This window comes from Siphateles boraxobius, unplaced genomic scaffold (genome assembly GCF_051911475.1).
Source record: "Siphateles boraxobius isolate OS27281-9 unplaced genomic scaffold, OSU_SipBor_1 92, whole genome shotgun sequence".
NCBI classification, from domain to species: domain Eukaryota; kingdom Metazoa; phylum Chordata; class Actinopteri; order Cypriniformes; family Leuciscidae; genus Siphateles; species Siphateles boraxobius.
Genome location: NW_027509222.1, coordinates 1,224,040 through 1,437,500, shown reverse-complemented (window position 1 = coordinate 1,437,500; position 213,461 = coordinate 1,224,040). Strand labels below are relative to the sequence as shown.

Here is a 213,461-nt window from a genome sequence, read left to right as displayed (position 1 = left end):
ACTTCACATTTGATGTATTTTTGTTGAAATAACTGTTTCTTCATAGTTTTTTATAACCAGTTTTGTACATCAGGGTTTTATGTTACATTTAATGTTGCTAAATTCATTTTTTAAATTTCATGTGTGTTACCATGATGGTGTATAGTGTGTGTGTGAGATGTGCAGCTTCTATATATTAGTATTAACTGTCTAGTGGAAAAGCTGCTTGTGATGAGCTTTGATTCATCATGTGACTCTCATCACCACTGTGATTGGTTGTTGTCAGTGTATTACATTAGTACAAAACAGATATTATTACCTCAATAGGTTGAGAAATTAACAATATATCAGATAATGAAATATGTTTTTATACTGTAAAACTAAGTTATGTCTGTAAAACCTAAATTGTTGCTACTGTATTTTTACGGTAAATTTCTGGCAACCACAGCTCCCGTTATTTTTACCGTAAATCTAACTGAATTGTTTTAACAGTCATGTGTATACGAGAGCTTTGTGTGGGGAAGTTGTTATTCACTGATAATCTCATCCTCGGCCAAATCTCGGATCCGTTCTCACCAGGTTTGATGTGAAAGACGCCAAGTATATCTTTACTCACAAATATGAATTAATTAAATGTTTGTTGTTGTTGTTTTCTGGAGCTTGACAGACGTGTGAGCTGTTGTTGAAAAGAGTCTGAAGATAGTTTTCAGTTTTTGGTTAACTAACCAATAAGGATTAAGATTATTCTCATTGTTTGTTGTTCCACATTTATTTATTCCCTTTCCCTCATTTCCTGGTAAACATCCTGGTTTTTAAAACCAAACCAAACAAAATTGGATTAAAATGGCACCTTTACATAATGTTGCACTGTTTTATGCAAGATTGCTTAATATTGGGATAGGAAGATGATCAACTTGACCTGTGTCTTCATGTTTCAATCCTCTCCTCAGAGATTGTGATCTTATTGTGCTTAGATAAGTTTAACACTCTTCCCAAACAAAGATGGATATCTCTTTCCTGAGTAAAGATACGGCTCTGCGAGAGACGGACAGAACTTTGACTCTTATGAAACGCAGAGACCATCTGTGAAATTCACTTTAAATCAGTTACATAGTAAAACTTTCTCATGATTTTAGTGTATGTGATACTTTGTCCTTAGATTGTCAATCAAATGGTGTTTAATAATATTTAAAGTCCCCCTGTAGTCAATAATTTTATCCCTTAAAACTCATCTTTGGTCACCAAAATTACATATTTAAACGTTTTTTTCCTTGAAAAAATATTTAAAATAAGCTTGAATGTAATTTGACACCCTTGCCTCATTTAGTATGCGTGGTTCTATGAATATGCAAATGAGCCCCGCCTCCACTCACTCAACTCAGCTCAGAGATCCACTTGTTGACGATCACACTTTGATCTGATTGGTTACAAGGTAGTTTGTGACGTCAGAAACACCAGCGATTTCAAACCGTGTTTTTGAGACTGTCTTTGGTTCACTGCAGTTTTAAGGAGAAAATACTCAGCAATGCTGTCGACTTATGTATTGGCAGATAATTTAGCTTTTTTTAAGCAACAACTCACTTAATTTTGATTTATTTCCCCAGAAAACAAGACACATTATCGTATGTCATTTTACTCATCTAGTAAATGCATCTTGATTTAAGAATTTTTTGATATTTGGACTGAAAACAAGATAAAAGTACTAAGTAAGAAAAGCATTTTTGCAGTGCAGATATCCTGATGTGCGTGTCACTGCACTAGTAGCGTTCTCCACGGGTAAACACTGATGAAGTCTGGACTCATGTTATCTTCTAATGGAACTGGAAAATATTCTGAATGTTCCAATTCAATCTGATTCTGATTAGGCATCCTGAATCATAATCATACACTGTCATACACCGTTCGTTCGTTGTCCAGAGCAGAACTGAGCGACTGGTTTCTCACACGTTTTTTTCTCCATTCTGTCACTGATGGAGTTTGGGTTCCTCGCCACTGTCGCCTTTGGCTTTTGCTTGCTTCGTTGGGGACATTTAATAGTAAAATGGTAAATGGACTGCATTTATATAGCGCTTTCACAGACCCAATGGCCACCAAAACGCTTTACATGTTGCCTCACATTCACCCATTCACGCACACCATTCATACACCGATGGTGGTGTTAATATTCAACAATAATATTAATCTCCTGCATTGACACCATTATATGACAAATGAACTGAGCTGGACGATGACATCACGGTTTTCTCAAGAGTGGCTATATATATAAATGAACTAAATTAATAACTTTTTTAACTACAAAAATGAACCATCACTGAACTGGACACATTAAGCTGGACTGTGACGCTATTTTCTTCTGGAAACAAACTTTGTTGCATTATTTTCCTGTTATCACTGTAAATATGCTTTGAAACAATCTGTATTGTAAAAAGCGCTATATAAATAAAGGTGACTTGACCTAATGAAGTGTTTCGTGACCCCCTCCAGGGCCAGATGGTCACGTGACGCGCTACAGCCTAGCATGGCTAGCGCAGAACAGCTACGAGGGCCAGAAGGGAAGTGCCATGCAGCCCCGTGTGCTGTGGGACGCTGATATCTACACCAGCGCTCAGGTTCCCAGTGCACGCTGGGAGAAGTTCATGAGCTGCGACGAGGAGCTGAAGGTCTTCCTCAACTGCTTCTTGCTTTATGGAATAGCCTTCGTCGAAGGCGTCCCGCCGACCCTTGAAGCTACAGAAACAGTGACCACACGAGTGAGCCTCATCAGGTCAGGCCTTGTGTTTTCCTGCTCCAAAATGAATTGTTTTGATAGGCGAAATATCATATGTTTGAACATATGTGATCACATCATTATTTACCCTAATGTCATCCAATGATTGCGGAAATTAGTATCGGCCGATAAATGCTATTATTTTCACTATCGGCCATTAGCCAGTTCTTTAAAAGCAGCCGATGATCCGGGCCGATTATATCCTGTCAATCAAAAGAGGGCAGAAAAACGTGTCTGCAACTCATACTGTGTGTGAAGAAAGTCTCTCTTGTGTTGAATTTAGGGCAAGTTAGCGCAACAATAACGCATTAACAGTTAAAAATAGCTGTTTGAACCTATGAATCTAGTTCATGCCAGGGTTGCCAGGTCCACGGCTTTTCCCTACACCAAACATTGTGGCTGTTTACATGACACCGTTTTCAACTAAAAACGTGAAACTTTTTATGCGTTTTAGCCATTCGTTCACACGACAACGCCTGAAAATGCAATGTTTTAAAAAAAGGTTTCAAAGTGCAAGTTTTTTAAAACGTTCTGTGTAAACAAGAAAAACTTGAATATCTGAGGATGATGACGTCATGCACGTGTGTATTACGTGTTCAATCTATAGTGTTTTATCGCCATCTACTGGCCTGGCAGCAGAAAACAGCGCTTTTAGTCGTTTTAGTCACAGGACCACAAATGCTTTACTGATTTTAGAGTTAAATTGAGATAAATAACCTAAAACCATAAATAACCCCTAACTTACAGACCTACAAATCGCAACTTAAAACTCATATATTCACCATGCTCAGTAAATAATTATTTTTTTATTTCTTAAATCAAAATGTATGTCGTCTTTGATTATCTAACTTCTCATGTTAATTATTTATAGTTATTGGTTGTCTCCTTCTGCTTTTCTGTTTGTTTAATTGTTATAACAAGCAGATTGCTTGTCTGTTTGTCTGTCAACTGTTTGTATTATTTTGTGAAGCGACCTTGGGTTCTTGAAAGGCGCTATAAAAAATAAACATATTATTATTATTATTATTATTATAAATAGAGAGTTGTTGCAGTGCAACAGGAATGAGGGGTGGTATGGCAGGCATTGCTAGAACCTTGTCGTTTTTTCCCCCGAGATTTTGATAGCATCTGCAGAAAATGGAGGTCAAAATAATAGTTTATTCTAACTAAAATGACTTTAATGAGCCGATTCTTTGTTTCCAGAGAGACCATGTATGGGCGGATGTGGAACTTCACTTCAGATTTTTCTCGTGGAGACACAGCCTACACAAAGCTGGCACTGGACCGCCACACCGATACCTCATACTTTCAAGAACCCTGCGGGTAAACAGGAAAATCAGAGTTGGCTTTCAATTAGCCATGACAGGCTTAACTCCTGTCTGTCAGATCCAGTTTCCTTACAGCATGTGTAGTCGATCAGCAGGGACTCGAATTCACATTCTCTCTGTTCTATTATAGGAGCTTAGAGTAAACAGTGACCACTGAAGTAACTTTAGATTATAGTTAAAGGGGTGGTATAATGCCCTTTTCACAAGATGTAAATTAAATCTCTGATGTCCCTAGAGTGGAGTTTTAGCTCAAAATACCCCACAGATATTTTTATATAGCATGTTAAAGGTGTCACTTTTTGAGGGTGAGCAAAAACGCACCGGTTTTGTGTCTGTCCCTTTAAATGCAAATGAGCCGCTGCTCCCGGCGCATAGGGCGGAGCTTCAAGTGTGAGTGTTTGTGTGTGTGTGTGTTAGCAGCTTCGATTACCTCACACAGACATGTACTGAAAATTTCAAACCGGAGCCAAACACCCTTATGTTAAATTGCCATAGAGATAGCAGATTTTTATTTTTAAAGGCCAGTTGTTTCATGGATCCAGGATAATATGCCTCCTGATAAAGTTCCCTTGGCCTTTGGAAATAAAATATCCCACATCATCACATTCCCTTCACCATATCTAGAGATTGGCATGGGGGACTTTCCATAAGATCATCTCTCAATGCAAATCAAACCAGCTATTAGCCTAACTGAAATAACACCATGCCAATCTCTAGGTATGATGACGGGAATGTGATGATGTGGGATATTTTAATCCCAAAGACCAAGGGAACTTTATCAGGAGGCATATTATCCTGGATCCATGAAACAACTGGCCTTTAAAAATAAAAATCTGCTGTCTCTATGGGAATTTAACATAGGGGTGTCCTGACTTATGCACCCTGTATTTTAAGGAAGAACATTTATTTATTTATGATACATTATTCATTCACACAGAAAATTGGTGTCCTTAAAGGTTGGATTTTAACATTGCCTTTATGTTCAGGTGATCAGTTCATAGAAGTAGTTATTTTATTTGAGTGTGATAAGTCAAGTGTAAAGGCCCTTGCACAGAGTGTCCGAAATTTTCGCGTATTTTCGGATTCGTGATTCGGTGGTTCTGAATTGTCAAAACACCATTTAAACACCATTCAAAATGCTTGCTACGGATGCGAAAAACGCAGAAAATCGAACCCGATCCGCTTTTTTTTTATGACGGACAAAAGTTTCAGAGGCAGTGTGTAAACGTGATTGACATAACGTGAGGTCATATTATATTTTTTAACGTGCGAAAATTTTGGACTGTGCAAGGACCTTAAAGGCCAAAATTCCAAAATTCGCGTCAGAAATTTTCGCACGTTAAAAAATAAATATGACCTCACGTTATGTCAATCACGTTTACACACTGCCTCTGAACCTATGAAATTTCGGACTCAGTGTGCAAGCACCATTAATGAAAAGTCTTTATGCCTTATTCTGGTCCATAAGCATCCAGGTGTTTCACTGTCTGAGGCATGAGGGAACGGGCGGCAGGACTCTTCTGGTGGACGGTTTCCATGCGGCTGACGCGGTCCTCCAGCGAACGCCCGGGAACTTCGAGCTGCTTTCCCACGTGCCGATCAGACACGAGTACGTCGAGAACCTGAGTGAGCACCGCAACCACATGATCGGCATCGGCCCCGTGCTCAACGTGTATCCCTGGAACAACGAGGTCTACATGATTCGGTAAGATTCTTTGTCAATGCTTTCTTGACGTGTGAAACTTTAATTAATTGAGTAAATAGACTTAGAATGTCAAGTCACATTCATTTGTATAGCGCTTTTCACAATACACATTGTTTCAAAACAGCTTGACATGAAATCATGATTTAATCATTACAATATCTTACTATCTTTAAGCCTTATTGTCACATTTAGCAGATTAGAGCTAGGTGATAATATTGTAGGGGAGAGCTGGGACAATTCATACTTTGCACGTGACGTCACAAGTGCTGGCTGGCGGGCAAGAACGTCGTTCTCTAGCAGCGAAACCCAGTAAACTAATCAAGGATCTTGCCAGGATGTCGCCAGTTTTAATATACAAAAGTTGGTGTTTTGAGGTGTAAACGACATGCCAGATAGTTGTGCGATTGGATGCACTATTATTCAGCATAATCGGGTTAAGAATGTGCATGTAAACGCGCTCATTCCCCGAAAGTGAAAGTAGAAACGGACTGAGGTTTCAGCATCTGTCGCTGCATTAACGCCGCGTTCTCTCAGAGACGACCATGGATATAACGGTATAGCGATTATCTTAATTTACTGACTTAATATCTCTCTTGTGGACCTACATTAATGACAGTAAAAAATTAGAAGAATATTTCTTTTTAAACAAGTTTTTGAAGCTGCTATTGATTTTCACAGATGGCAGAGTTGTGCTGTTCGTGAGCTAAAGACTGTTTTTAGGCCTATATCATTTTAGTGATATCATTCATATTTAGTAATTGTATTGTTTTTGTGTTATTAGCGTCATTAAATGTTTTGTTAATGTGCTATGGAAACAAAATAGCCTCACTATATAATCGATTGTAGTACTGGAAATTTGCAAGGCTGCAATTCCCCTGGCTGGCCACTGTTTGTCGCCATTTTGTCAGCATTTGTTGCCCGCCAGGTATCCATGGTAGTCACGTGACTGCAAAGTGTGAATTGAAACGCGGAACGGATGAAGCATTGAGATGTCCTTGAAAACCACTCACGTCGTGTACGTCAAATTTCGCCAGCACGTACAGCACGCAATGCCTACCAGACCCGCGAAAACATTTCTTCTTTCTCTATATATATTGTTTATATATTATATATATTATATATTTGTTATTTAGCCTATAGGCTACTGTTCATAAATGTTTATTTAGCCTATACTGTTCATAGATTCATATACTGTTCAATGTTATCTCTTTAATAATCATCAATTGTTCAATCTTCAATAAATTTAATTTATCGTCTTCCAGTTGACCTAATTTTCTTCATAATAACAGGCTATTCAACTAGCAAACACTCAATATGACTCAAGGAAGAAATGTACGAAAATGAATTGTAAACTTCTTCAAAATAGCCTATTAAAAAGATTACGCAAAATGCACATATCGCCTATTGTTTATTGGGCGACAGAACAAAAATTTTAATATTAACCTTTAGATAAAAAAAATTACAAAATATGTTTTTAACAATATGTACTTAAGTTACTTGTCAGGTATTGTTCATAAAAACAAGCATTAGATGAATAGTTGGCTTTAAACTGTTATGTTTCATCCGTTCTACCCGTGTGTGAAACAAAGCACAACTACCGTTCAAAGTCAATTTTTACTTAAATCATTCTATATTTGTACCGAATAACACATGATAGTAAGAGAACACATATGTGAGTTGTTGATCACAAAAAAAAAAATCTTTCTGTAACCTTATCTTAGAAACGGACGTTTATCTGAAAAGTGTTTCATCTGTCCCGTCTCTCCCCTACAGTTGAGATTTTCTGTATAGTATACATTACCCTAGGTTAGTATGCAGTGCTACTTTATAAAAACAAGTGACTTTTATGCTTTTTAATGTCAAGTTTTGTAATATTTTTTTTGTTTTTTTTGTTTAAGGAGACACTGCCTCACTCGCCTCCTCTGAGGAAACATCTCTGTTGTATATTCACTTTTCTATAAAGAGCTGAACGACAATATAGTTTACTTTTTGTGAAAATATAAACAATAGTATATATTACTTTTTATGAGTGTACTGTATGTATTCAGGTAAAGTAGGGTTAACTATTTATCCAACTTTTAATATATCGCTGGGCGATAATATAGTGGACATTTTTTAGGATTTAGGGAACTTACAACGAGTGGATCTCTGAGCTGCTGTGAGTGAGTGGAGGCGGGGCTCATTTGCATATTCGAGTTACATTCTAGATATTTTAAGGCATGAATAAATATTTTTCACTGGAAAAATAACACTTAAATATGCCATTTTGGTGATCAAAGATGAGTTTTAAGGGATATAATTATCGACTACAGAGGGACTTTAACTGTTAAAATGGTAATTTCTTGCTAGAAATAACATCAAAAGTTGGTCAAAAACATAGGCCTACATTTACACAATTTTCAGACACCATATGCATGTATAATTTTAGCTTTTACGTTTGTAATAGTGCTGATGTTCGGGAAATCAGCCCTCTATATCCTTTATTATAGGCTTTTATAAATATTAAAAACAAGCATCATTTTTTGCCCTGTATATCTTGAATTTTGGGAGCATTTTTGCTCCAAGCACCGTGAATTTCTGACCCTGGCGTGTGTGTGTGTGTGTGTGTGTGGCCCGGATGAAACACAGCAAAGGCTGCTGCTGATGTTGTGTTTTGTTGTTTTGCAGATATAATAACTATGACCGTTCTGTAATGAACACAGTGGCTCATGATGTGGTGCGGCGCTGGTACGCAGCTCACAGAGAGCTCACCGCAGAACTGAGGAGACCCGAGAACGAGCTGTGGGTCAAACTCAAACCCGGCAAGGTATCAGTCTCCTCACATGCTGGTGAAACCCAGCTAAAAACATATTTAATCATATTTTAGAACACAAAAAGAGTTTCCTCTGGGTGCATCTCTCAATCAGCTGAAAAAAATACATTATAATAAATACTTTGATTGTTACTTGACTCTGATTGGTTGACAGATGTTATAAGATGTACAATTATTGTAATTGCACGGATTAAGCAATGGCCATATTACACGCTAAATGATTTCAGTTTATTTTAAAGGTCCTTACAGCTGAAAAAAGCAATAGAACCAAAACCCACGACGACACTGACCAAGAAAATCAATATAGTTAACAATAGGATAAAAACGACAAATTATGTCCATATTTTTAGCCACAAAATTACAGTTTATTATGAATGGAAAGCACATACTCTCTCTCTCTCTCCTGCTCTCTTTCACACTCAAAGAAGAGACGCTGAGAGATGCACAGATTCGGGTAATTCACACACGTTTAATCTCTCTCTCTCTCTCTAATAACTGCATTAGTCTGCTATCAATGGCTCAGGCCTCCATTACTAGATCTAAAATGACGTTTAGGAATTAGCACCGGAGGCGTGGGATGAGATGCGAAGGCAATACAAGAGCGTTTTAAGGACAAAAACCTGATAAACATCTTGAAATACATCATCTGAACAATGTTTTGAGGTGTGGTAACCGTAGTATAAGTGGAATAATTGACTCCGGGACGTTGAATTATTAGAAAATAATAATTCAACGGCCCAAAACCTGCAACATTTCATCTGTAAATGTATTATAATTAAAGCTAGATGGTTCAGTACCTGTCTAGCGATGTATGTTTAAATACGAAACATATATATACTGCCATTATAAAGCTAGGAAGAGTCAGGACATTTTTTAATATAACTCAGATTGTATTCGTCTGAAAGAAGAACGTCATACACACCTAGGATGACTTGAGTGCGAGTAAATCATGGGCTAATTTTCATTTTTGGGTGAATTATCCCTTTAAAGTAGCAGTGTGTAATTTATAGCGGCATCTAGTGGTGAGATTTGCGAATTGCAAACAGCAAGTCACTCGCGGTCTATCCCTCGGTTTTCAAACTCGAATGAGAAGCTACGGTGGCCGACGTAAGACAAAAGATGTCGTCGTCTGAGTCTGAGTCAGCAGCAGAGAGTAGTAAGTCAAGCAATGAGGTTTCTTTAGCGCTGTTTGTTCGCTTTCGGCTACGGTAGACACATGACGTCACTTAATGTCGACCTTCATAGAAGGGGATTCCCGCGCCTATGTAGATATAAATGCCTCATTCTAAGGTAATAAAAACATTACGGCTCATTGAGTAAGGTCTTTATACACCACTGAAAACATAGTTATGGATCTTATATTGCATTTCTGTCAATAGATCCTAAGAAATATCACACATTGCACCTTTAAGTACAGTAACAAATTACATTTAATCCAATACTTTACACCACTGTGTAAACGACGTTCAGAATCATATTAGATATATTCATATTGATGTAAATCCGTGCATGTAAACACAGCTCCTGTTGTTTGGTCCCAGGTTTTGTTCATTGATAACTGGCGTGTTCTGCACGGCAGAGAGTCGTTCACGGGCCTGAGGCAGCTGTGCGGATGTTATCTGACCCGGGACGATGTGCTGAACACGGCCCGATCTCTGGGACTCCGCGCCTGAACGCTCGACTACCCCGAGGACACGCTACACCATCGTTCAGAAAACACCAGTTTAGAACGAGAGCAGAGGACACCTGATTTACAGCAGGATCACAACAACTCTTTCAAATGCCATTAACCTATGATTATGGCAGCAAGGATATAAAGACTTTACTTAAAGGGTAACTACACCCCTGCTCAGAGCCTGACTCCACCCACTGGCAATATTTGAAAAATGCTGGAAAAGTGACGTCACAACTTCCAATAGGAAAATTCAACTGCAGTAGCCACCGTTCAACCTGAAGAGGGCAGCACTCAGACGGTTTTACACCATATATTGTAGAATTATAACACTTTAAACCCAAATGCCAAAAAATTTACTCGAATCAATGAACAGCATTTATGAAGCTCCATTCTAACAGATCATTAACTAAAAAAAAGTTATTTTAGTGTTTAGTTACCCTTTAACTCTCAATTTTTATATATATAAGAATTGATCTGCCTATCTGTACACATTTAACAATCAACTCAGCTCTTTGTTTGAATGATTTTACTATTTTAATTAAATTAGGTTTTTGTAGTGGATGATGTATCTTTTTGATCCAAAATGCTTTTTTTTTCACAGAAAACCGGATAGTTGTAATCAAAGGTGCTGTATGTAAAAAAAAAATTTTTTTTTGGCTGTACCAAAGCATAAAAATACCATGATATGCTTGCTTTACAGATATTTAGGAAACAAGTTTACATACTTTTTTTATTATTATTATTGATGGACTAAAATATTCTGCTATGTGAGATCACAATATAAGGCACGAGCAGATACGGCTTAATTTGCATTCAATTGTAAAGTACCAAAAAAATATTGAAATGCATAAAATAAATAATTTTACATTCTGCCATTTATGTGCTGTTGATTTCCGCCCCTATCCAAATTCTCTTGCACATTTTTTTCTTTTCTTTTTCCTTTATTGCAGATCACATTTGTTACAATTTGCCGAAAAAAGAAATTGAAGTTGTAATAGAAAAATCATTCAGTTACAGTTCACACTTTCATAAAGAATAATATAAAAAATAATAATAATATTTCAATAGAGAATTGGAACAAATATCATATAGGCCTAAGTCAGTCATTCTCTTGCACATGGGGATTCAAACTGAATTTATTTTTTTTGGTCTGGTCATCCCTATATATGAAAAAATCCTGGCTCTGCCACTGTTCGGACTATGTGCCAATATGTAGGCCTAGTTTATGCAGTGATATTTGTATAGGCCTGTGTTTATTTATATGACAGACCTATAGACCTTATGCGCCACGAAACAAGCGCGCAGACTCTTTAGAATATTGTCTTTGAACTTCCGGTTTTGCGGTCGCTCTGTATATTTCTATGGCATCGCTGTCCAGGAGTTATTAGCTGGTGAAGTGGATTTACTTATTGTAAAGTTAACGAAAGTTATCATGAGGATTGTAATGTTTAAAAGTGATATCTTAATAAATGTCAATAGACAGGGAAGATTTTCAAACGAGCCGTTAATTCATAAATACGCAGGATCGCTGTGAAAATACAGACCGGAAGACAAAAGACAACAAGCGCAGCGCTGAAAAGGGGCGGGGCTACATAAGCTATATTTTGGATGTTTTGTTAATGGTATTTATTCCTGCAAAATAAAAGGCTGATAACTTGCACTTTGTGATTAAGAAGATTGAGTGAATGTAAGTAATAGTTCTGGTGGATGAAGGGCCCTGTATAGCCTACAGGGTCAGTATCTTCTCCTCACAGCTGTTATGATCATCTGAAGTCTTCATAACTGTGCGATCTCTAGTTACTGAACACATCACACACACTTCTGTCAGAGATCTAGTGTTCTTGAGTTATTCAGCCTGAAGGTGGCGCTATAGTGATGATTGACAGGCTTAAAGGATTAGTTCACTTTTCAAAAAAACTTTTGCTGATAATTTACTCACCCCCATGTAATCCAAGATGTCCATGTCTTTCTTTCTTCAGTCGAAAAGAAATGAAGGTTTTTGATGAAAACATTCCAGGAATTTTCTCCATATAATGGACTTCATTGGGCCCCAAACGGTTCAAGGTCCAAATGACAGTTTCAGCGCAGCTTCAAAGGGCTTTAAACGACACCAGACGATGAATAAGGGTCTTATCTAGCGAAACGATCGGTCATTTAAAAAATAAATAAAAAAGTTTAAGTTTTATAAGCACAAATGCTCGTCTTGCTCTGTTCTGTGATGCGCGTTTGTGACGGCTGTAATACGCAATTACGTTGAAAAGGTCACGCTTCAGTGTTTACAAATGTGAGGAAGGAGGACCATTAACACATTCAAATGTCTTTGTGTCAGTTTACCGTTTAAAATGCCCATTTCGTGTGCGTATCCTGGGTGTTTTAATATTAAAAAGGCTAAAAGTACACTGTAAAAAATTATTGTGATTTTAACGGTAAAAGACTGAAACGGAAAAACTGTTAATTGGTTAACAGAAAGTTATTATACTATATACGGTAAATAACTGATATATATATATATTGGTACATTTAATGTAATTTTACTGTAAAATACCGTTAAATTTACAGTTTTTGGAAGTGAAAAAGAACAAGTTCATTGTATATTTTACAGTGAAAAAATGTAAATTGACATTCCCACAATTCCCTGCGTGACATTTCACATTTAATGTATTTTTTAAAATAACTGTTTCTTCATAATTTTCTCATTTTTTTCTAATCAGTTATGTACATTAGGGTTTTATGTACAATGTATGGTACAAAACAGATATTAATGCTTCAAAAGATCAGTAAATTAACATTACTGTATATCAGATAATGAAATACGGTTTATTGCTGTAAAATTATATTGGGTTAAAAGTCTGTAAAACCTAAAATGTTGCTACCGTATTTTTAACAGGAAAACTCTGGTAACCTCAGCTGCCAGTTTTTCCCCGTAAATTTAACAGATTTTTTTTTTACAGTGTATACATTTGTAAACACGGACTTGGTACTTCCGCTTACGTCAAGCGTGACCTTTTCAACGTAATTGCGTATTACGTGCCGTCACGAACGCGCATCACAGAACAGAGCAAGGCGAGCATTTGTGCTTATAAAACTTAAACTTTTTTATTTATTTTTTAAATGACCGATCGTTTCGCTAGATAAGACCCTTATTCGTCGTCTGGTGTCGTTTAAAGCCATTTGAAGCTGCACTGAAACTGTCATTTGGACCTTGAAACGTTTGTGTTCTATTGAAGTCCATTATATGGAGAAAATTCCTGGAATGTTTTCATCAAAAACCTTAATTTCTTTTCGACTGAAGAAAGAAAGACATGGACATCTTGGATGACATGGGGGTGAGTAAATTATCAGCAAAAGTTTTTTTAAAAGTGAACTACTCCTTTAAAGGTGCTCTAAGCCATGTTGGGTGACGTAATTTCTTGTTGACGTTCGAAGTATTGTCAAACTAAATGGAGGCTAGCTAGACCCTCCCTCCTCCTCATCCCGTCCCCTCCCCCTGTAGTTTTACTGATACTTCATTCAAGGTGTAATGTCGCCAAGTTAGATAAATGCTTTCATATAATGCAGAAAAAGAGAAACATTACCAGAAAAACACGATAAAACGTTTCGCCACCTGAGGTTATAACTTTAGCTCCCATACAAGGACGCAATAATAGCAAGTTAATAGCTTAGTGTTTCCCAGTGAGCATAAACAATGTCTCCATCGTAAACAAATTTAGTCAAAGTTGTCAATAGGCCATGAGTGAACATTCAAATTCATAAACAGTTGGTGAAAACAATCATTGACACAAACAGTCACCTTACTGTGAGTTTTCCTGATCATTTACAATAGAGATCGATAGCTAGCTGCTATAAACCTATATGTTGTATTCACCTAAGTTAGCGCTGACTGCATTGTTCTAGCTAATATCCTTGTGTTTGTCAGGCGAACATGAAAGTCAATTTAGAAAAACCAAAATGGATTTACCCACCTGTCCAGCAAAAACAGTGCACTAACCCCACCCCCAAATCCTTCTTGTCGGTTATTGGTTGTTTGTTATGTTTCGTGGTGTGGGTTGCCCCAGTTTGTTTTTGTTGCCGTATGTGGAGCCTGGGGTGTGTACAGAGACCGCGTTTGTAACAGTGTGTTCAGGGGACAGGCAGCTAGCGGATAGTGAGGAGATGTTTGCTGTATGTGACAAAAAATGTTTTGGCCTAAAAAACACGTGAGCAGTGATGCGTGACTTTACCAATCGGCGATTGGCTCTTTTATTTAGAAGGCGGGACTTAATCTGCCATATTGCGCGTTGCAATTTCTCTGGACCTAAATGCATAATGCGGACTGTCAGTCACCGCTTGTCAATGTCAGAATATTTGAGATGACCAATCAAATCAAAGTAGGCGGGGCTTTAGTTTATGTGAGCGCGATGCTTCGTTTTCATCATTTTAGACATAAGACTAATAATAAATGTACATATTGTGTATGAATTTAATAACTTATTTACCTAGCGTCCGTTGCCTTCAGTAAGTTAACTTGTCTAAGAAAATGATTCTAAAACATAGGCTAAATATCAGTAGTTTACTTTCTTCACTGACACAGACGATAATGTAAATCTATCAGTCAAAGTTCAGGTTACGGAGCGGAAGAGACAGAGCAAGATAAGGAGACCGAGTGTTGCAATGGAAATTTAAGTAATGGAATTTTGGGACAATCATAAAATCATAAAACCCTGCAGTTCAGACTGTATAAAGCGTAATAAACTCCAGCAGCAGTTGCACATAAACTTCTCTCATTTCTTAACCGTCGATTAGTGACTTTAACAGACAAACTGAAGCTGTTCACATTAAATATTGAATAGCTATCTAGGCTACTATTTAAAAAAAAAAAAAAGTATGAATGTTTCCCTTTATAACAGAGGTTGCTATATATATATAGCTATACTTAACTTCGTATTCGTGAGCATATCAAACTTCATATCATTTAACTGTGATTGACGTCATTGACTGCGATAAAGTTTCAGGAACACCGCCTGAATGTTATGAAAAGCTTTTGAGTCCAAGAGTCTTGATCTGTGATTATCTGTGACTCCTGTGTGATTATACAGAAGGCTGTTGTGGACGTCTCTGTGTCATGTAAGTCAGCTTTAAATTCATTTAATGCTTTTTAATAACACGTATATCTGGAAAATAAATGTAATATAATAATATACTTTATATATTATTAAAGGCTATATTTAATATATTAGAAATATTACGTATTATAATAATAGGAAGGTATTTTGAAAGGTTGAACTGTTTTTTGGACAAAAGTGTTTTTTCCACACAAAAAAAAATATGATGTAGTTTTATGTATTGTATTTATTGCAATAAGGTATTTTGGTAAAACTACCTCCACAGCAGTCGAACTTGTGTTAGATAAACTGTTTCTTTTTATTTTGGATATAAATGATCAGAGTTCAACAGTGGAAATGTTCTTGTTTAAATTTTTAAATGTATGTCTCTACAGAATTGCACTTTCAAAAAGTATTTAACTTCACCGAGTTAAAAGTGTGACAACTTGCCCCAGTCTCAGAATAGACCTCTACTGACACTCGACTGTCTACTTGTGTTAAACAGGATTTATCTGAATATGTGAGCCATGCTGGCAAAATGAGTTTCAATGAACACATTTTCAAAAATTAGGTATAGTTATTTTCACATTCTCTAATAAAAAACCTTCAAAATGATGTATGGTTTGTTGGAATCAGACAAAAGTATCTGAGCTGCAACTGTTTGAAGTCGATAGAGTCCTTTTTGAGAGAAATTGAGTTAAAAGTTTTCTGAAGGTTCCAAAACAAAATCACATAGCAACCATACCTTAAAATCCCTGGTAATAACACCAAATTTGGCACACACCAAGTATCTATAGGAAAATATATATTCAACTTTTTTTCCCATCACTGTAAAAAATGATTTTTTGGAAAGGTAAATACTACTGAAAAACAACAACAATGTAATTTACAAGAAAAAGTTAGTTCAGGCAAGAATAAAAAAAAAACGAAGTAAATTCCATATCAGTACTTAATTCAAGCGAGTAGAATGAAAGCGTAAATATCAACTCAACAAAATTAAGTAAAAATTACTCAACTTTTCTGATACTGGGGTTCCCATCATGCACTGGACCTTGCATACTTAATGAGGTTCATTTTTCACTGGTTTCCAGCTGTATTTACACTGTTTTATCATTGCTTTTGTTGTCAGGATTTAGTAACTTGCCATTTTGTGACATTTCGAGTAAATTTTCACATTCAAACACAAAAACGATCCATCAAATGTTACCGTCATTGTGTATTTTCTACCAAGTATTGAGGTCTTTGCATTCACATCATGCTAAACATCTGACATGATGAAGTATAAATTACATAGATATTCTGTTAAACACATACTTTAAATGACTGGTATAATTCAAAAAAATTGATTGAGTGAAATGTAATGCAAAGGAAATTTCAACTAAATCGATATAAATCAATCTTTTACTAGCCAAGTTAAAATTACTTATCTTCTTTGTTACTCTCACTTAACTAGGTTAAGTAAAGTTTACTTAATTCCATATTACAAGTAAATTTTAACTGAAAGATTTCTAATTAAAGCTACTGATAAAAATGTTTAGGTTTTTACTTGGCAAATCTTTGTAAATTTACTAGCATTTTCTGAGTGGAAAGAAGTTGCCTAGCTTTTTTCAAGTAAATCCTACTCGAATTTGTTTTCAGTGATGATACCACAATTGTTTGATTAACATTAATGAAACAGACAGCCTATATTAGGTACCGCACGGATCTAATATAATGTTACACATCAGCTGTTTTTTCCTGACTGTTAACCAAACTTTCACTTAAGATAACAGATAATGTTTCCGTGAATAATCGCTAAGACAGATATTTTGAAATACTGCAGGCTATTTCTAATATCGGGATTGCACGTGTTTGAGAGTCTTTGTGCGCTTCCGATCTGTCAGTCAGTCAGTGCAAGTAAGATCGTTTTGTTTACATCAGCATGAGTTCGAAAATCAAATTTCATTGGCTCAGACTCATGCCATCGAGAATTCACTATGAATATTCACAAAGTTGGACACATACAACGATAGTAGGCTAAACTTGTGCTGAGGGAAGCGCCAGTCGAGAAGAAAGCAAAGAAAACAGCATTCCACGGACAAAAGAAAGACACTCCTCTCAGAAAACATACAAATAAAGATTCTTTTAGATGTTTAATGGCTATATGGACTATTGGATTGCTAGACGAGGGCTTAATGAACTCATTTTTGTGAAAACCTCAAAATCGACCAAAATCGAAATTTTTTATTGTTTCGGTAGTAATCAGCCCGTGCGCATTCAGACTCATTCTGCTATGGAGGACGAGCTCTACCATATTTAAAAATAAATGCAGAAATAAATAAATGCTCAATAAATAAATAAGCATACAATTAATTGCCCCAAAAATACAATAAACAAATAAATGTAGGTGGAAATTAAATTATACAGTGAGACATAAATATATCTCTTTTAATTAGCTTCTTTATTTATTCATCTCTATATTCTGCAAGCACGGTTGACGTTGTTAATTTAGAACATTTTATGGCAGCAATACAAATAGTAAATCGTTTTTCTCTCCAGCACGTGATCTCCGCTCCTCGGAAGCTGGCCTTTTAATTGTTCCGCTTACTCATTTAAAACCCACGGGTGATCGGGAATTCCCTGCCAGCTGAGATTAGGCGAGCTGAATCCCTTAGTGTTTTTAAATCATCCCTTAAAACTCTTTTTTGTTTAGGGTAGCTTTTACATAATTGTTCGAAATTGCCATATTATTATTAATCGAACATTTCATAATATGTTTTTATTTGGTATTTTATTTTTTCTGTCATTAATGCATCGTCTGTATAAATGTATGTTTTATCACGTTTCTATTCTTGTGAAGCGCTTTGAGATGCTACTTTTAAACGCGCTATAGAAAATAAAGTTTATTATTATTATGATTTTTTGTTTTGTTTTTAACCAGAGAATAAAGGTTAATGGACTGGAGATGATGTGTGACGGAGAGAATCTGAAGATTCAGAAGCAACAGAACAACAAAAATCAGGAGAACAAAGAGAAAAACTCACAATTTGAAGAATTAAAAAAGAAAAGATCCATGAGACATTATCATCAGGACAGTGTGGAGCCAAGAAGACCAGACTGTGAGTATTTTAACATCTCTGGGTTTAAGGCATAGATAGACTGTAAAAAAAGATGGACGACGCCCTTTGCTCTCTTCCATTGGTGAGAAGTGAAGCCGCCAGTGTCCCGATATGGCGCTGACATCTTGGGACTTGAGTCTGCGCAGTTGCGATCTCGGGACCAGACCTGCGCGTTAGCGATCTCGGGACCAGACCTGCGCAGTAGCGATCTCGGGACTAGACCTGCGCAGTAGCGATCTCGGGACTAGACCTGCGCAGTAGCGATCTCGGGACTAGACCTGCGCAGTAGCGATCTCGGGACCAGACCTGCGCAGTAGTGATCTCGGGACCAGACCTGCGCAGTAGCGATCTCGGGACCAGACCTGCGCAGTAGCGTCCTCGGGACCAGACCTGCGCAGTAGCGATCTCGGGACCAGACCTGCGCGTTAGCGATCTCGGGACCAGACCTGCGCAGTAGTGATCTGCGATCTCGGGACCAGACCTGCGCAGTAGCGATCTCGGGACTAGACCTGCGCAGTAGCGATCTCGGGACTAGACCTGCGCAGTAGCGATCTCGGGACTAGACCTGCGCAGTAGCGATCTCGGGACTAGACCTGCGCAGTAGCGATCTTGGGACTAGACCTGCGCAGTAGCGATCTCGGGACCAGACCTGCGAAGTAGTGATCTCGGTACCAGACCTGCGCAGTAGCGATCTCGGGACCAGACCTGCGCAGTAGCGATCTCGGGACCAGACCTGCGCAGTAGCGATCTCGGGACCAGACCTGCGCAGTAGTGATTTCGAGACCAGACCTGCGCAGTAGCGATCTCGGGACCAGACCTGCGCAGTAGTGATCTCGGGACCAGACCTGCGCTGTAGCGATCTCGGGACCAGACCTGCGCAGTAGCGATCTCGGGACCAGACCTGCGCAGTAGCGATCTCGGGACCAGACCTGCGCAGTAGCGATCTCGGGACCAGACCTGCGCAGTAGCGATCTCGGGACCAGACCTGCGCAGTAGCGATCTCGGGACTAGACCTGCGCAGTAGCGATCTCGGGACCAGACCTGCGCAGTAGTGATCTCGGGACCAGACCTGCGCTGTAGCGATCTCGGGACCAGACCTGCGCAGTAGTGATCTCGGGACCAGACCTGCGCAGTAGCGATCTCGGGACCAGACCTGCGCAGTAGTGATTTCGAGACCAGACCTGCGCAGTAACGATTTCGGGACCAGACCTGCGCAGTAGCGATCTCGGGACCAGACCTGCGCAGTAGTGATCTCGGGACCAGACCTGCGCAGTAGCGATCTCGGGACCAGACCTCGGGACCAGACCTGCGCAGTAGCGATCTCGGGACCAGACCTGCGCAGTAGCGATCTCGAGACCAGACCTGCGCAGTAGTGATCTCGTGACCAGACCTGCGCAGTAGCGATCTCGGGACTAGACCTGCGCAGTAGCGATCTCGGGACCAGACATGCGCAGTAGCGATCTCGGGACCAGACCTGCGCAGTAGTGATCTCGGGACCAGACCTGCGCAGTAGTGATCTCGGGAACAGACCTGCGCAGTAGTGATCTCGGGAACAGACCTGCGCAGTAGTGATCTCGGGAACAGACCTGCGCAGTAGTGATCTCGGGACTAGACCTGCGCAGTAGCGATCTCGGGACCAGACCTGCGCAGTAGTGATCTCGGGACCAGACCTGCGCAGTAGTGATCTCGAGACCAGACCAGTAGCGATCTCGGGACCAGACCTGCGCAGTAGTGATCTCGGGACTAGACCTGCGCAGTAGTGATCTCGGGACTAGACCTGCGCAGTAGCGATCTCGGGACTAGACCTGCGCAGTAGTGATGTCGGGACCAGACCTGCGCAGTTGCGATCTCGGGACCAGACCTGTGCAGTTGCGATCTCGGGACCAGACCTGTGCAGTTGCGATCTTGGGACTAGACCTGAGTAGTAGTGATCTCGGGACCAGACCTGCGCGTTAGCGATCTCGGGACTAGACCTGCGCAGTAGTGATCTCGGGAACAGACCTGCGCAGTAGTGATCTCGGGACTAGACCTGCGCAGTAGCGATCTCGGGACCAGACCTGCGCAGTAGTGATCTCGGGACCAGACCTGCGCAGTAGTGATCTCGAGACCAGACCAGTAGCGATCTCGGGACCAGACCTGCGCAGTAGTGATCTCGGGACTAGACCTGCGCAGTAGTGATCTCGGGACTAGACCTGCGCAGTAGCGATCTCGGGACTAGACCTGCGCAGTAGCGATCTCGGGACTAGACCTGCGCAGTAGTGATCTCGGGAACAGACCTGCGCAGTAGTGATCTCGGGACTAGACCTGCGCAGTAGCGATCTGGGGACCAGACCTGCGCAGTAGTGATCTCGGGACCAGACCTGCGCAGTAGTGATCTCGAGACCAGACCAGTAGCGATCTCGGGACCAGACCTGCGCAGTAGTGATCTCGGGACTAGACCTGCGCAGTAGTGATCTCGGGACTAGACCTGCGCAGTAGCGATCTCGGGACTAGACCTGCGCAGTAGTGATGTCGGGACCAGACCTACGCAGTTGCGATCTCGGGACCAGACCTGTGCAGTTGCAATCTCGGGACCAGACCTGTGCAGTTGCGATCTTGGGACTAGACCTGAGTAGTAGTGATCTCGGGACCAGACCTGCGCAGTAGTGAGCAGGAAGTAAAGCCGCAAAATCAACGCCTCGCCCTCTCTCTCGCTGAATGCACTCTCCCAGAACTTGGATTTTTTTTAAAGTGGCCTATATCTGCTCCATTCCTCCGTTCTGCTCCCGAAAAAAAAGTCAGTTGGGGCTTCAGTGATTACTTCGCTCAGAGAACCTGTCAATCACAGCTGTCAATCAATGCGTTACACCACCTTTTTTATAGCATCACGTAACCATATATACACTAGATGTGCTTGGCTACGGCAGTTGATTGTAACGGATGCGTCAATAGAGCCACCATCATGGATCAGGGGAGCTCCTCCTCTTTAATGCATCAGCTCAATGTTGGAAAAGGTCTAACGGAAATAAAATCACCATAAATCGTCATGAATGCGATTTTCGAGTTGTTTTGGTTCGTTCCAATGGTCAGACATGTATTTATCACTGAGTCCAAAGAAATTTTAAAAAAAAATTGACAAAATTTCACATTCTTGTGAAATGTAATCCCTTGCTGTCTGGTTTTTATATTTCGTTCGTGTGAACATCCATACCCAGCACAAAAGTCCGGCATCATCCATGAATTCAGCATTACCCAGCTACTTCCTATGACAAGACCCCTGTTCCAAGATGGCGTGGGTTTTGGCGCATGCTTAGAACCCCAAGGCGACTTCTAGTGTACATCTATGTCTATTTTAAAAACTTATTTTAAAAACAGACACTTGAACTTACGTTAGCGTGATAAAAACGACAGCACATGACAGAAACCACCTTTGGAAAAAAGATATTTGAAGTGTAATTAAATTGTTTATTTGGTCATACATACATCTAGAACTTTTTATAAAGATGTATTAAATGTGTTCTTACACGCTCTATAATTTCCACTTATTCATATCTTTATTTCCTGCAGTCTCTCATGATGAAGCTGTAGAGAGCCATTCACTGAGAGACATTGACAGAAACTGATGTGAGGACCTGGAACAAATGAGCGGTGAACGATTGCTGTCTGGAAGGCTAAAGAATAATAATAATAGTAATAAAGGACACAAATGGGACAGAGATGTCGGATAAGGACGAGTCGCTGCGAACGATGGATGGACCTTCAAAAGTGTTGTTTCCCACAGATCATAAACATGTGACCTATAAGAACATTTCGTTTGTGGGATTTATTTAAATTTGAGTGATCTATATTGAAAAATATATTTATTGCTGAGCCATTCTACATCTGCTCTGAGAAAGAAAAGCAAATCACACAAGATCAAACTGAAAATGAAATGGATTTTGTTTCACGGATTATTCAGCAGTAAAGAAAGAGCACTAAAACACACACACACACACACACACACGCACACACATGCACATGCACACACACACACACGCACACACACCAGCTGATTTATTTCCCTTTTTTAAAGTAGGCCTACCAGCAATATACTATAAAATAAAATGTCTTTTCCATCTTTGACATGAACATGAATGTTCATTTATTGCCAACTTTAAGCAGCATTAGTAGAGATATCTGCAGTATATGTAAAAATAATATGTGTGGTGCAACATGGAGAAATTAACTAAAAAAAGAACTGATTACATCAGAAACTAACAAAACAATCAAAATGTCAGTAATCAGCAATGTTTCAGAACTCAAAACTTCCTTTTTAGCAAAAAACTGGAACAATTGGAACAGAAAATACATATAAATATAAAAGTCCTTAAAAACAACACAGGGAAAACAAACTATAAAACCATTTAAGACAGTGTTTTTCCTGTACATGATGTTCTAAAACTGTTACTAGAATTAACTGCAAATAAATGTATTTTTGAATGAAATTAATTTCACTATAGTAAACATGCAGGCCACTACCAGTGAAATAAACCTGATTAGAATTTTTTTAGAAAAATAAATAATTAAAAAATCTTGAAACTTAAACTGCTTGTTTGTGTGTTTCTTTTCATGTTGTACTTTCTCTTTCACTGGCCATAGACGAGTGTTGATTGAGCATGTTCAAGCTTTAATAACTAATAAACACAAACTCTCACACTGATGCAGGAATCAAGATCACAACACGTGTTATGTTGAAACCCTGCTTCTACATTCAGAGATTACATGACAAAAATACAATAAGATTTCAAACATAAAAAACTGAAGCAGATATGCATATGTAATAGCACAATAATGAAGTATACAGACTTTATATTAACCATGCAGTTTTGTTTAAATATGAAAAAGTTGGTGAGATTCATCCTTCTGTTTCTCATAGACACATTGACTTTGTAAGGTTGTCTCTCAGCAATTGTTATGAATTCAAAAAGCCATATGATAACGTCTGTGCAGCTTGTCTGAATATGTGAGCAGAATTTAGAGAAGAATGGTGTCAAAATGACATATAAAAGTGTTGACACTGAATCTGGACTGAAAGACTGATGGAAGCGGGAGTATTGTTGTGTTGTTTTGGTATGACAATGATGACAATTGCTACTGTTCTAACTGCAAAAAAAGACAGACAAAATAAAAGTGTGAAAAACACTGATCACTAATTTAGGTCAGAATTAACACAAGAATAAAGATTATCAATTGCATGAAACCAAATTAGGGCATTATGAGTCAAATAAATACATGAATGTATTGTATATTTCATATATTAATACACAGAAGATCAACAGTATTTTTTTCATCTTTATCCACTAGATGTCAGAAGTAGATTTGAGGTCAAAGGCCTTTAGTTTCAGGATCAGAGACAGTGAAGAGAAACCAGAGAATCTGATCTGAAGCTCAATGAGGATCATAATGTGTCACAGATATGAAGCAGAAAGAGACTCTCATCTGATCATATTATATTACAGGATCAGTCGCATAATCACATTCATCACAGAGATCATCACATTTCACAATATAAACTGATTCATTTCCGATGAGTGTGAACAGAATAACGGCTGAAAGTACATGTAAAAGAATTAAAGAGTTTTAGTATGTATAGTTATATACTTTCGTTACATGCTGTAATGTTTGCCTAAGGTGAACGAGTAACAGTGAAAAAGTAAAAAGATTTGAGTTGAGTTAGTGTGCCGTTCCTGTGTGCAGAACGACTGACAGTAAATCAGTTCAACAAGCTTTATTTATAAAATGAATAAATAAAGCAACTCAAAAGAAAGCAAAATATGCTAGTACTCTGTACTACTTTGTTACAAAGTAAAAATATTCTGTCTAGTTGGAGAAAAGAAATGAACAACAGAAATGTTCACTAACTCCCTAAATAGAAAAAATCAGGAGAAAGGGGTTTACAGAAATAAAACGGCTTCCAGTGCGTTTAAACACATAGTGACGACAACAACAGTGAGTTAAAGTTCAGTAATCTACAACTACCCGTAACTTTAAAGGGGTGGTAAAACACGATTGCACTTTTCTCACTTTAGCTAGTGTGTAATGTTGCTGTTTGAGCATAAACAACATCTTCGAAGTTACAGCGCTCAAAGTTCAAAGCAAAGGAGATATTTGCTTTTAAAGAAATCAATTTCTAAGGACTACAGCAAACCGCCGGTTTTGGACTACACGACATTCCTCCGGAATTGCTGACGTCAGTAACCCCACTAAACCCCTCCTCCGAGAATACGAAATAAGGGGGAGGCCATTTTTGCTTAGAAGAGTTGTTGTGGTATAACGTTAGTAGGCTGTTGATGCCGCAATGCCGTCGAAACGCTGTTATTTTCATCCGGATTGCAAGTTCACTTTGTTCAGCCTTATAGGGACGAGGGAGTTAGGGATCAATGGTTAACCTTTATTTTTAACTCGGTCCCTCATAATTATGACCCAAATCTCGCTCTCTGTGCTGCACATGTTACGGAGGAAAGCTTTCACAATCTTGGCGAGTTCAATGCAGGATACACACATCGGCTTGTCCTGAAAGATGGAGCAGTTCCAACTTTAAAAACAGAAGCTGTTGTTTACGGGCCACAACCTGTAAGTATGATTTATTTTTCGTCTATGTGTTTTCCTGCAATAGTTAGTATTGTTAATTGTACGTTGCAGCAAGGAAGTAAACAAATTACAACGCTGTTTGGCTCTGCAAACCAGCTTGTTAAATGCTCATTCATACCTAACGTTACAAACTTTTTTTAAATCTCAACAGCAAACTTGGAATTAGTGTAAATTATTCTTTGATTAGAGCTTTTATGTTTATATGCTAACTTACTTTATGCTAACTTACTGTAGTAACGTTAAAGCCAATGTTTAGTGTTCGTTTTGGGTTAATAGTTCTGGTGACAGATATTTGGCTACAATCGTTCTAAAAATACAGCCAACATTACAGGGTGGGGCCAATGTGGGCCCAATATGGGCTTTAAATATGGGCCCTAGATGGGTTTGTCCACGGGTTGCACAATGGCCCCACCTTGATTAGCCCACATGAATCTCATATAGAATCTGAATAGGGCTTATGTGGGGCCCAGCTGGGCAACATACATGGGCAACATACTGCCCCCACTTTATGAAGCCCACGTGTGATATCCCAGGGCCCAGTATGGGTTTTTCATTGGGTACTGGACTGGCCCCTCATTATGGATGTGTTTAATGATGAGGTTTTATGATGCATCTGGCCTAGAAAGTGTAATTATGTATTAATTATACTTTTTATGCTTGATTGTCAAGTCAAGTCAAGTCACCTTCATTTATATAGCACTTTCTACAATACAGATTGTGTCAAAGCAGCTTTCCAGTTAAAAGTGAAAATTTGTAATTTACCTTATGTATTTATTTGCAATAATCCAAGAGAAATGCATTGAGCAAGGTCGGCCCCTGTATGCAGTCTTTGTCGATCTGACAAAGGCCTTTGACTATGTCAGCAGGTTCGGCCTCTTTACCATCCTCCGTCAACTGGGCTGTCCTCCCAAACTCTTGAAAATCATACAAGAATTTCATGTTCTTATGAAGGCAACAATACAGTTCGAGGGGTCTCGTTCTAAGGAATTTCCAATTTTCTGTGGTGTAAAGCAAGGTTGCGTTCTGGCTCCAACTCTCTTTGGTATATTCTTCTCCGCTGTCTTGTGCCGAGCTTTCCCTGTCCCATCTGGAGTGTTACTTCACACACGCAGCTCTGGCAATCTCTTCAACCTGACAAGACTTCGTGCAAAAACAAAGATCAACCGCGTCCATATCCGGGAACTCCTATATGCAGATGATGCCGCCTTCCTTGCCAATTCTGAGACCGAGCTGCAGGCTATGTGCTCCTCCTTTGCTGTTGCTTGTGAGGAGTTTGGATTGAAGATCAGCCTGGGAAAAACAGTGGTCTTTGCCCAACCTGCTATGCTCTCACCCGCAATCACTATCAACAACAGCGTACTGACAAACGTTACAAAGTTCACTTATCTGGGTTCCACAGTCGACACCTCCAACAGTCTAGACTGCGAATTGGACATCCGAATTGGGAAAGCATCAACAACCTTCGGCAGGCTTAGCGAGAGAGTATGAAAGAACAATTCTCTGTCTCTCCACCTAAAAGTCCATGTTTACGAGGCCTGTATTCTCAGCACTCTCCTGTACGGCAGTGAAACTTGGTGCACCTACCGCAGACATGAACATCGTCTGAACATCTTTCACTTTCGCTGTCTGCGCTCAATTATAGGCATAACTTGGAAGGATCATGTTCCAAATTCGGTTATCCTTTCCACGACCAAGAGCACAGACCTCTACACTATGTTGCGCACCCGTCGCTTACGCTGGGCTGGCCACACTTACCGCATGGAAGAAAACCGGTTACCGAAAGCAATTTTGTATGGCGAAATTGCTGATGCCCCTCGCCCAGTCGGCCGGCCGAAGCTCCGCTACAAGAATGTCCTGAAGCGTGACCTTCAGTCGTTCGGCCTTCCAAGCGAAAACTGGGAAACGCTTGCTGGTGACCGAACAATGTGGCACGCCTCCATAAGATCTGGTGTCAAAAGATCTTGCCAGCAGTACAAAGACTTCCTCGACAGTAGAAGACTGAAGCGCCATACCAATCGTCGTTCTCGACGCTAAAGGCCTGAATGAATGAATGAATTTATTTGATGAATTTATTTGTTTAGAATTGATAACTGATAAAAGTAACATTTCAGTTTGGGAAATGTCAGTTTTCAGTGAAAATATTCCACTGTTCATTCATCTATAACATCACAAAACATGAAAGGTGCCATTTGAAAAATCAAATAAAAAAAATGCAAAGGTTCAGTATGTCAAAATGTTTTATTACACTAATATTTTATAAAACTTTCAAATACAAGTTTTTTTAAATAAAATCATCAAAAACCACATTTGAACAAAAAAAGGCCAATAACATTCTAAAACGTATTTTAAACTGAGAGACAGAAGGCTCGTAGTTTGAATTAAAATATCTTTATTTATGTTCAGAAGATAAACGAAGGTTTTGCGTGTGTGCAACGACGGTGAAATAACCCTTTAAAGTAGCGTTTCTCAACGGGGGCAGTACCGCCCCCTAGGGGGTGTTTGGACGGTGTTGGGGGGCGGTGTGAACGAGGCAGCAGGGAGGGGGGCGCTCAGGCATAAATGGGGGGCGTTACTCACTGTTATTCATCACAACTTTTAAGCCTCACAACTTTTAAGAATGTGAAATAAAATGATGTCTGTGCAAATTAATGAATTAATATTTAAATGTTGCTAGTAGCCCACTCAGACTTGTCCGGCTAGTGACAGGTGTCGTGCCAAGGTAGGCCTACTTACCCCTGAAAGGAAGTGTATCCCCGGTCGCGGGAGCGCGCTCGCAATCAGCAGAACGTGAGTCATTGGTTTGACCAAGGTATATGAAACGATAATACGTGAATTGTATAAGTTATCGTTTTACTATGGTTGTTTTATCAACGATGTTTAGCAAAGACAGCTGTCACGTGGCCCATCTATCAAAATTAATTATTTTATTCTTCTGAAGGCTAACGATCGAACTTCATTGCACTGAATTGAGAATGTAGTTACTGAAAAACCAAGACGACCATGCCGTTTCACTCATAAAGCAAACAGCCTTTGGATATTAAATTGTTCTGAAACCCCCTTTCCATGGTGAATTATTATCAAAATGATTTAATAATGCATTGCACTTAAATAGTAGACTGGTCAATGTCATACACAAAAAGTGATTGTACAGATGATGCCTATCATCAAGTGTTTTATTTTGGGAATACTTTACATCATGTCTAATAACAGCAGTGAATATGGACACATTTCTTGTTTCCCAACAAAAGTTGTAGTGGGATACAGATTTTTTCAAGACTGTATTTTCTACCTGCCAAAATATGTATCCCCCCCTATAAAATCTACAGATAATGGCCTATCATCAAGTGTTTCATTTTGGATGGAAGGAATAATAAGAATAAGAATAAGAATAATTTGCTCAAGATGTGTTCTCTGTTGTTGTTTGTCTGTCACTTGTCCTATGTTACGTGTTACACCTTGAATATGGTGCTATAACCCCCCCTTCACTTATGTACCCAGGCTCACACTGTACGGGGTGAATAGTTATGCTATTCACAGTTACTGTGATAGTAATAGCAATAGTAATAGTTACTTGAATAGTTACTGTATACACATTTATTGTCTGTATTGTAATATATTGTGTATATATGCTCTTTTTCTGTTTTATTAAAAATAAAGTTGTCCTCCAAAGAGGGGGGGTGGTGGCGGGCGAAAAAAAAAAAAAAAAAAAGAAACAAGAAGCTAATAAATGCACGATTTCGAGTAAAAAATGTTTCATTTTGTGAATACTTTACATCATGTGTGAAAAATAATGAGTTATAGATGCATACTCTGTGTTTTTTATTTTGTTTCTAAGATGACCTGACTGATATGTTACTTCTGTGGATCAGAAGGGCCTGAGGCAGATTTGAGTTGGGTAAACCAAACTTAAGAAATGTGAAATGAAATATGTTTTGTGCTAAAGTTATTAAGAATTTTCTTGTATTTGTCACGGTGTTGTGTGCGGGTTGAATGAGAAGGCTGAATCAAAGGCTTCAATTCAAACTAGTGATGTTACGTATGACACTAAAGCTTCGATGTGCGTTTTGCGAAAGCGAAGCAATTTCTATTGAAGCCCCGGGTCGGGGTGTGTATTGGTTTCCCAGAGGTCACGTGATCGATGACAAACGAAGCCTCATTTTCTGTCCAATCACGTGCGCGTTTCGCTTTGGGTGTCAGAAGGCTCGAAGGTCCTTGTTGGCTCAGTCTGGTTGGTGGGTTTGTGAGGAGACTAGAGTGCTGTACTTTGAAAGTTTATCAATACATTACATTTAAATAACCAAAACTACTTATTATTTTTTTGTTATTGTTGTGTAATTTTGTTTTTGTAAGATCGTTGCACTTTTGGTGTTTTTTTTAGGTAATTTGGTGTTTGTATTTGGGTGTTTGGTGAAGGGTTTGTATTTACAGCAATGGCAACAGCCAAAAAAAGGAAGACTTCCCCTAACTGGGAATATTTTGAGCTTATAGCTTCCAATGAATGCATTTCTAAAAAAGAAGAAGAAAAAATAAATATTTATTTATTTATTATTATTTTATTTTTTATCATTGTATTGTATAATTGTTGTCTTATATTCAGTCAATGTACATGTAGTCACTCCCAACTAAAAACATGTATCCTCACACTTCTGAGGTGGAAACCTTTGTCTTCTGTTGGACAGTGCAGTAGACCAGCGCAAACAAGCTCACATACACTTCTGATGCCATCCTAGAAGTGGATAAATACCTTACAGAGACAAACATACAAAGAGCTGAAGATCCACTTGAATACTGGAGAATGCAGAAACATGTCTACCCCCATCTATATACATTGGCATTACAGATTAATTAATTTTTATCACCTTTCTGTCATTCCTACAGTTACATAAGCACTATCACTGCCAAGTGTCAGATGAACAGATGATCCTATCACACTATGTACTTATTCACTATGTGTGTGTGTGTCTGTGTGTGTAGAGAGAGAGAGAGAGTAGGCATACATTAGATCTTAATAAATAATATGCTCATTTTATATTTTATTGTCACACTTTAATGGGTGAACCAATTTATTTAATAATGAACAAATCAAACACAAACGTGTAAGGCTTTTTATTTGTACACATAACATTGAAACTATGGAGTGTGTTGTGGTTGCTTCATCTGACAGAGAAAGGCTTCTGGCTGCTTTATTTTAAATAAGCACCAGATGGCGCTGTTCTCGACACTCTCGAAGCTTTGAATCTTTTCCCGGAACAGTTAGGGGAAAGGCTCATTGCTTCACGAGGCTTCATTTCCCCATCCCTAATTCAAACAGTTTACTTAAATAACTCTCACAGGTACAGATAGGCAGGATGACGGACAGGAACACGCACAAGAAGCAAAGTAACATTACCAGACAAATAACAAGACCACAACATAATCTAGAACCAACAAAGACTAACTGAACAGAAGGAGACTAAATACAGATACAAATGAACACTAACGAGGTGAGCACAGGTGACACAGATGATGATGACGATGAACAGGTGGGTAATGAGGGAGTGAGTTCAGGGTGTGGAGAGATGAGGGATTCTGGGTAGTGTAGTGAAGACGAAGACAGACTGGTGCAGACGATGACTGTGACAGTATTATGTAGGATATTTCTATTCTAGTTCTTCTATTTTACCCAGGACTAACAAACATTTAATTGTTCTTTTATCTCCACATAAATTACAGTATATTAAAAATATAACATCAATTACACAGGAATGAAAATTTGCTGCCTCTTACTGAAGACCCAAAAATCCAAATAATTTGTTTTCCAGATTGAGTGTGACATTTGTTTGCGGTGGTTCCACCATATGTGCGTTCAAGACCCACCAACGGAGGAGGCCTTCCTGTGTACTACTTGTACTCCTTAGTTTTGTGTACATTATTGTTCTGGAGGAATTTATTCATTAAATCTTGTTGTATTACATTACACCTTCCAAGTTTGTGTCTTCTTATCTTAAAACTATTTTTTTTTGCTTGAAAAATGGCTTACAATATATTGATTAATAAAATAATTGCAGATTAACTTTCTTTCGATTGATTAATAAACTAATACCTAGTATGTATACAGCACATCAAAAACAGTTGCCAAAGTTATTGTCTTACTGTATATTTTGTACATTCAAGTGATGAAGAAAGTGGACACTGGATCTGCTGTGTGTATCGTATTATACATTAAAACTGAAAGTGTACTGGAGACTCACTTCAAGTTCAGGCCTAAGCTTTAAGAATTCCTAGATTCAAAACGGGAGTATAAGTGTTCTGGTGTGTGGAAGTATTTGATGTTCATTTAGCAGGAGCTTTGGTGTTTGTTGAGGAGAAACTGAAAGTGTTTGATAGTCTGGTGGTGTTAGCGCGGATGCTCTGGTACCTCCTGCCAGAGGGTAGAACGGTGAAGTGGGTGTGTGGAGTCCTTCCTGATGCTGACGACCCTCCAAATACACTGAGCATTGTAGATGTCATAGATTGGTGGGAGTGCAGTTCCTATGATCTATACTAGTTGTCTTCACTATTCACTGCGGTCGGAGGCCCTGACTGAAACACTCTCTATAGTATCTCTGTAGAATGTGGCGAGGATGGATGGTGGGGGGCTTCCCTTGCTTTCTTGGCGCCACAGGTATTGGAGACTTTGATATGCCATCATCTATGCAATATGGAGAGGGGGTACTTTTTATAGCAGGTTTGAAAACGGTCTGAAAAAAATCTGTATCCCACTAAAACATTTGTCAGTAAATGTTACGACCTGTTGTAGGTCTAGCGCTGGTACCGCAACATTTATATATTGAGTATACTGCTGGAAGTTGTGCGTGGTGAAAAAACACATGTCAGACTCATTTTGAAGAGAAAAACTGGAATTTATTTCCATAAGCCGAAGCCACTGAATCTAGTCAAATAATAATGTGTGCTATATACAATAAATGATAGGGTGAGTAAACAAACAATAAATAGGAAAAGAACAAAAGTGGCGCCAAAAGAAAGAACGCAAGATAACAAAACACTCCTTAATCTAAACTAATCCTATCCAAAGTAAAATGTAGAAAATAAACCGAAATCTTCGGTGCATCCGGCACCCTAACTAAACTAATAAAACAGAAATACAAGGAGTGGCGCTTCTTACCTGGTGTGTTTAACAATTATCTGCTACGGGTACAATGTATATCGCGATATACTTGCCTATGTTCTTTCCCCAGAAAAGCAAACAAAAGGTAGACAACACAAATGAATCTCACCCATTCAAAAGGAAAACATGTCCAGTACAAAGCACATAGCACAACACTCATTCACGCAAAAGCATACACAAACTCATTCCGCTACTAAGAGCACAGATCACTACAAAGAGCACAGAGTTTGCAACCAAAAGCTACAGAGAGTGAGTGCATCAATGAACACAACATTCTTTTAACCAGCTAGGACGGCCTCCAATTAATCATCACGCCCTGCCTTAAAGATGAATGACGTCCGACTCGGCCAATCACAGCAACCTATAAGCAGAGAGAGGGTGATAGAGACAGAGAGAGGATAATGAGCATAACGACCAACACGTGATAAACACACCAACGTGCACAGAATAATAAAAAGAAAAATTAAAGACGAAGTGATAGATCGGCTGTTTGAATTAGAAATTTTGCCTCACGTAGACAAAGAGACCGATCCTTTTGGCGAAGGGCAGGATGTTATTGAAGTGGGTAAAGAGAAAGTAGAGACGGCCGTGACAGAGGTTGAGGCTGATGTCGGGGCAGTTTTGCCCCCTTTTGAACCCTTTTCACCGAGTACTCCCAGTTCAAGAAGGCAGATACAAACGAAAGTGCGAATTGCACGGCTCCGTATGGAGGTGGAAGAACGAGCACAAGCCCGCCAAGCAGAGCTGGATCTGCGTCTGGAAGTCCGCAGGCTCGAAATTCAAGCCGAGAAAGAGGTGAACCTTCGTGAGTTGGAGATTGAAGCGGCTAAGGTTACTCCAGTCTCCTCTGGGCGGAAGAATTTCTCATCGGTGAGAAATAATTTGACGAATTTGGGTCCAACCACATTTGATGTGGGAAAACACATTGCTTTGGTGCCGAATTTTAGAGAATCAGAAGTGGATAGTTATTTTAACGCTTTTGAGAGAATAGCAACCGTCCTTAGGTTGGCCGAAGGAGTTTTGGTCGTTGCTGTTGCAATGCAAATTGGTCGGCAAAGCATTAGAAGTGTACTCTACTTTATCTTTGGAAGATGGTCTTAAGTATGACATAGTGAAGTTAGCCATACTCCGGTCATATGAGTTAGTACCAGAGGCTTACAGGCAACATTTTCGAAATTGTAAGAAAAACGCAACTCAAACATTTGTAGAATTTGCACGAGATAAGGGAATGCTTTTCGACAAATGGTGCTTTTCTAGTAAGGCTGATGATTTTGTTTCACTTAGGGAGCTTCTTTAACTGGAGGATTTTAAGCAGTGTCTCCCTGAGAGAGTGGTGCTGTATTTAAATGAGCAGAAGGTAGCGACACTTTCACAAGCTGCAGTACTAGCGGACGAATTTGTGCTTACGCATAAAAATGTTTTTCAAATAGCAGGTGCTGAGAAGAGTTCTTTACCGAGGGCTACATTGAATGTTCAGATGCCTAAACAGAGTAGTGAGAAATCTAAAGAGACTCGTGACTGTTTTTATTGTCACTAGACAGGACATGTGATAGCCGACTGTTTTTCTTTGAAGCGCAAGCAAAACTTTCAGAAGAAAGAAATTGCATTTGTTAACTCTGTGAATTCGTGTGTGCTTGCTAAAAATGGAGCTGAAATACCAGACCCTTCTTACTTGCCCTTTTTACTTAAAGGGTTTGTTTCATTAACTGGTTAAAAGGAGGACCAGGTTGAAGTCCAGATGTTACGTGACACGGGAGCTGCACAGTCGTTTGTATGTGCTGATGTGTTGTCTTTTTCAGATGAATCATCAGTAGGATCTAGTAGGTTAGTGCAGAAGTTCAGTATGGAGGTGATAAGGGTACCCATGCATCGCATCCATCTCCAGTCTGACTTGGTGACCGATTTTGTGGAGGTAGGAGTACGTCCAGTATTACCAGTGAAAGGTGTGTCTTTCATCTTAGGTAATGATTTAGCCGGGGGGCAGGTAACACCTTTGCTGGAAGTGGTAGACACTCCATTGACTCATCTTAAGACAGATGAGTTGTTTCAGAAATACCCAAGTGCATTTCCTGTTACAAGGGCCCAATCTAAGAAGGGGAATGATATTTCTTTATCTGACTCTTTCTTGTGTACGAATGGGACGACGGAGGACGTTGTGGAGACCAGGTTTTGTGACAATGATCAGGTGAGGGAGGTTGTAGTGAGTGATCCTTTGTCATTAACCGTAACTCGTGAAAAGCTCATTAAAGCTCAAAAAAATGATCCATCGTTAGCAAAGTGTTTTAAGTCAGTGAAGAGTGATGAATTGGACAATGTTTCATTCTTGATTAAGGATGGTTTACTTATGCGAAAATGGCACAAAAGTAATACTATAGAGAACGAGTGGAATGTAGTTTGTCAAGTGGTGGTTCCCACTGTTTTTCGCCAGCAGGTTTTGTCTATGGCGCATGATCACCTGTTGGCAGGACATCTAGGGGTAACAAAAACTTATAATCGTGTTCTTCAACATTGTTTTTGGTATGGTCTTAAGCGGGATGTGATTCAGTATTGTAAGACCTGTCACGTTTGTCAATACGCAGGAAAACCTAACCAGGTGATTCCACCGGCTCCTTTGATTCCAATCCCTGTGTTGGGCGAACCTTTTGAACACGTGATAGTGGACTGTGTGGGGCCATTACCAAAGTCAAAATCTGGTAACCAGTTCCTACTTACAATCATGTGTACCGCTACCAGGTACCCAGAGGCCATTCCACTTCGTAAGATTACAGCCAAAGTGGTTGTTAAAACTTTAACAAAGTTTTTCTCGACTTTCGGCTTACCAAAGATTGTGCAAACCGATCAGGGCACCAATTTTTTATCTAAGTTGTGTTCCCAAGTTTTCGAGTCGCTAAATATCACACATCGTATATCTAGCGCATATCATCCCCAGAGTCAGGGAATGTTAGAGAGGTTCCACCAGACATTGAAATCAATGTTGAAGAAATATTGCATTGAGACGGGAAACGAGTGGGATGAAGGAGTCCCATTGCTCTTACCGTGCAGGAATCTCTTAAATTTAGTCCATCAGAGTTGGTCTTTGGGCATACGGTCAGAGGTCCTCTGAAAGCCCTGAAAGAGAGGATGTTGGGTATTGAAAATGGTGAGAAAACAAATGTACTAGATTATGTAAGTAAGTTCCGTGATCGACTACAGAAATCTTGTACACTGGCCCGAGAATCTTTGTCTAAAGTTCAGGGGGAAATGAAGATGTGTTTATGATAAATGTGCCGTGGATAGATCTTTTGCCGTTGGTGATCAAGTTTTGGTCTTGCTTCCCATTCCTGGATCTGCTTTATCTGCACGATTTTCTGGACCATATGTGATCCTTGAGAAAAAGAGTGAGACTGATTATGTGGTGCGAACTCCTGAAAGGAGACGTCAGAAGCGAGTATGCCAAATTAATATGCTGAAAGCTTATCATGCTAGAGCTGGCTCTAATACAGAATCTCTTACCATGAAAAGTGAAAGTTCTGTTGTCTTTCCAGTGGGTGTGGTCTGTGAGACGAGTCTAGCTATTGAGCAGCAGGATGCTTATCTGGATGGTGTACTGGAGTCTGATAGGCCGTTATTATCAGCTAGGCTATCAAACTCTGAAACTCTTAAAGACTTATCCAATTTTTTAGCTCATCTTAATGCAGGTCAAAGGCAGGATGTTGTAGAGCTTCTTGACAAATTTTCTTCTATTTTGGGTGACGTTCCTACACTTACACACGTGCTACAACACGATATTGATGTAACTAATGCACGACCGATTAAATGCAATCTCCTTTCCCCTCTTTCTTTTTCTATTTTCAGCCCCCCAGCATTTTGTTTTATCCCTCTTTTTCGACGACAACTCACTACTCCTGCTCGCTCAGCGCTCACAGCGCTCGCGCGATATTCACCCTTCTCCATGAGGGCGCCTAGGCTACTCTAGCCTGTAAGTCCTCTAACATTTTATATTACATTGAGGAAATGCAGAAATGATTTAGAAACGCACAACAGCAGCTACATATAGAAAATACAAAATATATTTTTACTTTAATTTTAATAATATATATTTTTTTTACCATCGCTTTGGCGCCCCCCATGGTGCTGCGCCCCTATGCGCCGCATATAGCGCATACCTACTTTTTCACCCACTGAAAAGTCTGATCCACTGAGTTTAACCAAAGAGTTTCATACACTCATAAAGTCAGACACCTCCGCAAGCTTGAGATGGTGTGAGTAACGAGAAACTTCCTCATCCACGCCCACCTTAGACTGACTTTCTTTCTGTCAGACGTCTACAGAAGTTCTTATTGAGAATTAACTGAGGTTTAGATGTTTACGATTTATTGAAAATGGTTGGTCACCATTATGGTGACCAGTGTTTCATTTAGTTGGGCAGTTTGACTAGTAGCTTTTTTTTATAAGTTTGTGGTTTTTGTAACAGCTTTTACCAAAACACGTAATGTGTTGCAAAGAAAGCCAGAAGCAAAGATGGTCAGATGATTTAGTTTTCAACAACAAAAAGCCAAAGCTTTATTTATTGTTTAAAATCCGTTCAAGAGTGCGTTCCCAGCAAGCAAATTTGTGTCTAAAAGACGTCCTATAGCCGTCAAAACACAGCCCAGACGTCTAGGCTAAAACAAGGCTAAATTTGGGCTGTCAGTGAAAATCTGATAGACGTCTATCCATAGCCCAAGGATAGACAAGTCATTAAATAGACGGCTATTGAACGACTACATATATATGCCTAATAGACGTCTAACCATAGCCCAAAAATAGACTAGTCATCAAATAGACGGCTATTGAACAACTACATATACACGTCTAATAGACAGTGCATATGGGTCTAGGCTAAAACAAGGCTAAATTTGGGCTGTCAGTGAAAATCTAATAGACGTCTAAACATCACCCAAGAATAGACTAGTCATCACTTACACAGCTATTGAAGAACCATATGTAATAGCCAATAAAATGTGGCTAAAGGATCCTTTTACTTCGAAAATAGCAGATTCTCATAAATGTCAATTCATTCCAAACAAATCAAATATAAAAGTTTTATTTACAAAAATAACATGAACAACTTAGACAATTTACAAAAAGATCCAAACATAAAAATGAGCAATTAAAATATTACAAACAATAATAATAAAAAAAACTTAAGATATTAACATAAAAAAAACAAATAAAAAATAAAATTACTGTTTTATAAATTAACAGGTTATAAATTAACAGGTTCACTTTCCAACTGCCTCTCTAGGTTTTTGAAAGCCTCCTCAGGGGCCAAGGCATGTGGAAAACAGTGTCTGGCTCCACGTTTTTTCCAATTTTTCTAATGAACATATAAAGAAAATTAAATAGGTAATTCCCTAAATAAAGAAGTCATGTAATCATTTACTCACCTTCACGTGGTTCCAATCCTGTATGGGATTCTTTATGCTGTTAACACAAACATTTTTTTTTAAATTATTTTGGTAACAAGATATTCGATATTAATCACTGACAAATGTTCTGTTCTGTATATTTATTATGCTTGGCTCACACTACAGGAGTTTTAGGCCGATTTACGCCCGATTTCCCCCTCCCGAGAATCGGAGAAAATATCTTGTCGAGGACCTCGATCGGTTCCGATGTTCGGCGCAGATTATCTGGTAATGTGAGGCGTTCACAGATCGAATCTTGCACCTCCCCATCTGCTCTCACACAAATCGGGCTATAGCCGTCATTTCAACGTCCCGGTTAAATATAGACCCAATATAGTCCGGCTATATGTAGCCCACTTCTAGCCTAAATAACTATAAATGTGGTTATATGTCATTTTTTCTAAAATAATTAGCGAGATGGTAGATATTACATCATATTATCAAAGTCAACTGAGATTACAAAGTGTTTGGCTTCATTTATTTGCCATGTTATATGTGTAGTCTGTGCGTAGACGTGATCTAGCTCTCTAGTAGATGGGGTATTTCCAAGCAAGTAATAGTCGTCATTTCACCGTTTCTGTTTTACCCGATATAGTCCGTAACCCACGTGTCAAAATAACCTTGAATTTGTATACATGTCGTTTTGGCCACAATAAATTACGAAATTTATGATATTACATCATGGGAGCGAATGCAACAGTGATTACAAAGTTGTTTGGTTTAATTTCTTTCACGTTATTCATAGTCTATGCATAGTCACGATTTAGCTCCTTGTCAGACCGACTATTTTTAGGCCACTTTGAGTCCAAAGTAAAAAATAAAAAATAAAAAAAAAGTTTAAGGCCAGGTAGTGCATAAGATGGCTGTTATCCAATCCCATCATGTTTGCAACAAGATGCCATTCATGATATACATTTATATATATATCTTTTGGAAGTAAAAAATATTTTTTCCTACTAATAATAATTCTTTTTAGGTACAAAAAATAACAATGGGAGCAAGCTGATGAAGAGGGTCCATACAAAAATGGGTGAGGTCATTAATCTTAATTGTAAACTAAGTGGTTATGGATATTGGCCATTTCATTAATTTGTTTTTGCAATATTAAAAGGAGCATTTCTCCTTCAATCGCTTGGCTTCTAATGGTTAAATGTGTATGTACTTGAGCAATACAAATGAAAACTTAACTACTCTTATTGTGAGTGTTTGAATGACAGGCATTCTGTGTAAATAACTTTGCTTTAAAATCTTTTATTATGATTTTTCTTATTTTGCTAGTTCCATTTGAAAACTTTTCTGAGGACCTTTTTGCAACTCCACCTACCGCGAAACGTAAGTATACTTGTTTGCAAATATTAATACATAATGTTTGCCAATTTTTATGTGTGTGTGTGTGGGGGGGGGGGGGGTTATGGGATTAAGGGCAACAATTGATTACTGTTTTATAAATTAACAGGTTATTTTATTTTTTATTTGGTCATTTTTTTTATGTTAATAACTTAAGGTTTTTTTTTATTATTGTTTGTAATATTTTAATTGCTCATTTTTATGTTTGGATCTTTTTGTAAATTGTCTAAGTTGTTCATGTTATTTTTGTAAATAAAACTTTTATATTTGATTTGTTTGGGATGAATTGTCATTTATGAGAATCTGCTATTTTCGAAGTAAAAGGATCCTTTAGCCACATTTTATTGGCTATTACATATGGTTCTTCGATAGCTGTGTAAGTGATGACTAGTCTATTCTTGGGCTATGGATAGACGTCTATTAGATTTTCACTGACAGCCCAAATTTAGCCTTGTTTCAGCCTAGATGTCTGGGCTGTGTTTTGACGGCTATTAGACGTCTTTTAGACGCAAATTTGCTTGCGCACATACACTCGCACAGAGACTTTGAACCTACCGGTACTTTGAGTGGAGGCAGCGCTGTCCTCTCTCCAATCCCTCCTGTCAGTACAGCGGGAGGCGGCGATTCTCCTAGCAGAACCTCCTCATCATAGTATCTTTCCACTCGGAAGGAACTGAAGCGAGTAAGCCGGCGAAAACTCGTTTTGAAACAGCTTTCAAAAATGCGCGGTAACTGTTGAGCGGCTTCGTTGTACGTCACGTACGTAGCCTAGCGTTCTTTTTAGTAAGGCCGTGATAGGCTGTTGCAGTGTAGATTCCCATCAATCAAACAAAATCACACCATTGTTTCTTTATATTTTTAACGTTTTAATGATAAAGAATGCAACATTAATGCAACACAAAATTAGCAACTGATAATATTAAAATTAAATAAAAATTAAATTATCTGTGCCTCAAAATGCCACAAGCATTTTTTTTGGGGCGGGCCCGGCCCCCTATGGCCCGCCCATAGCGACGGGTCTGGCTAACGTTCCAGAAACGTCGTGGGTACGTCCTCAAAAGACGTCGCTAGTTTATCCCATGGAAAACGTTGTAAAGACGTGGTCAACTGGTCACCAGATAACCAGATAATTGCGATTCATGTGGTATTTTTAGCAAACAACTCTAATCGTATTTGTAACTCTATATTGACAGTGGGCATAATTCTAATTACACCTGTATTCTCCTCCTCACCTGCCCCTTTAACATCTGGTGTGCCCCAGGGTTCTATTCTTGGTCCTATGTTCTCCCTTTATATGTTGCCACTTGGTCAACTCATTTCAAAACACAACGTTCAGTTTCATTTCTATGCTGACGACCTTCAAGTCTTCCTTCCTGGAAACAAATAGATTTTGTTTTACCATTAGCTGTTCATGTTAGCTTTTCTGTCAGACATACAGGCTATAGTTCTGTTTGTAACTTTTTATTATTTGTTAACATTGTTAAAAAAAAAAAAAATATATATATATATATATATGTGTGTGTGTGTGTGTGTGTGTGTGTGTGTGTGTGTGTGTGTGTGTGTGTGTGTGTGTGTGTGTGTGTGTGTGTACATATATACCGTATAATTGGTAGGCCTGCAGTGGCTGTCTGATATACTTTAAAATAAACCTTTATTATTTGATGATGACATCATACATGATGATGAAATTGTTTGCTGCATACCCCTCTAACACTAGGTGGTTGCGACCCTGAGCCATAGTAACGTTATCTGATCGGTTTTAAAATATCTGTTCTGTTTTGTCTTGTGTCAAAGTCTCCAGCTGGTTCAATTGTTTTCAGTTTCATAGAAACGAGGGTGTTAAATTTGTTGTATAGGCTAACTGCAAAATCCAACCTAACGTTATCAAGGCATCGACTTGATGTTTCTCCCATAGACTGTTATTCACGGTCCTTCATCACATATTACTATTAAAATAACTTAATTTCAGAGCACCACAAAGTCAGACCTCAGCACCTTTATGTACCTTTAATGTAAGATCGTTCTTAGGTCACATACCAATTTAAAATCATAACATAAAAACTGCAATGGTACTGTTTTTAAAATCATGTGTAGTAGGCCTAAGTGTACAGTAAGTGTGTGTGTAAACATGCTTTAATGAAGTAGACTTCAAAAGCTTTTGAATTTGAGCTTACAGTTCTTTCATCAACCTGTCTTTTACATAAACTTACAAGGTAGATACTTTAACTGAGTCCTCAGATAGAGGGTTGCTGCTAGCTCCGTTAAGGTATTTCTGTCCCTTCCAAACTGCATTGAAATGGTATGTTTAGCAGCCAGAATTAAAAATTTTCAGGAGGAGAAACCCCGACCCCTCTTAACATGATTCATATCACCCGTCAGGAAACAATTGCACCGTCTCACATTGTGCCCCCCCAGAATTTTGGCTTGCATGACGCCCCTGAATACAAATCTTATTTATTTTGAGTTAGCATGAAGCTGCAGCTTCAAAAATACATGAATTACAAAATACATGAATTACGGATAACAGTTAAATGCTGCAAATATTTTTTTCTTACACTTATAGGGCGATTTACACCTTTACAAATCTTCTCTTGCACATGCAAATTTATTTTTTTGTTTCACAAAACTTTCCCTGCGCATGCGATTCTTTGTCATCGTTTTAACTTCATAACCATGATACCTCCATTCAAGAGAAAAATTGTTTGTCGATATCACGTTTAACAAGAGCCCTCTGTAAATGAGGTGTGAAACATCAGAATGAATCACTTTATACCGAACCATAATACACAGCATAAACGCTGAGTCAACCTGCAAACTTTCTTAAACGAAAACCTCTGTTCTGAAACTGCGAACTGGATCAACTTCACAAACATCAAACAGACCAGTGCTTTAAGTGAATTTGACTTTTTGAAATTTAAGTCCAGGAAAACCCCTGAAAGTCCTGGAATTTAATTTGACATAGTCTGTATGAACCGTGTGTGTGTGTGTCTCATGGCAATGCATATCCCTCTGTTCACTGTTTTAAAATGCAATGTTTGAGAGATGCTTCTGGTGTTACATCTAATATGTTGTGTAGTCAAGTGTTATATGGATATTCATAACATTGCTTCTGTGTAATGTGGTGTAGGCTAGGCTACCTGGTCATATTGCTGTTGGTTACATGTTTAACGTGATGATTACGTGCTGCGCGACTAGAGTTGATTATTATAAATATACGTACTTTAGGCTAATAATAATTGTGCCCCCCCCCCCCCCCCCCCCCCCATAGGCTACATTTCATATGCCCCCCTTAAGACTGAGGTCTGGCGACGGGTCTGACGCCAAGAAGAAAATGCAACTTAACCACGACGTCCTCACAACAAAGTCATAAAGTAATGTCACGCTGACCAAATGACGACTATCTGACACAACGTACTGTGTTAGCTAGGAGTGCAGACTAGAGTAAGCTGTGCACTGTTTAGTTGTTCAGTGTTATGATAACAGGTTGAACGTCGTAATTAGCCAGCATAGTACACAAATGAAAATAAAATTTGATTTTTTTGATATTTAAACTGTATTATAAATAAATATATTAAATATATTGTTCCTGTTTTATATTGTAAGGGGTGTACAGTTAAAGACCCAGAACCAGATATGAAGAATGAAGACCCAGAGTCAGAATTATAAAAAATTAAAGAAAATATTTACTGAAGATAGTTTGCAGTTTCATCAGCAGAAGTCAGCTTCAATACTCGCACAGGAGTTCGTAGGCCGCCCCGCTTACAGTTACAAAGATCACAGCAGTTATACCATTCCCAAGGTCTAAGCTACGTCATTGCTTACAGGATGAATGATTCTCATTGGCTATGAAATAGATAAACAGTAATTTTCCACACATATACAGATAGACTGAAGCATATCTCCATCGATTATGCAGCTGAAGTTAGGCACGTCATGACCTTCCAGGTCGCAGATTTGGGTTGCTGGGCGCCAGCATGTCCAGAACAACAACTCAGTCAATCTCCAATAATGCCAGTGGTTCCTTAACCTGTAACCAAGAAGACTAACACACACACCGACACACAGCTTTTCCAAGGTTGGATTTGGCCAGGCTCTCACTATAAACAGGAGAGTCCGCTCAAAACATCAAGATAATGCGTTCTTTCTCTCAAGGATAGATAAACTTTAGTCTTAACTGGAAAGAAAGGCTTTAACAAAGAAATGGCCCCTTAAACTATTGGCTTCAATGACCCCTATATGTTTTAACACATTGAAGACCTTTCTCAAACACAAAACAAGTCCCTATTTCATTTCCGGAAGCTGGGTTAAATAAGCAAGCACTGCATTCAGATATCAAATACATGAATACATGAAAAGAACATTTCAGTAATCACACTGGTAACTTATATAAATAAAGTAAAATCTCCAGAGAAGTCATTCAACTCATTTGACATTTAGAAGGAAAAATATTGATTAATACCTTAATTATAATCAATCATTACATATACATTGAAGCAGCAGTGGATTCCAATCCACCCCCTTCAATATATTTTAACCAGTGCTAATTCAAATATAATGAATGAATTTAAATGGATGAATAAATAAACATGTTGCCCAATTGTTTTTTTCTTTATTTGTCTTTATTTATTATTTATATTAATATTATGCAATTTATATATGTGGATTTTGCAGCATACAGGTCCTTCTCAAAAAAATGGCATATTGTGATAAAGTTCATTATTTCCCATAATGTAATGATAAAAATTAAACTTTCATATATTTTAGATTCATTGCACACCAACTGAAATATTTCAGGTCTTTTATTGTTTTAATACTGATGATTTTGGCATACAGCTCATGAAAACCCAAAATTCCTATCTCAAAAAATTAGCATATCATGAAAAGGGTCTCTAAACGAGCTATTAACCTAATCATCTGAATCAACTAATTAACTCTAAACACCTGCAAAAGATTCCTGAGGCTTTTAAAAACTCCCAGCCTGTTTCATTACTCAAAACCACAATCATGGGTAAGACTGCCGACCTGACTGCTGTCCAGAAGGCCATCATTGACACCCTCAAGCAAGAGGGTAAGACACAGAAAGAAATTTCTGAACAAATAGGCTGTTCCCAGAGTGCTGTATCAAGGCACCTCAGTGGGAAGTCTGTGGGAAGGAAAAAGTGTGGCAAAAAACGCTGCACAACGAGAAGAGGTGACCGGACCCTGAGGAAGATTGTGGAGAAGGACCGATTCCAGACCTTGGGGGACCTGCGGAAGCAGTGGACTGAGTCTGGAGTAGAAACATCCAGAGCCACCGTGCACAGGCGTGTGCAGGAAATGGGCTACAGGTGCCGCATTCCCCAGGTCAAGCCACTTTTGAACCAGAAACAGCGGCAGAAGCGCCTGACCTGGGCTACAGAGAAGCAGCACTGGACTGTTGCTCAGTGGTCCAAAGTACTTTTTTCGGATGAAAGCAAATTTTGCATGTCATTCGGAAATCAAGGTGCCAGAGTCTGGAGGAAGACTGGGGAGAAGGAAATGCCAAAATGCCTGAAGTCCAGTGCTGCTTCTCTGTAGCCCAGGTCAGGCGCTTCTGCCGCTGCAGGGACAAAAGCTGTACATTTGGAGCTTTCATTTTGAAAGCGCGACAAAGAAGATATCCGGTTTTGCCAGCAAGTCAAACCCAGAGTGATAGGTCAAACCAGAGCTGTTAAATATGAGAGTTGCGACACACTTTGATCTCGCCGCCCGCCACGCGGTCACGTGTTCATGAGATCTTGTTATGTCGTTTTTCTCTTAATAACGAGATGCTATGTTGTTAAAACGACATCTTTTCTTTGGTCTTATAAGGACATGTATATATACAAAATAAATGTACAAAATATGCCTTTATCCACATAAAATTGATATAGCCTATATCACGCCTTTATCAAACTTCTACGTTAAAAAGCTTACGCAAATAGCAGCCCCCAATCAGAGGCGAACCCCAGGCAAAATGAATCAATGAGGTCCTTTTCTAAAATATATTTTATAGGCCTATTTTATAAGCCTATTAATATAGACGATTTATTTTTGTTAATAGGCATCTTCATTAACTAGAGATATAATTAATAAAAAGTAGTCAAAACACATCTAACAGAACATAGCCTAAGTTGTTTATTTTTTACAACATTGTGTTCTTATTTTTATCGAAATGTCTGTATTCGTCTTTATAACAGAAGATACAATACAATACAAAAATTTTCAAGATACAGCCTACAATCTGCACATAACGGATTGTCAGCTTATAAACAGTTTTTGTAGTGGAATAAGCAATGCTAGAAATAAAAGGTTAGCATCTTAATTTAAACTTTATTTTATTAGTTCATTAACTAAATATGCAAACTCAATTAATTTAATGTAAATGGCTGGATAGGCTATTAATTACGAATTAAATAATGTCAACTATTAAATGTAGGCTATTGATTAGAGTTGCCATGGACTAAAGATTTTTTTAGACTAGTCATTCATTTAAGCAATTAGGACTAATCGCACGTTTATATTAAATCCTGTGTTCTCACGTAAATGCGTCTCTATAGCACGCATTGTGTATTATCGTGTAATTTATACGCGAAAATGAGTTTTTACGTGCATATGATAGGCCTACGCAGTTTTTGCGTACATTTGATACGCCATTAATTGAGTGTAATACACACGCACCCCACACGACTAAACCTACCCATGCGTATCACGTACCCTACCACTACTAAACCTACCCTAAACCTACCCATGCGTATCACGTACCCTACCACTACTAAACCTACCCTAAACCTACCCATGCGTATCATATGCACGTAAAAACTCATTTTGGCGTATACATTGCACGATAAACACAATGTGTGCTACAAAGACGCATTTAGTGTGAATGGGTTGGCATATGCTATAGCCTATTCCGCGCTCAAGCACCGGCAAAAGTAGGCTAATGTTAATAAATGTTGTCTGAAAAAATAACGAAGCATTTTAATTGTTTATTAATAGTGTTTTCTAAATGTAGGCTGCGAATATATCACCATACATCGCTCTAAAGTAGATGCGCCTTTCATACGGACAGCAGGATTACATAATCAGATGGGTTACCATACGTATTTGCTTTCGATCGTATTTTTTTCGTTGGTGGACATTTCAAGCTATATATAGATAGCCATATTTCTCATGTCTTTGAGGCTAGTCTATACGCTTTTTTCAGTTCATTTTTGAGACGCGCTCCGATTCACGGAGACCATGAAAGCGCGTCCTGTTCGTTTTCTTTTCTTTTATAAAAGCACAACGTTTTCTTGTTGTTGTGAGTTTACACAAATGAAATGAGTTGCGACTTATGCATTATTATTTTCTGTATGACCACAAATGATGGGTTGTTTCCACTGTTGATAGGAAAATGCGAGTGATGCACCGGCGCCTTCATGTCATGCAGTGCGCGCTCCACACTCCGCACACACACTTGGATATGCACCTAATAATAGCGAACATTTATCAAGGTTAACGTTAGAGCGAGCAGCCATGCCAGAAGGATAAATCCTCTTCATGTTTAACAAATTAAATTGTGTTGCATTTTCTTGCGCCAGTTTGAAAAGGGCGGCTGAAACAAAACACTTAGCCTATAGGCTACAGATAAACGCCCAACGCTGTTATTCTCTAAATAAATTCGTTTAGGCTTTAAAATAAATATTGTTTGTAGGCTAATTAATGCCACAATAATTTGTGTATTTTATAGGCTATTATGTTTATTCATTTTTGTTCTGCATTTAATACCATATAAAGGATTTGTTGTGCTTCGCAATGTCTCCTCCCACAGAAAGCCACGCGTTTTCTTTAATAAATACTGGGCTCATCTGCTAAACTGTAGGCTATACCTTTATTAATATGGTGTTTACATAATTTGATCTTTTAACATGAATGTCCATTGGTGGCTGCTATGCTTCAGCTTTTTGAAGCTAGAAGTATGATAAAGACATGATACATTTTATGTGGATGAAGGCATATTTTGTACATATAAGACCTAGAACATGTGTCGTTTTATCGACATGACATCTTATTACGAGAAAAATATGTCGTTTTAACGACATCTCGTTATTACGAGAAAATCTTTAATTTTAACGACATAACATCTCATTATTACGACATAATTGAGTGGGAAAATAATATGTATGTGGCAGCAATGCGTCACCTTGCAGAATAATGCTAACCCACAAAAAAATGTAAAACCATCATCAAAGGACATAACGTGTTTTACATAGCTGGCAATCTATTGCTCTGCATGTGTTAAACTTAGCAAAAGTAAAATGTTCTGTTCCACGTCACCATACTGTATGTTACTATTATGGTGATGGGATGGATCATAGTGACCATATGTGACCCCAATGTCAAAGTCATTCCTACGCCTTGACAGTTACTGTGACTAATACTGAATATGTAATACAAAAGTACAAATATAATGGAAATGCATTGTTGAATGATTATAAACATGCCTGCAGTGCAGAAAATGAAATGACAGCAATAAGGTCTAAAATACTGTTCACGAACAGAAGATTTTCTTGGACTCATGCTGCACGCAATGAGAATTATACTGTCAATATAGAGTTACAACCACGATTAGAGTTGTTTGCATAAAATACCACAAGCCTGTGCATATTAACATGATACATGCACGTGTATTGTAACCCCATGTGTCCATGTGCAACCTATTATAATGTGTTATGAAAGCCACACATACATTTTACTCTCTTCTATCATTATGATATGAAAATAGGACTTTTTAACTTGGCAAGTTTATTTGTAAAGCACATTTCAACAGCAAGGCAATATAGTCAAGGAACAGGTCAAATACGCAACTCAAACTGACGTCAAAACCAATCCATGACATTGATTTGATGTAAACTGAATGTCAAACATATTGACCTGCATAAACATGAACCAATTTCAGTGTGGGTATTAACTTTCTCTTTACATATACCACTGGAAGACATTTTCTTTTCAAACTGACCTTAAAATGATATAGGCTACAATATCTTTCTTGATCAAGTCTTGACCAACTTTTGACGTCAAATTGATATCATGGTGCCCGCTTAAAGAGGTGGACTGGATGTGGAAGTCTCTCTTGTTATTCACACCATGAAGTTTGCGGAAGTGCGTGCCACATTGAACTACTGTGAAAGCCCAAAATGACTACATCATTCTACTACATGATGTAGCGGTTGATGATCCACTTCCCGACGGCAAAAGAGTTTGACTTGAGAAATGCAATTGGGGAGCATTTCAAACAAGTACGTGAGCAGGGGGTGGGGGGTATAAAAATTAAACCAATTAATAATTTATTCACTGTTGAGAGTAAAGAGAATAAATAACCCAAACATTACTGTTATGTAAGCTTTACTTGTTGTTTAAAATATTTTATTTTGTCATTCTTTATATTTTCATTATCCTAAGTTAATTTCCAATGTTTTTTTTATTATAGCCTAATCTTTATATATTTTTATTGTATTTATATTTTACTTTCAGAATTACATTTTTTTTTGTATGGATTGTCATGTATGTGTGTTATATCTGAGTAAAAAGAATCCTTAAAATAAAAACACATTTACACAGATAAAACAGTGTAAATATGTGATATTTACGCATTTCTACACGCTTACTAATATAGATTTTACTTCGTTTTTTTATTATTGCCTGAACTAACTTTTTCATGTGAATTACATTGTTTTTCTATAGTATTTAGGCCTACTTAACCACAAAATATTTTTTTATCAGTGTAAATTTCTTTTTATCAGTTTAAAACAAGGCAAAATTTGGGCTGTAAGTGAAAATTGAACAGACGTCTAACATTAGCACAAGAATAGACTACATGTGCTAGAAAAATAAACACAAGACATTTGTGAGAAAATATTCTACAAGTGTGCAACTCTCATTGTATGAATTCACACACTGATTTGCGGATGAGCAAAAATTGTGAGCGTACGAGTTTATTCATTTGTGATTTGTAGAATAGGATTTGTGCACCTTCAATGAAGAACTTGAGAAGGTGTAACTGTTGTGTTGTGTTTGTGGGAGAGAAAAAAAAGTCTACAAGTTTGCAACTCTGTGACTTCAAATTAACTGATACACATGTGTGGCTAATCTCTACAACTACAAATTTCACTGTCACAGGCGTTTAGTTGATTTGCACCAAAAATGCCTTCATATTTAATCTGCAGTCAGGCAGATTCGTGATACTGATGTACATCGAGACAGTAAATGTACAGAGATCTCACCAGAGGATCAGACGTCTTTCTAGCAGAAAGCAGACGATGTATGAAGATGATTCAAATCCTGCAAAATCCACCAATCAAATCCACAAACCAGAGGAGGCGTGGTCTGCATGTCAGGATTTACGAAGATGCATGTGTCACTCACTCTGAGTCTGATCTCTCAGCGCCGCGCGTTGAATATCATCGGTCTGCGGAACAAAAATGGGCGTTTTATCCGTAAACGGGAACACCCCCACTTTTCGGAACATAAATGGGCGTTTTATCCGTAAACGGGAAAACCCCCCTTTTCTTCTTCTCCTACAAGGAACTGTCAACATCCGGTCTATATTATGTCAAAATAAGGGTTGGGTTAGCATTGACGTTAGCATTGAACCAAACATAGGAAAGCAGGAACTTAAGTTTGAACGTAAAGCCAGCTACCGAACGTCGCAGTAGCAGTTGAAAATGTTGGGTTGTGCAGTGCATTGTTCTACTTGTCAAATAGCTTACATGCCCCTTATGATAAAAAATAAAATAAATTGTACTGCAGTATCAACACAGTATTTCCTACAGTACAGTAATTACTGCAGAATAGGCTACTGCACCTCAACACAGTTGTAGTACTGCTGTAAGTGCAATAATTTGGATACGGAAAAAACTGCATTCATAACAAATATTACAACAGTGTTACCACTGTATACTTAAGATACAAGCAGCATTTATTTACAATCAGACAGCATAGTTCACAAGGGTTCCCTTATTTACACACACTAATACTTGGCTGAATATGGATATTTTCAGTAAAGACACAGACAATTTATTTTACGTAGCAAACTTAAAACTTTATTGTCATGCAGTATAAAATACAAAATAAAATACAGTAAAAAAATAAAATAACTTATAAATACAAACTCAAGTTATATCAACTAACTATACAAACTAATCAAGTGGGCTCCCCAAAGGACACGGTATAGTTTGAACGGTAAAGTGTGTGTGTGCGTGTTGCATGCATGTGTGTGTGTGTGTTGCATGGGTGTGTGTTGCGTGTGTGTGTGATACAAACTAATCAAGTGGGCTCCCCCAAAGGACACGGTATAGTTCGAACAGTGTGTGTGTGTGTGACATGCGTGTGTGTGTGTGTTGCATGCGTGTGTGTGTGTGTGTGTTGCATGCGTGTGTGTGTGTGTGTGTTGCGTGTGTGTTGCATGCGTGTGTTGCATGCGTGTTGCATGTGTGTGTTGCATGCATGCGTGTGTGTGTGTGTGTGTGTTGCGTGTGTGCGCAAGAGTGTATCATGCATGCACGTGTGTGTTTCATGCATGTGCACGCGCGTGTGTGTTTCATGCATGTGCACGCGCGTGTGTGTCATGCATGCGTGTGTGTGTGTGATGCATGCGTGTGTGTGTCATGCATGCTTAAGATGTCTGAAAGGCAATGGGACCTACTTTGCAAACTGTACATCCTGTACCAAGTACCTTCCATAGCCTGTGTGTCTAAGCACCAAGCATGCCTTCATCCAATTTTTTTTGGAAGAAAACAAATGTGCTAGTCGTAGCACAAGGCCACTGCCACGGCCTGCCACCTTGTAGATTTTGCCAATGCTAATATGCACCAGATTACTTTCAATTTCAAGATCCTCAGCCACGCTATCATTAATGCTGATCATTGGATGAAAAGGCCTCGAAAGATCTCGAAACAATTTAGACACCCTATTAAATGATTCCAGCATGGTCATGTCCATTCTAAGGGTAATCCCAATGATCTTCTGCAAAATCTCTGGAGGGAGGTATGGCTGGTCCTGTTTCTGGTCCCTTTCCGTTGCAGCAGGTGTGACCACTGGTCCTTCAGTGTTGCTGAGAGATGGAGAGAGTTTAGCATATTGGCCTACATCCTCAAATGTAGGTCAATCACAAACTAAGGATACAATGTGATACCTTTCAACAGTAAATGTCTGCAACACTTGCGCACACCACCACCTTCTGATAGTTGTCATGTCCACCTGAAAAGAATTGTGGTCAGCAATACATATTGTGGTCAGCAACTTCCAAATAGGACGAGTAAATGACTGAACATATAATATTTAATATTATACATCGGATTAAGATTTTAAGATAAAAAACCCACCTCACTGAAGTCAAATGGTTTTTGGAGGGTAGCATACATAGCATACTGAAATTAAGATAAAAAAAAAGTTACTAATTCAGAAGAAGTCAATAAAAGACGTTACAGAAAACATTAGGCTACAACTCACCATCAGCATGAACACCCCACAATTATTGCTGAGATGCTGATGAGATGCACCCTAGAAAAATCATAACAGAGCATGGTAAATGATGATGATCCGTACATATTTGCATTCACTCTCCAAATCAAATTGCATTTAAGCCCGTTTGTTTGTTTCTTTCTTTCTACCACAATATGCTTTAATAGGTTTTTTAATAGGTATTTTTTTTAACAGCAACTACGGTCAGCAAGTAGCAACACATGATTGTCTATGCTGCTATACTAATTGTAATGGATTAGAGCTCCATCCACACATGCCAATGTTTTACCTCATAGTCTGACAAGAAAAGGATGTTCCACTCTTCACTGGACACCATATGTGCGAGGTTACTGAAAATAATTTTGAAGAAATATTAGTTGCAATTCACCTCTTTCAAATGGAACACTGAGCCCTAATAAGGAATTGCCAAAACTCTGCCTTGACTACACATACCCACCTTGAGAGCACAGCTTATAAGTGTAATGAATAAGGTCTACACTATACCCATACTAGTAACTGGCCTAGGAGTAACAGCATTTCCTAATAGAGACTTAGGAACATATGGAACGTGTGAACAGTGAAAACAATTTATCTGAAAAAAAAAGGAAGTTAGTCTAAAACAGAACTACTATACTTCCATTAAAAAAACACTCTGTTCTTGAAGCAGTGTTTTGAAAGCCCACATAATATTTCTAAAAAGTAAAGACTCTGATGTTTCCAGGGAAAAAATGATCAACTGTCTTCATTTTAATCAAAAAAAAAACTACATAACTATTCTCTTAAAGGTTTAGACATAGGAAAGAACAATGCTTCAAGACCCTCCGAGTTTTCCATGAACATAAAGAACCAGCAATCAGATTTCTAGGAAAAACCTGAAGACATCTAGGTAGCAGCCATCTCCAAAGCCACTAGGATCCCTGGAGTCAAAAAAGTGCATAGTCCTCTGTCTTGGTTTGAGAACCTGTTAAAAGTTTAATTTCATGGAATAGCAAGACATGGGTTGGTTAAGGACCCAATTACAACCATAAAGCTCTTTACAGCTGATGTTTCTCACTCAGCCATAATCTACCTCCTGAGCTTATCACCCCCATATCATAGATGTTTTATGACTGAGCACTTGAGTTACCCGAGGCAAGGAAACTGATGAAAGAAATAGGCTTTTAAATATATTAAATTAGCATTTTCTGGATTTTGTGCCCATTTCATATTAGAATTAAACATTCCTGAAACAAATTGATGCAGTACATGGCAACAAAGTAAGGATGATGGTTGTATAAAAATAGTATGATTTCAAAGAACAATATGCCAAGGTGAGATTACTCACACACAAAGTCCAGTGTCCTGGCTGCCAGGCCGGGAGAAGCACAACATCCTTGGATGCAAAGTCACACTGGAGGAAACAAAAACTTTTCAGAGAGGAATTTGAAGGATATGAGGTAAATACAAATAGGTAGATAGGACAAGGTAGATACAAATTATTTTACATCACTACTCACAATCATGGAATCAGCAGGGCAAGCTGATAATGGAGGAAGCCACGTCACTACCACATAGGCATCCACAGCAATGGTTGCTATGCCCTTTAATAAAAAATTTTTTTTTTTAATCATAGAAACAGACTTTGCCTACACTACATAAAATTCAACGGTTAAAAACACAAAATCAGAGGGCAAGGTCGTTTCGTAAAATGAATAAACCACTTACTTACATGTGCATTTGCAATGTTTGTGATAATGTTGAAACAATAATTTGCTATCTAAAAAGAAAGAAATAAGATTATTCATACTGCAAGTCCACATACAGATCAATGAATAGACACTAAGTTTTTACTTACCGTTGCTTCTATATCTCTTTCTAGGCCAAGTGTCCAAAAGTCTGACCTTTTGAGGATCGGGGAGTTGGCTAGGACAATTGGCTCATGTGGGTCGGCATTAATGTCCAACACATAGTCTAGCTATGGGGAAATGTGCATAAAATGATATACATGCATGCATGATTGAAGACGCTGATTGAGAAATACTACTATTACAACTTACTGCTTGAGAGAGTCTTGCATGTAGTGTTTGTTTCCAATTTGCAACTGTGGAGTCAAGATTAGTGGGGTGAACAGCTGAAGAGAGAGAAAAAATAGAATGTATTATTGGAAACATATATACTGTATTGTATACAATCACTAGTGAAAACAGCTTGAAAATGTCTCTTACGCTGACATTGTGGTGGGAAATTTGGGTCTAATTCTGTTGTCTGTAAAGTGTCCATGACAACATGCGTGTCTGGGAGAAGATCACATTCTCTTGTCTGAGAAGAGGGCAAGAGACAGAATTCTGCCTGTCCATACTCATTGAGAGTCAGTGGAATGTCAGGGCTCACAAGCTTCCTTAATTCCTCCATGACTGTCTTGTTTTTCCGTTGATTGTAGTGATGAATGATATTTCGCATCGTGAAGACATGTGCAGAAGGAGAGAGCATATTCATGAAGTAATTATTTTTCTTCATGATGGAGAAGAGCTGTTCAGCTACTTGGCTGTTTATTCTTCCGGCAAGCTCTGGTACCAGCCCTAACCTCCGAAGGATATCTCTTGGGTCTTTCGTGTTTCTCTCGTGGAAGGTGTCATAAAGACAATAGTGTTCTTCCGACCCAGTCAAAGGATGGCCATTCGGGTCCGGGAAAGTTTTCTTGGTTTTGAGCCAGGGTAAACTGACTGTGCCACCTTTGGATGCCCACTGCAGGTTTTCAGGGCTGGGGTCCAGCAGTCGACCCTCATGAGGGCTGAAAGGGACCACCTCAGGTTCTCTCAGGTTAGCATGTACTGCAAGCCCTCGGGCAAAATCGTAGATGCTTATATTTGGCATATGTTTCCACGAGAGCAACAAGTCTGTGAAGTCTCGCGGACTTTCTGCCCTAATGTTGCATTTTAAAGAAACAACTTGTCCACAGGGGCACATAACAACAGCCCAACCACCTGTGGTAGAAAGAAAGACCTCAATGATGTCCAACTACATTACCAGTAGACAGTCCAAAAGATTAACACTGTTGTGATAAACACTTGTGTTGAGCCAGTTATTTTAACTTACCAGATGCACCCCAAACCTTCTGAAAGACTTTATCGTACTTGCTTCTAGTTGCCATCTCTTCTCTTAGACGCAAGATTAATTCCATTTTTGAGCCCCTGGAATCAATGCCGCACTCCTTACAGAGTTTGCGGATGGCATGGACCTGTAATGTATTAAAAAAAATAAGGTGTAATTGCCAACTGCTGTATTGTTTGAACAGAATAAAAAAAAGAGACACAAAACGTTTATGTCACATGCATAGTTTGCTCTGTGTATGCTGGAGGGGGTTGAGGTTACTGGTGAATTGGTGACTGGAGAGGTGAAGCAGTGTGCTGGTGTGTGTGAGGGGGGAGGGTGTGAGAGGTCTTACTTATAATGCCAGGGGATATAGGATAGTGAGGGTAGAGGAATATTATGCATGGAGATATGTAAGACAGGTCCATGAAATAGGGAGGGAGATGTAAAATATACATATATATATATATTTTTTTTAAGTCAGGTGTGTGTGTGTGTGGTGCAATGTGTTTGGATGTGTTCATAAGTGCTAAAGAGTGAATGTGTGCAAAGTCAGTATAGTATGAGTTTAAGGTTCAGATCATGTTCAGGAAATGCAGATAAGCTCACCTTTAAATTGGATATTTCGTCCAGTAACCGGTCCTCTGTTATGTCCATCTCCCTGCATTCATTTGGCTGCATGGACATGTGGACCTTCTCATGCTCTGTATTGAGCACCATATTCGACTTGCGAGTATGAGAGCCAATCCAAGGGGCCCAGTGGTTGTATGTGGGTTGAACTTGGAAAGGATTTTGCCTGTCACCTGAAAGAAAACAGTCTGTACTTAGGGTTTGTAAGGGCAATAGATAGACAGGAAGTGAAGTGGAGAATTGTATTTCAGTGGGTTACATGGCAATTATTTAAGATTAAAGCCACTTACTTGGAACAAAAGCCCTTGCGATTCTCTCCAGACATACAGAGTCCCAGAAGTCACCAATGTCCACCTTTCCATCAAAACCATCAGGTGGATTCTCTAGTTCACTGACTACAAGTTATAAGAAATATTAATATAGTTGACAATAAATGGGGGTCGGCATTTTCTAGAATAAAACCTGGACAGTACCTGCCATGCTAAAAACACAGTTCTTGTGAAGATCCATGACAACAATAGGTGGGTGATGTCCACAGCGAACACAGGCAAAATCATAATTATGATCTGTTAACGCTTCAAAATGAAGGTACCCATGTATCAGAGTGTTTTTGTTGGGATATTTTTGTCCTGAGGTCAGCTCACATGTTTCAATAGCTCGACCTAGAGCTGTGTGTGTCTGGAATAAGAGATTTTCAATAACAAATTATATGAAATGCACATGTATGCAATATCCAATTTCACATCTTGAAAACTGTACAATTACCTGAAGGCAGTTTCGAAGGTAAATACAAAAATGGAGAGTAAGAATGACTCTGTCATCGAAATTGTGTACACCATCCTTCCATTCTTGATAGCGAATTATCATGCCACATGAATTGCATTTTTTGGAATAAGTTGTCACACCTGTATTACATGAAGAAATCATTACAGTAGTGTCACCTAAAACTTGGAACAATAAATAAATACAACTCAATGTTAATTTTACATGACACTTACCCTCAACGACTCCCTTCAGTGAGATTATTTTAGCTGATTTGGTTATGATGAAGGGTTTACTGAGAGGAACATTGGTACATTCTGGACAAAGTTGTTCCTTTGGGATCAGATGCATTGGAAGTTCAGCCTCACTCGCCAAACCACAAAACTCTGAGGGCAAGTCCGCAGGAAGCTTTTTTTTCCTGTGTATGTATTTAACTACTCTTTTTAAGTTTTCTTTTTGAGGAGGGTACCTGTATTCAAGAAAACAGGGTTCAGTTTCAGGCTCTTCTTCTTTTTCTTCTTCTTCTTCAGCCTCATCATTTGTATTTTCAAAATGCTCCTTCATTGTTTGGAATAGGTCCCACTTGGCAATGCACTTGTGAATACAAGCCTGTTTTCCTGTAGCACAATGACAGTGCCATGTGTTTTTGACTAAGTCAAACATTACCATCATTCTGCCAAACTGGTTGCAGTAGGAGAGGTGTGGCTCATAAACAGACACAAATTTCCTTGTGGAAGAGCTTCCAACTTGAACCTCAATACTGAAAGGGATGCCTTCCTCACGTGCTGCTGCTTGTTTCTGGAGACATATTTTTTTTTTCTCTTCACTGAACCACTTGCTGCTCACAATTTCTCTGAGGACATCTTCCTCAAGCTGGATCTTAGAAGTGAGGGGTGGTGGACAGTACTTCAATGACTGAATGTGGGCACAGTCATATGTAACGAAACCACTCCTGTGCATTACCTCTGTGTTTCTGATACAGTCGTCCAATGCGCACCTAATTTGGTGGTTCGTGCCAGAGGTTTTTTTCTGGACGTGAATGGGCCCACTGTTACTGTTAAATGACTTTAAAACAGCATATATTCCCATATCAGTGTCCAGACATTCGCACGCTAAATGGCGATCGACTCTTATATCTTCTTTGAAAATCGGGTGTCGTCTCCTCATGTGTTGTTTAAGATTTTTTTTGTTCAACACAACTGCACATTTTGTGCACTGCACCCGTCTCACTTGAGAAGATCTGCCAACTGTTGTCGTTGTTGATGTTGGTGTCACTTCATCCAGCACAGGGTGAGCCTGGGGCTGGTGCTCTGGCCTCTGGTTTGCCCCCTGTGAATTCTGTGATTGGCAGGTGCTGAGGTGTCTCACTAAATTATTCCTCCTCGGAAATGTGAGGCCACAACCACAGCAGTGGTAGTGACTGTCCTTTCTGCAGCCCAAATTGCATCTGTACATCAAAAATTCTGGACAAAAAAAAAATCAAATAGTTGGCCCACGTAACATGAAACAATGGCTTGGCAAATATGGCAAAGACAGCTGACCATCAGTAACTTCACTAATAACATTATTTTTGTAATTTTATAACAAATCAATAGAAGATTTCATAGAAGGCCATGATACAGGGCATAGTGCAATATATGCGACAGGCTGTGTACAATATCAGTGTGCAACATAGGTCAAACACTTTTTATAACTTTATGATCTTCTGATTAAGTGATGCAGATTTGTGTATTGTGCATAACACAGATGGGGAGAATCTTATGATGCGTAATTGGTGGAGGGGTATGTGGTCTGTGTGTGTGTTTATGAGTGTCTGCATTCATTTATTTATTTAATATACTGATGGGACAATACTTTAAGGAAGGCCATGATATAGGGTAGGATGCAATACATGTAGGCTGTGTGCAATACATGAGGTAATGAGGCAGTGTGCAATAAAAGATTGTGATTGTGATGCAGATTGTGAACTGTGCGTTAATTGAATACTTATCATGGGGCTATTTTATATGATATGTACTTGTAATGGGGGGGGGGAATCTCTCCATGTATGCATGTCTATGTGTGGGTGTGTGTTTTTTTTTTTTAAACATGATTTTAAGTGTACCTGTGCCAGCCTCTCACTTCCCAAAGATGAATTTCTCCACTCTGGAGACAACAAAGGCTTAACTATCTATCTAAAACATACCTCCATGATGCACCACCGTCTTTAGATGGCTCTGCATGTGGGTTTCCACCCTCGCATAGTCCCCTTTGTACTGAGGACAGAAAGGGCAGTGGAGCAGTGTGCAGCCTGGGTCTGGGCATCTTTGGTATTGCGGCTTCTGACCGCTGGACAGGACTGAAGAGTGTAACTACAGTGGAAGGAAGACATATGGAGAACATTAACCAAACTCAAATGTATTCTTATACCATCTTGCTGCTGCTTGAACTTGATGCGTTGTCTAACTTTTTCAACAAACAAGCAACACGGATGCATAATGTTTTTTACTTCTTTACTTTGAATGACATTTAGATGGAAAGAAACAATGTGCATTGCTGACATGTTTTTAACGTTGCCACAAAAACACGATGACTAAGTTAGATTTGTCAGTATTTAACTTACGTAAGGCTAAGCAATCATAGATTGTATATAAAACCAAACAATCTAACTCCGTTCTGGCTAGCTGCCATGACATCGTTAACTAACTTGCTTGCTTTCGTTTCGACCACATTCTAACATGACGCTGGAATTGCTCAAACTGTACAAATAAATTATACTTACAGACATAACTTCTCAAGAAACAAATAGACCTACGCTAACTCTTTGCCATAGCTACTACCATAGACTCGTAAAGACTTTTATCTAGGACTAAAAAAGCGGAAGCCAAAAAGCGGAAATTACGCATTTCCCAGAAGGCAGTGCAAAACTCTTTCTGATTGGTTTATTAAACGCTACAGGAATGCCCATTGGGGAGTTTCTGTGGCTCGTCTGGAACGCCCATGCCGCAGTCGGACCCTCCTCCGCGCGTTTCCTCTTTCGGCGCTTCACCAGGTGACTAAAACACTTTCTCTTTTGTTTTGCGAAGAGGTTTTATTTAAATCTGGACATTTATCTTTCTATTTTAGTGAAACTGAAGTGGAATTTTTATGAGAAATTAATGCATTTGAGAATATACGCTAAACATAGGCTATATCACAAACTATTAAACGTAGCTACAGACAAACGGAAGAATATATATATATATATCAGGATGCAACGATTAAAGATTTTGTAAGTACGATTATTGTCTGAGAAATAATCACGATTTAACGATTATCACGATTATTATGCATCAATTAATTTCACAACACTATATGTATAATATCACATGAACACTCAACACTAGATTTTCATGTGTTATTTGCCACAACACAGTACAAAATTATAAAATGACAAACGATAATCAATCTCTTCCTTTGGAATTAAAGAGAAGTGCTTTGTAAACATCCAGCATTTTTCTTTTAAAATAACAAATTAAGTCAATGGCTGCAGGGCTCTTTGATTGAAATAGATCACAAAATGATTAAGTGTTTAGTTTGTTCTAAATTTATTTTCAACCTGATGTAGAAAACTTGATAACATGAAAACAATATCTTGTTGGTATTTGACTTAAAAACAAATAAAGGGATAATAAATCCCAATGAAAATAAGAATACCAAAGTATTTGGCTCTATTGAATTAAATGTAAGCTAAATAATAACTATGTATTTCTTTTAAAAGAAAACAAATATAGTCCACATGTTATCCACTCCAATATTATTGTACTTATTTTAATACTCTTTTTTTAAATTATTAATCCAAATTTTACATGTGCCTTTAGAAAATCATCTATTATAATCTCATTATTTTGGTTTGTTTGTTTGAAGTTTAAGTAAAAATTATAGAAAGAAACTGAGAACATCTCTCATGTAGTGTTATTAATAACTGAAATGCAGTTAATTGGTAGTCCTAGAAGTCTACACGGCCCTGATCTGATGTTAGTGTTTTACACCGGGCATATTAAAACTACAAAACCTAACATTTACAGGAGAAAGCAATAGGATATTAAGTTAAATGTTCACTGACTGAAACTCTTGAGAGCACGTCACATTCTGTTTTCCACAGACTTGCGTAACCAAAACATTCCGCTGTTTTTTTGTTGTTGTTTTTTGACGTTGCACTGAAAGCTGAAAGTTGCACGCCACGTTCTCCTTTTTCCAAAGCGCTAGGGCGGTTGCGCTCCGGAGGCGTCTGTCGTTGCTGTGTTGGTTCTTGTCACTTGACCTAAGGTGCGCTTGCGGCATTTTGAAAAGTAGAGATGTTTTTATCTCGATGCGGCGCGCACGCTTTTGGAGAAAACGAGCGCGCCGCTTCCCTTATGAGCGCGCATGCCGCACGCTTACATTTGAAATAACGAACTTGAGCGCGCAAAAGACGCGATCTGTGAACAGGCCCTTAAGGCGTTTTTTCGGTGGAAATAGAGCGTCGCTGCTAGTCCCCCTGCCATAGTGGTTGACGAGCACGGCATTAAGCTGGTGCACCGCTGGTGTAACCTTGTTTTCGTTTGGTGCAAAAGTTCCGTTCCGTGCAGAACACTCGGTGTAGCATAGTCTTTACGATTAATTAACCGTGACGTTTTAAAGCGCGGTTAATTGTGAAATCCAGTAATCGCTGCATCCCTAATATCAGGCCATACAATTGCTGGCCACTTCTTGTAATCCACAATCCAAAGATCGTCAGGTATTGCGTATAGGGATCCGGCAAGATGTCACCATTGCTGAGAGTAAGTTTTTTAATATAATCGCCACGGTCGGAGGTAGGCTACTACTTCCTACATAGGCCTAATCCATCGTCAAATCTTTGATTTACAGTAAAAAACGTTATATGTGTGCAGTCATGATATGTTGCAGGTCGTAAAGTAACGTAAACAAGGTTAACTTATATAAAAGCAAATTCGGGCTCTATAGAGGCTATTACATTAACTTAGTCTAACATGATAATTCATACATGCATCAGTATGTCCGGATTTTGATTCGTAAACAGTTGGAGGTTTTACATAATGTTATATTAATAGGAAACACAAACAAACAGATCCAACTCTGAAATTGCAGTTTATTATTGAGTCAACAAGAAATTACAAACAATGCGAAATCTACGTTAATTACAATGTTCTTTTACAGAACTCGGCATAACAGATAGCGGTTTTTTGCCCCCTGGATGCGCGCGCATCCGGTATTGTTTGTATACAAGAAACCCAAAACTGCTGTCCGACCACAGCCTCCGATGCAACTCTTCCGCAGCAGAACTCGCACTGTTTCCCTGTCCGTTACAATATTCAAACAACATTTCTATGCATCCATCAATGACTTTGGTCAGAGGTGTGAATGAAGGTGTTTTTTCTGCGCCAAAGCTTTTTATTGCTTAAAATCCATTCAAGAGTGGGTTTGCTCAGAGCTATTGCATGCCGTTCAGCTTATAAGGCAAGAATCATTAATAGATCAAATCAACAGCAAGTCGACTTATGTCACAATTTTAAAAATGTTTTGGGAATGGGCTTCCATATAGCCTAATTAAAAATACAAATAATAGAGATGAAAAATTAACAACTAAGAATTTTACTTTTGCTATGGTTAAATAAATGTTCAGTGATTTCTTCCACAAAAAAAATAAATATAATATACAGTATGTGTTGATATGGCAACTAGTAAATACACTAATTTTCGTAATGCTGGCATGTGTGGAAGTATTTAAAACAAGTGTGTTGCAACTAGCCCGGCATTTGTCTTTACTTTTGTTATTTAATTATTTTTCATATACACAACAGATAGGCTTTATTTTCATATCCATTCAACATAACTCAGAACAAGATAATAACAACTAAAAGTACCTTATTTAGATATTCTGTTGACAGTGAGAGAGACAAAGGTCAACCGGGGGAAATGTAACAAAATAATACTGTGAAATTCAATGCGTTCAGAATGACCGTATGACCGAAATAGGTAAATTGTTCTTTTGTTTTTTTGCCTTATGTGTAATTTTTATGAAAAACATTTTAAATAATAATAATAATAATAATAATAAATTTTATTTATATTGCGCTTTTCTTGTACCCAAAGCGCTACAAGTACAGTACAAAAGTAAATGCATTAAAAATTAAGATAAATTAACATACACCAATTAAGACACAAAAACCTTCTTAAAAAAGATGGGTTTTTAACAGTTTCTTAAAACTCGTTAATGTTGTAGCATTCCTAATCGTTAAAGGAAGTGCATTCCACAACCTGGGGGCTGCCACAGAGAAAGCTCTTTCACCCATCGTTTTCAGTCTGCAAGAAGGCTGTTTCAGTAGAAAAGAGTGGGCGGAGCGCAAAGAGCGAGAGGGCATATATGGCGTAATCAAATCACATATATATGATGGTGCAGTTCCATGTACAGCTTTATATGTTAAAATAAGAGTTTTAAAATCAATACGGGCATGTACCGGAAGCCAATGCAGGTTCCTAAGCACACCAGAGATATGCTGACGAAAAGGAGTATGTGTAAGAACACGTGCAGCTGAGTTCTGTATGTGTTGCAGTCGCTTAATGGACTTTGCAGGTAGGCCATTAGATAAAGGGCATTACAATAATCAAGCCTAGAGGTCACAAGTGCATGGACCAGCCTCTCAGCATCAGGTAATGAAAGAAAAGGCCTGATCCTGGCAATATTCCTCAAATGGAAGAATGCAGATTTTGAAATGCTCTTGATATGTGCTTCAAGTGTTAAGTGAGAATCAAAAATTACACCAAGGTTGCGAACTTGAGGTAATGGAGACAGTACATTGTTTTCAATGTCTAAATTAAATTTTTTACCATTACAGGTAGCTGCAGGGGTACCAACTAAAAGAACCTCTGACTTAGTACCATTTAATTTAAGAAAATTGTGGTACATCCATAATTTAATTTCGTGCAGACAGTCAGAAAGCGTTGCTGATGTACCTGTGATATTAGTTTTTGTGCTAATATAAATCTGAGTATCATCAGCATAGAAGTGGAACCCCAAACCATGCTTTCTAATAATCTGCCCTAAAGGAAGCATGTAAATATTAAAAAGTATTGGGCCAAGGACAGACCCCTGAGGGACACCATGACATACCTGTCCAACGTTAGATTTATTATTTTCTAACGTGACGAACTGGGTACGATCAGTGAGGTAAGATTTAAACCACTCCAACACTGTACCGGAAATACCAAGCCAAGTCTCGAGTCTCTCAATCAATATAGAGTGACACAGCGTATCAAAAGCTGCACTCAAATCTAACAGCACCAAGATAGTAAGAGCACCAGAGTCAGCAGAGACGAGGAGATCATTCATAACTCGGACCAAGGCAGTCTCAGTACTATGTCCTGATCGAAAACCAGATTGAAAAGGTTCTAAAAGCTCATTCATGGACAAGTGAGAATGTAGTTGTGACATAACAACACGTTCCAAAACCTTCGCCAAAAAAGGAAGATTAGATATTGGCCTGTAATTAGACAGATCAGACACATCACACCCAGGCTTTTTAAGAACGGGTGTGATGAAAGCAACCTTAAGGGCTTGGGGAACAAGTCCAGTAGTAAGAGAAGCATTAACAATGTTCAAAATGAGAGGACTGATAGATGACAGACACTCCTTGAGAACATGAGTTGGAATAGGATCCAGAGTACAGGTAGAGGAACTCATCGTCATAATTAATTTGGAAATGTAATCAATGGTGACCGTTTGAAAACTAGAAAACCGGGTAAGTGGACAATTTACAGGCTGAATCTCAGGAGGTGCACACAAAGAGACAGAAGTAATAGACTGATAAATATTCTCAATTTTATCAGTAAAGAAAATCAGAAACTTATTGCACTGCTGCACAGTGGAACAAATAAGTGGATTGGTAGGTTTAAGGAGTTTGTTGATTACTCTAAACATCTTGTTTGGTTTTGAAGTACCGTCATTAATGATTTGAGAGTAGTATTCAGTTCTTGCTATTTTGAGGGCATCGCTATACCGAACCAAATGCTCATCATACATAAGTTTATGAACAGTGAGCCCTGATTTTTTATATTGTCGTTCCAACTGCCTGTTCTTTGCTTTAAGAGCCCTGAGCTCAATAGTAAACCAGGGTGATGATTTTGAAAATGAAACCACACGTTCCTTCCTGGGGGCCAGCACATCCAGAATTGATGATAAAATTAAATTATAGTGATCAACAGTATTACCTGCAGGACTCTCATTGATCATACATGAAAACTGATTAAGATCAATATTTTTAAGATTTCTAAAACTAATAACCCTCTTTTGTAGTTTTTGAAGAGGAACAGATAAGTTAAAGCTCAAGAGCTTATGGTCACTGATACACAAATCTTTGCCTTCAAGCTGATTAATATCAGCACCAGCTGTACACACTAAATCAAGTGTATGACCTTTTCTATGAGTAGAAAAGTTTACATGTTGTATCAGGTTAAAACAATCCAGAATCTCCATCAAATTAGTAGTATGATTACAACTAGGATTATCAACATGAATGTTAATATCTCCAATAAGAATCATAGATGGACAGAGGGGATTTACAAATGCAAGTAGCTCTGTGAGTTCTTCAAAGAACAGAGGGTTAGGTTTCGGTGGCCGATAGATAAACAAGATCAAAACAGGAGAAACACCACTAACTTTAAAAACAATACTCTCAAATGATAAGACAGGAGGAACAGCAATTTCAGTAACAGAGACATCGGTACTATACACAAGAGCAAGGCCACCCCCTTTACCAGTTGCTCTGGGTTTGTCAAGATATCTAAATCCCGGTGGAGTACACAGATTGAGATTTAAAAAGTCATTCTGTTGATGCCAAGTTTCTGAAATACAGAAGACATCTAGTTTTTTGTCAAGGATGATGTCATAAAGTAAATCAGTCTTTTTGTTTAATGAGCGTACATTAAGGTGCGCGAACCTGATGAAATCAGGGCGTACTTTGTCACAGTATATAGTAGACACTTGTGGATAGCATAAGTTCGCAGGGCAAACACCACGAGAGATGTTTTGATTAATGTCAATACATGTGGGACGGGAACATAAGACCTTAATATCAGTCCCTGTGATGTTAAAATTCCGCTGCGATCCCCTATGGACATATTTAGGCCGACGTAGAAGATGAAGTGATCGTAAAGTTTCACGGACACGTATGTTGAGCAACAACTGGTGTTTCTGTGAAAGCAACTCAGGCATGGAGTACCTTATCATAACGTGGTCCAGGTGTTCGAGGATGCACACTCCACGGAGCCCAGTCAATGTTAAGATACAAATGACAGTAAATAGTAAACAAATCCACATAGTCCAATTGAGATCAAAATGTTGTGATGAACCAAAGATCAGACACTGCTACACAGGACACGGTTTGATCCAATCCAAAATGTCCAGGGTAGATATCCAAAGCGTTGTAGTAAAACAGAACTTCTGACGCACTGTTATACAGAATCACGGAGAGCACAACCCACCCAGCAAAAACTCGTTGAAAAGACGTCGAAAAGACGACATTGCCAGACGTCTAAACAACGTTAAAATTTGGTTGAAAAGTGAAAGGTGAAAAGCCGTCTTTTTCAGGTCGTTGAAAAGACGCCTATAAAACGACGTCCCACTCACGTCTAAATTAGGTTGTAAAGTGAGTTGAAAAGACGTCTTTTTCAGGCCTAATTTCAACCGTGAATTTATGATTATATTTAATATTCATAATTACTGTAAAAATAAGACAATTCACAAAAGAGTAGCAAAACATTTATTGACACGTCAAATACATCTTTCACGTAAAAAACACTTTCCTGATCACATCGTAAGCCTGCATTTGATCAAACATACCCTAAAAAAAGTTATATTTTGAAATATGACTACAAAATAACTTTTCTATGAATGTGTGATGGTAAAGCTGAAATTTCAGCATCATTACTCCAGTCTTCAGTGTCACATGATCCTTCAGAAATCATTCTAATATGATGATTTGATTCTCAAGAAACATTTATGATTATTATCAGTTGTACTGCTTCATATTTTTGTGGAAACTATGATACAGTTTTCAGTATTCTTTTTTGAATAGAACTTTCAAAAGAGCAGCATTTATTTGATTATTAATTTTATTTTATTTGAAGATATTTTTAACAGATGCCTTGTGTGCACAAACAAACAATTACGTCTTTATTCACAAATTAGGTATCTCCGACGCATGTTGCACCATGAGATGGCCAGCTCACACGCCAACACAATACTGATGAATCGTGGTGCTCCATAAACACGTTTCAGAGATATATATTTTGTGAATAAAGATGTAATGTTTTTTTTGCACAAACAAAGCATTCACATCGCTCATTAAAGTTGAAGTTTAACCACTGGACTCATATTGATTATTGTTACAATGGCCCTCATTTATCAAAAGTGCGTACACCAAATTTCCAGCGTACACCCAAAATCACGGTGACTTTGATATTTATCAATATGGAAGTTGGCGTACGGCACGCTCAAATCCTACGCCAGGTCAGGAGGTGGTGTACATGTAGGCACGTTTTGAGTTAGAGCGGAAATGCGCAGAAAAACAATTCCTAACACCACAAAACGCACTGACAAACTAAAAGATATGAGGAGCTCTTTTCCAAAACGCGATAAACGCCATTTTAAAAAAATAAATTTGTATTTTATTTCTATTAATAAACTAGTGTTGTGTCTGCAAAGATGAAATTGATGATCACCATCTCCGTAATGAATGCGCCTATAGAGAGAGTATTTATTTTCGTTTATAGTTTCGTTTGAAGACATTTTAAGCTTTCTTTATAGATATATTTCTCATGTCTGTGAGGCATATACTGAGTTTCGGTTAATTTGTGATGAGATGCGCCCCAGTTCACGTGCAATGCAAGGGACCGCGCCCGCGCCTCCATGTCATGACTCATGATTATATTGTCTGCTATTTGCTTCTTATTTAACTTAAATTAAACTTAAAGTGGCCAAAATCATGTCTGAGCATGTCTCCCGATATATTGCGCATCCTATCTTAGCCTATGTTCACTTTTCATAATCAACATAGATGGGTAAAAAATAACATTATTATTTTTTAACAAATATGAAACTAAATGCACTTAGTTAATGGCTACAACACGCCTAATAGTAGGCCTGAATATTGTTATCATTACTTTTTTCAAGTTCGGCACGAATGACTATTAGCCTAAATGTGTTACTAAATGATTTGAATGTATTTTTATGTTATATGTGTCTGTATTTGTGTGTTATTTTTAAATTATTTGTTTTATGTGGTGGACAATATTGGAACGTGACATTGGAAATATTTATTTTATTTTTACTATTTAATTTATTTTACCATTTATTTTGTTTGGCTTTTTATTTATTTCATGCAGTTGCACTTATTTAATTTATATTAATTCATAGTATGAGTCCCTGATTATATGTTGCATGTTCTCTTGTTGTTTTTTTGTTTGTTGTTTTTTAGACAAAAAATGGATGGATTTATAGCGTTTTGAAAAAAAAATCAATTAACTTTGAATTTATCATCAACAATATTGTTGTTTGATTTAATAATAATTTTTCATGATGGTGATGGTCTCGATCTCCACGTCGGAGAAGTGTCTCCTCTTTGCCGTCTTCCGTGTGTCCATGGCGTAAAATTAGGGTGTGGGGGAAGCGGATACTTGAATATATAGGGGCGTGTTATTCTAATGACGATCGTTTTCAGCCGCGGCATTTATCAAGGGCAGGTATTGCGTACACCTGGATTTCAAAGGTACACACAGCTTCATAAATCAGGCGGTGAGAGGAGTGTAAGCATAATCTTACGCCAACATATACACCCGTTTCTACGCAAGAATGATAAATGAGGGACATTGTCTTTACTACCTTTCTGAAGCTTGAAAATTGTAGTTGCATAAACTGTGAAATGGAGGGACAGAAAGCTCTCAGATTTCATTTAAAAGATCTACATTTGTGTTTCAAAGATGAACGAAAGTCTTACAGGTTTGCAAAGACATGAAGGTGAGTGATGAAAATATTTGGTAATTTGACACATTATGTAAATCACATTAGTTCCCTTAGGGGCACCAATACATCTCTTCCTGATCTCTGATCTTCTGCTCCTTCCACTATCTCAACCCCGGATTATTGAGCCATAACAGAATGCTTTAGCCTGGCTGTTTTTTCTCCAGCATCTAAAGTGAGAAAGAAAACAATAACCAAAATCTAAATGTAAAAGAAAAAACTGGTTGTCCAAAATGTAAAGTATACACTTGAGTTTTCCCTCTACATATACATGCAAGATTTCAGTCATAGATAAATTGTAAATGTTTGCTTTGTTAGACATGACCTGTCTAGTGATGTATATTTATGCTGAAATATAATATTGGTTTGTGTTTTAAAACTCTCCATGTAAGTGGACCTTGAGAGACAATGTTGAGATCTCCTGCAATATGTTCTGAACTTACAACATTGGAGGTCCAGACCAAAGTCCTGCAGAGTCTCGGTGATCCTGGATCACCTGCTCAGGTCTGCTTAATTGAGGTTGGAGCTAAACTCTGTGATCAGCACTAGATGGCAAACAATACTGAAAAGAGAAAGAAGACAACTAATATTAAGTTATAAATAATTTGTTCTATGTTCATCTGCTTACCTTTACAAAGTATGTATCATCAATAAGCGGTCTTTATTGAATTTGATCTTTTAATAACAATGTTTTACTACATTAATGCTTACTACAAACCTGATAAAATGACTGGCGGGCAAAATGGAGGAAAGCCTTATTTTGCTCTCCAGGTGGGCGTTTCTATAATGGTGTGACGTCGCGTGAAAACTATGAATTAACCATACTTTTAGGTTAAATAAATTAGCTTACTTCCATTCATCCATTGACCAATTGCCAGCAAAACCTGAACAAAACTATAAAAATCTCTCAGCTACACATAAGATGCGATTAAAAGCCCAAACTTAGACAGCTCAAGTTTATAGTTAACCTAACTTACCTCTAGTTAGCGGCTAGCCTAACGGCTGAGATGCTAACGGACTTTTTCGAAGACACTAAACCATTTATATAAAGTAAATATTCAACGGTTGCGAGTCATTTACATGAAAGAAAGTGTCAGAAACATTTGTATGTACGATTTGTGTAATGTTGGGGACTAAACTTACCTGAAAGTAGTGAAAACAACAGTGAGAGACGGAGTTGTGCTGCTGTCAGTTGAGCTGCCGCCCCGTTTCCATGGTAACGCCCTCCGCTCCAGTTCAAATGCGGCTTGAATGTTCAGCGCGCGCCCATTAAAACACGTAGAAGTCACGCAGAATTTACATAAACGTAGAATTTATGGAGGGAATTATTTGATAATCAGATAAAATATCCTGAAACTTGATAGATTATTAAGTGGATAGTAGCCCTGTGGCCATCTCAAACTGTAAATGGAATGAGCATATGAAAGCATTGAAAAAGTAAAACAATGTAGTCATTTATATATAATTGGCTATATTATAATATAATATATTGCTTTAGAAATATGGTTTTTACAATTTTATTTCTACACCAAATTTACCATAAGGCATGGACATATTTTCTCAAATACACAAATTTACAGATGTAACATGAGGAAGAATTTATAAGCTTTATGTTCCAAGTATTTTTTAAATATATTTCAAATATACTAGATGTATTTCAATTTATTTAACAGTGCTTCACATATATTGTGAATATATTCATATGCAGTTATTTATAGGCTATTTAAGTGCTGTTGTTTATTGGGGTCTATGGTGTTTTAACTACTGTGATGTTTAATGTTTTTATGGGTGCATTATAGGAATATTAAATGTAGTGATTGTTAACAAATGTTCAGAAATAGGCGTAGGCCACTAATATACAGCACAAGTGTTTTCAACAATATATATTTGCAGCTGACACAGAAAACACTAGTTTATTAATAAAAATAAAATGCAATAAAAATCAATGCATATGCGTGTCACCGGATTTACAAATACACATCTTGCTTGTTGCACGCACACATATTATGTCGAAATAACAAGATATTATGTTGAAATAACACTTCATAATACATAAGAATATTTGATTGAATGCTGAATGTTGTGCTTGTTCAATTTAAATTAAAACCTGAATTTAGATAATTAAAATAATTGAATATTATATATTGGGTGGTCAAGTTTTCCTCATTTATTAAGTAGCCTATTTATACATAATTGCGCAGCTCCCCTGTCAATGATCTAGCACCCCCTTTAGCACCTGCGTTAATAATTCTCTGGCGCCGCCCTAAGAGCGTTTTTTTGTTTTAGCTACCAAATCAGACGGACCAAACAAAGTCATTTTTTCAACGTCTATGTTTGGGCTAAATTTGGACCAAATCAGACGGACCAAACAAAGACCAATTTTCAACGTCTATGTTTGGGCTAAATTTGGACCAAATCAGACGGACCAAATAAAGACCAATTTTCAACGTCTATGTTTGGGCTAAATTTGGACCAAATCAGACGGACCAAACAAAGACCAATTTTCAACGCCTTTTTTTGGGCCAAATGAAGGCTATGACGGGCCGACCTGATTTAGCCCAAAAAACAACGTCTTAATGACGTCCGGTGCTGGGTGGGAAAGGAGTGAAAAATCCAGGCACACCGATGGGTTACACACAGGTAGGTTTCACAGGCACAGCAAAGAGTGTTTTCCGATCCCAGTCAGAAATGTAGAAGCACGACCAAGTAACAAGGAATCCAACAATAACATATAATAAAAAATAATATAAAACACGTAAAAACAATTAAAAGTACCGAGTGAAGAAGCGGCAACCAAACATGCCAGCGTTCTCTCCACCGGATAAATGAAAATACAGACACTTTTAGGAAAAGTCAGGTACCAGCAGGATTTTATTTATTTTTTCAACAAAGTTATTGCAGAGATAAAATTCATAGCCGTTCTAGAACTTCCTGTGTGGTATCTACGCTATATCTGTACTCTTTTTGCAAATCTCTACACACGTTCTTACTCACTAAATTTTGCCCTGCAATGCATTTGTGCTGCAAAACAGTAAACACCACAACAAGCGTCATAATTTACACACAACGGCTCAAAATGATTCACACTTGTTTCTATTGATGTCAAGTCATCCTCATTTATATAGCGCTTTTAACAATGTAGATTGTTTCAAAGCTATGGCAAGCCGTTTTAACTTTTATTCATTTCCAGGATATGAATTCTTGATATCAACAATTAGATTCTTGATATCAACAATTGAATTCTTGATATCTGTAATTGTATTTTCACTAGTGAAATGTCACCATAGGCTGCCATTCAAAATTAATTGTTGATATCAACAATTGATTTCTTACTAGTAGAAATATAATTTTTCATATCAATAATTACATTGTTACTAGTAAGAATGTGAATTCCTGATATCAATAATTCAATTGTCACTAGTTGAAATGTCTATTCTTGATATCAACAATTTAATTGCTACTAGTAAAAACTTTCATTTTTGATATCTGAAAATGTATTTCTGATATCAATATTATTTCAGATATCTAAAATGGCTTTCTTACTAGTAACAATCACATTGATGATATCAGAAATTAACATAGTCACTAGTGAAAATGGAATTATTGATGTCAAAAATGAACATTGTTACTAGTAGCAATTCAATTGTTGATATCAAGAATAGACATTTCAACTAGTGACAATTGAATTCTTGATATCAAAAATAAAGGTTTTTACTAGTAAGAATTGTATTTCTGATATGTGAAATTGGAATTGCAACTAGTAAGAAATCAATTATTGATATCAACAATTGATTTTGAATGGCAGCCTATGGTGACATTTCACTAGTGAAAATTCAATTACAGATATCAAGAATTATAGTTTTTACTAGTTGAAATACAATTCTTGATATCTAGAATGAGCATTTTAATTAGTAAAAATGTGATTGTTGATATCAAGAATTATCATTGTTACTAGTGGAAATGTAATTTCTGATATCAAAAATTGCCATTGTTACTAGTATAAATCTAATTCCTGATATCAATAACTATAATTTTAACTAGTTAAAATTGAATTGTTGATATCAAGAATTCATATCCTGGAAATGAATAAAAGTTAAAACGGCTTGCCATACAAAGCAGCTTTACAGAGATAAAGATATCATTTAAGGTAACAGAGATTGGTTCGGTTTTATAGTGGCTCTTGAAAAATGTTTTTCCAGCTAAAGTTAGTTTTGATTGATTCACTTCCGTCTAAATGATCATTTGTTATTAAATTAGGGGCCGCTAAGACGACACCGTTCTCTCTAAACAGACTTTAAACGTGAACCTGTGATAGACGCTGATGGCGTTCACATGCGCATTAAGAATTGATTCTGTAGTTATGTGCGTTTGAATATATGTGCGCAGGTTTGTAATTGTAAGGTTGATGTAATCAAACCAACTGCAGGGCTCTCAAGTGCCACTCATTTCCAGTGTTGGGCAAGCTACTTAGAAAATGTAGTGAGCTAAGCTAGCAGTTACTCTACATTAAATGTAGCTTCACTACACTGAAGCTACCACCCTGGGAAATGTAGCAAGCTAAGCTACAGCAATATGGCAAAAGTAGTTTACTACATCTAAGCTACTTTTTCAAATTTAATTTTTATATTGAACCAACTTAATTCTAAGTCAATGCTATCTCAGTGATCAATACAATTGTCAATCAAACATAAAGGCATGCATAATTTGTCAGTTCAATTGTTTATTCAACAACTGTTACAAACCAATTTGGCAAAAAACTAAACAAAACAAAAAATACTATATAAAACTATAACAAAACCAGGTGTCAAGAGTGTGTGCATCTTTTTCCATTTCTCACGTGTCAGCCCAAGGATTGATACTGGTACGTGATGTCACACCATACGGAGCAGAAGGTGATGGTAATGCACCAAAAAGCTGGTTTGTAGGGTCCTATGAAATCCGTTGTATTTTTTCCCACATTCAAAATTCAGTTTTATTTTGTTTTCATTTTTCTGGACTCCCATTTTAATTTTAGTTTTTTTGTTGTTGAAATTACGATAGTTTTTCTCAAATCAAGTTAAAATGCTGCTAAAGTGACTCTGTGTAGATGAAGTTGATCGATCCATTACTGAAAACATCGCAAGCGTCATGGGTGCTTAGTGTGTGGTAAATGAATCCGCGCGTCTGAGCCATTCATTCACGGAGACACGCAACATGCATGATTCCTTTTTAAATAGTCTTTAAGCGGTTTAATATTCATAGACGCTAGTCTATGTCACGATTTTATTTAAGTTTACTTACCTTCTTTTCATCCAAGATCTGACAAATTCCGTGAAATTCCGCGTTATACAGTAAATTTTGTTTTTATGCATGGATATCGCAATTCAGTCCATGTTTTCCGTATTGCGGTAATGAAATCATATGGCCCTATGGTTGCCGACCACCGTAAAACAAGAAAAAGAAGAAGTCACCGTCACTAACTGATCCAGCATCAGTGATACTTAGCAGTTGTATTTCCGATTTGAGCTTGAGCTTTAGAAATGCTTTGGAAAATGTAACGTTAGCTTGTGTGGACGCTACCGCAATACTTGATCAAAAAAAGAGCTTCGCTACTGAAAAGCTATTTGATTCAGAAAACAGCGACGCTACCACCATGCTACTGAGAAATGTAGTTAAACTAGTAGCGTCACTACTTGTAGTAGTTCTTGACTGGCCATTCCTTGGCCAGAGAAGCACTGCACTACTGAGGCCAAATCAACATGAAGCCAGAGCTTTCCCTATCTGATGTTTTTTTTCCCCTCGTTCTAAAAAAAGCTGTATACAATAATATTAGGCACAGTAGCTTCTTTTCTTTTTTTCTGTTGTTTACCAAGAACTTTTTTGAACAATATGAAAAACCATAAATGGCCTGTTACAAAATAGGGATGAGTCACAATATTCGATTAGTTAGCAGAATGCATAAAGCTTGCCACAAATAACCGGCAAATGTAATAATTATGAATGTGTTAAACATAGAAAGGAGACATTTTAAAGGGGTGGTAAAATGCCCTTTTCACAAGATGTAAAATAAATATCTGATGTCCCCAGAGTGTGTGAAGTTTTAGCATATTTTAGTTATATAGCATGTTAAAATGGCACTTTTTGAGTGTTAGCAAAAACACAACGTTTTGTGCCTGGCCCTTTAAATGCAAATGAGCTGCCTCAGAGGGCGGGGTTTCAAGAGCTCATGTGTGTTAGCAGCTGCGATTACCTCAGGCAGACACACTAAAATGACAGAAACTGTTCTGCCTTTAATGTTAAAACGGAGTCAGACAAAGATGGAGAGACTCAAGAAGAAGTGACAACATGTAGTATGCAATAGGACGTCTCTGAATGGTTAGTTGACTAATTTATGTTGCTGATGTGGAGTTAACTATCTTCAATTAGCATATTCTGTCATGATAATTTATAAATCGCTTATATAGGAACTGTTGTGAGATGCACACAGAGTGACTTTTTATTGTATGTGAAAAGAAGGATGCTAAAGTTTGAGCTGACTCACAAATGTACTCTTATACAACAACTTTCCCTTTTCTTAACATGGACTGCGTGTCCCGGGGGCGGGGTTTATGTACATTTTAGGGTTGCTGATGTCACTAACCCGGGAGGAATGTCGTGTAGTCCCTACCAGCTGTTTGCTGCAGTCCTTTTCTTTAAAAGCAAATATCTCCCTTTGCTTTGAACTTTGAGCATTGTAACTTTGCAGATGTTGTTTATGCTCAAACAGCAACATTACACACTAGCTAAAGTTAGAAAAGTGAAATTGTGTTTTACCACCGCTTTAATTGTTCATTAATAAACTAGTGTTTTCTGTGTCAGTGGCTGCAAAGATGTTGACGATTCTGACCGGCCACCTTCACAGTATTTTGAACGTGCCTATAGAGAGAAATGCACACTTCATATGGATAACAAAAGAGAGTTGTCGGTGCCTCCATGTCCTGATTATTTTGTCTGCTATAGTTGCTTCTTATTTATTGAATCCAGGCAATTGGTTGATGAAACATTGATTAAAATTAAGATACAATTTATATAAAATGAAATGCAACTTATACAAATTGCGCATCTATGATTACTCATGCTGAGCTGTGGCTGAACATAGTTGATTGAAATGAAAAAATAACATTATTTAAACAAATATGAAACTAACTTTTCTTTAATGGCTACAACACGTAGTCCTACAGTACAGAGAAATTTAATGTCGGAGTGGGATTTGAGCGAACGCCGTGTTAACGGTGAGCATTAGGGCTGGGCGTTACTGTTGCTATGCCTATCAAGCTTTCGCACCTGGGACGTCTATTACAGTGTGTATACACCGGTGTCAGACATTCCCAATGAGATAATTAGTCATTTTTGGCGAACATGTGAAATATCTGAGAGCGCAAGACAAAAGGGACATAAGGACATCCATGACATAAAATGCAACCGATTAGAGAATAATTTCATAAAAATGAAATCCCAGCGCAAGCAGCAGTCACACGCTGACCATTCAAATGGGAAACACACAAACTGAGGAACAGCTGTGTTCGTGCACAGCAGGGTAAGTGAAATGTGAAAATAATCTAATAATTATAAATCAAACAGTTTATCCATAAATCTTGTGGAATAACACTAACAATGGGTTAAAGTTACTCAGTCGGTAACGTTAGGCAGTTGATTAACAAAATGCTGTAATATATTTTAAAGTATGTCAGTGAGCCTCCGTCTTGACTTTAATCGTCACGATGGAATATTCACTTGCACAATCAGGCCAGCATTGCATCGTTTATCATTTTCACGTCTTTTTAAGTTTTACCAGTTTAAAAATTCAAGCGATTTTAGACTAGTGCTCGCGCGTTCTCAGAGATGTTTTTCACTTCGTGCACATACGGTAGCCTAAAGCCTAAATCCGCCTCACAAACAGCTCGCCAATAACAAAAGTTATTTTTCGCGGATTAACATATATCGCTTTAATGGTCAAAATCACGCAAAATTATGTCAAAACTCAGGTCTTAGTGAGTACCCGCATAAAGACAGTCGGTTATGTCTTAAATAAGCATTAAACACGTGTGACAAACAGTATATTGAAACGGTAATGGATCCGTGCACTAGTTCCTAAAGTGGACTCAGCCATATGTGTCTGTCTGTCATTGATTTTGTTGTCAAAACAACATAACATAGCTTTAATTGTAAGGAATCAGGATTAATAGCCTATGTATTTAACTTAGTCAGGACTAAAAGACTATCCAATGTTATTTTACATTGGATTACTTTATTCAGTTTCTTTAGTATTTCTGAGCTACCCCAAAACTTTTTTTTATGTCTCTTTATTTGTATCTTTATTCTATTGTATTTATTTTTACCTATACAACTAAACGCGTCTCCGTGTGAACAAGCTTGAGTCTGAATTCTCCCAGTAGTGCAGCAGATTAGTAATAACTCGTTCACTTTGGTATAAAAGCATGAAATATGGCACAGATACTCTCTATGGGCCACTATTTTGGAAAAAGGCGTTGACCACTCAAAAAGTCAATATTGAGGCCATTTTTCAAGATGGCCGCCACTGCTATTCAATGCTTATTATATAAATTATTCAAACAGTAATCCAAGCAGAAAATTTGATACAAATACTCTCTAAAGGACATGTTAATGGAAAAAAATGCTTATCCCTCAAAAAATCAAGATGGCTGCCATTTTTAAAGATGGCCACCGTTCCTGTCGAATATTACTTATTTCAATTGTTCAAATGGTGATGCAAGCATAAAATAAGGCAGAAATACTCTTCAAAGAACACTCTTTTGGAAAAAGGTATGTGCCCCACAAAAATTCAGGATGGCGACCATTTTGAAGATGGCCACCATTTCTGTCAAATAGTCATAATGTCTGCTTTGTCTGCCTCCTCTCCTTTGACCTGTCCGGCTTAGTTAAACTTGCCAGGGATATAAATTCCCCGCCGGCGTAGCTCTCAGGTTCATTGGAGTACACAAGCCTCTCCACCACAGCCAGGTGCAGTCCACAGACAGGAAGGGCCTCTGTTAGAAAAAGGAAGTGGCCAGTAAAAATTCAGGAAGGAAAACATTTTTGAAGATGGCTGCCCTCCTTTCCTATGTTCATTGCCACTGTTTCCAAAAATTGATGTAAGGATTCAAGAGAAATGGCGGCCATCTTGAAAAAATGGCCGCCATGTTGATTTTTTGGGTCGCCAATGCCTTTTTCCCAGAAAGTGACCCTTAGAGAGTAAATATTTTTTCCTTCACTTTCGCCATCGGCTCTTGACACGCTTAGTTGGGGACATTGAATATTCAACAATATTATTGATATGCCTATTGATCTGCCTGCATTGACACCATTATATGAGAACTGAACTGAATTTACAAAGTAATCTAATGTCTGTGTGATTGAACAGATTCAAATGGACTGGAGAAAGAAAATCACCTGCTGGACCCTCAGAAATCACAGATCAGCAGAAAACAAGAAGACTGAGAGAAAGATGGAGGACAGAAATGAGACACAGACCAGTGAATCACGAGAGGAAAGAGGAGAGACACTTGATAGATGTGAGAGTATGGACAGAATAAAGCCATACTGTGAGTGCTATTATAGTCTTGCTATATACTATTATTGTCTTCACACATACCCGATGTGTGATTGTATTTAATTGACAGAATGTGTTATAGATTGAGAACATATAAACAAACAGAAAACAATGAGGATAATCTGATATATATTTGTGATTTATAGTCTCCTGTGATCCAGACGGGCCTGTAAAGTTCGATTCTGATGTCAAAACTGAGGAGACATACTCATCAAACCCTTCATCATGTTCTCAAGACCACACAACATCACTGACATCCATCAGCAGCTGAAGACCTGAACATCTTCATCATCATCATCACCGTCATCTTCATGATCAGTCTGTTCACTCCTGGACTATTTTATAAACTCATCTGAGCACAAACACAGAATTTCAGACGAAAGAACAGTTTCTTCCTCAGATTTGTTTCAATCCTCTACTGCTGCTTTACCTACACACTAGTGTTTCCTACCTCTGATAGCGTGTATGGCTAGTAGGGCTGTAACGATACACCAAACCCATGATTCGGTTCATTTCACAATCTTTTACCCATGATTCGATACAATATTGAACGCTTATATATACATATATACCTCGCCCAGGTCTTACTCGAACCCGGGTCCTGGTCTTCCAGGCGCTCTAACATGGAGGCTAAGATCAGGGTTAGACCCAAACGTACTGTGAGGGTCTGTTGGGAACGTTTGGCCGAGCCCCTTGTCAGAGAGATCTTCAACCTCCCCCTTGGCGGAGCTTCGACCGGATCCCGAGGGATTCTGGAGATATTGAGTCCGAGTAGTCAATGTTCTCTACCTCCAGGGTGGCTTGCCCACTTCAGGTTGGTGGAGAGTTCCTTCCTCAAGCGGAGAAGTTCAAGTATCTTTGGGTCTTGTTCACGAGTGAGGGAAGGATGGAACGGGAGATTGACAGACGGATCGGTGCAGCTTCTGCAGTAATGCGGGTCGATGTACCGGTCTGTCGTGGTGAAGAAGGAGCTAGGCTGCAAGGCGAAGCTCTCGATTTACCGGTCAATCTACGTTCCTACTCTCACCTATGGTTATGAGCTATGGGTCATGAGCAAAAGGACAAGATCCCGGATACAGGCGGCCGAAATGAGCTTTCTCCGCAGGGTGGCTGGGCGCTCCCTTAGAGATAGGGTGAGGAGCTCGGTCACTCGGGAGGAGTTCAGAGAAGAGCTGCTCCTCCACATCGAGAGGGCCAGCTGAGGTGGCTCGGGCATCTGTTCCGCATGCCTCCTGGACGCCTTCCCGGGAAGTGGAGGGATTATGTCCTTTGCAAAGCAGATTGAGTTTGTTTGCAAAATGCTGGATTTGTTTGTTTAATTATGGCACAATATTAACTCCATACCTATTTTCTGAAAGAGCAACACGGGTGTGTTTGCGTCTTTTTCAAGATGTCATTCCACCTGTGCGTTTCTGGATGCAGTCGTTCCCTTTTCCTCTCTGACGGTCACAATTGTTGCATCACGTGTTTGGGCTTAAGTCACGCTGAAGCAGCTTTTGTGGACGGTTTATGTTCCCATTGCGGGAGTATGACTGTCGCAGTGTTGAGATCAAGACTCGCCTTAGTCCGCGAAGTGCGAGTCCCCATGCAGAATGTACAGTATAACAAAACAGGGAAAAATCAACAATGTAAGACACTTCCATTGAGACTAACAGAGTTTGAATCTGAGAAGGAAAAAACAAGAAAAAAAGGAGCCAGGGTGAAGACAAACAGGTAGCGGATATAGACATGAAAGGAAAATATATTTTAATGTTTTGACAGAGAAATATTTAGTTTTTTGAAACAACTAAAAATTTTATCAAACTCTCATCGAAATGTATTAAAAAAAGGCTTACACAAGTTCACATAGGCCTAGTTGTTTCTCTGAAAAACAACACTACAGCCAGTTACTCTGCTTTGAAATGCGGTTCCGTGTCGGAGTGTCTGATTAGTTTTGATTTGTGTGACTCCGCCCACTGCCAATTTACCCAATAGTATTATGACACCCCGGATTGCCAGTTGGCGGGAAACTCCGCGTATTACAGCCGAGGAAGCAGCGAGCGAACTGGGTCAGAGATCACAGATTCATCTGTTATTCAACTAAATTGTCAAAACACAATTTTATATTGAATGGTTAATTAAGTATTTTACATAAAAGACCAGTGTTGAGTATAGTCAAATTACAGTGAGATGAAATTATGAAAAGTTTGATGAAAACTAGTTAAAAACTATTTCATTAAACATTTTTGTTTAATCTTGTACAATGCTGATATAACACACACACACACACACACACACACACACACAAACTGATGTGTAATGTAATGTATTAAACATTGCGTCAGAGTTTTGGTCGAAGGAATAGTTTGTATAAGTTGATGAAAAGGTATAATTAAGTTTAATAATTAATTAAAACAAAAATGAAAATTCCAATAATTTTTTCAAAATAAATAAAAAAATATTAAATATTTTATTTGTTGTGGCCTCTCAATTTTCTGTGTAATTAAATCCTTTATGAACATGCTGTTTTAAAAAAGAGAATCAGTTTATTAATCATTTACTGCCATTTTGTGAAAATGAAGTGTGTCATCAATAAAAATAACTATGTAACTATAGTCTGATCATGAGTATTTTATCCTCCCTCATTTCACCCTAATCATTCCTGAAACAAGGCGCTGATTTTCCTGTGATCCCATAGGAAGGAGCCATAGACTGGAAGGAGCTCCGCTTACTCCCTCGTGCGGCCATGTTCCACGTTCTCACCGTTATAATATCGCGATACTACATATCCAGAGCCCGCTCTCTCCGCCTCCGCAGAGTAAAGCGCATGCGCGAACTGACACACGTGCTGCTGTTCTCTGAAGCGCGCAGCAGCGAAGATGGCGGACGTGGAAAGTAAGATCATGCTTTACACAATTTGCGTTATTTTTGCTACGAGTACTGTAATTTTGCTTACATTTAATCGGTACTTTAATGTGCATTTATTCACATATATCATGCGATTAAGTAGGTTGGAAGTAAACTGATCAAAGCTGAGTTCTTAACTTCATCAGTACGCATGATTCCCGGGTGCGTGTAGAAATGGGTGACATGTGCATATGCTATCATTAATGCGTCTTATTGCTAATTAATTCTACTATTAATGGTAGTTTATTTATTTTATTAAATGTTTGAAGAAAAGAAAATGGGCAACAACTATTAATGGTAGTTTATCTATTTCCCCAACATAAATAACCCGTCATTAGCTAGCTAATAATATAGGAAGTAAATTTATTTTTTTGCTTGCATGGAAGACCGATAACTTTCCTGTTTATTAATAGTCTTAGTAAATAAATTAATGATGATACAGTAAATGGGCAGATTTGCAGCTAATTTATCAAATTTCTGCAAACCGCATGGTCACTTAATATTTGTAAATTATTATTTTTCACTTTGCTACTTATTTATCGTAGCGCAATGTGATCGGCAGTAAAAGACAATGGTTTAATGTAACATTTAACGTTAATGATGTAATTTAAACCTGTTTTGTGGTAAGTTAGAGTCCTAAATCAAACGCCACGTGCAGCTCGCACAGGCCACGTGGTTCTGCTAAGTGCACGCGCTCGATCTAGAAACCAGGCTGGATTTAACATGCTTTATGTGTAGAGATCTACACAACTGACTCTTTTACTAATGTATGATATTTGTTTTGTCTTCAGTAGGTTCAGCTAAGAAAGAGAAGAAAAGAAGGTCACAGAAAACTTCATCAGAAGACGTTGGGGTAATTGCAGTTTTATATGCATGCGTTTTTCTTGATTTCTGTATCCTCATATGTGAAATTACATTTTTATTTATTTATTAATGTTATGCTATGTCCTCTGTAGTGACACAAGGACTAAGTAGTTGAGATTACATGTAGGCAAAAACAATGTTTTTTTTTCATTCAGCAATCAATTTTCAGGTTTCATGATTTTTTTTTTAACCAAACTTTGTATAAAGATGATTATTAACTGTTATAAAAAGATATAATGGAATTAATTGATGCACCATTTTACTATATTCATATTGGTAAAATGGGCATAAATGGGTTTCCCATCCAATACAATGCATCTATACACTATCTAATCTGCATATTAATGTGTTCTTGAGGCAACATGTAATGAAAAAGTGTAAAAATGAGAGTAATAATTGGTAACACTTCCATAATATCTAGTATTTCATAGGAATAGTGATATATAATTCCACTTGTATAACTCCTGATCAGTGGCGGTTCTAGACCATTTCAACTGGGGGGGCCAAGCTGGGGCCAGTTGTACTGTTAGAGGGGCCAGTTGCATTTAGACCTTATTGTTGTCATATCATTTTCTGCACTGCACTGCAGGCATTAACAGGCAAAATACCATGTTTATAATCATTCAACAATGCATTTGCATTTCCATTATATTTTTACATTTGCATTACATATTCAGTATTAGTCACAGTAACTGTAATTGACATGATGTCCTTCTTTCTCAATTTTGTAAAATCGAATTTAAGGCTTTTTAAAACCTGAAGAAATCAAAATTCATACCGTACATTAGGGGTGTGCAATATTCACAAAAATATATCTCAATATTTTCAATGTTTTTTTGATGATTAGATGATATTTTACTGATTGTGTTTTTGTGCTGGTGACATGGCTGGTTTAGGCCTGTTGTTGATAGCAGACTCACAAAGATATTCATATTTTTTAATATTCTATGCAGTGGTCAGTTAACAGCAGGGACAGAAATTCATTTTTTAATTAATTAATAATTAATTTAATTTGCCACCTTAAATTGATTTCCAGGGGCATTTTCACCTATATATGGACATTCTTTCTAAACTTATTTAGAGTTATGAATCACCTTTTATGTCAAATACTAACATACAAATTATACAGTAATTATACTTATTTATACAATAATACTTAATTATACAATAATTATACCGTACCACTGTTACCAGTCAAATTAAATCATTTAATCAAAATCCATCTTTGCAGTGCAGAGGTGACACAGAAGCGGCATTAATATATTTACACTCCATTTACAATTGCATAAATAAAGCTATGAGATTTTTTTAAAATCAATATTTAAACATGAAATTATTTCAAATTTTAACGTTTTAATTAAAGGGTACTTTAAATATGAAACTAAAACCGCCAGTAGGCGGCGGCAAGTCACTGTCTTAATAAGTGAGTTGAAGGATTCATTCATTCAACCGATTCGTTCAAACGGCTGATTAATTCGGGAAAGGAGCAAGTGATTCCTTCAAAACGCGGATTTCAGTCAATAAATCATCGCTGTCTGTTGCATTGAGACTCTGCTACGGTTTCATTTTCAAATCCTAGTCGGCGAAATAAAGGGAAAACAAACAATATTGACAATATTGTGTCTAAAATGTAACGCCCAATGTTAACTTATTGTTAATTCAACTGTTGTATAAGATAAATATCACAGTTGCAATTGTGCACGGGAAAACAGCACTCTTGCTGATGTGATATTCTAATATAAGAACATAATATGATATAAATATAAGACATAAACTAATTTGGGTACATAGCCTACCTATCTATGAACCGCACACAGCAGTGAAAGGAAGAGAGACAAATGCGATGTCAGCTCACAGTGCATCGTATACAGATAAAACATTGATTACAATTTCATAATAGACAATACACATCGCACACCCGATACGCACATAAAGAATGAACTTGCAACTGAACTGACATTTACCAGCTTTCTCCTTCTCTCCTCTCTCGCGTGCAGGAGACAGACGTTATTCTGCCGCGATTCCCGCGAATGTGATGCGAATTGTCACGTGAACAAGCAAATCCACAAAGATAGAATAATAAAAATAATAATATGCATACAACGAAAACAACGATAGCAAAAAAAAAAACAGTTTTGTAAAAATTATTTCACACTCCACATTTAGGGGGGCCACAAGGGGGGCCAAGCTTGTTGTCACAGGGGCACGGGCCCCCCTGGCCCCCCCTCTAGAACCGCCACTGCTCCTGATAAACCTGCTGTAAGTCCTGGTGTCTCTACAGTGTTCATGAATGAAATCAATGCCCTGTTCTGTAAGTCATATTTTGATCTGAATGTTGATTTATGACAAACAATTTAAAGTAGTCAGATTTAAATAATTTAAAAAAATCTCATATTTCCTCATAAACTGTCATTTCATATAAGAGTGCTACATTTGATCACTGAATTAATGTCAGTAATTTAATTAAGCACAAGGAGTAGTAGTTGTGATGGTGTTTCTGAAAAGCCCTAATGTGCTCTTTACAGGACATTCACGTCCTGAATATAGCGTCTACAACAGAATTTCTTGTCCAACATGTTTTGTTTTTTTTGTCTAAAATCGTGTTCCCATTCTGAAAGCATTTTATTTCCATATTGTAATGAGTATAAAAGGATATTCACTGTAGGGCAGAATTTTATTTTGCATCTGAACATTTGATCAATCATAGACAACTTTTTGTTTGAATTTTGCTGTTATCGATACCAACTACAATTTTGGTGTTGTGACACTACTTTTTTATCTAGGGATGTAACGATACTCTAATATCACGATTCGATACATATCGCGATACTGAACTCACGATACAATATTATTGCGATACTCAAAGACATGATAAAATGTTACCTAAAAACTTACTGTTGATTAAAACGTTAAATTTGGTATTATATTGCGTGAATAAATAGAATAAACATTTGGTGCTGAAACCCAAAGCACAGGAGAATAGAGATGCCAGAATAACAATATTCATGATTCTGAAGCTGAAAATACTGAATTATTTTAGATGAATCTGCTTGATCTCTTTCACTGACTAGATATATTTAAAATAACGTAGGACACTTTTACTGGTAACATCAGATATTTGGCATCATCAGGACCACAAATATTCCCCCATTGCATTATTATACATTATATTCAACATTATATATAGTAGTTTAATTTAGTACTGACACTAAAACTCAAATTTTTTCCCACACAGTAAACTTTAGTTTTGGTGAACTATACACCATACATATTTGTATTGCAAATTTTTTTTTTTTTTTTTTTTTTTTCACACCCCTATATCACAAACTAGGTTTTGTTCACTTACAAAATCAGTTTACTAATAAATCATTTAACTGTTACCATCAGGACATTCAAGAAAGTGGAGACTTCCTCATCAAACCCGAGTCGAAGGTCGCGACCTTGGACACGTCTCAGTGGCCGTTGCTCTTAAAGGTCAGTATCTGTTTACCCACAACCCCTTTCACCAAGCATGCGTGTGTCATGATGAACGTGTTTATCCATTCGCTGAGCGCTAGTGTTCCTGTCCCTCGCCGGCCTCGCGGCTCGTTCTGGGTCGCGGGGTTCGGGCGTCTGGTTCTGTCGGCTGGGCCGGTGTTCTGCTGGGTCAGTGGGTCAGGCTCGTGATGCTGGTGCGAGAGATCAGGCCACTTCTGACAAAGACGATTAGACACCTCTGATCACACATGCACAATTAAAGTCTAATTATTTGATGTCACTTCTGCTTCTTACTGGTACACATGTCTTTCTACAGCATTTTGATAAGCTCAACATCCGGACGGCTCATTACACTCCTCTTCCTCATGGGTCGAATCCGCTCAAGAGGAACATAAGTGATTATGTCAGGTAGGAAATCTCATATTAATTAATGTAATAGGGATGCACTGATTTAGGCCAATAAACGATAATTCTTTATTTGAAAGCTGCTAACTTATATATTGGCCCATACATTTAAATCCAAGTTTTTATATAATATTTGGTAGCCTGATTACGAAAACAAATCTCATTAAAAGCCATGTCCCAAGCACACAATTATTTTTTATTAAGATTTTATGTAGCCGATATGACAGACTTGCGGCACTGAACCGTTTTTGAAGCGATTCCAAACATATTTAAAGCCATTTTAAATCCATCATGGTGTCCATCTAATAATCCATTTATCGGCTTTAATCAGAGTTGGTATAACGCGTTACTGTTTTACTTTTCGTGATAACGCAGTAATGTAACTCATTACATTTAAAATGTATGTCATTTGATTAGTTACTAATGTCAAACTTAAGTTACTTGCGTTACAAATGTATTAAGAAAAAAATATTTAGTAAAATGCATTTCTATTCACGTTTTGCCGGCAGCATCAATATGCGGTAGACTCCCGGGAGACTTGGGACGTCTGCAATATTAAATTACGGAAAGAACTGAGTTTCACTTTGAAAACCTATTAAAACTACAAGAATACAATACAGAGTAACTTGAAAGTAATTAGTAATCTGATTACTTTTTACATGCAGTAATCAGTAATTTAATCAAATTACAATTTTAAAGTAGTAATTTGTAGTGGATTACTTTTTTTTGAGTAACTTTGACAAATTTTAGCGGTAATCAGGCCGATAAAATTAAAAACGATCGCTTTACATGTTTCGTGGCTGAGCAAGCACGCACATGAACCCTCTTAATCGACGATCGAGAAGTTTTATTGATTAAATGTATCATCGACAATGAATCGATTGTCGATTAATCGTTAACATCCCTACATCCTGTTGAAACAGTGCGCATCTGAAGTGTCTCAGCTGAAGGAAATTATCCATTATTTATCAGCTTTAGTATATCAGACAAATTTTCTTATCGGGCCGATAAAGATACATTAAAAATGAACAAATATCGTCCGATATCGATATGAAGGCCGATATATATCGTGCATCCCTAAAATGTGCTGTAAGCCACATGATGATGTGATGTAGATTGCATTAGCACATTGTGCGAAGATGACCTGTTATCTATCACCCCAGACTGATGGCTCCTCCACAGATGTGAGTGTATCGTGAAGGTTTACCGCACGTTCACACCAGTGTTGTTTTGAATCTGTATTCCCAGGGCTGGTTTCATCAACCTGGACAAACCTGCCAATCCCTCTTCCCATGAAGTCGTCGCGTGGATCAAGAGGATTCTTCGTGTTGAGAAAACGGGTCACAGTGGCACTCTTGACCCCAAAGTCACGGGTTGCTTGATCGTGTGTGTGGAGCGAGCCACGCGATTGGTTAAATCCCAGCAGAGCGCAGGTGGGTCATCCGTAGCACTTCCAGGTCCACAGATTGACCACATTAAAATTAGTAGCCTGTCCTTACTACTCTTGTCTCATTGCTTTTAGGCAAAGAGTATGTGGGCATAGTACGGCTGCACAATGCACTAGAGAACGAGCACCAGCTAGCCAGGGTAAGTAGGAATGTGCTTTAAACAAATGGGGAATATGACGAAAAATACTGTGGGATTGTTAGAAATAATCATCCAATAGGGATTATTAATGTTTTTTTTTTAATTCTAAAGAAAGGTGCTATTGCCAAAGAACTTGGAGACAAAATGAAAACATCAGATTAATTAATTGCCAACATTCTGTCGAAAAACTCAAATAAAGTTAACATGCTTTCTATAATAAAGTAACGCAAATCTAAAAGTAAGTTTTAGTGCAGAATTGAGAGAAAAGCATGTTTGAAGGACAGTAGTACAGCACTGGTACCCTAATGTTAGTTATCCACAATTTTCTCTGCAAAATCCTTGTCCACACATATTTTAAGACTCAAGGAATTGGGCGTGGGGGGGTCGAACATAACCAATAAAATATGGACTTGAAACATTATATAGATGAATAATTAAAATGGTACGTGAAGAAACGAAAGAATTGGCAACTTGGCTTTATTTAAAAAAAATATCAGTTCTGCATTTTATTGATCAAATACTCAGGCTTATGTGTCAAAATCCCCGACTTAACTGACTGCGTTTGCGGTAACACTAGTCAAAAACCATAGGGAGAAAATCATGCATGTCATCATATAGGATCAGTGCGTTCAGTCTTAAAGTGACAGGAGCCTAATAAACCTTAAAGTGACAGGAGCCTAATAAACCTTAAAGTGACAGGAGCCTAATAAACCTTAAAGTGACAGGAGCCTAATAAACCTTAAAGTGATAGGAGCCTAATAAACCTTAAAGTGACAGGAGCCTAATAAACCTTAAAGTGACAGGAGCCTAATAAACCTTAAAGTGACAGGAGCCTAATAAACCTTAAAGTGACAGGAGCCTGATAAACCTTAAAGTGACAGGAGCCTAATAAACCTTAAAGTGACAGGAGCCTGATAAACCTTAAAGTGACAGGAGCCTGATAAACCTTAAAGTGACAGGAGCCTGATAAACCTTAAAGTGACAGGAGCCTAATAAACCTGTTGCTGTCTGTCATTGTAATCAAATGACAGCGAATAACTTGACAAAAGCTAGTGCCTTTAATTCATTGTGAAGACCATTGTGTTTTTTTTGTTATTAGTATTCAATTTCTGTATTTCATACTTTAATATTAGGCTGAAAAACACTCTTTGACTTTAAAACCCATGGTCTAAGGTATAAAAGTGAATAATTGCAGAAATATACCATTGTAGTTTTGAATAACACTGTTTGTGTGTTTAGTGTTGATTCATTGCTGTGTGTGTGTGACATGATGAACTTGTTTATCCATTCTCTGAGTGTCTCTCGGCCCTCCCTCTCTCTGTGCCGGTCTCGTGTCTCCGCTGCAGTGTTTTGCTGTATCGGATGCGCTCGAGGCCGTGCACGAGTGGAGGGCCTGGATTCACCGAAGAAGAGCTGACATTTCTGAACACACACGGGTCTTTCGCACCGGGTGGTTTTAGGAACCTAATGATTCCCATAGGAACATTTTCCTGGTTGCGTTCGCACCGCCAGTAGCTCTGAAGTGACGTAAGACGCGTGTTGTTGTGACTTTTATTTTGACGCTGTTGAGAATGACAGCCCTCACATTCTCTGTGTTCATTACTTTACGATCTGTCTAAAAGTCCTGTCTAATACGGTATTAGATAAAACTGTTATACATAAAGTAGACGGTAATAAAAAGATATTGGCATATGGCGTGTGGTTGATGTTCAGTGTTGCTGAGCAGAAATCCATAATCATGTTTCTCTTGGTCTCCTCTCTCAGCGCGTTTCCATTACAGGTTTGCGCAAAAATTGTAAGATTTTTTTTCTAAATGTCGACAATACTATTTGCGAAATGGCGGCGTTTCCATTAACCGATGTTATGTGACTAAAACGTTATTTTTTCCTCGCGCGATCAGTCACTCCAAAAATCATGGCGACAGATGTTGGTGGGTTTACGTGTATCCCAGCCCCCGCACTGGCCATTATTATTAGTGGTAGGAGACGTGTGTGTGTGTGTGTTATCCAATCATTAATGGCAAGGAAAGAGCGTTATACTGAGAGTGGCACATATGAGGAGTTTCTTCCTAATTTCTGCTTCGAGATCTTGATTGTGGCATTTCTGTGAGGTTTAGAGTGCAATATTCCTGTAATTCTTTTGTCTTTTATGAATTTAATAAAGAACTCGGTCTCGTTTTCTGTCCAAACACACCGAGACTTCTACATCAGGTGACTGTAAATGCGCAAAAACTGTTTCCATCGCAGTTTCGCGAAATTTCTTTTTCGAATTGCCTGCAAAACCTCCTTGCGAGCGTTTCAACTTTTTTGCAATAAACGGGAGTTTTTACGAAATTGACGTGTTTCCATTGGCCGTATTTTCAATTTGAAGAGCAATGGTAACGCGGCTAATGTCGGTGTGTTTACACGGGATATAATCGGTGTGTTTACACAGGGTTTTTCTAAAAATGGCGTGGGCTTGTGTTTCGCGTGCGTTCGGCTAATCGGTGAATAACGTCACGGCTAGTTCCTCTAGCGCTGGTCTGGACCGACTCTAGAGTGTTAGGGTTAGATTAGTTATTAGATACAGGATTTCCTAAAACTGAAATCGTTCCTGCGGTGCGAATACGGAAAAAACAGGAACGTCCACTAATAGTTGAAGGAACTATGAAAAGGTTCGACTCTAGAGTGTTAGGGTTAGATTAGTTATTAGATACAGGATTTCCTAAAACTGAAATCGTTCCTGCGGTGCGAACACGGAAAAAACAGGAACGTCCACTAATAGTTGAAGGAACTATGAAAAGGTTCCTCCGGTGCGAAAGCCTCTATACACACATGGACCGTGACCGTGAATGAGTGTAGGGGTCGTGTGTGTGAGATTATCATCTGTGTGTGTGTCTCCAGGCGATGGAGTGTTTAACAGGAGCCCTGTTCCAGAGGCCTCCCCTCATCGCCGCTGTGAAGAGACAGCTGAGAGTGAGGACCATCTACGAGAGCAAGCTGATCGAGTATGACCCCGAGAGGAGGCTAGGTTAGAGGATCGAGCTTTATTTCTTCTTCACTCGTTATTTGTGAGCCACATGATGATGTGATGTAGATTGCATTAGCACGCTGTGCAAAGATGACTGTCTATCTATCACCCAAGACTGATGGCTTCAGCGCAACCCTCTACACATCACACACACACGCGATTTAGATTTTCATGCTAGGAGACTAAATGCCTGTTATTAGATGTTGACGTGAGTGGTTGTGTGTGTTCAGGTATCTTCTGGGTGAGCTGTGAAGCGGGCACGTATATCCGGACGCTGTGTGTGCATCTGGGTCTGCTGCTGGGAGTCGGCGGGCAGATGCAGGAGCTCCGCAGAGTTCGCTCCGGTGTACTGGGAGAAATGGTACGGTGAGACCCGGGTCTCCGTCTGAAGACCCGAAGTGTTGAGTTCAGTCCTGGGCTTTATCCCCGGTTCTGCTAATTAATCTTTGGGACAGAAAATGGCTGAGTGTTCATAAAATCATGAAGTGGTTATTGTTTGACCTCCTTCATCAAACTTCAGCCGACACACTTTTAGGATTGACCAATTTAATTTTGATTTACCACTTTTAACCATTCAGTTAATATTATAGTCCCCGAACATCATACATCATACACAACGGTTGTCAACAAGAAGATTCTTCAGTTCATTGTAGAAATTTACATCGTAACATGGCGGATTATAAAGCACAACTGTTAAATTTCATGTTTAAAGAGAGAATTGCATTCAAACTCCATGTTCACGTTCAATTCAAGTTCATCAAACATTTAAAATGCTCCCTAATATAAATTAAAACACTCTGCTAACTAATATGTAAAATGTTCTCATGCAACTACTGAAGACAACACAAACGGGCAGTAAAAATAACAATCACAGCGTATCAAATCTGTAAAAGCCACACCGTATCATTTCGTTCTTAATATAATTCAAATTATTACAAAGTGAAAGTTTATAGGTTGGATATATAAACACTGATGTCTACAGTGGTGATCAAAATGGAGTCGATCACCTTTTTGAAAGTAACTTTGATTGAATGGTCTTTACATTGTTACACCAGTAGATGGTGACAAGTTGCTGTTAAAAATGTTTGTCATTCAAGAGATTCGTTCAACAATGCTGATTAATCCAGTAAACAAGACTGAGTCGTTGAATCATTCATTTTAAATAGACTCCAGCAATTAATGTGTCAGAAGCTCTAGTAAATGCATTTTTAATTTTGTTTAGTTGTCTATTCAGAGTCGTGGGAGAATTGTGCTCTATTTTATAGAGAATTTTATTTTTTTAATCCTTGCATGCTGTGACGGGCAACAACAGTCTGACACACAGCATGAGTTTTACAATCTAATGTCGTTTGAATGGTTTAAAATTGCAAACATTTTAACGGCTAATGCTTAAAAACATGTCAAATTATGCTTTGAGACTTAAAGACAATATTCCAAAATTCAAAGTTTTTAAAAAAAAATGGGTTCATTGCAATGAGTGCGATCAGTCTTAAAGTGACAGGAGCCTAATAAACCTGTTGCTGTCTGTCACTGTAATCAAACGACAGAGCGAATCACTTGACAGAAAAGCTTTTGTAGTGCATTTAATTCATTGTGAAGACCAAAAAAAAAAAGTTTATATAAGATGCATTTTTAATTTAAAACGGACAGAATTGGTTTAAACGCATAAATGAAGGGCTAATAAAACATGTAGCATGACATTAAAGGATTGTGTTTAGCGGTCTGACCCCAGCGTTTGTTTCTGTAAGGATAATCTGGTGACGATGCATGACGTGTTGGACGCGCAGTGGCAGTTCGACCACAACAAGGACGAGACGTACTTGAGGAGAGTGATCTTCCCTCTGGAGAAACTCCTCATCTCACACAAGAGGATCGTCATGAAGGACAGCGCTGTAGGGAAACTCGCCGCACACTCTTCAGGATCAGCTTAGATCGTTAAGTTTGTGATTTATAATGACGTGTTTTTATAACGCTACAGGTCAACGCTATATGTTACGGCGCTAAGATCATGTTACCAGGCGTCCTGCGATATGAAGACGGCATTGAGATCAATCAAGACATCGTCATTATAACTACTAAAGGAGAAGCCATTTGTACAGGTAAACAACGTTTGCACTCCCAGCATGCACTATTCTGAGCCACATGATGATGTGATGTAGATTACATTAGCATTAGTGCAAAGATGACTGTCTATCTATCACCCAAGACTGATGGCTGTGTGAAACGGCTGTTAGCAGAGATGAGAACGCCTTTAGCAGATCCTCATTATTTGATGTGTTTCTGCAGCGGTGGCGCTGATGACGACAGCGGTCATATCCACATGTGATCACGGGGTTGTTGCTAAAATCAAGAGGGTCATTATGGAGAGAGACACGTATCCACGCAAATGGGGCCTTGGACCGAAGGTGAGGAACGCTGGGAAATCACGCTTTTTAGTGGTGCGTGTTTGTGTTTCATAACATAACATGACATTTTTGTGTTTCAGGCTAGTCAGAAGAAAATGATGATTCAGAAAGGACTTCTGGACAAACATGGCAAACCGAACGGCAGCACTCCCGCAGACTGGAAGGAGGGATACGTGGACTACAGGTACATATAACTGAGATGCTTTAGTGGAGATTGTGATGTTCACAAATCGGCAGCAACAATAGCAATAGGTTAAAATCTGTTTTCAAATGGACAACATGAGTGGCAGTCTACTTTCTGCTCTGAGGCCCGGTTTACAGCTGGTATAAAGATGTGTTTTGGTGGATCGGATCACACGTAGACGAGGGAGACACATCCCTGTTCACACCTGGTGTTTTAATCCGACTCTTGTCCACTTTCAAACACTTCTGTCCTGATTTCTTCAGACGAGGGTCTGTCGACGGGTAAATGTGTGAGCTTTCTCAGATCTTTAGATCTAATAGATGGAATAATCTCACAATTTACATATAAATGTGAAAGATAAACACAAGGAGAGCATCAGCTTTAGTTTCTGCTCTGACAGACACAAGATCAGCCGAACGCTGTGAGTGTGTGTTAGAAATCAGGAATGCTGAGAGAACGTTGAGCTTGGTTTGATATCCCTCTTCAAACCAAACTTATGTCTTCAGCTGATAAAGTTTAAACCCGTCTGGCTCGATCTCTTCTCATAATGTTCACTCATTATCCAGTAGACTGAGAGAAGACGGTCTTTTAGTGGGTGTTTGAACACATTCGATCACATGAGCGTTTACACTACAAAAGCAATCCGGTCGAATGTGTTTTCAACTGGAAGTGGACGAGTTCGAAGCGTTTTACACCCGTTTACAGCTGTGTTTAATGTCATGCACCATCGACTGAAGCACATCTTAACACCAGCTGGAGATTAGGCCTGATTACACTTCTACAGTGTGTGTTCTCAGTGTCCACAGGAGGGCGCCATTCATCACTGCATCTCCACATTACAACACTGATAGGCAATAAAGATAAAATGCTAAAATATAGGGTAACACTTTAGCATTTATTAATGTTAACTAATGAACTGTATTGTTCATTATTAGTTCATATTAATTTCAACATTTACTAAGTTATTAAAATCAAAGGTTGTATTAGCTAACATTAGTTAATGCACTGTGAACAAACAATGAACAGCTGGATTTTTATTAACTAACATTAACAAAGTTTAACGAATACTATAACAAACGTTTTGTCCATTGTTAGTTCATGTTAGTTAATACACTTGCTGTTCAGTGTTTGAGGTGTTCCTGCAGACTGTTATCCCTGTCTGGTCTGCCGTGACCCTGCCGGGAGTCTGTCTGCTACAGTAAAGCCTGGGTCAGGATCGTGGCGTCGGCACCGGGCCGCCGTCCCCTGAGCTCTCGGGACAAACATATCGCCAGTGCTCGGGGACGAGTCGTGATGTGTGGGATTTACCTTAATCTCTCTCTCTCTCTCTCTCTCTCTCTCTCTCAGCACTGCAAAGGTGAAGAAGGGTGACGCGACGGCTCAGGCCGCAGCAAAGGTACATGTGATTTCTCAATTTTCTTTTTCTGATCGATTAGGGTGTCGATTTTAAATCGAAATTAATTCACAATCGCGAACTTCGAATTAAAAATGGAATCGTCGATGCTGCCACGCCCCCATGTCACGTCCGGTCGGCGTGCCAAGCGGAAAATATCCCGCGCGTTGAAGTGCTGCGGGTCTATGGTCAACCTCCTCTAACATAGCTACAGCCACTCAAAAGATAGCATGGCAACTGCAGATGCAGGAGACCCATCGACACTTGAACCCCCTCCTCTTTCATTGAGTCGCAGGTGTGGACTTTTTTTGGATTTCCAGTGAGTTATGTTGACAACGTTCGCGCAACAAAAAAGCCACAGTTTGCAGACATCCCAAGCTCGCGGAAGTTCCGGTAGTCAAGTCATCCTCATTTATATAGCGCTTTTAACAATGTAGATTGTTTCAAAGCAGCTTTACAAAGATAAACATATAATTTAAGGTAACAGAGATTGGTTTGGTTTTATAGTGGCTCTTGAAAAATGTTTTTTCCAGCTAAAGTTAGTTTTGATTGATTCACTTCCGTCTAAATGATCATTTGTTATTAAATTAGGGGCCGCTAAGACGACACCGTTCTCTCTAAACAGACTTTAAACGTGAACCTGTGATAGACGCTGATGGCGTTCACATGCGCATTAAGAATTGATTCTATAGTTATGTGCGTTTGAATATATGTGCGCAGGTTTGTAATTCCTTACAAACCATGCCTAAACAAACTACTTGTCTATAAATTGATGCAGAATTTTATTTTATCTTATCACTTTGGGTAGGTACGCGAATAGTAGTCTCCGGCATATTGATAGCGGCTCCCTGATGCACGCAAATTACTTAAAATCTCCCCGAATCTAGAGTGAGCGAGCAAGAGCGCGCATGCGAGACAGAAAAAACTGCTCTAAACCGTATAGCGCGCGCACGGCGGAGAGGGAGAGAGCGAGAGACCTTGCGTGTGTGCCTCATGAAGCGCGTGTAAGACAGAGAGCATCCTGATTGGCCGGTTTCGGCTTTAAAAAAAGTAAATGTAGTAATCGAGAATCGAACCGTGACCTTAGAATCGAAAATTTAATTGAATCGAGGATTTGGAGAATCGTGACACCCCTAGTGATCGCTCGATCTGCTTGTTTTATTAAATGTTTCTCAAATTTTCTTTTTCTCATCGTGATAAAGGTGAAGACACAACTTTATGCATGTTTTGTGAGATTCCCCTCTCCGTTAAATGTATTATACCCAGGACAGTCCCATTAAATAAAAGATCCAGAACCTTTTCAGGCGTGATCTTACTAAGTCCTTGAGTGAAATAACTTCAAAAAAGAGCATTCTACTTGTATCATGTTAATTTAAAAAGTGTATAATTTAGGATTTTTGCCATGAAAATAGCCTTATATATTTTTTTTAATGCCGTGACAGCATCTATCGTTCTCTTGTGATCGTGCCTGCGTTTCAAATGGTATATTGTTATATAGTTCGAAAGAAATCATTTACATTTTATTCATAATTAAAGTAATACTGTGTGCTTTATTAGGCACTTTTAAAGTAGAAATCAGCTTTGATATTTAAAAACACTGTTCATTCAATAACTATCTGATAGATAACTTGCTAAAAATAAAACAAAGATGAGACTGTCACACTTCAGTAAGCCCGAACGCAGGGTAATGTTTCCATGCTGGGTGAGATCAGGGAAATGCTTAGAGGGGGAGGAGTGTAAATAATCAGAAAATTTTAATTTGAAAGTGAACTTGTCATCCAAGATGTTCATGTCTGTCTTCAGTGGAAGAGTAAATTATCCGAATTTTTATTTGAAAGTGAACTCCTTTAAGCCGTTTATGAGCTTACTCTGAGAAAGGAAAACCGGTTAACTTGTCCAAATTGATTTAACGTCTTAAGAACGTGACCGTAAACGCACAGTTGTTTGCTTCTCTATTAACACTATTTGTTGTTCCAGAGGAAACGTGATGAGAGCGGAAGTGAAAGTGGTGATGCTGTTGCTCAGGACACGTCCAAGACGGAGGAAGTCAAAAAGGAGAAGAAGAAAAAGAAGAAAGAAAAGAAGTTGAAGCTGGCAGAAGAGGCTCCGGCGGAGGATGAAGCCGAGGTCAGCGGGTTTTGATCGTTCAGATAACACACATTTCATTCAGTGTAAGGATGATGTACTAAACAACTCCTTTTACACGCAGGTTACGGAGAGCGCAAAGAAGAAGAAAAAAAAGAAAAAGGATAAAGATGCAGAAGCTGCCTCAGAATGAACACTTATGTAATATTGAGAGAATGAACACTTGTGTAATATTGAGAGATCGCACAGGTAATCATGTCGAATGTAAACTGGTTCTCAGTGTGATGATGGACAGCTGATCGAGTCCGCCGGTCTGAGATCGCTCTTGTAAATGGTTTCGGTTCTGAATACTTGTTCGGTTTTGTTTTTGGTCGTCCAAATGAAACCCGTATTGCCTGGGTGCATTCATGTATTTGAAAGTTGTTTTTTTTTATTATTATTGTAAATACAGATTGTAATCCTGTAATCAAATGAAACATGACTGACTTTTACAAAAAAAAAGGCCCCTTTGTTTCCTTCTGCGTTTGCCATGTTTAAGAGGAGACCGATCTGTCCTTTCAGTGATTTCTAGGACCAGCACAGTCTTTACAGGATTGGGTTCGTTCTCTCTGATTGGACAGGATTTATACTGTGAGGAGAAACACTGTTTGCTGTAGTTAACTGTCTTTTCCAGTCCTGCGAACAGCTTTCAGGGTGATGCCTGTTAAAATCTAGATTTAAATCCATTTTTCCTGCCGACCAAAATTTCGTTCTTTCAAATGTAGGCGCGTTGCGCGTGGTAAGCGCGCTCATAATCCGCCGGAGCCACCACAACATTGCCCAACATCAAATGGCAAACGTAATGCAAGCTGAACGAAACTGCTCGTTATTGTGTGGTTGACTGAACGTTTATCAGTTTGGACCAAAGCAGCGCAAGCCGATCTTGATCAAGCGACACTGTTACTACACAGCGCTAATAAGAGATCAAGTAAAGGAAGAATTTGGATTTGCCACAGAAGTAATAACATCGCTGCAAGATCTAGTGAGAAACATTCACATTTCTCCGTTATTAACGGATCAAACAGCACTGACGTGGAAACCAGGAAGAAACATTGTGCCATGAATGAACTATCCAGTGTCCACAGATCAGCAACATTCACCATGGATTAACTGTAGTAACACTAACTGCAACCATGGAAGTTTGGCAGGAATAGTAGGCTATAATGCCTTCAAGTAACATTACGTCGGTTTTATTTTGACATTATGAATACAATTGCTGCCCTCAAACTAATCTGAATTTAAATAAACCTTTGTTTAAAACTACTACAATATTACATTTCATTTTTTCCAAGGAGCTGTTTTGTTTTATATGCTCCTAAGAAGAGTCAATTATAGCTCCAGAATTGCTCAAAGTAAAACAAATATCATACTTCATGATGTGAGTTTTAATTTTAAAAAAGAATTAAAAAAATTAAATCAAGGAAATGAGCAAAAACCTAAACCTGGTAAACAGTAATTTCTAACAACATAGGGCTATTTAGATCAACAATCTGGCGAGCATGTTGTTTTGGGCTAATACACCAACAGCAAATTTCTGTTTAATAAAGCGCTCAGAAATGTGTCGTTTGCATGTTAAAATCTAAAAAATTAAGATTTTTGGATCACCCCCCGCCCAGCGCGACACTGTCACCTTTTTTACTCTGCGGAGTTTGCAGGTCTGATTACAGGAAGTGCATATACAGTGGGTATAGTAAATAACCCCCCTTTTAAAAATCACGTTTTGTTGCTTTGCAACCTGAAATGAAAATGGACAAACTATTTGTTTTCAGCTGTATTTACAACTTATAACATCCAAGTGAAAGATATACCAACTTGTCAGAAAAAAAAAAATACAAATTGAAAAAGAGGAGGCTATGTTTACACGGAAACGATCTGAAGAGAAAACGCAAAAGTGGCGTTGTGCTATCACTTTTGATTCTGCGTTTAGACGAGCGTTATGGGGGGGAAATCCGCGTGCATATGGTGACGCAAAAGTGTGTGAAATTCAATGTAGAATGCACTACAGGCGGCTAGGTGGCAATGTGAAGCACTGCCACACAATAACACCAATATCTGAGAATATTTTGTACAACTGCTGAAAAGACTTTTACGTTTATCAGCTGCTAGGGCAACTTGAAGGTCCGATGTATGGAAATAATCCGACTTGTTGGTTATTTTCCTGTACTGGCGCATGCCTGTGACGTAAACACGTACGCGACGAGAGCCACCGTGAGCAGATTTGTGTCTTAACCCTTTAGACGGGAACGCGACGGTGGAGCGTTTTTAAGATTTCCACTCTGGAGGGTGGTTTCACTTTTTTGCGTTTTTAAGCCCCCAAAACGCCATCGTCGTGTAAACGAAAGGCACATCCGATAAAATATTTTTACGTTTTCACCCGGAATCGTTCCCGTGTAAACGGGGCCTGAGTTGGAAAAATAATCTCCTAAAAATGACTTGTAAACCCAACCAGGTGTAGTTAATCACCTTCTCAACGGCACACAAAACCAATTGACTTTCAATTGTGATCAGCTGTGGTCATTTTGATTAGCTCAGCATGAAACCATCTTTTCCTGAAGCATTTCAGTCCTTGGTAGTGCAATTGAAGTAAACAATCAACTATGGGTGGCAAGGCATTGTCAAAAGATCCCCGGGATAAAGTTGTGGACAGGCACAATTTAGGAAATAGATACAACATATTTTAAAAGGCTTTATCAGTGCCTAGAAGCACAGTGAAGTCTATTATTAATAGTGCAGCAGATTAATGGCATATTTCAAGAGAATCGTTCAAATTGGTATAGAAGCATGAAATTTGGCACAGATACTCTCTAAGGGTCACTTTTTGGGAAAAGGGCGTTGACCACCCAAAAATTCAAAATGGTGGCCATTTTTTCAAGATGGCCACCATTTCTCTTGAATCCTTGTATCAATTTTTGGAAACTGTGGCAATGAACATAGGAAAGGAGGGCAGCCATCTTCAAAAATGTTTTCCTTCCTGAATTTTTACTGGCCACTTCCTTTTTCTAACAGAGGCCCTTCCTGTCTGTGGACTGCACCTGGCTGTGGTGGAGAGGCTTGTGTACTCCAATGAACCTGAGTTTTATGCCGGCGGGGAATTTATATCCCTGGCAAGTTTAACTAAGCCGGAGAGGAGGCAGACAAAGCAGACATGACTATTTGACAGAAATGGTGGCCATCTTGAAAATGGTCGCCATCCTGATTTTTTGAGTGGCATATACCTTTTTCCAAAAGAGTGTTCCTTGAAGAGTATTTCTGCCTAATTTTATGCTTGCATCACCATTTGAACAATTGAAATAATGAATATCCGCCAGGAACGGTGGCCATCTTTAAAAATGGCAGCCATCTTGAATTTTTGAGGGACAAGCATCTTTTTCCATTAACATGTCCTTTAGAGAGTATTTGTATCAAAATTTCTGCTTGGATTGCTGTTTGAATAATTGATATAAGCACAGGTGGACATAACTGGTACGCATGCGCGACAAAAATCAACAATGCATAATGCGACTTGTGTTACTCCGCGCCTTTGCGTACCTAACCGATCTTTTCATCTAACCTTACACGACATGTTGCTTGTCAGCTAAGTTATACTGTAAGAGATGTCCAAAAAGCAAGAAATTAACCAGCTTCTTTGGCGCTTCGACACCTACAAAGAAACGCCAACTGGAGCCAGAGCCGAAAAAAAGACTTTTTTCGGAAAAGTGGCTCAAAGATGTGCAGTGGCTTGAAGCTAACGATGAGTGCACTGAAATGTGGTGCAAGATTTGCCGCTCAAATCCACATCTAGCAGACAAAACGGGTGCGTTTTTTAAAGGCTCAAAGAATTTCAACATTCCTTTATTTGACAAACATGAAAAGAGCACACGATTGTGGCGCAAGCTATTGCTAATAAACAAGCTAGCCGAGAAGAAATGTCCAGTCGCCCACTTGCCAGATGGCGAGACAAGCTGAATGAAGAACAGTGGCAAGCTCTGTTTGATATTTTTCTCCTCGGCTTCCATAAAGCTAAACACGCACGTCCCATGTCTTCCTATTCTGAGGATATTCCTTCACTGAAGCGGCTAGGAGTAAATGTCGGAGGTGCATATCATTCACATGAAGGGGGCACATGGATCATGCTTACCAGCCAAGTTGCAGCCTGCTGAATTTTGGGGGCTGCTTTTTGATGAATCTGAGGACATCACAAAAACTGAACAGGAAATCGTTTACATTGTTTCTGTGTCCAGGAATGGAGAGTTTACCTCAGACTTTATTGGACTGATTGAATTGGGTGCTGAACGAACTGCGCAGGCCCTAACAGAGAGAGTTGTGAGACTTTTCCAGGACGCAGGCTTTGATGACTGGACAACAAAGTTGGTCGCTGTGTGCACAGACGGGGCTGCTGTCAACGTCGGTATATGTACAACGTCGTTGTGCCAAAACGCCGGCGACTTGCTGTGGTTGGAGACTCCCTTGTGCACTGGAGAATTGCGCAAAATCAGCTGATTTCAACGTTACTTACTGTGAGACATTTTATCGCTCTGTGGTCAAGCTGCTGCAGTTTTATTTACAAAAAGGTGGAGCAAAAGAAAAAACTGAAGGAGCTGTGTGAAGAAAATGGGATCTCCTTTGTGAAACTGGGTAAGTTTCATAATATCAGATGGTCTGCATGGAGGCATGAAACACTTAAAAATGTCAAGACTATATTATTGCCAGCCATTAAAATGCAACTGGCTATGAGTGATAACAGTGACTTGCAGCATATCTGCACAGAACGTTTTCTGTGATTTTGGTCAAACATGCTTGACATTGGTCACATTTTGAAGACCACATCCATTAGGTTTCAGAAGGAAAAAGCTGACCATTGGATAATGTAAGGATGAACTCATGCTGGCCATTGGACAGTTCACACCTCTGCTTGATGGTGAAGGCCATGGCACACACTGTTTCTAATGCTGATGCTGACAGAGATAAACAAACTTACTCTGGGGGTTAATTGAAGAGTTTGAAATCAGATATGACTCCCTCAAGTCATGTGATCATTTCTTAGTATTTGACCCTTCAACATGGCCTCAGAAAATGCAAGACCTCCACAGTTTTGGAAACACAACAGTTTGCAGCATTTGACCACCTTGGCCACCTTGCAACTTGACAAAGACACCACTGTGACAGAATGGATGCGCTTAAAGCAGGCAGGGAAACGCCTGGGAGCCTCTTCTGTGTATGACTTGGTCCAAATAGTAAATGGCCTACAAGTAACCCAGATGCTTACTGGTTCAGCTGTCTCTTACGCTGCCTTTAAGCAGTGCAGCTTGTGAGAGGGGATTCAGATCACATGCTCGTCTCTCAGCCTATTCTATTCTCAGCCTCTATTCTTTTCTCTCTCTATATATATACCCATCATTGGGTATACATTTTCTATACCCAATGATGAACAATTTATCCTCATTTAAATATCTCACTAAGCACTGTAACTTTTAAACATATTATTGCAATACAATGATGATTGACTGATGACCAAATAAACCTTCCTCAAAAGCCTGATGGGTAATATTTGATGCAAGTTTACTTGATTATCCATCACGTTTCTTCAGTCCATTAAGGGTGTCAACTTTCCAAATGCAAGTTTTTGAAAATACCGTTATTGTGTCCATGTAAGCTACTTTTTTAACGAATCGTTTCAAAATCTTGAGCTTTTAATCCCCCCTTTCAAAAGTTTTATTTTCCAGCCCCCCAAATGCACAAGTTTTCCACTCTTAGTTTGTCATTTTCGAGCATTTGTGTGAACAGGGATCGTTGTCTGTACATGGAAAAAAACTTTTAGTACATCGTTGTAGTGTAAACATAGCCAGAGTTCATGTTGAAATATTACTAACAATATAAACGTTTATTTTATAAGAGCTCAAAGATTTCACAGCACAAAGACGTGAACCACCACCTGAAGGGAGATGCTTTTAGGTATGCTGAAAATATCAATCAGACGATGAAAGGCATGGAGTAGATGTGTGCAACAGGTTTATCAGCAGTGTTTTGATCATGTTAATGATTTAGAGGCTTTAGAAATTCATGCATCAAATATGAAACGATAGATGTTACAGGTTTAACATTAAAGCAAATCGTACAAGTTACTCGGTCCTCTTGAACTATCTCAGTGTGTGTTCTCCTGTCCTGAGATGCATGGACTGCACATAAAATATAATGTACAACCCCTGGCAAAAAATTAATGGAATCGCCATTGTTGATTTTATAATTTTTTTTAACACAGACAGACCAATAATTAAATATAAAAAAGTGAAGAATGTTACATAAAGCTAGAATGTCAAGCTATTGAACAAGATCTGTTTTTAAATCCCCTTTGTTTATTTGCTATAAAGTGAAAAGGCTGGGTGAACATCCTCTAACTGTGGCGATTCAGTTTTTGCTACTTGTCTGTATTCTCAGTTCACATAAAAGATACCATAAAAGGAGGTGTATGAAAATAATGTACTAACACGACAAAAAATGCTTATAGGACTGAAAGATCTTCATTGAATAAATATTGCTTGTGGCATCAAGGTACTATGTTCAAGTTCTTCTGGATTTCTGTCTTTAAAGGTCCTATATTGTACAACTTTCGGAAGTTTTATTTTAGGTTTAGATGTCCTTAAGAATATATATTTGCGGTATATGTACCAAAAAACTTTTCAATATATTTTTACAGCTCCTTTCTCAGGAGCTCTGGCAAGAACAGCTCGATTTTGGCCCGTCTACTTAATATTCATGAGCCTCTCTTCTGATTGGCCTGTCTACTTAATATTCATGAGCCTCTCTTCTGATTGGCCTGTTGTTTTCTGAGTGACCCACCATTGTGAAAAGGCAAAGCTAGTTTACGCAGGCTGTTTGCATGTGTCTGTGGATCGACAGTTTTGAAACTTATATGGTAGTTTCATAGAGCCAAGACCTCTGTTATCATGAAAAAAGCCAGGAAATTTCAGTTTTGACAGTATGGGACCTTTAAGGGCTTAGAAGCTTAAGGTGAACTACATGGGAACATTTCAAGCCATATCTGGGTCTTGAATACCACACAAAAATTCTGCTAGATCATCGCAACAAAAACAGAGATTGTCAAAAGGCCACTTAAACGCATTATGAAATCTGGACATAAGTGTGTAAACAGGAATTGTCATTATTTTTGTGTCTGTTAGTCTCTACCAGATGATGGCACCATAAAGCAGGAAATCTGAGGCTGGGAACGGCCTACAAACATCTTTAATTCAACAGTGCCGGGGTGTTATGACCTCTTATATGCCAATAAAATATGAAAAAAAAAAATTATGGAAATAAAATTTCATCATAAAAATTTGGATATACAGTCAAACCAAAAATTATTCAGACACCGGATATCATTTTTTGTATTTTTTTTACTAGTGTGTGCAGGACACTATATTTCATTTATGTAAGTGAGGAGAGCAAAATAAAGCAACTGTGACATATTATACCCAAATATTCTTCACACAGCGACTACCAGTAACATCTATACAAATTCGGGACCAAAAATGATTCAGACACTTTGAGCTGATCATGTTTTTTCTTTAATTGCTAATGCACCTTTTTACACCACAGACTGAACAACATGAAGCATTGCTTGGTGATTGGTTGAGCTAAACTGGTATTATCTAATTGTGTAGTTAAATTTAACAGCTGACAGATATTCAACATAATTCATGTGTGAGAGTCTAACAGAAGGACGGACAAAACCAGTGAAATATCAACTGAGTTCTTGTCATATTTTATTACCATTTTCTAAACTATCGCGAATAAACTTTGATAATGTGAGAAATGGTGAAGGTGTCTGAATACATTTTGGTGTGACTGTACGTTTGATGATCTTTTGAATTGAATTGAGTTTACAAATTATTTGCAGTGTTCAGATGTTTTGGGTGAAGATTCATGCAGATCCAAACATTATTGGACCCCATTGTTCCCTTTCCAGAGATCTCTGGTATTGCGTAAGGCAAGGGTGTCGAGTTTCATTCAAGATACATTCAAGGCATGTGAAAAACATTTTAAATATGTAATTTTGGTGATCAAAGATGAGTTTAAGGAATACAAATTTTGACTACTTTAAATGAAAGCAACTTGCACTATTATATTTCATTGTTTTGTCTCAAGATTCACACAGTAATGTTTTTTTCTAAGGCACATTAATAAAAGCTACTTATATTTCCTAATTAAACTAGCGTTTAATCCTGTCTTAATCTAAACCCTGTCTGTAAAACCAGGCCAACATGTTTCATTAAATAATCAAATCTATCTCGCAGTCACATGCTGTCCAATCCTTACTGAAATCTGCAGCAAGCACCAACTGAAAAATACATTTTAGTTAAATAAATAATACAAATCTAAATAAACATTTCAAAATATTCTTACAATTTAAAATGAATTGCTAGTTAATGCCGCAACAAAAAAAAAAAACCTAAACTGTCTCTTTGCGCTCTTAGTCCCACCATTGGCAAAATATACAGTGAGAGAATCAAAATATTTCATTCAAACATGTCAAACAAAAAAGAAATAGCCAAAAATAAATTTGGTAAACAAACAAGCAGCGGCCCAGTTCCGGGCGGAAACCGTGGACTCGGCAACCCCGGGTCTGGTTATCGGGCTGTGCATGAGAGAAATGAAGATGTTTTCCCGAGGCTCAGGATGGGTTTCTCTCGTCTAGCACTTGTTTAGTAAGACGATGACATCAAATTAATGTTGTGAGAAGCCGCTGGATTCTGTCAAACCACTAATTTCACGGAGGTTTGCTCAACTATGTGTCTGCCAGTCACAGTCACACACAAACAGAAAAGAAAGAAAAACACTCGTGGGTGAATCGTTGATTGTGCCTCGTCTGTTTTAGAAGAGGTTCCCACACCTTTTCAACAACGGATTTCAATGACTTCTAGACGTTTGTCGAAATAGTAACGATTATAGCCTACAAGAACAATAGGCTAGAGATCGCTGAAACATTTCAGGTTTTGTGTCGGATACCAGGTGAAACAATTAAATGGCTTTTCCTTTTCTTTTCTTTCTCTTGTCAATACCCAGTCAGGTTTTCCATGACAATGAGAACCCTGGATTATGCTAAAAAAAAAAAAAAGATCTAAAAAACCCCACCAGAAAACTGGGTTAAAAACGTACTCGGTTACTAACGTAACCTCGGTTCTCTCTAGAGAGGGAACGAGTACTGCGTAATATCTTACGCTATGGGGAAAACCTCTTTTCCACGAGATATTGAAGCCAAAAATTATCCTTTAATTTTGATTAATGTAAAACGCTGTGCGGCAGCGTGCAGACATAGGCAAGACGGCTCGCGCGCCTATTGGCTGCCCTGCGGCAACAGCAGCAAGCCTATCGAGAGAGGCCCTGCGTGACGTGACATCCAATGGGGGTGCTTCGCGCCCATTTCGTCGCGTCCCGCCAGAATAGGCGTGGCCTTGGCCTATAAATACGCTCGACAGGCTGATACAAACTGGTTTTCAACGTTGAAGCGAACCAGCGCTGTTGTATGCACGGCAAGATACGCAGTACTCGTTCCCTCTCTAGAGAGAACCGAGGTTACGTTAGTAACCGAGTACGTTCTCTTACGAGAGTATCTCTCGTACTGCGTAATATCTTACGCTATGGGGAACACAATGTAAGACGCCGTGCGTACTGGGATCCGACACCAAAGTCCCAAGGGCAGTAGCCCGGGGCTCATATAGTGCATAATCACCGTAGACTCACAGAGAGTCGGAGAAGAGAGGCTACCAGCATCATTCCCCACGAAATAGCATCCCATAGGAGCTAGTTATGTCAACAGTATATCCCGCAGACAGGGTGAACGCGTTCAGCCTGAACTGGGCAAAAATACGGGCTATTCAACACCCATGGAGCTGTTCCATCGATCAGTGAGCGATACTCAATCAAAACTCAGCATTCTGCGCCGGCGCAGCGGGACAGATAGTACTGAATTCTAGACCGACAGCAGCTTGGCCTGTAAGGCGGGAACTTCTAGGTTATAGAACCTTATAAATGTAGACGGCGAGGATGCCAAATCGAGCCCTTTGCCTGAGAGAGGAGGTCTCTCCTCACCGGTATCGGCCACGGGGCAGTGCTGGCCAGCTGCATCAGGACTGGGAACCAGGTTTGGTTCGTCCATAGCGGAGCCACGAGCAGCACTGGGCATCCATTTTCCCTGATTCGTTCCAGCACTTGGGGCAGGAGCGAGACGGGGGGAAAAGCATAGAGGGGGCGTCGGGGCCATACGTGGGCCAGCGCGTCCCTGCTCTTGGAGAAAAAGTTCGGACAGTGAGCGTTTTCCTGGGACGCGAACAGGTCCACCTGCGCTCTGCCGAATGTCTCCCACAGCAGTTGGATCGTCTGCGGGTGCAGCGACCATTCCCCTGCTGGGACATTGTTTCTGGACAGTCTGTCTGGTCCCAGATTCAGGTGACCAGGCACATGCGCTGCTTTCAGTGAAAGCAGGTTGTGCTGAGCCCAGCCCAGGGAAGCGTTTCGTCAGCCTGTAAAGGCTTCGGGACCTGACGCCGCCCTGGTGATTTATGTACGCCACCACTGACATGTTGTCCGACCGGACTAAGACGTGGCGGCCTTTTATCTGGGGACAAAAACACCTTAGCGCGTTGTCTACTGCCAGCATTTCTAGACAGTTTATGTGTAGGAGCTTCTCCCGTTCTGACCACTGGCCAAAGAACGGTCTGCCCTCGAGCAGCGCTCCCCACCCCGAGGTGGAGGCGTCCGTGGACACCACCATCACACTCGAGGGAGTCCCCAGACTCACGCCTGACTGGTACCAGTCGGCTTTTTTCAAGGTTTCAGAGCCGAGACGCATTTCCTGTCGACCCTGAGGCGAAACAGACCAGCGGCCCAAGCCCCGGGCGGAACTCGTGCTTTCAGCCATAACTGCAGTGGGCGCATGCGAAGCAGGCCCAGCTGAAGTACTTAAGATGCTGAGGCCATGAGGCCCAGCATTTTCTGAAACCGTTTGAGCTGGACTATAGAGCCGCGGCGGAAGGATTTCACGGCGCGCTGAATGTTCAGTCCTCGCTCCGGCGACAGACGTGCTGTCATAGACAGCGAGTCCATCACTGTTCCCAGAAAGGAGATTTTCTGGCTGGGAGACAGCGAACTCTTCGCCCAATTGACTGTGAGACCCAAATTCTCGAGATGCTCGAGTAATGCGGTCTTGTGTTCTATGAGCTCTGATCGTGATCGAGCTAGAATCAACCAGTCGTCCAAGTAGTTCAAAATTCGCATGCCCTGAAGTCTCAGGGGTGCGAGAGCCGCGTCCATGCACTTCGTGAATATACGGGGTGCTGGAGACAGGCCCAACGGTAGGACTGTGTATTGATATGCCTGGCCCTCGAAGGCGAATCTCAAGAATCGCCTGTGACGTGACGCAATCTGTATTTGGAAATAGGCGTCTTTCAGATCTATTGACATGAACCAGTCTCCCTGGCGCACGTGCGCGAGGATTTTGCTGGTTGTCAGCATTTTGAACTTGCGTTTCAGAAGCGCTTTGTTCAATTGTCGCAGATCTAGAATGGGTCTGAGACCCCCGTCTTTTTTCGGTACCAGAAAATATCTGCTGTATACACCCCCTTCGCTCTGAGATAAAGGTTCTATGGCCCCTTTGCTCAGTAGTTTCGCTATTTCGGTTCGAAGTAGATGAGATACTTCATTGTCCACCGTGGTTTCGACACGCGCCGTGCAACGGCGGGGACGTCGAGCGAACTGTAGCGAATAGCCCCTCTTTATAGTGTTCAACACCCATTCTGATACCCCGGGAAGCATTGCCCATGCATTCGCGTGGATAGCTAGAGGCAGAATGATATCCGGGCTCTGGCCGCGGCACAGCGGCGGCTACAGAGCTTCGGTGTGCTGAGACATGAACACTGTGTTTAAAGTGTGCGAGGCGGGGGGCGCGCCGATCACGGCGGGCAGCCTGTTCGCACTCGCTTTCTCTATGACAAATTGTGGAGAGAGAACGAGCGGGACAAACCCCGTAGGGTTCAGCGTGTCTGTGAGTGAATGTGGGCGCGGGACAGCGGGCACATTTACTGCACTGAAAACACCGTCGGCTTGCGCTGACTGAATATGTGTTGGTTTCGTTTTTACAGAAACCGTGGGACACGCACTGTGTAGTGTTTGTGGGCACTGTGTCGTGGGCACATTCACTACGTTTGCACAATCGACATGAGTCGATTTTATTTGTGCTAGCCCTGAACTGTGGCGGGCTGTGTCTGTGTGCGGGAATGGGCACTGTGACGTGGGCATTCTTACAACACACATAACACCATCGGCTATGGCCGGGACACCAGAAAATACACTCTTTATTGGATTTATCTGGGTCGCCGTAAAAATGGCGTTAATGTGCAGGCAAGCGGGCTGTGGTACCGGCTTGTTTACTGCGAAATACACTGGAACAGTCACATTGTTTGGAACTGAACGAGCGAGAGGTTTCGGTGGAGTCTGGCCGCGGCGAGACTTAAACACCGTGGGTCTTAGCTGACTGTATGTGTGTTGGTTTCGTTTTACAGAAAACGTGGCACATGCAGTGTGTAGTGTTTGTGGGCACTGGGTTGTGGGCACATTCACTACATTTAATGCACAATTGACATGAGTCGATTTCATATGTGCGAGCCCTGCACTGTGGCGGGCTGTGTTTGTGTGTAGAAATGAACACTGGGCTGTGGGCATTTTTATTACACTCAAAACACCATCGGCTGTGGCCGGAATACCAGACAATACATTGCTTATATGATTTTTCTGGGTCGCCGTGGAAACAGCATTGGTGTGCAGGCAAGCGGGCCATGGTACCGGCTTGTTTACTGCAAAATACACTGGAACAGTCACATTTTCTTGGAACTGATCGAGCGAAAAGTATCAGTGCAAGTCTGGCCGCGGCGAGACTAAATTTTATCTGCTGCGAGAGCTGGGATCGAACACGGGTCTCCCGTGCGATGGCTGTAGGTTTCGCCACTGAACCACAGGGGGAAACGACAAAAGCTTAAAATAGCTCGACCACATAATAGAGCGTCATCACAGTTTTGTGTGTGTTGGCGTTTGTTTGCATGCGTGCGTGTTATACAACAGGCTCATTGCTGCAATATTGACATTTTCAGCCGCTCAAACTAAGAGGAACTGAGAAATGTTTGAGAAATGGAGATTGGTCCGGCCTCGGCGGGACTAAAAATACACTCTATCCTCATTTCGCCGATGACGCATGCCCACAGGGGGCGGGGTAGCTTTCTTATAACGTAAAGAAAGCTAGCCGCGGTTTAATGCTGCCCCGTTTCCCTGACGACTCGCGGGCAGAAGGGGGAGATCCACAGAGCTCGCCCAATCCTCACTGTCCGACGCGGGGATATAGCAGCTGGCCTCCTCTACAGATGCAGCTATCTCGTCGTCATTAATGGCGGAAGCGGCGGCGCGCGGCGGCCGATGTCCGTCAGTGAGCGACTCGATTGAAGCTGGTGAAGCTGGCGGGCGAACCGGCGAGCTTTCACGGCTGGAGAAGGATCGGGGACCCGCTGAGTACGGCGCTTTGCGGCGCGGCACTACAGCGGGCGGGAGTCTCACTCACCATGGCAATAGCTGGCCTCCTCTACCGATGCAGCTATCTTGTCGTCACTAATGGCGGAAGCGGCGGCGCGCGGCGGCCGTTGTCCGTCAGTGAGCGACTCGATTGAAGCTGGTGAAGCTGGCGGGCGAACCGGCGAGCTTTCACGGGCTGGAGAAGGCTCGAGGACCCGCTGAATACGGCGCTTTGCGGCGCGGCACTACAGCGGGCGGGAGTGCAGACTCGGAGAGAAAATGCCAGGCAAGTCCTCAGAGTCACCATGGCAATAGTTCCACAGGAACGAAGCGTCTTCAAAAAGACGCTTGCTCTTTTAGAACAGATACAAAACAGAGATAGAGTGTGAGTCGCAGCGGCGAACACACACTCAGCAGTGAAAAGGATATGAACGCCGGAAAGCGTAGCAGGTACGGCGGCTGAAGGCGGCGAGGTGTAGGCCAGCGACTTCAGGCTCGAAGGCTCGTCCCGCAGAAGGCTTACAATCAGACGGCGCGGCTTCTCACTCCGGATCCAGCGATGCAGTAGTGCTTCGCTGAAGAGTTGAAAATCAGTTTGTATCAGCCTGTCGAGCGTATTTATAGGCCAAGGCCACGCCTATTCTGGCGGGACGCGACGAAATGGGCGCGAAGCACCCCCATTGGATGTCACGTCACGCAGGGCCTCTCTCGATAGGCTTGCTGCTGTTGCCGCAGGGCAGCCAATAGGCGCGCGAGCCGTCTTGCCTATGTCTGCACGCTGCCGCACAGCGTTTTACATTAATCAAAATTAAAGGATAATTTTTGGCTTCAATATCTCGTGGAAAAGAGGTTTTCCCCATAGCGTAAGATATTACGCAGTACGAGAGATACTCTCGTAAGAGAACTACCCAATTTGGGTTGTTTTCAACCCAAGGCTAGGACAGAACACATGTTGGGTTATTTTTTTTAAAGCTGTTTGAAACAATCTATATTGTTATAAGCTCTATATAAATGTGACTTGACTTAATTTTACCCAGAACATTGTTTTTATTTTATTTAACCCATTACACTGGGTTAATTCAGTACTAATACTAGCTTTTTGTATTCATTCTTTTTTTGCTTCATACATGAATTAATGTCTACGGATTAACTTAAATCCTCTAAACTTTTTTAAAATACTCGATACAACCACTGGCTTTCATGAACTCCTTTATTTTCAATCATATTTTTACAGTAGCCTATAGTATATTTTATATAATTTTTAATACATATTGCCAACATTTAAGTTTGTTTAACAAATATTAGAAGTAAAAATTAAACATTTTAGTAATTCAAGTGTGATGGACCAGTCTCTGTTGTCCCATTTCCACAGTAACGTCTCTGGATCATTAGGATACTTAACGTCCACTCGTTAGGAGACTCACATCACACCCTTATGTTGCTTTGCATAAAATTAAATGATATACATAACAATAACCAATTTATAGATAAACTAAAATGTACACAAACATGTAGGCTATATAACCAATATAAAAAATTGGGCAAAAAGCCAGCAATAATTAACTCAGTCCCTGGGCTGTTATATCTGATCCAGGATCTCATCTGGGTAACACAAAAACTACCCCAAAACTGGGTTGTTACGTCTGACCCAGGTGCTGGGTAACACAAAAACTACCCAAAAACTGGGTTGTTACGTCTGACCCAGGTGCTGGGAAACACAAAAACTACCCAAACACTGGGTTGTTACGTCTGACCCAGGAGCTGGTTAACACAAAAACTACCCAAATACGTAAAAAATAAGCCTAAAGGCCCCACCCAGGATTTGGGTAGAACAAATAACCCAAGATTTTTTAGAGTGAAGGAAACACCCTTTATCCCAACATTCTGGGTTACTTTCTTGTCCTGAATAAAATATGACTGCAGTAACTTTTATATGCAGTCCCCGTACACGCCAGAACACATCATTATAAACAGTTCCAGTATTTGCTTGTAATTCACCATGTTCTTGACCAGCCGTTGGCACAGAACTGAAGTGCGTGCTCCAGCTGGCCTTGAGGGGGCTTCCAAGACACTTTCTGATGGTCTGTAATGATTGTTGGTTTTTATAATACACAAAGCTGCTGGGTTATTTTTAGCTATGTTGCAGAGGAAGATGCACAGATATCTGCTTCTATTTTTCTGCTCTTAATCGAAGCCAGACTCTCCACATCTGCCTTCCAAACCTTTGTCCAAACTTGGTCTTGTGAAGCGTGTGACTCAGCAGAGCTTCTGCATGCAAGCCTCGGGATCTTCACAATCCTTCAGTGACCCAGCTTACAAGATGCTGGTTTAGCTGGTTTTGTTGCTGTTCAATAGCTCTTCCTGGTGTTTTGTCTAGTTCAGAAGTCATCCATAACATCCTGTATACTGGTCATGTGTGGCGTATCTTCCTTCAAACCAACTTTACCCAGGTCTTCTGCTTGGCAAGAGATCTTTCAGGTTCAGAAAAGGGTTTAAAAATGGGCTCAGATTTGCCAAGATACCAAATACCGGTCTGATTTATATAAACATCGATATGATTGGATTCGACTGATTCAAACGATATGGATTAAGCCTTTATGAACTTTTCAGAGTGTCAGAATTTTGACAGAATGGATTTTCAATGCAGGCACAGAAATCTCTCAAATTCATTAAAAATATAAAAAAAAATTGTTTTGAAAGGACATTAAGGTTAGAAAATTATTCATTTTTTTGTGAACTAACCCTTTATGCGTGTAAAATTATTTATTATTGTATTGTTTAATTATTGTATGTATGCAATCACACATATTTATTGCTAATTTACTTGTTACAGGGTTAGTACACCCAAAAATTAATAATTAATTACTCACCCCATGTCGTTCAAAACCTGTAAGACTTTCGTTAATCTTCTGAACACAAATGAAGATATTTTTAATGAACTTTCTGTCTCCATTGACACTAATACCACTTCGAAGCCTCAGAAAGGCAGTAAAGGCATTATTAAAGTAATCCATGCGATTAACCACAATTTATGAAGCGACTCGATCAATGCATGATGGATTATATCAGTTTAAAAGTTATTTGACAGATTAATTATGTGTTTATGATAAAAATCAAGTGGAGTTAACACTATTCGTTGGTGGAAACCCATCTGATATTTCCAATTTATTTATATTTTAAACCCATTAATCACTAAAACGTCTCAGTATGAAGTACCAACACAATCCACAATATTTTTTAGAACGATCCAACTGATATAGACTCAGATATATAGCCACAATATTAACCACTGTGTATTTCAGACGATGCCAACATCCGGGATTGTGCGGGAGAGGATCAGTCGGAGAAGAAAGGAATGAGAGGAGCAGAACGAGTTCTGGTTGTGATTAGGAAAGCGTGAGCCGTGCATCAGAGCTGCAGTTTGACCTCGACAGCTGAAAACACAAACCCCTCTCATTTACATGCAAACTTCGACAAGAAAACATGGAAACTGAGGAGCTTTGAAGAAGCAATGAAAGATTTTAATGTTGGTCACTTTTGTAGAGCGTCTGATCAGCAGAAGCACACGGGCTCGTTGTGACGGAAGGAAGACAGCAAACGCCACCAGTATTTTACAGTTGAGTTTATGTAACAATCTCAGTTTATTGCAGAGTTTGGCTCCAACCCTGATCAAACTCCCATGCATGTAGCTTTCGAGATCCTGAAGACCTTGATGTGTTTAAGGTTGGAGGGAAAATGGATCTGCATTAATGTTCCTTCACGGGAAGCTCTTCAGATTCGCCAACCCTTGGGCCGGTTTCACACATAGATATATACACTAGATGTGGCCTTGGCTACGGCCGTTGATTGGAACGAATGCGTCAATAGAGCCGCCATCTTGGATCAGGGGAGCTCCTCCTCTTTAATACATCGTAGGAATACAATGTAGGAAAAGCTCTAACGGAAATAAAATCACCATAAATCGTCATGAATGCGATTTTCGAGTTGTTTTGGTTCGTTCCAACGGTCAGACATGTATTTATCATTGAGTCCAGAGAAATCGTTCCAAGTCCAGAGAAATTTTTAAAAAATTTACAAATATTCACATTCTTGTGAAATGTAATCCCTTGCTGGCTGGTTTTAAGATTTCGTTCGTGTGAACATTCATACGCAGCACAAAAGTCCGGCATCATCCATGAATTCAGCGTCACCCAGCTACTTCCTATGACAAGACCCCTGTTCCAAGATGGTTAGACCCCCAAGGCCACTTCTAGTGTATATATCTATGGGTTTCACAAAGATAGACTTTGACTATGGCTTAGATATAGTAGATAGTCAGACTTCAGATCGACATCTAAATCAGACCGTTGCACAAAGCACTCAAGACTCTGACTATCTTAAGTAGGACTACACTGCAATGCATTCTGGGTAAAATAAGACACTTGTCAAAACAAAAAAACATGGCGGATCGAGTAAGCGCATTCAACCGCTCAGTGCAGTTTACCCAAGCGGAAAACGTGTGTTTGAGGAGTATAACAGTTAAGAGGACATTTTGCTCGGGAAATTTAGCGGAGAATGTAGTAACAAGAAGAAATGTTTAATTTGGAAAAAGATTGACAGTTAACAGCGTTAATCCGACCGCTGAGCGGAGCGTTAAAGACGTACAGAAAAGATACAAAAACATGGGACAAGATGCCATAAAATAAATATTTAAGAGGAAATATCCTAAAACCCTTTCCCTTCTCATAGCTCTCTCCATAACGTCGTCAGCAAACCACAAATTATGAGCATTTTCCCTTTTCTTTTGGCTGTTTGTACTGTACCTGATTGTTACTGCTGGTTGCCAAGGTAACAGAGTCTTAGACCTGGGTTAGCCTGGGTTAAGGTGTCTAAATTTTCTGGTCTAAATTAAGTCAGTCTTTATTTATGAAACAGTCTAACTTGCATTAGACTAGTCTATGAGTAAATTTTAGACTTGTCTAACTCTATAGACTAAAATAAAATAGCTTTGTGAAACCGGCCCCAGGTCTGTGATTCAAAACTTCCATGAGTTTCTTACTACTGTGGACCTGCTTTAGTACAGCGATGCCCAATCCTGCGTCTGGAGGGAAGAGTTCAGCTCCAGTCCTAATTAAACACACCTAAAGCAGATAATCAAAGGCTTTGTGATTGTAGAACAGCCTGAAATTAAAGGAGTAGTTGACTTTAAAATGAAAATTAGCCCATGATTTACTCACCCTCAGGTCATCCTAGGTGTATCAGACCAATACAATCGGACTTATATTAAAAAAATATCCTGGCTCTTCCAAGCTTTACAATGGCAGTGAATTGCAACCAACAGTTTGAAGCTCATAAAAGTGCATCTATCCATCATAAACACACTCCACACTGCTCCGGGGGGTTAATAAAGGCCTTCTGAAGCAATGCGATGAGTTTGTGTAAGAAAAATACTCATATTTAACACGTTACAAAGTAAAATTCTAGCTTAATTCTAGCTAAACGAACATACACAGTCTCTACTTACGCCTAAAGCGCAACTTACGCAACTCATGACGTCAGAATTAGCGGTGTGTGTCATGGCGTAGCGTAAATATCAGCAGTTCGTCGCATTACTCGCATAAGTTACGCTTTACACTCAAGTTGAATCTTATATAGCTAATCTATATAGCTAATTAATGACAACTGTGAGAGGGGTGAATTTCTTTATAAATGATATTAAGACAAAGTTCTGCCGCATTTTACAGAGAGGAGCTGTAATAATGTAAAATATGTGAAGAATATCGTGTTTTTTGAACAACAGCATATTCTGGTGCACACCAAAAACGAACTCAAGACTTTGTAAAAGGGCGTATTAGGACCCCTTGGATTTGTTGCTTTTTGGCAAATTGCATAGAAACCAATTGGACTTGATTTGACCAATAAACAGTAATTATAAGCAAAAATTGTACAGTCTTTCCAAAACACACCAGTGTAAAACTTTGCATGCACATTCGTGACCATAAATGAGAAATTGTCTCAAAAGTACTGACCCCAACACAATATTGGCTTCAATTTTGGTCTGTTCCCTACATGTTATCATATGGCTTCAGAAGACTTGCAGTCATATGGACTTTTATAATACTTTCATGCTGCTTTTTGGAAGCTCAACTGCATCTGTCTAGCATGAGCATTATTTCTGTGTTTTCCATGGAAGAAAGAACGGCAAAAGGGTTTGGAATAAGAATTAAGTTCTTGGTAAAAAAAAGAAAGAAAGAATTCGTTTTCTGTTTATGCTGTTATTATGTTTAAAGATGATCTGTTAGCATTCAAATTATTTACAGTAGACTCTTAATACAACAAAACCCACACACATGTATATATCATTCATTAGAAACTAGAAAAACAAACATTTCTCTTTTTTTCCTTCTTTTTTTTTAACAGAATTTACAAATGTGTCACCAGATAAAGGGAAGACAAAAAATAAAAGCACATCTACTTTACTATTCTGGTTTTGTTTTACACGAAGAAGCCAGCCACACAATCAAAAAAACATTTAAAAAAATCTAGATAAAAGTTTTAGTTTAAATCACATAATGTACGCAAATATGCAAACGCAGTCATAAATGCTTGGCCAACACATTTCAACTCTGCTTTTGAACATAAAATGTCAGTAATAACAAACATCAGTACTCGAGTCACCTAGAAATGACTGTGCCATTAAATCAAATGTTATCAGGTGGTTAGCTTTAAACAAAAAACATGATGAATTTACTAAATAGGCGAAAGAAGATATTACATAAGCTGGTATGATGATTCAGCACGATCTCTTCAAACTGTTGCTTCACTATGATGGTGGTTGATGTGAATGAGAAAACCATCCATAGAAGCTTTTTTCTGAGAATGCCATGCGCAGTTGCAATAGAAATTGTGTTTTGATACTTTTAGGAACGCAATTACATGTCAAATCGCATTCACATACTTGCATATAAGAGTCCAAAATTGTCATCAGAAATTTTCGCTCGTTAAAAAATAAATACGACCTCACGTTGAGTCAATCACGTTTACACACTGCCTCCGTCATAAAAAAATTGGATCGGTTCAAATTTCTGCATTTTTTTGCATCCCCTGCAAGAATTTTGAGAGGCGTTTGAGAGGTACAAGCGAACGCCAAAGTACAGAACTGTTCAGGATCAATTGGTAATTGGTGGTTTTTCTTTTTAATATGTAGCATATAAGCCACTGACATCCTGAGGTAAACTTTGAATCATCGGGATAATTCCTCTCTATGCAATCTCAGGATTGGATGATGGACCCAATATTATTTTTCTCTTTCTCAATTTCAATCCAAATCACATTAATTTGTATAGCGCTTTTCACAATACACATCGTTTCAAAGCAGCTTTACAGAAAAGCATGATTTTTTTTATAATTTAGAGTGATCTGTTATCTGAGGTGACTTTATTTTTAAGAACAAAATTATCCTCACTGCTTGAAACTCCATTTTGTATTGTTTTGCGAAATTTTTCCACAACGGATTAATTAATACGTATCAAACTCAATGTGCAAAGTTTGTGTGCGTGACGAATTTTTAGGATGACGAATACGAAAAATCGGACTCAGTGTGCAAGGACCTTAAATCTGCTCAAAGGCAATCAAATGACATTTTTCCATTCCTGCAGACTCATTTTCTTCAGATAAAGCTGGATGTGGTGGTGATGGAAGCTTGCTCATCGAGAAAAAACACACAGCGTGACTTCTTAGCCAAAGAATAAACATACCGTCCCAAACTCTCTGAATAAATGAATACAATTTCCATTTTCCACATGGCTTGAGACATTCTTCGTGGCCTTTCCGAGCACCTCAAGTTCACCACAGCGTTCAGAGAAATAAACCGCTGGTGTGCCACTGGAATCTAGGTGAACAGATGTTCATCTGGGCCATTCGGTTATCTTACATTTCAAACTTTCTTCTTAAAGCAATACCAGACTTGCTCAGTCAGATAGTTAGAAAGGCGGCAGAGAAAAGTCGATTTCAGTACGAGGTTAGCAAACTACAGAACGTGAGTCTGGGATAAAGTCGAGCAGGGACTGAAAAAAGAGCTTCAGGCGTTTGTTATTCTCATTTCCACTTTGCCAAGCTGAATCCTCAACGAAACCTGTGTGTGTGAGTGTGTGTGCCTAGACCAGCTCCACTTTGGAGTTGGGATAGACGGCCACCACGTCATAGCCTTCGGGAGGCTGAACACGAGCCTTGGCGTGAGTCTCGCAGTACAGACTCTCATCGATGAAGAAATATCCTCTCTGCTTGAGATTCAGCCCACAGTCATCACACATGAAGCAGTCGGGATGATACAGCTTGTCTCTGGCCTTCACAATCGTTCCCCTGTGTTAAAACAGTTATAAGACGCTTGTTAAATTACATTTATTGTTACTTTTATTGTCACTTCATTTGGTAATTAGGTCAATGGTCCAGGAGAAAGAAAAGGACAATCTTTATACAAAAAACAGAAATATACTATAATGTTGGTTTCGAAAAATGTTTTATGCCATTTTCAACAAAAGGTTACATTTAAAGTCTCCCTGTAGTCAATTTTATCCCTTAAAACTCATCCTTGATCAACAAACTTACATATTTTAACGTTTTTTATTTTTATTTCTTCATGCCTTAAAATATCTTGAATGTAACTCGACACGCTTGCCTCATTTAGTATGCACGGTTCTGTGAATATGCAAATGAGCCCCGCCTCCACTCACTCACTCAGAGATCCACTCGTTGACGATCACACGTTGATCTGATTGGTTACAAGGTAGTTTGTGACGTCAGAAACACCAGCCATTTCAAACCGTGTTTTTGAGACTGTCTTTGGTTCACTGCAGTTTTAAGGGGAAAATACTCAGCAATGCTCTCGACTTGTGAATTTACACATGGTTTGTCTTAAAGCATATTAAAAACACCGTATAAACATTAAAGCTGGATTTTCGCCACAGGGGGACTTTAATATATTTCAACTAACTATGACAAATGATAAAGAATTATGAATTAAGTAATAATCACAACATTAACGTATCTGAGATATGTGTAACTGCCTTTTTTTTACTCTCAACATGGTCTAAAATGCATAGCTAATTACTCAAGTGTTACCTAGTCACTCTTTAGGAACTACTAGTGATCTGGACAATTATTTTAAAGTGAAAATCATCTAAAGTTTTTGAACAAATGTTGTAAAAACTATCCTTATACTAGACTTTTAAAAGAGAAAAGGCTTGTATGATAAAAATGGTGGTCAACAGTTGCTAATGTAGGATTAGCAGGTAATGTTTAGTCAGTAAACGAGCAAAGAATAAATTCCTTTCATAAATGGGCTGAGAAAAAATTCTGACATGACATGACCCAACCAGGATATAAAACAGAAAGCACAAATGTCTTTTATGCGACCCTGACGGCTGATTGGACAATCTCTTATCACTAATTCACTTCCTATTATAAATCTCTATGAACAGGTACATATTTGAAGGCTATAATATCTATCAACAGCATTTACAATGGGCGCATTGTTTCCTTCTTCTGTGGAGCTGTTCTTATCATATATGACATCACTGTTTACTAATTTTCCTGTGGGAAAGTGCCAACAGCAGAAGAGTGACTTACAGTATTATCATCATCGGGAACACCTGTGCCACATGCTGCAGCAGGCCTGGCTTCATTTAACAATCACCTATTCAATGAGCATGTCACTGTTCAAGTCATTCATTTACTTCAAGACACGACTTACAGGCTTATGTTTAAAGATAATAAACCAAACATCTACTGGCTTCTTAAGTCTATTCAATACTATCTAGTGTCTTGATGTTCATTTAGGGGCTTTCCTCAGCCAATATTGCTGTATATTTAAACATTCTTAAAGGGGTCCTTGATTATGATTTCACCGTTCTAACTTTAGTTAGTGTGTAATGTTGTTGTTTGAGCATAAACAACATCTATAAAGTTACAACGCTCAAAGTTCAAAGCAAAGGGAGATATTTTCTTTTACAGAAATCGATTTTTAAGGAGTACTAAGAGCTTTTTGGTGACATCACAAGCCCTAAAGTTCAGTAGCCCCGCCCACTGATTCGAGCATGACAAGTAGTAGGTAAATATCAGACGTGACGCTAACACTGGATCAAACAACTAAGCGATAAATATGCATTTGAAGAGTGCAAATGTTGTGCAGTGCCAGCTTGTGGAAAAACACAGTCGCTGCATTGGATTCGCAGAGACTGAAATTCAAAAACAATGCTGTGTCGTCTTCTATATTGGATCGACAGGAACGGCACTTATGCGAGTAAAAAAGGTTTTACTGTGTCACTATTGCTTTGTTACAGATCGTTTGTCTAACCAAAATCACCAGTGACTTCTGATATGTAATGATTCATGTAGGCCACAGCCAGATGGTTTTGTCTCAAAATTGTTCTTTTGTCAGTAAATCAAACCAGTTACTAAATGGTGTACTTCACATTGTTTCTCTTAGAAGGATGAAAATAATCTGTTATTTAAACTGGGATTAAATTATATATTTAAAGCGATTTAAAGAACACTCCCTTTACAATCGCTGGAGCTGTTAATCAAACAGAGCAAGTTTATCCCCAGAGAGCAACAGTGTCGGCCCACATCCGTGTGGAATCCACTTGTACCGGATGTGGGCCGGATCTGGGCCGAAACAATGTTGCTGTCTGGGTCAGTGACTGAATTCTGGGCTCTCGCCAAAACTCCCGTTATAATCAACGAATCTCTTATTTACATTGTGTTTGCGCAGTTAGTAATCATGAACGCATTAGTAAGTGTGCAGAAATCGAGTTACAATGACGAGATCCCTTTCATGCCACTATCTAAATATAATGCTATAATCAACACTTTTCACGATTTGTAAATCTTGAGAACTCTTGTAAAAACGTGCTAAAAGTTCCACATGTAATACTTATTTAATATGCAAAGCTGTCAGCCAATCACAACAGTGGGCGTTTACACTGAAGTCTCACAGAGACACACCCCTTAAAACAGAGCGTTTAAACCAGAGGGCTAAAATCAGGGTAGGAAAAATGCCTTTTATTTCTAAATTATGACAATTTTTGATGTAAAAATCATACTAACATTGTAAAACCATAAGCAGCAATACATGGCACTTACACAATGCCGTTTGCGCAGCGTGTGCACTGAGGCAGCTTCTGTAGGCCGGCCATGGGCGCCAGAGGAGCCGTGATGGGGCTGCCCAGCTTCGGCACGGGGGATTTAACTGGGGAACGCAAGCCTCGTACCCCGTGCCTGTCCACCGGTGAGACCCCTGGGAAGAAGAGAAACTGCAGTCAAGGGCACAGAATATGATACAGTGATCAACTATTGTACTAAGATAAGATCTTGGAACGGAAACCAAGTGTTCTTCTTTTGAAAGAGACCTTTGGAGCATTCGTGTTATTTACAAGAACCAAGCTTTGCAACAAAAGCCCCAGATTGAAGCGCATGAAGTAACCAAAGATCCTCTAGTGTGTGACACGTTCCTGCCTAGATCAAGAAGCTGCAGATACTATGATTTTAAACTTTTAAATTCATTCACCAAAAAGGTTACCATTATGCCATTTGATGGCAACAACCCAGTGTTGTTTTGTGTGTTATGAGTGAGTCATTGAATCATTCAATTAACCCAGGTGTCCAATCCTACAGACCTTAGTCAGGTCTTTCCATATTGAATTTGAAGGATTAGATCACTTCAGAATTAAACATTCCTGATAAGTTTATTTTGTCATAAATGTGCGCTGGTTTGTCTAGATCAGACTCTTATTCCTCGGCTGGATCGTGTCGAGACTATGAAGCTGCACTGAAACTCACATTTGGACCTTCGACCCGTTGGACTCCATTGAAGTCACTATATGGAGAAAAATCCTGGAGTGTTTTCCTCAAAAACCTTCATTTCTCTCCGACTGAAGAAAGAAAGACATGAACATTTCTGATGACATGGGGGCGAGTAAATTATCAGGAAATTGTAATTCTGAAGTGAACTACTCCTTTAACGCGGATGAAAACGAGGCTGTGAGGGATAGACTTACAGTCTTTACAATGGCACACACTGTATAAAGGTCCTAGATCACGCAATGTTTACAACATAGAACTTTTCAAACCGTTTAATGGAGTTTTTGTCAAAAAACAGAACAATTGGTATGTTGTCAAACAACAGTACAATCCATTGAATGCAGTGAACTTCTATCCCTCACAGCAGGGGTGTTGGACTCAGGCTATGTTCAGACTGATTTTATCCAGATTCGTTTTTGAAAGTTTTTGAAAAAAAAAAAAAAAAAATCAGATTTTTTCTGCATTTGATTGAAACCACATTAAAGGGATAGTTCACCCAAAAATGAAAATGCTGTCCGTAATTACTCTCCCTCATGTTGTTCCAACCCCATAAGACCTTCGTTCATCTTTAATAAGATATTTTTGATTAAATCTGAGAGCTGGATCATCCTCCATAGGCTTCTGTGTTGTACGTCACACGCATCACACACATGACCAGTGTCGGCCAATAGTGAGCCCACGTGTGACGTACAACACAGAAGCGCTGCGCTGTTACACTAGTGAACTGACTCGAGGCCCACAGAGAAGGAAATGAATAGTTTAAATAAAGTCGTTATTTTTGTTTTTTTTTGCGCACAAAAAGTATTCTCGTCGCTTGATAAACTTAAGATTGAGCCACTGTAGTCACTTGGACTATTTTAACGATGTCTTTAATAACTTTTAGGGGGAACAAGTGTCAATCCCTTAGAAGCCTATGGAGGAGTGATCCAGCTCTCAGATTTAATCACAAATATCTTAATTCGTGTCCCGAAGATGAACGAAGGTCTTACGGGTTGGAACAACATGAGGGAGAGTAAATACAGACAGAGTTTACATTTTTGGGTGAACTATCCCTTTAAGAGGTGGTCTCTGATCTCTGATCGGAAATGCAATTCCAATCAGATTTTTACAGATACACTTCAAATTGCCGAATTTCAAATTGTCTTTTGCATCACTCTTAAAGCAACACACAATGATAACGTGAAAACCAGAGACAGAAATACCAGAAGTATTCGTACGGTATTCAAACAGTGTGTCCAAAGATCCTCCGTCACTGAGTTTGGTCTTGTGCGATGTAAGAGTTCTCCACCGCGAATTTAGAGACCGAAATGATGCACCTCCATTTTTCCTGCATCCGCTTTGAAAGCCTCGTCACATACGTGGGTAGGCCTACGTCCTTACCAAAGCTACCCATGCAGATAGGTTGGTTGTGTATGGACACACACATTTTATTTCTTCACTTGCAATGAATAGTGCGGACAGTCTGCCTGAAAAGATCTGATTGGCCTGCAGTGTGAACATAGCCTCAGTTTCTGGAGGGCCAATTTCCAACAGAGTTTACCTCCAACCCTGATGAAACACACCTGAACCAACTGATCAAGGTCTTCGGGATCACTGGAAACATAGCTGCATTTCTGGACATGCTTATTGGCTCATTAGGTGTGTGTGTGTGTGTGTGCGTCGGATGTGCGTCTTGCGTCATCAACCCGGAACTGAAACTTAATTAGGGCCCGAGCACCGATGGTATGAGGAACTTCTTGGAATTGCTCTGTTTATTCAGTTTGAATCTGTGAACCGGCTCGACCGGTTACCGGCAAAAAATAACTCTTTCTTCAGGAATTGAACATAACTATATTCAATGTGTTTACAATTAAACATTGGATTTTGATTGATCAATTTTTTTAGGGTTTAAACTGAAATAATTTATGTTTTACCAGAGAAATCACAGACAATTGTGTGATTCGGTTTATGAAATTTCTCATTCATTTCTATGGTATCCACAAAGCATGATTGACTGACGTACAACTCTGACAGCCATTCAATGACGTCAATGATGTGATGTGATTATCAAGGCACACATTATCCAATTTAACCACTACACTTTCTGGAGGGTGACATCTCAGGGTGCAAACTTAAAATTTTAAAACTTCGAAACAATAAGCTATAAATAGTTTGAACTATCTTAATTTCATCATAGTCCAGGATAAGTTGTAGTGCTGTGCACATTTTACTACCAAGTTGCTTGCAATGCTCAAAATAAAATCTGTAACACAAAAAAAGCCTTCCTGTAGTTCATACAGAAGAGCATTTAGCGCTTGCAACGCCAGTGTCATGGGCTCGATTCCCAGGGAAAGCAAGAATTGATAAAATGTATACTTTGAATGCTATTTAAAGTTGCTTTGTATTTTAGTTCTTAGTTTTTAGTTTTGTCAGGACAAAATGCATCTCTTCCGGGGAAGAAAAATGAACATACAAAAGAAGAGGCAGTGAAATCTCCCATCAGCCTCAGAAAATGGCACTCATACTAAGAATATTTTTGCTAGATACATTATCATGAAATCCCCTTTCCCAGTGTTTTTTCACCTGCCTGTAACTTGAGAAGACCTTGATGGTCTTGTTCAGGTGTGTTTGACCAGGGTTCGAGCTCAGCTTTGCAGCATTGATCTCGAGAAGCAGACTTGACCACACCTGCCCTAAATAATGTTTCATAATTGTTTAATTGTGGCTTCCTATTACTGGACTCCCAAAGTTAATTGTTGTTGGTCTTTTCTCCAAAACTTCCCCACTAACTTGGTCTTTCCACTTTCTGCATTAAATTATACTGTTCCACTAATTCACTCACAAACCTATTCATCAGTGTTAAATTCATTCTTTCCCCGCCATTGACATTGTTTATAAAAAAGAATGCATGAAGCTAGAATAAAACAGTTTTTTGTTGTTGTTTAAAAGGATCTGTTCTTTTGATGTACTGCATCCTCAGATATTCATATAACAAAATATTCTTGGGGTCATGAAACCCTTGTGAAAATGATCCAAAAAAAAAATGCTGGTGCTGGCTGGCAACATTTTTTTTCCAAAAATGCTGGCGTGGAAAGAGTTAAAAATTCTCATTTTGTGTCCAATGGCAGCAGAGTACACGCTCTGAGCAACTTGAGGAGGATAAAATATTGACAGAATTGTAACTTTTGGTCAAACTAATGCTTTGAACAGCTACTTCTGACTTTCCAAGAGGCCTTGTTTAGCCCAAAACAAAAAAATCTCACAGAGTAAACTCTTAGCAGCTGTCCCTGGAACAAAGAGATGGCCAGAATGAATGTCCTTCACACTTCAGACACTATTCTCCATGCAGACGTAGCTGAAAATCCCGTGTGTGTGTGTTTTAGCTTCGGGGCATGGTTGGGACAGAGCCATATGGCCAAGTATGGAGCACAGCTGCCAAGGCCTCCTATCTTCTCGGTTTCATGCTGAACGAGGAAACATCCGGATAAAAAAATAAGCGCAACTGTCTCAATGGTGCCCGCCTCAGTCATCTGACTGTAGCTGTGCCAAAGTGAGATCATTAACTCTGCGTTATTCCCAAGAACTGCTGGGACAGGTTACTACTCCAAACCTGTCAACGAATACCACTAATTACACACTTAAACACTTGATCCCTGATCCATGTGGCTCCATGGGGATCTAATTCAGTGTGCGAGAGATGGCGAAGGCGTAAGTATAGCGTGGTCTAGAAGCTTCCCCCTGGGATCTGGCTTAGACAAAATACATTTTTGGGCTTATATGACACAAAGCACAACATTTTTGGGAGCTTTTAGCTTCCAAGAGACAAGAGAGCAATCTGGCCCAAAAAAAATCCAGACTTCAAGGCAGTGCTTTTACTGAATACATTTTTTAATAGCGAGACAATTTTCTAAATAGTGTAGCATTTCTAGTAACAAGTAAATAGCGATGTATTGTAATGTAAGCCTGTTTATTGGTCCAATGAGGGTTTCCAATAATACAGGTGAAGGTCTCTGCGCGTTACTGTCTTTCCTTTTACGCAACACAACAAGATAAAATGGAACACATTTTTCTCATAGCTATTGACTCGTTATTTCATCTGACTCCATAAATGAAAAGGGTTTTAATGATATCTGGGTATCATTAAAAGTGAGCGAATGTTTGATTATTCTTTTGAAACTCTTTAATTATGTTTTACCCGTTCAGATTAGGAAACTATGCCGCTTAGAGGTCCTCGCATCTTCTGCGGGTCTCACGATCACAATCTCGTCAGTTTCGTCACTAAACAGAGGTTTTGACTAATATCTCAGACGGTCGGATTCACCCAAAACACAATCAGAGATACTTTTCTTTTAGTCCCCTTGAATTGCATACACTTGAACTTAATTCAATCGTTATACTTTAGTAGAGGTTTTGGCCCTATTATAGGTATGAGTTGACCAACGATACTTTCCTTATAATAGTTTAGACTGGCCAAGCCCGTGATCTCTCACGTACACTTATCTAAAGTTACATTAAATTAAGACAGAGGTAAAATAGACGTACCCAAATTTAGGCTGGTCAGGCAGCACGTTAGCTACCCCTAAACGGAATGCCCCGTCTCTACAAAGCAAGTACACTTGAACTAGTGACAAAGTATTAGCCGTCGCCAATCTGACGCAGAATTGCGGGAGAATACGAATCCGATGATCTCCTTTGGAGAACAAACTCAAGAGTCAATCAGAGTAAAATCAAACGTTTACAATTTATTTACCAGGTAATGAGGCAATAATTCAGAATCCAATTCATGAGAATAAAATCATCAGTTGATCATATCATAACAGAAATCGAGGAATTTGTGGAAAGTATTACCTGGCAATGAAAATTACACACAGCGATTGTGTGGGCAGTCAACCTACAGACTCCCAGAACCTTTTGCCCATTTTCCTTATAAACCCAGATAATTCAATTTGTTTACCAAATGGTGATTTCTGTCCTTATAATTAGGTTTGGTCCCCTAGTGAGGGGCTCACAACTGTGGGATCAGAATGGAGGATCTGGGGGAGGGAACACCTTAGAGGGATACACTACTTCTCATATTTTGTAACTTCTTTTAGCTTTCCATTATGGTTGGGAGAATGAGACCATTTTACCAGGCACACTGAGACACTTTAAATGATACTAAACATGCATAGTTTCTTATTTGTACACATTTAACATTTCATGGGCTTTCAGTGAGTTTCAGGTGAGCAGGAGAAGGGGGAGATTGTTCAAGTGAGCTGTGAGGTGTGAGTTGCACTGTGTGCTGCGTCTGGATGCTGGATGCACTGGATGCTGCTGTTATATCATTATGCAAGGGAGGGTTCAAATGTTAATTCTCAGGAGTCTTTTGTTTCCACCAGGGGTGGCCCAGACTTTTCGGCACCCGCCTTACAGTAATAAAACACTGCATCATTCTTATGTTACTGTTTCCACTGAACATACTGAGACTATAATCATTGTATTATCGGTTTGATCACACACAAAATATAGGACATTATCAATAATTAACAATTTCAAAATATATTCTGAGCACGGTCTGACATTCACTTTGCTCATCAGCCACTGTGGCTAGTGGTTTTCCAAAGTTACTAGCCACTCAGCATTTTCACTGGCCACAATTTTGACATCGATACCATGGGGAAAAACTGTCATATAGATATTTTTAATATTATCTTGGCATATCTTGGCATCAGGAATATTAGGTTGCTGTCACATTAAGACAGAATACACAGAAAGAATGTTTTCTTTCTCAACTGTTTACGTTCACATAAAACATAACTAACTGTGTTTACGTGAATACTTGCCAAGACCGGCATTTTGATATTAATCTGTGTGTATTTAACTGTTTAAGCACAATAAGCAGTGGGAAAACGTATTTAGTACTGAGAGGCCGCTTTATGTGCCGCACTTTGAGTTTGAGCTCAAAATCTGCGGGAATGAGTAAAATTATGTGCAAAACGTTTTTGACAATACTACATTGCAATTATTATTTCAGATGCCTTTTTAAAAAGCTACAATTAAATGCATATATTAGGCTATATAAAATTCAACCTGTCAAACTGGCTAGTAGGAGTAACTGCGTTACTCCCCACTGTTGAAATACACCCGTTAAGCCCTGATTCTGAGAGAGAAATAATGAAGTAAAACTGACCCCCATCCTCAGCTTCCAGGATTCCCTGCAGGTATTTAAAGGAGCCAGATTGTTTGGGAGCAGACACAGGTTCCTCATGGTCCTGAAGCATCCTGTAGACGTCCGACTGCGGGTCGAAACCATTGTGGTTGCCTGATGAATTCATTGGTGGTTCAGGGCTGAAACTGAAAGAAAAACATCCAGATCTCAAACATAAACATCTGCTATTGCCATGTGTTTTCATACTGAACTAAACACTTTCTCAGTGCATCAAGTTATTTATAAAAGCTTCAGTACATCTCTAAAGGAGCCAAAGTAATTGGTTTAAAATTCAAATACAACACATTTGTTACAAATATTCAGATACGCACATACACTACCAGACAAAAGTTTGGACACAGTAAAGCTGAATCTTGTAATAATCGTGCAGTTGTTAATGTTGGAAATCATTTATTACGTAGTATTATCACAGTTTAACAGCAATTATTATATATATAAAATGAATGCTGCTCAAATTGATCGGGCGCCGGTTATTGGCCCATAATAGCTATATAAAGTTTGATCGGTGGTCTCTATATAAAGCCAGATCAGAAGACACAAAACTCCCGGAACCAGTTTTCTGTGCGCAGCTAAAATTTCTTCACTCCATTCACCGGACTGGCAGTTTTACCAGGTGTCTGAAAAGGACAATAAATGTGCAAAAATTTTGGAGATATTGCAAAGACAGTCAGCAAACCTACAGCAATGACTGAGCTGTGTGATTTTAGAGCATTTCTTTCCTTCACAGTGGTGCGATTTCATTCATCCCTAGAAGCCCAAACTTAAAGTCTAAATCAGCTAGATCAGTGATGTCCTAAAATACAGGCTACGGTGGCTAAACCTCAGGACGGGCTCAATAATAAAAAAAGACTTATTAAAAGCCACGAAAGTGATACTGTTCCCCAAGCGGCTTTCCGTGTGTGCGCTCCGAGAAGGAGTGAAACACAGATGAGTAAAGTGAGCTTTGAGCGTCGGGTTTGCGCCTGAACGGTAAAAAACTGTCAAAATGCCCATATTTGTGAGAATTTGCTTAAAAACCCTCGGTTGTGTTAAATGAACATAAACAGTTTGGAAATAAGTCGCATATGTATCAGTATATTGGATACGTGCATTCGGCTCTTAAAGTGAAAGCAGCCTAATATTCCTGCTACCGTCTGTGTTATTAATGTTAATCAAACAAGAAAAGACAAAGAGAAAATAATCACTGCTCTTTAGTAGGTTTAATCTATATTTAATATATACAGTGAATAGGGGGGAACGGTACATGTATTCGTATTGAACCGAATCGGTACTGGCGTCATGGTTCGGTGCACGAATTTACACGTACAATACACGGTATAAAAATAAATAAAACTCTAAATAGCGATAAAATTCGCTCAATTCGGGTTTGGTCTGAACGCAGCATAATGAACAGACTGCGATGTCAATATTGCAATGCTGAACTGTGTGTACGCGCGCGAGAGAGGGAGAGGCGCGGGCGAGATCGAACTGTGTGTGTGTGTGTGTGTGTGTGTGAGAGAGAGAGAGAGAGAGAGAGAGAGGCGTGTGCGCGATCGAACTGTGTGTGTGTGTGTGTGTGTGTGAGAGAGAGAGAGAGAGAGAAGCGTGTGCGCGATCGAACAGTGGAAACAAAAACATACTCCGTAAACATATAATTCAAACTGCAAAGTGTTTACATATATTTGTGTACACTCGCAATAAAACACAACATTGTGCTTTTGTCACACTCTCTTGTCAAACTGTAACCTACAACTGTCACCCAACCAAAATCGCACACACATACACACACACAAACACACACACACACACACACACAGTTTTACTTTTAAACTACACATTCTACATTGATTAAAAAAAGAAAATCAAATGTGGTTTTTAATGGTAGCCTAGTATTATTTTATACAGAAATCAATTATTTATAATTCAGATGAGATTAAAGTTAGAGTTAATTAAAATTAAGAAAAACAAATATATTGATCTGAAATATGGCAAATTAATTTTAAATTCATTCAAACATACCAAACATATCGCACGGTCTTTGTCTTTTTATTAATTTAATTAATAAACTAATTAAATTATATAAAACTATTGGCACTACAAATAAACTGGTTCTATGCCTTTATTAATACAACTTCTTTAAAAAATACAAGGCTTAAGACATTTATAAAAAGGCCTTCTGCATTTTTGTTTTGCTTTTCACTCCATTGTACCGAAATCGTACCGAACCGTGACTTCTGTGTACCGTTCCACCCCTAACAGTGAAGACTATGCATCGTTACATTTGATTACTTTCTGTTGATAAAGCCTGCTCTGTTTTTTATTTTGTATAATTTATTTCACAGGAATGCTATATTTGTTAAGCTTTAAGCTGTTCCTAATCACCTCTAAATGAGCGAATGGAATATGTTGCACATGTTGTGTGCCAATAAATTAAGAGTTGTCAATTCATGATACTTCCTTATCTCTTAATTTATTCATACTTAAATACATTGTTAAGAATATTGTGCCTATTATTTATTTCAGTATCGGTGATCGATATCGGCCAATACTGCTTATAGTGATTGGTGATCGGCCCCAAAAATCAGTCACCATTACTAATAATAAAGAATGAGTAAACATGTCCAAACAAGTTTGACAGTTGTTATGAGTTAAGATCTTTGAAGGAACTGATTCCCCTCGAGTACAGGAATTCATAAACAGCGGATTTGTCATCTTCAGAGTAAACAGCAAGTTTTACAAGCAACCAAACGGTTCTCGGTCACTCTTATCTTACATCCAGATACACTAGTGCTTCAGAAAAATTCAAGGATGTTTTGGAAATATCAGTGCGGCAGATGTTCCCTGAAAACTGTTCACTTCTTCCAGTCCTGTGCTCCGCTGAACTCATGAACTCATTTTTACATAACAATATGCCTGAAGAGCTGTAGCATATTTCAGTCTGAAATGTTTATTGTTGTGTGCAAGTGCTCTGAGTGAAGACAGGACCTGCACTGTAGATGTCCAACATGGGAAAGATCCCCAAGATCGCTTCCTTGATAAATCACTATGTTTCTCACAGCCTTGTGAGGATCATAAATATGCGTTTCTGGCACCACTGCAAGACCGGTGTGGTTTGTGTTGCCTAGAGTTTAGCTGTGTACAGTTAACATGAATTTATAACTGACCCTATTGCTCTTGCGTTCCTGGTCTAATTGTTATTCCAAAGAAAAATGCTTTGGGCTCAATCATACAACCGATGTAATGCAGTGCCAGGCGCAACGCAAGTGTTTTTTGCTTGTCTCAGCCCGACGCATTTTTCATTTTCACGTCCGGCGCCACGTTGTTAAAATAGTAAATGCTTTTGTGCCCATCTGTGCGCCCATGGGCTGCTGGTCTGAGAGAGGTGTGTGTTCAGACGCAGTGTTGGAGCGTTGCTATTTTGAGGAACTGAAATAGACTGAGCCATTGACCAACTGAAACCTGGTCTAAAGTCAATGACGTAGTATTTTTATGTTGTTTAAAGAGTGCGTTAGTGATGTGCACCTATAGGTGGGTCCACAACGCACGTGCGTACTGTCTACTTACACACACAGGGACGCACAGCACCACACAAACATGTCAAATATTAAAAATAAAAGATAAAACTTAGATGGTCTTCTTGCACGCTTTAACCTCCCGTATGATCAGATCCTTTTCCTCGCTAGATACGCGTTCAGTTTTTCCGCTTGTAAATTCCTCCATGTAAATAGCGAATCCGCCATGCGAGCGCAACTGCCGTTTAAAGGCAATGGGAGATGAGACTCTGGTTGGTTGTTTTACATGGTATGACCAAAACACAATAGGGGTGTAACGATTCACTCGTTTTCTCGATGCATCGATTACAAATCCTGACGATGCATATGCATTGATCTTGAAACATGTATTTTGAATCGTGAATCGTTTATTTCGGTCAATAATTGATTTAAAATGCTAAGAATCGAATAATTTGCGATTCTATAGCGATTCAGTGCTTTACAATATGTAAACATTAAATGACTACATGCGTGAATTAATGGGGCCGTTACTTGTGCGACGTCATTTGGCGTCCTCCCAGCTCTCCTTCACAGATACTCGCTGCACTCTTTACCATCTTTCACTGGATTTCGCTCACGCTCGGTCCCATATAGCTCTCATCTACAGATTTTTGAGCAGTCCATTTTTGAGCTCTCCTCAGGACAGCCACTGATGTTCACATGAGCAGGTGACAGCTTTCTATCGAGAAAGCAAGTCTTGAGTCAGACCGCTCAAGCCATTGATAAAGCTGCCATGTCATTGCGCGGGCACTGCTATGAAACAACGCGTTCGTTGCGTGGAAACGTCGCCGTTATTTTCTTTAAGATAAGATACTGAAGTTTTACGGAAATGGGTCATACCCGTCCTGAGCAGCTGAAGTAAAACCCCACTTATTCAAGGTGCGCATTTATTACATGGAAAGAGCAGACGCAAATAGACCTAAAATACACACGCTTCCTATGAATCATGAATGAAATTTAACTTTATGTCATTAAACTGAATGTACGAAGGAAACTGCTGAAATAACTACAACATTAATTACACTGAAATAAGAGCGCATGGTTTATCCTTCAATCAGATGCGCATTAAATTTGCTTTTGTAATCGTTACTAGCCTATAGCAAAAGTAGACACCCGGCGCGTTTTCTCTCAGAATCATAGGAAAATGTTCAGTAGCCTATAAAGAGAACAAAGAGTATTCCATGAGGAATACTTACTATTCCATGAGGAAAGTTAGTTAAGGTTTAGTGGGAAAGTTCATGGTATTTTTAGTCTCACAATGGAAGGATGTACCAGGAACACTTTAAGGTTGTGTATCTATTAACATATCCAACAAAATAGTTAGGCTTTAAAAGTATTGTTAGTTCATCATGCTTTTTAAATCTTGGCTTACATTTCTACAAATGCTAATTTATAGGCTTTGGAAATATTTTTTATAATAATAAATTAATTAAAAACTAGCATGAACTAACATTAACAATATACAAAATGTCGGGTTTTTTTTGTCCCCACTCTCTGACCCCCGAAGACCACTGTGTAATTCACACCCTGACTAAAACCCATTGGGGGAAGCATTTAAATAATCCTATGAATGCATATAAAAAATGAAGAATCGAATCGAATTAATCAAATCGCATCAAACTTTAATGTGCATCGCATCGAATCGAATCTTTCAGAATTTGCAAAAATCGTTCTTGAATCGAATTGAAAACCTATGAATCGTGAATTGAATCGATTCGCTGCCTACCCAAAGATTCACAGCCCTAAAACACACCCATCACTCATTAAGAGAATACAGACGAAACACACCCATTACTCATTAAGAGAATAGAGACAAAACACACCCATTACTCATTACGACCCTTTTAGACCATGCGCCGGGAGCACCGACCATTTTCCCCGTTGTTAAACTAGCAAAAGTGGATTCAGACATGTCCTAAGTGCACTTGCGCAGGGCGCTTTAGATCGTGTGCTTAGATTGTTAAAATAGGGCCCATAATGCCATTTCTGTGCATGTGTGAAAAACTGTAAAATGTCCCACCTGTGAGGAGAGCCCAGGCTGAGGCCTGCCATCTGCTTGGGAAGAGCACCATTGCCGTTATTGTGCGAATACAGTCCGGCTGGATTGTTGTACGTGGGTCTTGAGTTGCCATTATTGTAGGACACACCTCCTGTGATGGGACTCTTGGGCGAGGGACTCTTCGGAGTTGGACTATAGCCACTGCTGATTGGTCGAAAGGTCTGTAAAAAAAAGAAGAAAAAAAGTAGTTTTTGATTGTAAGCTAGGGGTGTAACAATACCCTCATGTCACGATTCAATACACATCAGGATACGATATTATTGCGATACTCAAACATATTTGTTAAAAGGTTAACATAAAACGTACTGTTGATTAAAATGCTAAATTTGATATTACATTGTGTGTGTAAATGAATAGGATGGACTTGGTGCTGAAACCCAAAGCACAGGATAATAGAGACACCAGAATAACAATATTCATGATTCTGAAGCTGAAATTACTGAATTATTTTTGAACTCTTTCACTGACTAGATATATTTATACAGACATTTGGCATAATCAGGACCACAAATATTCCCCCATTGAATTATTATACATTATATTCAACATTATACATAGTAGTTTAATGTCTGACACTAAAACTCTAAAAACGTGAATTTTTTTCTCACACAGTAATTTTTGTTTTGGGTGAACTATATACAATATATATAGTCACTATCCACAAAACATATTGTTGCATATTTGTATTGCGATATATTGTGACATGATGATATATTGTTACACCCCTATTGTAATACCATCCAAATCTCTTCACAACAAAAAATATTTGGAGAAAATTATTCACAGTTTCAACTAAGAGCTAATATAATCCGAATTGTGATGACTGTATGATTGGAACAATAAACGGCCTTTGACAGGTTTACAGATCTGACATCCACTCAATAAACAGCTTACTCAGAAAATATGTAAATATTTACTGTTGCAGACAAGTTCCCATCATACATATTTGCCTCTGGTCAGCGTAGCTTTTGATTATAAGTTAGCAGCCACTTTATGACATCAGCAGTCATTTAGGGCAACTTATTTGTGTTATCCTTTGCTGATGGAGTGGAGACATCTTTTTTTGTTGTTGTTTTGTTGTTTGTCTGAAGTATCGTATTTGGGGACTAATTCTGAGAAAAGAAGAAACTTCATTTAATATTAATGGCTGCCAAATTTAAAACTCTGCATGTCAGAAATTACTGGCAATAAATCTACATTAAGTTCAATCAAAAGTTCATTAAATAATAAATTATGGTGAAAATTCTGAAGGAACGGTAGCAAATTAGTCAAAGCTTTGCAAATGTGCTGTTCAATTTATTATTATACAAAACAACTGATCACAAAAAAAAAGAAGCGTGAAACTGAGTGCACCAATGTTTTATAATACGCAATGCAAGGCAAATGTCAACAACTTTTCCATTTAAATATTAATACACCATTTTGGGAGTTTTGATATCATCGTCAAAATTTGCAATAATTAATTCTCTTCTGCTCACCAAGGCTGCATTTATCAATTAATAAATACAGTAAAAAACTGTAATATTGTTGAATATTATTACAATTTAAAATAACTTTTCTATTTAAATATATTTAAAAATGTAATTCATTTCTGTGATGAAGAATGACCCTTCATTACTCCAGTCTTCAGTGTCACATGATCCTTCAGAAACCATTCTAATATGATGATTTGCAGTTTAAGAATTATTTATGATTATAATCAATGTTGAAAGCAGTTGTGCTGTTTCAGTTTTGTGGAAACCGATACACAAAAGTGTGAGGCAAGAAAGATTTGATTTTTTAAATAAATAAAAATGTATTATTTTATTGAACAAGGACACATGCAGACACAGGCTCGACGCCTTCACGGGACAGAAGATTCTTTCAATCCAAACGCATTGGGAATCAAGACACGAATCAAGAAAATGATTCTGGAATCAACTCGCGGGAGTGTGTGGCTTAACTCACTGTGTTCCAAGAGAAAATAAAAGCATATCGGTTTGGAGCGACCCGAGGGAGAATAAATAATGGCAGTATTTTCATAGATAGCAGAGGAATACATGTCCACATAAGTCAAACTGTGTCATCTAAGCAGTGCTCTGTACTTCAGTCCCACAGCAGGAGGCAGGAGGATTCGTCTGCAAATCATGAAGGCTCTGTTTTCTGTTGTTTTTAGCCTTAAGTTATGACCATCATATCCATCTTTATTACAGTTCAAAATGTCAGTATGGGCAGCAAGACAAGCGTTTTATTGCATTTCTCATCTTTGAGTGGACAGAAGCCAGCTGTTCTAGTTTTCTCATTTAAAATAACGTGCGAGATAATGGGTTTGATAGGTTCATGTCATTTATCTTTTTTTTCTTTACATTTTCTACACATAATGTTAAAAACAGAATTCTTTGCACCAGTATTTTTGTAAATGCCCTCATTGAAAATGAAATTATATACAGAACATGAACTGTAGAACAAGAACTTAATATATACAGGGAAAAACTGTAACTGTATAAATACTATGTATGTGGGGAAAAATCTATCCTTACAATCTATCCAAAAACAATTTTACACAGTTAAATGTACCATTTTTTTAAATAAAAAATAACTTATAATTTGCAGGGAAAAGCTGACATTCCCAGAATAGCTTGTGTGGCACTTCACATTTGATGGTTTATCTTTTTAATAAATCTGTTTTTTCTTAGATTTTTTTATCAGTAATGCACATTATATACGTCGTGTGTTGTTAAATTGTGTTTATTGCATTATTTTATTGTCATGTGTGTTACCTTGATGGTGTTTTGTGTTATTTTTTGGATCTTCAACCACTATCTGATTACTACTGAAACTAATAGAAACATTAGTTATGGTTATCTGCAGCATATAATAATGATAATATTTAGAAATAACGTCTGTTCTGACCTTTGCTGGAAAGGAAACGTAGATGCATGCTCCTTTAGTTCACATGTCTGCCACAAATGGGTGTAACTGCAATAAAAATGGCAGATTTACTAGTCTACACATCTGGTGTATAGCTTATAAAAGTGCCAGTTTTGTAGTCTAACATTAAAAACCATTCATTTGTACCTCTCTGCCTTTTAAAACATAACATTTCCCTGTATAAGCTTAGAATTTTGTTATTTAATAAATCTGGATAAGGCTAATGTCTCATTAAATTGATTTATTTAACCTATTCTGTACAGTGAATCTAGAGGATCACTGAAATAGCAGCAGTGGTTGAAACAGACTCTCCTTTTACACGCTACGTTTATCATACTTTTCATACCAGGGCAAATATTACAAGACACCCTTATCAGGCGACTATCCAACACAGTTTGGTTCTTAAGAAGTTCTTGATGGGTCAGAATGCTCACGAAACCTATTAGGAGACATGAAAATAATTACAAATGAGAGATATGAATATATATAAATACATACCTATATATATATATATATATATATATATATATATATATATATATATATATATATATATATATAAAGCCTACATGTATTATTAAAGAAATAAGAATGTGTATTTTGCTATTAAACACATTTTAGCTGATTTTTCATTCATGTAATTCACTTAATGCAAATTATTGTAATGCAAAAAAGATAAATTGTTAAAATTGTAACGTATTTATTAGGGATGCTCGATATTTCTGCAACCATATCGGTATCAGCAGATATATGATAATTTTGAATGTTATCGTTATCGACCTGATAAGAAAATTTGGCCGATATATTAAAGCCGATAAATAATGTATATTGTATTATAATGCATTATGATTGGAATCACTCACTCACTCACGCACGCACACACACATCACTTTTTAAGTAAAATTGAAAATTGAGGATGCAGTGCATCGTAATGCATCGAGATTTGAAAATGAACTGAATCGATGACATGATAATCGTAATTGAACCGAACCGAGAGACCAGTGTAGGTTCACACCCCTAGTGTAAACCAATAAAATGTGAAGTTTTTATAATGAGAAATGCCTGGACATTCATTGGCCCCTGATTATCCAAAGATATGACCCCTAACTTTTATTAATATGATTTTATGTCTTCATAAGTATCATGTAAGTAAAACATCAGGTCTGAAGGGGTTCAACACAAAACACAACCAATGAGAACAGTTTTCTCATTGCATTCCAAAAGTAAATGTTGCTGGGTAAAGCTAGTTTCTCATAATCGCCAGCGAGGGCCCAAAAGAAACACAGAAAGATCCGGGAGATATTTATGAGGAGTGTTTGTGTCTGCTCATAAATCCTGACCATCATCAGGCTTCACTGACCTGTTTTACAGTGATATCCCAGCATGCCCTTTGGTTCTGGGTGACTGCCCATAAAGCCAGAACATTCAGAACCAACCAAACAAGGTGGTTTGCTACTGCTAGCAATGAACTGTATAAATCAAAACTGACCTCAAACCTACTTTTATTAATTAAGGCTTGCTTTGGGAAAAATGACCTGTGATTTATTAAGGCTGATATCAACCTGAACACTGCAAGGGAAGTTGAAGGGAGGACCTGATGGAAACCATATGGCCACTGTTGACAGACTAAAACAACCCACTCCCAGCATCAGCCCCGTAACTTCACCGTTCCCTCTCCGAACAAGTAATATAGAGATATTCATTCAAAAATTACACAATTTAGGATTTATTCATACAAGACTTAAAAATGCACCAAACAATGTGAGATTTTTGAGATATTTGGTAACATAAAACACAACAAAATATAACTTCTTAGATTCAGGAAGATTTCAGTACTGATGAGATATACATACAGTACTGGCAAAAGGTTTTGCATAAATACATTCTTGAAAGAAGTCTCGTATGTTCACCAAGCCTGAATTCTTAGAACAATTTAAAAGAACTTTTAAAAAGAACAGTTTCCATATCAATATTAAATATTAGGTTTTCAACATTGATAATAATAAGAACCATTATTGATAATTGAGGACCAGTGATAATTGATAATAATTAGGGATGCACCGATATGAATATTTTGGGCCGATACGATAACCGATAATTTTTTATATTTGAAAGCCGATAACCGATATATTTGCCAATAAATTACATTTTTATATAATTTTTGAGAGGCTGATTACAAAACCAAAAGTATTACCATTAAAAGCCATGTTTCACGCACACAATTATAATGTTCTCATGATAATTTTATATAGCCGATATCCTTTTTAAAGTGATTCCAATCATATTTCAAGCAATTCAAAACCATCATGTTGAACAGTGCACTTTTGCAGTGTCACAGCTGGATGAAATAATCCATTATTTATCGGCTTAAATATATTGGCCAAATTTTCTTATTTGGCTGATAACGATAACATAAAAAATGAACATATGTCGGCCGATACCGATATGGTGGCCGTTATACTGTGCATCCCTAATAATAATTGAGCATTTGAGCAAATTGGCATATTAGAATGATTTCTGAAGGATCATGTGACACTGAAGACTGGAGTAAAGATGGCTTTTTTTTTTTTATAACTATGGCTATAAAAGAGGGCCTTAAAAGCTTGGTGGATCATATGTGACCAACTTTAAGGAATGGGCAATTTTTTTCCATTCATAAAAGAAATGCGGTCTCATATTACAACTGGTGACAAGACTTCCGAGCAATGAAACAATAGCTCAGTCATGCTCCGACTTACACAGTCTGGGTTAAAATACAGCCTCTGAAAAATTCTTTGGCTCGACCACATGCTTGGCTGTGTCTCCTTCCATTGCAAATGACGTGACTTGTTCTATCGCTATTCTTACAGATTTTCAACATTCATACTTTCCAGTGGCCACGGCAAAAGCCACAATGACTTACATCTCAGCATGAGGTACACATCTGCTCTGTAAATCACTGAAACACTTTATAGACGTTATGACATACAGTCACCAAATGTGAATGTGACTTTACTGAAGATGTGCAATGCCCAACTGATTCCAGTGTCAGGGCCAAGAACGATTTGAAACCATCTGTCTCATTTGCCACAAAATGTCTGAATAAGCTATTTTTCATTACATGAGTGAATACAAAGAAAACATTAGCATCATGTTGAAAATGTATTTTAGGATGGAAGAATTCAAAGGCAATATTGTGGACTATTACATTTAACATCCATAGAGCACCAGCCAAAAAGTCATCTTTCTGATGTGAAAATATCATGCTTTCACTGTCTATGTAATACGCTGTCATAATGTGACATTACCCTATTTAAAAATGAATGTTTAAAATAATATTCTCATCTTCTGATATAATATTTAGGGAGTGACATTATCCATTTTTGAAACAGTTCAGCAGATGTTGGTCTTTATTAGTTCCCTTTTGAGGAAACTCTATGCTGCAACGTGGTGTTAACGCTATGGAAATGCTTCTAGAGGAACCAGTGTCTGAAGCATGTGTGCAAACACAAAAATTCTATTGGCTGAAGTAGTCATGTGACGTGCACTGGCATGGCTATAAAAGAGCACCTATGTTAAACGTCATCAGCTTCTTTGAATTCAAGTACTATATGTGTAAACTTGTGAGTCTTACTGATGATATTGGCATATCTAAAGGGTCAAATAAACATGTCCATCCATTCCTTTCAAAAGTAACACTGTAATAAGTTAACAAAAATTAGTTAATGCATTAAAGTCCCTGTGCTGAAAATCATGCTTTTAAATGTTGTTTATGTGTCTATGTGGTGTTTTTATGTTTTAACACAAACTATGTACAAATTCATGCTAACAGCATTGCTGAGTATTTTCTCCTTAAAACTGCAGTGAACCAAAGACAGTCTCAAAAACACGGTTTGAAATCGCTGGTGTTTCTGACGTCACAAACTACCTTGTAACCAATCAGATCAACGTGTGATCGTCAACGAGTGGATCTCTGAGCTGAGTGAGTGAGTGGAGGCGGGGCTCATTTGCATATTCATAGAACCGGGCATACTAAATGAGTAAAATGAGTACTAAATACAAAGATGAGTTTTAAGGGATCGAATTATTGAGTACAGGGGGACTTTAACTAAAAGGAACAAACAAGTAATTCATTATTTCAGTATTTTGGCTATTCATCTTTGTTATAGTTCATTCAACCAGAAGGCAAAAAATAAATATATTTGACTTCAACTAGTCCTCAGATTTTGCAAAGGCTTTCGAAATTGAATTTTTTGTTTTACATTTAAAGACAATTAGGCATTGTGTAGTTTATATTTCTATGAAGCAAACAGTTGTTGCTAGGCAATGAAACAGTGCACAACATGCTTAGAGCATTTTGTGAATTTCTCTGGATAAGTTTCTGCTTAATCCTTTCAATTAAAATGTAAATGAAGCTGTCTGTAATAGTATCCTATGGGAAAATCAAATATGAGGGTTATACCTGTGACTCAGACTCCAGTATTCCGGTGTATGGACTTGTCTTGGTTTCTTCTATTCCAGTTGGAGACCAAACCTTTCCAGATCTAAAGAACAAAACCAAAGGTTAGGTGAATGAGGGCAAATATCGACATACTTCAGTGAAAACAGTCTGCTTCTCTTTATCTATAACTGATAACAATTTTGATTGATATCAATGATCAATTCACACTCCTTGTGTTTTGCATTTGGTGCTGCTATTAGAATGTGTTTTCATCCAAGTCCTGTCACTTTACAATTTTCAATTAGAAGTGCATCCAAGTGTGCATTTCATCCCACTCGGAGGATGTGGTATGAAATCTATACTTCACCAGTCAAAATGTCTTCAACAACTGGATAACAAAGTCCAGATGTTCTTTAATAAAGTTTAACCTAAAGCAAAATCCATTTTGCTGAAGAAATGGCCTGGTTTCGCAGACAGGGCTTAGATTAAGCCAGGATTAGGCCTTAGTTAAATTAGGACATTTATGTGGCTTTTTAGAAACATGCCTTACAAAAAAAACATTACTGCTGTGCAGCTTGAGACAAAACAATAGCACTGATGCATTTTAAAATATATCTGTGCAAGTTGCTTTCAGTTAAAACAGCTCAAACATGTATTTAAGTCTGGGACTAGCTTAAGCCTTGTCTGTGAAACCGGGGAAATATGTTTTAAAAAGACTTTTAGAGAATAAATGTACACACGAATGACACAAATCTACATAATCTAACAGGAGATATTTCCTGAGGTAGATGGTGGATCTCACAAAAACTTCCCAGATATGTCCATGTCATGATATTTTACCTCAAAATTAAAAGAAAATGTGTAAAGTACAATTTTAACTTTGAGCCATGGTAGTATGGGTTGTATTGCTTTCATTTGTTCAGATTGTAATTAACAAATATATACCGATATATATATATACACGATGTGTCCAGTTGGGAAGATTTTTATTTGAACGAAAATGAGGGTTACAGTAAATGTGCTTATACTTGTCATGAAAATAATGTCACAATGCAAGAAAACAACAACGACAACATAATGGTCAAGTTAAATTGTAAAACTAAAGCTATTGAGCATCTTTTGACCAAATGGAAGAACAAAGACATTGGTTTTCCTTTGCCCCCACTCCACTTACACCTACATGCACACAGCTAGGCCTATACACAGATCTGAGCAACAAAGAAACCTCTGTGGTCCCTCCCATAGAGGAAACTTCATCACCGGAGCATGAATGCACCCCCTTCTGGGTTAGCTTGGATGTGGCAAAAGTGAGGCAATGACTTAGAAATGAATGTCAGAGTGACTTAGGACCATCTGGATGTGACTGATTAAAGAATGTTTTCCGTATACCCACTCGCATGAAGAGACCCTTTCAGCAGACTGGAGGCTTGTAAGTGGTTGTAGTGGGAACTTATAGTTATTGTTGCATGTAGGGCTTTTTGTCACATTTGGGTGGGAGTAGTTTAAATATGCGTTACCTGAGCTACCGTTTGCACACCAATCTTCTGCAATCTTTTATTTAATTTCAATATGGATGGTATCTGACCAAAAAAATAACATTATAAAATGAATTCATTCATTAACCATTTTAAGGTTAGTGTCAGATAAGAGTAAGATACTTATATTTGCTTATGTATGCATGTTTATTATAAACAGCCACTGCTAAAAACACGGATAGTTTACTTAAATCATGTTTTTATAATAAATTACAATTACATAAAAAAATAATAAATTAAAAGACATATATATGATGCACGCAAGCACAGCAGAAGACCTTCTGTAACACACCCACATCTAGAAAACACCTCTGTAATAAACACTGCGATGTTAGTCCCGTCCGAATCCATGCATGAAATCACAGATGTCCAGTGATACGAATTGTAACTCAAACATCGTTTAGAAAACTAGTCCCCATACTAATAGGGCTTAATATTAGTTTTGAGTCTATTTTTAACAACTTGCACTGGCGCAGATCATTTACTTGTGATGAATACCTTTAGGTTTGTGTCCATCAATTTCTAAATGAAAAGATGAAATAATAAAATGAAATGTAAAATATTTTTCATTGTAAAATAATTTATTTCACTGCGGAGGGAAAAGCTATTTAAAAAAATATATACATATTTTTTAAAATTCCAGCAAATACAGCAATATTATTATATATACCATTACTGTGCAATGGAATTAATTACCGTGATTTGGTCATACCAGCCACAGTGTTTAAACTCAGCGAAGACAAATGTCTCACATTGAGTTAAAGGCCTTTTACAAAATTTAACATTAAGTCACATAAGAAAACACAGACAAATAAATAGTCATACTCTTCCTCCATCAACACCGTGAAGTATTGTGTGTTAGGAATGAGAGGAAAATGAGCGAGGCAGATGTAGTGGGCAGTGATGACGCACAATGTACCGTTTTGTTTCCACTCTTTCTCCATTATAATCCGTCAAGCAATTTTAAAGTCAGAATGTGGCACATAATTATGCATTGTGAGCCTGTTCAAAATCTGTCTTTTATCAGTACAACTATGAGACACAAACACTTAAATGACCTCCTCATGGGGATTTTTCTCAGCGTGATCTCATGAGTATTCCTGTGTACTTTTTATGTATGAATTAAGTGTGGTTATACCACACATACATTTACTTGTGCTTTCATAAAAAAATAAAACGTAAATGTAAAATATATACATATGAACAACATTATAGATATAGACAGACATGTTTATGAATCCTCATTTATAAATGTTGAACTCATGGAATTAATCGGTTGATTCTATTATATTTATGATCAACGAGATGTTTTCAATTCGCATCGTTTTAATGCAGAAGACTCATTTACTTAAAACAATCTGTTCTGCTAACTTGTTTCACAATATAATCGTTGAACTATTACTTATGTAAAATTTATTTTGCATGCCGTGTGATACAAAACAAGTGCTGTGACTCAAAAAATTAGAGGTAAGAATGGGCTTAGTGGCTCAAAAATATATTATATTGAAACTAAAAATGGTATTGTACTAAGTGGGTGTCTTACATAAAATGTTTTTCACCCCTCTGGTTGGGATTTCTTCAAAGAGTAACTGAGTTGCAATATAGTGAAAGACTTTGGCTTTGCTACATTTGTTGCATTTCCAATTTTATTTTAGAAAGGTGACTAATACCCAGATGTTTCCAGAAAACACAGCAATGAACTGCTCAAATAGAGTTTCAAAATTAGTCATGTGAAATTTCATAATACTCTTATGGTAAGATCAGTGAGTATTTGGTACTTATGCTCATTTGTATTGTGTTTGTACTTCTATCTGAAGTTATTGGGCCTCATTCATTAAACATTTGTAAAAATGTTTCTTACGCAAATGATTGCATGATAAATTGTTAGCCGTGTGTTTTACAAAGATGCTCATTCTGCCCTGATGCATGTAATAATTGTGTTTATTTATTTTTTTGGATAGTAAAATGTTTCCTTTTATCTCCGTTTAATGCATCCCGGTCCACTAGAATTAAGCCATTTATAGGTTGACCACCTATCTGCATGATGCCATCTGTGCGTGAAGCACTGGAGACAAACTCTGGGACACAGGATCAGGCTTTGTTGGTAACATGACACTGATCATCCACTTTATCAGGCTTTGATCGTGAGTTCATGAATAACTATGGAGTGAGTGCACATGAAAGTGTGAGCAAAAGGCAATTGCATGTGTGAAACACACTCCAGTCCAGAAGGGGGGAGCGGTAATGCAACACTGTTTGCTAACCGCCACAACAGGCAGGGTCCGAAATTAACTTTTTGGCTCACCTGCCACGGGGACTGGTAGATGAAAAAATCCACCAGCCAAGCATATTTTTTACCGGACAAAATAATAAACAGCCTTTTTGTGTCACATATACATTCATTTCAGTACATTTAATTGAGATAAGTATTATGTTGAATGAATAAGAGTACATAGAAGTCAAATCAGAGCAACAAATAGTAAGACATGGAAGATGTGAGCATGGAACTAGTGCTCATAACAGTACATTTGAAGGTTTTGTAAAACTATCAGATACTTTACCGAAAGTAGACATTTTTACCGATTAATACTATCAGTTAAACAGATTAAAAGTAAAAAAAAAATATATATATATATACACACACATTTAGCTTTTTTGTTTGTTTGCTGCATGGTTAAAAAAAACCAGTATATAGCCTATATTTGTTAAATCATGGGGTGCGTCTACACGCGCAACCACACACGCCTAAAGACATAATTCGCTGAGCAAGCACAATGAAGCAAGCGAAAAGAAGTAGCTACTGTGTGGGACCATTTCGGCAGAAAGGGCGACGAAGTTACTTGCAAAATATGCTACGCGGTATTAAAATAGCAGTAGGCCTAGTGCAAGTACAATGCAATATCACTTGCGAAGCAAATGAAAGGCGCTTTCCGAAGTTGGCCACTCTAGCGAGACGTCATCTCTGTATTCCCGGGACATCTGTGCCATCGGAGACCCAGACTCACCCCACATCATGTAGACATGTTACTTTTTTAAGTAAAAACTAGACAAGCTGTGGATTGAGGTAGGAAAAAAACGTAGTCTGATGAAAAAAAAGCCGTTTTTTCAAAGCTTCAAACTGATTCAGTGTTTTCTTTTTGTCATCTTAATTTGTTAATTATTTAAGTTAAAAAAATATATTTAGTGTTGGTCTATTTTTGGTGTGAAGAAGGTTCACACACGCTTCTTGAGGCACACACACACACAAGGTCTCTCCCTCTACACAGTTTGGAGCACAGTATGAGCGCGCTCTTATCTCGTTCGCTCTAGATTCCTGGAGATTTTAACTAATTTGCAACTAATCTCCACAAACTTCACAGAAAGGAAACCGGGGCGGCAGAAAACGGCATCCTCTTCGTTTTCTTTATTTTACAAAAGCACAATGTTTTGTTCTTCTTGTGTCATAAACAAAAATAGACTTGAGATGTAGATGGCACTTTTTCTTCTTCTTGGTCAAATTTCAGTTTGAGATTTCTTACCCAGAATAAGTCATGTTACAGAGCAGGTTAGGCGTGGAGAGTTTAACACTGGTGAAAGTCATGCCGCATCCGCATGTATGATGCCTAAAACCCGGGGTTGGCACAAACTAGCCAGCTAAACCGGCTTCATGGTACAGAACCCAGGCATGTTTAATTAGGAATGGAAAAGTATGATATATGTATGCTTTAGTATGATATAACGCACCAAAATAGACAATAACCAAAAAACTCAAGAAGCAAACACAGGGCTATATACACACACAAGACACCAAACACAAAGTAACCATAATCAGTAGCCATGGAAACAAACAAGGATTAATCAAAAACCAAGGAAACCAATGAGACGGGAACTAAAACTCAGAAACAACCTGAAAAACAGAACATAAACCTTTCAGCTGCTTGAAGAAAGAAGATTTTCTACCTCCCAACATATCAACTCAACCAACAACGTGACTTTGGTCAGGTTGTCCTGTTTATTTCACCAATAGCAGACAACATGTTTGAAAACACACACTTTTAACTACTAGGCTATATTTTTATTTCAAGCAAGCTAACTTGCTCAGCTAACTTCTCTTCAATGACATCATCACCAATCCCTTCAAAATTCCCTTTTCCCCTCTCTTTGTTTCTTCCTCTAAGCTTTATAATCCACACACAATTCTTCATTCATGCGTCATTGTCCACTAAGCACTTAGCCCTGCCCCGTTTGCTCTTTCCTTTAATTCCTCTTTTTTATTTTCTCTGCTCCCCTGCACTTTCATGACCCAGGTCTTATGACTCAACTTGCTTGGCCCAGCAGGCTCTTTCCGACAGCTTCATGACTTGTGGAAACAACTCTTTGTCATACGCACTCTCCGCCTTTTCCAGACTGCAACTTTCCTCAAAGAGAAAGGAGGAGGCTCGGGAGATACGGAGAGATTCCCAGCAGCTGTTCGCTGCTTCACAGTGGCTTGAGGATATGCCTGGGTGGATTTGTATGACAAGTTTCATTAGACCTCTTTGTCCAGTGCTGACTCAGAAGTCAACCAGGGACACATCCCGTGTTTTCAGGAACCAGACATGGCATCATTGAATGTAGCAGCCAAAAATACAAGGATATACCAATGCTACATTTTTCTAAATGTCAGGTTAACTATAGCCCCAATATAGTCCGGCTATGAGTAACCCACTTCCAGACAAAATAACCTAATCCTCGATTCGATTACATTTTCGATTCTAAGGTCACGGTTAGATTCGATTCTCGATTTTTTTTTTAAGCACAGGTTGCTGTTGCTCCTAAAAAGCCGACATCAGTTCATCGCAATCTCACACATCTCTGTTATTATCAGTGAAGCTGACTGCAAAATGAATCTTTCATAATATATAGCCTACACTTTGTTTGTTATAATTAGAGGATTTGCCAGCATACAGAATTCAGCACTGAACAAAAAGTCAGTTTTGAGCGGTGAGGAGAGTCTATCTTAAATGCTTCTGATTGGTCATTGCGTTCAAGAAATCAACACATATGTCTGTGATTGGCTAAATCGCTCAATGCTGCCAACATGTTATAAATAGAATCTCTGGCCTGTAAATCGTTTCTATTTTGTTTTAGTTGTTCTTGTTGCTTTTCTTCAACAGATGAAAAAAATTTATTAGTTTTTATATGTTTTATTCATAGATAGATCTAGTTTGCGGGAGTCCCGCAAATCTTTTTATTCTCCCGCACACACAGAGTGAGTGCATTACCGCCCGCGCTCGGCCATCGAATCTAGTCCCGCGCCGCACTCTATTGCGTTGGGAGTGCACGTCTATAGATCAAGAGCTCAGCCCGAGGATAGTGACGGGAAATACCGGCCAAGTTCGGGCTCGGGCATCGAATCCAAGTCAGAGGACTCACAGCCTTTCAACACGTGTGTTTTTTTCCCGCGCCGTGATGAGTCGTTCATGAACGATCCGTTCATTGCCTCTGTCACGTGACAAATGAACAAAAGACTCGGAAGTTCAAGTATTAATGTTCCCTGTAAATTACTTTTGACTACATTATAATGATTTCTTAATTCAGAATATGATCAAGATTGCGTTGGATGTGTTCGGGGAATTTACCTGTTAAAAGTATAACATTTAAAGCCCCTGAAATGACTAGAAAAAAGATTAGTTAATTTTGATGAACGAGACTGAACAATAGAGTCAGTAAAACGATCCGAACTTTCCATCACGGGCGCGACATGGGGGCGTGGCAGTATCGACGATTCCATTTTTTATTTTGATATTTGAGTTTGTGAATTAATTTCGATCGATTTCGATTTAAAATCGAAATCGTGACACCCTTAATATGTACATTTCTGAAAATATGCATAACTTGGACAGTTTCCTCTGATAACAGATCACTCGAAATTGTAATGTGGACTCATGCATTTTCTGTAAAGCTGCTTTGAAACGATCCATTGTGAAAAGCCTATACAAAAAAAAAAAGTGAATTGAATTGAATATAAATTTGTAGTTCCCTTACGAAGGGAACTCAACGATGCGTCCATCGACGCCATGGGAACGCCCCCAGCGTGACTGCGTCTGAAGCATCTATGTCAACTAGTCCAATGGAAAGAATGAGCGTCACGGGCGGGTGACGTCATGACCAGGATATGATAAAAGCACATCCGGTGCAAACCGGCATTAGCTTCTGTTGCCTCAGCAAGCGATCTGTGTCAAACTGTCTGTTATATTTACTGTTGTCTGTCTGATATATATATATTTATGGAAACTAAACAATTGCACAACTCTGTGTTCTCCCTGCTCGCGCTATTTAACGAGTAGGGACACACACGAGCTTTGTGTGATGTGTTTGGGAGTAGAGCATGCGGTATCAGCCTCCGAGGGGGCTGATTGCCAACATTGTGAGAAGCTTTCGCTTCGCATGCTCCGCTCCCGCCTGTCACTTTTCGAGGAAAGTGGCCGGGCTCGCAATTCTCAGGGTGACAGGTCCCGCGTCTGCCGAGGCAGCGCGGAGAATGCATTCCTGTGGATCGCGAATAGGATCTCTTTACGGGGTTGGAGAAGGGTCCGCGGATCTTATCTCCTCCCTTTCCACGAGGGATCCAGTGCTCTCTCGCCGGTCTCGGAAGCCCGCGCTGCGGTCTCTTCCGCCCGGGGAGAGAGAGAAATCAATGCTTCAGTGCTCTACCTCCGAGGAGGTAGATGTGCTGGGCATTGAAAGTGACACAATCATGGGGGAAGTGAATTTGCCATCTCTTTCCCCAGCGTATGAGAAATATATATAGCCTATATATATATATATATATGATAGTTTATATATTATATATAAAATAAAGTGAATATATATAAAAAATATATATAAAAAATAATAAGCTGGTGGAAGTGTTTACTAAGGCTGTAGATAAATTAAATATTTATGGCCAGCAGAAATAAGGGGGCACTCGTCCTAAAAATAAAATAAATTAAACGAGTTTCCTTCCCTCTATTTTTCCACCTCCATCACGGGGCCTTCCATTTTTCCCGATCTGCACAGCGAGCTGTCTAGATCATGGAAAAAGCCTTTCTCCTCTTGTCTTTTAGCCCCCACATTCATGTATATTCAGATATTTGGGGGTTAAGAGGGTATGGCTATACACCGGGTAGAACAGACGCTTGCGAGCTATCTGTCTCCCGGTTCAGTATCGTACCTGAAGGCGTCGGCTTCTCTCACTAAACCATTAAAGAAAACTATTTTTTAATCTAGTGGGAAAAGCATATATGGCAGTGGGTCTAGCATGGGCCTGCTTGCACACCATAGCAGTGCTACAAGCATATCAGGCTGACCTGCTGCGGTATTTGGACAGAAGTGAGGGAGTTTGGCCCGATGGGGTTTGAGAACTCCGTCGGGCCACAGATTTATCTCTCAGGGATGGCAGCCCTTGTGGTCACTGAGAGACACCTCTGGCTCAATTTGATGGGAATCATAGAGAAAGATACAAGATAATCTCTCCCTCGCTATGTCCAACCCCCTGGGGCTGCTGGGCGTGAGCAGCTCCAGCCGTCTAGTTTCTCATACACAACACAGCAGCCAAAGCCTTCAAAGCAGAAGCCGGATCCGAGGACCGTTCTTCACGCTGAGAAGGCTGCGGCTCAAAAGAAAAAAAGGTCCTGATGTTCACGCATCAGGCCTGTGAGGACAGCCCCGACCGAAGTGGAGCGGTGTACACCTCATTTTACGGTGCCCGTTCCATTTCGGGGTCCTCACGAGACCCTTCTGCCAACCCTGCCACCCTCGGTGCTTCAGGGCGCAGCGGTCTCCAGCGAGTCGCTGATGCTATGCTGCGGCACAGCATCGGTTTCGCGCCCTCTGAGGGGGGCCTTAGAGCGGCCAGTTCAGGTAGTTCCTGCCATTATGTTTCAGGCTCCGGAATTGGCTGTCTCGATAACACCAGAGACCAGCCTCGAGAGGCTGGTTCCCTTAGTAAATTTTCTGGCAGCGTGGAAGCTTCTGCCGAATATTTCTCATTGGGTCCTGCAGATTGTAGAGAAAGGATACAGAATCCAGTTTGGTTCTCGTCCTCCTCGTTACAACGGGGTGCTGCCCACAGTGGTGCATCCCGAGCAGGCTCTGGTAATGGAGCAAGAGGTAAAGGCCCTGTTAGCAAAGGAAGCTATAGAGCAGGTGTACTCACCCGACATTGCGTCGGGTCTTTACAGTCGTTATCTCATTGTTCCAAAAAAGGATGGAGAGCTGCGTCACATACTAGATCTTCGTCTGTTGGAGTGTTTGGTGCTGGAACTCAATTCCAAAATGCTGACACTCAAACAGATCGTGACTCAAATCAGATCCGAGGACTGGTTTTTCACGATAGATCTAAAAGACGCATACTTCCATATCTCCATCCTCCCTCAGCACAGGAGGTTCCTGAGGTTTTCTTTGGGGCAAAGAACACCAGTATCAGGCACTTCCTTTCGGTCTAGCTCTATCACCCCGCACATTCACGAAGCGTGTAGACGCAGCTCTGGCCCCGCCAGGCTGCAGTGTATATGCATTCTGAATTGCATAGATGACTGGCTGATTCTAGCGGAATCAGAACAGTTAGCGGTTCGGCACCGAGGTGTCGTTCTCGCTCCTATGCAGATGTTGGGGTTGAGGCTCAATGCCAAGAAGAGTGTGCTTTCTCCAGTACAGAGAACCACTTTCCTTGGTGTGGTATGGGATTCAGTGACGATGCGGGCCACTCTGTCGCCCGTTCGTGTAGCTGCTATCCTAACAGCCACAAAAGAGCTGAGGCTAGGCCAGTCACGCACTGTAAAACAGTTAGAGAGACTGTTGGGTCTTGTGACAGCAGCGTCCAACGGGATAACTTTTGGCCTGCTGTACATGAGACCTTTACAGTGGTGGCTCAGGACCAGAGGGTTCTCCCCGAGGGGAAACCCACTTCGTATGATCAAGATCACGCGGCGGTGTCTCCGCACCTTGGTTATATGGAGGAAACACTGGTTCTTAACCCAGGGTCCGGTGTTGGGAGCTCTTTGCCATCGAGTTGTGATCTCGACAGATGCTTCCCTCACCGGCTGGGGAGCGGTATTGGAAGGCCGCTCAGCTCAGGGCTTGTGGAGGAGTCATCATCTCTCTTGGCACATGAATTGCCTAGAGATGATGGTCGTCTTCAATGCGTTGAGACATCTCCTCCCAGACCTGAGGGGCCATCATGTGTTGTTCTGGAACAGTGACTGTTAGGCCTCAGGGCAGCAGCGTCCAATGTGATACCCTTTGACCTGCTGTACGTGAGACCTTTACAGAGGTGGCTCAGGACCAGAGGGTTCTCCCTGAGGGGAAACCCACTCCTTACGATCCAGATCACGCGGCAGTATCCCCGCGCCTTGGTTATATGGAGGAAACTCTGGTTCTTGACCCACAGACAACACGTTGGTGGCCTCTTATTTTGGTCCCTCAAGAAATTACGCTGTCTGAGGGCAGTGTATATTCCAGGGGGGGCCAGAATATTGGAGCAGACACCCTGTCGAGGCAGGGGCTGAGGCCAGGGGACTCCACCCCGAGGCGGTGGAGCAAATATGGGAGTTTTACGGCCAGGCAGAAGTGGATTTGTTCTCGTCTCAGCATACGACGCACTGTCCACTCTGGTTATCCCTCACTCAACCAGTCCCCTCGGGGCTGGATGCTATGGTGCAGACGTGGCCGAGGCTACGTCTGTACGCATTTCCCTCCGTTGCTCTGCTCCCAGGAGTTCTGGAGTGAATCCGCCAGGATGGAATAAGCCTATTTAGTAGCACCAGCCTGGCCGAGCTGAATTTGGTTTGCGGACCTAATTTTTCTCCTCGACGGACCTCCCTTGGAGGTCCCGATCAGGAGAGACCTTCTGTCTCAGGCAGGGGATGCAATATTGCACCCCCGGCAGGGGATTTGGGAACTGTGGGTTTGGCCTCTGAGGGGGCCCAACTCATAGAGAGTGGTCTCTCAACCGAGGTTGTTTAGACCATTCTAAGCTCCAGAGCTCCCGCTACGAGGAAACTATATTCACTATTTCGAGAGTTTTTCACTTCTTGGTGTTACCAGCGTCAGTGGGATCCGGTTAACTGTTCAGTAAACACAGTATTCGAGTTTCTGCAAGAACGCTTTGTATCAGGTCTATGTCCTTCCACGCTTAAGGTATAATATGTGTGGCGGCCATTGCGGCTTTCCACGCCCTGGTGGGTAGTACATTTTTGGGTCGAGACCCCCTGATCACTCGTTTCCTTCGTGGCACTTTGAGGCTGAGGCATGCAACTTGCACTAAGGTGCTGGCTTGGGACCTTGCAATAGTTCTAGAAGGCCTATCTGGGGCTCCCTTCGAGCCCTTAGATTTGGTCTCAGAGAAGTTCCTTTCTTTTAAGACTATTTTCTGCTAGCTATTTCGTCCCTATAAGAGTCAGACCTTCAGGCCCTTTCGGTCCCCACCTGCCTTGAGTGCACCGGGATGGCCAAGGCAATCTTACCCGCAACATGGATATGTTCCAAAGGTGCCTACCATTATTCCGAGGCCTATTGTGCTGCAGGTTTCTGTCCTCCCCCATTGTTCGGACCAGGAAAAGCTGAACCTCTTGTGCCAGTGCGAGCACTGGACACTTATGTTCATCGAACTTCTCTGTCGAGAAAATCCAACCTATTGAGCATATAGATAGTCGAGACTATTCTTCTTGCTTGTGAGTCTTCTGGCCAACCATTTGGTGGTCAGGGCTCATTCCACTAGGAGTATGGCTTCTAAGCGTATTATCTGGAGTTCTCTCCAAGACGTTTGTGATGCGGCGGGCTGGTCCTCACCGCTCACATTCATGAGGTTTTACAGCGTGGACCTGGATGCTGCCCCAGGTTCTCAGGTGCTTAGTGCTTAGTTACAACAGACTGACACTCAGGTACTTGGAATTCTGGCGCTTTGGGTATTCTCGTTCCCATGGCGTCGATGGACGCATCGTTGAGTTCCCTTCGTAAGGGAACGTCTCAGGTTACTATTGTAACCATAGTTCCCTGAGAACAGGGAACGAGACGATGCGTCACCCTGCCATACTTCCTGCATCCCTGTGATCGGCTTGCTTCGGCAATTTTCGAAGCTAATGCCGGTTTGCACCGGATGTGCTTTTATCATATCCTGGTCATGACGTCACCCGCCCGTGACGCTCATTCTTTCCATTGGACTAGTTGACATAGATGCTTCAGACGCAGTCACGCTGGGGGCGTTCCCATGGCGTCGATGGACGCATCGTCTCGTTCCCTGTTCTCAGGGAACTATGGTTACAATAGTAACCTGAGACGTTTTCAATAAAACTCTGGAGCTGTCAAAAGTCTGCCAGGTGAAGCGTTTTGCGTATTCCTGCACACTTTTGCTGACAAATAAACTGATATCTAGGTAACACGATGAATCTACACACTGTTCATTTACTGCTGACATTGTAACAATACAAAGTTATCCTTTAAGGCTGTGACGCACTGTAACGAAGGTGTGTTGTTCAGAGAAGAAGGCGAACGTTCAACACTTTAATATATAAAAATAAACAAAACACATGATGAAAGCTTGACACAAACACCAAGCCATCGGCCAAAGTCCGGGCCGTTGTCGAGTGTCTGTCGGCCCAGTATTTACGGTTTCGCAACGTTGGCATTAGTGGGACCAACGGCTTTTTTTATACTTTCTGTTTTCATTTTGGTTAAAGTTAGTGATTTTATTGTGTTTGGCCATTTTGTTACTTTTTATGCCATAGGGCCTATTTTGTTTTTAGTTTGAGTTATTTTAGTGCTTCAATATGAACTAAAAGGCAACTAGCAAAACAGCAATTAGCTTTTATTTTTTGATTTTATTAAGTAACATTTATTTTATGGTTTTAGTTTTAGTTAATGATAAGGGTGTAGTGGTACATGTACCACAGTACGGACGTCACGGTTCGGTACATACATTCAGACGAAGACATTCAGTCACAGGCGATCCACACTACAGTCCAGAAGGGGGCGTGTGGTAATGCAACACTGTTTGCTAACCGCCACAACAGGAAAAAGAGTAGAAGAAGAAATCAGCCCAAAACAAGAGTTCAGATGCACACAAGAGCTTGCTAGTAGCATATGCTAAGTTTAGATTAAATTTTTGTGAACTTCACAGAGGGGAAACCGGGACGGCAACCTGTTCGTTTTCTTCATTTTACAAAAGCACAATGATGTTTTTATTGTGAGTGTACACAAATAAAAATAGACCCTTTTCAGTTTTGAATCATGTCTTACTGTCATATTTATGACCATATTTTAAGTTTTTTCTGCTGTTATAAAAAGAAAAAATAATTCGGTATTGTGCCGATTGGTGTCGTTGAAGTCTCACTACAGTCCAGTGATGAAATATGCATGTGCTGGAAATATGAATCATCAGGTGTCTAAAAAATTAACTCTTTTTCTCTTTCTTGCTCATCTTTCCATGATTTCTTGAAAAAGTGTAATATTGAACTATGTGCATCCTCCATCATCACCGCATGTTAATACACTCTCACGTGCAAAGAAAACTAATCTCAGCACAAGTTTGATTTTTCATTATTCTACTTTTATAACACTAGAGATGCTTTTCAGTTTTGTAGCTGATTGTGACCAAATAACTTTTGTTTTTTATCAGCCCTAAAAAAGAAGAGCTATGCAAGAGTGCTTTATGTTTACTAAATGAGGCTGTACTGGACTACCTACTAAATGCTGCTAGGTGGAACAAACCATGTACCGAACCGTGAACCCAAAACTGAGGTCCGTACCGAACCGTGACTTCTTTTGTACCATTACACCCCTAGTTACCGATAATAACTTTGAATTGGCATCGTTGAAAGAGACCACTCTGATTGGCTGGTCAGAACAGTGAACCATTGCATGAGAAGAAACATGGAAGTGATGAAAGCGAGCAAACGACTAAAAGCTACATCAAGGACGATAACTATATGATAATGAAAAAAATCATTCTAAATGTAAAAGAATAGAAGAATCCAAATTACAACCATAATGATAATAACACAGGGAAACGTTGGAATAATTTTCATAACTATTCCAGCTGATGAGTGATAAAAACATTAACAGCCAATCACAATCCATCCTGCTTTAAAGAGCTCGAGCCTGTAAAGCTGCAGACGACATAACTGAGGCACGCGCTTATAATAAACAGAACGATATCGTGCGTTGGTTTGGAGGCTAATTTGGTTATCGTTACAGTTATAGTAAAATGTGAAGTTGAGAGAGCACACACAGATGGCTCTTCTTATTTTGCTTCATCTTACCTGAGGATTCAAATACGTGAATATTTTCATAACAACATGCCCGACTGTAACAAAGAAAACGAAGACCAACTTATCAACAAAACTCATATTCATAATAGTATGCAAGCACTGCTTTGTTTACAGCCCTTTCCTTTTTCTAATGACAAATACAGACTACTACTATTTTCTCTCACACAGGTGCAGAACATATGTGCTAGTAAGCCGTTGGCTGTAGTCTTTGTAGTGTGTTCAAGCACAACTTTTTGGCCCAGACGCAGGTGAAATGGCTTGGAGTATCACAGCCTTCATGAAGGTAGGACAAATGTCATGTCCCTTTTTATGAAATAGCCACCTATAGTCTTTAGTCTACATCACAACTTTGATTTGCTTGCTATTGCTATGGATGGATAATTAATCTGAAGCAGTGGCTCCACTGGTCCTGGAGGACTCCCAGAACTGCATGTTTTAGATGTCTTCCTAATCAAACACACCCAATTCAACTCACCAGCTCATAAAGACTCCAAGACCTCAGATAGGTGTGGGTGAACGTGATATCACCAAGTACAACATGTTCCTGGATCAACATCAACAACCCATTTAAGCAATCAGATTTTGAGGGACAAGTCAAATTTAGGCTTACGACCAAGGTTAGGTGCTTTTACATCAGTGCTATTCACATATCATTCCCCTCTGATTTTAGGGATAACTTATGGGTAGGGTTAGGTTTAGGGGTGGTGCTAGGTTTAGGACATGAATGTTGTTCCAGGATTTAAAAAAAAAATCTTCCTTGGTGACAAAAATCACGGTGACCAGATAAGAGAGACATCAAAAATGTGTCGTGTTGAGGGTTCTCTAGGACCAGGTTTGGGAAACACTGCTCTAAAGAAAGCACGTTTTTGCAATTAATATTTTTGGTTAATTTTTTTTCTGAAGAGAAAGACTAAAATTCAGAAAGAAATGTCATAATAATAACCCATGACCCATGGGGATTTGGGGGCAAATCAACCTATAGTGGTCTCTCTTTGAGCCTGATGTGAGAAAATATGATGTTTAAAATGTTTAGAGTCCCCCTGTGGTGAAAATCCAGCCTTTAATGTTGTTTTAAAGTGTTTTTAACATGGTTTAAGGCAAACCATGTGTAAATTCATAAGTCTTTTCTCCTTAAAACTGCAGTGAACCAAAGAAAGTCTCAAAAACACGTTTTGAAATCGCTGGTGTTTAGCTGGTGTAGATAACAACTGCACACTGAAATTACAGCTTGATATTTTGTTTATAAACAGCGCAGCATTTCGACCAGTCAGGTCTTCAATTTTTGCTTTAATTTCTGTGTGCAGAGCAGACATTATATTTTGATTAAGTAATGCTTTCTCTCACATGTTGTTGAATCTAAACAGACATTTTTTTTTTTGTTATTAAAGTTCTTCTTTTTTTTTGTTAAAGAAGCAGCACTTTTTTTGGTTAAACCAATTCAGGTATATTCATAATTTGTCATGCATTTTTTCAGTTCATCATTTCTAATCTGAAACAGGATAGGGTAATAATAACAATAATAGGGTGATAATAATAATAATATATAAACTGCTTTATTTTTTATGCTAAATAAACAAGATAAACAGTGTGAACAAGAAACACAGTGGTTGGGTCTTTAGTAATTTATGTTTTCACGTCTCTACGGTCTCAAGGAGAATATGATTCAGGATGATTCTGGGTGCCGTGTCCCATGTGATTGCATTTCCATCCAAGCACACGGAAAACAGAAGCTGCAGCCTGTGTACTTATCGTGCCAGCAAGAGTGCAGACAAATACAAATGAGTCATTGGCATATGCTAAAGGTCACATACCAATAGATACAGGGGGCCATGCTTTTGCATTTACAATGGTGTCACATGACCTTCACAGAGCTATCTATGCAGGCCATGAAAAAAGACTAATGTTGACAAAACGTGGAATTCTGTTTTCTCTCTAAGACTGTTTAGAGTTCAATTTCCAAATGGCACAGACAATCTAGATCAATGATAATTATTGGTGTTTGGCAAGGCAAGCATCACTATTACTAATGCTCATACTATTGTGGTTTAGGATCTGAATAAATACCCAACCCACTAGATGATGGAATATAATAATTTTTACGATGTGTCGCGATGCTGATGTGATCGATCCTGCATCGATGCATCAAAAATAACAAGACATTAGCAAACACATAGAATCCTAGTTTTGCACAGGCAAACAACTAGTTGTCTAGTAAATCTAGTAAAAATCTAGTTAAAGTTACTCTAGTAATGAAAATTTGTTGGTGTAAAAAACAAGTTAGGCTGATAGTTTTTAAATGTAATCGGAGGAAAACGTTCCCAGCTGAATGCACAGTATAAACAACCCAGAGTATCCATAAATAAATTTACTACTCCTATGTGAATGTACCACTTAATGTCGAAAGATGATATATGAGCAGGTCTTCCAAGAGGTCAGGGCTTTTCCAAATAACACGAGCTGCTTGCTCAGAGAACACATACCAAATATGGCAAGATGTAGCAGATGATGCCTCTCGGTGAATCTCACACTCTCACGCTAACATTTTGTGTGTGTGAAAAGGATCATCTTTTATCATGTCATTTCGATGGCATAGTGACAGCTTAAAGTTTTAGGGGAAATTATGTTCAAAGTTTTTTATGGTTAAGCACAGTTTGGTTCTGTTCTATCAACACAGAATTGACAAAAAAAAAACACACAGAATTGACTAAAAACAAAGTCCCTTTCAGGAAAAGTCTGTTCCATTCAAGACCAACCAATCTACTTAAATGGGGGAATCCTAAAATTTCAAAACCTTCTTGCTGACATTTCTTACATTCACAAAATCTTCTGACATTTGTTCTGACATCCGCTTCAAACATTAAAATGTTCATGATAACTTTTGTTAACTCTACAATAAGTAAATCCACTTCACCAGCTATTTAGTCTTCGACAGCGACGCCATAGAAATATATACAGAGGTACGGCAAAAATGGGAAGTTCAAAGACAATTTTCTAAATCAATCATTCATAGAAGCTCATGAGTGCTTCTTCAAAGAAAAACAGATGTGCATTTCATCTTATATCTTTGTGAAAACAAGCAGCACCTGTATGTAAGGATAGTAAGGCTTATAAGGCAGTACCTGCTGATGGCCAACACAAGCTGATCTGTGCAGGCTTTAATGCGGTTCTGAGCCTCCATGTGTGTCATGGTCTCGGTACTTTCTCCATTGATGGTTAGGATGGTGTCTCCAGGGCACAAGTCGCTCAGCGCTGCTTTACTCGCAGGTGTTATCTAACAAAAGAAAAACAGAAGAAAGGTTAAGGAAGTACCACACCCATGGCAAACACTGCAACGCCTGCAGCCAAGGGTACCATTACTGACTCACTGGAAACCATCAATAAAACACAGCCTACAACTACACCAATGACAGATGATCAATTACTCAGTTCTGACTAGTGTGAGATGTGGGGACTATTCAATGTAATGCATCCATGCTTATGAGGCAATTCCATATTTACTTTAAGACCTTGCCTGTCAGTGTTCAGTGGCATTATGCTTTGTGTAAATCTCACAAAGGAAATTCTGATTCCTTTCACCCCAAATTTTAAATAGTATTTTGCATAAAGAACCATTTCCCGCTAAATTCTCATTGAACACATGAACATTTAACAAAATCACAATCTTATTTCTGTGTTTGTTACGAAGATGAAGGAGAGTTCAAAAAGGTTTCAATAAACAAAAGTAAACGAACAGCCAAAATGCTTTACGCTTTTAGTTGAAACGGTGTCGTGTAAAAACAGCCCCTGAGACAAAGAAACACATGTGATTGAAAATAACAAACCAAAAGTCCATGAAAACAGAAACTAACTGAACATAACTGTAACCGTCTTTTACTGTAATGCAAGCACCAAAACAAAAACTCCTTCTCATCACTACAACTTACAGCAAACTGTTTTTTTATTATTAAAAATCAGCATTAATAAAATTCAATCAAACCCATGATCTTGGTGTTGCAAGCACCTTACTCTACTAAGCTTCAGGAATGTTAGTATCATGACATAAACACACAACTACACAGTTGAACTCAATGGAAAATTAGGCTGTTGTACGTATCATGGCAATTCAGAAATTAAATATGAGGTGAATAGCGCTAAAGGTTAATGCTATATTGAGGGGGCAGCACGATAAGACAGCATGATATATGGGAAATATCAAAATATAGCAAATGTGCATATTGTGATGTCTATATTACAGTGGCTTGTGATAACTGAATAATTTTAACACCATAACACAGTGTCTACACAGGACAAAGCGATGCGACAAAAGGCCCAATAGGGCCCATTTTAATAAGTGATGTTATCTACACTGGAAATCCCCAATAATAAATCACTCGCTGCTCTCGACTGAATAACTTTTGTAGCTTTAATAAGATTTAATGTATATTTAATTCATAGAGTGAAGACTATGTCTTAGATTTTCACATTTGATTAATAATTTGTTGTTCTTTAGTGCTCTTTTTAAATAAACCTTATGTAGGCCTACCTAAAAAACTGGAATATTTGTTTTATTGTATTTGTCCTATTGTTTGTCATTTGCATCTTTGTTTTTATTTTCAATAACAAACAGAAAGTACAATAACAAAAAGATTTGTCCACCCTTAGTTTGAGGTGTTTTTGTTGACCTGGATGTTCTTGATGTTAAGTTGTCAGGTATATTACTTGGTATTTATTGATTTAACTTTAGGGGTTATCAAACTGTTAGGGGTTTTTAAACTAGCACTTCACATTTTGATGGTCTCCCTTATCAAACGCATCTGAACAGCTTTGAGATCTACTTATCAGCTGATTACCTGGCTGTGTCCAATAAGGGTGATGTCCAAAATCTGCAGTGCTGGGAGGCTCCAGGAACAGTTTCAAAACCCTGGTTTACATTGACTTTAAAATGATACTTTTTATGTATTTTTTTATGCTACAGTAAAACACTGTTGTTCACTTTCAGAAGTTCTAAGGATACTTTTTTTCTCACAGAAAGAACATGAAACATGTATGTTGCTTATATCATTTTCAGTGTTTATATATTTAAATATAAATTTAATTGATTTTACACACTTGAACCATTATCATATCACATTATTTAACGAGTTGTTGCATATATAATTGTTCTTCAATGTCGCACAGCCCTAGTACCACCTACACTAAACCTTACCCTAAACATAACTGATAATGTTAACAAAAGCAAACGAGAGATAAAAACATATTTGCTAAAGCAACCATGCCATTTAAACTTGATTCTAGAAGTCTTAGAGCTCTTTAATTTTGTTTCACACAGGTGCAATGCTGGACCAGATGAGCTACTGAGCATGTTTACTACATCAGAAAAGCCATAAATATAGAGCTGGTTATGTGATGAAAATGTCCAAATGTATTAGTTTATAAATCATGCACTATGGTAAAAGTGTTTTGAGGTTTTAACATACCATAGTATTGTGCAAGGAACTGAGCAAAGTCTTTCTTAATCAAAAAATCTGTCCCTGTAATCATAATTTATAGGAATGCACTGTTTTAAAATTTTGGCCAATACCAATAACCAATTATTTTGATAACTTACTTTGATAAGCCGATATCCAATATATTGGCCGATAAATGCAAATCCAAATTTGTATCGTTTTTTAGAGCCTGATTACAAAAACACAAGTCTCACCATTAAAATCCATGTCCCAAGCACACAATTATAATTTTCTCATTAAAATTTTATGTAGTCTATATGACAGACTTGTTGCACATTAATACATAAAAAGTATGCAACAATACATGTTGCACTTTACTGTATTTTCCTAGTTTGAAGTGACTCCAATCATATTTCAAGCAATTCAAAACCCTCCTGTTCAACAGTGTGTATCTGAAGTGTTTCAGCTGAAGGAAATAATCTTTTATTTATTGGCTTAAATATATCAGCCACATTTTCTCATTGGGCCGATAACATTAAAAATAAAAAAAATATCGTCCGCTACCGATATGGCGGCCGATATATCAGGCATCCCTAATAATTTGTGTGAAAAGGAAAAAATGCTGTTGGTGTTTTACTACCTCTAGTGTTGAGGTATAGGCTAAGTAAAAAAAAAATTAGTGGAGTTTTTTCTTTTTGTGCTTGAACGGACATATCGCAACATTACGACAAACTGCCCGTCTCGGCGAGTGTCCACGTAAACACAGTTGCTTGCGTTTTACGTGAACATAAAAAGTTGAGAAAGAAAATGGATGGTATCATTATATTGGATCCGTGCACTTTGTCTTAAAGTCACAGCAGCCTAATATACCTGCAGCTGTCTGTGTCATTAATGCTTATCAAACAACACAATACAAAGAGAAAATCACTATAGTAGCTTTAACAAAGATTAATTTTATTTAATTTATACAGTAAAGATTATGCAGTGCTATTTGAAATTTGATTATGCAATTTCTGTATATGAATATTGTTAGACTTACCTGAAAAACATAAACACTGTTTATTTAATTTGTGTCTTTGTTCTATTGTATTTGCCTAATGCTTGTAATTTGTTTAGCCTATTATTTTCTATGCAGATTCACACCCCTACAAAATCTCCTCAATCAATCTAGAGCTTAAATTAATTCCAAATAATTAGTTTGATTTTAAAAAGAGCTATTCATTTAACAGGGTTCCAGACTGCAACCAAATTGGTCGCATATGCGACCAATTTTAGAGAATGTGCGAGTTAAAATGTTATGTGGTCGCATTTGTGCGAGTGGACGCTTGAGCAACAGAACACCGTTGTATCAGCTGCTGCAGTCCGTAACTTATGTTCAAAATGAACGAGTCGGCTACATCATGAATCCATTTTCCATACCGTGTTTTTGACTTATTCTGAATAACTGCGGTACACCTATAATAAGTGTTTATATTCGGACTATTTTATCCCGGGGTCGTCTCGGCTGCGGAGTAGCCCAGTGCCGGCGTGACTCGCCATAGACATTAACGGAGAGAAGTTACGTCTACAGTGTTATTACGCAAGACACGTGCAGTTTATTTATTGACGAACTTAGACACCACGCGCATTGCACACTGATGGTGAAACGCGCCAATTACGAATTCACGAATTAAGGCATATAAAAATGATAAAAATGGTCTCACGAAACACAGAGCCCCTTCCTCCTACGTCTTTTCAGCGGTTATATTTTCCTCTGTCGAGCGATTACTCTCATGATCGCTCGACAGAGGAAAAGGAAATTATTATAAAATGCAGAAGGTAAGGAGTGTGAGATTTCTGCTTTTTGTTACAACTATAAACTTTGATAACGAAAAATCTGTATCAGTTTATTATAATACTCTAATCTTTTAAAATGTAATGCATACATTTGAATGTTTAATGATTTTTAAAAGATAGAAAGATGATAATAGACAGATAGATAGATAGATAGATAGATAGATAGATAGATAGATAGATAGAATGATAGAATATGATTCAAATGTAAATAGATAGATTGTATATAATTTAAATGTAAAATGCTTAAAATTACAGATTAAAATTACTGTCCAAAATCCATGAAAATCCTGAAATTTGGCAATGATAATTAATATATTACAGGTATTTCTGCTGCAACCCAGAAAGCCTTTGCTAGCCTTGGTCCATTAAAACCAGTATTCATCAGCATGCATTGATTAATCCCATGGCATGTAGCAAAAAAAAAAAAAAAAGGTGCGACCAAATCATATGCTGGTGCGACCGACTGAGAAAGTTGGTAGCACCAGTGCAACCATTGGAAAAGTTAGTCTGGAGCCCTGTTTAATCAATTAATCTGGTGAAATTGTTTTCAAATCACAATATACCTACAGCCTATTGCAGAAAAAAAAATATTGCAATGTCAGTTTTTTCCAAAATCTTTTTTCCAGTCTAGCCTTTACAGTAACGAAAGGGATTTTTCCTCTAACAATGAGGAAGAATATAATAGACTCATTAAAAGAATGTCATAATTGGGGGGGTATTTTTTTTTATTTTATGGTGAAATATTGATCTGGCCGTGGATTTAATGACAAGCAGTTTTGATGAGAAGCAAGGTTTTTTTAATGTACTGAACAGTAATTTGTTCAATTACAGTAAACAATGGCTTTATTCCTTCAAAAAAGCATTTATATGTTAGCCCTCATGTTCTCTACACTTGATATCAATATAAACATATATCATATCATATCATATCTCATTCTCTGACACAGCCAGTACCCTCTGTCTTCGAGATCTAACAAACTGAAATGCAAATACCCAATAACCATTTGATGTTTGGGTCAATATTGTAAATCTACTACACTTCATCTCTTACTCATCATCTCTTACTTTCTTTAAAAAAAAGTGTTTCACGATAAAATTTCATTATAGAACATTACAAGTAGAAATCACTGACCAGTGACAATTGGATTGAAAAATGGATGGTAGAAAACAGGCATTAAAACATTTTAATAAAGTAAACTCTTTTGCTTTTGTAACGAAGAGATTTTAATACTTCTGCATAGTGAAAGTAAATAAATGTAAGCACTGTATCCACCACTACACACTATAGTTAACTATAGATACAATTAACTGTAATCATAGACCTTTAAAAAGACCAGTTTAGATGTTAAGCCAGGAAATTGCCTGAAATTGTTCCAAAGTACAGAACACTTGCCTTAAGAATAGGGACCAAGGGCTGTTGTTATTCCAGTGGGATGTAGCCCACATCCAAGTCATTAACTAAAGGACTCATTCACCTGCCTATAATAATCCAAGCACATACAACCCTAAATATTTAGCAAACAGAAGTTTGACCTACTAATAAGGCTAATTCATCCCATTTAACAGGCCTCGTTCCATGTGTATGAAGGTCCTGAGTAATACTAAGACACATGGTGCTTTATCTTGAAACATCTTGGTTTACCCTGCTGAGCCACAAAGAACAAGTTATGTAATGTGACCTCACTGTTTTGGCCAAAAAAAAAAAGCTAAGCTTTACAGTAAAAAACATTATACATAGCCTACATTTAGAGAGGATGCGGAGGAGACAGGATCACTGTAGTCAGGATTGAATTATGAGCTTTATATCCATTAAAACGTTTGATGACTACAGTGGGAATTCAATCAAACCCCACATACACTAGAAAGCTGCTGATTCATAATGGTTCACTGTGATTTGGAAATCAGTGGACATAAAGAGTAAAGACTAAAAAATGTTGCTTTCAGTGTAACCAATATTCTGAATGTTGAGCCAGCCTTCAATGTACAACTGCTTAACTTTTTGCACTTCTGTTTACTTTACCTTTGGAATAAAAATAAAAAAGTAGAGGAAAATCAATGATTACTCTCAAATTCTTATGAAAAACGTAAGTATAGAGAAGTTGTTCTGAACCGGTTTAGTTTCAGGATCCCGGTTTTACAGTGGACATCAAGTGCCAACAAAATTGCTTCCCACGAAACATTGAATCGAAGGGTTCATGCTCTCATTGTGGCCGGCACCAACCATGTTTATCCTTGCTGCAACTCAACCCGTGTTTATTGTAAACTGGGACATATTTTGGTTTAACTTGTGTAGTTTTGGTCATTGTTTTTCAAGAATGGGAGAACAACATGCCCATGGTGACCTCTGCCAATTTGCATTGAAATACCATTGAGTTTGATTGATTTTTTGCATTGTTTTTTTTCCCTTCCTACTCTCTGTGACCCTGTCAGAACAGAGCAACCCATTTTTTCCAATTACAACCAAGAACCCACCATTTGAGCCCACCCATAGAAAGTATGTGAAAAGACACTCCACTTTAACACTGTAGCTTGGCAACATGCCCGTGACGCTGTGAACTTTGATGAATCCTGTGCCTCAAAATCTCCTAGTTGCTACTTAATCTCATTTTGAATAATGTCACATGGCTTCCTGGAATGTGTCTGTGTTATAAATGTGGAGCTGAACAAAAGTGGACAATGAGTTTCAGCCTGCCAGCATTAATGCATGCCCTTACAGAGCAAAAACAAGAGGAAGGCCCTGGATGCAATAAATTAGCCCTGTGCAATCCCAAAGGGAGCCAGTCAGACATTGAAGATTAGCAGAGTAAATATGTTTATAAGACGGCGTACGTCTATCTGGTTCAGGCTACTTTAAAGTTTATCGTAGGAATGAAAAAGATATTCTGATTTTCGCAGTATTTTTGCAGTGAAGACTTGGCAAAGAGTGAAAACATTGCACCGTTCTGAATTCCTGTAAATGGATAGCCACATTTGTCAGTTGGTCCGGACAAGTGCTAACAATTTGTTGTGTATTGCACTTGGCAATGATTCAATGAACTTTTACCTCAGCACTTTCACATTCACCAGGAAAACACCAACTGTTTAACCCATTAGCTTAGAAGCAAAAGCATTTTACAACAAACCAATGGTCCAAGGTTGTGGATATCCCAAGTAACTGCTAATTAAGCACAATATCTCCATAACAAAAACTACATAAACACTGAAAAAATAACCCCCCAAAACAATTTCCACACGGACAGCTTGCATAGACATATATCGCAATACAAAAATTCATCAATCTGTATCGTGGATAGTGACAATTTGTATGATAGCTGTATTACATGCTTATGATGATATGATAATTCACCCAAAATAAAATTACTGTGAGAAAAAACTCAAGTTTTCTGAGTTTTAGTGTCAGTACTACATGAACCTACTATATAATGTTGAATATAATGTGTAATAATGCAATGAGGGAATATTTGTGGGTCCTGATAACAACAAATGACTGATGTTACCAGTAAAAAGTGGCCTACATTATATCTAGTCAGTGCAAGCATTTTCATCTAAAATAATTCTGTATTTTCAGCTTCAGAATCATGAATATTGATATTCTGGTGTCTCTATTGTCCTGTGCTTTGGGTTTCAGCACCAAACCTATTCATTTACACACACAATGTAACACCAAATTAGTATTTTAATCAACAGTACATTTTTTGTTAACCTTTTACCATATATCTCGGAGTATCGCATTAATATCGTATCGTGAGTTCAGTATAGTGACATGAGGGGATCGATATACCCCTAGTTTAAACTGTTACCTCTTTTCCATTTGGAGGTTTTCCATTGGCAACAGGCAAGTTAACATCTGCAACCCTAACAGACACTTTCCCTAACAAAACCTGAGGTTTAATCTCAGCATTTACTGGGAACTCTATCCACAGTGCCAGATGGAAGCCTTCAAATACCTAAATGCAAGATATCCGAAGCCAAGCCTTCCAGCGGTAGCTTCACTTTTCCAGATTCCTCCTCAATCCTGTGGTGCTGATGAGCCTTTCACCAGCTTTCAGCATCAAGCTGCTATCTTTACATGTTGCAGATGTTTCTTCAGCACCAAAACGCAAGGTTATTTCTCAGCTCAAACACTGGGTTGAGCCTGTAGGGTAATTTTTGGGTTATTTGGTTATTTTTTCAGTGTTTGGGTAGTTTTTGTGTTACCCAGCGGTTGAGAAACTTTTGCATACTCTTCAGGAGAGAACGGTTCTCAGGTGTTGCCAAATTGGTTCATCTCTTCTGTGAAATACAGGTTTGTGTATGTTTTATGCAATGTGTAAAATCGTTACTGTGCAAAGCAACATAAAGTCACTTGTCGGCGATGGAAACACCTGATGCCTTCGTAAAAATAACCGAAATACCAAGGATGTTAAAAAATGCTCTCAGAACTGTGAACTGTTTGTTTATGGGCAGGTTATGGAGTCAGTCATTAGCAAATATTTGTTCTTGTTTTAAGCATAAGCTACATAAAACAAGACTTCACATTTTATGTTATTTTGTATCTTCTCCAGTAATTGCATCTTGATTTAAGAATCTTTAGACATTGCACTTGAAAACGAGACAAAAATACTGAGGAAGAACATCTCTCTTTTTTGCAGAGTGATTAGAAGATACAGTAACAATTATATTCTAGTGGATGAGAGCAGTTCAAGCTACTTTACTAAACTGTACCATTATCACCTCCATCCATTCATGTGGACGGGTGAAAGGTTGGTTGGACTAGACTAAACATCCATGACCACAGATAAAGCCCTGACTGGCTGTAAATATTAATCGGTGAAAACCAGCTGCCCTTTTTCTAAATGTAAGTGTAAGGCAGTCGAATAAGATTTCTTCTGACATAGGCATTTACTCACCACAAATGTGCAGTAAATTATAGGGTTTGTCGAGCATGATTCAGCTTTTCATTCATTTGAGAAGCATCGAAGTCAATGCCCAAAGGAAAGTGATAGGCCTATTAACACAGAAGATTACTTTAAAATATTTTAAATGTTTCTCTTAGACATCAGTTAGATTAAATGGAGACTTCTCTTCAAGTCTCCAGCATATTACAAAAAAATAAAAGAATCTAAACTGTGGCCAAAATGCCAAGGTACCAAAGTCTACAAGGTAAGAGGTCTCAATATGAGCTCAAACATGTATCCTTTAAATTGTTCAAAGGCCAAATTAATTGTACAGCTATATGCTCAAATAAGTGTCAACTATAACTATCTTGCCAACAGAATAATCAAGTCTTCTTTCCTTTAAAACCTGCCTCCTTATGTGTAAAAGTACTATTTGAATAAATATCTATAGGTATTTTTAACTAACTTAGGCCTATAACAAACATATTTCATTTTAATATTTTTGACAAATAACCTTATAATGATATAAAATATTTACCAATTAACATCACATCTTACATGGCTATTTTACAGCACAGCACATTCATGCCAGAGATCTTTTATTTACTCTTCAGCAAACCAAAACCCAACCAGATCTCAGCCAAATATTTTCTTATTCTGGCAGACCGAACTCCAGCCAGGGCTCAGCCAAACAGGTACAATTTGATTTTTGTTTCTTTTGGTTAGCCAGACTCCAGCCAGAGCTTAGCCTAGTATAGTTTGACACAAGTGGAAAAAATAACAGTGCCAGAATTAAGCCAGAAGTGCCTAATGTGAGCCAGACTCGGCCCAGACTTTGTTGCTATCTGGCCCTGGGTAACAGTTGTTGTCTACTTTTCTCCGTTATTTCTCCAAATAAATTTTAGGAGATAACGTTGATATTTTAACGGGACAGAAACAAGAACTCCATTAAGTTTACTGAGCATAATAACTTAATGAAATTGAAATATCTTTGTTACAGAGTGGGAGATAAACTAATGTATAAGCGAGGCGAACCGACGCGACAAACAAGAAAAACAAAGTTCATCGAGTTCATTTAGAGAAGTAAACCCACATTTAGAGAAGTAAGTTAAAGCCAAAAGTCCACGTTACAACAATGAAATAGCACGCCGGTTGTAAAGAGGTCGAGCATCGCCTCAGTCGCATTGAGAAACAGTCCATCATTAAAAGCGAAGAAAGAGAAAAGACTTACTCTGGAGATGGTGAGCGGTGTGCTGAAGTCCCGTCCACCCACCAGTCGAAAACCCCACGGCGAGGGACCGGCGAGAGTCACAGTGTGAGACATATTTGATTCAGACAGTATCCAGTAGTTATCCACAGCAGGGAAACTGCGCTGTCCTCATTCACTCTTTAATAAAACCAGTGCTTGACTGAGAAGTGAGGAGGAGCAACTGAACTCACACTCTCACAGGGCTCTGGCCTGGGGAGGAAGGGCCAGCGTCGCCATGACAACCGTATACAAACTCAACGCGCCCAACAGTTCGTTGATTGCAGAGCCGTTGAATATGAATGTTTTTCAACGGCTCTGGTTGATTGAAGCCAAGTTTTATCTACACAAATGTGAATTTGTTAAAGTTTCTCAATGTTTTGCGGCATTTAAAAATGATTATTTCAATCATTAAAACAATTCGAAAAGGAAGAGTGCCTTAAAACTCTCTAAATTACTGGCAATATGGATTATATTTTATTTTGTTTATGTAATTATTACGATATGCTGCTTTGTCTTATACTGTTAAAGAATGATCATATGTTAATGCCTATTTGTTATTTGAAACGATGTATTAATAATAATAATAAACATTCCCACATCTTTCCCTAACGTTTTTTAAAGGTTATGGACTGTAACGTTACTCAAGACAATTGTATATCAGACAAATGGAAATAGGCCTACCAGCAGTATTCATATGAATGAATCATATTGATGACTAACTTGGGGGAAAAAGGAAAAAGAAAAGATGTGTCTCAATGGTCACAGTAGCCTACTATTTGCAACTAATGCAGATGAGCAATCCTCACCTTCATTTGAAGGTTTGAACATTTTAAACACCAGTAAAAGGATCAAGTTAAAGTCCTCCTGTGGTGAAAATCCAGCATTTAATATTGTTTATATGTCTCTGTGGTGTTTTTAATGTGCTTTAAGACTGAGCTGAGTATTTTCTCCTTAAAACTGCAGTGAATCAAAGAAAGTCTCAAAAACACGTTTTGAAATCGCTGGTGTTTCTGACGTCACAAACTACCTTGTAACCAATCAGATCAACGTGTGATCGTCTGAGTGAGTGAGTGAGTGGAGGCGGGGCTGATTTGCATATTCATAGAATCATGTATACTAATGAGGCAAAGGTGTCGATTTACATTCAAGATATTTTAAGGCATGAAGAAAAAATAATTCACGGAAAAAAACTTTTAAATATGTAATTTTGGTGATCAAAGATGAGTTTTATGGGATAGTATGATTGACTACAGTGGGACTTTAAATTCACCACTGTTTGTTTCTCAGTAATCAATTTTCTTTGACATCAGCTCTTTATAACGTTGTTTTTCCAAACAACTGTCCAAGAATTCTAAATTAATCATTTGCTTCACAGTATGAGAATCGGCGGGATGGTAATGTAGATTCCCTAACCATTTCCTGAAGTCAGTGAATATTTTGGAGACAGTTCGACCGTTTCATTCATGTTGTTAGCATAACCCTATATTAGTAGCAGATGTATTTACTGGTGACGCAATGTCTTCAGAGTACAGTATATGTGCGTTAACACATGTTTAGGGAATAAGTAAGGAATAAGAAAACATCAAATGGGGGCCAATTGAAAGGCTTTTCATACTAAAATAGAATATTTTTAAAAGTTGAAATTACACATTTTTGGCTTCCCATGAATAGGATAAATTTGTGTTTGACAGATGTTCCTGTTTAATAATTAACAGTGCTGTGTGTCAAAAAAGGAGTTGACGTTGATGTCATATATGCAGAGCAAGTGAATAATACTCTCCGACAAACAGCCTTAGGCATTTCATTCGTTGATTCTATGCTTCCTCGTTTCCACATCATGTTTACTGCATTTTAAACTTCCCTTGACATCAGTGGACTGAATCTGTGACAGCTTTACATTATTGTCACCCAGTGTTCAATGTATAGCCTTCAGCATGACAGACAGTGGTATAGGTACAAAGTGCCTTATGTCATGGTGCCCTATGTGAAAAGAAGTACACTTAATTGCATGTTATTTACAAATGTTATTAAAGTTTGAATTTATATTAATGCAAATAATGTACTTAAGTCCACTTAAAGGACTTAAGTACATTATAACAGGGTTAGAATCATTCCGTTATTCCAAATATTAAGATGATCCACAAATAAATAGAATGAGATCCACAAATATATGTTAGGAGTTCCACAAAAATGACTTAAATTCACAAATATATAAAGTTCGATTTGCAAACAAGAAAATATATATTCACAAATATGTTTTTATGTCACGAACACAACTCGGCCTGGCATTCACTTGAGAATCGCTTCCTGAACATTTGTGGACTTCTAAACATTTCGAGCTTCAAGACGTGCACACGAAGACTTCATCCAACATATACAGCCAATCAGAAAACGGCCACATTGCGCTGACCAATCGTAGGACGTTCTTGCAACACCCAATCACGTTTTGCTTTAAATCAGGGAAGACAATATCTTTACAATATCATTGCAAGATTTTTATTTGCATTATCCACTCACAAAACTCAAGTACTCGCTGAAGGGGGGCAGTTGTGGCCTAATGGTTAGAGAGTCAGACTTGTAACCTGAAGGTTGTGGGTTTGATTCTTAATACTGGCAGGAAGTGTGTGTGTCTCAGTCACAACTCACTGCTCCAAATGTGTGTGCACTTGGATGGGTTAAATGCAGTCTTCCCTACAGTGATGTTGAGTCTCATATTGTTGCATCTCTGATGGTCTTTTGTCTTTTTAAACATCATGTCCTACATGCATGTCCTATATTTGTCACCACAATTGTGCTTTAAAAGGCAAAATCAGCAGTTGTGCCATATCTTACATCATGTCTCGTCTGCAACAGTTTGATGCTGGTCTACACTGGACGCGTCAAAGCAAATGTGCAAACCATTTGTCCTCTGCAATCCTGAGTTTATCCAGATTTACTGATCCTGATGGAAATTTAAAGAAGCCTTAAACTCCTACCGCTGTTTTGGAAACAGGCTATTTTAACCACACAAATGCGCCCATAGATTACTATGGAAGCTTATTTCCGCCACAGAATAAAAAATAAAAAAGGTCATTGCGACTTTTCATCCCACAATTCTGACTTTTTTTCTCTCACAATTGCGAGTTTATATCGTGTGCAATCACCAATCGGAATTGTCACCAATAAAAAGTCGCAATCATCTTTTAAAATGTTTCATTCCGTGTCGGAAACAAGCTTCCATATAGTACAGTTCTTTCAAGAGGTGCGAAATGAATATGTTCCTGCCCTGATTGTCAAGCAAAACGTGATTGGTTGAAGAGAAAACGTGTTCCGATTGGTCAGCGCAAATGTGTCCGTTATCTGATTGGCTTGTGTGGAGCGGGAGAAGTTTGCCAGATGGTAAATGGCGAGAGGTCTTAGACAGACATGGTGAACTCCTGACAACCGTAGATGAACCTCCTGATGTCTTGTCAGAATCCTTTTTGTGTGTCTGCTGAAAAACACCCATTGGGTTTATACAATAGTTCCGGCTTTATAAACGGGAGAAAAGACTAAGTGTATTGGAGCGATCCACCTACCACGTATCTGCTCGATATGTGAGTAACATTGCAACAAGCTGTTGTATGCTATTGTTGTTGAATTGTTGATTCATCCATACTTGATCCGCCAGCCTGTGTTGCATAGCGTATTTGTTATTTTGGGGGCGGAGCAATGAAGGGAGGGGTGTGTTCATTTCAGTGTCATCAAAAACAGTGCTTCCCCGAAATCGCTTACTACACCTTTAAAAAACACCTAAATTGTACTCTTAAGTGTACATTAATTTCAGTAATATTATATTATTTGCAAGTTTTTAACGAGTGAATATTCAGTACCATTAAGTGCACTTCTTTTTCACAAGGGAATCCCAAGGTAGCAAGTTAAAACATGTTATTCTATCTCATAAACTGGTATTAAACTAGTTGCTTACACACATAACACTATTATGTTTTATAAAAACTCCACGTAAAGCCTTTCCAAAATAAATACAGCACAACAATGCATGTTTGACTGTGTGTTCCCCCATCTGTGTTGGTAATCTGCTTCAACGCTTATTAAAAGCTGCACTTCTGCTGTGTTTTGCCTGTTTGTGACGTGACAGAAGACTAGACCGCTGATATGGTTGGATTATATCAAAAAAATTGACATGCCAAAGTCCAAGTAGGGTTCACACATGGGAGCTGATGGTCTGTGAGATGATGACATGTATGTTTTTTTTTAATCATAGACAAATGCATACAAACATATGGGAAACAGGGAATCTGGCATGGGAAAAGAGGGCATCGGATCAAAGGTTTAAGATTAACCAGAACAATCGTAAATGCTTTCAAAGCATTTCTTTTGTCAGGTCACCTGACAGAACGAGGTCACACAAACTGGTCTGAACACTTTAGAAGAATCTGCACTATAAAAAAATGCTGGGTTGTTTTAACCCAAATTTGGAATTTTGAAAATTTTGAAAATTTCCAACCCAACGGCAGGTTTTGTCCATATTTGACCCAAATGTGGGTTGAAAAAAATAACCCAGCATTTTTGATTTTCACAGAATTCCTGATTGAGTTTCTTCAACAACCAATAAGGGCATTCCCTCACCTTTGAGATTGTCTTTTGTCCATTTATGAAAGTAATAAAAAAAAAATTAATAAATACAGAGAAATTGTGTAGCTTCTTACCCTAAACATAGCTGAACTCACACATTTAAAAGTATATATATATATATATGCTGGGTTAAAAACAACCCAATTTGGGTTATGTGGTAACCCAGAGATGGGTCAAAATTGGACAAAACCGGCGTTGGGTTGTTTTTACCCAGCGTGTTTAGTTAAATATTGACTCAACATGCTGGGTTACTTTTATTAAACTCAACTATTGATTAAAAATTACTATATTTCTGGCTTAAAATAAACCTAGAATACTTTGAAAATTAAAATCACACACAGAATTACTATAGTAACAACACAGGGCAACAGTAATAAACAAAAGCTGAACATTTATTAATAAGCAACAACACCCAGTGAACAAAAATTATAGGCAAGAGTTAAAACAACGTGTACATGTGTATGAATAAAAAAGTGCAGAAAAGAATGACAACTCAACAATTATACAGCTTGAACAGTTAAATTAAATTGCTTTGTAAAAGTTAAATATTTAATAACTTACGCTTTAAAACAAATTTGTATACAACCCCTTTAATTTACTGAAGTAATGCAGCAATTCGGTGGCATTGAGATCTGCTCTCTCCTGACGAGGATGCAAAAAGACAGCGCTCTGTGTAACCCATCAGATGGGTTGATGTAGTAAAGCCACTGCTGGGTTATTGCTTCGGAGGGAGGGATGGCGGGTGGGAGGCGGAAGGGTCTGTTGTTTCAGCGGTCAGTGAGATTTCCCAGCCACTTACCCAATGGCTGGGGTAACAAAAAAATAGCCAGCTATGAAAAAAATAACCCAACAAAACGACCCAACAGGCTCCACCTAGCATTTGGGTAGAAGAAACAACCAAACATTTTTTTAATTTTAGAGTGTAGGCTTGAGAAAAACTGTATTAGTTATTACTACAAAAATCATGTCATGATCATTATTATTCCACTCCCAAACCTGGAAATTTAACGGAGTCATTCAGCCATTATGGGCTTATATAGTTCTAGCTAAAGGGCAAAGTCCAGTCAACACACGGCCAAGCTTGTTAATCGCTTAGAGAATTTCTAACATTTTTTCCATCTAGTGTCTGAGGACTAGCAACAAAATGAACACAAATCACTCTTTTATATAGCCTTTAAACACACACCACCAAATAAATAAACAATTTTGTGCTTAGTTCATGCTTGTGTGAGTCAATATGATGAAAGACACAGAAAACCATTGAGGGAATAAACAAAGCAAAAACATGTTTGTATGTTAAATTGTACAAGTGATATATATCATTTCTGTGCTCATATCTCTCGCATCACACTAATGCTAACAGTTAACTGTTTCATGCTGACTGACTTGCTAAGTAAGTGTGTAATAAGCAGGATTCATGAACCCTGCTTGAGATTTGATTTGTGGTGCAGATAAGAGTCATAAAATATACAAGAAAAGAATCCTAAGATTTGTGTACTGTTGAACACACACTATAAAGTGATCCATCTTCCTCACCAAGGGCACTGTGTGGCCCGTGTCAAGAGTTGTGTTTGTTTCCTGGCATTTGTGTTGTGTTCACTGGCCTGTTCTTTGGTTTGTTTGGCCAGGATTAGCTTGAGGCATCTTGTTAGAGCAATGCTAACTTAAACAAACATCACGTCTCATTTTAAGTTAAGCTTTACTAACATTGTTTCACTGACCATTCAATGCATAGTGCACAGGGAATCAGCTCTAAAGCCACTGTTATATTGCATAAAACAAACAGATTGGTTTTTAATGTGGTCTGAGAGATTTTTCTACTTCCAATGGGTGCAAACCGGACCCAACTTAGGCCGTGTGTCCACCGAAGCGTTTTTAGCCAGCTGAAAACACTAGACGCTCTGCTGAAAACGCCTAGCTATGGGCGCTTGTGAGCGTTTTGATAGCGCAGCGTTTTTTCAGTTGAGACGCTTCGTTGCTATGAATATCCGCAGCACAGTTTACTTGTAACTGATTTCGCAGATAATTTGTTTCATACTAAAAATGTATTTTTAGTAAAATTTATATTGTTTTTATTTTTGTTCGGTTAGCTCTGCTGGTTGACGTCGTTGTACAGAAAGGATGTTGTGACAGTTGGTCGGTGTGGTATTAGCCCCGCCCCTCCTCCACTGTGATTGGACGGCTGGGTAAAAAGTGACAGTGATGAGCGCTGCGTTTTACCCAAAGTTGAGCATTCTTCAACTCTCGGCGACCAGTAAAAAACGGCGGGCGCTCAGCGCTTCAGCGTAAAAAAAAAACACTCAGCGCCTCGTTACGCTCATTGCGTTCTAAAAACGCGGCGCTCCCATTGAAAACAATTTAAAAAATACACCAGCCGCGTGAAAAAATGCTTTGGTGGACACACGGCCCTAATGCTGATGAGTCTGGCAATGTGAAGCTAAGGCCGCGTGTCCACCAAAGCGTTTTTAGCCAGCTGAAAATGCTAGGCGCTCTGCTGAAAACGCCTAGCTATGGGCGCTTGAGAGCGTTTTGGTAGCGCAACATTTTTTTTTTTCAGTTGAGACGCTTTGCTTGTTATGATACGGAATATCCGCGAAAGTGTTACTAGTATCTCATTTCACACATATTTTGTTTCTGTGTTGATTCTATAATAAAATGTCGATACAATGTAACGTATTTTCTCTGGCTCTTGTTTTAAATTATTTTGTTTTGTGATTATGCTTGTTGTTGTCGTCTGTTGACGTTGAACAAGCAGAATGTGGCGGTTGGTCGGTGTGGTATTAGCCCCGCCCCTCCTCCACTGTGATTGGATGGTTGGGTAAAATGTGACAGTGATGAGCGCCGCGTTTTTTAAACGCCATGAGCGCAACGAGGCGCTGAGCGTGTATTTAACGCTCAAGCGCTGAGCGTTCGGCGTTTTTTACTGGTCGCCGAGAGTTGAAGAATGTTCAACTTTGGGGTAAAACGCGGCGCTCATCACTGTCACTTTTTACACAGCCGTCCAATCACAGTGGAGGAGGGGCGGGGCCAATTCCACACCGACCAACAGCCACATTCTCCTTGTTCAACGTCATAGATATATACACTAGATGTGGCCTTGGCTACGGCAGTTCATTGGAACGAATGCGTCAATAGAGCCGCCATCATGGATCAGGGGAGCTCCTCCTCTTTAATGCATCAGCTCAATGTAGGAAAAGGTCTAACGGAAATAAAATTACCATAAATCGTCATGAATGTGATTTTCTAGTTGTTTTGGTTCATTCCAATGGTCAGACATGTATTTATCACTGAGTCCAGAGAAATTGTAAAAAATTTACAAAATTTCACATTCTTGTGAAATGTAATCCCTTGCTGTCTGGTTTTTAAAATTCGTCCGTGTGAACATCCATACGCACCACAAAGGTCCGGCATCATTCCTGAAATCAGCGTTACCCAAGTACTTCCTATGACAAGACCCCTGTTCCAAGATGACGGCGGTTTTGACGCATGCTTAGAACCCCAAGGAGACATCTAGTGTATATATCTATGGTTCAACGTCAACAGATGACAACAACAAGCATAATAATGCTGATGAGTCTGGCAATGTGAAGCTAATACTAACATTCAGGTCCAATACGGGCCAAATATAGTCTAAACTGAAAAGGTGCGGTTTGCTACTTTAAACGCTGGGCTTCTCTTGGAAAATCCCCAGGGAATAAGAGACTGCTGTAATGAAGAAGTAACCCAACGCCACAGTATTTTCCCTTTATAATGACTTCCAGGCGATACATATGCTGTTCCCTCGAGACACTTTTCCCTCACAGCTCACAAATGTCCTGAGTTCAACTTCAGATACCATTAATAATAATCATTTGTGCTTATGACATTGGAGAATATTGAAGTTCAGATTTTGACGTTTCATGCACAGTTTGTGCTCTTCCACACGAAGAGGATTAGATGTTCTGCTCTAGTTTGAAACAGCTCCAAGTCAGATAAAAATACTAACGTTTCTTGTTTATAGCATGCTAAGACTAGATAGATCTGTTATCCAGGTCAAGAACCATACAGCACATGGATATTGGGCTTAAAAGATTATGTTTATATCAGAATAAGTGGATTATGGGTGTGTATTTGACTCTAGCTGTCGTCTGAAGAGTTGCATGTCTGCACACGGCTGATGATGCAGGAAGCCTTTTTTCATGAATCCACTATGCTAACTCAATAGTTTAGGGAAAAACAAACATCAGGACTCATTTTAAGTCAATGCATATTGCACTGGGAAACACAATCACTCTAAAGCCACTCTTAAATTGCATTAAAAAAACTGAGATCTGAGATTTCCCTCTCAACCTAGATAGCATTCTTTTCATATTTTGACTATTTTTGTAAATAGATTTACTGTAAAAGACTTGAATCTGTGAATTTACCTTTTTAAAAATGATGCATGTTCATTTATTATTGTGAAAATATGATTTATTTGTGCGTATTATAAGACAAATATATTACTTTATGAACACAATGTAGCAGCTTATAATGTAAGCACAGTTCATAAGGTTATACCAGCACATAATGTAATAGTCAAACAATATAATAATTATCTTTCAATATAACAAATTTGAGCACAAAATGTAATCAGGCTACATTGTGAAAGTAACATTTTCATTAAATGTTGTGATTAAGACGTGCTCCGTTTCGAATCGCTTGGACCCAGAAACACATTTTAAGTTTTATGCACTAAATAAAAAAAATATGAAACATTCTGCTTTATAATTTTTAAGCATACATTTAAAAAAAGGGAGATATAGACATTTGAACGGTTGTTTAAAACTTGCTTATATTCTACAAAAATGTATATTTTATTTATAATTTTAGTGATATAAATCTCTATAGAGCCGCTTTTCATTTTCTAGATAACTAATAAATTAAAAACATTATTTGCTAAATTTTCCTGAGGTAAACGTCACGTTAGAAGTTCTTCTCTATGTTTTTTGTTCAGTGTTTTTTTTGTTTGTGATACTTTCATTAGTTTTTTGGTTTTTTTTACAACATAGACTTTACTTTGTAGGCTACAGTGTTGGTATTGTACACTGTTTGTCATTTTGTCACAGTATGTAACCTTTTTATGTAGTCAAATTAAAAAAAAATTAAAGTAAAATAAATAACATAAATAACAATGCTACTAGTAATAATAATAATATCCCCGGAAATAATACTAATAATAATTGCATGAATATTTAAATCTGGTACATTCATAGGTAGTTTAAGACTAGATTTTAAAAATACACTGTAAATTATGTTTAATAAACAATAATAATAAGCTATTACAATTATGACAATATGGTGAGTTTTTAATGTAGCTAATACATTTCTCATAATGTGGAGCTCAAGATTTTAATTACATTTTGGGAAAGTGATTTCATCATGAACATTTTATTACATTAAAGATGCAACACTTATTGCGTTATGTGCAGTTCTGATCTTCCGAGTTGCTATGGCCTGAGATCTGATGTTTTTCAGACTGAAGGAAACAAAGGAACGCGTTCTTTATCAGTCATGTTGCCTGTTCAACAGTGCGTGACCTTACGACCCTGTGCTTGTGCACGACTAACAAGCCGTAAACCCTGGAGAATCACGTCCATCTGGAAGCATTCGTACATCTGGAAAAACTTTACTCTGGACAAATGAATGCATAGACAAGATGGAGATTGTCAAGCAGTTTCAGACTCTCACAGAAACAGCGTGTTAATAATTGTCATATACGTCATCTTATTTAAAAAAAACAATTTGTGTGTGATGTCTGTGATTGCTTTTGATAAGTCGATAATCTAACATGTTATGTGTTGTCTGTGTTATGTACGCATCTACGCATTCCTCTTGAATACAAATAAAACTATATCTTCCACTGGCCCGCATTGTGATAAACCAATCCCAACATTTTGATAAGCATTTTAAATCTGCACATAAATAATATAACGCTGAAGTGTGTAAGCTTTCAATGTTCTCCTATCCAGCTTAAAATTTAGAGACAACTACAAATCAATTGCATTATGTACTAAAAGCACTTAACAAATTTGAATTGCAATAATCAATTTTTGTAGTTCAGTAATTACAATGGCCTAATCATTTATATCTGCAACCTCTGCAATAATCTAGTATTAGTATGTAAATTGGATTCTATGACTTTTCATGTTATGAAAAAAAGGATGAACAATACCTAATAAAAAACTGAGATATATAAAAACAATGATGACGATAATAATAATGCATCTGGAGCTTAGAAACCATAAAACAGTAGACTGCCTTCAATAGGGTTACGTTACATTTTTCCCCTTGTAATGTTTCTAAAGAAGTTTTCATTAATAATTATAATACTAAATAAAGCCTGTCACTGAATAATGGAATTTTCTTGTTTCTCTGTTAGAGAACACATTTCAGTGTGATATTTTGAATCAGTTTGTAGTCACTGAAGATGCAAATTTATCTTGTGAGCCAATCAAACATAATATTGTGGTAAATGTCAAAGCGTACCTCTTAAGCTCTCTGTGTCTGGACTTTTATATTGAAGGTTGTGTTCCAGTTTTGTTGGCCTTTTGTAGTTTTCTTGTTGATTTCTGCTTGATAGTCTCCCTAGATGTGCCTCATAATCTTCAACCTGTATTATATATCAACACCATATTGAAGTTAACTTGGATGAAAACAAGGCTGTGAGATATGAGATCATGAATTTTTGTCTACTGAAAGTTTTTTTTTCTCTCAGAAAGATGTTTTGTCAGTTGGACAATAAATGTTGTTTAACAACAGTAAATCGACTGAATGCACTGTACTTACTTCTATCCCTCACAGCCTCGTCTTCATTCCTGTCAAAAATTAAATAGGGTGCAACCATGATTAAGGCCCAAAAAAAATTTTAAAAATAGTTTTGGATTGATCTATTTTTGATAGTTTACTCCAAAGAAATTGCAGTTCTCAGTCATTCATTTCTAATGATATCAGCAAACAATAACTGACAATCACAGGAATTCAGTGATGTCAAGGCTATAATGTGATTGGTTATCAAGGCACACATTATTCAATTGAACTGTTATGCATTCTCCAATGAGGGCTTGGTGAAGTGGGTCGAAAAGGAAATTTGCTTAATTTCTACAGTAAGTTTCATGAATCAATGTAGACTGTAATTTTGCTACTGGAGTCAGTGGTCAAGTTTGACCAAGAAAAAGACTGATCATGTTTATGCAACAGAATATAGCATAATAAGTTTAGGGGGTATATTTTTATTTAATGCTGACTTTCATGGATGGACATATTGTTGTCTGAATTCAGCATGACATCTAGTGGTCATGTGAAGTAATGTTATGAGAAAAGAAAAGTAAGAATATGAACCTGACCTCGGTATTCATTTATAACAAGTTCAGATGATCTCAAATGAGCAAGTCTGTTCTCAGTAACGTCTGATGCTTTCTCCCCTGTTCACTTGGGGGACAGTCCCGGTTTTTGGTATCCTGTGCCCAAAAGTCTCCCAGTTTTACATCATGTTCAAAACACTGCAAAAAAGTGTTTTTATTTTCACCAACAGAGGGAGCCCATCCTGCAAGCTACATTGATTTCTTGGTCGTACACCGTTACTTTAGCCATGAAGTAAAGTTTTACTTTACCTGAAGCACTGTTATCATCAATGATCATCAAAAGAGGCACCGTTAATGGTTTCAATGCAAGGTAGCCATATACTAAGTATTCTTGTTAAAATAAGACTGTTTGTGTGTAGGCCTACTATTTCAGGGGTTCTCAACTTGTTGGGTCATGGGACCCACATTTTCCATGGTCATTTAGCCGCGACCCAATTTTTTTAGGCCAATTTTTAGGCATGTTTTATTGTGGAATTAGCAGAATGGACATTGAAAAACACCATCTTTTTGTTTCAAGATGAATTTCCTTAAACAAATTAAAGGTACAGCTATGGGTGCATGTTTTGCCCCTAATTATGCAAATTTGTTTTTGGGATTTTGGGAAAAGAACTTTGTATTTTCTGACTTAAACCCATATTTAAAACATGTGGTGTGGTGGGGCAGATATATAAATGACATCATACTGATATGGATAGGATCGGAGGCGGATTTATTAGCTTTTCACACTTATTTAAATAATACCAATGTAAATTTGAAGTTGAGTCTAGATTTTTCACATACACAGATGAACATTTTGGACTTAAAATCTTTAAAGAAAGTAATGGAGTGATGCAAACTAGGCCTACTATTTTTAGGAAAGAAACCGACATATTAAGGGCAGACAGTTTCCATCCCGCATGGATGACCGATAATATTCCTTTTGGCCAGTTCCAGAGGCTGAAACGAATATGCGATAAGGAAGAAGATTTTAACATCAGGGCACAAGACATCACTCAAAGATTTAGGGATCACAAATAGTGTGATTAACAAAGCATATAATAAAGTAGGAAACATTAGTAGAGCCGAACTATTGCGACAAAAACGTGAATCACAGGATTCAGACAACTCTTTTTATTTCGTGACACAATATAGCACAGAGGCAAACAGAATTAAGAAAATTATAAAGAGTAATTGGGAAATAGTTTTGATTGATCCTTATCTCAGGGAAGTCATGCCTGAGTCTCCTTCCATTGCATTCCGGAAAGCACCAACAATTAAAGACAAAAGGAAGGAAATTAAAGGAAATTACAGGTGTGAAACTGTAATCACTGTGATAATATGATTAAGACTAAAATGTTTAGAGATGTAACCTCGGGCTCCGAATTGAAAATAAGATCTTTTATAAACTGCAATACCTCATTTGTGATGTATAGGTTGGAGTGTCCATGTGGATGCTTTTACATAGGGATGACTACTAGAAAATTAAAGATAAGATTATCAGAACATAAATATGCTATTCGAGTCTGCAATCCTCTATACCCTATGGCCATACATTATAGAGATACAAATCATGGTAGCCCAAGTACACTGAAGATAATTGGAATTGAACATGTCCCCAAGTCCATAAGAGGAGGAGATAGGGCTATTACAAAGAGAGTCGTTCTGGATCTATACACTGAAAGCTACTACATTTCCAGGCTTAAAAGGAGAATTAGATTTTTGCTTTTTTTGTGCAATAAAATGTATTATGTATTATTTGATGTATACATCAACTGATTAGTGTACTTTGGTCATTGTCACTTGTTCTAAAATACCTTATTTCATTGAATATATAATATTGATTCGTTTATTTTGATCTGTATACCGTATTCAAGATATTGATGAAATTGTGCATAATTCTTTTTTTTGTATGTGTTGTATGTATGTATGCATGTGTGTATTTGTGTGTTTGTTTGTGTATATATATGTATGTATATGTGTATGTATATGTGTGTGTGTATATATTATTATTTTTTTATTTTTTTATTTTTATTTATATTTTTATATTGAGTTTGATTTAACTTCATAACGTGTGAGATACTATTCCATTCTTTGAACTTTTCTCCCTTCAGGTTGCTTTGCATAGTGTGACCAGGTGTTTGCTATTTGATTAATTAACCGCTACTTAAAATGTACCTTTGTCTCTGTTTGTTACACACACCCTGACGAAGGCACATAGCCGCAACGCGTAGGTGTATCTCTCACCAATTTTAATGTTAAAAGCCATGATTTAATAAAGGCTTTTTATACTTTTTTCTACACAAAGTCGAGTGCCTTGGAGTATTTTCTGATTTTGAGCATAATTATCCCAAGCAACCAAAGAGCACCGTGATTTTACACCCTGTGTAGCACTTCTCTTTTATTCTTTACTGTGATATAATAAAATGTATTCACAAAAGTGCTTGAATCATAAAGTGTCCCACTTCACTTAAAGCTGCAGTCTCATTTATTATATAAACGTTGTCAATTTAGAACACAAAAAAAGCTACGGACTTCAGCTTTAACATACACATAAATTGTAAGAAAAATGACTTTTTAAGTTATCAGAATTTTAAAAATTACATGGAGTATAACAAGTGGCCTATAATTCTTAAATTAAAATTGGGGTTATAATAGAAGTTTACAACTTGAGAGGAATTTACGTTCTCTAATAGATAAATTATCAAATTTACCAAGATCTTTAGAAAACAAGTACTAATAAGTACTAAGTGTTCAATTTATGTTCAGCTCCAACATTTAGAAAGTTTTTTAATGCACTTCCAAAGAGATGAGCTATTTTCTCCTGATTCTACAATCAATTGCCCAAAATAGGCAGTTTTTGCCTTTCTACTTCTATCACGTCCTTCACTGTCGGTGAAGTGAGCAAGTAATTAGATGCGTGTGAATTAAATCCATGCTCACTGATGTTAAAATGCAGAAAGTGTTATTCTTTATTGTGTTCCAATCAATGAACATTGCTTCCAATCAGCTTCCTGTGAGTCTTTGATAATTCACAATGTGTGATTGTCACTCATGTGAACGAGCATCGATTTGCCTTTGATTTCGGGTATTTGTCGGCGATCTCACAAAACCTGTCGGGGAGCAAAAAACGGGCCTAATATCGTTTAGTGTGAACTCAGCATAAGACGGTCCCTAGGCGTTTGAGACTGGTTTCCAGTTTGGCTGCCTGACCGATGATGTTGGTGCGAGTGGGCTGGCATCTCAGTGGTCCAAACATCGACCTCAAGTCCAGTGCACCCCGAGTCGGTGGTATCAAGTCTGTGGTCTCAGAGATTCTCCCACCATCGATTGCACTCCCAGTTACAGCAATGGCCATTATATGCGTCTGGGCTGTGTACGCTTCTCCCGAGGCAGCGGCACCTGATCTAGTTTTGCCAGAGGTGGCGGCGCCCACTCATGAACTTTCTGTCTACTATGCCCCTGTCCCAAATGGCACCCTAAGCACTCCCAGTCTTCCTACGAGGCCTCACTTTCGTGATGTAATGCGACTTTGACTGTCGGGAATAAGTATCGCATCAGTGTGGGCTCTGCAAAAATGCACATCGAGGGCGCATATTGACCACAATGGGGGGCGCTCGTGAGCACCCTTCTGAAACTAAAATGACAAGTGGGACACCCTACGGTCTCATGGACTTAATGGACATGCACGTGCATTGTAAGTCCACAAAACCGAAAGTGCATATAAAGTGTGCCACTCTCTATTGGCGTCTAAGGAGGTTGTCTCTGTACTCTCTATTGGCCCAGAAACGTCTATGTTGGTCGTCCCTGTACTCTCTATTGGCCCAGAAACGTCTAAGGAGGTCATCTCTGTACTCTCTATTGGCCCAGAAACATCTACGGAGGTCATCTCTGTACTCTCTATTGGCTCTGATAGGACTACGGAGGTCATCCCTGTACTCTCTATTGGCCCAGAAACATTTACAGAGGTCATCCCTGGACTCTCTATTGGCCCAGAAACATTTACAGAGGTCATCCCTGGACTCTCTATTGGCCCAGAAACATCTACAGAAGTCATCCCTGTACTCTCTATTGGCTCTGATACGTCTATGGAGGTCATCCCTGGACTCTCTATTGGCCCAGAAACATCTACAGAAGTCATCCCTGTACTCTCTATTGGCTCTGATACGTCTATGGAGGTCATCCCTGTACTCTCTATTGGCCCAGAAACGTCTATGGAGGTCGTCCCTGTGCTCTCTATTGGCCCTGATACGTCCACGGAGGTCATCCCTGTACTCTCTATTGGCCCAGAAACATCTATGTAGGTCGTCCCTGTACTCTCTACTGGCTCTGATATGTCTACGGAGGTCATCCATGTACTTTCTATTGGCCCAGAAACGTCTATGTAGGTCGATCCTGTACACTCTATTGGGTCTGATATGTCTACGGAGGTCATCCCTGTACTTTCTATTGGCCCAGAAACGTCTATGGAGGTCATCCCTGTACTCTCTATTGGCCCAGAAATGTCTATGGAGGTCGTCCCTGTACTCTCTATTGCAGTGGTTTCCAAACCTGTCCTGGCGACCCACCAACACTGCACGTTTTCTCTGTCTCCCTAATCAAACACACCTGATTCAACTCATCAGCTCATTAACCCATGTGATTATGAGCTGATGAGTTGAATCAGGTGTGTTTGATTAGGGGGACAGAGAAAACGTGCAGTGTAGGTGGTTCGCCAGGACAGGTTTGGGAACCACTGCTATTCCACTCTATTGGCCCAGAAACGTTTATGTAGGTCGTCCCTGTACTCTCTATTGGCTCTTATATGTCTACGGAGATAATCCCTGTACTTTCTATTGGCCCAGAAACGTCTATGGAGGTCGTCCCTGTACTCTCTACTGGCTTTGATATGTCTACGGAGGTAGTCCCTGTACTTTCTATTGGCTTTGATATGTCTATGGAGGTTGTCCGTGTACTTTCTATTGGCCCAGAAATGTCTACAGAGGTCGTCCCTGTACTCTATATTGGCCCAGAAACGTCTACGGAGGTCGTCCCTGTACTCTTTATTGGCGCAGAAACGACTACAGAGGTCGTCCCTGTACTCTCCATTGGCCCAGAAACATGTACGGAGGTCGTCCCTGTACTCTCTATTGGCCCAGAAACATCTACGTAGGTCATCCCTGTACTCTCTATTGGCCCAGAAACGTCTACGGAGGTAATCCCTGTGCTCTCTATTGGCCCAGAAACGTCTACGGAGGTCGTCCCTGTACTCTCTATTGGCCCACAAACATCTACAGAGGTCATCCCTGTACTCTCTATTGGCCCAGAAACGTGTACGGAGGTAATCCCTGTACTCTCTATTGGCCCAGAAACGTCTACGGAGGACGTCCCTGTACTCTCTATTTGCCCAGAAACGTCTACGGAGGTCGTCCCTGTACTCTTTATTGGCGCAGAAACGACTACAGAGGTCGTCCCTGTACTCTCCATTGGCCCAGAAACATGTACGGAGGTCGTCCCTGTACTCTCTATTGGCCCAGAAACATCTACGTAGGTCATCCCTGTACTCTCTATTGGCCCAGAAACGTCTACGGAGGTAATCCCTGTGCTCTCTATTGGCCCAGAAACGTCTACGGAGGTCGTCCCTGTACTCTCTATTGGCCCACAAACATCTACAGAGGTCGTCCCTGTACTCTCTATTGGCCCAGAAACGTGTACGGAGGTAATCCCTGTACTCTCTATTGGCCCAGAAACGTCTACGGAGGACGTCCCTGTACTCTCTATTTGCACAGAAACGTCTACGGAGGTCGTCCTTGTACTCTCTATTGGCCCAGAAACATCTACAGACGTCGTCCCTGTACTCTCTTTTGGCCCAGAAACATCGAGGGAGGTCGTCCCTGTACTCTCTATTGGCCCAGAAACATCTACGGAAGTCATCCCTGTACTCTCTATTGGCCCAAAAACATCTACGGAGGTAGTCTCTGTACTCTCTATTGGCCCAGAAACGTCTACAGAGGTCGTCCCTGTACTCTCTATTGGCCCAGAAACATCTACGGAGGTCATCCCTGTACTCTCTATTGGTCCAGAAACGTCTACGGAGGTCATCCCTGTATTCTCTATTGGCCCTGACACTCTCTGTCTATTCCCCGACATGACCACAGTGGTCACCTAGGAATTTAAGTCTGTCCTGTCATGACCACAGAGGTAAATCTGGAACGCCCTACCTGCGCTGTTATGCCATGGAGACGGGGCCGGAGTGGGGCCACTTTTCAGCCCGGGAGTTTCAGGTCTAAGACCGGCCCACTTTTTCCATGGTGGTGGAAATTGGATAAATAAAAGCAACAATTTAGCTCTTACTATGGTGTAGTTTTTATTAATACCATGGTTCAACAAATAATGTAAAGGTTAAATAATACTTCACTTAAGCTGAGAAGTTAACAAAAAAATTCCACTATTGCTCAAGGATAGGTTGATAAATTAACAAAAGCAGAAAGAAAGAAATAAAGCATTTGAAATATGTCCCACTCTTCCACAAAGAGTCTATCTTTGTGAAACCGGCCCCAGAAGGGCATATACCGGGGTGTCAGACTCAGATTAGGCAGTAGGCCAGATTTGTTGGAATGAGACCTCATGGGGGCTGTCATTTTCATGGTCATTATCATTTTTCTGCATGAGTATCATATTGTGGTAATTTACTACTTCACTAACGTTACACCCACTTCTGAACAAACAATACATATTGGTTTATCATGTACCGTCATATACTGCTCTTTCTTACATTAAATAACTTTAATTCATATGGTTTACTCTGGTATCCTCTCTACCTCTCCCTGTAGTCATGGCCTCCTCATTTTCAGCGGGGGACTGGCTTATCTGCTGCTCAGAAGCTACAAAAAATAATTAAGAGGTCATTTTACTGCATACACAGATCAAGCTTGAGTTTTGTTATCAATATTTGCATAATATTCACAGTCTATGAATCGCCATATATTGGGTGATACAAAAAGGCTAATATTTTAATTAAATTTCATATTTTGCATGTGAATAGGTTGACAGCGGTATTAGCTGAATAATTACTTTTCAGCGTTGCTAATGCTAATCATTACTAGGCCTATCTCTATTTACCTGTTGCCACTTGTGTTTGTCCTCTTGAAAATAAATCTGTAAGCTTGGCACATTTGGCCGCATCCTCCTCCAATGCCTTTCTTTTTTTCAACCTGGCTTTTTCAGCCCCTCCTGGCCTCTTCCTCCCATCAATCCTCCCTGACGCGTACCGTTACGGTAGGGCCGGCCCAGCTATCAGTAGCCTACCTGAGAAAACGTTTTGGAAGACGGGCTATGGACCCAACCAACTCTATTTGGGAGGAGAGGGGAGAACTCCGTCACATGGTACAACCCTCGCAGAGGCTGCGCACTGCGGTGTCAGAATGCGGAATGTGTGTAGCATAATTTAAGAGAAGATAGACTAACGTGACAAATGTAAAAAATTAAATTAAATTAAAAAATACTCTACCTGTTGTGAGTCACCAGTCTGAGATAGATCCATTTGCAGCGAAGGTTTATTAGAAAACAATCAGAAATAAACAGAGGTAAACCAGAGCAAACACAGTGAACAGGCAGGCCTAAATCGTAGTCAGATACCAGGCAGCGGATCGGGGCAGGCAGATAACAGGCAAGGTCGGAACTCCAGGCAGAGGGTCGAGGCTGGCAGAAAACAGGCAGAAGAGAGGGGCAAAAATAGGTCAGTAATCAGTCAGGCTATCCGGGGTTTATAATGCTCAGAAATGTTCACAAACGTAAAACAAAACTTCGCACTGAGAGACGTTTGAGGTGCGGTTAAATAGTCTGGGTGATAGACTGCAGCTGGGCGAGGTGATGAGAGTCATTAGGAGTTGCAGCTGAGTGTGATTAGAGGGCTTCTGGGGAATGTAGTGCAACGGAGAAAATTAGAACTCGGGTGAAAGCGGTCTTGGTTGGCTAACAAGGGAGGTTGCAGAATCTGGGATCGTAACAGAGCCCCCTCCCTGCGAGCGACTCCCGGCGCGAGGAGCCCGATGGCGTCGAGGTCTTCCACGAGGTCGAGGGGCCGGTTTGGTGGGATGGGCCAGGTGGAAGTCCGTGATCAGATTGGGATCCAGGATGTCCGAAGCCTCAACCCATGAGCGTTCCTCAGGACCATACCCCTCCCAATGCACGAGGTACTGCAAGGACCTGCCCCGACGTCTGGAGTCCACGAGTTCTTGAACCTTATAGACCTCCTCGCCTTCCACTAGAATGGGCTGAGGAGTCTGGTCATGGGAACTTCCCTCCTCGCCCTCGTTAGGACCATCGGCAGGCTTGAGAAGTGAGACATGGAAGGTTGAGGCGATGCGGTACTGTCTAGGCAGATCTAGACAGTAGGAGACAGGAGTGATCTGCTGAGTGATTCTGAATGGGCCTACGAATCTAGGGCTGAGCTTCTTGCTGGGGAGCCGAAGACGTAAGTCTCGGGTTGACAGCCAGACCCACTGGCCCGGTTGATACTCCGGCCCTGGCCGACGACGGCGGTTAGCCTGAACTCTCTGACGGTGGACCGCTGGTTGAAGGTGGGTGTGGGCCTGGTTCCAGGTCTCCTCGGTGCGCTGAAGCCAGTCGTTCACAGCGGGGACATCAGTGGGTTCGCCTGACCATGGGAAGAGATGTGGCTGGAAGCCTAGGACGCACTGAAAGGGAGTCAGACCGGTGGAGTGCTTTCGAATGGAGTTCTGGGCATACTCGGCCCAGAACAGGTAACGCCTCCAATCTTCCTGGCGCTGGTGGCAGTAGGAGCGCAGAAAACGGATCACTTCCTGATTCAGTCGTTCAGCCTGACCGTTGGATTGCGGGTGATATCCTGAAGTGAGGCTGACATTAACCTGAAGGGTCCTGAAGAAGGCAGACCAAACCTGTGAGGTGAACTGGGGTCCTCGGTCAGAAACAATATCTTCAGGTAAGCCATAAAACCGGAATACCTGGTTGCAGAGGTGTTCGGCGGTCTGCAGAGCTGTGGGAAGCTTAGCGAGTGGAATTAGACGACAGGCCTTGGAGAAACGGTCAATGACGGTGAGGATGGTGGTGTGCCCCTCAGAAACTGGAAGATCAGTAATAAAGTCGATGGCTATGTGTGACCATGGACGTTGCGGAACAGGAAGTGGGTGGAGGAGGCCGGCAGGTAGTTGGCGCGAAGACTTCTGGGTGTTGCAGACCCGGCAGTGTTGGACGTGGGCTGTGGCCTCAGCGGCTAGGGAGGGCCACCAGTATCGGTTTTGGAGAAGCTGGATGGTGGCCGTGATTCCTGGATGTCCTGAACTTGGATGGGCGTGAACAAGTTCCAAGACTTGGTTCCGAAGAGTCTCGGGGACAAAGACACGATCAGGTGGACAGCCTGGTGGGACATCTGTGTGGGAGTTGACCTGTTCAATCTCTGTGTTGATGTCCCACTGAATGGGGGAGACAACGAGGTGGGGCACCAACACAGTCGTGGGGTCTTGAGGCGTGAGTTCATGATCGTCTTGACGTGACAGGGCGTCGGCCTTTGCATTTTTGGAGCCTGGGCGGTAAGTGACGGTGAACTGAAACCGGGTAAAGAAGAGTGCCCAACGGGCCTGCCTGGGGTTTAGCCTCTTCGCAGTACGCAGATACTCCAGGTTCTTATGGTCGGTGAGTACTACGAAGGGATGGAGGGCGCCCTCGAGCCAGTGCCTCCACTCCTCGAAAGCGGCCTTCATAGCAAGGAGCTCCCGGTCACCCACATCATAATTCTTCTCAGCGGTATTCAGTTTACGGGAGTAGAAAGCGCAGGGGTACAGCTTGGGGGGCGAACCTTGACGTTGGGAGAGGATGGCCCCCAGGGCGGTGTTAGAGGCGTCCACCTCCACTACGAATGGTAGCCCGGGGTAAGGATGGTGCAGGATAGGCGCAGTGGTGAAACGTTGCTTGAGTAAGTTGAAGGCCTGGGTGGCCGAGTCGTTCCACGGGAGACGATGGGTTCCCTTCTTGACCAGGGAGGTGAGAGGGTTAGCCACAGCACTGAAATTCCTTATGAACCGTCGATAAAAGTTAGCAAACCCAAGGAAGCGCTGCAGCTCCTTCAGGGTCGTGGGGCGGGGCCAGTCACGGACCGCTTTGACCTTACTCTCATCCATAGCAACCCCATCTGGGCTGATGATATACCCCAAGAACGAAATGGAGGTTTGGTGGAACTCACACTTCTCCAGCTTGGCGTATAGGTGGTGTTGGAGGAGTCTTTGGAGCACGGCCCGAACGTGCTGAACATGGTCCGAGAGGGTGTCGGAGTAAATCAGGATGTCGTCGATGTACACTATGACAGTACGGTGGAGCATGTCTCTGAAGATGTTATTGATGAAAGATTGGAAAACGGAAGGACTGTTCGCCAGGCCAAACGGCATAACCAGATATTCGTAGTGCCCCGTGTTGGTGGAGAAGGCCGTCTTCCACTCGTCCCCCTCCCTGATGCGGATAAGGTTGTAGGCGCAGCGCAGGTCAAGCTTTGTGAAGTACTTTGCGGTACGAAGGAGTTCCAGGGCGGCAGGTACCAGAGGGAGCGGATAGCGGAACTTCACAGCGATATCATTCAGGGCCCGGTAATCGATACAGGGTCGGAGGCCTCCGTCCTTCTTCTGAACAAAGAAGAAGCCAGCAGATGCCGGAGAGGTGGAAGGGCGAATGAAACCTTTAGCAAGCTCCTCCTCAATATACTTCTTCATTGCTTCGGACTCTGGTTGGGAGAGAGGGAAGATACGGCCCTTGGGTGGTACCGAACCGGGTAACAGATCGATGGCACAATCGCCGTCGCGATGAGGAGGGAGCAGAGAGGTGCCAGCTTTGCTAAAGGCCTCCGCCAGATCATGGTATTCAAAGGGAAGACCGCTCAGTTTTGCCCCCTCCGCGGGCACGGCGATGACCTGGATGGTGGACGGAGTAACAGGAGTAAGGCACTTGGAGTGACAGGACGCATCCCAGCGGGTGATCTGGTTTGTTCTCCAGTGAATCTGGGGATTATGCTTGCGGAGCCAGGGCAGGCCGAGGATTACTGGAGTGCGTGGACCGTGGAAAATTAGCTTCGGTGTGAAGGGCGCCTGTCTGGAGCTGGAGTTCCTGGGTGTGGTGTGTGATACGTCCGGTGCCTAATGGCCTTCCGTCGATGGCTTCGACTGCAAGGGGAGAAGAGCACTGGGTTAGAGGAATGTGGTGCAAACGGGCAAAGTCAGTTGAAAGAAAGTTGCCAGCGGCGCCAGAGTCCACCAGAGCTCTGGCAGGTATCCGCTTGCCGTCTGTCGTTATGACCACAGGCACCAACACAGACATGGTGAGGTTTGAGGTCTCTAGGCCTGAACTCACCGGGCGTGAGGCGGTCGGACGGGGTCTAGATGGGCAGGAGTTGCGCAGATGGCCAGCCTCGCCGCAGTACAGGCACAGATGGAGCCGTAACCGACGCTCTCTTTCCTCTGTAGACAAATGGTAGGCATTAACCTGCATGGGTTCCGGTTCGTCGGGGCGAGCGGGAGTCGAGGCCCGGGTGGTCTGAACGGTTCGAGCAGCGGGGACGGCGCGATGACCAGCACGGCGAGCTCTCATGAGATTGTCAATCTGGATGGTTAGGTTGATAAACTGGTCGAGGTCCCTGCCCTCGTCACGGCAGGCTAACTCAGATTGAAGATCGTGGTTCAGACCTCGGCGGAAAATAGTCTTGAGTGTGTCATCACTCCAGGCGGTCTGTGCGGCCAGGGTACGTAGCGCGAGAGCATACTCAGCAGCAGTAGATTTTCCCTGCGTGAGCTCCAGCAAGCGCTCACCAGCACTCTTTCCCTCCCTGGAATGCTCAAAGACCTCCCTGAAGCGTTGAAGAAACACAGAGAAAGAAGGAAAAGCTGAACCATCGGGTCTCCAAACTGCAGTTATCCACTCCAAGGCCTTTCCCGTCAGCGAAGAACACACGAATGCAATCTTCCCCGTGTCTGTCGAGTACAGGGCCGGTTGTTGTTCGATAAACAATGAGCACTGAAGAATAAAGCCCCTGCACTTATCGGGATCCCCGTCGAACTTCTCCGGGAGTGCGAGACGTGCAGTAGCAGTGGGCGGGGCTGGTGCAGGGCTGACAACGGCAGCAACGGCTTGTGGGGACGGTTGTTCAGCTGATGAGGCTTGGAGTCTGCGCACAGCCTTGACTAATTCATCCATCAGTGAGGTGAGATGACTCAGCTGGTGATGGTGAGCTGCAATCTGATCCGCTTGGGCTGAGTAGGCAGCTGACAAGGTTGACATCGCTGCTGGATCTGGTTGTGGCGAAGTTTTCTGTTGTGAGTCACCAGTCTGAGATAGATCCATTTGCAGCGAAGGTTTATTAGAAAACAATCAGAAATAAACAGAGGTAAACCAGAGCAAACACAGTGAACAGGCAGGCCTAAATCGTAGTCAGATACCAGGCAGCGGATCGGGGCAGGCAGATAACAGGCAAGGTCGGAACTCCAGGCAGAGGGTCGAGGCAGGCAGAAAAAAGACAGGGGCAAAAATAGGTCAGTAATCAGTCAGGCTATCCGGGGTTTATAATGCTCAGAAATGTTCACAAACGAAAATCAAAACTTCGCACTAAGAGCCGTTCGAGGTGCGGTTAAATAGTCTGGGTGATAGACTGCAGCTGGGCGAGGTGATGAGAGTCATTAGGAGTTGCAGCTGAGTGTGCAGTGGCGCCACCAGGGGGTGGCCAGGGGTGGCCGTGGCCACCCCTGGCCGACTCCTGGCCACCCCACTGGCCACCCCAATGACCAGTATAAATTTTAGTAGCATCAGTTATGCATTTCATAAATAAGTCAAAAATATTCTTTAGTAAAAGAAGACGGGGAATTATGTGTCGTGACGTGCTTTTTAAGTGCCAAATGGTTACAGTATACTGTTACAGCAGCTTTTCGATGTGTCTTTGCCACGTTTTGACAAGCAGGGATGCAAACAGCGCGCTTTTCGGCGCCTCCTGCTTTTTTCACGTCAGTTTGGGTGACAAAGTCATCTGAAGTCATTCCACGGATTAATGTGAGGGACAGAAGTCTACTTACATCATTAAAGTATACGGAAACTCGTTTTCCCTCCTCTGCGGCTGTCAGTCATTCTCCATTCATATTCAAACAGCGCGCGCGCCTCTTGGATGCACGGTAAAACTCTCTCCAATATGATATATTCACATTATAATGCATGATCTGTAGATAAAAGGCTGTAGATTTGCATAAAATTACTTTATTTTGGGGGAGTTTGTTGCTGCTGTTTTTAAACGACTCACTACCGTGTGCTTGTTGGACTATGAATTGGCATCAAACGCACAATAACTGGAATTTAAAACTTTGAAACAAAGGAACAAATCGCACTAGGATTTGTGCGCTCGACATTTCTTCGCTTTCTGACGTGAACTTTTAAATGCGCACTTATGCAGCGCAGCGCTGAAGTAATGTAGCCTACTATTATTATAAAGTGTTACCCATCATTTCTGCCCCCGCGAATCCCGCGATGCGCATACACGCTGTGTGCGCTCTGTTTTTTCATGTTATCATGGGTTTGCGCACTGGAATATTATTAAAAGCCAATATATTTCGTTATAGCTAGCCTGCTCAATACATTTAAAATAAGCATAATTTAATTGTATATTATTTCTTTGTAGTGTAGTGTATATATGCAATTCTGAATTCTTGACAAATAGCCTATATAAATATAAAATTGCGAAATGTATGATTGCCTGATTGAATTTTATAAGATAACTAATAGTAATTTGTTTTTATTAACATATTTAGATTTTAAAAATCACTGTGCAGATTTTTTCAAGAATTACTTTTTGATGCTAATTTATACACTCATTAAGTTTATTAAAAATTCATAATACATTTATGTAATATTTAAAGGTGTTAACTGTAATCTTACACTGCAAAATAATAACTTAAAAAGGATTAAATTCATCACAATTATGTAAGTATCTGGAAATTTGCCATGGGGTGAGGGCCCTTATATATATCATATCTATATAATATATATCATTATATATAATATAATATATATTAGTAGGGCCCTACTGATATCATTAGTAACATTAAATATAACACAATAAACCAAAGTATATCAGGAGGAGTTTCCTTAAGTCTTTCTGATAGTTTTCTACAGGCCGGTTTACTACAACAGTAGAATACAATTCTGAAATTATGGTTTATAGTTTTGGTGTGCCACCCCAAGATTTTAAGTGGCCCCATCTGGCCACCCCTATGAAACATTTCTGGAGGCGCCTCTGTGAGTGTGATTAGAGGGGCTTCTGGGGAATGTAGTGCAACGGAGAAAATTAGAACTCGGGTGAAAGCGGTCTTGGTTGGCTAACAAGGGAGGTTGCAGAATCTGGGATCGTAACACTACCGAGCCAAAAGTGAAGTGGCCCACCGGGAATTCTCCTGATTCTCCTGATTACCCACCCCGGGCCTGCATGGAGACCATTACTGAACTCCCTGCCTGTTTCATCTCGGACACTAGGTCAACACTAACCTCTCTCTCCTCTTTGTTCCAGTTCTGCCTGATCTGCCCTGGTGGTCATCAGCTCCACTGTGGTTGTCTCCAGCTTTGCTGTGACGTATCTCAGTCCCGTCTGCTCCGCTCTGGCTCCCCAGCCCTTCTTCCACCACACGGGCCTGGCCCTCCATCACTCCCCTGTTCCACCTCCCTCCTGGATTCTAGTGTCTGTTGTAGGCATAGACGGAAATTTTGGGGTTGTGGGGGGGTCAGGACTCACCCCATCTGAGGATTGTCCCCCCCTAAAAATATTAAAAACCACGCTGTGTATTGTAAATAATATAGTGATATATAATTCAAATATCGAATAATTGTGTAAGTAGTAAGGTTCAAGGTAGCATTTATTGTCTCCCTTAGGAGAAATTTGTTTTAGATTAGGGAAACTTCTGCAACATCAACACAACATGTGTAACATACCACATTAACGAACATTCCAAATCCTAAAATCCTGCATCATAAAAACAGTACATATATCATATATCATAACACAGCCCCTCAGTGTACCTTCCTATCTCTTGTACCAGCTATAGCCGTTATTTATCTTCCTGCTGCAGTTGCTCATTAATTAATTTAATAGACAGCGGTACAAATGAGTATTTGTTTCGGTTATACTTGCATAATGTAACCCTGTATCTCCGAGTTCTCAGAGTTCATCAGCGCATGCTCAGGATACAAAACGGGGCAAAAAAAAAAAGCTTTTTATATTTAGAAATAATCTGAGTCTCCCCTCCCCTGCCTCACAGTGCTTTAGGCTCTTGCCATGGGATGTTTTTCAAGTCCACGGGTTTAAGTGACATCAATAACGCAATATTTATTATCTACCCCCCGGAAATGCTATTTTTACTAGGCGAACTACGCCAAAAAAGCCTCAGATTTTACCCTCGAAACACGATTGGGCTAGTTTTGAGTATCATTTGTGTTTTGTTGTGAAAACCTGGCAACCCTTTCCTCACACAAGTGTGTGTATGTTATGTGTAACGTTATCTAGTCTGTTTGGTAGCTTTTTGAATAGTAAGTCTAATATTAAGCAAATGTTAAGTGGCAGATCAGTGGGCTGCTGCAGTTGAATGTCCAAGTAAGAGACGTCCTCTGTCCCAGATGAAACCTAAAATACCATGTGGAGGATGCAAAATAATTTAATAATTTTAATATGACCCTGTGGTGAACCAATGAACTTAACTCACATTGAAACAACTATCACTTTGTGTTGTTTGCCACTGTAAACATATCCTATTCAAGTATCATTGGCTGTATTATTTATTTCCCCTTCAAAAATTGCTCTTTTTGAAATTGGAAATGATAAATTTTATGTTCATTGTCCGTCCACCCCAGAGGGCACTCCTTCCGTCTCCTTTGCTACCTCGTCATCAACTCCATTTCCCAGTAACCATTGCCTGACTCATTATGTGTGATTATGTTCAGCTGTGTGTGATTATTTTGTTTAGCTCTGCATTTATAAGCCCTGTGTTTCCACTCATTCGTTGCAAAGTCATGTTTGTGTTACAACTGCAATTCTGATCCGTTCTGTCCTTGTTCCCGGTTTCATGGTTTAGATAAAACCTTGTTTTATGTTTGGATTGTTGGCCCATGATTTTAACCCTGTGCCTGTTTATGCATTACGACTGTGGATAATCCCAAATAAAAGCTCTTCGTCACACTAAATGTACGCTATAGCACGCATTGTGCACGCAATTTATACGCGAAAATTTGTTTTTATGTGCATGGGTTGGTTTAGGGTAGGTTTAGTAGTGGTGTGTGTGTGTGTGTGTTTTATACGTTTGGTTAGGATTAGTGGTGTGGGGTGCGTGTGTATTACACGCAATAAAGTGCGTATCAAATGTACGCTAAAACTATGTATCATATGCACATAAAAACTCATTTTTGCATATAAATTGCACGATAAACACAATATGTGCTATAGAGACGCATTTTCATGAGACCAGGCTGGTATTCAGAGCAATACGTGACAAATATGTGTTAGGAGATGATCAGTGTTATTTGCTTCACCTGTAACTGGTCATAATGGTTTGTGCTCATCAGTGTATTAGTGACCTGAATTTTTGACCTTATAGTAACAACTTAAAAGTTGTTAATTCATTTATAGTTACTTAAACTATAGCTCTGATTCTTTTATTCTTATTTCTTCTGCCAAACAGTCCGTACAATACTTCCTAATTACATAATGATATTACTTATGACACAATAGTTAACACTCTTAAAATGTCAGTTATAATTGCAACAGCTTATTGTGTAATGACTAATTTAAAGGAAAATGTATCGAAATCCATCTTACATCTGATGCATAGAAAACACTAATTTGTAAAAAAAAAAAAAAGGCTAAGTTGCTTTTTTAGTGGACTCAAAGTTCAGCAGTCTGGAGAGGAAGTTAAAATGCATGAGGCTTTAGTAAATTGTGTCATCACACCTAAGGCAGTTTTCCTGTAGTGTTTCAGACCAGCAGACCACAGTTTTTACCAACCTAAAGAGACAAAGATGAACCGGAGGATGCTCTGTATCACCCTCTTCATTGCTCTACTGCCTTGTATGGCTAAAGGTACGTCAATTCTTATCTCTATACCAACCTTATTGATAGATGTGTAAAATTAGACCTCCTCTCCCCAATTACGCTTTATGTCTTCTGCAAGAACTCAAATCTTAGCATGGCATCAGCCTGACACATGCTGACAAAGGCTTCATTTACAAAAGGCATTAGCCTGCAGGGAACAGACTGTTAATGTCCAGTTGTGAAAGGCAAAAAGAAATGAAGGATGTTTAACTTTGATTTTAAAATGTTTATTTATTATTATTTGGTTTGTTTGTTTGTTTGTTTACTTCGGACTAATTCTAATTCTGTAAACTGGTAAAATGATTCTTCCAACAAGTCCAAGCATCCTGTGTTATTTTATTTTTTTATAGAACTTTAACATATACAATTTATTACATAAACATTTATAATAGCTATAATTTAAACTAATTTTGTTTGTTTTATTTCTCACTTTGTTTAAACATTTTGTTTCTTTAATATGTAATTAATTTAATTACTACAAAGATCCATAAACTAATAATGATATCAGGTTTTGATATAATTATGATTGAACCCTCCTTCTGAGAGCAATTTAAGACATAATTTGGTAACACTTTATAATAAGTATACAGTAATAAAGTACTTACAACTCATTAACGAACTATTAGTTTATAGTTAATATATTATATTCTCTACATTGTTAATATATTAATAGGCAAATAGTGAGTTCTTCATGCATTGTCACTGTAATTAACACTATTTTTATAGTTTAATTTGCTCATATTTAAATTTTTTTATACATTTTCAAAGTTTTTAGGCTTTCTTAACAACAACTGTAAATATTCTCACTTTGGATTTTAGAAAAAAGGAAAAATGTCATAAATAAAGTGCTTTAAACCTACCTTTATTAGACATTAATTGCATTCATATTCAGTTTTCCTTAAGATGTTTACAAATACATTAAGCAACCCCCCCCCCCCCACACACACACACACAAACGTGCATACACATGCACACACACACACACACGCACACACACACACACACACACACACACACACACACACACACACACACACACACACACACACACACACACGCACGCACGCACACACACACGCACACGCACGCACACACACACACACACACACACACACACACACACACACACACACGCACGCACGCACAAACACATGCACACACACACACACACGCACACACACACACACACACACACACACACACACACACACACACACACACACGCACGCACGCACACACACGCACACACACACGCACACGCACGCACACACACACACACACACACACACGCACGCACGCACAAACACACACACACACACACGCATGCACGCACGCACGCACACACACACACACACACGTAGACATATGTGGTTCACTTGTTTACGGGACTCTTAAACTGATTTTTAAACTGACATTTTTCCATTTCCTGTGACCTAATCTAAAGTGAGAACTATTCACATTTAATAAGTTGTTAACAAAGCATAAAAACATTATCCAACTCTTTACATAGCTAATTAAACAATAATAATTTAGTTAATTACAGTGACAATGCATTAACTAACTATTTGTATATAGGCTATTAATATATTAACAATGTAGAGACTACAATATTTCATCTATACACTAATAGTTTGCAACTGATTTGTAAGTACTTTATTACTGTATGTGATAACACTTTATAATACTGTTCCTTCATTAATGAATAACTACACGGGAACAAATGAGTAACACACTATTAGCATTATAGTAACTACTATTAGCTAACAAGAAACTCTGATTAATGAATTAGTAAGTAATAGCGCTCAGTTGAATGTGATTGTTCACTATTAGCTAATCAATAACTACTGTTTTTCATACCTCACTGAAGACTATAAGAACTACTATATACAAGTTCATAATTAATATTAATAATGCATAATTTATAATAAAAGGTAACAGTAACCCATTAGTAATGTTACTACATCCTTCTAAAGGAACTACTAATGTTTTGGATCAGTTTTCTAAAGTGAAAAACATGATAACAACTAATTAGTGGTTCCTTTAGAAAGATGTAATAACACTTGAGTTATTACTATCCAAAACCTTACACAAATCTCAAAAGCTACAATGACTTCAGTCAATATTAGGGAGTTATTATGTTTTTCACTTTAGAAAACTGATTTAAATAATCAGTAGTTCCTTTAGAAGGATGTAGTAACATTACTAATGGGTTACCGTTACCTTTTATTATACATTATGCATTATTAATATTAATTATGAACTTCTATATAGTAGTTCTTATAGTCTTCAGTGAGGTATGAAAAACAGTAGTTATTGATTATCTAATAGTGAATTACCACATTCAACTGAGCGCTATTACTTACTAATTCATTAATCAGAGTTTCTTGTTAGTTAATAGTGCGTTACTCATTTGTTCCTATGTAGTTATTCATTAATGAAGGAACAGTATTATAAAGTGTCACCCATAATTTTAATGCTGTCTGTTGTCCAAAACAATTCTTAAAATATGCATTCGATATCAATAATCCCATAGTGCATGAGTTAAATGTTGCATTACACCATGTCAGCAGTGTGTGAATACGGTGCATAAAGTGTGTGCACGGGAAACAGAGAAACAGGGAAACAGAGTGTGTTTAAGACAGGTGTGTTGTGTTTGTGGCTTTGATGGCCAGCTTTGTAACAGTCCTGTCGAGCGCTGGTGTGTCCTGTCCGACTCAAAGCAGAAGTGAAAGTGGGAATGGGAAACAGACCCCTGGGATGTGGCTGTGCAATGGGCCACCGGTGCAATGTGTTTCCTGAGGGACCCAATCAGAGGGGCTCTTCTACAGCGCTCCAGACGTTTCCCCGGGCACACACACACACATCTCAGGCCTCGCTCTCGTTTCCCCTTTCTAAAGTTAAAAATAAAGCTCGGGCCCCTTCTTCAAAAATGTGACAAGACCCTGCGTTGTTGCAAAAACTGCGATCCAAAGTCGTGTCTCGCAATTTCCTCTACTTCGTATTTCACGCTTACATTTTCCACAAACCACATTCTGACGTTTCACTTTTAGTGGTGTCCACCTCAGTTCAACACCACTGGGGAATGTCGTTGATGCAGAATGAACTTTTTTTTTTTTATGAACATCAAGACTTTATGTTGAAATGTGTTTGCATGTGTAAAGGTACGCTTGCTGTATGTCTTAGTTTACACTTTTTTGGAAGAAATATAAGCCTCCGAAATATGAAAATCCTGTGATCGTTTAATCACCCTCATGTTGTTCTGTAGGAACTTCTTCTTTTTGCGGAGCAAAAAGCTTTTAATCTTTTTTTAAATCTTGTTTTCCAGTAAAAATATCTAACCATCCTTAAAGCAAGACAGGTATTCTTGAGAAGCAAAATTGTGAAAGATAATAAGACTTTGTTTTCCAGTATGGTAAATTAAAGTCGGCATGAAACGGAAGTTGCTTTTTATCCCTTATTGTGACGTATATCCAATTGAAATTGTAGGACGGGACCTGATTTTGTCCATCGGGGATTGATCGGATGGTTGTGGTTTTCATTGTCTCATGTGATTAGATGTGTTTCCTTTCAAAGATGCGAATAAACTTATGCACAGAATTGGAATATCGCATTAAACCTTTGTGAATAAAGCAGCATTCCGGTCCAGATCCGGCCCACATCTGGTACATGTGGATTCAACACGGTCCGGATGTGGGCCGGATCTGGGCCGACACTATTTTTCTGTCTGGGTTCCACCTCTTGTGTTCAAGAGAATAAAATCGTCAATTGCTGGGAAATTGACACGAAAATCGGGAAATCCATCGTGGCTCTTTTTTCACAGACACTGAAACGTACAATACTGACGTATGACAGTAAAAGCGTAAACTATTTACGTATGAACTACTTTACACATGTACAAATGTGTACGAATCCTTATTTATGAATATTAAAATAATGGCATTAATATTTGGATTCTATTTTGACTCAATCATCATATCAATAGATTCCATCCGAAGTTGCAATATTTAACTTGAAATATCGCATAAAACATTTTCGAATAAAGCAGCGTTTCCATCCAATGTGTTCAGGAGAACAAAATCATCACTTCCTGGGAAACTGCCTGAAAATATCAGTAATAAAACTGTAAGTTTCTGCATTGTGGCTCTTTTTCCCTCCATCATAAACGAGTGTGTGTCGAGCGTCAGAGAAACTCAGTAAACGCTGTCATGATCTCTAGCGTTCGGATGCTGGTGTTCGGGAACACACTCGTGTGTGTGTGTGTGTGTGACGCTTCTGGAGGGAATTTAACCAAATCATCCTCATCACACACTTTGACTTTCAGAAACACCAAACCAACATTAGAGATGCTGCGATGCCATTGGTCCGTTGGTTACTCCAGTCATCCAATCACAGCTGACGCTGAGGAAAAGTCACATGTGTTTTATGTTGCGCATCGAGGGATTTATTCAGTAAATGTGTTTCCATCGTAGTTTATGCGCATGTCTTATTATTGGATGAAAAAAATATGTATGTACACATTTTTAGAATTGATGCACATCTTGCCGTTTCCATCCAGTGTTTTTTTAAATGTGAAATCGCAAAATGCACAAAAAAACAGGTGGATGGAAACATAGTTAGTGACAGTCTGTAAACACGTCATCGGGGAAGAGAAGAAATGTCATTTTGATGAAAGATTATAAACTTTGCATTCATTTTTCTCACCCCGTTGCCATTATTTTGTCTTGTTTTGTAAAAATAAATCATTTACAACAGAAAAAAATGCATTTTTAAGAATGTTTATATATTTTACTGGAAAATGTTTTGCATTTTTAACCATCTTTTTGCCTTCACTGGATTATTTAAATGCTCCTGCAGTGTGACATTTTAAAAGCAATCCATGTAGTCTTTCAATTAATACGAGGTCATTAAACCATTAAAGTAGTTTGAGATGAAATGTACCATGTCAAACAAGTACCATATCACTTCATAAACTTCATTAATACAGTCAAAATGTATTCAGACACCTTCACCATTTCTCACATTATCACAGTTTATTCGCGATAGTTTAGAAAATGGTAATAAAATATGACAAGAAACTATTTCACTGGTTTTGTCCGTCCTTCTGTTAGACTCTCTCACATGAATTATGTTGAATATCTGTCAGCTGTTAAATTTAACTACACAATTAGATAATACCAGTTTAGCTCAACCAATCACCAAGCAATGCTTCATGTTGTTCAGTCTGTGGTGTAAAAAGGTGCATTAGCAATTAAAGAAAAAACATGATCAGCTCAAAGTGTCTGGATAATATTTGGTCCTGAATTTGTATAAATGTTACCGATAGTCACTGTATGAAGAATATTTGGGGATAATACGGGTGAAACTCGAAAAATTAGAATATCGTGCAAAAGTTAAAATTTTGATGATTATGGCGTACAGCTTACGAAAACCCCAAATTCAAAATCTCAGAAAATTAGAATATTACATGAAATCAATAAAAAAAAAAGGATTTTAAATCATGCATATGTATATAGTTATATATATTAAATATATTAGTTTCACCTTTTAATTTGAATTACGGAAATACATGAACTGTTGCACGATACTCTAATTTTTCGAGTTTCACCTGAATGTCACAGTTTACTTTATTTTGCTCTCCTCACTTACATAAATGTACAACTATATTGTCCTGCACACACTAGTAAAACAATATCAAAAATGATATCTGGTGTCTGAATAATTTTTGGCTTGACTGTATATATGCAGGGCTCCGGCTCTGCAGAGTTGAGCTCAAAGCATGTAATAATTATACACTGTAAAAAGTTATTGTTGGTTTAAATTAAAAGAAGTAAGCTGGTTGCCGTAACATTTATAAGTTCATTGACATTAAAAAATTGAGGTAATACAATGATGGAGATTAGTTTAATCAACAGAAACTCTAAATATTATGGGTAACACTTTACAATAAGGTTCATTAGTTAACTACATTAATATTACATGAACTACATAAACATTAATACATTAGTTAACATGAACGAAGAATGAACTTCTTTATTAAAATCTTGTTAACATTAATCAACGCACTGAACAAACATGAACAAACAGCGAACAGCTTTATTTTTATTAACTAAAATGAACAAGGATTAACAAATAAAGTAGCAAATGCTATTGCTCATGGCTAGTTCATGTAACACACATTAACTAATGTTAACTGATTAACCTTATTGTAAAGTGTTGCATAATATGTTATCTGAACCACATAAATTATCCAAATTGATTTGACAAAACAAAAACTTTTTTTTTTACAACAAATCATGTTTTTTTTATTTTTGCGGTGTAGTAACTCTGAAGTCCTTGCTCAGGTGTTTTTGATTATGGTTTTTAGAGCATTACTGCAAAAAAAATCTTTTCATGATTTGTAGTCAAAACAATTTTTTGTTTGTTAAATCAACTTAGATAATTTATGTGGTTCAGATAACATACTATTTTGAATTTCTGTTGATTAAACCAATCTCCTTCATTGTATTAATACAAAATTGTAACTTCAATGAGCTTAAAATTTTAATGCAACAAGCAGGTTACTTACTTTTTTAAGTTAAACCAACAATACATTTTTACAGTACTTCATTGTGGGGAGATTTTGCAGTTTACTATATGTGTGCTCCCTTTAGCAAATGAAAAACTAATCAGCCCAACGGCAGGGTTTGTTCATATCCGACCCAAACTTGGGTTGAAACAAACCCAGCATTTTTTAGAGTGTACTGAACCTGTAATGTAATGTGAAGTCATTGCTTATCTTGCCCAGTTCCCTGTAATTTAATGTAATAATTCTACATTCTAAAAAATTTTGGGTTGTTTCAACCCAAATTTGGGTCAAATATGGATAAACCCTACCGTTGGGTTAATTTTTTGAAATTACATTTTTAACCCAACGGTTGGGTTTGTCCAAAGTTGGGTTGAAAACAACCCTGCATTTTTTAGAGTTCAGTAACTAAGTCCTTGATTATCTTGCTCAGGTGTTTTTGATTATAGGGTTTCAGGGCAGTGGGTCAGTTTTGAGGAAAACTGCCATTCTGGGTTAAAAGTGTAATTCAAAAAAGTTAACCCAATGTCTGGTTTTGTCCATATTTGACCCAAAGTTGGGCATTTTTAGAATTGTATAACTTGTTTGTGGGGAAATTTTGCAGCTTACTATATGGGTGCTCCCCTTAGCAAATGAAGAACTTATCAACCCAAATATGGATAAACCCTGCTGATGGGTTAATTTTTTTAATTACATTTTTAACCCGACGGTTGGGTTGAAAACAACCCTGCATTTTTTAGAGTTCAGTAACTCTGAAGTCCTTGATTATCTTGCTCAGGTGTGTTTGATTATAGGGTTTCAGGGCAGTGGGTCACTTTTGAGGAAAACTGCCATTGGGTTGTTTTAACCCAACTTTGGGTTAAAAATGTAATTACAAAATTTAACCCAACGGCTGGTTTTGTCCATATTTGACCCAAAGTTTGGCATTTTTAGAGTGTGACATATACACTGTAATTCTATAACTTGTTTGTGGGGAGATTTTGCAGTTTACTATATGTGTGCTCCCTTTAGCAAATGAAGAACTAATCAGCCCAACGGCAGGGTTTGATCATATTCGACCCAAACTTGGGTTGAAACAAACCCAGCATTTTTTAGAGTATACTGAACCTGTAATGTAATGTGAAGTCATTGCTTATCTTGCCCAGTTCCCTGTAATTTAATGTAATAATTCTACACTCTAAAAAAATGCTGGGTTGTTTTAACCCAACTTTGGGTTAAAAAAATCTAATTAAAAAATTTAACCCAATGGCTGGTTTTGTCCATATTTGACCCAAAGTTGGGCATTTTTAGAGTGTGACTTATAATTCTATAACTTGTTTGTGGGGAAATTTTGCAGCTTACTGTATGTGTGCTCCCTTTAGCAAATGAAGAGCTAATCCGCCCGTATGATATGACAGTGAGTGATGTGGATGAGAGCTCGTCCCCGTCCCCGGCGTCCCCGGCGTCCCCCGCGTGCTGTGGCCTGGACGAGCTGAAGCTTTCTCTCGCTCAGCTCATTCAGGAGGAGCAGGAGAGCAGGGGCTGGTTCGGGGAGATGGTGAAGGCCCTGAATCAGCTGGTGCAGGAGAACAAGGAGGCGGCCAGCGTTCAGGCCGAGGTGCTGAAGGTCCTGCGGGTCGTGAGCGATCGGGGCGAGCAGGAGATTAATCACCTGCAGAGCATGGCCCGTCTTCAGAGCCTCCTCGTGGAGAACCATCAGGCTCTGCTCCTGCAAACGTCCCGCATCGCGACCATGATGCAGGAGGAACTCAAGAGAAAGAGCCAATGAACATGCAGGATCAACGCCTTTTAAAGCATTTTATGACATACGGTCAAACCAAAAAATATTCAGACACCAGATATCACTTTTGAATTTTTTACTAGTGTGTGCAGGACACTTTAGTTCATTTATGTAAGTGAGGAGAGCAAAATAAAGTAAACTGTGTCATATTATCCCCAAAAATTCTTCATACAGTGACTATCGGTAAAATGTATAAAAATTTGTGACCAAATATTATCCAGACACTTTGAGCTGATCATGTTTTTTCTTTAATTGCTAATGCAGCTTTTTACACCACAGACTGAACAACATGAAGCATTGCTTGGTGATTGGTTGAGCTAAACTGGTATTATCTAATTGTGTAGTTAAATTTAACAGCTGACAGATATTCAACATAATTCATGTGTGAGAGAGTCTAACAGAAGGACGGACAAAACCAGTGAAATATCAACTGAGTTCTGGTCATATTTTATTACCATTTTCTAAACTATAGCGAATAAACTGTGATAATGTGAGAAATGTTGAAGGTGTCTGAATAAAGGCGTCTGTGGTTTTGACTGTATTAAACTTGTACTAACAAAAAGGCACGCTAAAAACGTCACAATAATCTCGCTAAAACGACCTAATCCTGACTGTAATGAAGTGCATATCATTTTGTCAACATTTGAAGTGGATCAAAACTTTCATCAAAATTATACATGAATTTTGAACAAAACTCGTTCTTGTCTTAGGACAACTTTGATGAACTTTTTTGATTAATGTTTTGATTGATTGATGAATGATTTGTTATGTGTGTGTTATGGTTGATCTAACTTGATCTAACTTTACCTGTGACCTGTTGCATGTGTTACAGACTTATATGGCATGATGAAATGACAATAAACAAGCTATTGATGATACCTTTGTTTGGCATCAGGAATCATTGAATTAATCAATCTCACTGTTTCACCAATGCACAGCATTTCACATTTCTATACATTTTCTGTGTTAGCATCTCTTCATTGCTTACCTGTTCAATATAGAGTTGATTTGAAGGTTTTAGTGTTTGTATTTAAAGCACTGAATGGTCTTGCTCTTACTTACATCTCAGATCTTTGTGTTCGGATCCTCCTCTCAGCTCACTGTAAAAAAATACAATAAAAAATCAGACATTTCCAACTCAAAAAGTGTCTTAACATTGGCTCAATTAGAAATAATATGCTGAGCCAATGGAACAATTTGTTGGCCCAATTAAACATTGTATATTGTAGTTGCAATTTTATTTTTCACTGTCCAAAAAGAAAAAAAAGCATGAAAAACATAAATACATTAAGCAAAATACAGAACACAGACATTTTGTCACATCACTTTATTAACAAATCAATTCCAGCACAGGATATTTGGTGAAAATACCTTGTTTTAAACAAGGAAAAACACTGAATACATTTAAGAAGTCTTCTGCACAACAGGATATCTATAAAAGCTTTTTAAAAGCGACACTGCATAAGTTAAAACCTGCAAATAAAAATAAAAACTAACATTAATGACAAAGTTCCCCTGATTCACATATGGCCAGTGACAGAACAGAAGTCATGTAATTTTATAAAGAGGGAGAGTTGAGTCAGTCAAGGCAGATTTAGCTTTATTATTTATTTCAGGAGCCGGTTTCACAAAGCTATTTAAGACCGGTCTATAGAGTTAGACAAGTCTAAAATTTGCTCATAGACTAGTCGGTAACACTTTATTTTACAGTGTCCTTGTTACAGATGTTACATGTAATCACCACAGTAATAACAGTGAATTATGCCTAATTACATGCAATTAACCCTCAACCAAATCCTAATCCTACACTAACCCTATAGTAAGTACATGTAGTTAATTAATATTACACTGTACTTAAATATTTAATTACACTGTAACAATGACAGCTTAAAATAAAGTGTAACCGACTAGTCTAGTGCAAGTTACACTGTTTCACAAAAATAAAGACTGACTTAAAGGATTAGTTCACTTTTAAAAAAACTTTTGCTGATAATTTACTCACCCCCATGTCATCCAAGATGTCCATGTCTTTCTTTCTTCAGTCGAAAAGAAATGAAGGTTTTTGATGAAAACATTCCAGGATTTTTCTCCATATAATGGACTTCATTGGGTACCAAACGGTTCAAGGTCCAAATGACAGTTTCAGTGCAGCTTCAAAGGGCTTTAAACGACACCAGACGACGAATAAGGGTCTTATCTTGCGAAACGATCAGTCATTTCAAAATGAACTAATCTTTTTCTAGTCATTTCGTTCATTCAACGAACGAAATTACTCGAAAAAAGATTTGTTCATTTTGATGAATGAGTTCGAACAGGAGAGTCACGAACGTGCATCACAGAACAGAGCAAGCCGAGCATTTGTGCTTATAAAACTATTTTATTTATTTTTTAAATGACCGATCGTTTCGCTAGATAAGACCCTTATTCATCGTCTGGTGTCGTTTAAAGCCATTTGAAGCTGCACTGAAACTGTAATTTGGACCTTGGACCGTTTGATACCCAATGAAGTCCATTATATGGAGAAAAATCCTGGAATGTTTTCATCAAAAAACTTAATTTCTTTTCGACTGAAGAAACAAAGACATGGACATCTTGGATGACATGGGGGTGAGTAAATTATCAGCAAAAGTTTTTTAAAAAGTGAACTACTCCTTTAATTTAGACACCTTAACCCAGGCTAACCCAGGTCTAAGACTCTGTTACCTTGGCAACCAGCAGTAACAATCAGGTACAGTACAAACAGCCAAAAGAAAAGGGAAAATGCTCATAATTTGTGGTTTGCTGACGACATTATGGAGAGAGCTATGAGAAGGGAAAGGGTTTTAGGATATTTCCTCTTAAATATTTATTTTATGGCATCTTGTACCATGTTTTTGTATCTTTTCTGTACGTCTTTAACGCTCCGCTCAGCGGTCGGATTAACGCTGTTAACTGTCAATCGTTTCCAAATTAAACATTTCTTCTTGTTACTACATTCTCTGCTAAATTTCCCAAGTAAATGTCCTCGTAACTGTTATACTCCTCCAACACACGTTTTACGCTTGGGTAAACTGCACTGAGCGGTTGAATGCGCTTACTCGATCCGCCATGTTTTTTTGTTTTGAACATGAAGTGTCTTATTTTACCCAGAATGCATTGCAGTGTTGTCCTACTTATGACAGTCAGAGTCTTGAGTGCTTTGTGCAACGGTTTGATTTAGATGTCGATCTGAAGTCTGACTATCTACTATATCTAAGCCATAGTCAAAGTCTATCTTTGTGAAACCGGGCCCTGGACTGCTTAAAGTTACTGACATGAATAAGAAAATCACAAGCTTGACGTGTTGATATTAAAATAGGCCTACAGTAACTACATCTCAGATTACACAAACTACATCTCAGATCACACAAACTACATCTCAGATTACACAAACTACATCTCTACACAAACTATAGATTACACATACTACATCTCAGATTACACAAACTACATCTCAGATCACACAAACTACATCTCAGATTACACAAACTACATCTCAGATCACACAAACTACATCTCAGATTACACAAACTACATCTCAGATCACACAAACTACATCTCAGATCACACAAACTACATCTCAGATTACACAAACTACATCTCAGATTACACATACTACATCTCAGATTACACAAACTACATCTCAGATTACACAAACTACATCTCAGATTACACATACTACATCTCAGATCACACAAACTACATCTCAGATCACACAAACCACATTTCAGATTACACAAACTACATCTCAGATTACACATACTACATCTCAGATTACACAAACTACATCTCAGATCACACAAACTACATCTCAGATTACACAAACTACATCTCAGATTACACATACTACATCTCAGATTACACAAACTACATCTCAGATTACACAAACTACATCTCAGATCACACAAACTACATCTCAGATTACACATACTACATCTCAGATCACACAAACTACATCTCAGATTACACAAACTACATCTCAGATCACACAAACTACATCTCAGATTACACATACTACATCTCAGATCACACAAACTACATCTCAGATTACACAAACTACATCTCAGATCACACAAACTACATCTCAGATCACACAAACTACATCTCAGATTACACATACTACATCTCAGATTACACAAACTACATCTCAGATCACACAAACTACATCTCAGATTACACAAACTACATCTCAGAACACACAAACTACATCTCAGATTACACAAACTACATCTCAGATCACACAAACTACATCTCAGATCACACAAACCACATTTCAGATTACACACACTACATCTCAGATTACACATACTACATCTCAGATTACACAAACTACATCTCAGATCACACAAACTACATCTCAGATTACACAAACTACATCTCAGATCACACAAACTACATCTCAGATTACACAAACTACATCTCAGATCACACAAACTACATCTCAGATTACACAAACTACATCTCAGATCACACAAACTACATCTCAGATTACACATACTACATCTCAGATTACACAAACTACACCTCAGATCACACAAACTACATCTCAGATTACACATACTACATCTCAGATTACACAAACTACATCTCAGATCACACAAACTACATCTCAGATTACACAAACTACATCTCAGATCACACAAACTACATCTCAGATTACACATACTACATCTCAGATTACACAAACTACACCTCAGATCACACAAACTACATCTCAGATTACACATACTACATCTCAGATTACACAAACTACATCTCAGATCACACAAACTACATCTCAGATTACACAAACTACATCTCAGATTAAACAAACTACATCTCAGATCACACAAACCACATCTCAGATCACACAAACTACATCTCAGATTACACAAACTACATCTCAGATTACACAAACTACATCTCAGATCACACAAACTACATCTCAGATTACACATACTACATCTCAGATTACACAAACTACATCTCAGATCACACAAACTACATCTCAGATTACACAAACTACATCTCAGATTAAACAAACTACATCTCAGATCACACAAACCACATCTCAGATCACACAAACTACATCTCAGATTACACAAACTACATCTCAGATTACACAAACTACATCTCAGATCACACAAACTACATCTCAGATTACACAAACTACATCTCAGATTACACAAACTACATCTCAGATTAAACAAACTACATCTCAGATTAAACAAACTACATCTCAGATCACACAAACCACATCTCAGATCACACAAACTACATCTCAGATTAAACAAACTACATCTCAGATCACACAAACCACATCTCAGATCACACAAACTACATCTCAGATCACACAAACTACATCTCAGATTACACAAACTACATCTCAGATTACACAAACTACATCTCAGATTAAACAAACTACATCTCAGATTAAACAAACTACATCTCAGATCACACAAACCACATCTCAGATTACACAAACCACATCTCAGATCACACAAACTACATCTCAGATTGCACAAAATACATCTCAGATTACACAAACTACATCTCAGATTACACAAACTACATCTCAGATCACACAAACTACATCTCAGATTAAACAAACTACATCTCAGATCACACAAACCACATCTCAGATCACACAAACTACATCTCAGATTAAACAAAATACATCTCAGATTACACAAACTACATCTCAGATTGCACAAAATACATCTCAGATCACACAAACCACATCTCAGATTGCACAAACTACATCTCAGATTACACAAACCACATCACTGATTACACAAACTACATCACTGATTACACAAACCACATCTCAGATCACACAAACTACATCTCAGATTACACAAACTACATCTCAGATTACACAAACTTCATCTCAGATTGCACAAACTACATCTCAGATTACACAAACTACATCTCAGATCACACAAACTACATCTCAGATTACACAAACTACATCTCAGATTACACAAACTACATCTCAGATTACACAAACTACATCTCAGATTACACAAACTACATCTCAGATTACACAAACTACATCTCAGATTGCACAAACTACATCTCAGATTACACAAACTACATCTCAGATTACACAAACTACATCTCAGATTGCACAAACGACATCTCAGATTAAACAAACTACATCTCAGATCACACAAACCACATCTCAGATCACACAAACTACATCTCAGATTGCACAAAATACATCTCAGATCACACAAACCACATCTCAGATTGCACAAACTACATCTCAGATTACACAAACCACATCACTGATTACACAAACTACATCACTGATTACACAAACCACATCTCAGATCACACAAACTACATCTCAGATTACACAAACTACATCTCAGATTGCACAAACTACATCTCAGATTACACAAACTACATCTCAGATTACACAAACTACATCTCAGATTACACAAACTACATCTCAGATTACACAAACTACATCTCAGATTACACAAACTACATCTCAGATTACACAAACTACATCTCAGATTACACAAACTACATCTCAGATTACACAAACCACATCTCAGATTACACAAAATACATCTCAGATTACACATACTACATCTCAGATTACACAAACTGCATCTCAGATCACAGAAACTACATCTCAGATTACACAAACTACATCTCAGATTACACAAACTACATCTCAGATTACAGAAAACCACATCTCAGACTACACATACTACATCTCAGATCACACAAACTACATCTCAGATCACACAAACTACATCTCAGATTACACAAACTACATCTCAGATTATGGCCTAATGGTAACAGAGTTGGACTGGTGACCCAAAGGTTGCTGGTTCGATTTCAGTACCGGCAGGAATATGACTGAGTTGTCCTTGAGCAAGGCACCTAACCCCCAATCGCTCCCCGGCGCCACTCAAGGCTACCCGCTGCTCCGGGTGTGTGTATCCACGTCTGCAGTGTGTGTGTGTGTGTGTTCACTACTCACTACTCTGCTCCTAATGTGTGTGCACTTACTTGGATGGGTTAAATGCAGAGGTCAAATTCCAAGTATGAGTTCCCGTATTCATACCACGTGTCACTTTCACTTTCACAAACTACATCTCGGATTACACTCAGATTACACAAACTAGATCTCAGAAGTCGATCAAACAGTATTTTAGACATGTAATGAGATGAATGAAACCAATGAATGCATGAAATCGCAATTCTACAAAATGTCTTTTAAACTTTGTACCGGGTCTTAAAGAAACATTTCGGGGAATAATTTCTGTGCTTAAAACTCACAATAAAGTCTTGAAACTTGTGACGAAGAATATCTGTATTCTCTTGAGAATTTTAGTTTGGGTCTTTACCACTGCTTTTATTGACTGTTCCAAAATATCAATTCAAAAACCCATTACCTCTTTTCATTAGATCATCTCTATCTACATTTAAATCATCTCTTAAAAATATATC

The 213,461-nt window shown here is 38.9% G+C and overlaps 5 protein-coding genes, 3 long non-coding RNA genes and 5 other non-coding genes across 15 annotated transcripts in view; 10 read left to right on the top strand and 3 right to left on the bottom strand.

Moving 5' to 3' along the window:
- tmlhe (trimethyllysine hydroxylase, epsilon) overlaps nt 1-11,141 on the top strand; it is a 14,076-nt gene extending 2,935 nt beyond the window's left edge. Inside the window, exons 4-8 of the mRNA XM_077224841.1 lie at nt 2,464-2,743; nt 3,950-4,069; nt 5,543-5,779; nt 8,447-8,585; nt 10,133-11,141. Of these exons, the coding sequence (XP_077080956.1) occupies nt 2,464-2,743; nt 3,950-4,069; nt 5,543-5,779; nt 8,447-8,585; nt 10,133-10,264 (908 nt within the window). The 3' untranslated portion in view covers nt 10,265-11,141. The remainder of the gene's footprint in view (nt 1-2,463; nt 2,744-3,949; nt 4,070-5,542; nt 5,780-8,446; nt 8,586-10,132) is intronic.
- Nucleotides 11,142-15,275: 4,134 nt separating this feature from the next.
- LOC143733246 (uncharacterized) lies at nt 15,276-23,008 on the top strand. The gene is made up of 3 exons (XR_013201300.1): nt 15,276-15,369; nt 18,268-18,445; nt 21,992-23,008. It is a non-coding gene; the product is annotated as an uncharacterized LOC143733246 (long non-coding RNA).
- Nucleotides 23,009-27,780: 4,772 nt separating this feature from the next.
- LOC143733243 (uncharacterized) lies at nt 27,781-31,010 on the top strand. Its single transcript, XR_013201298.1, has 3 exons — nt 27,781-27,863; nt 28,890-28,949; nt 30,856-31,010. It is a non-coding gene; the product is annotated as an uncharacterized LOC143733243 (long non-coding RNA).
- Nucleotides 31,011-50,031: 19,021 nt separating this feature from the next.
- On the bottom strand, nt 50,032-58,784 carry LOC143733239 (uncharacterized). Of its 2 annotated transcripts, none has more exons than XM_077224867.1 (19): nt 58,701-58,784; nt 58,125-58,290; nt 56,176-57,402; nt 55,943-56,082; nt 55,651-55,855; nt 55,468-55,572; nt 55,157-55,350; nt 54,554-54,695; nt 53,683-54,441; nt 53,515-53,588; nt 53,313-53,432; nt 53,187-53,234; nt 52,975-53,058; nt 52,803-52,868; nt 51,768-51,828; nt 51,467-51,517; nt 51,340-51,384; nt 51,150-51,214; nt 50,032-51,068 (listed from the first exon to the last, which is right to left on the bottom strand). In XM_077224867.1, exons 1-15 carry the CDS (start codon nt 58,704-58,706, stop codon nt 51,826-51,828), a joined length of 3,339 nt encoding a protein of 1,112 aa, XP_077080982.1. In that variant the 5' UTR covers nt 58,707-58,784; the 3' UTR covers nt 50,032-51,068; nt 51,150-51,214; nt 51,340-51,384; nt 51,467-51,517; nt 51,768-51,825. The 2 variants fall into 2 exon arrangements, with proteins under 2 accessions (XP_077080982.1, XP_077080983.1); XM_077224868.1 differs by having other exon boundaries at nt 53,183-53,234; nt 58,701-58,769.
- A 6,921-nt stretch (nt 58,785-65,705) lies between these two features.
- Nucleotides 65,706-69,209, bottom strand: LOC143733170 (uncharacterized). Its single transcript, XR_013201284.1, has 3 exons — nt 69,120-69,209; nt 68,420-68,538; nt 65,706-68,146 (listed from the first exon to the last, which is right to left on the bottom strand). It is a non-coding gene; the product is annotated as an uncharacterized LOC143733170 (long non-coding RNA).
- An 11,128-nt stretch (nt 69,210-80,337) lies between these two features.
- On the top strand, nt 80,338-97,288 carry dkc1 (dyskeratosis congenita 1, dyskerin). Of its 2 annotated transcripts, none has more exons than XM_077224824.1 (15): nt 80,338-80,439; nt 81,243-81,304; nt 84,703-84,789; nt 85,109-85,200; nt 86,446-86,630; nt 86,720-86,784; nt 89,667-89,793; nt 90,024-90,154; nt 91,542-91,685; nt 91,772-91,892; nt 92,080-92,198; nt 92,279-92,382; nt 93,730-93,778; nt 95,753-95,902; nt 95,985-97,288. In XM_077224824.1, the coding sequence occupies exons 1-15, from the start codon at nt 80,424-80,426 to the stop codon at nt 96,051-96,053; spliced, it is 1,521 nt and encodes a 506-aa protein (XP_077080939.1). In that variant the 5' UTR covers nt 80,338-80,423; the 3' UTR covers nt 96,054-97,288. The 2 variants fall into 2 exon arrangements, with proteins under 2 accessions (XP_077080939.1, XP_077080940.1); XM_077224825.1 differs by having other exon boundaries at nt 80,393-80,439; nt 81,246-81,304.
- Nucleotides 84,833-85,038, top strand: LOC143733253 (small nucleolar RNA SNORD17). The gene has a single exon (XR_013201303.1). It is a non-coding gene; the product is annotated as a small nucleolar RNA SNORD17 (small nucleolar RNA).
- LOC143733254 (small nucleolar RNA SNORD83) lies at nt 86,291-86,370 on the top strand. The gene has a single exon (XR_013201304.1). It is a non-coding gene; the product is annotated as a small nucleolar RNA SNORD83 (small nucleolar RNA).
- LOC143733255 (small nucleolar RNA SNORD83) lies at nt 89,838-89,917 on the top strand. The gene has a single exon (XR_013201305.1). It is a non-coding gene; the product is annotated as a small nucleolar RNA SNORD83 (small nucleolar RNA).
- LOC143733252 (small nucleolar RNA SNORA36 family) lies at nt 90,185-90,322 on the top strand. The gene has a single exon (XR_013201302.1). It is a non-coding gene; the product is annotated as a small nucleolar RNA SNORA36 family (small nucleolar RNA).
- LOC143733256 (small nucleolar RNA SNORD83) lies at nt 91,931-92,009 on the top strand. Its single transcript, XR_013201306.1, has one exon. It is a non-coding gene; the product is annotated as a small nucleolar RNA SNORD83 (small nucleolar RNA).
- An 18,382-nt stretch (nt 97,289-115,670) lies between the features above and the next one.
- Nucleotides 115,671-168,779, bottom strand: pdlim4 (PDZ and LIM domain 4). Its single transcript, XM_077224844.1, has 7 exons — nt 168,550-168,779; nt 158,299-158,450; nt 140,398-140,479; nt 133,008-133,207; nt 127,419-127,582; nt 120,554-120,707; nt 115,671-117,772 (listed from the first exon to the last, which is right to left on the bottom strand). The coding sequence occupies exons 1-7, from the start codon at nt 168,640-168,642 to the stop codon at nt 117,568-117,570; spliced, it is 1,050 nt and encodes a 349-aa protein (XP_077080959.1). The 5' UTR covers nt 168,643-168,779; the 3' UTR covers nt 115,671-117,567.
- Nucleotides 168,780-197,492: 28,713 nt separating this feature from the next.
- Nucleotides 197,493-206,872, top strand: LOC143733230 (uncharacterized). Its single transcript, XM_077224856.1, has 2 exons — nt 197,493-197,640; nt 205,576-206,872. The coding sequence occupies exons 1-2, from the start codon at nt 197,580-197,582 to the stop codon at nt 205,980-205,982; spliced, it is 468 nt and encodes a 155-aa protein (XP_077080971.1). The 5' UTR covers nt 197,493-197,579; the 3' UTR covers nt 205,983-206,872.
- Nucleotides 206,873-213,461: the final 6,589 nt, after the last annotated feature.

What these genes read in the sequence shown, in the direction of transcription:
- LOC143733239 (XM_077224867.1), bottom strand. An exon ending in ATGCAAGACTCTCTCAAGCA is followed by an intron (nt 53,433 to 53,514) that starts GTAAGTTGTAAT and finishes ATTTCCCCATAG; the next exon opens with CTAGACTATGTGTTGGACAT. An exon ending in AAAGAGATATAGAAGCAACG is followed by an intron (nt 53,235 to 53,312) that starts GTAAGTAAAAAC and finishes CTTTCTTTTTAG; the next exon opens with ATAGCAAATTATTGTTTCAA.
- dkc1 (XM_077224824.1), top strand. An exon ending in TAAATCCCAGCAGAGCGCAG is followed by an intron (nt 86,631 to 86,719) that starts GTGGGTCATCCG and finishes CATTGCTTTTAG; the next exon opens with GCAAAGAGTATGTGGGCATA. An exon ending in TCGTCATGAAGGACAGCGCT is followed by an intron (nt 91,686 to 91,771) that starts GTAGGGAAACTC and finishes ATAACGCTACAG; the next exon opens with GTCAACGCTATATGTTACGG.
- pdlim4 (XM_077224844.1), bottom strand. Translation starts at nt 168,642, where the DNA reads ATGTCTCACACTGTGACTCTCGCCGGTCCCTCGCCGTGGGGTTTTCGA. An exon ending in TACTGGAGTCTGAGTCACAG is followed by an intron (nt 133,208 to 140,397) that starts GTATAACCCTCA and finishes TTTTTTTTACAG; the next exon opens with ACCTTTCGACCAATCAGCAG. An exon ending in CGCTGCGCAAACGGCATTGT is followed by an intron (nt 117,773 to 120,553) that starts GTAAGTGCCATG and finishes GTTTTAACACAG; the next exon opens with GGGAACGATTGTGAAGGCCA.
- LOC143733230 (XM_077224856.1), top strand. Translation starts at nt 197,580, where the DNA reads ATGAACCGGAGGATGCTCTGTATCACCCTCTTCATTGCTCTACTGCCT. An exon ending in ACTGCCTTGTATGGCTAAAG is followed by an intron (nt 197,641 to 205,575) that starts GTACGTCAATTC and finishes TGCTCCCTTTAG; the next exon opens with CAAATGAAGAGCTAATCCGC.